At 38.5% G+C, this 243,396-nt stretch overlaps 7 protein-coding genes across 16 annotated transcripts; 3 read left to right on the forward strand and 4 right to left on the reverse strand.

The window, feature by feature from the left end:
- The first annotated feature begins 36,399 nt into the window (after nucleotides 1-36,399).
- ric3a (RIC3 acetylcholine receptor chaperone a) lies at nucleotides 36,400-40,407 on the forward strand. Of its 2 annotated transcripts, XM_056753739.1 has the most exons (7): nucleotides 36,400-36,690; nucleotides 37,312-37,520; nucleotides 38,117-38,195; nucleotides 38,910-38,988; nucleotides 39,203-39,348; nucleotides 39,443-39,808; nucleotides 39,887-40,407. In XM_056753739.1, the coding sequence occupies exons 1-7, from the start codon at nucleotides 36,573-36,575 to the stop codon at nucleotides 40,246-40,248; spliced, it is 1,359 nt and encodes a 452-aa protein (XP_056609717.1). In that variant the 5' UTR covers nucleotides 36,400-36,572; the 3' UTR covers nucleotides 40,249-40,407. The 2 variants fall into 2 exon arrangements, with proteins under 2 accessions (XP_056609717.1, XP_056609710.1); XM_056753732.1 differs by having other exon boundaries at nucleotides 39,443-40,407.
- Nucleotides 40,408-40,773: 366 nt separating this feature from the next.
- tub (TUB bipartite transcription factor) lies at nucleotides 40,774-116,355 on the reverse strand. Of its 5 annotated transcripts, none has more exons than XM_056752049.1 (12): nucleotides 116,200-116,355; nucleotides 64,070-64,121; nucleotides 57,283-57,445; nucleotides 53,661-53,795; nucleotides 50,468-50,644; nucleotides 49,855-49,976; nucleotides 46,687-46,878; nucleotides 45,328-45,440; nucleotides 44,238-44,352; nucleotides 43,862-43,960; nucleotides 43,433-43,604; nucleotides 40,774-43,295 (listed from the first exon to the last, which is right to left on the reverse strand). In XM_056752049.1, exons 1-12 carry the CDS (start codon nucleotides 116,253-116,255, stop codon nucleotides 43,162-43,164), a joined length of 1,530 nt encoding a protein of 509 aa, XP_056608027.1. In that variant the 5' UTR covers nucleotides 116,256-116,355; the 3' UTR covers nucleotides 40,774-43,161. The 5 variants fall into 5 exon arrangements, with proteins under 5 accessions (XP_056608027.1, XP_056608037.1, XP_056608062.1 ...); XM_056752059.1 differs by lacking the exon at nucleotides 116,200-116,355 and adding an exon at nucleotides 78,094-78,495; XM_056752084.1 differs by lacking the exon at nucleotides 50,468-50,644.
- A 2,935-nt stretch (nucleotides 116,356-119,290) lies between these two features.
- On the reverse strand, nucleotides 119,291-156,993 carry rras2 (RAS related 2). The gene is made up of 6 exons (XM_056754481.1): nucleotides 156,640-156,993; nucleotides 126,259-126,346; nucleotides 124,052-124,154; nucleotides 122,242-122,350; nucleotides 121,602-121,720; nucleotides 119,291-120,893 (listed from the first exon to the last, which is right to left on the reverse strand). The coding sequence occupies exons 1-6, from the start codon at nucleotides 156,739-156,741 to the stop codon at nucleotides 120,806-120,808; spliced, it is 609 nt and encodes a 202-aa protein (XP_056610459.1). The 5' UTR covers nucleotides 156,742-156,993; the 3' UTR covers nucleotides 119,291-120,805.
- Nucleotides 156,994-161,175: 4,182 nt separating this feature from the next.
- On the reverse strand, nucleotides 161,176-172,734 carry copb1 (COPI coat complex subunit beta 1). The gene is made up of 22 exons (XM_056756342.1): nucleotides 172,615-172,734; nucleotides 172,098-172,246; nucleotides 171,770-171,999; nucleotides 171,511-171,680; nucleotides 171,310-171,424; nucleotides 171,136-171,228; nucleotides 170,890-171,027; nucleotides 170,688-170,807; nucleotides 170,490-170,597; nucleotides 170,226-170,372; nucleotides 168,221-168,366; nucleotides 167,948-168,044; nucleotides 164,540-164,700; nucleotides 164,338-164,458; nucleotides 164,007-164,234; nucleotides 163,688-163,867; nucleotides 162,842-162,986; nucleotides 162,649-162,768; nucleotides 162,418-162,563; nucleotides 162,225-162,314; nucleotides 161,999-162,154; nucleotides 161,176-161,508 (listed from the first exon to the last, which is right to left on the reverse strand). The coding sequence occupies exons 2-22, from the start codon at nucleotides 172,186-172,188 to the stop codon at nucleotides 161,449-161,451; spliced, it is 2,862 nt and encodes a 953-aa protein (XP_056612320.1). The 5' UTR covers nucleotides 172,189-172,246; nucleotides 172,615-172,734; the 3' UTR covers nucleotides 161,176-161,448.
- A 1,396-nt stretch (nucleotides 172,735-174,130) lies between these two features.
- Nucleotides 174,131-226,192, forward strand: pde3b (phosphodiesterase 3B). The gene is made up of 16 exons (XM_056756330.1): nucleotides 174,131-175,210; nucleotides 208,928-208,978; nucleotides 210,740-210,988; nucleotides 211,421-211,557; nucleotides 212,078-212,184; nucleotides 212,341-212,560; nucleotides 212,635-212,726; nucleotides 212,847-213,007; nucleotides 213,662-213,796; nucleotides 214,335-214,446; nucleotides 214,547-214,660; nucleotides 215,838-216,037; nucleotides 222,141-222,344; nucleotides 222,553-222,714; nucleotides 222,808-223,045; nucleotides 223,263-226,192. The coding sequence occupies exons 1-16, from the start codon at nucleotides 174,308-174,310 to the stop codon at nucleotides 223,445-223,447; spliced, it is 3,270 nt and encodes a 1,089-aa protein (XP_056612308.1). The 5' UTR covers nucleotides 174,131-174,307; the 3' UTR covers nucleotides 223,448-226,192.
- An 827-nt stretch (nucleotides 226,193-227,019) lies between these two features.
- LOC130421272 (vitamin D 25-hydroxylase) lies at nucleotides 227,020-232,042 on the reverse strand. The gene is made up of 5 exons (XM_056749075.1): nucleotides 230,592-232,042; nucleotides 229,981-230,122; nucleotides 228,361-228,990; nucleotides 227,947-228,273; nucleotides 227,020-227,861 (listed from the first exon to the last, which is right to left on the reverse strand). Exons 1-5 carry the CDS (start codon nucleotides 230,829-230,831, stop codon nucleotides 227,680-227,682), a joined length of 1,521 nt encoding a protein of 506 aa, XP_056605053.1. The 5' UTR covers nucleotides 230,832-232,042; the 3' UTR covers nucleotides 227,020-227,679.
- A 205-nt stretch (nucleotides 232,043-232,247) lies between these two features.
- On the forward strand, nucleotides 232,248-237,559 carry calca (calcitonin/calcitonin-related polypeptide, alpha). 5 transcript variants are annotated; one of them, XM_056749611.1, is made up of 6 exons: nucleotides 232,248-232,710; nucleotides 234,024-234,125; nucleotides 234,775-234,866; nucleotides 235,305-235,439; nucleotides 236,721-236,907; nucleotides 237,106-237,559. In XM_056749611.1, exons 2-5 carry the CDS (start codon nucleotides 234,123-234,125, stop codon nucleotides 236,878-236,880), a joined length of 390 nt encoding a protein of 129 aa, XP_056605589.1. In that variant the 5' UTR covers nucleotides 232,248-232,710; nucleotides 234,024-234,122; the 3' UTR covers nucleotides 236,881-236,907; nucleotides 237,106-237,559. The 5 variants fall into 5 exon arrangements, with proteins under 5 accessions (XP_056605589.1, XP_056605588.1, XP_056605585.1 ...); XM_056749610.1 differs by lacking the exons at nucleotides 236,721-236,907; nucleotides 237,106-237,559 and adding an exon at nucleotides 236,006-236,479 and having other exon boundaries at nucleotides 234,024-234,252; XM_056749607.1 differs by lacking the exons at nucleotides 236,721-236,907; nucleotides 237,106-237,559 and adding an exon at nucleotides 236,006-236,479.
- The last annotated feature ends 5,837 nt before the right edge of the window (nucleotides 237,560-243,396 follow it).

Raw genomic sequence — 243,396 nt, forward strand, 5'->3', positions numbered from 1 at the left:
AACTCCTCCCCTTCAACTGTCAGTCTGCTGCCAGCTTCATTTCAAAATCAATGCAACAACTGTTTTTACACATCCAATCAATTCACAGTGAAAATCGCAAGCCACGGCCGCAAATTTTCGCCTTTGAAATTACTTTTCAGTCAGAAATGTGTCAGAATAGAGAAGTAAAAACGATCGCAACTTCCGGTTCACAGGGACTTTAAGTTAAGAAAAGTTTTTTAAGATTTTCACCATACTGATAGGTATAAGTATGTTTGTGAAGCATAGTTTTCCAAAGTCAGGTAAGTGAATTGTCATCCATAACGGTCCATAACGTTTCATATTCCTCATAAATGGGCACATGAAAATTTAAATAAGAATCTTTATTTTATGTTTTATAAAAACCCATCACTTCTCCATTTATTATTGCTTCTGGTTTGTACATTTTAATTCACAGAAATTTCTCAAAATGTGCATTTATTTTTGTCAAATATATAATGCATTCATTTTTTTATATTGTAAATTAGAAGATAAGTATACAGACTGATATTTTATGATGTTTGGACTGTATCATCAGGGGTTAAGTAAAATATGAAAAGAAGATTTAATATATTGGTGATAAATACATTCTCTGACGATTTTGATTTCAAGTTTTGACTGATATTGTCTGTCCATCATCACCATCATCATAAAAATATATATAAATAAAGATCCCCCTAAAGTATACATGCATTGGTTCCTGATATGCGCTGTTAAGTCTAGTTATGGAAATAAGCAAGGAATCAAACATCAAAGACACAAGATATTAAAAGTCAGCGGGACTGAGACTTATGTACATAATTGTACAATGCGCATGTAAGTTTGATAAAACGCGCTGTATAGCAAGCTGACCTGCTTGTGCACCCTTGGGTGATATTATTCCTCTTACACACTTCCAAATGGACAGACTACAAGAAAGCCTAAATAAATGCAGAATGCATAAACTTGCCCTCACAGCATTTTGCTTATTCTATGATCTCATTCTTAAATTAAACCAATTTGCCTAGAAATTGGTTTTGGGGGCTACACAGAGTGTTTTGTACTCCAGCCACTGCGCAAGCACACACGCACGAGAAATTTCAGTCACATTCCTTCCTCCCCCTTCCTGCTCTCCCGGGCTGCAAATCATGTTTGACTTTGAACTGCTAATTTTGGAAGTTTAGCCAATTTTTTTGCTTCTTTGAAATATATCCTCTAAGCTCCTGCTGCTGCAGCAATGAAACATACAGCCCCTCTACAATGAGGGATAAGTGACCAAAAATGAGAAGCGCCTGTATCTCCCAACGCATTATATAACTGTGAATAATCTGCATGGTGCACTTGCCCCACGCTGTATTCCGGCTCAATATACTTCTTCCAACATTAGCCAGCCTCTACCGTTTTTAGTTGGTCTTCCTTTCAAGCACTATTTTGAATGCTGATGCGCACAGAATTGTTTCTTTCAAGGAATAATGTCTCCCAAAAACCCAACACGTATCTAAAGTCAAAGCAAATAGACTGTGCGAAGTCGGTCCGATGAGGCTATACAGAGACAATACATTTCCAATCCTGTAGGACAAAGATCTGCTCGAGCAGACGTCTCGAATCCAAATCCAATAATGAAAAGCTCATGAATAGCAGGGCCGTATCAGTGGACCCACTACACAAACAATACAATGAAATTATCATTTTTCTATTCCAGTAAATGAGCTCAACAGAATAATATGATACAGCTGTAACTGGGAGACAATTTGTCTCGAAGCACAGGGTAGGAACCTTTGTTTGGAGGGGGCAAGGGACAGGTGAGGCCTATTTATTTGAGGACACTGGCTATGTTTCCCAATCAGGGAAACATCGTGACTATTGTGGTTTGGAAAATGCCATTAGTGCAATCAGCATTGAGTTAGAGAGGGATTGTGCATGGAAAGCAGTTCTTAACAATGAGAGAAGGGTAATGGGGGAGCCTTGAATTCCACTTCATTTACTGCTTTAATGGATGCAGGACTGACCTCAATCAGAAACCTGATTTTTGCGCTCTTTAATTTTTCATTAGAAGATGATGGGATCGTGTACACATAAAGTCATGGCGATCGCCCCTCCCGCGCGGGTGTACAAATATACTCGTGCACGTAGGCCTGCGCATACACACACACACCTGGTCATCCCCCCTACCTCCACCAATAATAACACAGCAGGCGAAAGAGAGAAAAAAGCTTCCCCTCATTCTCCCCCAACACATCATTGCTCTGCTATGGTTTTGGACTTGGCAATAAATTGCTTCGGTAATCAGCTTTTTGAAAAGCTTATTTACTGCTTGTTCTCGGTTTATTGTGCTCCTCAGAATGAAATATAAAATTGGATTTCATTAGATGTGCAATTTTCTCTTTCTAGTAAAGAAAGGAAGAGAGAGAGAAAATCACCTTGTTGGATATAGAGAATGGATTCGGGGCGCAGTGTATATTACTGTTGATTAAGTTTCTCTCTGGGCTGACGTGGACCTCTATTGCTCTAAGTACTGATACAAGCCCGAGTGCAATGTGAGCTCAGCCTCGGAAAGGAGTATGCAGTTAGATATTCCTTTCGCTCGTCCAGTTAAAGACTAACCGTGGCCACGACATGGCACAAACGTCATACAACTCTAGAGTCAAGAGTTTATCAATAAACCGTCATTCCGGACAGTTGAACTTAGGTGTGCCAAGGTTTTCTACTGTAAATTGTTTCTAGGGTCACGGCTTATGCTCTAGAAGTGTTGCTGCTGATTGACTGAGCTTCGATGCAACATTCATTTAAACCGCGGCTGCACTTTGCTAATGCACAAACAGTGTACTCATTCACCGCCAGCCAACGGCTCCTTAATAACGCAAGCACTCCTGCTCACCTGCCCTGGTCTTTAGTTTGTTGATGTTTTCGTCAATATCTGTTCCTATGAAAAAGAATAACCGTGACCGCTTCTAAAAAAAGCTCCCTTTGATGTTGAGGGTTCACAAACGCACACTACAGCAGTGCCTTTAAAGGGAGACATTAAAGATATAAAGTAGGAAACGAACGCAAAGTTGTAAACCTTCACTGTTGGTGCCTGCCCAAATTAAATGCAGAGTCGTTTGACTAGCCATAATGGCCGTAGAGCTTATTAGGAAGCATTAAGAGTGGAGCAGAGCGAGGAATTGAGCGAGGGAACAGCGTTTCATTCACCCATCCTTTTTAAAACAGCACCATCTGGAGGGTGCACGCTGCCTCCGGGCTCTATCTGCAGTCTGGAGGGGAGACAGGAAGCGCAGAGCTGAAGCGCTCTATAGATCACAGAAGATATCCATGAGGGATTGGTGACCTTGAGGTTGTATTTGTGTCATTTCCGTAGCTTAGTTCAGACACCCCGTAAACAAATCTGGTTTATTGAGCATTCCTGGAATTGCATATGTGTGGCATAAAAAAGTCTGAATAAAGAGAAGGGTGGGTTATACTACACTTGTTACACTGAAAGGGAGAGAAAAGTCTGCATGAACTATCAATAAAAATTGTGTGTATGAGCCAAGTCCCAGCTCAGGATGACAAGGCCACCCTGACAGCTTCAGAACTTTTTGCACATGGGGCAAAAGGTCCAGATTAGACAGCCTTTCGGCCCACACAGCTACTGTTTTATAACATATCCATCTCTTTCTTCCTGCTTTAGGCCCCAAGTCCACATCATTACCCTCTCTTTTATCATCTTTTAAACATGCTTCATGGAGCTTTCGTGGACATTTAATTACTTTTACAAGGTGACAAGACTTTCCAAAATAGCTCCATTATCTGAATGGCAATATACTGGAGATCCAAGAAGGCGAAGACCTAAGCAGGAAACTAAAGAAATTATAGAAATGTGTTGTCATATGATGGCCGGAAGCAATACATCCACATAATCCAGACTAGTAAACTGGACTGTTTACTAAAAAAAGATTCAGGGTAGGGTTCGTAAATCCATTCTTAAATGTGAACGTAACATTCACACTAGAGGCTTAGAAACTACTAGCTAGTTTGTAACTAAATCTGTATGCTATTGGGTTGCTTGGTCTTAAGGCAGAACGTAGCTTGTAAACAATTTTTTTATTAAATATACTGCCTATCATATATAACATATTTCAAACTAGATTAATAAACAAATGCTGGTTACAATAATACAGTCTAATTAACGCAGTAATAAATGACTTGTAATGGGTGTGATTTCATTTTACTGCCAACCACCAATGAAATAAAAAGAAGATGACTTTATCTTGACGTGCACAACACAAGCAGATACACGCATGGAGGCAGGCTCGGATGGATTACAAAAATTAAATGTCATCACATAATGTTCTCTATTTTAAAAGTAAGTGACTGTAAATGTCAGCATTATCATGTGTGTAAATCGTTGAAGAATGTTGAGTGAAACAAGAGCTTATTCAGTCAGTTCTGCGAGTCAGTTACTCCTGACCGCTTCCGTAAATGTTTAATTTATACATAACGTTACGCTTCAACTAAGTTGAATGGTGCAACTCAGAAATATTTAGTAGAGTGTAAGTTGCAACTTAGTGCCCGTTTAAGTCAAAACTAGGCTAAGTTGTAACTTACACACAGCTGGTGCAACCGGCCCCAGGTGCTTGTTAAAGGAATAGTTCCGTCAAATTAAAAAAAAAATACTGTCATCAACAATTCACCATCATGTCATTCAAAACCCATATATGACACTTTCCTCTGTGGGACACAAAATAAGATATTTTGAGAAATTGTTTTGTGTCCATACAATGGGGGTCAATGTTGTTTGGTTACCAACATTTTTCAAAATATCTTCTTTAGTGTTCTGCAGAAGTAAGAAAGTCACACAGGTTCGGAATGACAAAAGGGTGAATAAATCATGAAAGAATTGTCATATTTGGGTGATCTATCCCTTTAATGTGGGAGGCATTTTCTGAGTAAAACTGCTTCACTTCTCTATCTGCAGAGATGTCTCATTAGCAAGAACTCTACAGATATAAAATGGTTAATGTGGTGGGTTTGTGAGATCTTTAAAAAGAGTTGACATTTTCCTATTTTCTCTCAAAAATATGGTTCATCAAAAAGCTTGACAAACTGGAAACGAAAAGTCTGTTGACAGGCGCCTTTGCATTGATATTCTCGCCGTCAGTGAATTTTACAGGCTAATTATAAAATAATTTTTGCTTTGAAGCAGATATGCCTTTCATTTTCTACAGAGAGACGCACGCGTAATATGCATATCTTCTGTTTTTATATCCCTCAGGTACAACTAACAGGCCTAAAAACGAAATTCAAGCCATACATCTAGCGTAAGCATCAGCAATGTTATTCAATGAGAGCCAAGTCAAATGAGAAGCTGTCAGTCAGAGGGGAAATAAGGAGGTTCAAAGGCTGCGCAGTGCCGTAACTTTTACAATACAGTTTACGAGGCACAAACTAAACGCTTTTCTCAAAATGAAAGAAAGTTTTTAACTGCAGGTCTTTTTTCTGAGGAATACCCGGGTACACAGAGATCCAAATTAGATCTCGGTAGCATTGACATACTTTTCCGCTCACAGGTACAGGATGCTTCATATATGATTAATTAATTGAGGCAGGCTGCCATCTGTGTTTTAACTGATTAAATACCGCACAAAGTGGGATGCACCTTTTGATGTGATCCTTTGGGGGACCAGCGCCGGCTTTGTATTTCTACCTTGATTAAGCACAATGCTCCTGCATCTTCCTCAGCCTCGCCAGTTCAAAGTCTCTTTAATTTGTGAAGAAAGGACACAGAAGCGCTTTTAAATCCTGCCCATCTCCAGCGGCTCTGCTGGCTTCCTTTTACGAGAGCATCTTTCACAAAGGAACGGCCTATTCTTTCACTCATTCACTTGCTCGCTCACGCGTTCATTCATTTCCATTTTGGAGAGGGCCGCCATCTGTCTAAACATAAAAAATTGATTCCAGTAAATTCTCACCTGAGATCTGTAATGGGGAAAGGCTTTTAAAGGTCACATGTGTAATAAGTTCCGATGGTCTCACTCGCTCAGATAATGGCTCTTTAGTCCATCTTGCATTGCTGTTGTAGTGAAATAATGGAGCAATCTGTGGACCATTCGGTACAGTAGTGCCGAGAAGTTGTATGGCAGCCAAGCATATCCACCTTATTTTTGGCGTAAAACTGGGCGCCGCAATCTTTGAGCTGTTTGTGTATAGACTTCTGGTGAGCCAATATAGTTTATGGCAGTCGTATTGAGAGTAAGACGAGAGTGCTGTTTTAACTGGCTAGTTATTATTTATTATGGATCGCAAAGGTACAAGCTTAATGTATGCAGTTAGAGGTTGCCATAATATCTGGTACAAACTCAAAAAATGTCTACAAAACATTTGATTTGACCGTAATCCACGTACCAGAGTTTAATCTGGATGTCGCTCACCTTATGATCTGCATTCATTATTTTAGCCTACTGGATGCCCTTCCTCCTGGACAGTTTACCTACTTGACAACAATAACTAATAGATATTGTGCAAAGGCACTTAATGTATAAAACTATAATTGTTATATTTCATAGATTACATTTAAACAAAACCTATTTAGTACAACTAAATAAACTGTATGCAAATAGTTGTAGAATAATGCTAGCAGCAGGTAAAATTTAGTCATCAGCTTTTTTATAACTTAGCAGTTTAAAATTTAACAGGCTAAAGAAAACCTACCTGCCAGAGGATCGCAGCTGAATGACTAACAGTTACATGACTTGTCCTGTCATTACATTAGATTTTCATTCATTTGGCAGTCACTTAATCCAAAGCACATTTAACTTGTGTCAACATGCTAAACAGAACTGATAGCCTAGATTTCCAGGCCATATTACTTGGAGGATTAAATCAGAAGCAAGGGAGAATAAACAACATGAAATAATGTCTTTATTTAATGGATTTATAAACAGACTGTTATTGGTTAGTTTGTTTTGAGTTGTTTTTAAGAGTTGTGATGGATTCTGCAGCTCGGTGGAGACCTGCGATACAAGAGCAACCTGCCGTCTCGATTCTTCTGTTATTAGTTGTAAGCAGTGTTGGGGAAGTAACATTGAAAAAGTAATGAGTAACTAGTTACTTATTACATATTCAATAGTGTATTTAGATTACTGTACAAATTACTCTCTCCGAAAAGTATGTAATTACTTATTACTCATTACTTTCTATATCCTATATCAACCTTGATTAGTTAAGAAGTGACTCCAGGATAGACAGTACAAGGCTCTTTTAATTCATTCAAGTAAATGATATAAAATTACATAAAGCAGTGCAAGTATTACAAATGTGAGAATTATACATTAAGGCACAGATTTTAAAGATTGACTTTGAATTTTGATATCAATTTCACTATTACACAAACATATATTTCACAAAGTATTTAGTTTAATTACATCAGAAGCAACTGTTATTTCATTACAGAAAGAAATTGAGTAATCCCTTACTTTTAATTTTTCAAGGGAAATCTGAAGTAACTAAATACTTAGTAACTAGTTACACCCAACACTGGTAATAAGGATCTAGAAATGTTTGCTCCACTTTGACTGGGATTCACACCTGCTTTTAAAAACACAAATTTGTGGACTATCATGTACAAATTTTGACCGACTTTCCCACTGTGCATGTACTGGTAACTTACGTCTCTGTGCTTCGGAGACCCGTCAACTCCGAGAGAAAAAACGAAATAATTGAACATATATTCATATGATATATCACGCAACTTCATCCTGCCACTCTGTAATACATCACGTGTGGAAAAAAATATTAGCCAGAATTGTTTTAATAGTGTTTTGAGCATGCTCCCGCGACACCACTTTCATTGTTTTGCACAGACTGGCTAATAAAATGGAAGTCTCAACACAAAAAGGAAGTAGATCACATCGTTTACTTCCGACATCAAAGATAAGCTGTATAAGAAGGCCAGTCGGCTGACTTGTGCTTGGGAAATATAGTATCCACAGGACAAAGTGGAACTCTCGTGCAACAACTCTATTCCCCCTGCATTGCTAAGGTTCAGAGAGGTTTAGTGGCTGCACATGAGCCTAATTGAGCTCCAGTACTCCAGTTTAGTGAACAAAATTTGAATAAAGGGAAAAACAAATTCAGTACTGCTCTAAATGATGAGTTCCCTGATAATTGTCTAATTAACTTTCAATTGGTGCCCAGTATAGTCATAAACGACGTTCATAATCAAATGGAAATTGCACCCTGATTGCTTTAAAATAGAATCGCTGTGTGATGATATATTCAATTTTATGTTAATTATGAGGGATAAGCTACCACTCTCCATGAAGTCTGTAATTGAAATGTCAGAGCTAAATCCAAGTGTACTCCTTTTTTCTTCCTGACACAGCCCTCTCTAGGAAATGACTGAGCGACGAGCGTTTCGCAATTCCCAATAACATTTGGATTGAATATTCCTACTTCATTTACAAAACAAGCCCTTAGAACTGAATCTCTGCATCGAAGTCCACAAATCCCATTTAACAGAGACCAGCTGGTGGAGCGCAAAAGAAAGTCGCTCAGATTTAATTCAATTGAATGTGGGTTCATAATTCAGACTTGGTGCATCCTAGAGGTTCTAATATTAACTTATAGGCTGTGCCAGGACTCTGTGGCATGTCGAAGTCAAGAATTAACTGGTCACAGCAATATGTTTGGCAAGATAGCAAATTAGTGGTGGAAAGTTCCAATGTCAACCGACCAGCAAAGAGGATGCATTAACCTGCCTTATATAGCTCTATTTTCCCTGAAGTCAGTTTATGGACTTAACCCTAAGAAAGCAACAGAACTTTAGCTACAGATCTCTATAAAAAGTAAAAATAAAACATAGCCATTAATTTTACATAATGGGTAGAGGTGGACAGTGGTGAAGTTTTTTTACTTTGCTTTCTTTAAGTATCTAAAGTTTATCAGCAGGTTTTTAATTATTTTTCTTTTACTTTGCTACATTTTAAAGCAATGTTTTGCCTTAAAGGCTCAGTGTATGGAAATTAGTGGCATCTAGTGGTGAGGTTGCGAATTGCAACCAACGGCTCACTCCACCTCTCCCTTTTGAAGACCTACAGCGGCTGACACAAGTCTAAGATGTAACCCCGTTTTCCCTTCTGTTCCAAAGAAGGTGGTTTATTTACGAAAGTACAAGGGGACCCGCGGTGTATGTAGATAGAAATAGCTAATTCCATGGTAATAAAACATACAGTTCATTATGTAAGGTCTTTATACACCTCTGAACACATAGTTATGTCTGTCATATTGCATTTCTGTTAATAGATCCTCCTAAAAATTACACACAGCACCTTTAAGAATTAGACCTACGTACACTTTAACGTACCTTCTCTGGATGACGGCATTATCATTTCCGTGTAATATCTGAAGGAGGCATTATCCAAAAACCGTGATGTCATACGCATGCCTATTAAGCGTTCAGTCAGTAGGTATACACGAGTATTACCCAAACAATAATCCAAGCTGCATGTTTGTGCCGGGTGACATACTTATTATCATTTCTCCAGCAAAAAGGAGATTTATTGCACCACTACAACCAGCTGAGACATAGTATTTATATGCACACTACTATAATCACAAATACATGCCGACAAATTGTTTTAAAAGTACTTTCAGATTAAAACAGTGTATAATGTGCGAAAGCGCGTAGGATTTCTTTATAGCTCAACAGCGCCATCCACTGGCCTGGCATGTATAAAACATCGTTTTTATTCGTTTTCCCGGATCCATGTAAATGCGAATCGTTTTTGATAACGCTGTCGTGTGTATGTGAAACTTTTAAAAAACGCAAAGGCAAAACTTTTTTTTTTATCGCATAAACGTACTCTGAAAAGGTATAGTTTATTGAAAATATACTTTGAGGTAAAAAACGTCACTAGTGTCCCATATGCTACTACAGAAATATAATTAAACATGACTTTCTGAAAGACAGCAAAAGCTGCTTTAACATCTCAAATTCCTGCTGGCACACAGCACCGAAAATGATTCCACTTTGTTGTTTAGTCTCCAACCCTATACAAGATAACGTATGGTTTTGGTTCCTCTAGTTTGTAAACATATAGACTTAATTCTCTCCTTGCTCTGATAATTATACAGCCAAATCTTTCGACACTCTATTCAAGTAATTCAGCGTCAACAGCATATGCATGTCACCAATCTCACCATCCACTCTTTACCGCTCAAAACAAAAGAACTATGACAAACTGTCAAGATCTAAGCAGCTTGCTACATGGAAATGAAGCAATTAAAATAATGCCACATTATGGTTTCCACTGAGGGCAGCATCTGTTTTTTAGCTCCAATTCAGCACATAGAGCCATTTCATGTAAGATTAGCTTACATGAGCCAAGCTAATTGGTTTTTTGTTTTCATACAAGTTTAAGTAGGTCAGAAACATGAAAAAAAATCTTCATCATTTATTATTATATGTGATAAAGGTCAATGAGCAAGTCATATTTGCCGAATCTGGAACAATATTTTACAGTATTACAGTTTTGTTTAGATACGTCGCGAGAAAAAGTGTCCATATTACATTCACAAGGTTTGTTAATTAAGTCTCAATTTAATACAAGGAAATTAGAAGAAAACAGAAGAGTGAGTTTCACAGCCGAAGCAAGGCAGGGATATCCATGCAATACATGCTAAATGTTAAAAACCCTAATGTCAGTGGAAATCTGTAATTATCAAGAAATATTTTTTTATTATCCTCTATTAGAATCTCCATTTCTGGAAGAGATAAGTTAACCTGTAAGGCCAGCTGCTGAAACTTCCCAACCTTTTTGGTGACAGGTTTTATGAGCCTAATGCAGTTTGTGATGTATAGCATAATAACCTCTCTGACTGTAGGGCCTAGCTCCTAATATCAGCTGCCTTGTGCATCAGGCAAAATTATTGTAATGAGACCCTATTTCCATATAACAGCGAAATGAGTTCATTATTCTAAGTTATATTGGTGGAGTAGCTGAAAGAAATTGATGCTTTTATTTGGACGGAATTGGATTCTGGGCATAAATAAAATTAAGCAAAGTTGCAGATGGCAAAAATGCAATAATAATTATATTGTAGTTATCAAAAGGTCATCATCAGCCCCCCGTGCCACAATTTAAACATTTGTTGGCACTACTTGTTACGCCAGTACCATTATTGAAATTTTGTTCCATGTCAATATCCCAAAAAGCAATTGTTCAGAGTGTGTCCTTGCATCTAACAGCATTTCAAACATTTCTTTAGCAATGCGAAATAATCGCACAAGTATGTTGTTCATCACGCAAATGCTAACACGAGGGCGATTTGGTGGATTCCACAGAAGGCTCACAGTTTCCCCTTTATCACGCACGTTGATCATTCACATCATTCACATTCCTAATTGCATTTATTTCTTTCAAGGTAACCTTTACAGCAACCTGGTGTGTGGCTGCATCGGCACTATTCAAAAAGCCCATTGAGAGCAGCGCTGCAGTGTATCCTCTTCATCAGCTGATTATGCTATCTATCAGCCACAGCTGTCAATGCTCATTTAAGAGCGCTGCCAGACCCTCCGAGTGATGCACTGGAGTGTAACCCCACTGATTGCTGTTTTGTAATCCAACACCTCACCCGGTTCCTTCCTGGAACAAACATTGTAGCCCCTTTAAATGTAAAATTTGTAGAACTAAGCTCTGCTGTACAAGATGGGTGAGGAGGGCGGAGGAGGGGGGTGAAGCCTAATTACAAACACATTTCCATCGAAGAAAACATATTGTTTTTGTTGTTGTTGTTAGGATAGAAACGAAAGGAGTGAAGGAGAAAAAGGGAAGAAACACGGGCCCAAATTCTTTTCTGCACTGCCAAGGCACGCTTGGGATGCTGGCAGCTACAAAGATTCAATTATACAAAGTGCAAAAAATAATTAGAAAAAAATAATAGCACTTAAAAAACAGGCCCCTCCAGAAATTGCGTAGAACAATAAATCTGTTAATTAGCTCATTAATATTCAATTGGGGTCAGTGGACTTAATGGAACCTTTTTCATGGGCCAAGGAAATGTTTAACACTCGCTTCTTCCTCTGCTGGCTTCTATTATCAACTATGCACAGGCGAGTCTTATCAGCGCTCCAGATGGTGGAGAACAATGCCGACCCATTATCATCGCGCCGCAGCGTGTGTGCCTTGTAACCGGTGTGTGGTTGAGACAGTGAAGTATAGATACAGGGCCATTTAGTGTAATTGATATGTGGTATATTTCGTATTGTTTAAGCCCTGTTTGTTTGCTCCGCCGATATTCAAGGCGAAAAGGGAAGGCGAAGATAGATTTCCGGCAATGCGGTTTCGGGCCCCTCTCTACAGGTCACAGATAACTTGTCAACACTGAGGCGGGTGTAAAATGCATCAAAGCTAAAACTCGTGGGCACAGAGAAAAAGAAACGCGGGGAGAGAGAGAGATTTTGTTTGTGCAAAGAAAAGACGCCACTGTCAACCATTAGCAAGTGCTAGGGCTGATGTTTTATTCAACAAGTGCGATGAGGAAAGTTGTCTAGGCACAGATTGTGTTCCTCAGCTTTGTTGAACTATTTTAAAGGCTATTATGAGCTTATTGTCTCCGTTCCTCCTAGTCAATTAAATTGCATGCGAACACCAAAAGGTCAAAGGAAACGTAATAATAGTGCCGAAGTGACTTGAAGCATTAGAACATATTCCTAAAAGTGATATTTTTCATCCTCTCCACTTATGAAAGCTTTCCCGCTGTCTGCAGGATGGAGACAAACCTTTGAGAAAATTCAAGTTAAATGAATCAATAAGGGCCGAGAGCACATCCAGCTTAGCTGACACGTATTAATAGCAACTGGTTACGTGGTGTAGGAAATAAGTCAGACTTTCACACAGCTCGATAAACAGCCATAACCTGTTGTATTGTTGATTATTTTTGATGTGAGAATAGGAGGAGATTATTTTCCCATAAACAGTGCAGGTCTGATTGTGAGATTTTCAATTGGCTCCATCTTCAGTCAAGAGCCATTTCTATAACAAGTTCTTCAATCTGTCACTTAAGACAGAAGACTCAATCGTGAAATCTTTTATCCTGCCAGCAGATAATAGAAGCACATAACTAGTCTTTGATGAGGTCACTTTCTGTGTCAGGTGTTCTGAACTTATGAAGACCTTCACTTCACTTTCACTTATTAAGAGTGAGAAACTCGTAATGCTAGAGGTTTGTTTGCAGACATACAGGAGCCATTTTTATTCTATTTTGTGCATATAACTAAATAATTTTAATGTGTGACATGACCAGACACTTACTATGTTGTCTTTAAAATCATTATAAAAAAAATATTTTACGTAATGAAAGAGTACTGATACAAAAGCAAAGATGATAAAAACAATACACAAACCAGTTTCTGTCATGCGATTAGAGTCGCCCTGCCGAGTGAATAAACATTTCACTCTGTAAGATTAGCATGACACTCATTCTGTTTCCCTTTCCTCAATCCCTCACACGTGCAAGATAAATGTCAGCCATAAGAAGGCATGCCTCCCAAATCCCGAATGGGGTCTCACTTTTAGCAAGAACAAGGTGGAACATAAAAGCAACAACAATTTGACCTCTGTCACAGCTTGAAGTAAAGACTTTATGGATTTTTCTCAGAGATAAAAGCAGAAGCATTTTGTTCTAACCATGCTTGTTTATTAAAACCATTCAGCATGCACAGTAAGATTATTTCAAACTGCTTTATCTTTTTAGTCACTTGTAAAGTTTCAATTTGACTTTGCTTTATCTCTGTGGAGAATATCTATGAGGGCTATGCAGAGGGTGAAGGGGATATTTTCGCTCAACCTTCGGCCCAGGCAGCTTAGTGAAATGAAATACAAAAACAACAACAGGGAGTCAGTGGGCATGCCAGTGACCAGCAATGCTGAGGAAAATTGAAGTGGCCTGCAGTTGCTTTATAACTGAGATATGAGGGGGAGATATCGCTCCTCACACAATGTGTTCAATCTAGTGTAATATTTAAAAAAAACATGTATTTACTCAGTCTGGTGGATTTCAAATAGGAAAAGACTTTCACTCAGACAATGTCAATGTAATATTCTGGTAAAAAGTATCTGCAAGTATGTACATGGAATATTAAATTAATTTAGGTTTAAATGTATTTAGGTAGAATACCTGCAAGTATATCCACTGGGATCCAAAATCTTTCATCTTTAAATCTAAATCTTTATTTAATCTAAAAAGATAATTAAAGGGATAGTTCACCCAAAAATGTAAATTCTGTCATCATTGACTTACCCTCTTGTTATTTCGAACCTGTTTGACTTTCTTTCTTCTGCACAACACAAAAGATGATATTTTAAAGAATGTAGCCAGACAATTGTGGTATTGACTTCTATTGTATGAACACAATGGATACAGCAGTTGTCATTCTTTAAAATACCTTCTTTTGTGTTTTGCAGAAGAAAGTAATTCATACAGGTTGGAATGACGAGAGAGTGAGTAAATTATGACAGAATTTTTTATTTTTGGTTGAACTATAACTTTAATAATGAAAAAAAATCAAATATTTTTGAAATGTGGTTAACATTTAAAATTACAGAAACGGCAGGTGTACAAGTTGAATACAATGAATAGGGAGGAATGCATCGCTCTATATGGCGCTCTACCAAAGGAAGTCCCGCCTTCCAGTGAAATGCCTGATTTTTGTGCGCAATTTTGAGTAAATTAAGCTAAGCACAATAAAGTTATGGTACAGTTCATGTCATGCTTAGTTATTGATAGGAAATGTGCTGTTTAATTTAGCACTTGTACTGAAATGTCTTCTGTGTAAATGTGTACAAGAAATGTCTTTGTATAGTATTGTAATTATTTGTTAATTGTAATCTGCATATCTGTTATACTGCCGTGTTGGTCGAAACTGGAAGTTTTTCACCAACTGTTGCACTTGTATACACTCACCTAAAGGATTATTAGGAACACCATACTAATAGTTTGCTAAGGGCTATCCGGTCCCTGTACAACCAGAGCAGGAGCCTGGTTGCATTGCTGGCAGTAAGTCAGACTTGTTCCCTGTGCATGTTGGACTCTGGCAGGGCTGCCCTTTGTCGCCAGTTCTGTTCATAATTTTTATGGACAGAATTTCTAGGCGCAGCCAGGGGCCTGAGGGTGTCGGGTTTGGGGACCACACAATTTCATCTCTGCTCTTTGCGGATGATGTTGTCGTGCTGGCCCCATCAGACCAGGACCTTCAGCATGCACTGGGGCGGTTTGCAGCCGAGTGTGAAGCGGCTGGGATGAGAATCAGCATCTCCAAATCCGAGGCCATGGTTCTCAGTCGGAAAAGGGTGGCTGGGCAATCCCTTAGAGATAGGGTGAGAAGCTTGGTCACTCGGGAGGAGCTCAGAGTAGAGCCGCTGCTCCTCCACATCGAGAGGGGACAGCTGAGGTGGCTCGGGCATCTTTTCCGGATGCCCCCTGGACGCCTTCCCAGGAAGGCGTTCTGGGCATGTCCCACCGAAAGGAGACCCCGGGGAAGACCTTGGACACGCTGGGACTATGTCTCCCAGCTGGCCTGGGAACACCTCGGTGTCCCCCCAGTAGAACTGGAGGAAGTGTCTAGGGAGAGGGAAGTCTGGGCATCCCTGCTTAGACTGCTGCCCCCGCGACTCGGCCCAGGATGAAGCGGAAGAAGATGGATGGATGGATGGACCATAGTAATACTGTGTTTGACCCCCTTTCGCCTTCAACACTGCCTTAATTCTGAGGGGCATTGATTCAACAAGGTGCTGAAAGCATTCTTTAGAAATGTTGGCCCATATTGATAGGATAGCATCTTGCAGTTGATGGAGATTTGTGGGATGCACGAAGCTCCCGTTCCACCACATCCCAAAGATGTTCTATTGGGTTGAGATCTGGTGACTGTGGGGGCCATTTTAGTACAGTGAACTCATTGTCATGTCCAAGAAACCAATTTGAAATCAAGCTTTGTGACATGGTGCATTATCCTGCTGAAAGTAGCCATCATAGGATGGGTACATGGTGGTCATAAAAGGATGGAGATGGTCAGAAACAATGCTCAGGTAGGCTGTGGCATTTAAACGATGCCTAATTGGCACTAAGGGACCTAAAGTGTGCCAAGAAAATATCCCCCACACCATTACATCACCACCATAATTGCATGAATGAGAAATTGAACAGGTGTTCCTAATAATCCTTTAGGTGAGTGTATATGGTTGAGTGACGATAAAGGGATTTTTATTAGATTTTTGCCAGCGATTTTAGAAAGATCTGCCTTCCCCCATTCAAGTAGATAAGACTGTTGACTTGCTATGACAACATTCAAACATGCAGCCGAGTTGCACGACTTCCGTAAATTGACTTTGGTGTAAAATAACATGAAAAAATGCATGTAAGCAGGAGAGAGAGAGAACATACGTTCACGAAGTTCAGGTGTTTGTTTGTTCACTGCATTTGGGTAATGAATGTTATTTAAATGTGGATATAACAATGGATTTGGAGACAGTTTGAAACTGATATATGAGGCTGTCCCAGCGCTAGAAAATGCTGGACATTCTTACTTCTTTACAATGTTAAACATGCAAGCTTCTCATGCTAAACATGGTCAACTTGTGTCACGCCCTGTTGCTGGCGCCTCAGTTCGCCGTCTGAGGGCATCATCCTACTCTGTGTTCTGCCTATGTTTTATATAAGGACTCCAGTTCCCATCATGCTTTATGTCTCATTATTTGACCAGTGTCTCATTACCTGTTTGTCCTTTTGTATTTGTGCATATATAGCCTTGTGGTCAGTTGTCTGGTGTGAATGGTTGTTGTATGTTCTCCCTTGTGTTTCCCTATAACCTGGATTTACCCTTATGTGTTTTTTTGGAATTAAAGACCTCTTACTGCACGTGGATCCTCTCTTTGTTTTCTGGCTGTTGAATGTGACAACTTGTCAAAAAACGAGCTGGACGTTTTTCGCAGTATTTCTGTGAGGGGAATCATACAGGAACGAGAAATCATGTTAGTGGATGAGGTAAAGATTGATAAATGTTGCAAATAATTGTGGTCCATAAATAAGTGACAGCATGAAAAAAGCTAGTGGCTTGTTAGATGCTAAACACTTCTTCAGCATTTGTCCGCTACACTGTTGTCATGGTTTCTACGTCATGAAATGCGGTAACAAAGGGTAATGAGTATATGACACCATTGACCCCCGTGTCACAGCGTAAAATGGTGATTTTCTCACGATTTACAAGTAGCTGGAAACATTTGAGGTATTGTAAGGACTCAGGTAAACAAATTATATAACCCCGGCCTAGTGGTTTATGGATATTTTACAGCTAAATTGTTACTGCACCTTTAAAACCATTCTGCCCTACAGAGAACTTACAAGAAGGTTTCATTTTAGCAGTGCTGAATTTTTTTAATCAATCAACTCTAGAATAAATCAATTATCATTATCCTTTTTAACATTTTTCCTCATTGGAGGCAGTATGAATGTCACTCTCAATTCAGTAGAATGTGCCAGTGGAGACGCACATCTAAGCTGAGCCTAGATTTTCCTGGTCATAGTTTTAGATTGTGCAAAAGGTGTAAATATTTATCACAAGTCTGGACGTAGTTAAGTCCTACGTTGGGCTTACACCCAACTTTTTTACATCCAGCTGGTGCAACCGGCCCGAGAGCTGTAGGCAAAAAACGAGGACCCCTCCTACTGAGTGTAATTGGGATTTGAGAAAGTTACACTTTCCAAGCACAAATTCCAGCCTGGGCAGCAATGTGGAGGTTCTATTCTCCTCACAGCACACTGTGGCCCAAAAGAGGTCATCTCTATCACCAACGCCACTCTCAAGCACACACACACATACACACTCACAAACACTGTCTCTAACACATAAAGACTCCTCCTTGGCTCCCTGCTGGTGTGGTGGTCTTGAGCCCTCAAACTCTGCTGTCAACACTTTTATGGCTGCCCTTGGCTTTCACATGTTTCTCAGATGCTGAAGGATTTGAAGGACATAGAAGTAAAAATGGAAGGTGATACCAGAGAGAACACAGGAATGAATTGGCAGAAAAGGGATACCTCGAGGTACCTGGTTGTCATTTATTTTAGAAGAACTATAATCAGAAGGTCTGAGCTATTCTCACATGCATAAAGCATTAACAGAAAGGTTAAACGCTATGTTACCTTTGCATGTCACAGTCACCTCTTCATTTTGAACACGAGTTGATCGTGAATGAGCTAGAAATGGAGCTAGAAATGGAGAGCATGAACCAGAGAATAGCATTTTGAAAAATATAGTGAATACGCTACAAAGGTAAAAAAAATAGGATTCAAATCTCTGTAGCTAAAGGTCAGGCACATGCAGTAGAAGATGCAGAAAAAGCTCAGCTTTGATCAAAAAAAGTTATCGTCACAAGAAAAGAAAGTTCAATTTATTCACCCTCCATTATTCAACTCAATGGGATATTTATTTCAATTTCTTTCTTATACAGACGCTAGAAATACAAACAGTTCATGAAATATAAAAAGTATCATATTTTTTTCATATTTTTACTTTTGATAGAACTATCCAGGTATGATAATGTGAAATACTTCATGTTGTCACCGAGGTACAATGGATAGCTGACTGGTCCATTGTAGCGAGGAAGGCGGGACGAGAGCCGTGGGGCGGGGCCGGTGGCGTGAGTGATTCAGCCGGCCCCGCCCCTCCCACGGAGGAGTTCGGGAGCATAAAAGGACGAATCGACAGGCCTGCCGGCGAGAGAGGACCGGGCACGGACATGTTTCAGTTTGTATTTATGTTCTTGTGGCACGGTCGACTGCCGGCATTTTACTTCCGTGTTTTTGTTTGTTTATCTTATTAAAACTTTATTTGAATGTTCGCAGGTTCCCGCCTCCTTCCTTCCTTTTATTGAACTTTATTACATCCATATACTGTTTTTTCGCTGGCACAATCAATCTCTTCACTTACTCTTTTTTTCCTTAACAGCAACATTACATGTTGTTCTAATTTCACTTCTATATAATTTATGACCACACAGGTCATTTTCAATTTATAAATTAAAAAAAAGGGAGGGGCACTGCTGAATCTTTCTTACTTAAAATGAAAATTCTGTCATGAATTACTCACTCTCTAGTTGTTACAAACCTGTATACATTACTTTGTTTGGTTGAACACAGATAAAGATATTTGGACGAATGCTTGAAACCAAACAGCTCTTGGACCCCATTGACTTCCATAGTGGGAAAAATTACAATGATAGTCTAAAGTTCCCCAGAACTGTTTGCTTTCCTACGTTCTTTTAAACATCTCATTTTGTGTTCAACAAAGCAAACAAATTAAGCAATTTTTCCTACAATGGTAACCAATGGGGTCCAAGAAGTATACGGTTATAAGCATTCGTCCAAATAACTTTCTCTGTTATCAACCAAGAAATACATTTATATAGATTCAAAACAACTCGAAGTTGAGTAAATGATGATAGAAATTGTTTTTGGGGGGTGAACTATCCCTTTAAGCATTCCCCTCAGGAAATTTGATCAAGTCGTTCTAACATATCACTGTTAGCCCAACAAGCCTCCATGTGCACAAACCTGTGCTGCTCCAGCAGAAAAATCTACACAGGAAGGGGTTGGCATTACTAAAACAAAGAGAAGCATGTTTACAAGTGCAAAAACAAGGACATTACAATCAAACAATGCCACACCGGCCCGATCCCCCGTCAGCCTCACTCTCCCCAGCAAACGCCCAGGGGGATTCTAGACCTTCCTTCATGTTCAAAGATTATCAGTTAATCCGAATGCCTTAAACACAGCAGAAAAAAAACAGGCATGAGCCAGGAATGCTGGGGGAGTCGTGTGGAGACAGGGTGTTTGGACTTTTATTTATTTGTTGGCTTTCATATTAATCCATTGGAACACCACACTGTTTTTCCTTTTTGGGGGGAGGGGAGGGGGGTTGGATGTGTAAATGTTTCAGAACCATTAAATGGGAGATGAAAGTTTCAATGTATGACATGCGAGAGTATTAATTGTAAAGGCCATTATTTGGTGTCCATGAGGCTGAATCAGCTTACCCACTCCATTCCCCCATTTGCATACAAAATGCTTTATTTTGGCAATCAATGAAAGTGCTCCACTGTATGTGTGGCTTATCACATGCTTGCAGGGAACGGATTCCTTCGCCATCTCGTTAAATTCTGTTGATGCAGAACAATTTGAAACATGGCACAGGCTGAAATGACATTTAAAGATGCCTAGGCTTAATTATATTTTGCAAACATTTGGGTTGTTTGTCCTCGGGGATAGAGTGTCTCCACTACAAAGTTAACTTGTTAATAATTCGGTAAAGAAGCACCCTCTCTCTCTCTTTTATTCCTTTTTTCATTTTCGCTTTTCATTATCATTAACACCTATTAGAACTAGTTAAGGGCATTCAAGGTGCTTGCCTTACAAGAGGGACACTAATATTAGTTTTCTTGTGTATCTTTAACCCTAGACTCCAAAAAAGAACTCAAGATTAACAGTACAACTAAAATGAACAAGCCAGACCATACGCTCCAGGTGGAGTGAAAATCTAAACAACATTTCAGAACGTCACCAAAATTCCTTCCCTAAAACTTAAACCTTCTATCAATGCCTAAACAATAATTATATGTAGCATTAATGAAGAGCAAATATTTCTCCATACAGTAAATATTACATATTACACTTTTAATGCCAATGTAAAACATTTTTACTCGTTAATTTAACATCAAATATCATCCATGATTATGAATAGATTAGATTTAGAAGATAAAAAAGAGCATTAAAGGACATGCGCCTAGGGCAAGAGTGGTCTAGGAAGTCCATGATCAAAACTGACAGCAGCAAATGCAGTGAATGTGGACTCCAGTTTCGTGCTTAAACATTCAGAAAATATTATGTGTCCCAAAGTAGCTTAATCATATTTGGAATGACTTCAGATGTTCCATTATTAGGGGCCAAGCCCCCTTACTGTTAGTTTTATTATTATGATTATTCAATGGGTGTAAGCCCTATGAAACATGCGTAGGAAAATGGTGAAAATGGGGCCTCTAGCCCTCACTCTATAGCAACACCAGCAGTTCAAAAATATGCGCTAAAACAAAAAACTAGAAATTCAATGACCACACGCTACACTTCAGCCTCTCATCAAAGTTCTCGTCCAATCAAATCCGCTTTAGAATCCGATGAGTCCCACCCCCTTCACTATCAGAGATTTTACATTTGAAAGTGTTATTGATGTCTAAAAAAAATATCCTTTTTTCTATTTATGAGCTTAATTCTTCCAGATACAGTCAAACACACCCACAAATAGCGAGAGACCAGGGTATACAAATCTGGAGAGCCCTTCAGCTTTGATTAATAAAACTCTTCCGAAAACACTAAGATCTCTTTGTATCCAAATATTCAAAATATTTTTAGTTTTCTTCATTTCAGAGATAAAATTCAACTGATCAAATGACTGTGTATTTTTAGATATATGAATACCAAGATATTTCACAGATTCCTTTCCATTATATATTCCACTGATAAACACCACAATGAAATCAAAGTCTTTTAGAGGTTCCAAAGCCGAGAATAATAGAGCTGTTGATTTTTTTGTAAAACATTTCTATCACATTAATGAAATTATTACAAGAGCCAAAGACCTTTATTGAGTGGAGTAGAAAGCCATGTTCAATGTTGTTGATGGCTTTACAAAAATACAAAAAACAAATTTATAAGTAAATGTTATTCCTTAAATTTCTATCTTTCATAAACCCTGTTTGAGTTTAATGAATGATTTGATCTAGTCCTGATTTTAATCTTTTAGCATAAACTAGAGCAAGTAAATTGTAATCCATATTTAGTAGAATGATGGGTCTCCAATTATCTATGATAAATAGGGTATTCATATGTGCTATGGGAATCAAAGAGATTAAGCCTTGTTGCATAGTTGTATATAACTGCTTTCTGCATTCATTAAACATTAAATACAGTGGATCTTTAAGTATCTCCCAGAAATGTTTGTCAAATTCAGCTGACAATCCATCATGACCTGGACTTTTATTTTTTTCACACATTGAATAGCCAACTTTAATTCTTCTTTCTTAAGTACAGACACACACAAGCTCTTGAAGTTATTATTAATTGAAGGATTTTAATAATTTTATAATTTTTTATCTCATCAGTAAATTCTCATAGACCTCTGATTTATGGGTCGGGCATGCTGTGAAAATCTATCCAATAAACCATCAAGAACTTCATTAAAATCTCCAGCTATTATTTACTTGGCATTTGGGATTTTTTCATCAACTCAGATAATGTAAAAGAATAGTGAGTGATGTCCCCTGCTGCAGAACGTAGATGGAGGCACGGGTCTCTGTGGCGGTGGTCGTTCCTGCGACACTGGCATCTAGATGAGTGGTCTAGAATGAAGGTATTCGGCCAGAGTTTACGGGATGAGGGTAGGTTGTTGCTATATGATCTGGGAGATTAGGGTCTGATGGGCTTCTTTGATGAGGGACCGGTCTTACCGGATGTAGCTTTTGAAGCCCTATGATGTCCAGCGGCCAAGTACTTGCATCTGAGGCTGGGAGAGACCTTTTTGGGCGGCTGTGGTAGCTGCGCAGATGCAAAAGGAATAGCTAGAGAAATGTTCTGTGGTAATGCCAGATTGGAGCAAGACTGTTTTGGAACCAAAAACGTGAAGCTGGATGACTCCAGACAGTGGAATGACTTAACTTTTCCACAAGGTTAGGAAAGACTGAAGGGTCCTAGGGGAGACGGCTTGGATAATGGAATTGAGCAAAGAGTAGGAGAGTTGGTTGGTTAATGGGTGATTTACGGGAATATTAGTTCAGAATAAGGAGGTACTGGTGTTGGTAGGGGCGCCAGCAGCTCGAACTTCCGCCAGGATCTGATGGTTCCTGAGACGGGAGGCGGTTCCATAGCCGGTGCGTTGGCATTGCTGATGGAAGAGAGAAAAGGGAGGGAATGGCAGCCGCTTGAGCAGCTAGCGGAGGCATGCTCGCGCTAGCAGCTGGTTCTTAAGTGGCTGTGTAAGGTCTCGGGACCAGCGCCTGAGGGGAGGCAGCTTCACGCTAGTGGGCAATGGAGGCACCGCTGGCCGAGAGCCTGTGGCAGGGAAGGGGTATGAATGAGCCCGGGCTCCAGGTGGTTGCAAACTAGCATAACTTGGGTGGCTAGAAGTATCCCCTGCTGGCAGAGCATTGGCGGGAGCCGTGCTCTGAAATGCGACTTGAGGGATGATCTGCGGGAATTTCTCGACTGGGTGGTCCATGGCATCCTGGGAATCAGTGGCGCTACCCATAGTTGAGACGTATACCTGATACTGAAAAGGCTGGGGACTTGTTTGCTTCTGCCCGAGGACTGCCTGAGAGCCCATATGACTGGCAGGTTTGCGATGATGTTTAGTTTCGCATGGCGAGTTTGTGAGCGTATAAATGTTACTGACACCTGAGTGAACGTACAAGGTCTGAAAACGATAGTTGCAAGTTTACATCGATAGTGATAAAGTCTTGAGTAGGTGATACCTGTGCTTGAAGACGGAGTTATTCCGGTGTGTGCATGATGCTTAGCTCTATGTGCGAGCAGGGAAATGCGGAGAGTGAGCATGAACTGTTAAATACACAACAGCGGCACGCATAGGTATAACTTAAAGGTAAAGGGGGCATGCATGATTTTGGCAAGATGTAAATGAGAACGGCACGCTGTGTAAAAAACATGTGCGTTTGACTGACATTTGCTGAACATCAAGGGGCACCGAGGAAGTGCACCTGTGCTGGCCAGCGATATGCCATTCTTGAGTGCAGCAGTGGCGACAGCATGACAGTGGATAAAGCTAAATATATTTTCTTGTAAAAAGATTTTACTTACCCAGCTTCTTGCGTAACAGTGAGTTTGGCGGTTCAAACACTAGTTTTTACATGGTAGATTGTGAGGTATCGGAAAATTGGTCATGGAATTTGAGGTTGATTAGAGTGAATGCATGGAATGACGGGATGAATTATTTCACCCAAGATGATTGTTCCTCTTTGTAGAAGATGGGCATAAGCGTATCGTTATTGGTTTGGGTCAAAATACGGCGATTTTGCGAGCCTGACTAGCATATGTTTACTGGTCCCGGCGTCTGAACACTCGTGTCCCATTTGCAGTGAGTTAGCGCATGCAGCGATCCATCTTTAGGAGCGAGCTAGCGTTTGCAATGAGCCGGCCTTTAGCAGCGAGCTAGCGTACCGGCAGCAAGTGCATCTGGGAACGAACGAGGTGACGGGCTTGACGTAAACCAGCTGGGATCACTTCCCAAAACTGCGGGGAAACTCTAAGTGGAAGTGTTACTTTACAGATCGGGCCTGCTGCTTGGCTGCAGCGCTTTTAAGATCAGTAGGATCCCTTGACTATCTTACGTCCTTCCTGAGTTGATAAAATCCTTTTTGAGTTTGGTTTTTATGCAAACAAGCTGCTGTTTTGCGTGTGCGTCTATGAGCAACGTTGTTGTGAAATGTCCGAGACGTGATTATTACTTGTAAAGATCTATGGACAAAGCATCGAACGAAACTTATCGATGCTTGAGACTGAAGAGAGAGTGAAGGTAAGATGTCTTGACTATTTATAGAGACTCTCTCTCTATTGAACCGATAGGTCGGTTGCAGTGATACTGGAATGGTTTTCGGACCACCCAAACATAGTAAAACTGCTCATTCTTGTGTGGCCTTTTATTGTGGCCAACCTAACGAAGACCTGTGCAATAATCTTGCTGTTTTATCTTGATATGCCAAACCTGTGAGGTGAATGGATTATCTGGGCAAAGGAGAAGTGCTCACTAACATAGATTTAGATAGATCTGTGAACAATATTTGGGAGAAAGAGGCCTTTTGTGTACATAGAAAGAATCTTAAATCTGTGAGTTCAGGGCTGTATTCCAGAAAGCTGGTTGTGTGACATACCCAGTTAAATTTAAGGTTTAGTTAGCGGATAACCCCAACATTCGGTTCCAAATTCGGAAATAACTTTAAGGGTATGTTAGTGTAACAATTCTCCATAAAAGGAAGGAAGGAGGCGGGAACCGGCAAACATTTAAACATTTAATAAAGTAATATAACAGCCGGCGGCCCCTCACGGACGACCTCCGGCGAACAAAACATAATATAAATACAAACATAACACAAGTTCGGGCCCGGTCCTCTCTCTTCGACAGTCCGGTCGCTCGTTCCTTTTATATGCTCCCATCCCCTACGTGATTCGAGGCCGGTGTGCGCACAGCTGGCACTAATTCACAATTACTCACCGGACTCGAACCACGGTCTCGCCCCGCCTACTCTACTACAGTTAGTAACCATGGCAACTTACTCTATAAAGATGACCTGCTCCGGAGTATGTTCCAAGGTTAATTCATTTTAAGGAAATGCTACTAAGCTTTAGGGGTAGTCTGCGCATGTGTACGCTTTTGATGAGCGTCAAGTAGACGGGGAAGCACAGATTGCGTATAATATATTACAATTTTACAGGAATATTACAATTTCATTTCCAATCTCACCCTCAACAATTAACTTTATTATTTAACCTTTTAAAATTAAATAATCTTTAAATAAAATAATGTAAGTTGTTATTGTTAAACTTTATGTATTTATATAAGTGTAATAAGGTTCAATAAAAGGAAGGAAGGAGACGGGAACCAGAAGACATTTAAACATTTAATAAAGTAATAACAGCTGGCGGCCCCTCACATATATATATTGTATATGGTTTGAATTAGGTTTATTAAAACATCTCCAAATATCACTGGATAAATATACACATCTTACAATTTCCAACAGTTAAAGGATGTTAATAGTGAAGTATTTGAACTCCCGAGGAATGCATATCATAACTCCTGTCCACTAATAATTTTGGTAAAAAAAAACATGGTAAACACGAGTTACAAAAATCTCAACAAATCTACAGTTTATGTAACAAAGATAGCCATGATGAGTATATATTTTAAATGTTATAGTATAAAAATAAGCATTAACTCTGTGTATCTTTCGGGAGGTAGATTAAACTTACTCCTCTCATGTGTTTTGGATCCGAAATTTTGGACAATTCCTCTTTACAAAAGTGTTTCAGTTCAGCAATATTCTTGGGATGTCTGGTGTGAATCGCTCTCTTGAGGTCATGCCACAGCATCTCAATCGGGTTGAGGTCAGGACTCTGACTGGGCCACTCCAGAAGGCGTATTTTCTTCTGTTGAAGCCATTCTGTTGTTGATTTACTTCTATGCTTTGGGTCGTTGTCCTGTTGCATCGTCCATCCTCTGTTAAGCTTCAGTTGGCGGACAGATGGTCTTAAGTCTTCCTGCAAAATGTCTTGATAAACTTTGGAATTCATTTTTCCATCGATGACAGTAATCCGTCCAGGGCCTGAGGCAGCAAAGCAGCCCCAAACCATGATGCCCCCTCCACTATACTTCACAGTTGGGATGAGGTTTTGATGTTGGTGTGCTGTGCCTTTTGTTCTCCACACATAGCGTTGTGTGTTCTTTCCAAACAACTAAATTTTGGTTTCATCTGTCCACAGAATGTTTTGCCAGTAGTGCTGTGGAACATCCAGGTGCTCTTTTGCAAACTTCAAACGTGCTGAACTTTCTCCATTTGTAGACAATCTGTCTTACCGTGGACACATGGACATCAAGGCTTTTAGATATACTTTTGTAGCCTTTTCCAGCTTTATGTAAGTCAACAATTCTTGATCGTAGGTCTTCTGAGAGCTCTTTTGTGCGAGGCATGGTTCACATCAGACAACGCTTCTTCAGAACAGCAAACTCAAAACTGGTGTGTGTTTTTTATTGGACAGGCCAGCTTTAATCAACACATCCAATCTCATCACATTGATTGGAACCCAGGTTGGCGGACTCCTTGCCATTAGTCATTAGCCTAGGGTTTCACATACTTTTTCCACCCTGCACTATGAATGTTTACATGTTGTGTTCAATAAAAACATGAAAACGTATAATGTTTGTGCGGTATTAGTTTAAGCAGACTGTGTTTCTCTATTGTTGTGACTTAGATGAAGATCAGAACACATTTTATGACCAATTTATGAAGAAATCCAAGTAAGCCCAAAGGGTTCACATACTTTTTCTTTCAACTGTATATATATGAATAAATATCATGTTACTAGAAAAAAAACTGACTTCTATCTTTTTTGGCCATTTGGTGTCGTTGGTAATGTTGTATAGTATAGTACACTACAACACTGGTGGATCATACCGCACACATAAATCGCTGCCCAAACGACATTTACAGACATGTTTGTATTTTTATAGATTGATTTACAATGTTGGTTTTTATTTCATATATATAAAACATACAGTATGCTTCAAATGGTTATTCATATATGTAAATCTGTAATTATTTTACAAAAAGACAAGGCAGTGAAGCTGTTGCGGAAAAACTAAAAAAGTATATGTCACAGCTGAAATCCGGTTGTGGCTAGAAGGGATACAGCTACGGCCGGAAGTGCTGCAAATTCTCGCAATAAAACTGCAATAAATTACATTACCTAACGCCTATACCTACCGCAACCCTGACCATACAATAATAAAAAAACGTAATTAAATGATGTCAGTGTGGCAAAAAATATGCGGTATTGAAGAATGCATACTCAGTAAGGTAGCTGTACCCTTCTAGCCATATCAATGCTATTGTTGTGCAAAGCATGTCGGCAAAAATTATAGCGTCATAATAGTGCCTTCCCTTGCTCTCGGAAATTTGATAATTGCGAATGGAGGACGCCAGATTCATGCTTGCGTGTGTTTTAAGGAAATGTGCCTAATTTATACATTGTATGTTCGTGAACAATAATATGTTATGTCGTAATAATAATAATAAAAAGATAATATACTGTCTTGTGGTTTTTATTCCTTAATGTTTTTTTTCCTGTAAATCATTTCTAAGAAAAAACTTTCTTCAAATTAGCTGTTTAAAGTGACCATAAAGAATCTTGCCATGTCTATTAAAAACTCAATTTTAGCTCAAAATGCCATGGACACCCTGATGTTCCAGGGTAGACTGGGCAGTCTACCCAAGAGAATTTTGGAAAGATCCTGTCCTGAAAGTCATTTTCCTGCGGTTTGACTGTTTTCTCATACAAGATGAATTGTGGGTTGACGTCTCATGTACAAGTATGCAATATCTTTTCATCAAGGTGGTTCTTGGCAATAATGGATCCAGAGGTTATGGATTCGTCCCATTCGCCACCTTTGAAGCAGAAGGGAAGGCCATCGAAGCCCTTGATGGCATGATGTTGGATGACCATCTAGTGTAAGTGAACCTTAGGTTAGACTACATCTCACTTAGCATGTGGCACAACTCCTTGTCTAGGCCCTTGTAATGTCAAGGTTTGCCTACTGCAATGCTCTTCTTGCTGGTCTTCCTGCAAAGGCTATCAAACAACTCCAGCTGGTTCAGAATGCAGCAGCACGTCTCGTCTTCCAAGAGCCCAAAATGGCACATGTGACAACCCTTTTTATCTCTCTCCACTGGCTACCGGTATCATTTTCATGTTACTAATGCTTGCCTACAGGAGTACCTGTACGGGGATACTTTCACACCCTCCTACACCCCATCAAGAACCCTGCGTTCAGCAAACGATTGCCATCTTGAAAATCGCTTTACCGCTCATTCTACTTCGCAACTCCTTCCTTGTGGAACATTTTTCCTAATTCAGTCCGGTCAACCACATCTCTCACAACTTTCAAAAAATGACTTTTAACCTAAATTACTTGGCAGGCAAAAACACTAACCCTCTCATTTTCTCTCAACAAGAATTGTTCTGGCTTTTGTGAAAACTAGTAACTTGGTATTAGCACTTTTTTTATATTATTGCCCCTATATGACATATCGCTTTATTGCTCCCTGAACTCTCCATAAGTTGGTTTGGATAATAGCATCTGCTTAATGACTAAATGTAAATGTTACCTCTGTTGTGACTCGTGTTCATGGTTTCATTTGATTATATTTAATGTAGTTGTCGACTCCTCAAATGTCTGTTGCGTCAGCTGTCTCACAGGGTTGAGCCTATTTGATTTGTGTTTAAAGGTCCATTTGCCACTTCAAAACTTATTAAGAGCGGCAAGTTGAGCGGAAGGCCTTGGAGCAGGACAATAAGAGGCACTATCCCGTAGACATCACAAACCTCTTTATTACTTAACATCTCTTACGTGGATGTAGAAATGCCCTTGTGTAGACTATGTTTCTTATCTGCCCTAAAACATCAGAGAGCAAAAGCTGTACGAAGCGTTCTCACTCTTTGGAAGCATCATCAATGCAAAGACATGATAATTATTTATTAAAGGTACTAATACATTACAATTAAAGTGAAATAAGTTGTTTGAACAAACAGACTTGTCAACTTCTCTCTGTTCAGTTGATAATGGAGACTGGCCGCAGCAAAGGGTTTGGATTTGTCAGCTTCTCCCCCCTTGAAGACGCGAGTACTGCTGTGTCGGTCATGAATGGGCATATGGTTTCTGGCAAGGTATTGCAGATCACTCTGTCTCACCATAAGGAGCAGTGTATTTATTCCTGCTGGAGAGTTTACATATGTTTAGGTGAGATGAGCCACCATAACAGATGATTTCGTGTTAAATGTTTAATAGAGAAAGAATGCAATTATATGTATATCTATGTGTTTATACGTATGTACTATGTAGGTTTCGAAACCTCTTCACCCTGCAAACCAACTGGTGCTTCAGCATCTCTCGACACGCTGCAGTGGGCATCCTTGCTCAGAGTCAGTAGCCTCCTTATTTCTTTCTGTAGCACCCACCTTTAAATGATGTTTCATTAGTTCTTCACATACATCACATTTTTTAATTCAGTGGTCACTAAAGTATTTTGGGAAGAAGTATATACCTGTCTGCTGCCACAGGTAAGAGTCTCCGCCTGTCATCTTATGCCTGTCATCTTATTGGATGCTGTGTCTACTCAGCCTCCGCACCTGCTGGTTTCTCAGGTGCTTCTGGACTACTGGGTCAGTGCTCATGCATGTCATCTGATTACCTCGTTTTAGCTGACAAGGTTACACAATTCAAGAGAGTAAAAGCAGTACTAGAGTGCAACAGTGATGTTTGTTTGTGCAGGGAAATCAAAACGTGTTTGGGTTTGAGCTTCGTCAAACCATCCAAACTCAAAACTGTGATGTGTGGCACACCAGACAACTGCTTGCCCTGCCTGAACCCAGTGAGGACGAAAATTATATCTCTCACTGTGAGTAGTTTAATTCTTTTTAGATTTTTTTTTTCCATTCCATTTTCTACCGCTTATCCAAACTACCTCGGGTCACGGGGAGCCTGTGCCTATCTCAGGAGTCATCGGGCATCAAGGCAGGATACACCCTGGATGGAGTGCCAACCCATCGCAGGGCACACACACACACTCACTCATTCATTCACTCACGCACTACGGACAATTTTTCCAGAGATGCCAATCAACCTACCATGCATGTCTTTGGACCAGGGGAGGAAACCGGAGTACCCGGAGGAAACCCCCGAGGCACGGGGAGAACATGCAAACTCCACACACACAAGTCGGAAGCGGGAATCGAACCCCCAACCCTGGAGGTGTGAGGCGAACGTGCTAACCACTAAGCCACCGTGCCCCCCATTCATCAGATTGATTCCTTGAATTATCACTTCAAAGTTGTCATAGGCCCTCTGTTTTAGGTAATGTTTTTGTTATGTAGAGCAAGATCTAAACAAAAAAGGCCAAACCATTTTGACCTCTTTTAGAGTTTGAGCAGTGCAATTTATATAAAGGTCCCATTCCCTGTGATCCCATTTTTCCACCTTTACCTAGTGTGTAATGTTACTGTCAGAGCATAAACAATACCTGCAGAAAGATAAATGTCAAAGTTCATTGCCAAGCAAGATATTGTCTTTAACTTAATTTGCGTTTCAAGGACTACAAAGAACGGCTGGAATCGGACTACAGCCCTCTACTTCCCGGTTAGACAATGTCACTATTCCGAGTGCTTTTAATAACCTCCGCCCAAAGGAAAAACGCCAAAAAAGGTGTGAGGCATTCCTTAAAGAAGAGGAAGTAGTAGTGTTTGGTTAACAGAGATTTTAAACATTTGACTTAAACATTAAACTACTTTCACTTTCATCACAGTCCTACAGCTGGTAATAAGAATTCATCTCTACACACATTCTAAGATAACCAACGGTCAAATGACAGCTTCCATGACTTTAACATCGGCTGTGAAAGCTGTTCTGTGTAATACACTGATATTGTGTGTGTGTGTGTGTGTGTGTGTGTGTGCATACCTCTAAAACACTTCTATGAAACGTTCTTTGAACTCGTGCTTGCAAATGTCTCCTGGTCCATCTGCTGGTTTATTATCCAACTCGGTTCCAATATAAAAAGGCTTTTGCGATCTCTAACAAAGATTGATGTTTACACATGCACTAGCAGACCTCCGTTACACTGCGATTGATCCCTTTTTTTTTATAACTGATAAAGTGAAGTTGATGCCATTGTTACTGTTTATTGCCAAAAAGCCAAAGTTAATGAAAGCACATGCTCTGAGAGGGGCACCGACCAATCACAACAGCCTGAGAAGCGGAAGTTCGCTGATATGGTATGGGGGGGACATCTTCACCCACACTCTCTAAGCGGGGAACCAATCACAACAGACCTGTTCAGCTTTACCAATCAGAGCGTTTCTGAAGGAGGGACTTTATATAGACCGGAAGAAATCCAGTCGTTTTGTTAAAAGCGTGACAGCGGTTAGCAATAGACTTGACATATGTATAATATAAAGCGTTTTTTGAAAATAGTAACACGAACATCCGTTGTTAAACACCCAAAAAACATAATCAAAGCCTTAAAAACAGCAAAAGACTGGCTCCTTTAAGACAAATACTCTTACTTTTTTATTCTTACTCTCTTTGCTCTTGTTTCCCCAGCATCTTCAGAAATTCTACCTGATGGTGCAACAGCTCTTGTGAAAACTGAGGGTCAGCAGGTAGAAATCGCTTTATGAAACTTTACATTGTTCATAGAGAGAATTTAGACAGTGACATTACACATGTCTTTCTACTGCCAATTTGTTTTAATTTTTGTGCTGAATTTAACAGACATTGGTGCTCTAAGCTGGTTTTTTGAGTACATAAGTATTTAAAATCAAACAATACACTTTAATGTTAAGGCACTTATTTACTATAATACCATTGCTCATAAAATACATTCCTACTGTGGGATATTGTGTTAAAAGTTACTAACATGACTTATCTAATCGTTAATTAGAGTTAAATTATTCTTTGTTAATTTGAAAATTTGTGTAAAGACATGATTGGGGATATATAATGTTCTGCATAGTGGGAATGTTCCAGGCATGACTGTCAATGACCTTCATTATTACACATTATTACATGATCAGACTACCCAATATATAATAATAATAAAGATATGCAATGTTTTCTTCATTTGTATTTTCTCAAAACTCTGATTTTGTTGCCGACATCCACTCCCACATAGAAACCCACGTAAAAACAAACTCTTGAAGAGTCCACATTGGAAGCCTTTAGATTTCCTCCCGTAAGGCATGTGTGCACTTGTTATGCTGGTTTGCCAGTGGATGGGTTTTTGCTAATATGCTTGTCTGTGTATTTATGCACAAGTGAGTGTGTGTCCGGCATTTCTAGTATGTGCCACTGAACCTGCAATTTCACAGTGCATCTCTCGCTGTGTCACAGTGTCGTGCTGCTGAGGCACCTTAAATAATGTCATTTCCCCCCTGCTGTTTGAGATCAAAGCTTCTATCAGCTGAACCTCTGCACCTTCTCCACCCTCACAGTGGCCCTCAGCCTGCCCACACTCTCTCCACCACATACAGCGTCCCCCACAAAGATGCAGTTTATTGCCAAACAACTCCAGATGTCAAACAAAGCCAATCAATTGCTTGTTTCCTGGGTGGAAACACAATCTGTTATGGTTTACCTTTGAAACGATAGGTTGGACAATTACTTTGCAGAAAAAGAATTTGCACCACTCTTTTAATACGCTGAAATTTCTACCATGTATGACATTTATCACCAAGCAATTCAATGAAGTGTATATGTGGTATGTATGAAAACTGTGACATGCTCTGGTTTCATGAACAGTGTGAATGCAAATGTGCTGATTAAAGGGATAGTTCACCCAAAAATAAACATTCTGTCATAAATTACTCAATCACTACTTATTCAAAATCTGTATAAATGTCTTTGTTTGGCTGAACACAGAGAAATATATTTGGACGAATGCTTGTAACCAAACAGTTTGGGGAAACCACTGACTACCATAGTAGGAAGAATTACAGTGGTAGTCAGAAGTGCCGCAGAACTGTTTGCTGTCCTACATTCTTCAAAATTATTTATTTTGTGTTCAACAGAACAAAAAGATATATATAAAGTAATTTTTCCTACTATGGTAGTCAAGGGGGTCAAAGACCAGGGGTCTCAATTATAAAACAGTGCGTAGGATCCTTAAAGCCAAAAATAGCGTAGGCCTAAAACATTCAGACTTATAGAACCGTGCGTACCCACACCTGTAAGCAATGTTCGCTTTATAAATCATAGATCACCTGCAAGTGTGCGTACGTGAATCAGCCTCATATCCCGCCCTGTACACACCCATTTTTACCCATAAATAGTCAATGCAAAGCACCTCATGAATTCCGATTTGTGTATTAATAACCCTGGCATCCAATCCACTTGTTAAGCCTGACGTCACGCACCATAATGGTCACATATCGTTTCCGAGTCCAACCGCTATCAGATGCCACAGAAAAATAACAAAAAAGGATCCCATCCTTTATCTCTGTAATGAAATCACAAATGGCCACCGAGATTCACTGAGATTTCCAAATTAATAATTGTTGTAATTGTTACTAATTATTATTAGTACATTTATATTCAAGCCAAAAAGATCTCAAAAAGAATGTTTACAGCATTTTGAATGATCATTAACGCCTCATTACAATCACATAAATTAGCGGTGTCCTTTACCTGAAATAAAATTTGAAGACGAATGTTTCTTCATTTCGGTTTTGTTTTGAACATAGTAAGGACTAAAAACGAGGACATAAAGAGAAACGATTGTGTGAGAGTATTTCCAGACCACAGACATATTTTTTGTAGGCCAACCTGCACTGGTTCCCTCGCCCGAAGGTTTATTGATTTGTCCCATAGACTTTTAGAAGATCGCAAAAAATAAGCTCTGTGATAAACAAAGGTTTATGATGTTTGCACGTATTGTCTATTAAGATAATATTTACAAATGTACACAATTTGTGATGTTTTTGGAGCCTAAACACAATCGGCAGAAGTAAAAGGATAACATAATACTATAAGCAGATTTGCCTGAGTCAGAGGAGTAGCATGTGATGTCTTGAGTTTAGTGCTCTCTGGCTATGACCCGAGCTGCCCTCCCACCTGCATAACACAGATCAGATAACTATTTTCACAGCTTTTCACCCTTAATCAGGATCCACATCTGCTGCTCTTCTTCATTGTATTATACATTATCAACACATTCCCAACACTGTCCAGTTATGTTTCATTGTCTTGTCACACATCTGACATCCCTTCCTCTTCCTGCAGTCCAAGGGCAGGTTGAAGTTCTTGCAAGCATTTGAACCGGTATTATTTATCTACCTTTGAGCTTCTTTCCGACAACATCCAGAGATGCTTAAGATTATTCAGTCTCATACGTGCTGTCCTGCTCCGCTCATAGTAATAAATGGAGGATGACAATTGGGCAGTGTCTCAAGGCCTGGCCCGCACAGACAAGTTTCCTCAGGTCCCCATTAATCCAGCACATTCACTCAGCATCACTGTCTCTCCTCCATGAATATAAAGGCTGCTGGATTTGAAAACAGTATGTCCTTCACCACACTCAAAGCCAGCTTCTTTCCCATCAATATTAAATAAAAATTAAAGCCCACTCGATATATGGGAGAGCGCATTGATTCAATATTTCACCCCACCAGCGAAAGAAGCCTTTGCTCCTGCACTCAACTTGCAATTTGGAAATAAATTGACTGATTTAGACAGATCCAGAGAGAGAGAGAGAGAGAGAGAGGGGGGGGAGGGGTTCAGTGCAAACCTGGTACCTGCCACCACTAAGTAAGGTAACATTGCAAAACAAATCACTTGCATGAATATAGAGAAAGAAAACGATTGCTATTTCTAAAAAGCAATTTTGTTTTGCCAAGGTGTGTTGATTGCCATGTATGTGAATCTATCATTCATAACACAGAAAGCGGCACAAGTATTTCACAAGACTCAATAGCATATTTTCCTGTTAGCATAAACAATATAAGGTCTCAGACGTTAATAAAAAATGTTTTTTTTTCTTTTGAAATCATAAAAGGCAGCATTGTGCATAGGCCCTGTGGTTCTCTGAGCTGGGAGACATGGTGTGATTTTTGCAGCAATGCACCAGTTGTGCTCAAATTGAGCCTAATGAAGAATAATTAGGTAGTTAAAACATTGATAACAAAGCAGCTCGGTAAACAGATGAAAGACGAGCTGGCCTGCCGGTAGAGTTTGGGCACTACAGGCACACATACACATTCTCAAAAACCTTTGCAATACTGAAGTTAAGGCCAATTCAATATCCCAAATTCCCCACTTAGCTAGGATTTGTTTCTTGTGCTTATTAAAAATGCATGTGTTGAAACTCAAGATTTATTATGTTACTTATTATCAATGAGCAATAGACCATTTTAACAAATTAACAGTAACAAGGTAGCCTACTTTAAAGGACTCTAAGGTCTTAAAGGTTATTGTAACAATACAACAATTACTTTAAACATAATGAAATTACTGTTTAGCCAATTCCCAATTTACTGGTTTGGTAAAAATTGTAACAAAAAACTGCAATATAACATTTATTTAATGACAGTTCTATTGCTTTTAAAAACCGCTCCAGACTTTGTTTTCCAATAATACGGGAAATATGTTGGCTGAAGCTCTGTCTCAGCTTTTCAAAGAAAATTATGAAAGTGTTTTTAAAAGAATTTATGACAGAGAGTCGAGCAGGTAATGGAGTAGATAGGCTGCACATTCACACACACAGAAAACAATTGTACATTTGCCTATGCAAATAGAATTAGAAACTACAATTTATTTAGACCGAGAGACCGGTTATTGACGAAAAATAAAAACTTGCATTCAATGAATATCAATCCGTTCGGGTCTAGGATAGTTGAGCTCTGACCACAATTCGCACGAACCCTATGAACAAGAACGCACTGCCATCTAGTGGACAGATAAGCAAATTATAACAATAATACCAACAGCACAATCATATAATAAAAGAATAGTAATAATCTGTAACAAAACATGTTGAAAGAGCTGATTCCTGACAAAATGGCTGAATGTGTCATCATTCTAATCTCACCCGGATGAAGGATTAATGTTTTCAGTCATTTCCGCTTCATGTTTTAAATCAACGGGATATTTCGTACGGATTATGTGTTGTTGATGCTTTTAACCGTTTGTTCTACGTCAACTACATTTTTCACGTGTCGATATGGCTGTTTCAACATGTCAGAAGATCACCTTCGCCTCGTGCATCGTCGTCTGTATGTCTTTGTTTCTACCCAAAATGTTTTTACCCAGAGAGAAGAAAGACAAAGTCCACACGAAGGGTAAGATCATCAGAGAAATCCCGCATACCAGATTTATTATCACATTATATTTAAAAACGCTGATTTTGACCTTCCCTGTGATCTCTGTGGTCCCTGTTACCGTTTTCTCCCTTACTGCCCTACTGTTCCTACATTTCTAAAATAAATCATAGCCTTTAAATAAAAACCCTATTTATTTATGTTTCCTATTGACAATGGCAGTGTTCTGATAAATACCGTATCCGTTTTATTTCTATTGTTAATTATTATTTATTTTACAATAGTCAATTCCAAATGATCACCTTCTGTATAACTTCATATCATTCAATTTCATTTTATTGCTCTTTTACAGTTTGAATTATTGATAAGCAGGTTTACATTAAATGTATATTAAGACGGATAGAAGTGACAGGAATTATTTAATAAATTGAATAAATAATACATTGAATTATAGATTTTTTTATTGTCTTTAGGTTTTTAATCAGGCCTTTATATTCTGAAGGATTTCAACCAAGTAATATATATAAATATAAACTTTATATATTGAATATAGGTTGAATCATTTATTTTATATGAGGTTACCATGGATTAGATTAACCTGGAATAATACATTGTATTATTATTTATTGTTTTCTTTTGAAGTTGGGCCAGGGCATTTTCCTCCTATAGGACATGGCTATTCTTTCTCTGAAGATTATGTTGACTGGAACACAGAGTCTCATTACAACAAACACTACATCCCAGAGGTCATTGCCAGAACCAAGAGTGTTGGCAAGCCAAATCTTCTGGTTCAAGTCATTCCTGTGTATGGCTTTGGGATCTTCCTTTACATAATCTACCTGTTCTTTAAGGTGAGCCAAATCAAAAATTACTCCGACGTATTACGTACCGACAGAAATATTTTTTCTATTGTTATTGTTTCCTGGTATGTTTTTTTTCATTAGTAATTTGTGAATATTTTTCCACATTTTAGAATAATAAACTCAGCACAACTCAACTAATATTGTAGGCCTACAATAATATACAGTATATAAACATTTTTATTTATTATGAAAATTATGTTGTGACGAAGGAAAATTCTATATTAATTAAACTATGCTATAGCATTTGGAAACCTTAGAATTTTTCTTTAAGAACTTCTAGGCTTTTCATCATTCAGTTTACAGTCTCATCCAGGGATGCTTTTTCCACAGTATCGAAGGACTTTGAGTCTTTTCTAGGCTTCTATTGAATTTTAATGTTATTTTTTTACTTATTTAGCTCAAATCATGCTTTAAAAAGAAATTAAATATATATTTTTTTGACTTCTAATGAAAGAAACTATGCTGCCATAATTAAACTTTTGTATGCATAAATGAATTAAAACATTTAAATCTACACATTCAGATAAAACGTTTTTTAAGTTTTTTTTTATGCTGATCCAAGTTTATCTTAAATCTTTTCACAGCTGACTTCCAAGGACAAACCCCACAGACAAAGGTGCAAATTTCCCATACTGCCACCAGAACACATATTTGAAGAGATGCGTGAGTTTCATATTTATATTTACCCCCAACCCTACTCTATAATGTAAAGATGCTATATAATGTTTATAGCACCCCAGTGTACTGTAAACTGGACACTTTCGTTTTATTTTTATGTTGTGCACTCTTAGCATATCAGTAGCTTAAACCCCAGATACGGTTGATCAAGATTCTGTCCAAGCCTGCTAGGCTTTGTTCTCTTCTTTTGTTAGATCATGATCAGCAATCAGAAGTAATGTTGTGTAAGCCTAACAGCATCCAATACCAATTATCTGCATGTCTTTTGGATCAGTGCTAAGAGGTTTAGCTCCATTTATCGAATGAATGTCAAAGGGTGGAGGGAGCAAATTTGACAGCGCAATCAGCATTGCATTCACTCTCTCTATGTCGTTTTTGTTAGCAGATTATTCAGACAAAAATCATTATTGTTTTCCAAAACATGGTAGGTATTGCCAAGTATACTGTAGTATTGTATAACCCAAGATCATAAAAAACGAAGCATTTGTATTGTTTCAAATGGTACGCATAGAAAGAAGGTAGGATCTTTATCTGGCGATTCATCTGGTGAAGTACAACGTAATGAAAGCTTCTGTAAAATGTAATTTCTTATTTTTATGCAAACAATGTTTTGGACACTTGAAAGGAATGGTCACATGTTTGCTTGAATCATTGTATCTAAAGTTTTTTTTAAATAAATTTCCATTCTCTCCCCATTAGCGACTTGTCCATTGCCGACCAGAACGTGTGAAAAAATGAGAGAAAAAAGAATATCCAAATTTGCTCACCCAGCTGTCAGGTAAACGTTTCATATCCCTCAAAGAGTGCTGATCTTTTGCAGAGTCCTTTTTTAAACATATCTTTTAAATAAATAATTTGTGCTTTTATTTTCTACAAATATTTTGTGAACTCTACATCTCTTTAGTGTCCACACAAAATAAAAGATTGTGGACTATTCAAACCCTTATAGTCTAAATGAGTTGTTAGAAGTACTAAATTGTTCTTTTTTTCAGGTCACGCAGGGGGACACGGAGACGGGAGGAGAAGAAGCTGAAACAGTTGAGGGAGATTACCCAAATGATGCAAGAGAGACAGCTACGAGAGGGAGTCACACCAGAAGAGGAGGCCGAGGAAACCCCCTATACTGCTGACTGGGAAGGTATACCTCATGCTTATGTATTAGGTCCGCTAATTAGACAATGTTTCAGTTGCATCTGTTTTTATATGCCTAATTTTATTTATTGCATCCAAAGGCTATTCAGAAGAAACCTACCCAGAGTATGATATTCCCTGCCGCAGACGCAGATATCCAAGCGTTATACTGGAAGAACCAGACCAAGTTATACTCACAGCGGAGGAGCTTGCTGAGAGAATGGAGAAAGAGGAGGAAGAAGAAGAGCCTGCTAAAAACGACAACAAGATAAAAGAGGAAGTTCACAGAGAAAATTATGAGGACAAACAAGAGAATGACAAAAAGGAAGATGAAGAGGAGGAAGATGATGAGGAAGAAGACAGTGAAGAGGACAATGATGAGGATGATGAGGAGGATGACATTGGAGAGGACCAGCCCTGTCTTCCTAAAAATTTTGATGAGGATGATGAAAAATTGAAGTATCCAGGTGAAAGAAAACAAAAACCAAGCACAAGACGACAAATCACCTTCAGCGATCACAGACATGTCTTCCATTATCCAATAGGTGGAGCTGTAGGCTGCAAGTATGAGGAGGAAGAGGAGGAGGACCATGAAGAAGAAGAAGAAGAAGAGGAGGATGAGGATGAAGAGGAAGAAAATGGGGATGAAGACTATGAAGATCCGCAGAATGAAGAGGAACAGAGTGAAACAGAGGAGAAGGAAGAGGACCCGCTGATGGAGGCTGAGAGTCTAGGTTTTAATGATGATGTCGAATGTGATCCTGAGGAACAGGAAGTAGATCTCATTGACTTCCTCCAAACATACCAACCAGAGGTAACCCTCATGTCCAGTCAGTCACTGTCTCCCAAAACTCAAGGACGTGGAACACTTAGGATGCGAAACAAGAAACAAAAGATAAAAAAGTAGCCCCATTATTTTTTTAAAATAAATTAATCTTCAGTTCTGCCCTGTGGTACCTTAATGTGAATATTTATTTTCAGGACTCAGTTTTTGTAACCATTGTGATTTACTGATCAAAATATGTTAAGGGATTTGTTTTTAATAGCACTAGCACTAATAGGTTTGATAAAAAACGCACTTGATGGTTTATACAGTAGAACCCTCTTCCCCAAAGATAATCTTTGCCATTAAACTTTTATAAATTTCCTTTTGATCTTATTCTTTTTATATATACACTCACATTTATAATCAATTGTATTGCAGTTTTATTGTTTCTAAAATCCAAAGTATTTGTGATCTTAAATCATTTACATTTAAAGATACGTCTTATTTCTCTCTGTCAATCATTTTATGTAAAGCACTTTGAATTGCCCTTCTGTATGAAGTGTGCTATATAAATACACTTTTCTTGCCTTGCCTAAAAACTAATTAATTTTTAACCCCATCTGTACTTGAAGTACAATTCTAAATATCGGAGATGTAAAAAGTCACTGGAGTTCAGATTTATTTTTTCATATCTTAGTTACTGTATACAAACACTGTATATAGACGAATGTACATGTTTATAAAACAGCGTGACATTATACATCAGTTTAATACACCAGTGGTGAGTTTTCAAACAGAAGCAGAAAAACACATATGTCGTCATTGTTTTATCCATTGAAAGCAAACTTAAAATGTTAGAATGTTACATTGACAGAGAATAGAAACTGCTGGAATGGTTCACAAGGCAGTTAAAAATGGCAAACTTTACTTAAAGTAAACATCACAGATTTCTTTGCAAATTGAAAACAATTATATATATATTTATATTTCTTTTCCTAAAAAAGTAATATTAAAAATACTTTTCTGGGGGAAAGATGTATTTTAAAATGTGATGTCTAAATCAGCACATTATGATCAAAGGTAAAAAACAAACATACAAAACAGTAAATGCTATATTTGCAGCATATTAATTCACCGGATTAAATAATTGAATTGATTTCTGTTATGAAATATTATTTGATGTTTTTAGTGTAATTTACGGTTTTCTTTTGTGTTCAGAACAAAAATCTACTTTATTCCTCATTAAATCAAAATACCACAAAAAACTTTGCAGTAAATTTTTTAAAACGCATTCATTCAAATCTAATGTTGTTAGTTTTAAGACAATAATAAAAGATTTTTGCAGAAGACTTGGCCGTGAAATCGACCTTAAACTGGAATGATAAATAAAATAAAAATCATCCGCATTATAATGCTTATGTGTGGCCACTTAAATCAAGACTTCTTTACGGCTTGAAAGAATATACTTTGACCAGCTTTAAGACCAAATATGAATGTAATGTCAGTATTATTCTGCAGGATTTGTCAATTAAATTGTTTCATTGCTGATACAACATCACCATTATTCCCTTGACATCATCATCACCCTTGATTCATTAATCATGTTTAGCAAAGAAACATCGGTTTACAAAACATAATAAAAACAAGGGTGTTTTTTTTTCAAACTTTGTTCCTTTAACATTTTGCACACCTTTTCATTTTGTAATGTAACAGAAAAAAAATACACATGCAGCAGGAAACGTCATAGATGGCTTGTGAACAAACTGTCTTAATGTGTCAATCAATGACTTTCTGTGTTCAGAACCTGATCATTCTGTACAGCTACAGCCCAGTACACTGTAAAGCTACCAGTTGTTCTCAAGAGAAAAGACAAAAGCTTGGATATCTGCATGATAAATAAACACTGGCTGAAGAAAACAATTTAGCATCTCACCAAGCATCAAAAGTGACTTGTCCAAAGGCACAATATTTACAGCTCTCCACCAATAAACACTCTGTATAAAGTGCGCCGTTCAGTACATCCCCCCACAAAGCAGTGGGTCCGAACAATTGAGATGATAATGTACTTACCCTGATATTGACCCTCACATTAAAAGACATACCACACACTTTTGTCACCATTCCTCCGGAGCATTCACACTGGAGTTATTAGTGTAGATCTGGTGAGCTATTCGTTTTAGGTCATTCTGATGGTGTACAAGCAGGTGAACACCAATACATGTCACTCAGGTCCGAAGTAATGCAGTTTGGACATGATCTAATGATGTACTCCATGAATCTACACCAAATGTTCGAATGCAAATGCTCCGAGTCTGTGTATGAAGCACAAGGAATTATGGGCATCGGGTAAAAGAAAATCAGCAGACTGAAAGGAAATCTATAAATATGTATGAAAATACATAAATAATGTGTAAATATGTCAGACAGAAATACTTCGTACACTGGCTAACAATTCTGAAGCCCTCATAAAGCATGTGCACTGTATATTTTTAAGCCAGGTGACATGTGTAACCAATGCCATGTCCAAAACTCTGTTCATTAAGTAAACAAAATACTCAACCTGTTATAAATGACAGCTACATGTTACATTTAATCTGAAAGTTAAAATTAAATTGTTAGTGAATACGTATTATCCTTGTAGAATTATGACTATGGAAAAATAAAGTTCATTTTTTCATCATAGGGTCACAACATACCACTGTAAAAGATTCTTAATTTAACATTACCAAAATGTTAGTGTCACCTTGAAAAACACAATATCTGTTAAATAACGGCAGCACACGGATCAATAGGAAAAAAGTGGTCCTTGTGCTTTCCCCCCAATATGATGCCCTTTTCTAAAACATATAGCCACCTTTCTCTCACAAACATTAACACAAAAAGACAACACACACAATCTGTGGCCATACTTGCTCATGCCTCCAAATGGGGGGAAGGGGGTCTTGAGAGAGGGGCCTTGCAGTCTTGGAGCTCACCACAGCCCTTTACTCTGTGATTCTGATTGTATATCAGTCTGGCTGGGTCCTTTTTTAGTTGTGGCTGGTGGAGAGACAGTTACTCGCAGGCTAGCTTGCTGTCGAAGCTGGACAGGGCAATAGCAAATGCCTGCAGGGAGCACATGGGGTAGTTGTAGTCCATAGTGAAGATGTCTTCTGCTACACGACCGAACTGCATCACAATGTAATCCGCTGATTGAAAGAGAAAACACATCAATATATATTATATATTCTGTGTTATAATAAAACTAATATGCTCTGTAGGTTTGTAGAACAGAGCTTTGTCATGTACATTGTTAAAAACTATAAAATGCTTTTTTTTAACTCACGGTCATTGTCATGAATTATCTGAAAGTTTTTGACAGACGCTTGGGTGACCCTGCCATGAAAATTGAGCACATAAGATTGCGTGTCATCGTTCCACACAGGCGTCTTGTTGTGGAGCTCTATCGCACTCTCTGTGCTTTTGTTTTGCCATCGGGCCAGCAGAGTCTCATGGTCCTGCAAAGCAACGAACAGATGTGGAAGGATTAGCTTTCCATTAAACTGCCTAGCCCTGCTGCTAAAGTTGACATCCATATATTAGGTCCAAATAAAAATGGCAAGGCTTTTGGTTTACTCTGACTAATCCTTTATATTATGACTTACTGCACAGCAAGCATATTGCTTTATTGAGACTTCAGCTTCTTACACAAACAAAGTTCTCTCACACAGATCTTTTTGCTAACAGCTCCCTTGTAGTCGATTAATGCACTTACATTTCGAGGCCGGATGGAGACTCTTTCATGGTCCATGCTCATTCCAGGAATAATGACACTCATCTTTCGTGGTCCCTTGAACCCTAATACATTAGTTTCCTAGAATAAATAAACAGCATCATTCACATGTGAAGTGACCCTTTGAGGCTATGTTTGATTAGACACACATTTACGAATCTACAAAAAATAAAGAAATTCTTAGAAAAGTGTTTCTTGCTCTACATCTATAAAAAGTGATGCCATGTAAGAATCCACCACCAGGGGTCAGGCTTGGTTTACTTCCCTCTTTCACTGTCATGCTGATAGATCTAGTGCCCTCAGGGCTGGGTGCTGGCTCTCTGCTGGTCACGAATCAAGATAATGCTCATAAACTCACATAACAGATAGCTGCAAGCTCCTGCCGTAGATTTCCAGCATCCAGGCTAGATGTGGTCTTGACTGGGTTCATACCGCTGTCATATACCGTAAACTTGGTACCCATAAGATTTGATCTGTGGAGATTAAACAGTAAGTGTAGATACTCTGAATTCTAGTCACACTGCAGTAAAGACTTCCAATTACATGTATTGGTCATATTTTATCTGGGAATGAAAAGGATAACATCGTTTTTGTATTGTGACATGACTAAAATAATATAATAATATTTCTCTCCTTGTTTTTTTCTATTTTATTCTCATGCGAATTCTTATTATCATAATGTTAAAAAAATAATAACGTAATGAGACTTAGAATTGAAATGCATTCATAGATCATGTTACTGTATGTATGATATTTGTTATATAGCTGCGATGTGAAAAATGGCAATTTTTCTCTGGGGTGCCAGGAAAATACCGTAAAATAACAGCGTTGTCATGTAAAATGACACCTTTTCCATGTATTGTTGTGTGAATTATCTAGCTTTTTACCGTATTTTGAAAATAGATTGTAAAAAAGGTAATTTCCCAGCAGCTGGGGTGCCAGAAATATAATATACAATAACAGTTTAATTTTTTTTTAATCAGTTTTTATATAACACTGCAAAAGGAGTTTTCTTCATTTCTTTAGATAAAATAAATTACCTCTGATAAATTAGGCCAATATATTTATTAATCTTAAAATCACTCCTATGTGATTCATTCTTATTGATCCAGATTGAAATGGTAAATCTTTCCTCTCCCTCATTCCTTATCTAAAGAATCTTTAAATTCCCCATACTATAATTAGAAAGGAATAAGTGCACGCTCCTGATATGAAAGAGGGCACTCTGGTGCGCACCAGTAATGAACCCAATTACAGTTTTAAATAGACTCATCCAGTTCTGTGAGCAACGCACACATGCATACATAAACTCATTAAATGTCTCTTAAACATTTTGAGAGACTCACACGTCTCTTGCAGAGACATGTCTCAACAGAGCAGTATAGATTAAGGTAACACAACAACGTTATGAATCACAAAGTACAATGAGTCATCATGAATCAATATACCTCAGTTTGCCGATGAAGCTCTCGCCACCTCGAGATAGGTCAGTAGGGTCGATGGAGATGAGGTAATTAGATGTTTTGCTCTTCTTTCTCTTCCTCCCAGCTAAAAGGAAAACCTGTAAAATAGCTAAATTTATTACATCAAGCTTAGAGGCATAAACATTCAAACACAGGGAGCAATTTCTACGACAGCTCTGTAATGACAACTCTCTGAGTTTTTAGCATGTTAGTGTACATTACATATTAATGTATTTGGTCTTGGCGGAATATATCTACAACCCTGCTGCAGTGGATCCAGTACAGAGACTTGGTACTGCCAATACATCCACAACATGCTGCTGTGTGCATATAAGGAATACTGCTGCACATATGACATATATGAATAAACCCCATATCTTACATGATCACCTTGTAGCAGATCTATACATGTGGAGCTGGGGAAGGAGGAGGGTATCTGAAACGTGCTGCACTGCTACAACAATCACTAGCCGAGATTTAAAGACAGAGCAGCAAGCTTATCGACTTCACTGTGTAGAAGTTATTATGTCAGATTGGTTTAGACTTTAGGACTACCCCATCTAGAGTTTCATGCCAGAACTACCGTTTAATTTACAGAAGAAATATTTTCATATTTTCTGTTATTTAGACCTGTTTCTCAAGTTATAATTTTCTCCAAATAAATGCAAATAGAAAAAACATTTTTAATTGAAATTTGGGAGAAATGTTGTAAAAAATACATGGCAGAATTAAACACAAATGATCATTTTACCTGAACACATACCTAGAAATAGTAAATACAGAAAATAATTTTGGTCTTTTTTTCAATTTATTTTTCTGCAGCTGTATTTATACAAAGTATATAAAGAGCGAGAGAGAGATGTTCAATAACAGCAGTGGTTGGTATGCTGGTTTTAAACACCTTGTTCAAAGATCAATATAATAATGTTTTACTCAAACTGTTGACACAAATGATATGAAATGTATGTGTATGTAAAATGTTATCATTGCCAGTGGCTATTATCTGTGCCACCTGAGGATGTGCTAGGAATGAGAAATTGTCATCTGGTAGATAAGACATTTGGTAAACACCGTTTTCATATAAACATTTTTGGTAAACATTTTTCATATAATATTTCATTTATTCAGATAAACCTCATGCCCTGTTCAACAATATTATGGCTTAATTACATTTGGTTAAATGTTTCTGTTGGTTAAATTTGTTCCCTTTCATTAAATCAATCATTAGAAGCTCAGATAAAAAAAATGTCACTGATTGAGCTTGTTTGCTAGAGCACAACAATAATGAAATCTAAATAAACCATGATTCCCTTAGACAAACAGAGACAAATGGGTCTGTCTGACCTTCTTTCCATCCTCTCTCTCAAGATGGAGGTAGTAGGTGGGGTACATGCCCCTGTCCATGCCCTTCTTATCCCGCGTGATCCTGCACTTTACAGTCACTCCTTGGGGGGCGGGTCTGAGAATAAACTCCTCCAGGTCATCCACATCGATGGATGGCTCGTTGGCCAATGGGGTGGAAGCCGAAGTCGCCTCCTGTTTGAGTGATTAGGCATACAGAGCACCAGACAATTTTAAATGTACATATTGAATAATCGGTGTTCATTACTAAAAAATAGTTGGCCGCGCTCCATTCTTAACTATGCAGCTGGGTCCAGTTCAAATGAGCTTCATAGCAAAAATAAATAAATAAATAAATGAGTAATGCATCCCTGCTCTCTGAAATGTAAGCAGCTAGGATTAAACACGAAATGTTTAATAGCAGAAAAAGCAGCCCAATGACGTTAACCGGGTCAGACCCAGGAGACACAGATGAGCCACACGACCAAATAAATAAGAACAAAGTTCAGATAATGCAATATTAAAGCTCCTTGCAAACAACACAGACGTAAAGATTTCAAATGAACATTTTTATTGATAATAAAGGGATTTATAAGATTTCTATGTCTGCAGTATGAAAAACACATTGCTTGAAATTTGATATCGGCTTCCAAATTCCTCATTTATCTGCTCAGGGTGTATGTATACATGACTCGCCATGAAAAAGAAAGATCTTGAAATATTACGTTGAACTATAATAAATAAAAAGATTTTTCAGCTTTACAGAGCGTTGTGCAATCTCCAGTGAGACAATGGCTGGGGCAGGGCTTTCATAAAGGCACGGTTTCCATCACCAAGTTATATTAAGAAAGCAATCATTTCACTGTTGCCATAGGAAACAACAGGACTTGAACCCTCCATTTCCAGCGTTGCGGGCTTCGTGCCCAAGCAGACACAAGAAAATATATCCTAGCATGACAAGAGACCGTCTGCTTGTGTCAGCACTGGATGTATAACACTGCTGAAGACTGAGGAAATCCCATTTTGAGCTAACAGTCATAGACGCAGTGGACTGTCAATTGGTAAGAGGCTTAGAATAGTCGGGAATGGACAGAAGTGACCTTTAGATATGCGAATTGCTAGTTAGGAAAGCAACCGTAGAGTACCCCACCAGATAGTCGACAACATGTCACATACGGGGAGTGATTTTAGCGTAGGCGACCAGCAAAAAAGTGAAAATTCTCTTGTCACTGAATTGCTTGTATTTACCTCTTCCTGGTATTTTAAATTTCCTTTTCTTTTAAGATTTTGTTAATTTTAGTAAAAGTTTTAGCAATGTATTTCATTATTTTTTATGATGCTTTATAAAATTCATTAATTCAATTTGAGTTTTTGTTTATCATTATAGAGATATTTTGAAGAATGTTGCAAACAACATTGGCCACCATGGACTTCAACTGTATGGACATAGTCGAAATATGTTATTATCACAGCCCTATTAACACAGGATACTGTAGGCTTGTTTTTGGATATAGCCTAATTATAAACTTGTTATGAAATGGTGGCACAACAAAATAATATATAATTGAAAAGTGCCCTCCCATAATATACAGTGTCTTTTGTATTGTATTCATTTTGCATTGTGTACACCAAAGGTGACGCGCAACATAAAAAACATTCTAATATTAATTGGCCACTGTGTGGACCAAATCTCTTAATAACATGGGATTTCTGGTGTGCACAGTGTTAAACAGTTGCACAAATACTGGCTAATTTGCTTCATTACTTCTGCTGTTCGATTGTCAATGCTCTGTAAATTTCCTCTTATCAAGCCTACCCAATTTGCTTTTATATATTTTAATTAGTTTGATAATTATTACTTATATTATATGTAACAAAATCTGGTTGGCCTTAAGTCTCGTCATTGCTCTTCGTTGTACTGCATTCACCAATAAATATAAAGAAGTATTTAATTGGTTTAAAAATATATATATTTGTAAGCCACATGATGATAATAATAGCCCAACAACATACTTTATGAATATTTGCAACCAAAAAAGAATGAAGGCGGTGATATCGCATAGTCACGCAAAATCAACACACAGGAAATTCCATCAACGCCAAAGCACTATGTAGACACAAAACCAATGAGACATCTCAAAATATCTTCTTTTGGCTTCCACAGAAACCACATTTCATGATTTCAGGTTTTTATTATTATTATTATTAGACACCCTTCATGTTTCGTCACTGGGTTTTGCAAATATCTTACCAATAAAAAGTCTCTAAAAGTGCTTGACAACTTTGACAGCACAGTAATTCATCATTTAAAAAGTACATAGTTTTTTTGTCCTTTTCCTCCCTTTTACAGAAATTCACATATAAGGTTTCAGAAGGACAGTGACGATATACCGTCTTTAAATGATATGAGAGTGAATAAATGATGACCGAATTTCAATTTTGGGGTGACCTAAAGGGATAATTCACCCAAAAATGTAAATTCTTTCATGAATAACTCACTCTCAAGTTGTCTGTATAAATGTCTTTGTTTGGTTGAACCTAGAGAAATATATGTAAAAGAATGCTTGCAACCAAACAGTGTGACTACCATAGTCAAAAGTGTCTAATAATATAATTTTATATAATGTTATTTCATTAACGTTAATATTAATTTGTATTATTATTTTACTGTATAATAATCGCATAAAATAAACAATTTGTTGAATTGTGTTGTGTTCATATTTTTTTTAATAAACAATTTGTTGAATGGGTGCTGTAGTTCGGTCACTTTAAACGAACTGCATTGTACTTTGAAATCTAGCGGTTGAGCTTGGTTATCGCTGTCTAAATTTTAGAGAATAACTGTTTTCTCGGTTTCTTTTGATTGTTATCGGAATAATCTATAGGCACTCCACAGACTCTCTGAATGTGTTCCGGAAGTTCAGTTGGGGGTCACAAAAGTGCGCATGCATGCGCAGTTATGTTTGTTTATGTTGTTAAGATAAAACCGTCTATAAGCATTCTTGCAAATATCTTTCTCTGTGTTCATCAGAACAAATAAATTACAGATTCGGAACAACTCAAGGTAAGAAAATTATGACAGATTTGTTATTTTTGGGTGAACTAGACCTTTAAATAATTTGAGGTGACAAAGTGTAGAGAAACTTAACACAGAAGATTGCTGCCATCTACCTTGCTGGACTTTTTGCTGGTGGCGGATCCAGGTCTCGTGTTGCTGTTAAGCTGAGATGAGCTTGAGCTGACCAAATCATCTTCATCCTCCTCCTCATCAAAGTTCATGCTACTGGAGATCCCTTTGAACGAGAGAGGACATGGTGCTGATCATGCAGCGTGCTGACGGCTGAACATGAGGACAGAGCATAAACAGGCACGAAGCAAACATAAGGCATTAACACTGCGAATAACTGCACTCTGATGCCAAAAGAGCATATGGCATAAATTCAGCAGAATCAACAAACTGAATTCATTCGGTTCAGAGAAAACTCTTTTCACTAAGCCTGTTTAACAAACGAACAGAATTGAAAAGGATAAAATGATTGTCTGCAGTCTGGTTTGGCACATATGTGAGTAATATAGTATGGCACAGAAGGAAGAGAGAGAGACAACAAATGCCAGTCAGTAGATCTCATAATGGTTAGTTGCCAGATGATATTACAGGATCATTATGTTATTTCTTGTTAGCTGGTATCTAGAGACGCAATCTGCATGGCTCAATCATATTGGTCATAGGATCTCTGTCTCTCTCTCCACTCTCGTTTCAATCTGAGGACTATCGCTGTGGTACCTTTCTTCAGCATGGTGACCCGTAGGTCCTGTTTGCCCTGTGACTGAGTGCTGCCCACTGCCTCCCCATGGCCCTCTGCCTCGCTCTCCTGGGCAGGTGAGTGGCCCTCGGTCAGGATCTGAATCTGGTTGCCCAGCTCCTGACCCTCATCCTGGAAGGCAGCGGGCCCATCAATTCCTGTGGTACCACCACAACACAGTAACACCATTAACTCCACCTATATTAGCAACCATCTATATTCATGGTGTTCTGAGAAAACATTAGGAAATGAAGACAGACATTTAAATCTGAGTGCATGAGGAATGGATTCTATAGATGTACTGTGATTTGAACACGTAATGTTGCTTTGACGCAGCCTTCTTGGTGAAATATTTATGTGCTGATGCTTTTAAGTACCCTTGGGTTTTCAAGAATTTGCTAATCATCTATTTATAGATGCTCTTATGTCAGCCGGGTTTTGTGTTTCATCCAATTAATCACCTTCACTAGGAGAGAACATACTGTCCTTTGAGCCTCAGCCATGCAGTGCAACATACTGGACAACCAGACTACATCCATCTGTCCGTCCGTCCATCCATCCATCAATCCATCACAATCAGGTCATTATAGATTATAGACCTCGCCTCCTCTGCTGAACATTTTCTGACAATTAGCTCTGACTAGAATAGTGCTTTTGATTGCACCATGATTGTCAATGTGCGATCGTTGACACATTTCCTAGTAAAGTCGAATTTCAAATGAGAAAATTAGTGGGCTTGTATTTTCGCTGCGATTTGATTGGATGTTTAAAAACATCCGTTGAATTGCAAAATGGCTGACAGTTAAAGGAGAGGAGTTAACGGATGCTTCACTCAAGCGTTCTAACTTACGTCATTAAAAGGGATAGTTCATCCAAAAATGAAAAATCTGTCTTCATTTACTCACCCTCAGGTTGTTTCAAACCTGTATAAATTTCTGTGTCCAATGGAAAGAGAAAAATATTTGGAAGAACCTTAGCAATTTTCAGTTCTGGGACATCATCCAATACAGTAAGAAAAGTAAAAAAATATTGTATTTTTTTCTTCTGTTGAACACAAAATTAAATGTTTTTAAGAATTTAGGAAAACAAACAGTTCTGGGACACCTTTGACTACCATTTCATTTTCCCACTATTGTAGTCAATGATGTCCCGGAACTGCAATTTACTTAGAGTTTTCCAAATATCTTTCTTTGTGTTCATTGGAACAAAGTCATTTATACAGGTATGAAATGACATGAGCATGAGTAAATGATGACAGAATTTTCATTATTGGATGAACTATCCCTTTAAGATGGATAGTCATTATAGGAAGGAAGTGCATTTTCTGATTTTAACTAAAGATTATGAGGGCACTCGAATTTAAAAAAGAAAATGACCAACATTGATAAACTATTTACAATAAACGCTGCAATATTTCATAAAAAAATATAGGTGTTGTTATTTTTTATTTCACGGGAACTTTAAATTTACATTTTAAGGTGGCTGCTGCGGACTGTGTCGTAAGAAGGTGAATAATCAGAGAAGTGCAAAAGAACATGAGGATGAAAGCACAAGAGAGAGAATACTCGTGAACAAACCGGTTTTATTTCCGTTATTCTTCGAAGCTTCAACTCTAAGAATAGCACACATTATCCGATTTAGTACAATCATCTGTGAGTCACAAATCTGTGTTGGATGTAACATCATGTCGTGTAAATCTGCAGTGACCTGTGTCGAAGTCTGCTGCACAGATGAGTTCGAGATAATGATAGTTTAGCAGTCTCGGCAGCACCATAATTTAAAATCAATGGAAGTATTGAAAAGCTTTTTTAGACAAGCAAATCTAATTCACTCTTTTGCTCAGTTAATTTTAGAAAACAAAGAGAATGTGTTCTTTGAGAATAGATTGGCAGCGGTCCATCGTTTCGGTGTCTCTCCAGGGGCGTGTTCATTAACGCTGTGCACCATGCTGTCAGTGGTGGAGAAAGTCTCGAAAATCCTCGACACGTTCACAGATCAGAGGGAGAAGAGTTGAAAGGAGGAAGAGTGAAATACAAAATCACAGTATGGAAAACATGACGTCACAGTGAAAAGATTTGTATAGCTGTGGTATCTTAAACAAACACACCACATGAGAGATGGCAAATTGCAGCGTGTGCTATTTGACTCTAATGATGAGGTTTTATTTCATTATGTTTATTAAATATTCATTTTTTTGATTAGAAAGTAACTTCGTTCTTGCTGATAATGTCTGACATAAAAGAAAAATTACGCATGCCTAAACGATTTATTGGAGTCCTTACAATAAAAAGCAATTCAGCAGAACTCTCAAAATAAATACTGATGGCATTGTGCCCTTGTATATGTTTACTGACATAAGCCATAATACAAAACCTAGATGTGCATGTCCATATAACCGTTTCGACAGCAACAGAAATGGACAAAAGTGAATGTCCATGTGAAAAACATAAAAAAAGACAAATAAATACAAGAACAAAAGAATCTAAGCTGAGGACACAGATGCCTGTGTGGACTGCCTCAGAACATTTCCAGTCGGTCATGGCTGTGACACATGTCAATATCAAGTGAATATTTCCTTCTATAAAGACCAATTACACTCTTAAAAAAAAAGGGTTCTTTAGATTATGAAAAGGTAAGAAAGAGATGAGCCTTTGACTGAATTGTTCTTTGTGGAACCATAAAGGGTTATTCTATGGCATCACCTTTTGTAGCACATTTATTTTTTGAGAGTATATGTGAATAAGCAAGTTAAAGGAAGCAAAATCCTAGAAGAAGTAGTATGAGAAACAACTTAAGCAACAGATGCAAGTTTTACAAGTTTTTGAAACATCAAACAAACTAGCAACGACCAGGATTTCTCTCGTCTTGTTCCATACAGAACCTTTAACAGCTGAAGAACCTTTCTGTTTCACAAAAGGTTCTTTGTGGTGAAAAAGGGTCCTTCAGATAAAAAAAAGGATAAAAGAGAGGTTTACAGAACCTTTGAGTGAATGGTTATTTGTGGAAACAAAAATGGCTTTTCTATGGCATTACCTTGAGGACCCATTTAAGCACCTTTATCATGCTGACCATTACACAAAGAGAATACACAGATGTCTCTCACACAGACATACACAAAGACACACATTTTCGTGCACATGCTGGGCCTGACTGTAAACAGGCTGCTCAGCTGACCTTTCTGCTTGCCCTTTTTCTCCTTCTTGGCGCTGCCAGTCTGAGGAGTGGAGGTAGGCGCCTTGGTTTTTTTAGCCGAGCGAGGAGCCTGAACCTCCGCTACAGGTTTAACTTCTTCCTGCTCCGCTTCTTGCACTACATGAGGGTTTGCAGGAGCCAACGAAGAACAGGAGGGCAGAAGGTACACATAACAAAAGGATAAGGAAAAGGGTTCAAATGAATGAGAGGAAAGAAAGTTAGCAAAGACATGGCCCTCACAAAGCAGATTTACAGCTTTAGCTTTATATGAGAAAATTCAGTGTTCACATGTGAAACAGGTGCGAACGCAAAACTAAACCTCCCGCTGCCTCCATCCACTTCTGGATGCAATATTAATTGAAGGGGATAGAGCAGCTGTCAGAGCGACTGTGAAATCAAAGCTTTCAGGCCCAATTCATTTCTTCTTACAGTTTGCTTCTTTGAAAGCAATAGTTTGCCCCAGAATTTGAAATTCTGTCTTCTTGAACTCATTTCAAACACATATGCTGTTATATCTTCCGTGGCTCACAAAAAGAGAATTTTGGAGAATCTTCACAAACGCCTTTAATAGACAGTATAATGACAGTTAAAAGTAGTTCATCGACTCAAGTGCTGAAGTCTAAGCTTTAAAAGCCATACAATAGCTTTGTGTAAGATAAATGCGAAAATATTCACCAGTCAGACAGATCAAAATAATACAATTATTCAAAAATAAAAGTGATCTTATTTGAAGGAATAGTTTACAAAAAAAAGAAAATAATTTACTCATCCTCATGTCATTTCAAACCTTTATGACTTTTCTCTGCTGAACACGTAACAAGATATTATTGACTTGCATTGGTTTCGTGTCCATACAATAGAAGTAAATGGGTGATTGGTTATTAAGATTTTTCTAAATATCTTATTTTGTGTTCTGTGGAAGAAAAAGTTAAACGGGTTTGAAATGACAAGAGGATGGGTCAAAGAAGACAGAATTAGCATTTTTGGGTGAACTATCCCTTAGCCTAACTATTTGATTATGATGCTTTTTGGACTTCGTAAATAATGTGGGTAAAATATGTTGTTAACTGTGTATATTTTGTGAACTGCAGTGCTTTACGAAACAGATCAGCTTAAGTGTATTAGCAAGATTCAATAAAGTGTAACTGCACTCAGGTGTATTACAGTCAGTTTCAACCCTACTGCAGCTACTGTACACTATTGACACTAAAGGATGTGAAAAGAAAAGCCTGTCAAATGGTATAGGGCAGAAGTAATCAATGGTTTTGTTATGGAATAATTAATTTATTAAAAAAAATGTAAATGATGAAGCCTTGAGAGTGATGAAATAAAATGCACAAAGTAGTGGTCAGTTACTAAAGCTTTATATCCCATTGAGTTAAGATCAGGTTGGATTAGAAACCAGGGTTCTCACTCTTTCCTAAGATGCCGAGGATAACACTGCAAATTATTCATAACCGTTCGCTGTTCGTATCAACAGACATTCCTCCTTTCATCAAAATTGTTTAAGCTTGTGGAGTGTTTTATACTTATGCTGAAAATGTCACATGATCAGCATCAACTGAATGAAGATTCATCGTATTCATTTAATAAAAAATATTTTACAGACTTTTACAGTTTTCTTTTACATCATTTTTTCTTTCATTTTATAAATGTGCTTAGAAAATGTACTTCAAAAAAAAAACAACAAATTTACAAGTTGGGTGTAAAATAACATGGGAAACATGTAACAGAATATTACTGTTTTTTACAGATACCTCAACCTGATCTCACATAATTTCATAGTTATTTTACGAACTGACTAATTTGTATGAACGGTGTGAATTTGACAAAAACGTACGATTACTAGAAAAAAGCAATACTGAAGCCACACCCATGACCCCGCCCCTAAACCTAAAGTCACAGAAACAAGATGTTTTACTTAAAAGTACGAATTCATACGAATTAGCCAAAATTATCCAGCTTGTAAAATAGTTATGTTATTGCCGTGATATAGTGTTGGATATCTTTTGTTACAGTGCTGTAGGTGGGGGCTGAGTGATATTCTTATTTAAGGCTCACGAAGAGGAATTTGTTTTTGGGAATTAATAAACAAACGCAGTTCACTATGCATGCAAGCAGATGAGCACCAAAGCAAATATCCATGTCAAGAATGAAGCCAGAGAAGAAAATAAACTAGGATAAACTAACATAAAAGGTTTTCTTTTGAGCTCATGGTACGTGGAGCTTAAGATCAAGCTGTTGTTAAACATTTTAATGTGGATCAACAACACAAACAATAGTTCTTTATTGCCTGTGCCGTTAGACAGTTTTATTATGTAGAGCAGGAGTCTTCAACTAAAATTTCTTGAGGTCCAGTAAACAAACCTTCCTTACCAGCTGAGGTCCGGACAATTAAATACCTAAAAACATGGCTTGATTGTTTTTTGGCAGACCAAATAAATAAACATGTCTTTTCATAACAATGTCTGACAACAATATAATGAAGGAAAATGTCTTTATTTTCCTTCTAAAAGTGTTTCATGCACTCTTTTACTATTTCCCCATCAGTAAAGGGCTTGTTATGTTTTCCTAAGATCCACTGTATTCTTAGTGAAAATTCATATGCTTGTTGTTGGGCAGGCTTTGAGATCATATATTTCCGTGTTCTTACCTCAGACTGCTGCTGGTTATTTTCTTCATAGTGTCTATGTCTAATTTCGTAATGCCGTTTAACGTTTCCACTTTTAACAACCGCAACAGACTTCAAGCAAATGAGAAAACCGGCCTTGTGCATGTCGATGCAGGAAGAATATATGTAAATCTCTAGACCCATTCATTACGGAAAACATGCTTTTCAGTGTCAACTTTTCTTACTTTTAAAAAGGACATTGTTTTTCAGTCACTGACAGTTACAGGGAGTATGTCTTGGCTATTTTCACTCCATGAGGTTGACGTCTGAATGTAGCAACAGTGCGCATATGTTAACTGTCCGTGACACCGTAGGACCCAAACTGCTACTGAGCGGACCTTGATGTCCATGGTATACAGTTGATTGCATTAGAAAATAATGTTAGGTGTTCATTTATTTATTACGTCAAAAAGCATCGAGATCTGTATCGACATGAATAACTCGGAACTATGTTTGCACACAGGTCATCAAAAATGAAGCGGGGGCCCTGACACCGACAATTGTCTATATACAGATGAGTGAGGCTGGCAGTGACACTGTAGGGTTTATTTAACATTGAGCAGTCTGGGAAGGAGATCACTTGAGTAACTCAAGCCAGTACCGCTGACATTGTGAAGAATGGCAGTATTGTTTGCTCAACAATCAGCAAACAAGCATTTCCATTTTCAACCACAAGCCATTGTGAACCACTCTGTTTGAGCAGCTTGAGTCGATATTCACATGTCAGCAAAATGACAGCTTGATATAACGCCAGATCCCCTTGAGAGTGAATGTTGTGAAACTCAATTTCTAAAGTTTTTTTTATTTTAGAGGTCGAATACAGAATTTTAAAGCCTGTACAACCAGTTATGCCTAATTCACTCATTTGATTGGCATTCCAGTCACATTTCTGAAGGGACAACATGCTATGAGACATTAAACTGTATTTTTTACCGTGGTAAATGGTGCTGCTGTTGCCGCTGAGGTAACTCTCCACAAGTGGCGCCTGTTCCTCTGACTGTCGGGTCCTACGCACTCGAGATCGCCCGTCTAGATTAGATTGTACCATCAGTGGCTCCTGACGTTTCTTCTTCTGTTTCTGTTCCAGTAGCGCTCGCTGCAAACACAAAGACACATTTACAGATACACACATTTATCTTAAGCGCACAACATATAACTTATTTCTAGACACTTAAATATGTCAAAAATAAACTGCAGGGAATTACTGGTGCTCCTGGTTACACGATACATGCAATATATGATCATAATCATGTGAATGTTGAATCACGATAGTGGAATAACAAATGTAACATTTACTGGTATAGAAAAAAAACGTCTCGGGTTACTTGGCTGTAACCCTGTTCCCTGAAAAATACCAGAATAGCAACACCGCCGCACTGGAAGTGTCTGGACCCCCCAAGGTTGTGTGACGTGTGTGAACAATCCGAGAGGAGGCCTCAGATATGACTCTGGGATGTAGACTCCAGGACACGTGAGCCTGGAGTGGCATGGACATCCAGACTATATAATCTAACAAATGTGTGCGGAGAGGTCCAGCCCGCCGCATCACACACTTGCTGCAAGGGGATACCTCTTGCTAAGGCCATACAACATGAAACCCCCCTTGCGGAATGAGCCCAAGGAGAGTCATCTAGGAGGGATACTAGGTCCGAGAACCAGATTCTGGTTGGCCAACGGGGAGCTATCAATAAGAGGCGAGACCCCTGTAGACGGACCTCAACCAGGACTCCCGGGAGCAGGGCTATCGGAGGAAATGGGTAAAGATGCAGTCTGGGCCACGTATGGGCAATCGTGTCTGCACCCAGGGGAGCTGGATGTGTCAGAGAGAAGTAGAGGGGACATTGTGCTGTTTTCTGCGTAGCAAAGAGGTCCACCTCTGTTTCGTAAAATCTTTCCCAGATTTGTTCGACTACTTCGGGGTGGAGTTTCCATTCCCTGTTTGCTCTCACATTCATATGCCCCAGGATTTAAATTGCTCTGAGGGACCGAAATTTGCCCTCTGCCCAGGGCAGAATCTGCTTGGCCAATTTCTCCAGGTGACGCGACCACAGTCCGCCCTGGTGATTTATGTACGAGATTACTGAAGTGTTGTGCACCTTCACTAGGACATGGTAGCCTCGTAACTGCCGGAGGAAGTATTTCAGGGCCCGAAATACAGCCATCATTTAGAGGCAATTGATGTGCCATTTGAGAATATGACCTCTCCAGATCCCTTGGGCTGGATGGCCATTTAAGACCACACCCCAACCTGTGAGGGATGTGTATGTCGTTAGCATCTTGCATCGACAACACGGACCGAGAGTGGGACCTAAAGTCAGAAACTGAGGTCTGAACCACATATAAAAGGGTGCAAAGCCCGTGGCGCGTCACCCTTATATGCGTCTTGTGGTTGGCCCTTGGATACAACCCCCTGGCTCTGAACCACAACTGAAACAGTCTCATATGAAGGAGGTCCAGAGGTATCACCGTGGAAGCCGCCGCCATGAGACCTAGAACTCTCTGAAAGTAATGATTTGTCACTTTCTGTCCTAACCTGATGCTCCTCAGGGTGTTTTGGATGGACTTGACACATGGAGGAGACAGTTGTGCCTGCATTTTGATCGAGTCCCATATGACCCCGAGATACGTTGTATTTTGCTTAGGGGAAAGAACGCTTTTTTTGACATCGAGTCTCAGCCCTAGAGCTTAGAGCTAGGACGACATCCCGATGTCGAAGCGCTAGCTCTCGAGACTGGGGTAAAATCAGACAGTCGTCTATGTAATTCAAAATGCGGATGCCCCGGAGTCCATGCATTTTGTGTACGTGCGGGGTGACAAGGCTAGGGCGAATGGAAGAAACCGATACTGGCAAGCTTCGCCCCCGAAAGCGAACCTCAGGAATCTTCTGTGTTGTGACAAGATCTCTATGTGAAAGTATACTTCTTTGAGATCGATCGTCACGAACCAGTCGTGACATTGAATTTGAGACACAATCATCTCGATTGTCGACATTTTTCACTTGAGTGTCTTCAAGTAGCGGTTCAATCCACGAAGATCTAGATCTGGACGTAACCCCCCATCCTTCTCGGGGACTAGAAAATACCGGCTGTAATAGCCTGACTCTCTGTCTGATAGGGGAACATGTTCTATGGCCCCTTTGTCCAGCAGAGCTTGTAATTCTTGTGTCAACAGATGCACTCGCTCCGGTTGCACCGAAGTAGAGACCACTCCGTTGAAACGCGGAGGGCGATATGCAAATTGAATTCTGTATTCTTTGGTTACAGTCCTTTCTACCCATCGAGAGATACCTGGCAGTAGTTTCCACGCTGTCAGCTTCTCTGACTTGAGGGATGCCAGACATTCGGTGCCCTGCAGTGTGGCAGGAGTCCGCTTTTTGAGGCCGCTAATGAGGGTACCAAAGAGGATCCTCTAGTTTCTCTTGGAATTCTGGGCGCCCCTCTCCGGGGGGGCACACCCCCAAAGTCCCGGGCACACATGTCTCAGCATTTCTGCTTCTTAGAAGAGATAAAGCGCCTCATGTTCGGCCCTCCTGCCTCTGCGAGGGGGGGGCGCAACTCGAGACACTCTCCCTGAAGGCCTCAGGTAGAAGGGACCCACCCGAGACTGTGTGCCTGGCCGGGACTGGGGAATTGATCTGGAGAGGGTGGCCGACACTCCAAACGCTTGGGTACGGCAGGGGTAGATATTTTATGAATGCCTCCTTGTGTCGTCTCGCCTCCCGGAACCTGGTGACAACAGTATTAACCGCATCTCCAAACAGTCTAGAAGGTGAGATCGGGGCTTGGTTGCACGGAGAGACAAATCTGTGGCGCAGTGTAGGTCTGAAAACGCTGCTTCGTCAATAACCCCGCCAGTGCTGACATCATCCAGTAGGTCAGCTTGGTACGCCTGCAGAACAGCTATGGTGTGCAGGGCAGTACCAGCCTGACCCGCTGCCTGAAAAGCCTTTCACACCAGTGCAAATGTGACTCTGTAAGGCTTGGTGGGAAGAGAAAGCTTTTTCAGGGATGACGACGTCCCAGGGGAGGAGTGAGGTTTCTTCCATGAGCGAGTTAGCTCGCAGTGGAGATCCTCGAAGAAAAGGAGAGGGCTCCTCCCTCTGGCCAACCGACAGATATCTGTCGTCAACCTTTGAACCCTTGGGGGCCTCTTGTTCCTGCGGCCAGTCGAGTTTGAGCCTGTCGACTGCCTTAGTTACCGCCCCGATTAGATTGTAAATCGTCATAATATCGGGAGAGGAACGCTCCGAGGCGGTGTCTAACCCCGCAGAAACAAGGGAAGCCTCATCCTCCGCCGGCTCAGAAGAAGTGAGGTGGCACGCTCATGGTTCGGCGAATGCACGGGAGAAACGGACGGATCCGTCTCCCGTGCCTCAGCAAGCTCAAACCGCGAGCCCCAGAATGAGGAAGAGGTGGCTCGGTCTCATTTAAAAAAGGCGAGCCGAGCACGTTGAACTCCGAATTAATAAACATCACAGAGTTCACAGTCTCGCTCAAGTCCCTGGGCAGCATGGTCAGCCCCCAAGCATTCAAAGCAAAACTCATGCTTATCGAAATCATAGAAGATCCTCTCACAGGGAGGAACACATCCCCGATCAGAGTCAGTCATGGTTTTATTTATTTTAACTCAGAGAGTGCTTGGTAGAATCTTGGTAATATCTTTTTTTTATAGTAAAGACTTTTGAAAACAACAAAAAGGGAGACTTCTCCCTCACAACACATGCACACACAAAGCGGTCCTTGATAACAAAAGAACCTGATGACGTGTACGCATTCACGCGTATTTATAACCAGCAGGTGCGGGTGTAATTAGCCACATCACCTGCCAAGGTTATTTAAAGCCAAAATCATTTTTGCCATGTTTGACACACGAGCTTCACAACCAGTCGAATAAAGACTGTTCTCCCATAGCATTTGAAACGCAGTATCGAGAGTAGCTTTTGATAGGGAACTGTGGTTCTGAAGAAAGACAATTAATCCCTAAATGTTATGTAACTGTTCTTGTTACTTAATTTTTTCTGTAAAATAAACCGAAGCCAATGTGACATTAAACATATCTTTAAAAAAAAACGTGAGAACAAATAATTGGCACTAAATGTATTTCTGAGAGAACTGCTATTAGTAGTTACAGTCTAGAACAAAGTCAGTGACAGAATTGCCGGAAATGTTGCCCAGCAAAAGCTCCCAAAGCCAGACATGAGTAAAACGAAAAGTTGCCCAAAATACAGCAGGATTATTATTATAAAAAGGGCTTTTGCACACAGCCACAATATAATTCAACAAAATGAGACATGATACACTGACAATTTTTAACCTCTGGGATGATGGCTTCTCTTGTAAGCTCGACCATTTTGAACTATTTACAGGTTGATACTGTAATGTACACAGATGGTGGTATCATAAATGTTTTTGTTATTATAAAAACAGATGGTATTGAAAGTCTTCCAAGTCTTTATAAGTACACATCCTGTTTACCTTACAAAATTATTGAAGTTAAATTCAGACAAGTTGAAAAAATTACACACCATAAATATGTATTATGCTGTTTTGTAATTAACAGTATGATACAAAATTAGATGCAATTGTATAATTGTATATTACAATATATTTAAATATAAACAAATATGTGAAGCTACATTATAATTCATAATACATCACCTATGAAAGGAGCTATGGCAATTAAATAGAGAACTTGGCTCAATGTTGTTTGCCGTCAGAAAAACTGCAGCTCCATGACTCATACCTCATAGGACATTTTACTTCCATGATATTCACTTGAGAATTTATGATGAAGTCTAAACAACCTCAAGTCGTCTAAAAATCATATGCATATGTTTAAGTAATATATCAAAATACAAAATAATTATGAGCAATGCCTTTTAAACGCACAACTTAAATATTTTGCGCAATTTGTTTCATTATGAATACATTTTAAATATATTTCTGTTCTATATATTTGACGTCTGAAGCGTAACACATCTTTAACCTTTGAGCTTAATCATCCCAGGTGGCAACAAAAGAAAGTACTCAATCCCTTATAAAACGTTTAGTATTCCCTAGCTAAAGCCACACAAGTGCATGTTAAACCCAGCACAGGTTTCCCCACTCAATCTGCTTGGGCAGCAACCTGACATTACATAAAGCTAAAGTTAGGTCTTGGGGATCCCAGCACTGAAGTCCATTAAACATTTAAAGATGCAGCATTGTATTGCATTGCATTGTAGCCTAAGCCTGCATGATATTACCTCGGATTATATAAGCGAAAAACACTCAGCATTAGTTTCTATAAAATATTTCATGGAACTGAATAAAGAAAACATAAAATTGTTAATGGGGTAAAATCCATTCTCTTGACAACAACAATGTGTGGATGTTATCATTCTATCGTTTGAAATCTTCATAGAAACGACAATGAATAATAATGTGATTTTAATAATGCTTTATATGCCTATGATTGCATCTCATAGGGGTTTCTATTTAAAGTTTGTACTGTGTTGTTTGGGGAAACATGCTTTTGTGCAGTCCATCTCCATGCTGATGCCTTTGTAAAACAAGTTTTTATCTGTGAATACAATGCCTAAACACGTTCACAATCTGTGGTCGCATTCCTGTGTTCTCAGATCCGATGCGAAAAAACATTTTCATTATCATTGCGACAGCTCTGAATCGTATAACATGAAATACATTGAAACACAGTGGTCATAAAGAGGTTGGCTAAGGTGATGCTCTGCAATTTTAGGCTCAACTCCTTAAAGGTTATTATGCAAAGCAGATGGGCAATAAACATGGTAATTTGGTCTGAGGTCTTTCAAAGAGAGTGGGAGGTTCATTAAAGAGCGCACGAGGGCTGTTGGCTAAGACTCGAGTCGAAATATGGAGCAAATGAAGCTTGTCTTTCTTTTCAGTTGCAAGAATCACTGGTGTTTACAGCACAGCAGCAGACAAACAGATGCAAAGCACCCTCAGGCAGATCTCCTAAAAACTACAGATGCCGAACAACACCGAGGATTGTGAGCCTGATGTTAAGAGCACGTTCATAGCATCTTTATTTGCTTCAGACAACTGAGGAGAGAAAGGATTTTTGACTCTTCGAACATTACCCCAAATATTATCTCAATTCTTGCTACACCTATTTAGTTTAGCTGAATCCTACTGTGTGTTTGAAAATTGGCCTTTGCTGGTTTCAAGTATTTCAGTGAAGTTATATTCCCAATGATGTACAAATTTTAACAAAATCTCAAAATAAGGGTTTGAGCTTTAAGGCATGTGTTTAAACATAAATGCTCCTCGGAATTAGGACTTTGGGAGATTTATCCTTTATATAGCTGTCTTAGGAGAACTTTCCAAAAAAAAGTGCAAAATGTATTATTTAACTAACATGTTTTTTCCAAAAACTTTGTAAACGCTTCCAAGGAACCCATCTGTGGCTTATTACAGTCTCCTGCGTTTAATAACGAAGGATTATTGGCAAGACCAATGCAAACCACAAGAATAATGAAGACTACGGAGAGGCAAATCTTGAGATCTGGAAGAATCCTGGCTTAACCTTTCAAGGCTATTTGCATGAATTCCATCAAAATAACACCGGGGAAGGGAATGATGTAAGCTCGTTGTGTTAGCGATGCACGGACTCATAACAACCGGTTCCATTCTCAAATTCGTATTTCTTCTCAGTCAATCATCTTTATCTTATTTCCTCTGGTTTCCATTCAGCGACTCACCTGTCTGTCCAGCTTCTGTTGTCGCAGGTTAGTGCCCTCATCATCCAAGGTGCTAAGGAAGGACAAAAACGAGATTAATGCAGAATCCTCACCAAAAGAAAGAGAGAGAGAGAAGCACCACAGAGATAAAATTCAAGCAAACTGTGCTTGTCGTACTAGAGGTCATATGAAGATAGCTCTGTGTAGAGAGAACACAACACAATGCATCACTGAGATTCAGCAGTAGTTTACAGAAAGGCAGTCTTCACAAAACAACTCTTGCACACAAATAGAACATGAATATCAACTGATTTTCATACAAAAGATTTTATGGAAAGAGCTAAAAACCTAATACACATAAATATCTCTACGCAGAATAACAAACCCATATATCCAACTATTAATACTTCCTGATGTCTGCTGAGACCCTGAACACAAATAGATCTTCCATTCAACAGCCCTAAAGCCCAGCCTATGTGCTAGCCTGATCTCATTGTTAATACATAGGAATTTGTACGTAAAGTTTACAAGCACTAAACATACATTTTTGTACGTTTTTATTGATGCTGAAACATTGAATTTGGACGTTTTACAAAATTGTAAAACTGATACAATGCTACAGTGCTGCTATCTGTGACGAAGCAGGCGAGAGTCAATAAGCGTTCGTAAAGCTATGACACCGGCGGCAACTTAATTAGTATTTGTAATGAGCGCTTCAGCGCTGGTTTTGCTACTAATGGTTAGTGATGGTGAAATGAAGCTTTTCGAAGCATAGAGGATTTCCCCTCAAGTGTATCATAAAATGGTTCGTTACTCAAAGCTTTTCAAAATGGTGCACACTAGCGCCTTCTTGTGGTAAAATTGTGGAAAAGCTGTCTGTGTATGTTTATATTTTTTATGTTTCATGTAATACGTCACTTCATATCAATATAATAAAAAAAGGATGAGTCAGTGTTAATGTAGCACTTAGGCCTAGGCTTTACAGTCCTGCTCACCATTATTGGCACCCTTGGTAAATATGAGCAAAGAAGGCTGTAAATTAAATCTGCATTGTTTCTCCTTTTGATCATTTATTAAAAAAAAATACAATATTCAAACATTTCATTAAAGTAAAACAATTTGAAGTAGGGGGAAATATCACATTGAGATTTATTTTTCTATAATCACCCTGGACACAATTATTGCTAACCCTAGAAATTCTTATGACTAAGATACCTCCCAAGTATATTCCCATTTGATATTTACATTTTACATATTTACATACAGCACACCAAGGTGACTAGAAACATGACGTTGTCCAGTCATGACTTCTTGTTGCACAGGAGAATAAATATTAGTAACACAAAGCCCAACCCCCCTTAATCATTTATCACAATGAATAAAACCAAAGAATATAGTTCTGATGTGCAGTACAGTTCTGTTGAGCTACACAAAATGGCTTTAAGGAAATAGTTAAAACAATAAACAATGTCATTTCCTACATCAGGGCAATGATCAAGAAGTTTTAATGGATTGAAAATGTTGAAAATTAACGTAAAACAGGATGTGTGTCTATATTGTCTCAATGCACAACTAGGAGAAGAATTTGAGTGGTCAAAGAATCTTCAAAGGGCACAGATGGAAAATTGCAGTAATCAGTTGAATTTGGGGGTCAGAAAGCATTTAATAAAAACAAAGGAAAACTTCACCTCCATCACCACAAGTTGTTTGGGACCAGGGGCGGAGCCAGCCGATTTTGCCGGGGCTTCAGCCCCGGATGTTTTGAGTGTAGCCCCGATTCCCGAACGAGAAAAAAAAAAATCCCTTTTTTTTTTTTTTTTTTGAGCCTATGTAAACCCGCGAAATCATAAGTTGTCCTATTTGCGCTTTGGCTTTGCACGTACTGCATAGTGCATACAGCCTGTAAAAATAGACCTTAAAAATAATCTAGCCTAGAGTATAGGCTACATTTCTTTGCTGTCGTTTCTTCCTGTTGAATATGCAGCAGGTAGGGGAGGAGCTAGCAGCAAAGTCAAGTGTCTGAGAGAGTGTTGTTAATAACGACAGACAGCGGGCAGGAAAAATGAAGCAAACGAGACTTTGGGGATTTTTTGGAAAGAAGTCAGCGGGTAAGAATTCATTTTTTTTTATCCTTTAAATCTAAAGATCATCATCTGGATGTCTTCTTTCACTGTATGTCTATTTGTTTAACTAGCTAATAGGGTACTAGCATCACTTGTATGTTACTAGCATCTGATAGAAGTTAGTAGGGGTGTGTGCCAAAAAATCGATTCACAGAAGAATCTAGATTCTCATTTGCAACGATTCAGAATCGATCTGAAATGTCCAATAATCGATTTAATAAATTAATTAGGGCTGGGCAAATTAACGCGTTAACGCGGGCGATTCATTTTTTCAGCTTAACGCATTAAAAATATTTAACGCAAATAACGCAGCGTCCGTTTTTATATCCATTTTGCTTAGCGTTACATGATCATCACGCTTATTCATGTAAATACTTCCAAGCGTGACAAGACACAAGAGAACGCGCTGTATGCCAATGTCCTGTGTGTGTGTGTGTGCGTCTTATGTCAGCTAATCAAGGGACACACACACACACACACACACAGACTACAGCAGGTGATAAGAAAGACTACAGCAGGTGATGAGAGAGAAATATAACTAATATAGAAGGACATACCAGATAGACAGCAAGAGGTGAATAGTGTATGTTGTATGTTGACTCTGTGTATATGTATTGAGCATAATGTTAAAGATGTATAATGTTATCATGCTCAGTTGAGCAATGGTTATGCTCTTCATATCCAAAAAAAGGTTGTGCTCAGTTGAGCACTGAGAGGATGTTAGCCTGCCTTGAAGATAATGTTAAAGATGTATTTTGACTGAAAGTAAAGTGTTACTGACTGTAATAAAAAAAAAAAAACTCTTCGAGTGATCCCTGTATTTGCATTAAATGTTCTGGGCTAAGCCCCGGATGTCCTTCAATGCTGGAAACGCCCCTGTTTGGGACACTGTTCAAGAAACAAATCTCCTGCTCTTATGCAAAAATAAACTCCACCATATTAATCTTCCATACTGGAACTTCAACCAGGACTGAGCAGTATGGCCATATGGAATGAAAAACAGTTTTTTTAGGCAGCAATAACACAAGATAGGTTTGGTGCACACAGGGATAGAAGAATGCCCCATATCCACAGTTAAATATGTCACCAGATCTTCATTGTTGTGAATCTATTTTTATACCAGATATTCTGTACATGTCATCATGTTTTATATCAAATATCGACAAGTAAAACAATCTAAACCTGGCTTGCTCTGCTAGAAACATTCTAATAGGTCCTGGTTAGATCGCCCATCAGCACATTGGTTCAAATAACATCAACATCAATAAAAAAATGGGTCACTGAACACAAAATCAAGATCCTACCATAGGCATCCCTGTTCCCTGACCCGAACCCTATAGAAAATGAGGGATATGAACTGAAGAAGGACCAACATTTGAAGGATCTGGAGAAATTCTTTATGGAGGAATGGACTCAGATGACTCTCAATGTAATCTCAAACCTACTCAGACTGAAAAGAAAAAACTCTGATTTTCTTGTATTTAATTCACCCCGCAACCTTAATTTATATGGGTGCCAATAATAGTGGCCAACATATATGGAAAATTTTGTTTTTTCCTCAATGTGATATTCCCCCCACTTCAAATTGTTTTCCTTTAATGAAATGTTGGAATTTTGTAGATTTTTTTAATAATTACCAAAAGGAGAAACAATGCATATTTATTTTTACAGCCTTCTTTGCCCATATTTACCAAGGGTGCCAATAATGATGAGCAGGACTGTACATACTGTTTGAATAACTGATAGGACTAAATTTTAAAATATTAATAAATGCATTTGTCTTAATCCTGTTAGTTCATAATCGAGGCTCATGTAAACATAAATGACAAAATTAAATTAAATTGTTGTATAACTGTGACGCTTTTGTGAACTGGGGACTTTTTAATTTTGTGGGTAATAGAAAATCTAAAGATTTATATTAAGATTTACAACCCTGATAGCACACACCATCTGGCGTCTGTCTGACATCTGCATTTGCATCTGCAAGGCATCTGCAAAACATAGTTTGCTCCTCAGCAATGCGTCTCGGACACTGCTGTCAGACGTCATATAGACATCTATAAGATGTCTGTAAGATGTTTATGATTTAGAATGAATGTAAAACGACTCTTTTGAAGATGTTTTGCAGATGTAAATGCAGACGTTGAATAGACGTGAGACAGATGGAGTGTGCTATCTGGGAAGTCTTGTTTATTGTAAACGAGTTGGCAGCAGATATCACACAGAACCGAAATTATGTCATAACAAGTAAATGAGTAAACTTTAATAAAATGCATTTCAAAACACAATTGAAGTGTATAATAAAGAAATATAAAGAAATATAATAAAATAAATGTTAATGCTGCGATAACGATATTCATAAGGATTCATTTGTAAGTCTGTAAGGTTGTTCATTATAAATAATTAACGTTCTACGTGTCGTCAATACGTCAGTATTGTACATTTAGATGCTGTAAATACGTCACTATTTTGCGTTTTAGTTTTGGTGCACACTTAAGTAAATATATGTTTTAAAGAATTCCCATGAGATTACGTTTTATGGGCAAAACCGTATATATATAGTCAGTGTAAATACCATATTATTTTCATAAGAGAGAGATGCTGTTGCTGCGTTAATCATGCATCTGACTCACTGTTGTCTCTTAGGTCCTGTGGGGGGGGCTGTGTCCTCTCATTGCCTTCAATCAGCTATGACACATTCACTCCAGACCCCCTTTGCAGTTGTGCTGCCTGTTATTGGCGAGCCAAAGCTTTGGTAATTAAATGCCAATGAAGGCCTTCCTCTGTAGATGTGACCGGTCGTGTGAGAGGGCAGAAGTGTGAGAGATCCAGGGTGCTGGGGAAAAGGGGTTTGCACTCTGGGGGTTTCTATAACCCGTAAAGCATAATATCGTATTAGTATACTGCAGAAAAGTGCAGTCAGGTCCATCAAGCCTGTCGGAGGAGGAGTGATAAAAGTAGTGAAGCTGTATCAAAGTTTAATGTTAAAATGAAATGCTATTTTCCATTTTAAATGTTCTGAAATGTTTCAGTTAAGCAGGCCTAGTGTTTTAAGGTCATCAACCGTACTATAAAATTTTTTTCCTAAGTTAAAAGTGCATTACAAATTCTTTTTTCGAGGGTGCTCTGTGTGGAGCCCCACCCCAGAGAATCAGAGAATCATCAGTCTTTGTAGAATGAAGATTGGCTTTTTTCACTGGAAGGCGTAACTGCCTTCGCTTTAGCGGCCATATAAGCATTGCATTGCCTCCCTATTCAGTGTCCTTTGTAACACATGGCTCAGCCATACGCACAGAGCGCAGACAGAACTCACACAATAAATTGTACAGGTAGTGACTAAAATGACTATGACTAGCTAACACCTTTCAGGGCTCTCTAGGATAATTCTAGCACCAAAATGGCTAGAAGACGCATCTCCATATTAACAGTCACCACATGTCATCACTGACTGCTGCATCTTTTGGCTCTGAATCAAAAGCTACACCAGAAACACAACATGTGTGTTGGGTAGTGGATCTGGAATATGAATTACCTTTTTACCATGTGATTTTACATAGAAGGTGCAGATCACAAATGTTCAAAATGACAGCCTCTGATTGGCTAAAAACAGCATCACTTAGTCATGTTTGGGCAGTTTTACAGAGCGACAGGCGTGTCATTTTTGCATGCAAATAGAAACATTACAAAATAGCTTACAACACCAGCAGAAAACCTGCTGGATTTACTAGCATGATTGACTTGCTAATGTGACCCATTTGCTAGACCAGGACCAAACCAGTACTAACCAGTCTTGATCTCTCTCACCAATACAGACTGCACACAACTGTCTCCTTTTCTATTCAAACGATATCACACTGTCTAGAAAGACAGCCAACATTAACACCCATTTCGATCACATGTACACTTGCATGAAAACACATGCGGCCACGATTGAGATGATGAAGAACCCAAGTGCATGGCAGTCGAAGGGTTAACAAAAGATTCAATAATTTCAACAAAAATCCCACAATGGGGAAAACATGATAACTGAAAAAAGAATACAAACCAAAAACTTCCCACAAGGGGGACAAAACAAAGAAAGTACGAGAATTAAATGGTGAATTCAAAATACAACTGGGAACAAGAAACAAACTGGTAAACAGGCAAAGGGGTAATCCACAAGATTACAGGTTACAATCCACCGACACGGAACAAAGGGCACTAAGCGGAGATATAGGGAAACGCTAACCAGGGAAGGTTGGACATGGACGGTGAATAGGATTAAACAATAAAGGAAACTAGTGGGAAGATGACACAGGAAAGTGAGAGGGATGAACACTAATGGGGCGGTAACCAAGAACAAGCGGGCAGGGCTTAAAGACGCGACGCCGGCGAGAGAGCATGGCATTACAAAACCAAAACCCTGCCCTACTTCCACATAAAACACATGGGGATGTCATGATCCTGCTACAAGACCTTAAAATCATGATAAGAAGAGGCAGGATCATGACACATGCCCACTCATACACACTCACTCATAAATGCAGACACCCAATTCAGTGCTCTACACTAACTCAAAGCTGATTGTGAAGAAATAGTCAAACTCATTTGCACAGCTAAAAACAGAAATGTTTGCACGCACACGGTGTAGTGTTAGTAGTCAAGGGTGTCGGTTCCCATCAGACAGGCAAATAATGACATAAACAGAGCTATTTAAACGTGGGTCAACAATCTCATTAAATTAGGGATGAGAGATGAATTGATATGTTCTGACAACTGCCTGAAATGTGTGTTGGAAACTCTCTACCTCATCAGGAGAGCTTCACTGATGACAGTGACAATTCACTTTGTGCATGCGTGTGTGTTTTGGTAAACAAATATACCAATAAAGTTTAACCTCATAGGTTATTTTTTTAGAAGCTTATTAAATGGAACTAAATTATGTTTAAAAAAGTAAAAATGTGGGATAGGTTTTGGGTTAGAATGGTGGTTAGGAATGTCAATGGAAAGTCTGCATAAAACGTGTAAACCCAACATTATAATGTTATAGTCTGTTCCTCATACAAAGCTGTCATATGGTATGAAAGACTTACAGTGGAATTTTATGGGGATTTATTTTGTATGGAAACAATAATAATAGCTTCAACGTCAAGTATATTTCAATTTGATGAAGTAAGCCATCTTTTCACAGCACTTTAACATTTTCTTTTTCTTGCAGTGAAATATTATTTGGAACCAGTGGCGGGGCTAGAATTGGGGTCCAATGTGGCACTGAACACCCCTGACATCCAATTGGCCACCCTGGGTACCACGCCATCCCAAAATTTGATTCGCTACTTATGTTGATTGACATCTGATTTCACTTCTCGTTGAACAAAGCTTTTATTTTGACGTTTTGCGGCAGTGCATGTGACGTCAGCGCAGACGAAATCAAGCAAGCAGTTTAGTACTTTCTTTACTCTGTTTAGAAGAGAAAAAAGTTTTTGTGGGATGGACTGTACATTTCAAAATCTGAGATTTCTTTTTAAAGACGACGAAAGAGAGAAAAGAAGCAAATGGATCGGTGCAATTTGCTAAACAAGTGGAATATTAAAACGTACACGCTTCCAAGCCATTTCAAGTCTGAATAAGCCAAGTCATTTTGTTTAGTTGAACCATTTCTATCTAATATCTATCTACTTTCTAACGTTACACCTTTATGTTGCGTAAATGTAAAGTTTCCCAGCGTTTTCTAACTTTAGATAAATATAGTCTTGGGAGAGATTCCCTATTTCTTTTATTTTTCTTAGCAGGTGTACTTCATATAAACTTTAGAAATACACATGAAGGAAGCATAGTATTTTAAACAAGTTTCATTCTAGCCTTGAGAATAGAATTTCTAAACATTTTCTTGTGTAAGTTAATGTTAGGCTCTATTAATGGATAGTATCGGTTCCCAACGTAAACGAATTACATCAGGGTCGGAAATTAACAGAGGCTTTGGAAGAAGATGACAACAAAGTAAACAAAAATGCCCTTCAAATTTAAGTTAAAAGGGGACAAACATTGCCTGGATAATAAACTAACTACGACAGTAAATAAATAAAATAAAAAAATAAAATTTGGTGAAAATGAATGATGAATTTCATTGACAGCATTTTTTCTCTGCTTCATCTTTGAGCATTACAGCCAATCAATTTCATCGTATGAATATACTGGAAATCAGAGGCATTTAAATGAAGAGTGCTGAAGTGCGCCTCGCTCACAAAGTTTATCATTAACAAAAGAATACTGATACCATGTAAGAAATTGATTCATTATATAGAGGAGACAGCTTTCTCAGCTTGTTTTGTAAGGTGTAAAACGTTTTCATGTATTCTTATATCTAAAAGTAATAATCAAGATGACAACATCAACGGGAATAATCAGCATCAATGATTTAGTGTGAATCTTGCAGTCCTATGGAATTAGTATACGTTTTATATTTATAACATCTGATATATAATGCTCTATCCACATCAGTTAAAAACACCTCTGGTGCTGCTTTGTTTCTGTGTAAATTAAACGAGTGATCAGGATGAAACTGTTTTTAAAATTTCCAACATTTATATTTTATGATTTATTTAATCTACATACATTTTGAATTACATTAATCTCATTACGTTGTGCAGTTGTTTTGTATACATTTGTCACATTTGTGACAAACTCTGGGATGTAAATGATCACTTGTAACTCTAATCTGCTATGCTATTATTTATTATTCCATGCCAGGTCAGGTTTACACACAAATGTTCTGTTGAGGTCTGTGAACCACCCCATATATAAAACTCTAGCTCCGCCACTGTTTGGCAAAGTATTTTTATTTTGATTCTCTCTTTTTAAGAAAACTCAGAAATATTTGCTACAATTAACAGACTGGTAAGATGTGATATACAAGAACATTTGAAAGAAGAAACTCTGTAATGAAAGAGGAGACCTGAACTGTTACATTTTCTGGTTATCCAAGGATGCTTCTGATGGCAGGATAAATTTAATAATAAATCTTTTTGCAATTATTTTTTCATATTTAACTACTTCAGGGGATTGCAACTGGAATTCTTTTGGGTTGGTTAACATTTTATTGTAAAATACATTTAAAAAAATGCTGTTGTGTACTAAGAGCACATATTGTGCAAGACACAATGTACAGTATGTTTGTTATGTACTTTGGAAGCTTGCATAAAAGTGTGAAATACAAAGACAGTTTTCTTGTCTATGTTTGAAAACAACAAGGTCCTTAACCTCATTTGAGTTGTGTGTGATTGTGTTTGTACTGCTTGTGGTCTACCAGAGCAGATCCGCTCTTTAATAAACTGGCTAAGGCTCTGAGAATTATTGTTTGAGATGCAGAAGGTCCAGCTGAGGCAACCTCTGCCCTGCCAGCATGATCTCTAAGCTCCATTCATTTTTCATATTAGGCCCCATCTGCTGGGGAGATATTCATCACACCGCAAAGCCAGACATGAAAGGCCATATGAAAACGTACATTTGCTGATCGAGAAGGGCTAACTGCAGCCCGTAACATGTCTAACACAAGAATCTGGGCAGGTACCAAAACTACTGAGATCAATTAAGATCTTGATGTATTATCATTCTGCTTGTAAGCCAAATAAATTGTTAATCTACTTTTATATTTGGACCGTTCACATTGTTTAAAGGCAGCGGCTAGTTTAAATAGCAGTATGTTCTTGATTTGCTTTCTACTGTATACTAAACGAAACAGCTGTATATTATTTGGATTAAGTAGCTAGATGCTATTGGTATTTTTAAATAGTGGCAAATAACATTACTATTTGCGCCTCACAGGGCTAAACCGATAAATAAATAAATAAATAAATAAATGCGTGCAATACAGTTTGGCAGGTGCATTAGACAGAGCCGCCCGCTTGTTTATGTGAAGTGCGTTTGTCATTGTGCTTGTTCGTGTGTGAGGTTAACTGATGCCACACCACTAGCCTATTTATTTTTGTTTTATTTCGTTTTCACAATAAAGACTTGTTTTCCGGCTGCATCGAGTCCATTGATATAACGTTATTATTTAAATATGTCCTTTGCTTGTTCTGCATGTCTATGAGCAGGGATGCACATAAGAGGTGCGCATGCGCTAACAAAAAAAATGTGCTCTGTAATTAAGTGTAGACCGCTCATTTGCGTACGGACATTGTTGAAACCTTTTGATGTACAATCACTGTTTAAGACCGACTAAATGTAATACTGGATAAGATTTCCGTTTGAACTGAATGCTGCTAAAACTACTTATATCTCATTTGTTCCAAGTGTTAAACGGGACCTGGGTTTTAATTATGAAAAACTGAGTTTTGGTAGCTCCGACCTTGTTGGTTCTGCTTTCGTTACTAGAGGAGCAAGCGCCACACGCAGCCTCTGTAAATGTCTGGATCTGCACTGCGCTGCGCTGCACACCTACCAAAAAATTACTTCTCATAAACTTTCTAAAAGGACAAGCTGTTAAAACTTGACACTTGCACGCAGCTTGCACCGCAAGTCTCCATGTGCGCTCGCAAGTGCACTTCCCAGCAACCTGCCAAAAACCAAAAAGGTTGTCATTTTAGGTTTCAAAATTGGTGTTTAAAATGTATATTTACTAATGTAAAAAGAAAAATAGGAAATAAATTGTCATTGTACTTTAAACTAATATATATAGTATTTTCCCACTTATTTTGTTTTTTGTTCATTAAAAAGTAAGTACATTTTTACTTTTATTTTTATATTTTGTCACAGTATGTGCAATGTCAGCACCAAACCGAATTTCCAGGTGCTCTCTTGAGAACCAGATAGAAAACTTATATGCACCCCTGTCTATGAGTGAAAGAGTTGCACACTTTAACATGTTACAAGCGTGACACACGTGGATTTGCCTTTCTCTTACTATACCAGGACATGAACACATGAACTTCATCCACAGAGTTGCTGTAAGTTAATTTTTAGAGCATTTCACTGTTTGAGTGAACCAAACACACTGAAGCTCAAGTGTCTTCGCAACCACCCGTCAAAATAAAATCTGCTTAATTTAAAACGGATGATAAAATAATTAGCTAATATTAACTTTTTAAGCTGTAGTAAACATTATAGTATACTTTTGTATATTTGAACCTTTCAACAGTAAATATTATAGTACACAAAATGTTTACTGCAGTTTATTGTATACTACAGTATTTTTATGGACAAATGCATTTACTGTATAGTAAAGCATTGAAAATGCAGAACTCCGATAAATTTTACAGGAAGAAACCTGATTTATCCATTTGAATAACGTTAATGTCCATTTTCAGTTACCTGTGTTTATTTATGAGATGACCTGCACTTGTTAAAGATGATAAAAGACGTATACTTGTGCTACAAAATTTTGGCCTGTGCTACAAAACTTAAACCTCTGTAGCATCAGTGCTTGTGCAAAAAAAAGTTAGCGTTCAGCCCTGCATCAGTATTGTAGTGCATTAATCATTATGCAATAATAACAGAGTGTTGATCTTTATATTTATAAAAATGATTGCAACATATTGAGATATTAAAGCCCAAAATGTACCCCTTACCCTAAACCTAAACTTTATGAATAAAAATGAATTTTACGTCTTAAATCCACTTTATTAATTAGTTACGGGGCAGTGTTTGCTTGCTCACCGGGAGACTGCATTTATTTATTAATTAGATATTTATTAGAATGATCTTGATTGTTCTTTAAACACTGTGCACTGTGCTGTGTTTTACCTTTGTGTTTTTCTGTTTTTCCTGTTTGCTCCTGTAAAGCTGCTTTGGAACAATGCACATTGTGAAAAGCACTATATAAATAAACTTGAATTTAATTTAATTGAATTAATAAAAACAAATGCCTTTGTGACCTAAAATGTGACTGAAAAGAGTGTTTTCAGCGAGGGGAACTCCAGTCTCCAGAGCCAAAGCAATACAGAGTTTACACCTTACGCCACTGGAGTCGCTGTTCGAAATGGTGTCGTTCTTGCACTTTCTCTATTCCTATCACATATTTGTGGGTGGAGCTAGTGCACATAGTCTCTGCCAAAAGGCGGGCTATTTGTACTCTGTGCATTTTAAATAACGTAGTATCTATTTACACGATGTTAATAATAAAATTAATTCAACACTCACCTTAAACAATATAGAAGATATAAATGGATAATGAATGGCATATATCAGATAACTGGTATTGGAAAAAATTATCAGAAAAAGTTCAAAGTTTGTATTAAAAAGTTTGTGAGAATGCTTTACTCGAGACACATTAGAACATTAGAGAATATTTCCTCAAAAGACTTCAGCAGATGTCTTAAAGCTCATTGGTGTTAATGAGTAAATATTAGAATAAATGATTACTTTTACATGATTTCATGTCTTTCAATTTGGTTTCCTTTAGATATTCCAGCCGCTACAAAGCACGTAAGATTTCTAAAAGCCATTCACAGTCACAACCGCATACCTCTCATACAGGAAACTGTGATGTGGGAGAGGGCACACACTCACAACGTCCAGCATTACCTTCAGTGCTCTGTAACAGGAGGAAAGTGGTCTCTATTGTAGTCTTTCAATAAGTGGAGGCAAGTGGGCTTGTACCTTATAACAAATTGTGCGCAGATTTTCCGGTCATGAATGTACATATGAACACATTTTTTTTAAGATCCAGTTATACTGTATGGTCAATGTTATTCACAGATCTTTTGAAGTTTCAGCAGCTTTTCTTCGTAAAAGAATTTTTTGGGACAACATCATTGTTGACCCGGGACAACTTTTTAATCAACCAATCAGAATTAAAGGATAGGTTCACAGCTCCTGTGAAGTTTAAGCTTACAACCAGGGTTAGTTACTCGTGAACCATTGCTGTTCCTATTATTTCTATCATCTTTCATGGTTTAAGGGATAGGTTACGGTTAAGGTTTGGGATGGGTATAAGCTTTTTACAAAAATAAACCGTATTCTACTCCATGAACATTTCTCAATTGGCTAAATCTTTTTGCAGCCTCATTTGTGTTTTTCCTTTCATTTCTTCATAGGGAAGTTAATAAAATGTCAGTTGTTTATTTACACGTCTAGAAGCTTATCATAACAAGTCATATACAATAACAAAAATTAATCATAACATTACAAGTCACCAGCTAATGAATGGTTTATTAGCAAAAACAGATTTCAACAAACTTGATTTTTTATATGATTGAATATATGACTGTGTATTTTGGGTGATTTTGTATTACTTATCCAAAAAACATGACTGCAGTTTGATTGATATTAATTGAAATGCACAATAAATACTTGATTTAAAAAAAAAAACGAAAGTTAACTGTTATGGCAAATGAGCTCTTCGTATCCATTTTATATGATGGAAACAAGCATAGGATGCTCAACCAGGTTCATCAGAAAGACTAGGCTGGTTGACCATCTACAGAATAGTAAAAGTTGCTAGTAAACATCATGTCTACACCAGTCCACAATCTATTGTATACTGGCACCAAACCACCAACCTACATAATACAGCATGGTAGTGCTAGTCTGAACTTGTCATTTCAGGTGGGACCTCATGGAACATCTAAGGACATGTCAGGAATAGCTCTATTATTTATTACATTTCAGGATTTTTAGAAAGTCAACTAGATGACATTTAAACATCATAATACATAACACTGAAAAGCACAGATTTGACTATCAGACTGCAGTTGTACCAGCAAATATCAGAAACTCTAATACATTCAATAACACACATTTTTTCAAGACCAACAATCTAATTTACTTACTAGAACCAACATCACATGCAACACGAGAAAGCCAAGAGTCAGATACAGTAAATGACAAGGGTGAGAGGTTCACCTCTGTCACCTTTACAACCCTACCAGCACCCTTCATTATCCTCTGTGCATCCAAGCACACGCACTCAATCTAATTCACATGAGGAACGGAGGGATGTACCTGTAGGGGATCCAGTCAGACAAGTGTTTGGAGCTCATGTCTGTGTGGGTCGATGGGCTTCAGAGCACAGGGGGAGGGTCACGCAGTAGGACAGAAGATACGATGCCAGTGAGTCCATGAAGCCAAACCGTCCCCTGCACATATACACACCTCTCCCTCCGCTGTCTAGAAACCCTCCGTCACTTCCATCCACACAACCTCCTGCATGCAGTCCACAATGGATCTTCTTCACTCAGGCATCGCGAGCTCGGATTGGCAGCGGTTCTCTCACATGAGCGGTTTCAGTCACGGACTATCTGATTCTCAGTTATTCTTTTGTTTGCTGTCACTATCCGTTTCTCTTCATTGTCTGTGCTTTGCTCATCCTCACACATTGCTCTGTGTACTGTGGGTCTCACTGTCTCTCAGCTGTACCTCGTACAGACTGCCTGCCTCCCTGCCTCCCTCCCTCTCTCTCTCTCTCTCTCTCTCGCTCTCATTCTCACTCTTGCTCACCCTCTCTCTCTTTCTCTCTCAGACCGCTGTCATTATAACCTTACAGCCCCAAGAAGACAACACCATATAAGAGTGAATCCCTTTTGTCTAGCTGCTTTGATGTTCGTTGCAACACTCCGCCGTGCACAGGCACACACATACTCCGAATGCTCTGAATAGCAGGAGGTTAAAATGTGTTTTCTGAGCCATGATTTATTCATCCCTTCATTGAGCTCCGGCCTCATTAACATGGGACAGAGCAGCTCAGTTGTAATTGTCTTTGATTTAACATGCTGAATCCAAACTCACCGCACCATTTTGTTTTCGCTGATTGGCTTCCCTTGATTTTGTTTGCTACTCTTGATACTTCATCAGTTAAATGAGGAAATTACTTCATGTACATATTTAAAATGAGAGTTATCTTGCACCTTTATTGTTTGGCACCTAGCTCAAAGGCGAATGAAATAATGGGTATTGTATTTTTAAGATGAAACTTCATCATCAACAAGATGATATTCATACTTCAATAGGGGTGCTGCAAAGGCAAACAATGAGCATTTTCAAAATGGCATTTATGCGCCCTTGAAGGGCCCTTTGAGAAGGGGATGTCGTTTTTAGGGGCGTTCCAAACTGAAGTGTACACCTGAATGCCTTCACAAAGGGCCCTTTCAAAAGTCCGTTAACGAAGGGTACATGTCACGGTCACTTCAAGGAAGCAAATACGGAGTGGGATTTTGATGTTACCTACAAATGTAAGCACAATGAGTTTTTGTCAGATGATTTAAGATGGTTAAAATGTAGTATAAGATTATTTAGTAAATAGGAAATGTTTAATATGTTCAATAGCTACTTGTTCCTTTATAATATATTTCCTTTTTAAATACCGGGGGAGTGAAAAAACAAGGTGAAATAAGACATAATTAGACAAAATTCAACAATAAATATTACATATATTGTTTATTTTCAACATCTGAGTGCTGATTTAGAGTGCACGTGCGGTATTGTCAAAGTAACATTTGGCGAGTCGTTCCCTTAGTGAAGGGAGTTCCAAACACATGCATGAGAGACAGTTATGCCCTATACCCTTCAAAAAGTTCACTTCAAGGGCTCAGCCCTTCGTAGGGAGTAGGACATAGGGATGCTCACTTCCGTTTGGAAAATGCCCAATATGTAATTTTAAGCAAACATAATGCAGACCAGGGCTCCTTAAAACGAACTGGAACTAACGTTTCCAGGTTTTGAATGATTTGTCCTTTCGTTTTTGCGTTAAGTGCACTCCCGTGAGCAGTCGTGTTACTTTCTAATATCCTCAGTAGCCTGAAGCACATTCTGTTTAACAGTATATCAGCTTCCTTATCTCTCCTCTGAACCGTCTCATCTTTCTTAGTGACATACTTAGTCATGTTGATTTAGTGCATGGTTCATGCACACACTCTTCTGTGATCATAAAATGCTGTCAGTGTTTTATCCTCCGTGTATCTATGCATGTGGGTGTGCTGTTTGTTGTTATCAATACTATAATATTTACCAAGGAGGTTGTTTAGAAATTAACCTCAGATTGGAGAAACAATGCTTGAATTTCCAACAAACATTGAGCAACTGAACAAGAAATATCCAAAATTCTGCAATTTAAAAATATCCAAAGACGGAGACACTTGGAGAACGATGCAATCAGAGACACAGCAGCAAACCAGCAGTGCATTAGTGTCCCATGTAGGAAAAATAAAATGAACAGCAAACCCCAACAGTGAACGTACCTTAACACTGACAGTGTATCGAAACTTAGATGATAACAGTGCCACACAGAAAACTAAAAAGAAGATATTTTGCAGGATGCTGGTAACTAAACAACATTGGCCCCCATTTACTTCAATTGTATTTCTCGAAATATCTTCTCGTGTTTCACAGACAAAAGTCATATACAAGATTTAAATGACATGAGGATAAATATATACTAAATTTTTTTTTGCCGAACTATTCTTTAATATGCTTAAAATGATTGACAACGTTCTTTTGATTGTCAAAACAAAGAATCTTAACATCGCCTGCAGCCACCATTAAGATAAAAGTACACTTAAATAAATCTTAGAACTGCTTAATACACAGAGGTTGACATATATTCATCCTCATTTTAAGCTCCCCTTGCTAAACGATACATTCAAGGAAAAAAATCTTTAAAGGGACATCTCACCCAAAATTGTCAATTTGGTCTCTCTAGTTGTTCCACACCTGTTTAAATTTCTTTGTTTGATTGAACACAGAAAGATATGTGGAAGAGTGCTTGTCAACAGACAGTTCTTGGACCCCATTGACTACCATAGTAGGAAAAATGACAATGTTAGTCATACAACCACTTGCTTGTGCGGTACCACAGGGTTCAATTCTCTCTCCAGTTTAATTCTCTCTGTTTTTGTTACGAATTGGAGCTATATTTGAGAAACATGGAGTGTATTTCCACTTATATGCAGATGATACTTTGCATTTTCCCTTGCAGCATAGAATGAATTCTTAGGACCATTGTTGGATTGTCTAAATGAATTCCAAGCATGGTTAAAGCAGAAGCTTTTGTTGTTAAACTAGAACAAAACTGAACTTATTCTATTTGGTTTCAAATCAAATGAAGACTATCCCCCTCACTTTGGTTATCTCTCTTCCTATTTTGCAAACTGTGCCAAAAATCTTGGTGTTCTTATTGATTGCAACTTTGGTTTTGAGAAACAAATAAGGGCAAAGGTCAAATCAAGTTTCTTCCATTTTCAGCATTTATCTAAAATCAAACCTCTACTCTCTGTTAAACAGTTTGAACAGATCATTCACTTGTTTGTTCCAAGTCGTTTAGACGATTGTAATTCACTTTATTATGGTATAAATCAGTCCTCTATAATGCGTTTACAGATGGTCCAAATGCTACTGCAAGGATGCTGTCAGGCAGACGGAGGTTCGATCATATCTCGCACATTCTTATTTCATTAAATTGGCTACCAGTCAAATATAGAATTACATTTCAAATTCTAAGTTTTGTTTATAAATCTTTGCATTATAAAGCCCCATCATATCTCTCCGAGGCAATCTCTAATTATAAACCAAATAGGTCGCTAAGATCCAGGAATCTTGGTCTCCTCACTGTTCCCAGTATGTGTTTCCACTGCAGAGGTGATCTTGCCTTCGCTACTGCTGGTCCTAGTCTATGGAATAAACTATCAGTTTACATTAGAGCTGTACCTTCTTTGCCTGTATTTAAATATCTGCTTAAAAGACATATTTTGTCAATAGCTTTTAACTTGTCTTGTCAATTGTTTTGTCTATTGTGCTTCGTTTTGTGTTTTTCTTTTTTCTTAATGTTTTTGTTTTGAGGTGTATTGTACAACACAGAAAGAAAGAAGTGAAAGTGTAAGGCAGCTGGAAAAGTGCTAAGAACTGAGTTTGCTTGTGATGCTGGGACACATAACAATAAAACCAGAACTTGTTGCTAGATCCTGATATCCTGCCCTCTCCTCCAGGGTTGTTGATGCCCAGGAACTGAACCCCCTCTTCTTACCACACCTCTCCCTTCCCCTTCATCTCTTCAGGCCCTGATCACTATGAAACTTACAAAACTGTGTTTATAATGTATTTTAAGTTTGGTCATCGTGTTTGGTATTGTTTTAAAGGTCATGGTGCGATGGGTAAAAGGGTTTATTTCCTTCAAACTTAACAAGAAGAGAGCATCAAATGGGATCTCAATCTCAAATTTACCAGGTCACGGCCCAGGCGATAAGCAGATCCATGGGCAGTGTCATGGTGCTCGAGCGCCACTTATGGCTGACGCTCATGGAGATGGAGGCTCACAAGGTTCCCTTCCTCGACACTCCAATTGCTCCCATGGGCCTCTTCGGACCGGCGGTGGAATTTTTCACGGAAGGGGTTCTCGACTCTAGGTTCTCGCCTACCCAGCCGAAGCCAGCGCTTGCACAGCAGCCGGTGAGAGTATCTCCCTCTGCTAGACAGACGGCACCAAAAGGGGAGACCCGACAGCGATCCTGCTCGGGAAAGCGCTTCCCTCAGCGTTAGGGACCCCGGCCAAAGATCACGCCGGACCCTGCACCTCAGGCACCGCCCTGAGAGTCAGGTGAGGAAGGTCCCAGGTCTCACCGTGGCTGGATCTCTCTCCAAGCGAGCTCTTTTCAGCGCTTTCTGGGTGGCGGCAAAACGATGTGTTCACGCCATGTTGTTAATGTTGGGCCCGTTCTAGCGCCCGCTCTGCAATGCGCTGTTTTAGCAGAAAAAATTATAAAACAAAAAAAGAGCCAGAAAAGAGTACGAAAAACAGCAATCGTCCTCTTTCTCGTACCACGGGAATCAAACCCTCAACTAGACCTGCCTGAAACGCCTTGTGTAACCACACCCTGGCAAATCTACTTCAGTTCGTAACATGATTTGACTAAGACCGCGCAAACTGATACACAAGGTGGGCGTACCTGTCAGTCCAATTGCTTTGGAACCTGATGTTATGATATGGCAATTACGGTAACAATTTTTACATTTCCGTGCAGTATTCGACCAACCGTGCACTAGTGAACTGGCCAATCATAGCACATCTCGCTTTTTAGAGCCATGAGCTTTGTAAAATATCAGCGCGTTTCAGAGAGGTGGAGCAAAGAGGTGATACAAACATGCACGGTATGTGGAAAATACAGCGTTTTTTAACCAACAATAATATTTGTTTTAGCCGCGTCAAATGACCCCTTTAAACTAGTGGACAAAAAGATAAAATCATGTTCTGTTTGACCAGAGCTGTTGGCAAGGACCAGTTCACCTTCCCCGCAGGGGGACCGAGGTCAACAATCGTCCTAGCAGCAATCAAAAACAGCTAACGTGGCAGGATATTGCTAGATCATACGCTCTCCGCTACGCTCCAGCAGAGGAAGAGCAGGTGGAAAACAGCATGGCTGGTAAATATTTGATGGTGTAGTTCTTTGAGGTCACACTATACTAAGTTCAGTGCCTGGGCAGTTCTTAGTGAAAGCAACGTCCACTGCGCTCAAAAATTATGTATCAAGCTGTGTCGGAGGGTTCACGCCACTAACCCGACTGGCTGATTTCCAAAATGAGTCTGTGACCACTGACAGAAATGCTAATTAGATATTGGCTGTTTTTCTGATGTTATGCACTGTGGGGCTTCAGAGCTCTGACTGGGGGTCTCTGTGTAGCATGGCGCAGGCAAGCATTGCCAAGGGTAGCGTGCGGGCAGCTGCAGAACCGGAGTATGAAGAGCTCTGTTAATAATGCAAAGAGTCCATCAGCCATGCAGGACACGAGGTGCCAACGGTTTCTGATGAATGAACATAAATCTACACCGCTTTCTGTGTGACCGAGGATGTGTGTTTGAGCTTTTCTATTAATCTGATCAAATGACACTGTCATTACAAGACAAGTGAGTACGTGTGTATCAGTTTGTGTTGTGTAAGCATTTAGGGATTATTTTAAAACAAGATAAGGCCGTAGTAAAATTATGAAAATGAAGTGATTTTACCAAACATCCCTTACTAAAAACATTACTTGTGTGGATTATGAGACAACACAAAGGCAATGATGTATTTTAAGATATGTCCGTGAAAATTGTGGACATATCATACATTTATTTTAGTCTAGGACTAGTCTAATCCCTGTCTGGGAAACTGCCCCTTAGTGTTCCGATCAAATAGTCCTGCTATTATAAGAATGAGTGAGTGTGTATGAGTGTCCGTACTTATTGTTCTGATGTGTTATTGTGAGAAGTGTGTATCCGAGTATGAGCATGACAAGCTACTATTATAAATTAAAACAAAATATAAAATGATGATTATAACATGGGTCTTATTCCAGATAATATAATCACTGGGGAGAGAAAAAACATGGCAAGGTGAAGAGTCTCTTCGTCTTTTTCTTGCTCTTCATCATCTTGCGTGCTTGGTGAAGTGACTTCACACCAAGCTGCTGATGGTACAACCTTCTTGCTGGCTTTGATTACATTATATATTCCTGCCTCATCTATAACCAATCCTAGGATTTTCCACTTTAATTGGCGATTCATTGATGTTCCAGTTCCTCTAAGGCTGAGTTTTTGTAATGAGCTCGGGGACAAAGGGTCCCAAAATCACATACAATTGGATGAAACCAATAGAAGGAGAAAAAAATCTTATGCACTTCAAAGCTTTTTGTCTCCTATTTATGTCAATAAACAAAACTGGATCACAGATGGACACAAAAATCATTCAAAACTATCAGCTGCAATCCAAAGCAATCTGAAAACCCCTATATTTTACATTTGTTGCGTTTATGAGGATAAATATTAACTGACACCTAATTGAGAATGCATTAGCACTGGCTGGAAATCCCAGACGGGCAGCTGGGCAGTTCGTAAAGGAGGGTCCATGCAAACAGAGGACCCTTTATTTCAAACGAAGGAGTAAATCTTTATGTGGCGAGGAAGGGAGAGAAGAGAGTGAAGGCAAGAAAGAGGAAGTACAAGCATGTGGATAAAAATGGCGTATTGATTCCCTGTGATGAAAATAACTCATGCCTGCACAGGCGTGAATCTTGAGTGACATTTAGACCTTATTCATAGATTACTTATGAAAAAGAGATTGTGAAGTCAAAGGGATGAGTTCTTTGGACTGGAGACCGGACATGTCTCACTGTACTGAACTTGCTATTATCTCCCTTTACAATTTCTTAATATTTTGTCATCCGCTGAATTTTAACATTTTCCATTACTAACATCATTACTTCATAGTATTGACAATAATACTGTTAATATCTATTATACATTTTATTACTTCATACACACATTGTTGTGTATCTGGCTCTGTTAAAACATAATCTAAAGCGAACACCTCTTAAAAGTTCAAAGTAAAGCATTGTTTTTCTCCAGTTCTGTAGCTTGCTCTTTTGCAGTACCCAAGAATCAGTGGGTTGTTAGATTGAATATTCACACAGTAGTCAGAGCACCTTCAGGCGGCTGAGCTTTGATCTGTATAAGATGCAGATCAATGCACCAGCAACATAAGCCACCAGTGTCTACATTAGCTCTCTTAACCAGGGCAAGGCTTTATCCCAAATCACCTGCTCCCTCTTACAATTAATTTAGTGGAACAGAGCTTCAGGTTAAAATACTCAGATTAGAAATGTGTTTCAGCTCTGTAGAGAGCGGTTACATGACTATTATACAAGAGATGATCCTAAGGGAACTGAATACGAACAATGACAATTGCGCTACTACATTTAAAGGATAAGCTTTTAAAATAACCATTTAAAAAATAGTTTAGTTAAAAAATAAATTCTGTGATAATGCCCATGTCATTCCATGTTAACATTATCATATCTCATGTACAAGCGCAGACATTATCTGACAACATTTCTATAAAAGCCAATACATTGTGTCCTAATGGGATATTTTGAATATGAATGAGATTTATGAGCTGTTGTAGAAGGGTTGGTTTAGTAAGTAATTAATAAATTATGATTCAAAGAAGTGCTATATCCTTAAGAAATAAAACTTATTAATTTATTGATCTTCAACCTATTTTAGTTTTTAGCTTGGCAATTTTTAAGTCTTCATAGTCTATAGTAACTAAAGCTCTCAAGCTTCAAAAAGCACTGCAGAAAGACAAAGAAGTTCACATGATGTGTGTCCTATATTGTAAGTCTTCGGAGGCGTTACAGTTTGATTGATGTGTGTGAAAAATAGGGCTGTGGAAATATTCAATCTTCACTATGCAATCTCACTGCTACAATATTGTTGCGATATATGTTTAAATTATTTAGAAAAATACCTAAATATCAGTCAAATTCATCTTACATTTTTTTTCAATTCTCTTTTTTGGTCAATCAATCACATTTACTTAAAACACAGTGTGAGAGTATAGGGAGGCGAAGAGCAATAGCTTGTATCCAATGTTAAGGCAAAATAAAAAAATGGTTAAGAAGTATTTATGAAATAATCATTTGAATTCACATTGCGTTATTGTCAATACCGGTGTATTACGATAATCTAATAAAAATACAGATTTTACTTTAAAAGTTCAAAGTGGATATTTTAGTGGCATCTAGTGGTGAGGTTGCGAGTTGCAGCCAACCCCTCCTTTCCGAACCACTACGGCGGCTTTCACAGGACAAAGATGTTGTCATGTTTTCCCTTCTTTGCTGAAGGAGATAACGTATTTACGAAACGCGCACTATAGACCAGTTTGTCCGTATAGTGCTACTGTAGAAACAACACAGCGAATTCCATGCAAGTCACCATTTTTCTCAGTAAATATATTTCTCAAGGTACTGTTGACATGAAATTTTCACTAGATGTCATTAACATCCCAAATAATCCATACATACCAAGAAAATAAAACCAATGGTTACAAAATGCTAAAAACTTCGATTTGAAAAGACAATATTTTTTTTTAATAACTCAAGTTTATTGATGTGTGTATTTCTGTGTTAAAGGTGTCATGAACTGGCATTTTTTATGGTTTTATACGGTTTCATGAGGTCTACTTGAGACGTCTGTGTGGTTTTTTTTTTTTCATTCAAAAACATCAAAATTAATAAGTAATAGGATATTTTCTACCCGGGTTTTGAGGCTGGTTCGACAAATGCTCGGTTTTAATAGGCGTGCTGCATTGAAGACTTGAAAGTAAACGCCCACTGCTATGATTGGATAGCAGTTTGCATAGTTAACTTAGTTGGAGCCTTGTAATCTCAGTAACAAGGGCGTTTTCAGTTCTGACACTTACAGGATGTTTGCTTGAATTCAATTACCTATTACATAGCAAAAGCTCAGGTTAAAATTAATTTCTTAATTCATGATACCTTTAATAGTTTTGATAAGAGTAATTTCCAGTTTAAACTGAGTTTATTAGCAGACAACACTATTCTCGGATCTGACCTTAAGTTTGGTGAATAGGACTCTTGCATTCATCCATGATTTAGCAAAAGACAAATAGAAGCCTACTATTTAGTTTCTGATTTACTAACGAACAAAAAAAATTCGCTTAACTATATTTGTTTTCATACATTTACATTCATGCATTAGGCAGACGCTATAATTTAAAGCGATTTACATTGCATTGTCCTATACATTTGTTTCTAAGTTGTTAACGCCATGCTCTTACCACTAAACTACAGCAAAGAGCCAAATTATACCCGATTTAGCCAATTATAGATGTGTGTCATCTCTGCACGGCTTTTACGGCATTGTTTCTGGCTTTTGTTCACACAGGGTGCTTTCAGGGACTGATCCCGTTAATGTTACTAGGCCCATTTCTGGAATCACTTTTCGGATCAATCCGGGATCAATCCGTTTGAGTTCATACAGAAGGCACTCTGGCAATTTTATGGCAATTTTTGGGGATCAGAGGTCTGTGTGAATGGGGTTTAAGAGAGCTCTAACATCTATTACCACATCCTCGCTCTTCCTCTCTGATCCCTCTATATTGCACAGTTCCCTATGGGCACAATGCTTTGAATGTTGGTTCATTGGTACCATTAGTTTCGAGGCAACTGAACCTTTGTGAAGGAGATTTAAGGTTATGTGCAGCATGCAGTCGTGGCCAAAAGTATTGGCATAAATTTGTGTTTTGCATAATTTGCTGCTTCGGTTTTTGTAGATTATTTTACCGCATGTTTCTAAGGTATACTGCAGTTGTCTCCAACGTTGTGGCCGCGGGCACATGGTAGCCCTCATTAACTTTTTGAGGTGCCGGTCATGCACAGGTCTCAACAATAAGAGCTGCACATGAATGACGCTCTGGACTATGCCGATCCGGCGAGTGCTGCATCATCATGAAAGTTTAGCATTTGCAGGTGTTTTTAAGCTTTGCCGATGAAAATATATTAAAGTGCAAAAATACGTAAAAGAGAATTAAATTTGATCCCTGTGAGCTTAAGAAGATGTGTGTGCTGTGGGCAAGGATATCAAATGCAAAGATAAATTCTAAAAAAGCTCATAAAAAAGTATGCACTGAATTTAGTTTTTTTTACTGTTTTTGTGTTTTATAAAGTAATTCTGTATGCGTAATTTGATCCTATGAAAAATAAACAACAACACATGTTAAAAGTGACCAATCAAAGGCTCGCAGAAGTCTGCTATTGTCCCGCCTCCAATGTCTCAGAAGTCAGTGTTGAGCAGTTGCGAGAGCATTGAGAGAATTGCAAAGACGAGGATTTTGCAAGGTTTCTTTTCGTGCAGAGATACTGAGAGATTTTTAATGACTTTTGTACAATTTCACTTTGAAGATAAGTTGCACTTTGTTATTTTCGACCACATCAGTAGGGACGAAAGTAACACACAGGTGGGTCAGAAGTAACAATAATATAAGCTAAAAAAAATTGTGATACTCTGGTTTTTATTCATTTAACTGACTATGACCTTGTTAATATGAAACTTCAAACATTGTATGTCTTTTATCCTTGCAAAAAAATATTAAGTGACAAAATCACATGATATTAGGCAGCAAGTTCAAAGGTTGCGTGCTGAACGTGCATCAAAGCTTGGAATGCAAATGTAGTCAGGGCTCTGAGTAAATCGCTATGTTACTTTCGTCCCCGCTCTAACTAAGGAATCACAGCACGTTTAAAAAAAATTATATTAATATTTTTATTATAAAATGATTACAGCTGAAGTAAAGAAGCATAAATAAGATGTGACAATTCTGGGGTCTTCTGTAGAGGTAACTTGAACCCTGTGGTGACTTGAATATTTGAAAGGCAATTTTAACTTTCTTATAATTATTGCGGATCCAATATTTGAACATTCGTGTACATCCCTAGTTAAGAGCCTCACTGAAACCAGACAAAGTGAACATGTTAATTTTCCTCGCACAAAACATGAAGATTATTCTCTTAACCGGCCCAGTAGTTGTACAACAGCCGAACACTTGTACTATAGGCTAGCCCTATATTCCTTTTTTATGTTGCACTTTGAAAAAAAATTTTTTTTTAAGTTAGCCTCATTAATAGTTAAATAATAGCATATAATGAAAAAAATATTACAAATAGTGGATTTGTGGAGCTGTGTGGTTGGGTGCGATTAACCACCAAACTGATTATTTGTTCAGTATTCAGCGCAGAAAGAAACAAAAAGTAGAAATTGATCGTAACAAAAAATAGAAACCTTAAAAGTTAAGTGTAACAAAATATAATGCATCACACAGTTTAAAGTTTCTCATTATATCCAACAAGTAGCCCTCTAGAAGATTTTATTTCTTCAGATAGCCCACGCTTACAAAACCCCTGGTATACTGGGTATCTTAATTTTGCACATCTTTAGTTTTAAAAAGCGTTTATTGGCAAAAACATAACATATGCAAAGAGTCAATATTCACAGCGTTGGGCCTGGTTTCTCACAACCTTTGTAATTCGCTCTGGCATGCTTTATATTAGCTTCTGGGCCAAATCCTGACTGATGGCGAATGTTTCTTGCCTGATTAATGCTTCTTGTTGATTACAATTTGTGGGTTTCTGACTATCCACTCACTTCTTGAGGATACGTAACATGTTCTCTGTATGGGATTGACATCTGGGGAGTTGCTTCTAGTCTATAATAATAATAATCTATAAACTATGTGAATGAAAACCACAACAGCTGAAGCAGAAATGTTGTAAAAACACAGCATTTACATCACTGCCAATACTTTTGGCCACAACTGTACACTCCTACTGAAATGGACTTATGCCAAGCTTGAACTAGCAACGTGAACAAATTCACAAATGCACACACTTCGGTGCAGTGCAGGCGAGTGCAGGCGAGTGGAACAGACACACATGGATGGTTGTAACCTCAGGCTTAGTGACGGTGCACTACCACTTGCCCTAGATCTGCAACAGAACTTACATAACATATGAAGGCAGAGTTTATGCTTTAAATCACACAGTACATTCATCTTTGTTTTTCATTCACTTTCCTTGCCTTTAATAGTCTACAGAACCTTAAGTAGCTTTAAGTGAAAGTTAATTTCCATTTCATCAAAGCAGCAGCACAGCATACCGGCAACTGCAGCACAGGTGAGTGAACCAGAGGGCACAAGGTGATTATTGTCTCCCCTGCAACACCTCTCTCTACACTTTTAAACATTACACTCTAACTGGCAGTCCACAAACCCCCAGCTTCTCTCTGCCTTCACTCTGAAATATGTGCATGCATTAACAATGATGCAAGGTCAAAAATGTCACTGGTGCAGTAGACCTAAATAGGTCCCATCTGTCAGTCTGACAACTACAGCTACAACTGAATAAACGGAGTGGATCTAACCCATGCAGATATGTAATGACATGTAAAAACACAAGTTTTACATTCAGCAAGGTAAATTCACGTTGATTGGGATACTCTTATTTTAAACCTGAATTCCCAGAATTTAACATACTAATCGAACAACTTAAAGGAACAATACAGGGTTTTTAGGAGGATCGATTGATAGAAATTCAATAGAATATACATAACTATTTCTTCAGGGGTATATAAAGACCTTACATAATAAACTGTTATGTTTCTAATAACTTAGAATAAGCTGTTTATATCTACCTACAGAGCAGCCCTACATACATTGAATTCGCCGCCATGTTTTGTTCAGCAGCCCTAAACGATCCGTTTCACCACTATACTGCAGGGGAGAGGAAACGTGCATTGTAGAGTTTGTCTATAGTGGTGAAACGGATCGTGGATTCCTTGATCCGTACGGATCGTACTCCACGGTTCTGAACGCAAGTGACCCGCGGATTAATTGTACGTTTATTCATCATTGAGTAAGAGAGTAAAACGCGCTCTCTCTACAGTTTTAGCGCCAACGTGCTCTCGCTCTCCAGTATCTGGAAGAATAGCCTACAATATTAAAGCAGTTCCAGATAAACAATGACGCTCAAAACTGCTCCGTCACACAGCTTATCAAAAACAACAACAAAACCTTGGTTCTTACAAACAGAAAAACCAACGTTACTCCTATTTATACAAATCAAAGCAACCTCCTCAGGTGTGATTTTAAGACAATCTTTCACTCCAACGACTCTCTGCTGCAAAGTGTCTCTATTGATATATATGAGTGTATCTGCTAAAAGCCGTAGTACCGCTGGTCCTAACGCATCTCTGCTGGAAAGTATCTCTATTGATATATATATATGAGTATCTCTGCTAAAGGCCTTAGTACCGCGGGTCTGCTTGAAAGACTCCTGCTGGAAAGGTCCAAGCTTCCACAGACCTTTTATTTTATGTAATAAATAAGACATCTCTCCTTCTACAGTCTTTCTAATGCCCGCATTATCTCTTCCCTGCATCAACGTGAGAACAACATCTTTTTATACTATGGTGGCCACCGTCGTGTTTGGACGGAGCGATTCGTTGCAAATCTATAATACAACGCTAGTGGCCGTTGCTCAAAAACTGCACTTTTAAAGGCAAATGCCACATAAAAATGAAAATTCTGTCATCATTTACTCACCCTTGTGTTGTTCAAAATCATTATAAATTTCTTTATTCCAAATAACACCGTGAAAGTTATTTGGAAGAATGCTTCCAACCAAACAGGTCTTGGACACATTGACTACCATATTAGTAAAATGATTGCTTCATTTTTGCGTCATTTTTATTTATTATTCTGTCGAACAGAAAATTAGATATTTTGAAGAATTTAGGAAAGCAAATATTTATGGAGCACATTTGACTACGACTGAAGTTTTTCCTACTATGGTTTTTCCTTCGTCCCAGAAATGTCCGTTTCTGGAACATCCAAATTTGTCTTCACCAGAACAAAGAGATTTATACAGGTTGAACTAGAGGGAGGTAATTCATTTTTGGGTAAACTATCCCTTCAAACTTCACATATATACATATGTCTCTAACAAATGCCAAATCATTTACACTACATATTTCAAGTGACCCAATTCTGATTATTTCCTTCTAAGATAGGACATGACCCATGAACATGTAATCGGGATAAATACACTTGGATTACAATATTGTCAGATTGCTCAAAGCTTTTCCAAATCTTTTCTTTGAACTGTTTTGCAAAGTATTTTTAGAACAAGTTGTGTTTAGCAGTGGTTCTAATACAAGAAATTGGCTAAATGGGTGACTTGGGAGCCCATTGAACAATAACATCTGCAACCTGTTTGGTGATTCAAAACCAACAGTCATGAGAAGAGTAAGAACCAGCCTTCCTGCTTCAATCTCACTGAAGAAACAAGAAGACCTAGTTGTTTTATTAGTTCTGAATATTGTGAGAAGGTTTGAAGCTTCTCTAAAGGCAAATTGTCCAATACCTCATTCATAATAATTAAAAATAAATATTCCCTGAGTTTATATTTTGTCCATCTCCTGTAAATAAATATTATTGTATATAAATATTCATATATGGCCATACAGTATATCAGATTTCTGTATGGGAAGTATGCCATATTGTATATACAAGGCTTTTGCTAAAATACTTTTTTCCCAGAACTGAGAAAAGATTTTAGGAATTCAAATGTTGACTATCAGCCTTTAAGATGCACATGGTTGGGTGAAAACTTCCACAAAAAAAAAACTTTCAACTTGAATCTACCTTAGGGATATCATCTACGACACAGCTGCAAAAATGCAGAGTTTTCAGAAATGGCACTGAAAAAACTCAGCCTCATTTTTCATATCCAGTCTAACGCACGAAGATTATGAACTGCTGTAAGCAGACAAGTTTTTTAACACAAACCTAATATAGACTCCCTTTAAAGTGATATATGTTGAGGTAACAACTATAGACTTAAATAACTCCTGTGATTGTTACAGTGATTGTAGAACTCTGATTAAGACAATCCAATATAAAAACACATCTTTACATTTACATTACATTCATATATCTGACAGATGCTTTTATCCAAAACAACCTACAGTGTATTGTACTATACATTTGTTTCGGAGTATGTGCAATCCCTGGGATCTAACCCATGTCCTTGGCGTTGCTAGTGCCATACTGTAACCACTGAGCTACAGGAAAGCTGTAACATCACGTAATGAAAAGTGTTATTTCTAATCAATAATCCATTAAGATAGCTATTGACATACTTTTAAGTTCACTGTAAACCTATATGATTTTGCACTTTCCATTACCTCGCTGAACCAAGTACAAAGAAGACCCACTCCTAGGTGCAGCTAATTTGAGTTACCATGGTAACTTCTATGGGGCACGGTTGTCAAGGAAATGTAGGAAATGAAGAACAAAAAAAACAGATATACAGTTATCCAAGACACAAACAATGTAATATAATGAAATTTACATTGTCAATATGGACTCTTTTAATGTAACGTCAAGTGTAATGGTCATGTTTTAGGTAGCTTTTACATTCATTTCCATTGTCATCACAGTAGGAAATAGATTAGTGTAGCTAGCCATTAAATATCCACAATAGAGGCTGTTTTTCTTCCTGAACACCAACTCATTTCACCTTTAATTTAGTCCGTGCCATCGCCACATTATTTATTCATTATCACACACTCATTTTTAATAAATGTCCAGTGTATCTCCTTCCAGTGGCTATTGTGACTGTTACAGATGGCTACTGTTACAGCCTCACTCCAGAACAGCCAGGGTAAACATATAAACATAAAAATACCAGCAACTACCAGACCCAGCAAATATTCCAGCTGGTACGTCACCTGACATTTACAGCTTTCTGTCAGTTCTACTTACTCTTCAGGAGATTTGCGAGAACATTAGGTTTAAGAGGAGAGTTAGAAGAAAAATAGATTAGCCTGGTATGAAAACAATGAAAGTGTAGAAATATCCTCATTAATATATGTGTGTTATACAGTATTGTCAACTGGTACTAATGAGATGACATCTTTATTACGTCTAGCTGCCTCATCTGACACTTGCACGGCCACACCGTAGCTCACAGCCATGGCAACAAGCCACTAATTACTGCAAGAGAAAAAGACACACAGTGTCACCCTTAATGGAGCACATCATGTGCACCCATTGGCCCCTTTGCTTTTGTAGCTGTATTCACATGTTGAGATCAGCTATGAAAGGACATGCCTTATCACATCACTGCAGGGACGCAACACATCACGTAGAAATGTAGAGCAAGAGTCTGCTAATAATGCAAAATAATGAATGCATCTCCATGGCATGTGTTGAATTTTAAAATGTAAATAGTGATAAATAAATGCATATGTTTATTATTTTAAAGCATGTATAAGGTATTCTTTATCAACCCACAGTATATAGTTGGCTCTTTAATGACATCTAGTGGCAGGATATAAAAATACGCACACAATACCATATTTATACTAAAGGCTTTTATTGAGATATCAGCAGATCACAGGTGAACACATTGACATTTCTGAAAATAAGCATACAGTAATTGATATGAGGAATTGAAATTTCAAGTATCTGATTCGTATTTTTTGATTCCTATTCTGAATTGGAATTTCTTTCCGATTCCCAACCCTATTTAGGTCTGGCCTTTATGCAGAAGTGTAAAGATCTTCCACATTAGACTAAATCTGTCATTTCTTTTAAAATTTGCTTTGTGCACAGGGGCATTGTCATGTTGGAAAAGTTAAGTGCCCTAACTACCAAACAATTGCTATTCAATCAGAAGCACACAATTCTCTTAATGATGTTTAATTAACAAAGTTCGGGAGGAGCAGGAGCAGATGGCTGGTTCGCTATCAGCAATCACAGCTTCTACCCTATCAGCTCAAGAGAGAACAACTATAAATAGAAAAAGCTGTCTTGCCTGCATTCGCTCTACAGTCTTCAAGCATCCCTTCACTACCCCGGCTCCTCACCACGAGCCCGTTTCCTCCTGCAGGTAAACGAGGGGAGGACTCTGGGTTTGGGCTCAGACTCAGAGCCAACTCCTCGAACAGCACGCCACATATGCATACCCTTCAACCTGCATTATTATTAATACCTGCACAGGCGAACTCATGAAATGTAAGTATATGCTGAGGCCTTAAGATTGGTGCTCACAGAAATGACTAAAGTAGTCAAACCTATTTATTAGAACCCAACTCTTTTGTCCATGCAGTGCACATCTGACATGAGCGCGAGTAAATTTTCATATTTGGGTAAACTATTCCTTAACAGTTCATCACTTAATCATGTCCATGTGTTTATATCATGTTTCCACAAGATGGAGCACTAGACTTATAAGGTAAAAAGCTTTGCAATTTTTCTCGATCTCCACTGTGTGGCAAACTTATTTTATCTGACACCTGTTCTTCCATCACATTCTGAGATACAGATGTACATAACTACAACACCATAAATACAAAATTAACTACCTTGTTAAAAATGCAGAAGAGGAATGACAAATAAAAGAAATCCTTCCACAATGCCATAACTGTACACCATTATGTCCGCCTAATCTAAATAAGAGAGAGATGATGATGGTTTAAAGATCATATTTTTTCATCAGCAGGCCTACTGACTAACTTGCATACAACCAACAACTTAACTCAATCAGCATGCAGTCATCACTCCTCCATGCCTTGGCACGTAAGCAGAAAGGAAGCCTTCTTTCACCATACAGCACCTGTGTATCTCCTTCATTTATATTCACGGGGATGTGTGTCCGTCTTTAAGCTGCTCTCTCTGCACCAAATACAGAATGTACAAATAGGCAGCATAAAACATTGTCATGGATGCTTTCAATTTCCTGTGGACATGCACAAGATCTTTTTTTGTTACAATTTTCTGAATCGTAAATATAATCTCTGTATCTATAAACAATAAGGCCCAGCAGTTCAAATAGATGTGAACAATGTCTGTGATAAGGTAGCCGAGGCTGTGGCAGTAAATAAAAAAGGTAGGCAAGGACTCTAGCATTCTTCAAAGAGAAATGTCTTTACTTAGAGTTTCAATTTCAAGAAGTTAGTACAAGGATCATGTTCCAACAAACAGAAGTACACAAGAAACAAACCAAAAAAAAAACAATAACAAAACTCTCAAAAAGTTGGCTGCTAGTCCAACATACACCAACGCTCCTGTTCAGCCCAACTCTTTGTTCTTTTATAGCTTTTAACTCCTCCTTCCATTTTCAAATTAGCCAATGGTAACTCCTCATTAGTTACTTAACTAACATTCATAACGCTAGAGAGGGTCCATAAGCTTTCAAACAACATCTTGTATAACCTTTAGTGTTAACAATGCATTATACAACCTTAAATTCATCAAAGATATATTCATCCATGAAGTTTAGTCCTAATATTCTTAACGACCAACTCCACCCCTCCAGGATGACATAAAGTCGGCTTCCTGACCTTCTACTAGTCAACACCCAGTACCGGTAAGACAAAGAAACACAAAACATTAATACACACACATTATTTATCAAATCTATAAACGGCCAACATGGAATGTGCACCTTTCATGTGCCTGTTTCTCAGATAGAATTACCCAAAATAAAGATCTTTCAAAACAGTTTGATTTGTTTACATTTACCTCTTGCTTGCTAAGGCTCTACATCACAATGTCTTTTGCAAACTGCATTATAAAATGCATGTCTACGTATATTATAATAAATGGTTTATTAAATCAAATGGAAAGTTAGTATACAGTACACGTTATTGCACCGAATAATCTTACCAAGGGATATTAAAGGAAAGGTTCACCAAAATAGATTTTATATAACAAGTACTTATATCAAATACTGTATAATGCATCACATATAATTTACTCATCTTCATGCCATCATAGGTGTAGTGTGTATATGACTTATTTTCTTTGGCCAAACGCAATCACGGTACTAATAAATACAATCCTGCCTCTGCAATGTGAATGAATAGTGCTCCATTTTTTGAAGCTCCAAAAAGCATATACCCATCATAAAGTAATCCACAACCCACTTTGGTTTAACTCAAATTGACTGAGTTATTTCCCAGATGTGATGACAAGGCTTTGCGTTTAATTTGCCTATAGTTGTATGGTGTTTAATTATATCCATACCATAGCATTTGAGACCAGTGATCACGAACCGGACAGAAGATCACCACAATCATGGGTCTCAAATGTTACAAGAGCTTCAATGATAAACAAACAAATGGTAATTTATGGATATGACCCAGCACCCGAAATAATACAAAAACACTTCAAACAGCCTCCATTATTAACTGTGGATAAAACCTTGAAAAATTATATATAATAGCCCACCAAATCACAAAGATGCCGAATCGCACAGGACTAATATTATCACAGGACCTCTGCGTTCGTCCAAATATGGTAAGTAATTTGTGGGGGAAATTTTACTTACTGATTCTCATGGGATTAAGAGCACTGACAACATCTATAATTATCACAAATGACTAGAAGTCCCCAGGTAATACTAATTCCTTGCAAATAGGCCTGTCATGGCATATCAAGCAATCTCTAACAAAGAAATAGTGACACATAGTACAAAAATGTTGTACTCCCATAAGATTATCGGTTCCAATATTGACGGCATAGCAATGCTTTTTAATTATGGTCCATCCGCAAATCCAGCGTCAACCTGTGCCTTGTTCACAAACGTGAGCAGGTTTGTCTTTAAAAATAAACTTCAACCACGCATTACTAATGTTGGAATCCGAAAGAAGGTTATACAGTGACTGTGTTCATCCACAACTAGGCACTGACTGTACAATTTTTACGATCTTTAACAGCATTTTTATTGTTTGCTCACTCTATCTGGTTCTGCGCAACATGTCTTATTTCAGTACTTTCATTCACGAACTGGTGGGCAGGGCTAGAGAAGTAGTTGTTGATATTCTTCTGTAGAGGAGGTGTTCAACCTATGACGTCATTGATAGGTGCATTCCAGGACCTGCCGTTAGCTGGGCCTGGTGTCAATGACAGTAACAATTAATTTCAGTTTATTTCAGTAACAAGGGTGTTTTCAGTTCTGAAACTTAAAAGATGTTTGCTTGAATATGATTCAATCTTATATATCATAAGCACTGGTTAAAATTGATTTCTTCGTTTTGTAACAGGGATTCCTTCCTTTTATTGGGCAATTCTCCAAGAAAAGCACGGCAAGGCGAAAGAAATAGCCCGCCCACTCGCCAACCAATGAGTGAGACCTGCTTAACAGAACACTGTGGATTATTAATCTAAAACTCAATTGTCAGTAAATGAGGTCATAAACACCTGGGATGACATGAGGATAAATAGATTATATGAGAATTTTCATCTTCATCTGAAGTATTTTATATGAATTCATTTGTTGTGTTTTTATACAATATGAAAAAAAGTGAGCTCCTATTAGTAAATAATGTTCTAGATTTAATAAAGATCATTTACGACAATGGTCCAAAGTCACTGCTGAATAAGTGGATTCTAGTAATACTGAAGCAGTCTTATTTGCCACAGTAATCAACTTTCCCACTGTCAACTTTTATCTTCACTATGATTGTTCACCATAGCAACCGCCTTATGGGTTCCTCACGTGGGCCGGTGCTGGTGAGACCTCTCTTATTACTCATTACAACAGGCAACTGCTTGAGACCTTTCTGATTCATAATCAGAGAATACTGAAGTAATGGCATTACCACCTACACCTCTCATTTCACGGTGACTGTCAAGAAGTTGAGAGCACAGACACTGTCCGCTAAAGTGGGTGCTACTGCGGAGGACTCACAAACAAACGACATTTAATCAGCACATCGGCCAGGAAAATTGACCTTTGAAACAAGAGCTTTAGTGTTTAATTAGACTGACCCTTCATGTACTGTCAAGCCACATGCTAGTGCTACGTGCTTACCACTGTCTCAAATGTCATAGACGTTTTGTGCTTTGCCAAACTAACAGAGCAGATACATTACTTTGTGCCGAACCCCATAGAAATTAATATTCCTTGTGTGATCTGTGTCATTGTTTTCTTGCGTATGCGTCTGTTATTATGTTTTTTTAAGGGGGAAATTGGAGGAGGTAGGAGATGAGGAAGAAAGACGAGCGCATGAGAAGGACAGAGGATAACCTTTACTCCAAAGAAAGATCTACACACAGACGTGTTGTCATAATTACAGCTGCGTCGAAGGTTCCGAGATGTCACTTCCCACTTATCGGAAATCCTCCAATATTAGCGCACATGAGGGGGTGGCGAATCACAGGCGCTGATTGTCCTACAGTCATCAATTGCTTATGCCGCTTTGTTTACTGAAGTGCAGTTCAGCCTATGTTGATGAGTGGCATATGACGCAAAACATGAATGGCTCAACTGGAGATTATTGGTGACTGAGCGCACTTTAAGCAATGCCTTGCTTCAAAGAGCTCGTCACAGCATATTCAATTAAATGATGTTGCCCGTGGAGTCGATAAACAAGTTTTGTTTTTCCAAATGCTGAGCTGTAATTGGACAAATATGAATTTGGTATTTGGGGTTAGTTAAAAACAGAAGTAAACTCACATGCTGCCCAGCCAGTACGTTGTTTAGCAGAAAGTGGTTAACGTCCTTAAAAAAAACCAAGACACATCTCATCCTTTAGAAGAAATTCAAGCTTTAGAAATGGCAAAAAAAAGCTTGTACATTTTCTACAATGTATAAAAAATATATAAATAAAAATTAAATGTTTACCAGATGAACCTGCCAACACAAACCTTGAGGTTTTTCTACCTTTGAAAACCATCTCACAAGTCAGCATCTTAAAGGTCCTAAAGACCTTACATCACATATTTCTATCTACATACACTGTAGGGCCCCCTTTCATGGAATTCACCATGTTTCATTTACAGTAGCCCCAAACAGACAAACTTCTCTTTAGAGTATATTTCGTAAATACATTATACCCTGTGGAAAAGTAGCAAATATGTGAGGACATCTCAGTGCTGTGTCAGCCTCCGTAGTGTTCAGAAAGGGAGGGGTCGGGGTGGAGTGGAGTGAGAGAGAGATCCAGCATCTAGTTAAAAAACACAATCGTTGGGCTGTTAAAGTGTTCAGTCGTCCACACTGCGTGAGACTTGTGGCAGTCGATTTCTTTTGAATACCAGTTGGAACCGGACAGAGCTGAAATCAACCATTTCAAATTGGAGTAGAAGCAATTGATTTATTAACAAATAAGTTATTTCAGAACACATGAACAAAAAGGGGACCATGCCTGGACTCTTGTGCCATAATGAGATTATAATGTAAGCCGTTTCCAAAGCTGGACTTCTGGCATTTTGTATCCTTTTTTGCTGCTTCGATTTCATAGACATGGTTTCTCTAGAGTTTCTCTTGAACAAGTAGATTTTTTCTCAGAGATGTACTAGAAAAATGTCGCTTTTAACTGCTTAAGGTGAATCACGAAATAATCATCATGACTGGCAAAAAGTTGGCCCTTTGTAAGTGATTTCTAAATGTCATGAATTTTAATGAAACACAGAGCGAGACATAAGCTTATCTTAAAATGTCCGAATAATATCGCACCACATCATTATTAAATATTAATATTTCAAATAACAGTAAGAATCTTCTAAAAAGAATCACATTACATAAAATTCAAACCACATTAAAACCACACAAGATGAAATTCATTACCACATTATCACTCATAAAGATAAGAGAGAAATGTAATCAAAGCAAACTCTGACATCGCAGAAGCAATTCAGGGCTCAACCTTACCGCTTGTCCAGGACAAGCAAATGTTTTGTATGGGCAAGTGATAGAGAAATTTACTTGCCTGACAGGACAATTTTACTTGTAAAAAAAGTTATAAATAATTATGTCTGTGCTAAGAATAGGTGCATTAGACAGAGCTGCGTGTTTCTATGAATTGCGTTTGTGTGTGACAATAATCAATGGTGCACCACATGGAGTCCATATAACTCCATACGGACGCAGAATCCTGTTATTTACGTTGAAAATGTCGTCGGAGTAAATTAGTTGTACAGTTTAACAAACAACACGAGAGACGGTCAAGGACTACTCTGCATCTGCACTACAAGGATATAAAACAAATGAACATCATCTACAGAGTTGCACTGAAAGTTTACTTGACAAGCTTTTTACGGTTTATGTACAGCTATAGTCAAAAACTACAACTCAAGCGTATTCCAAAAATTAAAGTCCCGTTATCTTTAGCAAATACTGTAGTGTACTACACAATTTTTTGTGTTAAAGGAAATTGTAGTTCCCTTGTGGTTAATTGATAAACACTATGGAATGGTTAAAAATAACATGTATATAGAGAATCTAGGAATTTTACTTAAGTAAATAACAGAATAGTATAGTAGAGTAATTTGGACAAATGAACCACTACTGTAGTCCAAATATGAAAAACACAGAATTTAGAAAAACAAACAAATTTAGGTAAACTAAAAATTTGATGGCCCTCATTTATCCATATGTACTGTTTGTAACATTAATGTCATTTGTAAGTTACCATTGTCGTGATGAGGCATGGGCAGAGAACCCAAGTGCATACGAGGTTGACACAAAACAATTGTTTATTTAAATAAAACAAATCAAAGACCCACGAGGGGGTAAAACAACAATGACAAAGGGACTACACAGGAACAAAAAAACTAACTAAACTGGACTAAGACAATACTTAACAAAAACTCACTGACTAGACTTTGACTTACAACGAGCAGGAACAAGACGCACTGTCACAAGGACATGAAATGCAACGAACTAGCTCAGGACATAAGACACAAGGGCATAATAAAAGTGACCCGAATCAAGAGGGGAACAGGTGCAGGGCATGAAATAATTAATCAATGAGAAAACAAGGGGGCGAGGACAAAGATGAGACAGAGAGCGCATGGCATGTCAATCCCAACAATGCATGTCTCTCTTAAACAAAACACATGGGTCTTTCATGATTCTGCCACAAGACTAAAAAAACATGATCCAAAGAGGCAGAATCATGACAAAAAGCAAAGCAAACTTGACAAATAACGATCCAAAACAATTGAAACATGTTTTATCTTCGGACAAGTAGAATTCTACTACGACAAGTAATTGACAATACTTAGGGTCAAGCCCTGCGATGGATACTGTGATATAAAATTATAGTTCCTAGGATCCCAATTAAGAACATTATACATCTACCGGTAGGAGTAGATCTATGGCACAACAACAACACGTCACATTGACTGTAATAGGCACCAATGGGTACAGTATTTGCAGTCCTAAGGTCAACACAAACATACGATAATACTGCATTCTACAGTGACATGTCATTCTGATTTACAGCCCCTAAAACCAATAACTGTAGCATAATGCTGCATTGATTAGCCTACTCACTATATGATTTAATGTCTTAAGGAAATGTGTAAAATGACATTGTAACAAATTCCTCTCATAAATCATCCTTTTCTATGATTAAATGGAGTATAAATCAATGCCAGGGTCATGGGTTTGATCCCGGGGGATTGCATATAGTCCAAAACAATTGTATAATACAATGCAAGTTGCTTTGGACTAAATGTCAGTAACCAAAAGCCGTGCAAATGATAACTGAATTTTCGTTTTGAGCTGGACTATCCCTTCAAGGGTTGATAAAGGCATTTTTACAACATTTTCTAACCGGTCTCGTAGCCTAAAAATACAGTTAGCCATTGTTTTGTTGCTTTGTCTTTCATTCTCACTAACAAAAATCGAGCAGAAACTAAACACATACCTGTAGTGTTATAGCTATCAATTAGAGGAAGAACGATGCCACAGGGGAACTGAAGTATACTGTGGGTTTATTTACAGGGGTCGAAGGAAGGGCTGACAGGTGAGTAAATCCAAGACACAACAGGTAACATCAACAGGTTAATAATCCAAAAGATAACAGGTAACAGCCAGAGGTAAAGAATCCAAAAGACAACCAGTGACAACCGGTAACATCCACGTACATAGTCAATCATGAGTTTCAGGTGTGAGTGTAATCAAAGATGGTGCAAAGGATTATGGGGAGTGTAGTCCCTGGCTGTGAAAGGTCTGATGAATGATATGTTTATATGTAAATGCTTTGGCCTGGAACCTGTCACACAAAGCCGGGCAACCTCGACCTGTGACCAGTGTGCGTCTTCCACCACATCCAACATAGCAGATCGCACAAATAAAAAACCATCAAAGCATACGTGTTTTCTGTTTTCATTAAAATGCATATTTGTCAAACAAAGAGCTATCATCTTGCAATTAGGTAAACTTACCCATTGTAATTGATTATTATAGGTTTTTTAAATGTTTTAATTGTGCATATTAATTGGGGTAAATTATCTTTAAGGCTTATGAACGTTTTTTTAAAACACCGGTTAACCTTGTAATTTCAAACAATTAAATGAGCATATTATAAGGCTAGAAAGATAAATTCTTTATTAATGTAATAGTAATTCAGTTATCAAAAGGGTAAAGCATACACAGATCTTCATCCTATCCGAACTGAGACCTGTCGTGAGATTTGATTGTAGCAACTGCTCACGTCCATATTGATAATGGCAAGTTTTGCGTGGAAACGATCGTACGCCCAGTTTTCGGTCGAATGCTCGTTTCATAAATGTGGTCCAATGTGTTTGATAAATTCCAATCTGGTTTTCGTTGCATGCACTCAACTGAAACTGCTCTTCTTAAAGTCATAAACTATTTGTTATTGCAAGGTGATGCAGGAGAATTGTCTGTTCTGGTTTTATTGGATCTTACGGCTGCTTTTGAAACAGTTGATAATTGTACAGTACATAAGTTGAGAGACTTAGACAGCAGGATGGAATCTCTGGAACAGCTCTAGGTTGGTTTTCTTCATACCTACAGTCATTGGCGTAAATCTAATTTATCAGTAGGGGGGGACGATACATATAAAATTTCTCAAGAGCAATTTTTGAAGGGGACACAAATATTACAGTTAAAATTGTACATGCTACGACACTAAGCGACAACAAGCATTGTGTTTATAGGTTTATCATGCAGACTTGCAGTCATATTATTACTGAACTGAAAACAATAAAGCTTTTTTCCATTTATATATATGTTTTGTCTTTGTTGTGAAGACAGGAACTACCCATGATACTACATGTTGACATTGAGTCACTTTTTAAACACTTCTTAAATGTTATCCTGATTTATACTGCAACATTGTTTGACAAAGTCACCGTACATCGACATTATTGAGTGGTTGTTATTTTCCCCTGTAGTGCCCAATCTCCGCCAACAAACTTTCTTCATGTTCGTGTACCCAAACAAACTTACATTCTGTGTTTTACTCGTTGATGAATCGCCCGAGATTCAGTAAACTGAATGTTTAGTTTATCCGCCGCGTACATTCTGCACACATTAGATGCTGAGAAAACGATCCTCTCCAACTGAATGAAAGCTGTGCACCTTTTGTGGACGCTAGATATAGTGCCAACATCACAAAACTGTAACCGGTATGTTTGCGGCTGTGTGTGACACGGGACCTGAATGGCGGGATCGGTGGCTAATTGTGGCGGTGAATGTTCACATCATGTCAGGTCGCTTAAAATATAACAATGAATGCGAAACGGCTTCGGCGTGTCAGTTGCAGTGTGTGACGTCCTATGTAACAAGTTAACATTTGCTAGCTAAGTAACGTTTTAATCGCTAACATAGCAGATTCATGAAAAAGTACATCGGTAATCAGCATTTTATTTAAACAACTAATTTATTAATGAATCAGCATCAACTACATTATAGAGAATCATTTCATTTAAAGTGAATAAAATATCCTTCTTACTGGAGTTCAACAACCACTGATGAACTGAGCCGCATACCTGACTGAATGTGTTGCGCGCAATGCGCAGGTGAGATGAACGTGGAGAGCAGGCGTTGGGCCAAACCATTTTGAGAGGCAGGGGAGGGGGAACTCTACAGTTTCTAAATTTAAAACGCATTTTTGCTTTTGTATTTTCTACTAATTACATAATTAGATTAGATTAAAATAAATATATTTATGACAATAGCGAATTTAATTGATCGAGGGGGCGACAACCCTCGGATAGAGGGGGACATGTCCCCTCCGTCCCCCCCGGGATTTACGCCCATGCCTACAGTTGAAAGAAAAAGTATGTGAACCCTTTGGGCTTACTTGGATTTCTTCATAAATTGGTCATAAAATGTGTTCTGATCTTCATCTAAGTCACAACAATAGAGAAACACAGTCTGCTTAAACTAATACTGCACAAACATTATACGTTTTCATGTTTTTATTGAACACAACATGTAAACATTCATAGTGCAGGGTGGAAACCTTTGGGTTTAATAACTGGTTGACCCTCCTATGGCAGCAATAACCTCAACCAAACGTTTCCTATAGTTGCAGATCAGACTTGCACAACGGTCAGGAGAAATTTTGGACCATTCCTCTTTACAAAAGTGTTTCAGTTCAGCAATATTCTGGGGATGTCTGGTGTGAATCGCTCTCTTGAGGTCATGCCACAGCATCTAAATCGGGTTGAGGTCAGGACTCTGACTGGGCCACTCCAGAAGGCGTATTTTCTTCTGTTGAAGCCATTCTGTTGTTGATTTACTTCTATGCTTTGGGTCGTTGTCCTGTTGCATCGTCCATCCTCTGTTAAGCTTCAGTTGGCGGACAGATGGTCTTAAGTCTTCCTGCAAAATGTCTTGATAAACTTTGGAATTTAGTTTTCCATCGATGACAGTAATCCGTCAAGGGCCTGAGGCAGCAAAGCAGCCCCAAACCATGATGCCCCTCCACCATATTTCACAGTTGGGATGAGGTTTTGATGTTGGTGTGCTGTGCCTTTTGTTCTCCACACATAGCGTTGTGTGTTCTTTCCAAACAACTCAATTTTGGTTTCATCTGTCCACAGAATGTTTTGCCAGTAGTGCTGTGGAACATCCAGGTGCTCTTTTGCAAACTTCAAACATGCTGCAATGTTTTTTTTGGACAGCAGTGGCTTCCACCGTGGTGTCCTCCCATGAAGTCCATTCTTGTTTAATGTTTTCCTTATTGTAGATTTGTCAACAAAAATGTTAGCATGTGCCAGAGATTTCTGTAAGTGTTTAGCTGACACTCTAGGATTCTTCTTCACCTCATTGAGCATTCTGCGCTGTGCTCTTGCAGTCATCTTTACAGGACGACCACGCCTAGGGAGTGTAGCTACAGTGCTGAACTTTCTCCATTTGTAGACAATCTGTCTTACCGTGGACACATGGACATCAAGGCTTTTAGATATACTTTTGTAGCCCTTTCCAGCTTTATGTAAGTCAACAATTCTTGATCGTAGGTCTTCTGAGAGCTCTTTTGTGCGAGGCATGGTTCACATCAGACAACGCTTCTTCAGAACAGCAAACTCAAAACTGGTGTGTGTTTTTTATTGGACAGGCCAGCTTTAATCAACACATCCAATCTCATCACATTGATTGGAACCCAGGTCGGCGGACTCCTGGCTCCAATTAGCTCTTGGAGAAGTCATTAGCCTAGGGTTTTTACATACTTTTTCCACCCTGCACTATGAATGTTTACATGTTGTGTTCAATAAAAACATGAAAACGTATAATGTTTGTGCAGTATTAGTTTAAGCAGACTGTGTTTCTCTATTGTTGTGACTTAGATGAAGATCAGAGCACATTTTATGACCAATTTATGAAGAAATCCAAGTAAGCCCAAAGGGTTCACATACTTTTTCTTTCAACTGTATCTTTTTCAGTAAGAGTTCAAAAGTATGCCTCATCAGTAGCGCCTCTGTCCTGTGGTGTTCCTCAGGGCTCTGTTTTGGCTCCATTGCTCTTTGCCCTATATGCTCCCTCTGGGGCACCTGATAAGTAATTACGAAGGTATTCGTTACGACTGCTATGCAGACGATATACAATTAAATATTTATTTTAAGCCCAATGAAATTACAACTTACTCTTTTAAACTGTAGTAATTTTATTAAAGTCTGGATGGTAAACAATTACCTGCAGATAAATTCTGAAAATAAAACAGAAGTACTTATCTCAGCCCCTACTGGTGTTTTCCCTAAAGTGATGGAATGTTTTGTGCCTTAACTACCCTCTAGAATTAGGTGTTCAAATGGGACAAGCTTTCAGCCTTGATCAACATGTGAATTATTTGGTTTGAATTAGTTTTTAACAATTAAGGTTTTATCGCAAAATTGAGGCCAGTTGTGACCATTGTGGAGATAGAAATGAGTATCCATGCCTTTATTTTCTCCCACTTTGATTATTGCAACTCTCTTTTTACTTATTTTAATTATCTCTATTTTATTTAGATCTCATTGTAGGGGATTCAATGAGGAACAGTATTATTTAAACACTATTCTTCACTAATTTTTTTAGCATTATCATGAGATTTGATCACTATAATAAGTCATATATTCTCCACCACCCCTTGTAAGGGAATCAAATAACACCCCCAATCGGGATGAATTTCAGGATGATTATGATCAATTATACTTATCTGGATCAAATTTATGATTTGGGGAAATCACAGCATTACGAGAAGATAGCAAGAATCTACATGATCATGGATTCCGGATTACGAGCATGAACTTCAAACAACGTCACCTGTGAAATAAAACAGGACTTTTTACCTAGACTAGACACATACTAATCTAACATACATAAATACAGTTAAACATTGGAAGATGGTTGAAGTTGAAGATAGAAATAAAAGAGCATGGATTTATGGCAGTATTTGATATTCAGAAGATCAAAAGCCTGAACCAAACATTAGTTTCTTACTTTTAAAGCACCTTTGTTAAAAGGATTTATGCATCCATTAATAAGACTAAGTATGATACCCATCAAAATTAAGAAAGTCCACTGATGCAGTTTGTTAAGGTTCCAGTTGATCTTGGCTGGAAGTGATCAGAGAGTATTAGTTTTACGCAGAGGATCTGTATCTGGAAAGACTAGGCCGCAGCCTGGCACAAACTGATGGGTCAAAGGTGAAGTCTTCTTCTACTCCATCCTTTAGAGATAGTTCTACCCTTTGTAAGGTGGCGTGGACAGTACCAAAACACAAAGAAAAGCAAAAACACATGAAGAGAGAAAGAACACATCCCCGCGAACCGAAAAGACTCTTCTCATGGTCTCTTTTAAACTGTTAGGATGTCACAACCTACAGACGTGACCGACAATCAGTAGCTAGCAACTTTGGAGGTAAAGTTAATCGTCTTTGTCTTTCATATGGTGTTTTGCATGTGGAAGCTTCTTGGACGTTCACCAAGAAAACTTCAAAGAGTTAGATAAAACTAATATGAAAAGAGTTACCAAAACACAACAAACATTAACATTAAGGACATCACAGATGTGGCTCATAGACACCAAACATGTCATCTTGGTTAAGTGAGCTACTACAAATCTAATAATTCTAGTTGTTATACACAAATTCATTCAAAATACTTTGGATTAATGTTTAAGACAGACATAACAACAAGAACATCACTACATGGAGAGGTTAGAAATGAATACAGGTGCTGGTCATATAATTAGAAATATCATCAAAAAGTTGATTTATTTCACTAATTCCATTCAAAAAGTGAAACTTGTACACTATGTACTATGTACATTTATATATAGATGTATTTAGGATTCTATGTCTGTCCCCAAAGTGAGTGAAGAGAGTTCATCTCCCTATATTCCATTTGGTCGTAAAATACTCTTATCTTGATGGTTTTGTGTGGGTTGCTATGGTCACCAGAGATCTGGTCCTGCCTAGCAGTTAGTTGCAGGTTGCTGGTTGGGTACTAGCTTGCTGGTTGGGTGAGGGGTGTTGTTATATTTAAGAAATATAATTAATTATTGCGTGTCTGATTGGTCTCAGGCACTACATCAAGTTAGACCAATTTTAATTTACGTACATTATTCTGGTGATGGTGTTCAGAGCACTGCATGGTCAAGCCCCCGTATACATAAAAGAGATGTTGCAACCCTATAATCCAGCAGGAATCTGAGATCTTCAAATCAGACCCTGCTAGTTGTTCCACGATCTAGATTGAAGTCAAGAGGTAATTGTGCATTTGAAGTAGTTGAATTTTAGATCTGTGGACTCTTTGGACATTTTTAAAAGCCAGCTGAAAACTTACTTGTTTAAACTTGCTTTTGTCTAAACTGTTTTTAACTTTGTTCATTTTTTTTTACATTTTTATAGTTTTGATGTAAAGCACTTTGTGACACTGCTTTTGAAAGGTGCTATAGAAATAAATATTACTTACTTACAGTGGCCATGCTCATAGTTGAAGTAGTAAGGTGCATCAGACAGAGTTATGAGCATTAATGTACAGACATGAAAACAACAATGTGGGGTTTTTGTTAACACTTTATAATGTAAATGTGGGCACAGTCCTGGTAGAATGCTTTGCATGAGACTGTTATTTTATAGTTTTTTTTTCTGTAAAGATATAGAGACTTGTTAATGTTTAATGTTCATTTATTTTTGAACAAACTGTTGCCAGTAAATTAGATAAATATAAATATGCAGTAAGTTACTGACAACTAGCTGCATAACCACAGCAATTTGTTTACAGTATGACACATTCACTCTGATCTTAAAAGGGCGAGAAAAACATTAGAAAAATGTCAAGGGTAAAACTATTAACAAAGAAATAAATCGGTTACAGATGAGTCAGATGAGACTAATTCTAATATTTTATAGATATTTTCTGTAAAGATAAAGACTTTTGAATGTTTAATGTTAATGTTAACTTGCTAAAAAGGCAACCATTCATCCGGAAGGGGCAGAAACTGCCGGCCAATCAAATCCCTTTATTGTCATTCAATCAAATACACAAGTGCAACAGTGTTTGAAAAACTTGGGTGTAATTCTTACCAACATGGCAGTATGACAGATATGAGACACAATTGTAGATTACAAGTTACAAAGAATTACAATACTTTACAATAGACATTTTCTTGTACACATTCACACAGTAAAGTTTAACATAGTATAACAAATGACACATAATATCTATATCTTCTCTACAGTAAGTTATGGCGAACTGCTGCCAGATATACTGTAATTTCTACAGAATTTGTTTATGACTACAGACGCTAAATCAATACTGAATAAAGAATGACTTTCTACCTGTTGCATGAAGAACAATGACTTCTGTTTACTAATATGTATGACGTTGCTGACCATGCAGCATCTTCCCCATAGAATGATATCTGGTGATTGATGTCAATTGTGTTACTCTACCAGTAAAAAGAAGAAACTGAGTGAATGACGTCAAGGCACAGGCTGAAGAACAACATGTAGTGAACAAAGGTGTATTTTTTATAAATGAAAGGCTTGGCATGGATTAAACATCCACCATTGATGAACCTTCAGTTTCTAAGAATAACACTGACCTTTCAGTTATTAAGAGTGACACATTATCAAGAGAAAACAGAATGTACCAATAAACTAACAACACCAAAAAAATGGCGTGCAGCTTTGAGGTAATGAAGAACAAGACAACTAATTAGAAAAATGCAGAGTTTAACAAAGCTTGGTCTGAAATTAAATCTGGACAAAATCCTAATCATCATAATTTCTTCTGTAAAACAAGGAAACATAATCCCTTACATGACAACGATGTGTTAGCATTTCTGTGAAAATCTAATTAGATTAAATACATTTGGTAAAGGTCTTTGTATTCCATTTGCTGAAGTGTGTTCAAATCTATAGTAGTGCTATATCTGATACAAAAGACTCTAAACTAACTTGATATCTTATCTATGTAAATGCTACATCTTGAATAAAATGTCCCTCTCACAAATTCTATCTTTAACTAAGCAAGATTTGCTAGTTGCAGTGTTGTATAGGAAACAAAGGCTACTGGCTACTGTTTATGACTCTTATTAGCAATATTTGGCATCTAAATCAACAGGCAGTTTCAATAGGATACACATCAGCATAAGAAAATAGCACTTCTTATTGGCATCACTGGGTCTTTTCATTACATTTTGGATCAGTGACCTTCAGTGGTGTGACTCGGTAAGAATTAGCTGTGACTTTATTGAAGTACCAGTTCAGAGAAACCAAAGCAATCCAAGCTTGTTCGAGTTGACCCATGCTAGACTGCCATCGGCTGGCGAAATATGACGGTTGCAGGCGACGGTTTAATGCTTCCCGAACAATGCTGAATCTACAGCAGACTCCAGGATTTTGTTGTATTCATCACTGATGAAGCGAATATGATAGAAAATGCCTGTTTTGAATTAAGAGCAGAGATATAAAATAGTAATAGACCAATATATTGCCGTAGCCAATATATATGGACCTTTTTAATTATCTGCCAAGCGTCGTGGCCGCATTTCTACCTCTGTGTGTGCATTTACTTTCAAAAAATTGAACGGCCCGTCATCAATTATTCCTGATTTATCAGCCAATTGGCCACAGTGCTTTCCTAATATTGGCATCGGATATTAATAATTATATCTAATCCATAATATCTCATTTTCAGTATATCGGCCAGCCTTTAATGTCTTTATAATTCCCTAAAGACATTAAAAAAACATCTTTAACATGTTTGCTACATCCCTCTATCCCTCTGATGGCTTATAATTTGCAAAACTGACATTGGCATGTTGACTTTCATATTTCAACACAATCTTTTGTGAGTCCATTGCATTCAAAATAATCAAGGCCAAAAATGAAACAAAAAGCCACAAGCCATGAGTAACAGTGACTTGCACAGATAAGAGATGGTACAATGTAACGCGTTCCCCACCATTTTTAAACATTATAATAAATGGAACCATCGATACAGTATGTAGGCAGAATTCTCAGACAGTTTGAGTCCTAGCCTGTTGCCATTTAGTTCCTGTCACTCAATAGGTGCTAACAATTACTCTATTAAAAAAAATTATAATATAGTAAAGAAGCTGTAAGCTGTTTACAATAACCAAGCAACCACTGCTCTTGATGGAAGCCCCCTGCACCTCAGTGTCCCAAATGACAGTTTCAAGTCTACTCTGCTTTAACAAACCTCACAATTTATTACAATGTGTTGCTAATATGCAATACGCTAATAAGAATAAAAATACATAGCACATACAAATGCTGGGTCCAATTCTATCTATTATTGTAACACTTTTGGGACTAAAAGAATTGAGCATTTATGTATAAATGCAAAAAATGATAAACAGATCAGTTTTACATAAAAAATGATCATAACCTCATTAAACAATAGCTGGCACAACAATGTTATAATGGAAAATGTCACACTACTTGTCCTTGGTCTGTTTGACCATTATCATCTATTTTACCCTGCCTTGAAGTGAACATGTGGATGAGCCACTATAGGCATAATTAAATCACGACCATTCAGACTATTTAAACTGATTTCAAAGAGAAATAAAAAAGGAAAAACATGCCTTATAATTCATGTGTCAGGGACACAGAGTTTCTCACAGTATCGTATACAGTATCTCTCGCTGTAGCTATAACACATTCTGTTTTAACATCTTCCAGCCAGCGATTGCATTTTCCAGGGTAAACTCTCTGCATCTCTGATAGAGTAATTAGAGCAGTGCAGCAGTAAATCCTGTGCCTGTGAGCTTCCTTTAGGGACAGACGGCTTACATCATACTCTCACCCTACAGTGAGGAAGTGAGATGGTGATAGAAGACAGCATTAATAAAAGTTTCACAATTTCCATGATGTGTGTTGTGTTCCTTTAGCAACGTTGAGTAGTGGTTCAATGCAGCTTGAAATTAAAACTGACGATGGGAAATAATTAGGCTTGATATGAGATCCTATATATCCAAACATACAAAAAATACATATTATATAGAGATTACTATTGGCCACGATAACTGTGTAGTGAAAATCTGATATTAAGATACCCCTATCATCAAGTTTGGTTACTCACTACTGTAAACCATGAGATGTTAGGATCATCATGAAAAAAATGGGTATTGAACAAGTCAATCGACATATTTCCCCTAATATTCTTCCAGGAAATGGGAGGATTACCTAGATTCTGCCACTGGTGACTGGTTACCACGGAAACGGGTGCCAAATCATTCAAATGGGTCTATAGTGTGTCAGGGGTCACAGCTCAAGGGACCAAACCTGAAGACCCGAAAACGAGACAACAGATCAGCAAGCGTGCATGCAGCCGTGTGCTGTTCTTGCAGTAAATCAGTGGTGCATTGTGAGCAGAACCAACAAAAGCCTTATAAATCTGCTCCCTTGTGACAAGCCAAGGTCTCTAAGCTCAAAGAGGTCGATAGCAGTTGGATACTCTTATTTACTTGATCTTAAATAAATTGCTCTACTGAGAAGTTACAGTCTGCAGAGGTTAACCGCTGACTGACACGGACACCTAATAATTCATTTTTGATTAATTAAAATCTTGAACAAGAGACAGGTCATGTATTATCATCTGCCAATACAAAATCAGTGTCATTAGTAGAGACGATTTGATGATTAAGCGCCCGGCTAAATCACAACATCCATTGTAACTGGAAACATCTTCACAACCCCAAGTGTTCATTTGAGACCTCTTTTTCCCCAAGCAACCTCAAAGATCACTCTGGCCTGCACCACTGTGAACAGATATACAGAATTAATCCCATAAATCAAACCTGCCTTGGTGAGCGCACGGCTTTGTATTAAAAGTTGCACAATGGTTCCACTTAGCCATAACATAGCAGATGTTCGGTGAAATTGACTGAGCTATCCAACATATTGGAATTCAGTCCATGAGCGCATTAAATAATGTACAATGTGCATCTTCTACTGATTTTAAAGTAGCACACCACCTGATGGTATGTGCATGCTTTCTATTATAAGTGACCGATTTACACAGCTTTTGTGGATGGAATGCTTGATATTGCACATGTGGGAAAGAAGAAACAGGCATGATTTACTGCTGTTCAATGGCCACTGTGAGGTACATTGAGGTCTCTTCTAATGGTTTTACTCGACAATTATTCGGATAATTGAAACACCCTACCTTCCTCTCGCTGACAAAAATAGAAATGTAGCTCAACTGGTAAAGCGTTGATTTGGGTTGAATCCCAGAGAACACACATACTGAATAAATATATATCTTGAATGCATTTTAAGTCGGAAAATGGGTAAATTTGGATATTAAAATAAGTGGCTGCGCTTTTTTCTTGTTGATAAGACCTTCTGAGAACAGCTCTGAACCTGATGAGCACAGCCATCAATTGTAATGCATCTATGTGCATGTACTGAATGAATGTGGAACCAGTGCCAGTTCTAGGGCTGCACGATTATGGGTTAAATGATCATTACGATTGCTTTGCTCAAAATTGTAATCAAGATTACTTTGCCAGTTTAAACTTTTGTTTTTAATATCACCACAGCATGTTTAATCTGCTGCCATCACTCTTCTTTAACACTGTTTTTCAAAGCACGCAATCATCTAATAACTCTGATCCAAAAATGTACATCTTGCCACCTTCGGAATGAAACCTTGCTACCACTTTTTTTTATATAAATGTTTATATATATGATGTTTCAAATAAAATAAAGCCAGTGTAAAAAACAAATCCAGTGTAAAAATGTGGTGTTTTTTTATATTTCTTGTAAAGTGGTAGTTTAAGAGATGCAAGCTTTCAGTCCGACGGTGATGATTTTTTGACATCAACGGGAGTTTTGATCTTGCTTTTAAAACATTAATATCACAACGATTATGTTCACTTTTGGGATGCATACATCGTTATCACGATTAAAATACGATTAATCGTGCGGCCCTAGCCTGTTCAATTAAATCCAAAACCAGCTGAGGGCATTATCCTGGCACTGATCTGAACCGAAAATGCTGTTACTTGAAATCAATTAAATTTTTACTACAGTGTAGAACTACAGGATCTAGAATCAGATGAATGACACATTCTGCAGATGATCTCTCTCACCTCAGCCTGTACTGATAGATCCACAGTATGATCTGATGTACGCCAGGCTGATGTCCACTGTCAGAGCTTGTGGTATTGCCTCTTTCATCCATTCATCATAGCCGGAGCTCAGTGATGGATATTATTCCCTTTGTTTGGAAACACCAGCTGTTATCTGAACCGTTGCTTTAACAATATGAACACTTTCTCCATTTCCCTTCATGCCCTATCACCCGCATACATCCACCAACACTGAGGCAGCCTAAGGGTCTCTAAGGAGATAGGCAGAGCGGAATAAGGGGGGGTTATGAGATGTTATCCCAGCTTCTCTGTAGCACGTGGCTTTGAAGAAATAACGTGCTAGAGGATCCGTAGTCTCTTTGGGGAGCGGTGAGGGCGCAAGCTCAGAATATCAATCGCATAAATGGTTTGCCTGAATCCTTGAATATGGTTCGGACACAATGAACTCCAGCATCATCTGCTGGTTTATAAGGAAAGGCACTGAGGCAGATATGATGATGCCTGGAGGGAACAGGGATGCTGACGTTGGAGATGAGAGGATGCTGAAGGCAGCTTGATAAACACACCAAAGACGCACGTGCTTTAGTACACGTTAATTGACAGAAACGACAGAGAAAATGCGTTTCGTGTTTAACCTGTTTTCACCTCTTCATTCGTCTGTCAAATAAAAAATAGGTGTACTGTATTTGTGCTGTGAAGCGCAAATGTCATTCATTCGAAACACATGTAAATACGGCGTTTATTCTTGCTCCTCAAACTCAACTTTAAAAACGACTTCGTGCGCAACTTCTGTGGTTAAAATCATTCGGCTTGACTGAGCCTTGTGCGTTATGACGTCTATTGTCGCGGTTTTTATTTATCATCAGGATACGTTACTACAATGTGTTTACAAAATAACGGCGTACTCACCTGTCATAACTCCACCGACTATATGACATGTTCTTATTGTTGCTCAATCCATCCATGCTTAAATGCGCGGTTATACAGCGACCGCCAACCGTAATATATCGTCAGTTTCTTTTGTTAAATCCTCACCCTTCGTTGACAGTAAGCGTTTTCAGACGCTTCTACAGCAGAAACGCGAAGTCTTTGTAAATGGTTTGGTTGGGGGTTTTAAAATAGGTGGACTGAACCACTAGCTGCGTAAGAGGGGAAATCCCTTTCTGAGATGATCAATTCGCTGTGAGCGCGCACGTTTAATTGGATTGGTGAGGGAATTGGTGTTTCATTTTTTGTTATTGATATTAAATATAATAGATTGTAAGAAATAGGAGAAACCCCAAAACATTGTGACCCAGTCTGTGAAAACCCAGCCAAGGTATTTTTTTGCTAATTATTTTCTATATAAAAGCTTTCTACATAATGTTAAGAAATATAACTTTAATAGGCTACCTTTAAAATTGACTGAAGGCAACGACTGAAATTAATGGTTAAAAATCAAAGTCATTATCTCAGAATTAGATTATGAGATTTGAGCCTGGTTTTCAAAGCCTGGGTCATAATTTTCTCTTGTTGTAGATGAATTATTACAATGTAAATATAAGTAAGCATAACAATGTGCTGAAATTTGACTGATACGCACAGCAGGCTACTGAATTTTTGCTCTGTAAAGGTATTTTAGATGGAGGGAATTTCTAAAATAAAAACTCTTGGTATTTCTGGCATGAAAAGTGTTTTATCCTCTTTTTGTTGTTAAATGGTCAAGCAATAGATTTGACAGTCTAAAGTTTAGTATGTGCCTCATAGCAAAAGAAAATCTATAGGGAAAGAGTGATTTTACTGCAGGGTTTGTTTGAGCATTAAACTCATTGACCAGACCAAGCACGAATGGAGTCAGAAAAACAATTCTGGGGAAAAGAGGCAGGAGGTCTGGAGAGTCCAACTGTCACTCAGTAAACAAAGGATCGGATTTTGAGGCCAAATTCACTAACCCCAAATGTTCTTGAGAGAACACAAGTTGCTGAGGATGTCTCCAACTCACACTGCGATGGCAGTTGGATAAAATGTAATAAATGGGAGGTAATAAAACACCTAGAATGTGTTAAAGTAATGATTCTTCTCAAAGAATTAAATCATTTGAAAAGTGATTACTAGTGATTAGTGACTACTAGCCTTTTAATGATTTAATATGGGCTACTAGATGTATTTTTCAGTACATCACAGCTTCAAAGAGCAATTAATATCTATTATCAGCCTGAATTGTCAGCAGATGTTGGTGATTATTTCGTTCCACTTGTAGGCTTATTTTTTATGGGTGAAGCTCTGAGGTACAGAGAGTGCTCCTCCCCATGAAGGAAACCACTGTTAGAGAAAATTAAAAAGACTTTGACACATTGTATTATAAGTACAGAGTTCTTAGACCAACACCTGAATATGAGGTTTAACCAGTGATCCTTCATGCATTATTCATTTCTTGGCTTTATGAATTTTATGACGAATTGTATTGTGCTTGTTTTCCAACGTAGTTTGTTTTACAAATCGGCTTGAAAAGTTTTCAACTTATCCCCTGAAAATTCCTGAATGTGATGGATCGGTATTGCTCAACATTTATTATTCAGTACACGAATGTAATACTGTTCACTTGTAAATGGCCTTGCACTATAAAAGTCAAAAGTATGTGCGAACACATGAACACTACTGAGCATCTTTTTTTAAAACTACTCGAATGAAAAGAAAATTAGTCCTTCCATACAGCTTTGGTGATTTCGGAGTCAATCTTCCAGAATAGTCAGTTTCAGGTCTTAGATTTATGCAAGCCAGCCAATGTGGTTCCACACCTGATATCAGTAAATATAATTTGTAAAGACATTCCTTTGTGCCTGTTGGCATTGTCCTATTGAAGCCCTCTCCAAACTGTAGCTGCCTTTTGAAAGTACAGAAATCTACAGAACAGTTTTCACTGAAGTTGAGGTTTAAAGCCAAATTGATTAACAGGAGAGAGAGATTTTCAAAGCTTGATAAAGAATAAAATCATAAGAAATTTAAGGCATGACTAAGAAATAAGCTTTAATGCTGACAGTACATTTTTAAAACTGCTAGATAAAACTGACGCATAAAAAAATAACTTTATAAAAATAAAAGATATAGCTGTCCTTACAAACATTGACTAAATTGCTTTGATGACTATCACTTTTATGATAAATGACAACTCCTCTGTGCAGCTTTATATAACCTGCTGTAACACATTCACAATGTGAGTGAAAATAAACAGAAAAAGTGATAACAATCAAAACAATGTTGTGCCATTTTCAAGTTTATGATTTATAATTTTGACCCATTTTTAAATCACTGGGAATAAACTTCAAGTTAAAAAAACTACTTCTCACTTAGTGACACTGGTATGTCCATTAAAAAAACTTAAACATACACTGGGATGTTCCATCATGTTTCCTAAGTAAGGAAAAGCAGAATATTGTTTCACAGATTAATCCGTTTTTATTATAGCACCAGAGGCTATACAGCGGAGGGAAATGTTTGACAAAAAAAACCACAGTATAGATCAAATGTACACAGACTTAACTATGAAGAGTCATTCACTTGTTTCTTTCTCTGCTGTTCTTCTATTTTCACTAGCTAAACCTGGATTCATACTGAACAGCACAAGACCACATAGTGTTAGAAAAGCTTTCTCTTTCACGTTGATCAGTTTTACTGTTGACAGATATTCAAGGTTTAGTTAGGACATATTTGCACCTTGAACTGTGTTTTCACAAAATCTGTTTGAAATATTGGATAAGCTTTTACCGATGCACTGAATTATGGGTAATGTGGTGAACGATTATTTGAGTGGTAGGGTGGCTGCCAGCTTCGCATCACCAAAAGCATGAAAGGTCCACAGTTCAACATACATTGGCCTTTTGTCAGTTAAAAATAAACCAAGATAATTAAATACTCCTCTTTACATATACACATAGTTGTGCCGCGAGAGCATTTTTTTCCACTTACAAACATATAAAAATACTCATTAACTAGTCCGTTAAGAAAATAATGTATAAAAGTATAGAGTAAAAACATTTAATCATGTCCATTCAAAAGATCACTTCCATCGTTTTTCTTATATAACATGATGATGAAACACAAAACTAAAATAGTTTATTTGTATCCCTCACACAGAAATGCACTTTGAAAAAGGAAGATGAAACATTGAAGTTGTGACATAACTCAATAGTGATATGAACCCTTGAAGTATAGAGTCACATGATTCATGACGCAATATCGGATTTAAGTGTGAATGTCACAGATGCATCAACTTCTCATTTGTAGTCAAATCATATTAAAACATATCACTGTCGAGGGAATGTGGATGTCAGTCTTGCGTAATTCTGTTGAATGAAATTAATTCACTGCATGAGAACCAAAAGACACATTTTCATACATAAGATAAAATACTTAAAAGATGTCTGTATGTCAACTGTTATTCAGTGTCCTCATGCTGTTACAGTCATTTAAATACATTTTAAAACCGATACAAAACAAAATCAGTGTGCAAGTGAATTGAAATATAAGGCCAGGAAAAAGAAAAATCATTTCAGAGTCTACTTTTCCGTATCATCTGTTTTTGTGGGGCACTTAGCACAGAACAGACAGCCTACAGTGCACTATAACTGCGAGAGCAACCGTTGTAAGAATGACGTAAAAACAGCGTAAATGCAGCAACCTGAGTCTGAAGTTAGTTTGTAGAAATCTGAGCTGGGAGTCAAGAAAGCTTGAACAATCTGGCTAAATGTATGATACAAATCACAATCAGAGATCACAGAATGAATGTTGCCAAGAAGCCTTACAAGAACATTGAAAAGATCATGAGATCAAAACGGCATCATGGCAAAACTCATGAAAAATTATGAAAGTGATTTCACTGCTGACAAAGGGTAACATTGGCATTATGTTAAAGGCTATCTATGTACATATATGCGAGTACATTATTGTTTTAATACATGTCCAAAAAACTCATCAATCTTTATCATGGCAGTCTCAACTGACACAGATCTTCATTTATGTACAACTGCTGTTTAGTTTGTGGAAGTAAAAACAAATATGGCACACACACACAAAGCTTCTTCTTACTCATAAGATCTGTGACTTTACTCATCAACGATCCCATCGAGGTTGTTTTTCCTTTTGAGCTCGGCAAAAGTACAAATGTCACAAAGTAAGAGAAAAAAATCCTTCATAATACAAAAAAAGAATTGTTTCGTGTTTATATAGCAAATTTGTAAGAAGCGATGTTTAGTGTTGGGGCACGATTACCATATTCTATAAGTCACACTGATGTCGGTACTCTAGTTGAAGGTAGAATGGTGAGTTTGATCAAGATTTTGTCAGTTTGGTTCTTCTAGTAGTGAAGTCCTAGGGTCTAAAATGCCCCTGATAAGGCTATGAAAGAGACTGCTGATTTGAAGACATGCACATGTAGAAAGGCAGCGAGTTCATCCACACAGGATGTGATGTCAGAAGGCAGGGTGGGGGGCGGGGACTGGTGACAGCAGCTGGGTGAGTGGCGGCAGTGAGAGGCCAATTAGACAATCACACAATGGCAGCCGCTCTTATCCTTCTCTTTGCGCGTGGGCTCCGGCGAGGGTGGGCACTCTTGTTCTTGGAACTTCCTGAGAGAGGAATCAGGACGTGATGTGACAGCCATACAAAATATGCGCCATTAAAGCTACAAATTATATGTGCCAGTACACGCTTACAACCTATATGGCTTCCAACTACATTTATTTAACCAGTATTTGGGTCCTGACTGAAAAAATAAAAGGGACAACTGCAGTGTTTATTTGTTACTGATGCTTTGATCCGAATAAAATATTTTATACAGCCCGTATGCTCATCTTATTTTGCCAAAATGTGCAAGAGAAAACAAAATAGAGCACAACAGACAAGTAGTTAAACCAGAAATGTAGATACTACCTAAATATAAATACTTCCATATTTAAAATAGTATTTATATTGTTACTTACATAATAATTTAAGATACTTATATATTATTTTAAGTAAATATTTTATAAACAGTAAACTATTAAATGTTAATATTTACTATTTCTATAATCTAAATAAATATTTCACAATATTAGTCGTTTTAAACTCACTAAAATATTGATCTGATTTTAATCACGCATTGAAAGGATGCCATATAACAACTTCAAAAAAAAAAACTGAAATATTTATCGTGGCATAATACAATGTTTTACACACTATTAACAGCACAGTATGCCATACAGTACGCCATCATCTATTCTGAACATAATCTCAAATGTTGTAGGTCTGCTATGTTTGTGTTGCCACCATCTGGTAAAACCCCAATGCAAACCCACCTTATGACTCTGACCAGCTCATGGAAAGCCTGGTCTACATTCATACGTATCTTTGCAGAGGCCTCCATGTATGTAACTTTGAGTTGTCGGGCTAGCTGCTGACCTTCCTCTTGGGTGACCTAAAAAATAAATTCCATTCATTTAAATTTCGTTGTGCTAGCACAGTGACAATAAAGTTCTTCTATTTTATTCCAGCTATTTACTAATCTCAACCTTGCAAATTGATATAAATTAAAACGATATTAATGACAGTAAAAAAAATACACCCATTATAAACCACATTTCAAATGAAAACGTCCAAAAAAAAATCCAGTTTATGCAATTCATCAGTTCAACAGATTGATGCCCCGTTTCTGGCAATCAGTCCACTGGGTGGCAGTGTAACACAAGTTTGCAACTACAGCAGAAACACTAAGTCCCCTAGCAACAATTTTCTTTATTGATTTTCATGACTGAATTTAAGAAATATACTATTATGTTCTGTGTATTGAGCATATATGTAATTGTGTCACTATGCAATGATAATTATAAAGTGATACTATGCACTACAAACAATACTCTTCAGTCATTCAATGAGTTCATTCCAGTACTGATTCAGCTGTCTCTAGCTAAAGCACTTGATGTGATTTACGCCACTCACTTGTCTCTGTTGCTCAAGATCAGCTTTGTTGCCCACTAGGATCATGGGAAACTCGTCCCGGTCCTTGACTCTCAAGATCTGTCTTTGGAACTTGTAGATTTCTTCAAAGCTGAGGAAACAAAACCCATTAACAAGACATTTATACAGCAGTGCAGCTTACAATAAACTGTGCCGTACATACTCAGAAAAACATGCAAAGATAGCTTTTCCTGAAGTACTGTAACAGTTTCCCCAAAAAAACATGATGTCATCATTTACTCATTCTCATGTTATTTCAAACTTACCTTTCGAATTTCAGATTTGCTACCAGAAAACTGTTGTTTTCAAAAAGTATTTGAATATGGCTATGAATATGTGAAAGTACCAAATGTTTGTTGTCAATGGCATTAAACATGCACCAGGTCTAAAGATTTGCATATGTAATTTACATTTGAGAGGGGAAAGCTTTCAGTAAAAAGACAACTTTGTTTCCTGTACCTCAGAAAAAGGTATCATATGTAAAAAACAAAGGGACAAATTCTATAAATGTTTTGTAATGTTTTTTTTTTTGGCCACTGCAGGCTTTCCGTATAGCAAAAAGATCTGCATCATCAGAGTTTTGCGATCATGACAGAAAGGCATTCAGGTTTGGAAGTCATCATAAATGATGACAGAATGTTCACATTTTATCGTTCAACCTTTAAATCCCCTCTTGTCATTATAATACTCTATGACTTTGTCAAAATGATATTTTGAAGAATGTTGTTTACCAGCAGCCATTCACTTGCATTGGTTTCGTGTCCATACAACAGAGGTGAATAGGAGCCGGCACTGTTTGGTTACCAACATTCTTCAAAATATCTTCTTTTGTGTTCTGAGGAAGGAAGTCATACAGGCTTGAAATGACAACAGACAACCCAATTTTCAATTTTTGGATGAACTAGCCCTTTAATATTCTCTAAGAGGTTAAGAGATTTTACTATATTTGCACTATATTGCTCTCCGTCTACTCAATTGTTCCCCAGAACCAATGATTAGGCTACAGATCACAAATAAACGAGGAACCTTCCCCTTTTCACAGTTCCCGGCTGACGGCTCTGCTCGCAAATATAATAAAACAAGTAAACACATTCACCTCCCCCCCAAATAAGGTTCCTCCTCTCCATAAACCCACAAGCCCACCATCCCAGCTGATGAGCAGTTATCTCTCTGTCTCAGGCCACAGGACTGCCCTACAGCACAGGATGACAGGAGGTCACTCTGTTCTCATGCCGTTGCTATAAACTTTTCCAATAACAATGGACTTCTAGAAGCTATCATATGGGGAGCAGTGTGTGTTTGAGCTGGGGAAAGGGACATTATTATGGGGTCTCTAATACTATAACAGTCACAGGGAAGCAGAGCAGTTTAAATGTCACGCTGGAGGAGGAAATACTTGTCACAGACTCCAGAGACGTTGTTACAGAGTCAGTTCAGCCATCAGCTCTGAGCAGGGTAATGTAAACGAAGGAAGGAAAGACTGTTTACACCATAAACACAAAGTGGGAAGAACCTTAACTGACAAACACACACTGAAGGGCTGAGCATACTACACACCCCACTTCTCAACCGTACACTCTTGTTTATTCGCATGAGGCTACATGTTTCACAGACACAAAACTAAACATGCCTCTAAATTTGCACACAAGAAAAAAATGAATGAAGGCAGGGGCGATATAAAAATAGAGAAGAAGACCCAAACAAGATGAAAGCGAAACTGAGAGATGTAATGTAGGGGAAAGAGGAAGGCATGGTGAAAGTTAAGAGAAAACGCGAGTGAAACATTGCTCACCTTCCCCGATCTGTGACAGAGAAGACGAGAAGGAAGCCCTCCCCTGTCCTCATGTATTGTTCTCTCATGGCTCCAAACTCTTCCTGTCCTGCTGTATCCAGGACTAACAAACACAGGACAGCAATGTTAGTAACCTGTAGACTGCACACACAGCTACTGTACTCTAATAATTGACTGATAAGAAATGTGGGGAAATAATCTCATTACTATAGTATGCAAAAGTCAGAGGCACATTATGTGCCTCACTAAAAACTGTTAAAAATAGGTTACACTTTATTTTACAGTACCCGTGTTACAGTGTAATTATACATTTAAGTATTGAGTAATAATAATTAACTATACGTACTTATTATAGGGTTAGGATTAGGGTGTGTTTTAGGGGTAGATACATGTAATTATGCATACTGTAGTAAAAACATGTGACATGTGTAAGGGCACCGTAAAAGAAAGTGTTACCAAAAAATATTTTGCTTTAATGTGTCTAATGGATTTGTCCAATGTGGGAAATCTATTGACAGAATGCAAAATAAAATGCATAACTTTGTGTTCAGAGGTGTATAAGGAACTTACATAATGAAGCGTTAGCTTTTACCTTAGAATGAGCTATTTCTATCTGCATTCTCGTGGGTCCCATTGCATGGAATTCACCATGATGCTTTACAGTAAAACCCAAACGGACAAACTACTCTACAGAGCATGTTTCGTAAATATGTTATCTCCTTCGGCAGAGAATTGAATATGTAATGTAATTTGCTTCGAAAGGAAGGGGTAGGAGTGGAGTGAGCCATTGGTTGCAATTCGCAGCCTCAGCGCAAAATGCTGCTACATTTCACACACTGGACCTTTAATAAGAACTAAGTGTTTATTATATTTATTACAATAATAGAATAGATAAATAACCATTTTAGCAATAAGTCTCAATTGTTTACTGATGTTGATGGAAAAGAATGTCTGTATATTTGTAGTGACATTTCTTATTAACATATTCATTATAGGTAATAGTAAAAAACATTTTATGGTAAAGGATGAAATGCACCTGAGATATTTGCTGCTGTATAGACGGACAGTTGTGGCCAAATAGTTAGAGACTCTGACTTTTAATCCAAACGTTGCCGGTGGGAGCCTCGGTACCAGCAGGGATTGTAAGTGGGGGGGGGAATGATCAGCGCTCCCCTCAACCTTCTACTGGTCTGAGGTGAGACCCTTCAGCAAGGCACCGATCCCACAACTGCTCCCTGGGCGCCGCAGCAATGGCTGCTCACTGCTCTTGGTGTGTGTGTGTGCTGCTCATTGCTGTGTGTGTGTGCATATGGATGGGTTAAATGCAGAGCACAAATTCCAAGTATGGAACACCATGCTTGGCCTCACATCACATCACTTCACTTAATTAATATTTTATTGTATATTATTGTATTAAATTAATTAACAAATACTCAATTAATAAAAAAATACTCAACAGTTACTGATTCTTTGCGGAGGTCTGCCAGAAGTTAAATTCAAGCCACTTAACGTTTGTTTATGTTGTTGCCGCTGAAACTGTCAAAATGTGGACAAAGTACAATTATAACATCAACTTAAGAACAACTTTAGCTAATGTGTCTTCCTCAAGCATAAAGCAGTGAGTTATGGATGTGGCCTCGCATGAGTTGAACCTTCAACCTATAGGTTACGAGCCCATGAAGTGAAAGTGACCTATTTGTCAGATATGGTGACCCATAACCGAAATGTGACCTCTGTATTTAACCCATCCAGTGAGTACTGAACAAAGCACAGCAATTTGTGAACACACGTACACCCGGAGCAGTGGGCAGCTATCATTGCAGCTCCCGGGTAGCAAGTAAGGGTAAGGTGCCTTGCTCAAGGGCACCTCAGTCGTTACCCGCCGGCCCGGAGAATCAAACCGCAATCTACTGGTCACGAGTCCGACTCTCTAACCATTAGTCCACGACTTAACTGCTATGCTATACCACTTCTACTGTAGCCCAAGAACACATTTATTTTTTGGACTGTATTCAAACCTGAGCTGACACTGATTTGTACAAGTATGCATAAAGCATAGAATAACAAATTGCATCAGTTCTGCAAATTCATCGGTTGAACTCTTTAATACATTATCAAACAATATGTGCTTCTTAACTGAGCAGTTTGCAGTTCCCCTTAATGTAAATAGGTTGACAGTCAGTTTCCTATATCCATCAGTCACTTACTGTCCAGCCGCGCAGGCCTCTCGTCGATCACACACTGCTTTGTGTACGAGTCTTCAATCGTGGGGTCATAGTCAGTGACAAAGTATGACTAAAACAAAAAGAGAGACAAAAACACAAGGTCATTACATTGAATTAGAGGACAGTGTGGAGTTTGTCTGTTGGCTATATTTGAAAGCTGGTAAATTCTTCCTTTACAGGCAGCATATAGAGAAGGGCAAAAAGACAGGTGTGAAGACAAATGCATAAAGTTCCTCCAACTTTAATGCCTTCATTTGATCAAATTTTGAAATTACCTGACGTGATTATGTACTTTTTCAAAGTACAAAACTTCATTCTTTTTAGTCACTGACTAAGAATAAGACACAAATTTCATTGACCTCAGATGTGACTGAGGGAACTACACACCTAAAACGTAGCATTTGTTTTGAAAGCTGCACTAAATAAGGGCCCAACAAAAATAAATAAGAGGTCAGCCCTTGTGTGTACAGTGCAAAGACTGAGTGCATATCAACACTATCCAAGGGTTTGTGGTTGGAAATTACGATAATTAACCGCAAACGATAATAATGTTTTGAACTTTTTTCGTCTTCACCTGCAATAAGTTTCCATGCTAATCTAAACACAGTATCAGTTTGTGGGGGAAGGTGGAGCATGGAAACATATTTTACATTTTTCCCATGTTTTGTATGCCTGTCTTCCCAAGTGGCTGTTTAAGTGATGACAGCTGAATGTTATGTTCGGGCTTGTATCTGTGTCAACTGAACACATGATCACAAACACACAACAATGCCAAAGTGGTGGCTTTCTATTATAACTTTGACTATTAATGTTGCTGCAACCATCTGTTTTTAGCATCGAAACAAGAACCTCTCTGAAATGAGAGTAAGCTTTGGCTTTGTTCTGCTTTTTGCATCAACCATTCACTTCACAGAATTATGTGAATATGGTTTTAACTTTTGAGAGTGAACGCATGCCAAACTGCATAACATAAAAGGCTTACTTAGTGTACGTATTTGTACTGTTTGTCAAGTTAAAAATGATAAATAAATTTGAAAAGCAAAATCTTGTTTTTACCAAGTCAAACTCTATTATGTTGTTTATGGCTAAACAATAGGGCTATGTGGTATGACCAAACATTTATATTACAGTGTTTTCCAGATTTATACCGGTTCCCAGTACATGGTGGTATTTTTTTACCACATTTTCTACTGATTGAGAGAGGAAATGGTGCTGTTGATTGACATAAAAAATGCCCTTTTATACTGTCATGGTGACAGTGACAGTATCCCCTACAACAGTGGTTCCCAACCTGGGTTTAAAAATATTTTGTATGTTTAAAAAAAATGATGTGCTTACAGTGCCAAGACTTTGCAGTCAAAATTAGTTATATCTTATATACAATAATTATTACAATGTCCGGCTCCATCGGCAGACATTCGCACAAGGCTTTGCGGTAGCTGACCTTGGCTGTTCTCGCTGTGAGACTCTGTCCTCTGTCAGCTTTCAACGTTCGTGTCAACATAATAATCAAAATGGTAGAATAGCAGAGAAACGTTATAACACGGTTCCAAGTAAGAAAGGAAGGAGGCGGGAACAGGCGAACAGTTAACAACTTCTAATAAGATAAACAAATCACAGAACAAACCACATTATCACTCGCGTCACCGGCCTCGCGTCATTCCCACAGCTCTCATCCTGCCCTGCTCGTTACAAACGTAAATGCGGTGATTCTTAGTCACAAATTATGAAAAAGTTTAGATGCTCTGACAAAACTTCAATTTAGGTTGTATTGAAGGACAAGACAAGTCTCGGCCAGAATGTGTGTTCTGTGGTGAAAAATTAGTAAACGAAAGCATGAAACGAAGCAAAATAAAATGACACCTTGTAAAAATAAGCAGTAAATTTATATTTACTATCTCTATATGTGTGTGTGAGTAGCTATTATACACACACACACACGAGGGTTGGGGGGGGCTCCGATTGTCGTATATGTACATGGGGGGCCCAAGGAAAAAAGGTTGGGAACCACTGACCTACAATAACTGCAAAGATTAGACTTCTTTAAAAACTGAATAGCATGCGAAGGTAACTTGCATACATAATATTTAAGCAAATAAATAGAGAACAGTGCTTGAAATGAACTTTTTTCCTTGGAAGCACTGGTGCTCCTTACTTCTAGAGTTAGGAGCATCCATTCAGAAATTAATAGTTGAATAGTTGAAAATCAGAAGAGCAGAATAGTAATAATTGTATCATTAAATGGACAATAACATTGTATTAAATCTGAGCTTGCGCATAGTGTTACACCGTGTCCACACCGGACACGACAGGTGCGCCAAGACATGACAACCTGCTTGTTCTTAATGGGTTTGTCGCGTCTCGCCGCGGTGCATCCAGTGTGGACAATATTTGAAATTATAATGGGTTTTCTCTGTGTTCATCAAAACAAAGAAATTTATACAGGTAGAGGGTGAGTTGAAAATGATGACATAATTTATATTTTTTGGTGAACTGTCCCTTTAACAATTATGTAATCATACATCATTTAGAAAGATTTTAAACTTTTGAAGTTCTCATTATTGTAAATAGTCTGTTTGGACCTTTAATCCAAATCTTCTAAGTTGAATGTTTCATGATTTAAAGGGATTTCTTTGTCAACAGTGGCATCAACTAGAAAAAATTACCCAAATAATGATTCCAAATAAGTTTAGACATAGAAGTAAAGAACTTCTTGCTGCATTTGAAGTACAAACAAAGTAGATTATTTGCATTAGATGGAAAACTTTGTTGAAAATGAATGAATGTGTTATTTTTGTTGGCCTTTGTTCATTGACAAAGAAGCCCCTAACTCCTCTGTTTTCTCAGCAATTCTTTCACACAGTGGTTCCTCTGTATGCGGCATGCGCAAGACTCCATCACGTCCACTTTTCCACTGTTCCATAATTCATCAGCAGTGCTGCATAGGCAGTCGACTTCATCACTCACATGTTGCAGAGGGGATACTGGGTGAAGTGAGACAGACAGCTAATTCACAAACTCAAAACCATCCTAGCGTGTCAGTTACAAACATGAAAGTGTGTTTACGTCTAGAGCACACAAACAAGGCCTCAGAATGAGTGTGCATCAGAGTGCTTGTGCTCCACCTGAGTGAGAGTGAAAGTGACACTTTAGATTTCAGTGAGTAAGTGAGAACAGAAGTTCAGAGCAATGAAAACATCAATCACAGTGATCGTAGCAAACATTTAGTCACAATGCATTGTGGGTGTTGATATGTACTGTTCCTTCAGAGCAAAACCTCAGAAAGCGCCAATGTCACTGACCTCACCGTGAACACACACGTTGCCGCTGTTTGGTGGAAATCTTTTATCGCCATTTTTATGCTTTTTACTTTCTTCATTAATCATAACTATTAGTCACTTGTCATGCTTGTCGGGTTTTGTATATATTTAACCAATTAAAAAGTAGTGATCAACGGATATATCACAAGAGCCGCTATTTAGAGCCACTTTATAGCCGACTAGCATTTTGATCTTAAAAAAGCATTTTTTTAATTGCTATTTTCTGCAATATCGGTATCGGCTATAAAAACTCATATTGGTCAACCAATAATTTAAGCGACTAAAAGAGCTTGTTAACTCATTCCCAGCCAGCCTTTTTTTTTAAAAGTTGCCAGCCAACGCCAGCGTTTTTTTTTTAATGGCTCACAGGAAACGTTCTGTAAAGAATATATAGACAAACAATATGTCAAATGAAAGAACAGAGTCTCAGCTTTTAAACCAAAGAAACCATATTCTTCTATCTTTAATTGTTCGTTTTTTATCACTCCGTAGATGTGGGCAGGTTTCTTCAAAAATGCATCACTTTGATTAAACAGCGGAGATAATTAATGTATTTTGTCAAAGATTCCGCCCAGATTACACTCAGAACAATCATTAAAAACCGTTAAAACATCTACATTCTAGGTTCTGGGATTCTGTACTTTTTTCCAAAGGTGTGTAATAGCGTAACCTGCTGTACAACAGTCCAAACACTGATTAACATAATAACTCGTCTTTGGCGGGGAACCGTTTTTTTTTAAATGACGAGATAAATCATCAATGGTGGTGAAAGAGTTAAGTGAGGGACAATGTACAGGCAGCCAGTTGTTAATGCTTGTACATTATCCCCCTTATTACACAGCTACTTGCCACATGAGAAAAAAACTTTTTTGCCGAATGCAGATCTTCCGCGAGGAAAAGCTGTTTACTTTCGGTTTTTAAAGTATGAAACGACGTCCAAACTTCACGAACAGGCAACTTGGTTTAACCATTTGTAAATATAATGTCATATATGTTATTGAGACATATTTAGAATACATTTTTGTGTAATATTAAACTGCCTCTCTCAAAATGATTTGCAGCATCCGGGTTACAGGGTGTTATTAGTTAGCGAGATGGTGGTCTAGTGGGTTAAACCACTGAACTGGTAAATCAAAGGTTGCTGGTTCGATCCCAGCAGCCCCCTCCAGTGTGTCCTTGAGCAAGACACTTTACTCCATGTTGCTCCAGGGGGATTCTCCCTGTAATGAGTGTGCTGTAAATCGCTTTGGATAAAAGCGTCTGCCAAATGACTAAATTATAAATTATATAAATTATAGTTTTGAGGGGTTGTTATTTGAAAAGAACCCTTGGAATCTTGCGATTGGCCAATCAGAATCAAGCATTCAAATGAGCCGTGAAATAACTGAAAATAACAGTTCTGAAAATGCAAAGCTTCGGCTTGACAAGAGACGACATACATTTTTTCTTTGTGAGGTATCATACTAAGAAAATGGTAAGATAATTTACTCAACCTTACCCCAAAAATCTCACACAAACCTGTTGATTATTTGATTTAAAGAAAAACTTTGAAGTCACATTTCACTATACTTCTGAGAACAGCAGAAACTTTAAATCTCCTGACAGCTGTACATTATTAATCATGTTTCTTTTGAATGTACTCCAAAGACAAGATTTTGGTAATTTCAGGGGACAATTTTGACACCAAAGTATAGCTAAATAAACCAGCATAAACACAGTGACTGTCTGCATTGGTTGAGAGGCAAGCAGAGACATATTGTGGTTGAACACTGCCTGCATTTCAAAGTAATACAGTAGCTGCTGGTTAGCTGCTGAGTTGTGCCCACCTGTACACATTTCCGACCAGATGCCCACCTGTGCTACCTCTGCTCTGCATGACAGCAGGTCTTAGTTGACCTTCATTAGACATGTGGGATGCCCAGTAATGGCTAACTCAAACTGCGGGGGGTTCCATCTGCTTTGGCCCCCTTTACCCTCACACAAACATGCTTGCAATAAAATTGCTCCATATAGACCACGGCTTTCAGTCTTGCACAGTATGCTCTCAGAAACAACCACAGTGGACTAAAATCCAAAATCAAAGCTTTTCAAAACAAATCTCCTATATAAACCACTCAATTCAGCTGAGCTGTTGTTGTCATGTGTGCAAAGAACTGCTCTGCAATTGTACATATATTATATCCTTGACATAAACACTTCAGTCATCGGTCAAGTCCTTCAGCATTTTTAGTGGTTACTAACTGCTTAAATGCTCTATAAATGTTCTGTGCCAAGGTATACAAATTAAAAGTGCTGTCCAGTGTTTCCAGCTGTGTCACCACTCTCGGCAGCCATAAAGGGTGATTTGAGCCTAGCCATCAGACGCAAAGCATTCTGGTAGAGGAAAAGCCCCCCCCCCCAGTGAGTCGAAACCAACAGGGCACCTCCAATATTACATTCCACGTTGGTCTTAAGGAAGGAAACTCCACCTACGGGGCCGGCAAAGTACAGTCCTCTGGGTGATGGTGAAGTCACAAAGTAGATATTCCCATTCCGCCCACCACACACAAGGACACTCCTTTCCACAGTCACTTCTCTTTCTTTCTACTTTTCAGCACCAACCTATCCCTCCATCCGTTCATGCATCCTCTGCCCACCCAGTGTATTCATACCTTTAAACAGTAAGCGTTTGTTTGAAACGGAACAAAATAGGTCACAGCGTTGCGGTTTGAAAAGTCATCTATGTTATGAACAGCAGTCTATGAGTAGAACAGACAAGGGTATTTGTATTCTTACATTAAAAAGGAAATATGTATCAGAGTCTTTGACAATACCGTATAAATGCTAACTTGAAAAAAAGACGATTTTTGTGGGTGTGCACCAAATTTGTAGCCACATCCTAACCAAACACGGCAGGGATCCATTTCTACCATATACAGTCAGTCAAAGATTTCTTTTAAAAACCACTCCAAAAAAAAAACATTATTTCTGAATGTGCTATTTTTATTATTATGTAAAATCTGTTTCATTTGGTGAACTATTTACAACATTTCTCCCAAATTCTAAATAAAGTATTTCTATTTATTTTAAATCTATCTGTAAAAACAGAAATGAGACAAACTTATTAAAAAAAGAGGCAATGTTTTCAGATCTTGAATACTGCAAAGAAAACATGTACATACTGTATGCACGTTTAAACAACATAATACTAATGTTTATACATGCATTTTAGGATCAGTTCAAAAATGAATATATGACTTAATAATATAGCATATTTCATAAGTCTTTGCATTCTCTTTGTCTTTCAAATTGCTGTTGGGGGACTATGTCATTCCTAAGGTTTAATTGTGTTGAAATTCAACAGACACTGGACTGAAATTGCCACAACACATGCAGAAATGTTGATTTAAGGCAAAACTAAAATGGACTTTCCGCAATTATGTAGAAACCGAATTACCCCACAACGAAAAGGAGCAAAAAAAAGCAAAGAACATGTGAACACAACACTCATTATTAGGCATGTAACAATACTATCAAATTCATGGTAATGCAATAGATAAATTGTGGTCACATGACTATATGAAATGATGGGTCTTCCCGACATTTAACAAATAGAATCTTAAACAACATAATAGATATTACCTCTGTCAAGGTCCAGCTGGTGCAGTTTTTTATTTGATAATGTGGAGCTTTAAGTCATTTTTAAGTCATCTCATGCTATGCCTCATACCTCAAAGTAAATGTTTTTTTAAACAAAATGATTAGAGGATAAAAAAAAGAGGACTGGATGACATGGTTAATCTGTATGTCATTGCAATGTTTAATAATTGTTCATTAAAACTGTATTGGCACTTTTTTCCCCAAGTCTTCATTCGTCTTTTCAAACATCCCAATGAACATTGCACCACAGGCATAACACCAAGGTATTGTCGTACTGTGAGATTTTTATATTGTTACATCCCTTTTCATTACTATATTACTGTTATTCAAAAAAGGTAAGTTGTCAATATGAAAAATGATTTACCCTTATGCAATTTCAAACCATCTGGATTTCCTCTTTAACAACTACCTCAGGTGGGGAATCATACTGGCAAACTTTTATTGTATTCTACAGAATTACAATAATTCCAACTCCACTTGAACGCAGAAAAAAAGTTGATTTATCAGACTTTTACTTCTGTATATGCGTGTCTAAATACATAAGTTGTATAAAGTAAGAAATATTAATGTGTCACGTTCAGGCAGAGTGTTGTGCTTTAATTAAAGCCAGCCGTTAGTTACACAGCCACATATCATCCACACCTGGGGCATGATGCCAGGCTTTAAATGGAAGCACCCACTTTGCTTTCCTACATTCATCCATCCAAAGAGTCCACATACAGTATACAGCTTCGTGACCCTATAATATGTTGGTAGTTTAGATGTAGAGAGGTATGTGGGCAAAAGATAAAGTCACGCAAACCAGCGTAGCTTGCAAAATCGCATCTATTTGTTTAGCAGCGACCTTTCAGTCAAACCATTATGATACATACCATCTTCATGCCTAAAGTAGGTTGGTTGACTGTAATGTAGTTATTTTATAAATAGACTACATTGTTGCAAGCTATGCAGGTGTGCAGAACTTGTTTGTTTGCGTTTTGCAAGTCGGTCTGTAACTATTCAGTGGTGTGAGCCCATAGAACACGGTCAGGTTTTTTCAATGTCAGAATAACACATCCATGCAGAATTTCCATCCAGTTTACCATTGTACCACTGTAGCTCATTTCCCATCTAGGAAACACACTCCCATGAGGGAGGAGCTACTTCTGGGAAGGATAAAATTAAATAAAAATGCCAATGCCAATCGGTTTTCATTTTCATATGCTCCAGAACACAGTGCTGAAAGAGGGACGTATTCATCTTGGAATGAATTCATCACTGTGTGGCTGTAGACCAGTTCCAGCGTACAGACTGAAACCATTTTCTATCCGGAAGATTCCTTGTCTTGAAGACAATAATGATGAAAAATAGGATGGCAAAGACAGGAAGGTCAGGGACACATGACAAACTGCGGCTTCTAGTTTCTGAACGATTCCCTGAAGCAACTGATGCTCATCATGTTTGTTGCATTCTTTTGGACACTTGCCAAGCATATCAGTCATTCTGGGCAACCCGTATCCAACAATCTTCTTCTTCAACTTTAACCACTGTGACCTTTCGTCATTTAGAGGTCTTCACACAACGCTGACCTCCACATGGTAGGGCTGAAGAGGCTGTCCTTCCGCAGCTGTCAGTAATCACCCAAAAATGGTCGTGATCGGAGGTTAACGTGAAGCAGATGGCCTGCACGACTCTGGTCTCCAAAGCCATTGACTCCACATGGGCCTCTAATTCCCTCTTGTTGAGCTCAGACTGACCGGTCCAACCTCAGCTCACAAAAGAGACTCCATTTCCTAGGGAAACGCCTACCTTTCCCCTGAGCTCATACTATTGCCAAAAAGGTCATACAATATGAACTGCATGTAGAGAATGTAGAGAGCATGTAGTGAGTAATTCCTTAAAGATTGTGAGGGATCGCAATGTTTTTAACTATTGTTTTGAATAATGGTGTAGTGTATCATAGGGTATTGGTTAAGCACTTATAAAGATGTCAGATGCCGATGAAACGAAACACGAATCTTCAACATATAAAATATCTTACTGTATATGTCACGGGTTACGTGGAGGAAGAACCCAAACGCAGGCAGAAAGAAGAAGTGACAAAAAGACTTTTAATGATAAAAAAAGACCCACGAGGGGGCAAAAACAAAGGAAACAAGATAACTCGACTTACAAATAACACGACTTTGTAAACGAGAAACATCATTACACGGGGTAAGGTAATCCAAGGGTAGCAATAAGTAGACAAGGCAAGGCGAACACTCAGACAAGCAATGAGGTCAACAAGCACAAGTAGGCACAGAAGTACATTCATATACATACAACGAACGAGCACAGGACAATAGACACAAGAATGGTTTATGCGGGAGACAGACAAAGAATATATAATTGAGAGCAGGTGTGGGTAATGAAACACTCAGGGAAAGTTAACATGGAACGAGATGGCGGGAACAAAGACGCAGACCGGAGAGAGAGTATAGCAAGCCGGTAGGATCACTATCTCTCCCTCCACACACAACCTTGGGCCAATGACTATGCAATGACTCTTCCCCAAGACCAAGAATTAGACATGACATGATGGCGGAATCATGACAGTATATCACTGTCCTCTGCAACGAATCAATTAGGTTGCCCCCATCATAAACTTCCTTTTGACATCATGTGCTTCATACAACCACATCACATGAACGGCAGCTGAAGGCATAATTCTGCAACATCAATAGGAAGACACGACTCTCTTTATTGCACATTTAACATTCCCAGCAGTTCAAGAATCTAAGCAGATAACCTGAAAACACCATAGTTTGTTGGCGAAAAGTATATACAGTTGTTATGTATAAAATATGAACTATTAATATATCTAGACAGAGTTGTTTTTTGGTTAATGTGAAACTAGTTGTAAACCATTAACCAATTTGTTCTGGGCGAATAGCCGAACCATCATGACCCATCCCTTAAACTCACATTTGGTCTGCACGATAATGATAATCATGATTTTTTAAATTACATTTTTAATCAAGATTATTCTATTACTTTAGCACTGTTTTATTATAACACTTTATAGCCTATTAATTCATGTTATATTCTGCTGCTGTTGAACATCATGATGTTTTGTGCTTGCTTTTAAAGGTGCTGTGTGTAATATTTAGGAGGATCTATTGACAGAAATGCAATATAATATACATGACTATGTGTGCCATTATATAATGAAACGATATGTTTTATAACCTTAAAATAAGATATTCATATCAACATACACCGCGGGTCCCCTTGCATTGAAATTTGCCATGTTGTTTCTATAGTAGCCCTAAATTGACAAACTGCTCTACAGTGCGTGTTTTTTTATATCTATCGGCATAGGAGCGAAAACGCAACAACATCTTTGTCCAGTGAGCAGAGATCCAAACTCAACAGGGTGAAAAAAGGTGATTATGATTCAAGACCCCCATCAACGCTACATATTATATATATTCATAGTTTATATATAGCTATATAAATATTGCAATTTGTATTTCATATTATTCACTGCACATAATCAGAACAGTCCATGGTCTGCTTAAAGTGTCTAGAATAGACAACCACATGAAGAGATTATTTTCACTGATTTTCAAATTAAATCATTTTTATTGTGTTTTTACTGTGTTACTTGTCTGTTTTGTTTTGTTATTATTACTTAATCAAAACTATCCAACTGTTTAAATGATCTTACTTGGAATGCACAATAAAAAACATGAAAATAACAAATGTAAATGAAAATGAACAAAAACAGAGTTCTGATTTTGCAAATTAACTCTTCACATTTACTTCAAGGTGCTCTCTTCACACAACAGTTTACAGTCACAGGTCTAGTCTAAACTAGAACTGTCAAACTCATAACGTAACACTATTTGCACAACATGCCTGTAACCATAGTGCGATAACATCAGCAATGTTGTACTAAAAACCAGAGATGGGGGACTTGAGTCACATTACTTGTCTCGGGGTCTGACTCAAGTCACAATTTTCAGGACTTGCGACTTGCTTGATTAATGTAAGAAAACGACTTGACTTTGACTTGAGAGCGAGTGACTTGAGACTTGACCTAAAGTGGAAGACTCGACAATGACTTGAACTTTTAATATAGTAAAACAAAGTAATACAATTCGTTTTAAAAATAATTATTGTGACTCAGAAGCACTATAATCAGCTCCTGTGCCTTTAACGCTGCACAACTCAAACCGCAGGATGCCAAGACTTCCCTCTCCCTAGACACTTCCTCCAGCTCTCCCGGGGGGACACCGAGGCGTTCCAAGGCCAGCCGGGAGAAATAGTCCCTCCAGCGTGTCCTAGGTCTTCCCCGGGGTCTCCTCCCGGTGGGACATGCCCGGAACACCTTCCCGGGAAGACGTCCAGGGGGCTTCCGAAAAAGATTTCCGAGCCACCTCAACTGACCCCTCTCGATGTGGGGGAGCAGCGACTCTACTCTGAGCTCCTCCCGAGTGACCGAGCTTCTCACCCTATCTCTAAGGGATCGCCCAGCCACCCAGTGGAGAAAGCTCAGTTCGGCCGCCTCTATCCGGGATCTTGTCCTTTCGGTCATGACCCACAGCTCATGACCATAGGTGAGAATTGTTTCCATAAAACCATAACAAAATAATTTATGTAGTATGTTTTGGGCATAATTCAAATAGGACTTACTGTTTCTAGATTACTTCACACCAATGAAATCTAAAAACCAGTGTACACTATTATAGTTTCCATGAAAACAAATACAACTACCATTATAACCCTTAAATCCATAAAAAAAATATTTTGTTAGAATTATTATAATAGTACTTAGGTTACATTAGATTTAATCATTTTTAAGTATTTGGAATTTTAAAAACAAGTTGAAAATGTTCTGAATGTTTGATTTCATCCAATAACAGTTAAATAGAATTTACATTTGTTTGAAACACGGAGCTGGGCGTGAGTTGATACAGGGTGGTGCGCATTTGCATCAAGCCTCGTCCATATTGCCGGATCTGGTTGTGGATACTTGCGGTGTGGAGCCGGACTCAAGTACTATGAACGAGCATTACAAACAGGATGTGTGTGCGCGTCAAGTTTAAATGGCTTGTCCGGGTGACGTGTTGCACGGGCAGAGACTTGCGTGTATGACACAGGCTGTGTCTGCGGTCTTCTGAACTGGAATTTTCTTTAGTATTTATTTGCCTAATATAATCAATTTGACACTGCAGACGCCATAATCACACTCTCATTATCTTTCTCTCCGCCCTAATGACTTCCATAGTATGTACACAGAACCAAAGTTCTCAAAATACATGATTTTTTCTAAATGGAATGAAAATGTTGTATGACTTGCTAAATGATGATGTATGCTTTTGTTGCATTTTGTTTGTCTGTGAATTAGAGCAAAACCAGCTGTGTAGGTGACAAGGAAGTATGTTTTATAATTTAGTTCCACAAATTACAGTAAAATACAGGGCTCTACATCAAGCGGGTGAGCTGTCGATTAAGGCTGCTTGCGTGAAATGGGCTCTTTGAGCTTGTTTGGTGGGGAGTTTGCTGGTCAAGTGTTTTAATAGGGCCACCCGGTGAGTTCAAACAGAGCGTACAGACAACGCTGATCTTTCGCAGGCCGATTGAAGACTTAATGCCACTAAAACTGTTGGGTGGGATTGGTCAGCTCTCGTATTCTCTCTTTCTTTTCTTTTCAACTCTGCGGGGTTCTTCCCTTGTTGTGGAAGCACATCAACACGCTCTTTGGAGCAACCAGTGAAGCATTTCAGTTGAATGAGGCTTCATGCCTCTTGTGTTTGAAATTCTTCACAGGTATTCCCACTGTTAATACACAATAGGGACCAATATAGTTTGGTTACCAACATTACTTTAAAATATCTTCTTTTGTATTCTGCAGAAGAAACAAAGTCATTCAGGTTTGGAATGACAAGAGGGTCAGTAAACTATACTCTCATTTCCACATGCTTTTGATAACACTGCACCTGCTTTGGCCATGTTACGGCAGCAAACTTCCTTTATTATGTCGGAATGAGAGTAAAGTCCCCAATCATATCGGCCTTGAAAATCGCATCTTTTCATTTTCCGCTGGTCTTAGCACACAAAATAACTACAGAAGAGTCCAGTTTTAAATAGGAAAAATGTCGAAACTCTTTGGTTATTTTTGAACACCATGCTACTGGTCTAATTGGATTCAATGTTCTATGCTAAGCTATGCTAAAAGTGCTATTTCCAGACCCGGAGATCGGTTGAATAGATTCCAAAACAGTAAAACTTAACTTATCAACTCTAGGGGAGTTAGAGAATGAGCCTATTTAAAAAAAGTGGAGTGTTCCTTTAACTAATGTAGTAAGCCTTTTCTATCTATGAGCTCATATACCTAATAATTCCCAGGCGATATCTTGTCTTGTGAAATATGTGTGATAGTTTTAATTGAGATGATGCTGTGGTGGTTAAAGCTCAGTCTGATAGTGAACAGTGAACAGTTCTAATACTGCTTTACAGTGCAGGACATTGCTCTGTTGTTGCTATAGTGTTCTAAATGGTTTGTAGAATTTCTATGTAGTTGCATACTGGCCTGCTCCCAAATCACTGTGATATTAGGGACACTCCTTAAATACAAGTCAGGGAAATCATTCAAATCCACCTGCTTAGAAAGGAGATAGCATACCTCTCCTCAACAATTTGAAGTATAATTAAAGTTTGCAGAATAATTAACTGAAAGTTACAGTGATGCTAATAGCAAGAACCAGTAATTGCAGAACAACTTCAAATTCAAGGAAGTACATGACACACATTTGGATGAGGTCATATGTTAGCATACTGCACTCATTCAATGCCTGGAATGTGGAACGACTCGGCCGTATCACTACAGCAAGTGAACCACCCCCTTGACCCCATCTGATCAAACAGCTTCTTTTACGCTCGCTGATCCTCCGCTTGACGTTTACCAACCAAATGGTCAGAATTCCACTGGCACAGCTATGTTCCAGAGAAAAGGGAGGAATGTTCAGAAAAATCCTCCCAAGGCTTTCTGTCTACGTAATATTACAATACTTTAGAAGTTTAAGAGAGGCTTGTGCGTCGTTCCGGATAGACTAACAGAGTGAGATCTTTGCTTGGCAGTCTGACAGAAACACAGCACTATTACCGTTTTAGGCCAGCAGTCTCCCAATGCACAGAGAACAGAAATGCTATTAAAGCAGCAGACTGGTTCTAATAAATAAGAGCCAATGGCACGACGCACCGTCTGTCCTCACGAGCCCTCCTATTTGAAAAAGTGAGGGGAGCAGTACAATTCGCATCCAGACACCATTTTACACCGAGAGAGGCCAATGTGCATTAGGCTTAAAGGGTTAGTTCAATCAAAAATGAAAATTCTGTTAGGTTGTTTCAAAACTATATAAATATTTTATTCCATTAAACAAAAAGAATGATATTTGTAAAAATGTTAGCAATTGTCAGTTAAGTGACGTCATCCACTATCATAGTAGTAAAAAATATTGTACCTTTTTTTGTTCTGTTCAACACAAAGTGAGATATTTTGAAGACTTTAGGGAAACAAACAGTTCTGGGTGGCACATTTGACTACCATTTAATTTGACCTTCATTTTTTTCACAGAGTACAGCTTGTATAACAGTGTAAATTTGCTGTCCCCTCAAAATAACTCAACACAGAGCCATTAATGTCTAAATCCCTGGCAACAAAAGTGAGTACACCCCTAAGTGAAAATGTCTAAATTGGGCACAAAGTGTCAATATTTTGTGTGGCCACTATTATTTTCCAGTACTCCCTGAACCCTCTTGGGCATTGAGTTCACTAGAGCTTCACATGTTGCCACTGGAGTCCTCTTCTACTCCTCCATGACGACATCACGGAGCTGGTGGATGTTAGAGACCTTGCGCTCCTCCACCTTCCATTTAAGGATGCCAATGATGCTCAATAGGGTTTAGGTCTGGAGACATGCTTGGCCAGTCCATCACCTTTACCCTCAGCTTCTTTTGGGGTCATTTTCATGTTGGTATACTGCCCTGCGGCCTAGTCTCCAAAGGGAGGGGATCATGCTCTGCTTCAGTATGTCACAGCACATGTTGGCATTCATGGTTCCCTCAATGAACTGTAGCTCCCCAGTGCCGGCAGCACTCATGCAGCCCCAGACCATGACACTCCCACCACCATGCTTGACTGTAGGTAAAACACACTTTTCTTTGTACTCCTCACCTGGTTGCTGCCACACATGCTTGGCACCATCTGAACCAAATAAGTTGCATATAGCAATGATGGCAGCACTCATACGTCTATTATCCAAAGACAACCTCTGAATTTGACGCTGAGCATGTGCACTCAACTTCTTTGGTTGATCATGGCGAGGCCTGTTCTGAGTGGAATCTGTTCTGTTAAGCCGATATATGGTCTTTGCCACCATGCTGCAGCTCAGTTTCAGGGTCTTGGCAATATAATAGCCTAGACCATCTTTATGTAGAGAAAATTCTTTTTTAGGAATGTCAGAGAGTTCTTTGCCATGAGGTGCCATTTTGAACTTCCAGTGACCAGTATGAGAGAGTGATAACACCAAATTTAACACACCTGCTCCCCATTCACAACTGAGACCTTGTAACACCAAAGAATCACATGACACCGGGAAGGGGAAATTGCTAATCAGGCCCCATTTGGACATTTTCACTTAGGGGTGTACTCAAATTTGTTGTCAGCGGTTTTGCCATTAACGGCTTGTGTGTTGAGTTATTTTGAGGGGACAGCAAATTTAAACTGTTATGCAAGCTTTACAATCACTACTTAACATTTAAGCAAAGTTTAATTTCTTCAGTGTTGTCACCAGGGCTGAAACGATTAGTCGACTGTAACACATCTCAATAAAATGGAAGGAAGGAGGCGGGAACCGGAAAACATTAAACAAGTTTTAATATAAATAATAACAACCGCCGGCGAACAAAACATAAACACAAATATAAATACCAATATAAATACAAACGTAAAACAAGTTCGGGCCCGGTCCTCTCTCTTCGACGGTCCGGTCGCTCGTTCCTTATATATGCTCTCATCTCATACGTGATTCGAGGCCGGTGTGCGCACAGCTGGCGCTAATTCACAATTACTCACCGGACTCGAACCACGGTCTCGCCCTGCCTACTCTACTACATCGACATTGTCAACAACGTTGACAATAAAAATTTTACAAATATTCATGTTGTCGAGTAGTCGTGAATCGGTCTAAATCATCGCTAGATTAATCGACTATCAAAATAATCTTTGTTGCAGCCCTAGTTGTCACATGTAAAGATATAATAAAATATTTACAAAAACATTTAGTTACTAGATCGTCCATTAGCTAAACCATTATTTCTTTATTTCTGAAAGTGATTGAATTAATATTTCAAATGAATATATTTAAAAATAAACTAGAACATGTTGTCCTGTAGCATCCCGGATTAATTTAATTGTGATCAGAACTTTTAAGTAATTTAAACGAAACTGATTGTCTTTTCATCTCTATCTGTATTTTGTAACCGTGTGTGAGACGCTGCTAATAGCTGTAAGTTATCTGGTGCGTTAGTCCAGGAGGACTCAAGGCTGAGAGACTTGAATACGGTGCATTTTTTCAGATTAATGACGTGTTTCATCATATAAGAGGAAACTTCCTCCCTTTCACGAAATATCTTTAAATATCTCTCTTTTCCTCTATGTTTTATTTCCTGGCGTTGCCATTACATTTACATTTAGTCATTTGGCAGACGCTTTTATGCAAAGCGACTTACAGTGCACTTATTACAGGGACAATCCCCCTGGAGCAACGTGGAGTAAAGTGTCTTGCTCAAGGACACACTGGAGGGGGCTGCTGGGATCGAACCAGCAACCTTTGATTTACCAGTTCAGTGGTTTAACCCACTAGACCACCCTCTCCACCATGATGGTTTGGAGACTTGCGTTGAACTAGATAGTTTCGTCTTATTGTTAGCTGTTGGCTAACTTCTCCCAGGTTACGAGTAACTACTAATTCAAAGTAGCTTCCTCAACACCGCTGAAATTCTTCCAAATATCTTTCTCTGTGTTCAATGGAACAAAATAATTTATACAGGTATGAAATGACATGAGGCTGTGTAAATGATAACAGAATTTTAATTTTTGGGTTAACTATCACTTTAGTGAAAGCGCTCCTCCTCTATTAAAAAACATTACATTGTTTTGATTGTTGCTATAGAGGCAGTTTAGAATCCGATTTGACAAATCAAAAATCAAATGTTTTGAAAAGGTCAAACATTTGATCAATGCTAAAGGTTTATCAAACCCATTTAACACTTGTGCTCTGAGGCCAAGTGGTGCTAGTGGAGCACATGCTCTCCTTTCTTTGGGGTCGTGAAGCAGGCTCTGAGAGACAATGCATCACCTGTTGAGGAGCTCTCGGACCCCTGCTTACTGTCTCAACAGCCCTGCAACAGCTGCAACGCTAATGAACTCAACTCAGCCTGTACAGCTCTCTGACAACTGTCCACCCCAAGCTCATTGCGAACTGGACCATCAGTTTCAGTAGTGGTCACAACTGAGGTTTACTAAATCCCCGAAAATGCACTTTTAAATGTTTATCTACACGAAATTGGGTCGCCAGCATGTGTGCAGAAACACCCTGTAATTATACAAATCCATCTATTCTTCTTTTTGTAATCTCCTTTAAACCACAACAGTGACACAAAACAGGCTGTTTGCGATCCCCTAACAATCTGATGTCATATTGTTTATTCCTGCACATGACCGCTCACAGACTCTGCCTTATGAGCGTGTAGTTCCACCTTCAGCCAGAGACACGCTGTCAGCCATTTTCAGGCAAGAGCAGATGTTGTCACTAGCCAGCAATAAAAATGTCTAAGAAACTACAAATGTGTGATGTTGTTGGATGTAAAATGAAAGTAGGCTGGGAGGAGACCGGGTTCGTTATAACCGGAATTATAACGATCGAAAGTCCCGAAGACGATGATGACTTAGCATTTCCGGTCGGTGGAAAGGTTGAAAAATCTAAGCTCCGGGACCCGGTGGTCTGTCAGTATAGCATGGGTTTCAGCAGAATTTTTTTTTTTCTCAACAGCGGATCAGTATCAGCTGTTCACGATCAAGCTTAATCTCCGGAAGAAGTAAGTATTACACATTATTTTTCAAATCGCCTTTCTTAAATAATGTATTTAGAACGTTAGTGGCTGTTGTTGACATGTTCGCGGCTAAACCTGAGACTTTAGATTGGTCCAAAGACATTTGTTATGTCGTAATTTTAGTGGTATTACGCATCGCACCCATTGATTCAGAAGACTTGTGACCGACATCATTTCTGTAAAGCTTTTTCATTACACAAAAAAAAGTTATATCCGTGTCTATCTTGGTGAGTTCAGTGTTTTCTCGTATGTCCTTAGTGGGACAATACTTAGAGTAGATAGAAACAGAGTGTGCATTTGTAAGACAACCTGGTTTCCAATCTTTACATACCTGTCTGACATATACAAGAACTCTGAACGTGTTTATGGCTGTTAGTAGTATGCATGCACATGATTAATCATTAATGGCCAACATTTCGTACAGCATATGTTGTTCTATCTATGTTTTTGTCTTCTCCATGTAATTCATATTTATTAACAAGCCATTAAGGTGATTTTTATTGCAGTTAGTGTATGGTTTTAGCTGGATAGGGCATTAAAGACATAATTGTGCTTTCCGCCATATTGCTTGTCTTGATGTCATCCAAAACACAAGTGTAAGCGGTCAACGTCATATTTTGCATACGGGGAGGGGAGCAGAAGCTAATTTGCATTTAAAGAGACACTCACAAAATGCAACAAATGGCCATGTTCAACATATTGGAATAAAAGATATGTGGTGTAGTGTGAGCTAAAACTTTACAGAGACATTCTGGGGATACCACTGACTATTTCTACATTGCAGAAAACACCTGGATTTATGTCCCTTTAAATAAACAAGGAAAAAAATATTTTAGAGGTTCTATGACTAAAACACAGGAAAAATAGTAAACATGTACTAACGTAAAAGCCAAACTGCTTATATTCTAAGAAAATAACCTTATGCATAAGACAATCATGAAATAATCAATTAATATTGGATAGTGGTTGGTGCTGGGCTGCAGCTGGAGTAAAGGGAGGATGATGCCTGGCTATTGCTGCAGGAGAAGGTGGATGGTGTTGGACTACAGCTGGAGAAGAGTGTGGATGACACTAGAGGAGATGTATGGTGCTTGTCTACTGCTGGAAAAGATTGTGGATGGTGTTGGATTACAGCTGGAGACAAGGGTGGGTGACAATGGAGTAGAAGGTGGATGATCCTGGGCTACAACTGGGAGAGAGTTTGGATGGTGCTGGGCTATGGGTGCGGAAGAAGGTAATTGGTGCTGGACTACAGCTGTGAGAGAAGGTATACGATCATGAGTTAAAAATGGGAGAGAGGGTGGATGGTGCTGTGCTTTAGCTGCGAGAGAAGGTCAATGATCATGGGCTACAGCTGGTGGAGGGGATGGATGATGCTGGGCTACAACTGGGAGAGAGTGTGGAAGATGCTGGGCTATAGCTGCAGGAGAAGGTGGATGTTGTTGAGCTATAGCTGGGGGATGACACTGGGCTACAGCAGGAGAAAAGGGTGGATGATCATGGGCTACAGCTAGAGGAGAGGGTGGAGGATCATAGGCTACAGCTGCAGAAGATAGTGGATGATGTTGGGCTACAGCTGGAGGATGGCGTGTATGATGATGGGCTACAGCTGGTGGAGGGGATGGATTATGCTGGGCTACAACTGCGAGAGAGCGTGGATGTTGTTGGGCTATAGCTGCAGGAGAAGGTGGATGTTGTTGAGCTATAGCTGGGGGATGACACTGGGCTACAGCAGGAGAAAAGGGAGGATGATCATGGGCTACAGCTAGAGGAGAGGGTGGAGGATCATAGGCTACAGCTGCAGAAGAGAGTGGATGATGTTGGGCTACAGCTGGAGGATGGCGTGTATGATGATGGGCTACAGCTGGAGGAAAGGTTGGATGATGTTCAGCTCGGGGAAAGCTGCATACTTGGGGGACATAAGGAATGTGAGATGGGGTGGGGGGGTGTGGGGCTGACTGACCGGCCGGGCTTCCGGGGAAAGGCGCCATGAGATCATTGACTCAAAGAGAGCAGCTGAACAGTAACTTCATCAAATGCTACTATGATGCCACTGACCCCGTGGCACATGCCTGTGTGGAAAATCATCACGGGAGGCAAGGTCAAAAGGTTAAAACATTGCTACACAGCACAGAAAAGAAGGAAAGAGAGAGTTGAGCAATTGTGTGCAGGGCTCCTGACTAGAGCTGCATGATTAATCGTTAAAAGATCCCGATCTCGATTCGAACACCAGACGATCTCATTAATGAAAACCGAGTGATCGCTTATATCTGTCATTATGGTAAAACACGTCATCAGAGCGCCTATTACTCTATTAAAGCTAATAGAGAGAAGCTGCGCTATTAGAGCTTTTCATCAAGTTGCCCATCATTTCATGTTATCAGGTTATTTTAAACTATTTACAGGTGAGAATTCTGCGTTGTTATGTTTATCAGTAGTGTCTTTCTGTAAAGACCCCTTCAAGGGGTCTGTAGATATCAGGCAAATGTAAAAAAGAAATAAGTGTCACCTTATGAATTTGTTTTACTGAGAAATATTTCATATACAAGTTACTTCAATGCATTTATACTTTTTAGTAGGGCTGTGCAATATGGACGAAATAATCACATTGCGATTTTTATAAGGAATATTGCAATTGCGATTTTATTTGCGATTTTGGTAATTGTTTTACTTTTTTAAGCATGTAACATTCTAAATGTACTCAGTGCACCAGAAGTGCATAACAAAACATTCCAAAATGGAATAACATAGTATTAACAGTAATACAACTTTAAATAAATGTCTTTAAAACAGACAACATAAAATAAATTCTGGTTAACTTACCTAAATTCCAAAAATAAACTTTAAAATTATATTTCACTGCACACATTTCGCTGCTCATATACGGCTCCATTGTTCTGCTGGACCACAAAGCTGTGGTCGTGGCGTAGTATTTTACTTACTTAAGTTCGCATTCAACGCCTGCCTTAGATTTCTCATACATTTCATTGTATTAATCTTCGGAAACCGTCTTTACTGACGATGTACGCAGGCATCATGTCTTTGCAAATGTGATAGGTGATCGCTTCGGTAATTTCTTTGTGGCGTTTTGATCCTTTCTCGTAAGACGTTACGCCTGCAAATGCTTCAACGATGGATACTTCTTCAGCCTGGCTTTGATGTGTGCTTTTGTTAGGTTTGACGGACTTTGTTGACATGCATTGATCATATAGTTTTTTATGCCGCTGTTTTAAGTGTTGGAACAGGTTTGTTGTATTGCACCGTTTTGTTGCAATAATCATTTCACAGATCTTGCAGATTACCTTGCTCTCTGACACATCTTCTCTCCTAAATCCAAAATACTCCCATACGACTGATGTTGAATTTCTTTTTGGCAGCAAATCATTTTTACATTTCATATTTTATATCGATTCCTCCCGTTCGCCTATTCTGTTCTTGTCCCTCTCAGCTTTTTTCGTATTTTGCGCAGTTCGCAGAGTGAGCTCGGATTGGTTAACATCTTAAACATGCGCACAACACCGTTTTAGTATTCTGAGTTATAAATTAATTAATAAAATCGCAGCTTTGTGCGATTTAGAAATCGCATGTGCTCAAATCGCATTTTTTTTGCGATTGCGATTAATTGCACAGCCCTACTTTTTAGAAAGTTAAACTTTTGCATTTAAAGTAAAAAAATGAATAAACACTTTAGTTTACTTATGGAATTTGTGGTTAAACATTTCTCACCATAGTTATTGTAGGTTAACCATGAAATATGTAATAATTTTGAAGCAAAGTCCTACATATTACATACCTAAATAAACTATTTTTTTGTCAGAACCGCTATTAAATTATCTATTACTTTTAGTCATCATTCAGAATCGTAAAATAATCGCAATCTCTATTTGAAACAAAAGAATCAGGATCCTCAATTTATCCAGAATCGTGCAGCTCTACTCCAGACTAACATTTTTACTAGGAGCACTGTTGCCCCTGACTGAAATTTTTTGGAGCGCAAACAAAAAATATAGTTGCACACCTTGAATCAGCCTGCCTGCAATGCGATCATTCAATATCTTTCCCAAAATAACTGTATTACTGATACTGACAAATAAGTTACTTGATGAAAGCAAATTTGTTTCTGCTTATTTAAAAAGAGGCAGAGTCTACTTTGTTTTTGATTGGTGCTAAATTTGAACCAACAGACATTATGCTTGACAAAAAAGTAATATTTAATTAATAACAGTGTCACACATTAAAGCAAAGATAAAGATACCCGTCTTGTATTATTACGTTCTTACGATGATTTTATTGTGTATTAGGGACACCTTCCCTCATGTTTACACAACACATGTAAATATAACGTGAAATTAAACAGAAAAATAACGTTTCCTGCGCGGTTCACTTTGTTTAATTTATCAAACTATTCGTCCTCAGGCTCAAGAAATCTGTCCCAGCAAACAGCGACTCACGTGTGTCATAAGCGAAGGCTCCGAAGAACAAAAGGTAAATGAATGTAGCGAACGCCATCTCCCTTTTATACCTGCATATCCGGGGGCGGAGTACGGCATGCAAATTTCATTCGGCAATTACATTGGCCTGTTTCAAAACCAGTCGAAGTGATAGGTTCTCAAGGGCGAACCCCCTCTGTCGGTTCGACACAACGTCGAGACCGACAAAGGGGGAAGAATGGTTTCCATTAAAATACCATTGTGAACCGTTAGCTTTTTGCATTAATACCATTATAAAATTGCAGTGTTTTTAATTATTATAATTTTTGGGCCATTTTATGCCTTTATTAGTACAGTGATTTTTAGAGTAGACAGGAAGCGAAGTGGATGAGAGAGAGGGGGTGGGGTCAGGAAAGGACCACGAGCCGGGATTCGAACTCGGGACGCACCAGCACCGTATGTCGGTCTTTAAACATTATTTGAAAAGTATTAATCTGCCAGATCATCAGATCTGTCAGATTCTAACACGAATGAGAGTTTATTCGCAGTTAACAATACAGACGCAGTGTTGTGTAAAGTTGAGAATAGACTTGCATTGTTACCCGCCCAGCTTTACAAACCAGATAACTTTTATCCAGTTTGCAAGAGGACAGGTCAGTTACTACAGCAGATGTATAAATCTTGAGCCATAGAGGTAAACACGTTGAACTGACAGTGACAAACATTTTCTTTCAACACTATTGATTGTAACTAGATGTCGGAAACATCAATAAGCGGATCCCAAAGCAGATGTCATATCTGTATAATGATTTAATGAAGATGCTCAGCAGATATATTTCTTCTGTGCAGACTGTCTGACATGACAAATCTCTGACAGACTGTTGTACATCAAGCGTATACATTTACATATAACAGAATTATAGTTTTAACAGAAATTAAGTTTTAAGGAGAAAACAAATATATCCAAAAAATAAATAACACCGCAATAAGAATTATTTTGTATCATCATATATGTTTGTTACGCAATGGAATCGTTGTCCTTCTTTGTACACAAATGCAAAAGCTGTGGTGTAACTTTCTTAGCGTAGTTTAAAGCAGAAAAGGTGCAAGCTAAGATTCGTTGATAGACTCTCATCCAGCAGTTAGCGCAAGTAAACAGGATACCTCAGAAGTAAGCGAGCTACATAAAAGCCACAGAAGTTAACGAAAGAGGCAGTACGAGAGCAAAAGACGTGTGTGGGCGCAACACAACAAACATCAGTCAGACACACAGCCTACGTACCCTCCCCCTCACCCTCGACAAACTCTTCCCCTCTCCTTTAAACACACACATGCATGCATACTGGAAACACAAAACTTACCACTTCTCCAAACTGCTACTCAAACCAGTGCAAAGCTGTGTTTTTAATACCAGAGCACACAAAAAAAAGAGCGATTTCTTTTAAACAAGGGCTGAAAACACTGGCGAGAGTGTTATTAGATGAGTTGGGAGTGCGTGTAACCTACAACAGACAGTTAAGTAAATGAGGTACACTGTGTGCTCCATTTCTGATGATGAGGCGTAACCTCCGGAGACACCAAGATGAATTGGCCTGTCAGTGTCTTTTATTAAAGCACTGGATAAGGCAGCACAGCAGTGGATAAGGTAAAGCTGGGACGGAGCATAAGATGTTTACGCTCACAGCATCTGCCTAATGCACTTGGTTCACATCAATGTATTACTTTACGAAACTAGTAGGAAGATCGCAGGCTTATGTGCGGGCCGAGATTCTCATTCTCAACTCAAATTAAGCACAGTCCCAATGTATCAGTTCCTGGCTCTGGTCTTATCTAGGTACTGTCACTTAGAGCATAAAAGGAGTGTGTTACCAGCCCCTCTGGAATGCATGCACTCTTCTTTCGCCCCTGACTCTTCAACCTCCAGTCTGCTCATTTTGACATGGAGCCATTTGTTTCTCCTGGTTCCAAAACTTTGGAAAAAAGAGCCTTACACAGAATGTCAACATGTTGATACATTGATGTGATATTGCATTACATGAGATCATTGTCTTTTACTTGCAAACCATAATTTCCTGTTTTTAATCACACATCGTAGACCAATAGCACGTGATATCATCAACGTTTGTGCAACATTACAGCCTTAGATATAATCTAAATATGAGCATATTTGAGACTTATCACAATTATACTTGTTTTTTCTTAAAATAGGTAGGTGTCCAAGAACAAAAGATTAAAGTAAAGTTTATTTCCAAAACGATATAACGTTAAAAAAAATGCATTTTATTATGTTATCATGTTTTATTGTGTTTTTTATTGTGTTGGTTAACAGTTTTTGTTTGTTATAATGGCTAAATCAAAACAAATCAACTGCAGTATGATTGTTATTAATAGGAATGCACAGTAAAAAAAAAAAAACATGAGTTAACTCATTTTGGAACCAAACTCTTCAAATGTATTGTTACAGAATATTTACATGTATGCTTTGGGCAGATGCTTTTTTGAAAGTTACTTGCAGTGCATTCATGCTATACTTTTTATATCAGTCGGTGTGTTTCCTGGATATCAAACCCATGACCATTTCGCTGCTCTACCAACTGATCTACAACAGCACCTATTTTCAATAAACACTTGCATTAAAAAATAATAAACAATTTGCAGGAATCCTTGTGTGCATAATCAAACCACTCCTTTGACCCAAAAATGAAAATTCTGTCCTCAATTACTTACCCTCAAGTTGATCCAAACCTATATAAATTTCTTTGTTCTGTTGAACACAAAAACATAATTGGAAGAATGTTAATAACCAAACAGTTCTGGGCCACTATTGACTACCGTACTTGTAGTATGAAAACGTCAATGGTGCCCCAGAACTCTTTGGCTTACACATTCTATAAAATATCTTCTTTAGAACTAAGACATTTATATAGGTTTGGAACAACTTGAGGGTGAATAAATCATTCCAAAAATAATTATTTCTGGGGTAAACTATTCCTTTAATTGAGTGAATTAAATGAATAAAATGCTTAATTAACATTCTGTAATATTATTATTGCGAGCAAAATGGCGTCCCTGTGTTAACTAACATATCACTTATTGAAACACTACATGCTTGCATTATGTTTTTGACTTCCCTTTAGTGTCACACTGCTCGAGTCGAAGCTTACACACGTGTCTTTACCTGCCACGTCATAGCAATCTTAATCTTCACAGTTATCATGGCAATGGGCTCATATCATGTTTTCTGTTGCCTGTGCACTAGAACTTGGCTATTTTCCGGCTGCTAATGCCAACTTTCCAGACCCCGACAGACGCAAAAGTAAAAACTATGCCTATATTACAGCTATGCATTGGATGCATCACTCAGCACTGAAATAATTTTACTAAACTACGTCTCTTTTTCGAAAGTGACACACCTATCACATGTGGTCTTATGATGTGGTGATTTTGCGGAAAATGTTTCTCTCTTTGCCCATAAATACACATCCCTCCATACTTCATTTTCTAATAAAAGAAGCCAACACAAAAAAGCTAGGACTTAAATGGTCAAGCACTTAGAAAACATGTACCAAGCGGAATGTGATTGTAATGTGAAATTGGCGGACCTCCCAATTCAGAACAGAGACGCTTCTAAGTCGCACAAGGTTTGGAAAATAGTACCATGTTTATCTGTACACTATGAAATCAAGGCAGCAGTGTGAGAAACCAACAGGTGAGCTCACAGGAGGAAAAAACTACTCTTTTACTTTAACCACTTCAGTACATTTCAACATAAAGGCTCTAATAAACTGTGACTTTGTGATTTGTTGAAAACCCTAGTAAATCGAAAAATATGAAACAAAAGCTGTTTTCACCAGCACGTATAGACACACAAAGTCCACCATCATAACACCATATGGCTTTATTCACAAAGTAATTTATACAGGTTTGGAACAACTTGAAGGTGAGTAAAGGATGACAGAATGTATTATCCTTTAATAATCGAAACATCTATTATAAGCTCTCGAGTTGAAGATATAAGTTATTCGTATTTCTTATTGTCCTAGAGAAAGCCAAATCCTTCTCTTAGGGAACCACTGTGAGCTGGCCATGGTGCAGGCGCAAAGAAACTGTGCTGCAGGGAGTCTGTTCTCCCAGAAATGAGAGAGCTAGTGATAAGAGCTAATATTAGCGAACATGTGATCATGCCTTCAACCATGCCATGCTACGCTTAGTGTACTCTCATAGACCGTCTGAGGAGATAAAAATGTCAGCGAGGCCTGCAACGATTACACTTTTACACTTTGAGCTAATAAGGAAGAGCTGTTATTCACAAAAAGTACATGAGAATGGAACCTTACATATTTTCTGCAAACTGTTGATTAAAACCAACTATAGCACAAGGAAATCACGATTCACGAATCAAGTAGAGTTTAAACAAATCACTCATTTGCAATTATAATGAAAAAATCATCTTAAATTAGTTCTTGACCATTAGGCTTAAATATATTAATAAGGAGAGAGGTTTAAATATATATGTTACCCAATACAAGTAATATGCTAATAAAACTCAGTCCTTCGGATTGAATTGCATCACAATGATGTAAACATAATCCATTATGGTCTGAGTCACATGCCTGGCTGGTGCTGCTTACGACCCATGCCATGACTCTAGTTTGACGCCAACCAGTCTGTTTTTGTAGTAAAGTCATTATGGCACTGTGCAGCCCGCATGCGTTACGAATGCGCAGCAGGCCACCAAAGTAACATAAACAGTGCCTCCATCTGATTATGTTCTTGACAGCATAACTAATGAAGCCTGTCAAGCATGTATCTAACGTACTGACGCAAAGCAGTGTGAGTCGAGTCATCACATAGTTTCCCACAAACATCCAGGAGGTCCTTGGAGACTAAGAAGGAGTGTAGGGACTTCCTCTTTCAGACCCTGAATTCCGGATCCTATGGTCATTAAAACCAACATGACTCAGATGAAACCTTCCTTAGTAACACACATCTGAATGGGAAAGCCTAGAGACTGAAAACAGCTGGGCTGCTTTCTCGCCGGCGAAGATTGCTAGATACACTCAAACAGGAAGGGTCTTTCTATGGACTCCACGAGAGGTTCTCTGGACTACATTTTACCCCATTTCATTTAATAAAAAAACATCTGATAACTTTTCCCTGCATGTCAGAGCGTGCTTGGTAAATGAATAATTTTGGTAGTCTACTTTCTTTTCTATTTAAAGGGATTTTGATCAGCTGATTTGCTGATTTGCTTCATGATTTCAGATCATGAAGTCAACACGTGTAGATTATTAAGCTCAGTGGTGTTATTGCTAGCACCAGTTAAGCATTAATAAAAACCACAAGGATACAGGGTGCTCAGGCATATAACTATTGATTGCATGAGTGCAAAGATACAGACAAAAACTGTCTTTGATACAGGAGGAGGAAATTAAAAAGGAAAACACTTGTTGTCATGAATAAAGGTAGTACAGTAGTACTATAAATATATATAAATATATACAAAAAGAATGTATAAAGAAATTAAAAAGGCTTTTCTTCCCTGAGGTCTAGTCCACACGCTCAGGAGTATTTCTATTAACAGAGTTTTTCCTTCTTCGTTTAAAAAAATACGTATCCAGTCAACAAGAAATCTCAAAAACACGATTTAAAGAGCTGTCAAAACCATGCCAAATCAACAGGTGGTGATATAACCCAAACCATAAAGACGTGTTGGCCAATCAGAAGCGTGGAATCTGACGTCAAACAAAAGAGATAGCGGCACGCATTCCTACCTCATATGCCAAATCTCTAGTTTCACCGTCTAACACTGAAACCAGAGTTTCTAAAATTCCTCACCCTGGCAGGAGTTTTCAAAAAAGTTCGGTTTCAGTGACCAGGTACTCTGTTTGCGTGTGGACGAACGGTCAAACCACATAGAAAAAGCTACAGTTTTGAAAATACCTGTGTGGACAGGGCCGAAGTCTGTTAATCAGACTTTCAGATCAAGCACTTCGCTAAGTCTGCCAAACAGCTATGATGGCAAATATAAAAAAAGTGAGTTGTAAATGTTGTGCAAATCCCATGTCCTATGAAGTAACTAAATCATACCATAAACAAATGAACCCCTTCATTCAAAATATTTCCTCGAATTAAGTCGAAAATAGCCCCGGCCAAGTTATTATTATGACACTGGGTTTCACTTTAATTTGCTGTAATGTGGTTATAATCGCCTTGCTGTCCAGAAGTTCAATAATATTGGACAGATTTTGGCATGAGGTGCCTAGCTGGGAATCCCTGGGTGGAGTGACGTTGGAGGAAACTTGAATGAATGAAATAGCTTGAAATAAAACAACAGATAACAAAAATAGGATAACAAGAGTCGCTTTTAAATGCAATGCATGTTATTTCATTTGGCACTAATCGATCTGAATGTCTTTATTAGTAGACGACATTACTCCACCACCTGTATGACGTCATCAACTAGATAGCTGAACTAACTTGGTTCTCCAATCTTCTAAATGATTGATCTCCGACAGTCGCTACAGTTTCTGAAAACAGTCGTAACTACATTGTTAATTTCCCCAATGATGCATCGTACTATGGTGGTTAACCAACGAGTTATGTCGTTGTTCGGGAAACGCACACCTGGACAGTATTTTTGGGCACTGAACGAGGAACAAATGAAGATCTACTTAAAGAGATAGTTCTACAAATGCAATAGGCTACATCTCATGTCATTCAAAACTTTTATATAAAAACTTAAAACCCATTTCTTCGGCGAATACTTGACAAATAAAAATACTAACCCTTTCTCTCAACAGGTAGTGGTCTGGCTTTTGTTGAAAACAGTAACTTTGTATCGGCACCTATTGTGTTATTGCTCCTGAATGATATATCGCTTAGTGCTCCCTAAACTCTTGGTAAGTCGCTTTGGATAAAAGCGTCAGCTAAATGACTAAATTTAAATATGACTCTTTTGAGGAACAACAAAAGACGATCTTTTAAGAAATGTCTGGTGGCTTTGTGCCTGTACTGGAAGTCAATGGGGGCCGATGTTGTTTGATTAAAAGCTTTCTTCAAAATATCTTATTTTGTGTTCTGCAGAGGAAAGAAAGTCATTCAAATTTGGAATGAAATGAAGATGAATAAGTGATGACAGCATTTTTATTTTTGGATGAACTGTTGCTTTTAGTAAATCTTTTTCAAAGAGACAAAGGTGAAACTATTAATCATTCAATAAAAGAGTCAAACTAACCCTAACCTTACGGAATCTATGTTGATCATGTCTATAAGGAAAAGAAAGCCTGTTCTTGTTGTATTGCACAATAACTGCAATAACAAAATAACTGTTAAAGTTGAAACTTTGGGGACGGCATTCAGAAAATGAAAGAAAGAATCACTGTTTAAAGAAGACCCCTAGGACTTTGTATGGCTTCACAGGGCTAACAAGTACTGTTGTATCAACTAAAGTAACAATGGTGTTTTTATAAGTACCATCCAAAAGAAAAGTATTTCTCGTGTGTGTGATTTGTTTTGTATGATTTTCTCAGTCTAATATGCAACAGTTTCCTAAAGAGATTCTGTCTATAAACTAACGTTACATTTAGTTTCCACTCAAATGTTTTCCTCTTAATAAATGAACTCTCCTTCAGATGTGTGTTAATGTTTCGTTAAAGGCTTTTTATTTCATTATTAACGGAGAGTTAAAGTGTCGCAGGCCTCACTCGGATTCATGAACCCCCTTTTCCGTTCATGGGGTCCCCATTTCTGTGAGCAAGATCCACCCATATCTCTAAACACCCCTACGTCTCTTTTAAAGGCCGAAAACAACATTTCACCATCTACACGCTTACCTGGATAAACTGGATGGTTAATGCTGATTTCCCGACACCACCACCTCCGACGACCACCAGGCGATATTTCTCCTGCACTGAGCCGTCCTTCCAGCCAGCCATCGGGGACACGCTGCTGCTCACTCGCCGCTGTCTAAACACACGCTCGCCGAGCCACTTTACTCCGTGACAGGCCTTCAGAAGGAGAAACGCAGCGAGAAAAAGCGAGATGGCGTTTGGTCGAGCTACGAACTCAACGATAGCCCCTGCGAGATGAGAAAAGTGCGATCAGGGTCTGTTGGAAATGCATTCAGAGTCCATACGCCCTCGTCTGAATCGCTACCAGGCACTAACTGCGATGCGAGATGAGTGGAGGCAGGGCTGATCATCAGTGCAGTGAGTCTGCCGCTAGGGGGAGCTGCTACTGAAGCCGAAGTCTGCTGGTAAAATGTGTGAATACATAATTGATCTTCCTCAAGGGGGTAACCAAATATCCAAATGGGCTGCGTTAAAGTTTATAAATCTGTCATTAAGTATCCGATTTATCGACCGCGATTGTAAATAGTCGGAAAGATGTCACCTGATATATATTTTTAAAGAACTATAACAAAATAAACCCCAGTACCATTAGATTGATCACATCTGATGTGCTATTCTTATTTGTAAATTGCTTTGGGAATAAGTGTCTTTTAAATTAATATACATAAATCCTTACACAAAAAGTGTCATCACATACTGATAAAATATATACTGTATCGCACATCAGAAAAAGTCACTTTGGATAAAAGCATCTGCCAAATGCATATATGCAAATATAGTTAAAGTAAATATAGTACAGTGGTATTATCCATTGTATTGTTTAAACTAAATATGTTATGCCTACTTTTCATCTTTTACTGTGTAATATGTCTTCTGATCGTATTCTTTAGTGATCTGTCAAGCACAAACTTACAATAGAAACTTGTGGAAGAACATAATTTCACTGCATGTGGAAATCTAGTAAATGGGGATTGCATCCCACAACATATGATTTGCATGTGTGGTATATAATATAATGTATAAGGCCCTTTTCACATATTTGCTTGTAAGTGCAAGGTTAACGGAGCTGTTCAATAATCCTGTAAATGCTTTCACATTTAATGTTTTGCGCTGTCTTTTAGCAGTAACCTTAAAGCTGTTGGAGACGTTTTTATTTTGAAGAATCAATTCATTCACTTTGACTTATCTTGCCCTAGAGGAATTCCAGGAATTTCAATTAACTTGTATTCCAGAACTCCACTGCTTTTACTGTAGCCACTGGGAGGAAAGTAACAACACCTCCCACCGTTCTGGAGAAAAAAGATAACAGATTACAAGCCATGACTGTACATGTTACATAAACATCTGAAATTGATAAATTTATGAACTGTTTGAAACCCCCTATTCAGTGAAACACAAACGCACCAGTTTTACTGCCAGTAAAATTGGTGCATTTATACAGTATAATCCCATAATGATATCTGTTATGTTCAGTTTATATCTTTTCTTAAATTGCATGAATGTAGGTTTTAAAGCATTTAAGCCCATCATAGAATTCTTCTACACAATTCAACAGCAAGATACAATAATATTTCCCATAGATTCTCTAGTAGTAGAATCTTTAGTTATATTTTGTATATAATGACTTACTATAGGCCAATGGGTGATGAACAGAGTAATTGCTGGAATGCATTACAAGACTTCTGAACAGATTTTTTTAGACATACTAGACATCATACAATTGCAGACTTTTAGAAAGTTTTAGATATATTTAGATATAGTTTTAGATAAGTTAGCAATATCTGAGCAAAGTCTTGTTGTGTATCTTAGCCTAAAGAGAGCTGTAGAGCAGCTATAATAATCTGCTGTGTCTGCTTTTGCACTAAATTGCTCTTGTGGTTATTACAGAAACGTCTTTGTTTATTCTAAACAACAGACTGCCGCTTCCTAAAGACAGGTGGGTCACCAGTTATCTCATTTACGGACGTAAGGGTTTTTAACATTCATTTAATGTTCTCACTAGGATATGGAAAATGATAGGCAAGTAACATGTAAGAGGAAATTTATACAAAATAATTATAAATCAATGGAACAAAACAACTGCTGTGATGACTCATTTAAAGAAATGCGGTCATTATCATTTCATACATGATTATTTGTTTCTGTAATATCACAACAGAAACCATAACCTAAAGCTTTGCTTTGTCATGTTGGGATTCACCACTTAGTCAATAATTCCTATGAGTCTGACCGATAATAGCAGCATTAGTTTAAAATCAGCTAAAGCAAACTAGGTACATTAAAACTGAGGTAACTTAAGTTAAGGATTTTCTCAGTATTCACCAGAATTTACATTTTCAACCAAATGTTCATTGTGGGACAGTTCACCTATAAATTCTTTATCTCTATTCTACGTAACTGTCTAAAAACTTTTTTAGACATCTAAAGCACTACTGCAGGATATAAGCGTTACGACATGTGCCTCTGAAAAAATATTGTCTTGTTAGGCAACTGTTCAACAGGTCAACACAATATTTTGATTTATCAACCTGTGTAGACTAATATATAAAAATAAATCACAAATTGACTCCTACCAAAATATTATTTGATGAATGTACCTGTTCTTAAAGGTATGCTTCACGCAAAAATTAAAATGTGTCATAATTTACTCACCTTTGAGTTGCTCCAAAGATGTATACATTTATTTTTTTCTGATGAACAAAGAGAAAGATATTTGGAAGAATGCTTATAACCAGACAGATTCTTCCCCCTATTGACTCCTATAGTACAAAAATTGCTTTATACATTTTTTTTGTTCTATTGACATTTTTGGGTGAACTTTCCTCTTAATGGGTTAGGTTCAGGTTTGGTAATTACAATGTACTTTATACACTCTCAAAAATCTACATTTGTGGCAATAATGTTTTGTAAATTGGATTGTATTAAGTCAGATATGAACCTATCCTGAAGAGCCTAACAAAAATGATCACTCAGTTAATTACACTTGGATTAGATGTTGATGTGGTGTTCCAAAGAGGTCAGTAATGTGTTCTTTATAATGTGTGAGGATTTGAAGATGAATAAATCAGTGTGTAAATATCCTGTCAAATATGCTATGAGTGCTTTAATGTTCTACAAAGTGGCCTTCTCTCTCCCTGATGCTTCAAAACAAATAAGCAAATGTGGCTTATCATTCTACAACAAAATTTCCCAGATTCCATTAACCCAGGGTTAAAAATGACCCTGTCCAAAGAATTTCAAGTGTTCTATAAACGCTATCAACACAGTTGCATAATCAAATGGTTAGTCAATTCTTCAGTACAAGTGTTCAGCTTATTCTCATTATGAGAAGAAAAGGACCTGACAAGGCACTGTTTAGACCCATCAGGCACCAGCTTTGTTTGTGTTTCAAATATATAGATCATCATCATTTTAAAGATCTTGAGCACTTTGGCTCGAATGATGGGCTGTGTTTACAAGGCAATAACACCAATTCATTTAAATGAACAGCATGAGAGTGAAGCAGAGACAGTTTTTTGTTCATATTTGACTATGAAAATCTGGAAAAATCCCTAAATGTGTTTACTTGGTATGATATACCTATATACGCATTAACTATTATCTTAGCATGTTTTTATTTAGTTCATGCATATAAAAAGAAAGAAAAAATGAAAACAGCAACTTGTTTGTTGAACGTATAAAACGGCATTACTGTAAATTTTATGTTATAAAAACCCTAATGGTATTAAATACAGGAATAAAGTACATTCTCACATCAGCTCTTTTTGCACCCATCTCATCCACTCTAGATTAAACTAGTGTAAATCTAATATTTACACTAAGAATATATTCAGCAGCCCTTTGACAATAACTGGGGTCCAGGTACAAGCCATTATTACATACTATTACATACAGTATACTGTATGTACTTGAGAAATGATGCACTTACTATTCAGATATATTATCTATCATTATTAAATAATGTTGTATTTGTCAACATTAGTAAATGCATTAACACGAACTAACAAGCAATGTCGTTTTTCAGCATTTACTCATTTGCTAATGTCAGTTCAACTGTTCATGTTTGTTCATGGTGCATTGACTAATGTTATCAGTTATGTCTGATTTAAAAAATGTATTTGTCAAATGCTTATTTTGACATAAACTAAGATTAAAAAATGCTGTTGAAGTAATGTTCATTGTTAATGTCAGCTAATGCACCAGTCAAACCCGATTGTGAAGTATTTACAAAAATGTGAATATCTAGTTTTGGCACTTTTTGAACCATACAAAAATCAGTAAAGATTTCTGCAGGGCTGGTTATAATGACCACACATCTTATGAGTCTTAAGTCATCTGAGAGGCAGGAGACCGTAACAAAATTCTCAAGATTCCAAAAGATTTTCTACAAGAGAACACATCCTTTGTTGTATCAACTGTGGTTTGAGGGCAGTGCTTGTTCCAACTTTTACAAATGACCCTGATTATAAAAATGCTACGGTGGAACTATTCATGAAATAAGACAGTAACAATACAAAGTTGTCAGTATATGGTGTGCAGTGTTTATTGAAACAAATTATAGATGAACAAGGCCAATCCCTTTTAGACCAGTTAAAAAGAATCTTGTTGGTAGAAAATGTCAAATAATCCCCTTCGGACATATTTTGCGGGATTGAAGATCTTAGATCTTTGCGTCAGAGCGCAGGAGTCTGGAGAGACAGAAACAAGCAATAAAGACGACGAGACAGGAGCAACCATAGAGCTTTTTAGTTGAATCTTCTCCTTTTCCACAATAGCCTCAGTCTTTGGGCTTTAAGATGCTGTCCTCTTCTGGGAGAGGTTGATCTTGTCACCCAGACTCAAAGCCATTCCCTATTGACAGAAAATGAATGTATACATTATTCAGTAATCGGATACTTTCATTAAGAGGAAACTCTTGCACTGACATTTGTAAAAATAAATGTATTCTTGACTCGTCACAGAGCATTCAAAAGCAAGAACATCACTTAATTAAATCATAGGGGAGGCTCAGTAAATCCACTGAAAATGAAGTTTGATTTTCTGTCACTCACAAAACAGATAATATAATTATTATATATATAATATAGCAATTAATATAATATAATATCACTGTTATCTAGAAAAAAGTTACTTTACAAATTCAGTATTGTGTTTCACCAGTCATTCAACACCCTCATTAAAACATATGACTAAAACAAATTATCTGTTGAAGTCAGTTGATCCTGCATTGTCTGTTGATCCTACATTCAATGTTTACTGTAAACATCCTAAAGCTTTATTATTATAATACAAGTGACAAAAATCCAGTGTTTTTGATTGGATGGGTCATCAGAGGCGTTACCTGGCTCTTGGCACGGATGCGAATGTGACCGTTGACTGGGGCATCGGGACCCATGTGGATGGGCTTCTCAATGCTGACATTTGCAAGGGCATCTTCCCCAAATATAGAGCGGGCGTACAGGTTTGCCGCCATAAAGCCACAGATGCCAGAAAGAGCCTAATGCAGAAAAAAAAGTCATGATAGCTGCTCTATGGATAAACATACTGATTGCCTTCGAGTAATGTACCTTCTCTGGGGTCAAGCACTTCATATTGGTGGACCTAAGGATGTGTTTGAGATACTCATTCAGTTCTGTGATGTTGGTGTTGACGGTAACCTGTGTTGACACAAAACACACACATTCCAGAGATTCCGAATGACAGAGCACCAATTAATGTAACTGTTATTTCCAAAGAATTTCCCAGTCCCTAGAGACTTGCCTTGTTCTCCCACTCGAACTCAGCCCACATCTGTCGGAACTCCGTGTCTGTGCAGGAGGCAGGCTGGATATAGTCCATGATATCTATGTGAATGTCGCTCAGCACAACACAGTTTCTGTCACTGGCTGCTCCAGACACATCATACACTGCAAAAATAATTATAAGATTTAAAAATAAAATCACTGTTCTGTATTTGTGCAAACAAATATGCAGGTTTAAATCATTTCAAACCTATGTTTCCAAATATGATCCCGTTCTCTGTGGAGGCCACCTTTACATTGGCTTTGATGTTGGCAAAGTCATGAGGAGCCAATGTAAGAGGAGATGGTTTCTCAACCAGTTTAAGATCACCTGGGGTTAAAAGACTGTGTTCAGTATAACAAGAACCGGAAACAGACAAAAACCGATGAAAGAAAATTTGTACCAAGTGTTGCCAGCTCCAATGTGCAGTTCTGTAGAGTGTCGCTAGTCTGATTAACAACCAGGACATCTAGGACGATGTCGTATTGATTGACATGGACGTATGCTTCTGCATAGACTGGATCCGAGAAACCAGTCAACTGCGTCACCTGGAAGAAAACAGCAAATCTGAGTCTATAAGCTCAAATGGTGCAGCAAGACCCATGTATCTCAATGATAAAATATATCATTACAAAAGACTTTGAAATGCTCTGATTGGACAATTGTGCCATTTTTTTTCTGCTGTTACTTAAATGTTTCACCTAATGAAATAAGAGCTAATACAATAGTCCAGTTCCGTCGACTTCCCCATTTCCAGTGTTGAGCAAGCAAGCTACTTGGAAAATGTTACATTAAATTAAGCTTCACTACACTAAAGCTACCACCCTAGGAAATGAAGCTAAGCTTTTGTTGACCCAACTGCACTACTTGATCAAAAAAAAAGAGCTTCGCTAATGAAAAGCTATTTGATTCATAAAACAGCGACGCTACTACCACGCTACAAATGTAGTTTAACTAGCTACTGCCCAACATTGTCTATTTCCTCGGTGATACTGAGTCCTGATGTATTTTGTGTCATTTTTGTCATAGAAATAATCACCTTTAAATCAAATTCACCATTAAAAACACAATTAGAAGGCTGTAAATATTAAACTGTGAAAGGCTGGGAATGGGCAGAAATTATTTTATTCAGTGAACCACAGCGCCATCTGTTGGTGAAAAATTACACACTAGAAATAACCTTATAGATTATGTTAGCCTTGAGCAATATAATCATAAAAATATGGCAGATTAAAACAATTCTATAGACCTTGTTAAGTTTGGAGGCCAGTGGGTCAGCGGCCTCTTTTCTCTGAGTGTTGCCCATAGCGGCCAATAGACTTAGTTGGAACTGGTCCTCTTTGGATGTCATCTCATTCTTAGCCGTGAGCTGCATGAAGGAAATGGGGTCATCTGCCTGAACTGTCACATTACGCTTCTCAGACTCTTTCTGTGAAAAACAAGAAATAAAAAGTTGATAAGTTGAGGAAGTATTCCACAATTCAACAATATAGTAATTGAGACATGCATCTCTTGAGTCCTTCACTACCTGCAATAAACAAGGGGAAAATAGAAAAAGAGTTGTTCACCTTCTGAGAGAGTTTCTCTTCCTCCAGCCTGACAGCAAGCATGTGGGAAAGAGATTTCCGGCACTCCTTGTTGAATATATCATTCATGAGGGGTGAGCATTCGGACAGGACTTTGAGGCACAGAGAGAGGCGGTCCACATCATCATCGGTGATGGGTTTCTTGGGTAGAGAGGACTTGCCCAGATGAAGGATGGTGGCCATGATCAACATGGCTTCTGCAACAAAAGCCTAAAAGAAACAAAAGAACATTCATTGTACCTTATTTGGATGTTTAATCAGATAAACATTTCAGTCATTGCTCACAGAATAATCCTTTTTAAAAACAACATACATTTTGTCTTTTCTTGTCTTCGACAAGTGCGACATAGCGTAGGGCCACTTTGGTGAGGGTGGTGGCCAATGAGGCAGCAACATAGAAGTCACCATCCATCAGAAAACCCCTTAGTGGAGGCCTAAAAGAGCACACAAATTATATTTAGAGATGTAATATAAAGGACACGTTCTGGAATGTGTCAGTAAAGGGGGATAATCACCTGTCCTCTTCTTTCTTTGATGGTCTGGAGGTGCTGAGAGCACTTTGAGTGACGTAAGTGCCCATCTCTGTCACCAGTTTAGGAGCTGGAGCGGCAGTTACCTCCTCCTCTGGTTTCCCCTCCCCAGCCTCCTTCTTCAGCTCGTTCTCCACAATAGGGATCTGAATAAGAAACAAAACACAATTTAGATCCATCTGAAGTTAAAGAGGACCTAAACATTTAGTAGTCTCGTCAAGACCTTTCATAATACAGGTCTGGTTACTTTGGCACCTTTCATTGGCCAAGGCCCACCCAAGAGGCCATATGATTGACATATGAGGAAGCCAATACCGTTTTTCTTTGTGCCAAGTCATGTTTAGAGGCGTGAAAATTTCCCCACAGTAACAGACCGGTGTACATTCAAGAACGTGTCAAAAGTTAACAGCAGCAACATTGTTTATGAGTTTATGCCATGACCCATGACCCTCAAATACTTTTTGGAATTTCGCATTTAGTTGATAGTAATGAATTCTAATTGCGACCGATGTACACACGACAGCTTACTTCTCCAATTAGTTAGCTTCGTGTTATTTCGAGGCGGACCGTTAAAGAACGTGACATGCACGTCTCCAAGAAATCCTAGAGAATTTAACCAATCGGCTGACGACTTTGAACAAGCTGAGGTGTTTCCAAGAAAGTGTGCATTGTGCATCAGACGTTCAGCCAGTGGTCTGTCGGTCACGTCTCAGGCTGAGACTAAACATTTAGTGACATCAGCAGTAGATGCTTCTAAGAATCAGTAATGAATTTAAAAGCACTTGACTGCACTCTGGTTACATTTTTTTTAGTCTAGTACAAACCAGTGTTCTCTAGCATTATTCAATAATTAATTTTAGTATTCAATAAATATAATAATCAAAGAATTCATATTAAGATAATAATGAAATAACTTTAATATATTTAACAACAAAGTTTCTTCCCATGGATCTCCTGCACACTTCACGAGTTTGACTTAAAATAATTAAATAGGCGGTAATTAAGCAGAGAAATATACAGTAGAATGCTTATTTGGCGTGCTGTCCGGGGACAGGGCTCCGGGGTCAGCATACTCTCCTGACCCTGGAGCACACCCCGTTGTCGGGGCGAGGGCTCCGATCTCTGTGTTTGCCCGAGCCCTACTCTTTCGAGTAGAAAAGAGGGTTGATGGTGAGGAGTCAGGGTGAAGGCGGGATACTGCGAAAATGTAGATTGGAGGAGCAGTGTTTCCCATTCATTGATGAGACCATGGCGAGCCGCCCTATTCTATTTAGCTCCACCACAGTCTTGAAACGAGTTTACTTTTTGTATAATGATAAGTTCTGCACCGTAAATTCGCAACGTTGACCTCTATGTTGCCTCAGCGCACAAACCCGTACTAGAACGTATGCTCGCTTGAAACACAGACCCACAAACTGTCCAGGATTTGAGAGACATCGCAAATCCACAGAATACAGCATAGCTTGAGGTAAGTTAAATCTAAATGATGTATTAGTATGCACTGCAGTTATTCACGAGTACAAACATGATTTTACCAGAGTATGACAGAGCAAACTGATAGCACCTATCTATATTATATCCAGCTAAAATAGCAGTTGGCATTGGGAAAATTTGACAAACACAACTTCTGTCATTTAAAATCATGCCCACCCATGACATTTATAAAGATTATCTTTCTGCACTATATCCTCTAATATCCTTATTTAGCGCCAAAAGGACTTTGTTTAACCCTTTCCACGTCTATCTTGTTTCAAGCATGAAAAATCTTGTTGTCATGACATAAAATAACTTGTATCAGATACATTTCGGTAATATATATTTTGGATTTCTAGCAATAGTAATAATTCATTTATTGTTTTATCTAACAAACTTTAGAAAATGATTTTACATGTTGTTACCACTGGTTCTAACTTAACTATTTTCAAAATCTAAATGGCATATTATTAGTAATTTGTATGTAATGCTATTGGATAAAACTTAATTTTAGTCCTCTTATTTTTTCTGAACATGAGCATTTGTAAATATTTCAGGAAGAAGGTGCCAATTTGTTATTAAAAATATAATGTCTAATAATTTATTCTAATATTAGTTTATAACACATGTGTAATATATGCAATTAATATATGGTAATAGATTAACTAGTTCATCGTTTAAAGACATTTTGCTTCATTTTTGATTGCTCTATTTGTGAATTCCCATTTCACCGTTTGTTTTACAAAGCTTTTTACAAAGTGCATATTGCAAGTTGGAGACCCCAGAGAGTAAATGGATAGAAAAATTGCATAGGAATTATATTTTCTTTAAAATATACTCATAAATACGCTATATAGGCTTCTGTGGGCGTTTTTTGAGAGAATTTTATTTTCCGTATCTGAAAACCGCCAAAACCGGAAGTGACGTGACGAGAAAGAGTGCGGTCGATGTAGACCAGTGGTGTCAAACTCAATTCCTGGAGGGCCGCAGCTCTGCGCAGTTTAGCCACAACCAGCTCTAAACTGCACCTGCTTGTAAATTTCTAGTAATCCTGAAGATGTTGATTAGCTGAATCAGGTGTGTTTGATTAGGGTTGGAGCTAAACTGTGCAGAGCTGCGGCCCTCCAGGAACTGAGTTTGACACCTGTGATGTAGACAATAGGAAAACAATGGATTGCGATGACAATGAGAGTTCGGAGAATATTATAAATGTTTATCCACATTCGTAAGACGGACCAGTGCCATACAATTATGAGCCTGCTATGCGGAGAGAAGGGACAAAACGGGTAAAACGTGTGGACACGATTTCCTGACAGGAAGGAGTTTGTACAACCTCTACAAACAATAATTTACCATGACGATGAAAAATCAAAAATAAATAACTAGTTAAAGCAGACTCACTCACGACTGCTCCTACTGAATACAAAGATACTCTGCAGTGATATTAATTGATGCGATGTTGAAAACAAGACTGTCTTCTTCTCCGGCATTAACTTTTCATTTGGTATTTTTTAAACAAGGTTATATATTCCATTAAATCTACTTGCAATATGCCCTTTAAAGTCATGGAAGCTGTTATTTGACTGTTGGTTATCTTAAAATGTGTGTAGTTGAATTCTTATTACCAGATGAAGCACTGTGGTGAAAGTAGGTTAGCGCATAGCTCAGTCAAATGTTTACAATCTCTGATAACCAAACACTACTCCAGCCGCTCTTCCACTTCTCTGAGGAAGACCTCGCCCCTTTTTTGGCGTATTCCTTTAGGCGAAGGTTATTAAAAGCACTCAGAATAGTGACAACATTACACACTAACTAAAGGTTGAAAAATGGGACTGCGGGTAATGTGCTCTTTAATATCTGTCTGCACCCAAAAGATTTACCCTCTTTTACTCTAATGTATTTGTTGTTGTGACTACACACCTCTCCCAAGGATCTGCGCACTTCTGTCATCACACTCTGGATGTCTTCTTTAGTGCTGCAGTATTCACCCAAAATCCACAAAGCTCCTCTATAAATCCTGCAACCCAAAAACCTTGTTAAAATCACCCCAAATATTAACATAACTCATAACTCTGAACAAGACATATTGTACCAGATAGAAGTACTTTAAAGAGCTCAAGCATAAAACACCAATTTATTTTAATACAACACAAAAATTTGTAATTGGATTTATTGAACTGCTACATCTCTTACTTGACCGTCTTTATAGTGTGGAAGACCTCCAGCATCTTCTCAATGATGAGAGGTCTAAGGCTGTCGAACCTTTGAATAGCCTCCCGTACAAACTCCAGCACATCAGCTGCGGCCGCCTCATTTGTGTCACTCAGGAACTCCATCAGCTTTGGTCACATACAAACCAAAAATATGTCCATTTAAGTTAATTTTATGTCCATTTTAATAAAGATGACAAATTACAAGATATCTTTGTAATTTGATGATACAATATAACCCTGAATGCAATTTAAGTCACATTGAATAAAATCTCATGATACCAAATTGATAAATATGAAATCTAGGAGAGCTGGATGCATTAATGGATATTTATCTGTATAAATGTCTTTGTTCTTATCAACAATGAGCACGATATTTGGAAGAATGCTTATAACCAAACAGATCTTGCCCCCCCCATTGACTCCCATAGTAGGAAAATTTACTTAATCATCTTTTTTTGTTCTGTTGGAACACATAAGTGTTGTGGGTTCGGCTCTGAGCACATGCTTGTTTTGTTTTTTGTCAAACACATGATGCCGTTTGACAGCTCACCATGTGCTCAGTGTCTCCGTGACCGCCCCGCCCTAGCTTGTCTACTTTAACAACCTCATTATTGTTTCACCCCATTCACCTGGGTTGGCTCCGTTTTTTCTCTCTCCCCTCCTGGTTTCTCATTTCGTCCCTTGATTCATTTTCCTTCTTAATTCCGCTTGTGCCTCCATCCTGTATCAGAACGTCAGTGTTCTTTATCAACGACTTACCGGTTGTTTAGTCTTGTCTTGGGGATCGTACTTATCCCCCTTTTGCATCGAGGCTCCTGAGCTGTGTTTCCCACGTGGTGTCTTCTTGTCTGCCTGCAGTGTTGGACTCGCTGCTCGGGTTCTTTTCCTGTGGCTGGTCATCTGCCGGTCAAAGTGGATTCTCTCCTAGTACCTCTGTCCTGTCTGTCTAGTGGATTGTCATGAGTTTCCAATTCTTCTTCCGGTCAAAGTGGATTCTGTCCTAGTACATCTGCCCTGTCGGTCTAAGGGGATTATTACCAGAATACAGTTGACTGGTCAGTCTTGTGGATTCTCCAATTACCTGTTTCAGTTTGAGCAACTGGAAGCTCTTCCTGTGAATTGCCGTGCGGGCATGCCTGCTCCCACAGTGGATTTTTGGACTTTCCTTAGATTATCATATTTCGTTTCTCTGGATATCTCTGCCGAGACAGTTTGATGGTATTGCCTCGGATCTCCCTTTTGGGTGGATTACACCTTCTGAGCCTCTCGCTCGGATTACAGATTTTGTCCACTGGATTTTGCCATTTCTTCTTCCCCTTATTTTTTGTGGGCCGAGCGCTCGATCCTCTCCTGCCCAGCAGGCTTCAGTGACATTTGAGTTGCCGGTAGACGGCTCGATATTGTAATTTTCCTTCTCTGATATTTGCTGAGTGAAGTATTTATTAAAGTTTCTCATTATCCTGCTTGTGGCTCCCGAGTTTTCGGTAACACAAAAGAGGACATTTTGAAGAATGTAGGACGGCAAACAGTTCTAGGGCACTTTTGACTACCATTGTATTTTTTTTTCTGCTACGGGGGACAAAATCTCACTGGTTATAAGCATTCTTCCAAATAGTTTTTTCTGTTTTATCAGAACAAAGAAATTAATACAGATTTTTGATCTGCGAGTAAAACAGAATTTTCATTTTTTTTGGGTGAAGTATCCCTTTTACATAATTGGTTATTACAAGTTACAATATGGCTCCAAAATAAAGTTGTCCCTGCTCAAAACAGCATCGATGAACATAAAAATGTTAACTTTATATATTTTACTGGCAATCAACTCTGTATGACTGAGGTTTTCCTATGCTATACATCAAATTGTCTTGTACTGTATGGACTTTTAATCCAAACACTTATAATTCTAAATGCATGTTTTTAAAATATCAAATTTAAAAGCTAAAAATAAAGTAATAGGGTGTTTAAATGCTAGTGTGTAAACGTACCACAGGGATGACGCTGGCCGCCATGTCAGGGAAGCGCACGCTACACGAGTGCAGAGTACGAACTAGCAGCTGCCTGTACTTGTCTGTGTCCTCATGCTCGCTTGCATTGTTGGTTTTGATGACTTCTTTCTTAAGCACTATAACCAGCTGGAAAAACAATCCAAAAGTAAAATCAGGTGGACTTCAATAATCATCGCTCAGTGCATAAATGTGTGTACATGTTATAAAAACATCAGCGGTTCAAAGGCTAATTGTGGCACACACCTCCTCTACATTGCGGGATGACACCAAATCCAGGGCCAACTGTAGGGTCTTCTTGCGGACCTCAAGATCAGGGGTGGTCAAAACCCTCAGAATATCCATCACCAGGTCCTAGGAGCAGACAACGGAAACATGAGATTCACTGAGGAGGTTTGTTTTTTATGAAGTTAATAGTTTGCAATGAAGCGAAGAACTGCGTACCTGCAGCACTCGTTCATGTGTTGGGTGTTCCTTCAGCTCGATGAGGCGGTCGAGAACGATGAGCTTGACGTTGTTATCACTCTCTTTAATGATCAGATCAATGTAGCACTGAGCAGCAGCCTGACAGGCAGATAAAACGTTATAAGATATAGCCCCAAGTAGTAATAGTTAATGGAAAAAAGCCTGTTGTCAGATGCTCTACCTTTATGGCAGTGGGAGCGCTGGATAGAGTGACTAGTGTGCCAGCTGCTTCATATTTAACTGCAGGACTGGAGGACTGCAGCAGATTATAGATGCAACGGATGAAGCGAGCTCTCTCTGAGGGGTTGGCATGGCAGACCTGAGCAAAGCATGGATATAAATATAACACAATTATGATTGCTGTGTTAAATACCACTAGATAAAAGGCTAACCTTAAATATATAATTGTAAGGTACAGATGTGTCACCTTATAAATCAGTTCCACAATGACAAGCTGTAGAATATCTCCAAAAGTATGCACTTGATCAATACAAGTGCTAAGGTAGTCCAGAGCTCTATCCTGCAAAATGTATTGAATATACAGTTTAGAGATTCATCCTTACTCTTCCATGAGTTTTGAATCTATAGTCTGACTGCATACTTGATCTGCATGAATCAGCATCATAAAAGCGTTTCTCTTGCAACTGGCATCTTTCTCATTCACAAGAAAATCATGGATCAGCTCTGGGGCATCTGGGATCAAATGCTCAAAGTTTCTAAAGAATGAAAAAACATATTTCTTGTTAGATGTTCTCACTTGTAGCATAGGCTTGTACAAACAAAAAACAAAACACCAACAAACCTGTAGATTGTGTAGATGGCCAGAACTGCATTGCGACGCACGTAGCTGTGACGATGCTCCAGGCAGGCACGGATAGCGGGCATGAGGGGCTCCAGTAGCTCAGACTCCTTCAGCTTGCACAGAAAGCGCAGAGTGGAGCCACGGATGAACTCGTTGGGATGTTGGAGATCCTAAAGATGAATCGTACAGATGCCATTTTTAGGCTTCCTAATAATAATAATAATATATAGAACAGACTCACAAAGAGTTTCATGCCTACCTTTCTGTAGGCATCACAGACCAAGATCATCTCCTGAAGAAGTTTGCCATCAGGAGTAGTTTTGGGAACAATCTCCCAAAAAACTAGTAGCAGTTTTTTAATTGTGTGATCCTGAAGAGGCAGGACAAACCGGATGATGGTCATTAACAGCCCTGGAAGTTTCTCACCATTCAGGATCATGATGATAACTTTCTTCAAAGCCTCGGTCTTGGCTTTGATCTCCCCTTTTTCTGTTTACAAGAGAAGCAGAGGTGCATTTTACAGTTAACTGCATGCCTTCAATTTTGAATAGTCTATTCACTAACACATTTCCACACTGTAGCATTACCTAAATCAGCTTTCAAGCTGACTTCTGATGGTGGTTCAGAGTCATTGGTGACATTGATGAGGGTGTAACACACATTCTCTGCGGCTGTCATGATGTCAGCTCTTCTTCCTTCACGAGACTTTACTCCGAGAGAATGTCTATGAGGTTTGCTGAAACAGATGTACACCAGACTTTGGCTATTAATATAACGTTACCTAAGGACAGTGGCAATATAATGATGCCAACAAAAAAAAGTACAGTGGCAGTAATATTGCACGATTGTTTGCTATATTGTTCCCACGAATCGTGCCATATTATAAGATATGCAGAATTAACCAACAACACAGTTTATGTTTGTTTCTGCTTGCGTGGAAAGTAGTTATCACTGCTGCTAACGTTACAGTATTAGCTAGCAGGCTCATCGTCTGCGATGAAAACTAACACAGACGATCCGCGATTTAGTGTTCGAGGCGGCTCAAATTAGCAACACAAAGTATTAGTATTTTTGTACTTTACTGTTAATGTGGTGCTGTGTTACCTTTATAACACGTCTCAGATCTTTCTCTTCTTCTGTATGCGCATCCGTGTCTGGTGAAATCCTGATCCTTCCGAGTGACGTGGAACCCAGACCGACTTGGCCACATCAATACTACAGCGCGCTTGAAGGGACAAAATACACGACGCGTTTAGCGCACTTGAAAATATATAATATAAATAAACTCTACAATTAAACCTTTTCCTTATAAGGTTATCAATTGTCATAGCATTACATATTACTTTATTATGAATTATATGCGATGATTTAATAATAAAAAAAAATACATTTTAAACGCAAAAAACATCAAAGTGATTAAAAAAAGGTTTAGAATAGATAGTCACTCAGTTTCCCCCTAATGGTGTTATGTTGTTAGACTTGTAAAGTTAGTTTCAATACATTTAATATCCATGGTGCTAAGTGCATTATAGTTCCCCTTTTAAAAATACATTAACTATAATAGTACTTTTTAAAATTATAAATCTGTTTAAAAGAATAACTTCAGTCACATTAGTAGCTGACTGTAAATTCAACAAACGTTCATGGTTTTTGATTCGAAGAAAATACACAAAATAAAAAATGTATAAAAGCATTTACAAAATGCATAAATGTAACTGTAAATAACATATACACCTCTGTATCTTTTAGAGGTACAACATGAGTGCCATATTCATGTAAAACAAACATTTACTAAATGTACTAATAGGATGTCCCATGGCAAAAGTCTTGGAAAGTGCTTGAAAATACTAGTGTGAACACAATCATTATTGTCTACACTTGGGCATGGAACCATGAAAAAGCAGTTTTTTGGGTTTGCAATACAGGTCTAATTCAATGAATCAAATATAATAATTATACGTCTACATATACATAATTTCTGTTTTTGCTCATTAAAATGCATCAAATATGTCCTATTTTAACACGTTCATATATGGCCCTTTAATTTATTATGGGCCCAAGCCAATTTCCCCATCATATCAATTATTAATCAGATCTCCGTTAAAACTCCAGCATACCAACAAAGGTTTTTGCTTTTTTGTATCTTTGTCTTAAAATGCCCTAAAAGTCTATGGTACATCAGGATGAGCTCTCATATGTATTTGTCTAGTGACCTCTTGTGGTGCTTGAGAATTTGAAACCAAAGGGGCCTCAGAGCTTCATGAAAGCCAGACTTAATGCTTAAATAATCGATACTATTTACGTTACGGCCTAGTGACCTACCAGTACAATGCTGTGTTAGAATGTCCTGTATAATCATACACCCAAAACAATAAATGTGACATAATGTTTAAACGAGATACCACATTCAATTTCTACATATGTCAATGTTTCTAATACAATTTCTTATTAAGATGTCATTTTACCATATTCCTACATTTTCTAGCATTGTTTTAAATGTCTATAAATAAGTTTGTTAAGGAAGAACGTGTTCAACGTGTACAATCAGGAGGCGAAGCGCGCGTGCGTGCCTGTCTCGCGCACGAGTCATTGTTACAAACTGTCGCACCTAGACGGCGACATAGAGCTCGAGCCTGCTAAAAAACAACAACATTTCACCCTCTTTTCCTCCTGGCCAAAATGCCTGAGCACGTTTGAGTGACCATGGAGCGCGTTCGCCGACATGTAGTGAAACGTTGACCCGCCGAGGATTTATTTCGGAGGAATGAAAGTTTAAAAAGCGCGAAAGGAGGACAACATGGCTGTGCGGGAGGAAGGAGAGGTTTTGCATAGTAAAATCAGACAGCACGATGGTGTTGTCGGCAATGCAAACAGCGCGGAGGGCTTCAGGAACGGCTATGTGAAGAGCTGCGTCACTCCGTTAAAACAAGACCCTCCGATGAGCTTTTTATTTAACGTCTGTAGGTTTTGCGACGGGGAAATCCTCAACTCCAAACTGTTCCGCGGCTCGGCTCCGTATGTGGGAGCGCTGGCGGTTTTGGCGCTCTCCTTTTTAATTTCCAAGAGCTTTCAAAGTGAACGCGGCTTTTCGGAGCTAACGTTACGGACTTTTCTGTGCGATTTATCCCAGTCCATCAGCCCTTTATTTAGCATAGGCTGCGCTTATTTCTTCCTGACCCTTTATCTGAGAAGGAAAAAGAGGGAAAGCAGTAGCTGTTGGCTTTTGTCCTTACCAGCATCATGCTATTTGGGGGATTGGATGGTTTTGCGCTTTTTGCAGTGGGGAGAAGAGCACCATCAGATGCAGATGATGGGCAGGTTGCTGTTCGTGTTGGGCTGCGTGGGTCTGCTCACTCTTATCCCCACTCTCAAACTCAAACACAGCGTCCTGATTCTGGTGTTCGCCAGCCTGGTGTGGCTGCTGTCCTTCACCAGCCTCGGCTGCCTGTCTCCGTCTCTCAGGCCGGTGCTGGCGTGTATGGCGGGGGTCTCCGGGTCTTTCCTGGCGATCTGTTTTGACCGCCATTACCCGCCGAGGGAGACGGCCAACAGGATTCCCAACCCGGAGGAGAAAGTTCCCGTGATCAGACCGAGGAGAAGGTCCAGCTGCGTTTCTTTAGGGGAAACGCCAAGCAGCTATTATGGCAGTTGTAATAAGATGCCCCGCAGACCTTCACTGCCGTGTATATCCAGAGAACAGGTAGGGACTGTTGATACATTGATTCTCATTCATCATTACACGCATCGCATTCTGAGGTCGAATCCTTATACTGATACTCCGTCACAATTGTGATGAAACTCGCGATACGCGCCACCGCACAACTGCAATTCTAATATAATAATATTACACTCCTATATTAATATGACAGTCCTGAAATGAAACATAGAGTTTGAGTCACCTCAGCAAAAGCATAAATTCCTGCAGTTTTTTTCATGATGTGGCAATGCATGCGTATTGTATGTAACTTACTGTAATGTATATAGTTTATTGTTTGGCCAGGTCTCAATGCAGGCCAGTCACCTGTCGCATCCAATACGTATTTATATGATATAAAACAATTTTAGGGATGTGTTATTATCTTTTTTATTTTTTAACATTTCATTTTGATCTTTCAGATCGACTCCACCGTGTTCCGTCGAACAAGAAGCATTTAGGCCTAGTGGTGTAAAGTTTATATTGTCTTCGTGTTGACGTTTTAAAGTTACACAGATATTTAATTGAAATTTCTTTTTACACAAGCATACGGGCTCTCATTATCGTATGAAACAAGTTTCCATTATAATGATTTTGAGCACAAAAGGGAAGGAAAACATTAGACGCTATTGGTGTTTTTTTACTGTGAAAACACTTCTAAAGTGGGCCAATAGTTGTCCCAGTGTATTCGCCCTACACAGAGTATAAAGATTTTAAAAGTTTGCCATTGTTTGACTTGTTATGCAAAGTGAAACTTTGTCACATTTTTTTTTTTTAAACATTTAGCCATATGCAATTATGATTTGCAAACACTTTACCCATGATGAAAAGCAGAGACATTTAATACCTAAACAAATAGAATATGGTGCTTGCGGCTGTTAGTCATTTTTAAAAGACAGGCCTTTATTGCTCTAAAAAGTCTGTATTGCTGTGTAAACAGGCTGACACTTTTTCTGGGAGTTTATATAGCAACCACTCTGTCTTAGTTCTACTTAAGGCAATATTCAAGTGAATTAAAAAAAGATCGAGTTAATTCAAAATACACTACTAAAGATAAGTTGAATTCCTCTCTGGTTGCTTGCACATGAGTCCGTTCACTTTGTGCTTCAAGTGGGTTTTAGACTGAATGAGTGCATTGTTCCAGTCATGCTCATGAATTGAGGTTTTAATGTGACCAGTTTCAGACTTTTAAGTTAAGCACCTGTTCCCAATGAGCAGCAGTATTAGTACTTCAATTCAGATATTGTGTGATGTCTGTTTTCAGTATTCCATCATTACTATAAAAAATATCATTGATTTTTAAAGATTGATGATGATGAATATTTCTTTAGTCTTTATGATGCTATAATGGAGTGCTAGAGTTGTTAGAATATAATTTTTATGTTTAGATAATTTTTTTTTTTGTAGAAATGTAGTAAATTAATTCTGCTCAGAGAAATTATGCCGTCATCTGCTGGAATTATGATTTTTGTTTATCATGTATCCAACCAAATAAGGTTGTGCCATTGCTTTTCACCCAAGTTCTACGTTTTGTTTATACTTATTGTTTATTTTCTTTTATTTGACTACCTCCTTGTACACACCTTGAAAGTGTGAGAGATTATCATCAGTATCATATCTATTCTGGAACAACGTCACGGGCAGTGTGAAGTAAGCCGAGGTCACTTAATGAAAGCGCAGCAATTCAGTGCTGTGCAAAAAGACTGACTTTTCAATTGTAAACAATCTCTTTGTGATTTTATTTTTTAGAGTAAGGTAGTGAAGTGTGTTTTTTATTTTGTCATGTTCCGGTCAATGCTTTGTGTCTCACGTGTGGCCTCGTGACTTTTCTACTTGCACAGAGTGAGAAACGGCTACAGTCCTCTCTTCAAGCCACCTGTGACTCATTGCATTTTCAGCCCAATGTTCGTCACAGCCTGAGCTGTGTTTAGAACCCGTGGCAGGATTATGGCGCTTTTAAGATGGAACGCTCTATGCGGTAGCCAGACTGTTAGAAATGTTTATGTGACTTGGATCTTTAAATCAGTTGATAATCAAAACAAAGCCCATTCACTTTTTACATGGTGCATGGAGTGGTGATAATATTCTGGAAGACGCTGGTGGTCTTGCTAAGCAGCAAAAAAATAAATTTAAAGGAGCATGGCAATGGCATTAATATCACAGACTTCCACAAAGTTTATTTAAAATACATGTTTGGCCCATTATATGTGATAAGACACAAGAGTTTAACAACACATTTACATACATCTTTAAATAAAGACTATGCTTCCTAACACTACGCCTTTTTAGACAAATATATCAAGTCAGGTGGTGGCTGTCTTTTGTAGGAGTCACTGGTTAGTAAAATCGGTTTTGTCAGTGTAGTTATGCTCGGAAAACTCTTGCAAAGGAGTAATTTAAAGGATGATTTTCCATTCAGTAAGTACTGGTTTATCTGGATGTACTAAACCTTTAAGAAGGCTCCGCTGAATTGTGAAATATGTATATGCCAACCATACAAACAAATACAACCAGCATTTGCAGACGAGCTAAGAATGATAAAGGGCATTGTAATTAGTTGTCAAAGGATTGTTTTGCTAAGGCGGTGATGATGACTGGAGTCTTGTTTTATTTATCATATAAGTGTATGTAGATTTTTAAATGCACTGTTACTCATGATGCATGTCCTTGTTTTTTCTTCTTCCTATGTTTTAGTAGTTGTCAAAAACAAGGTACAAAGTAAATCCTAGACATCAAGCACCAGTACGAAGAACACCGCATGTGTTATATAACAGTGAGCTTGCTGTTGTATATATTGTTTAAGGTCTTTGATCTTTCTCATCTGTCATTGTTGAGTTGAAACAGTGGATACACTGCGAGAGATTTTTTTTAGGTTGTGACCTTTTGTTTTGAGTCCATTGTCTAACATCTTTACCTACGCTAAAAAGGGCAAACGGACACTGATATCAGTGTGTGTGACTGTAGATATAATGTTAATGAAGTTGAGGGAGTTTTGAAAGTAGACAGATGAACATGATTAAATGCTGTGTTCTTCTGGTTCGTCATATGTGTATTATGTGGTTGTTGTCTCTTACGTCAAACAGAAAACTACTCTTGTGAAAAAGGGCTGTGTAAAGGTATGGAACAGTGATGGTATCTCATAGCATGTAGCCTTCTATGATTTATGTTGTATACTTAAAACATATATATTCTGTTCTCTTTTGTAAGCTATCTTTAACAAACCTAACCTAATAAATTGGTATTGTACTATGTTGTTTACCAGATTAATGGTCACTCCGCAAGCTAACCTTCAACACCTTTGACTGTTCATCACATTGACTTTGACTCTGTCATTCATAAAAGGTCCAAACCAAGATTCTATGATCAAACAAATGGTCAACAGCATAAGATAAACTCAATTTCGTTGACTTGGGAAATGAACCACTTGATTTCACAGCATATATCTTTAGATGTTCCCTCTATTTCCCTGCCGGAATATAGCCGGATATCATTCTTATCTAGCTGATGAAGGCAGCATTATTTATAACTAGTTTAATTTTTGGCATTTTGAGATGTTGTGTATATATACAGTAGAATAGGCAAGGGGAAAAAATAGGAGCAGATGAAAAATTCGCCTGTTGAGAGGATTCTGTGGAGACTTGCTAGGCCAGGCTCTAACTTCTTTATTTAAAAATTATTTACTTATTTAGAGTAGGGATGGGCATTTAAAGCAGAAATAATATTCGAAGATCGATGAGAACTATTCGAAAATTATTAGAAATTCGCACCCCTCCCCCACATGGACGCATGACGGCACACTGCTTTATGAATTATGGAATAGGTAATCTTACATCAAGCAACACATTAAAATAACGTACTGAAACATTAATATATTAACAACCGAATGATGGCACTTATTAACAGGACATCGATCAGAATCAAACGCTCATAATACTAGAACATTTCCTTGTAAAATATGAGCATGCACATTTATACCAACTAAAAAACAGTGTGATTGATCAGAAATATATATTAAAGCCATAAAGATTTTAGACCAGACTTAACACGCGTTAAAAGATGTTAACCGAATGACGGCATTTATTAACAGTTCGGAGCGATTTCATGAATTAATAGCTCAAAAGGCTTCAGTTTCTATTGTCATGAAAAAGTTTCTCCAGTCTGGCAGTGATGGTTTTTCTAGACGAACAGTAAACTCGGGCTGAGAAAACTCCATAAGATTTTTAAAACCCAAAACCCTCTCCTTCGACAAAGCCAATCGGAAGCATATCCTTAGCGATCATCTTAGTAAGTAAAGCCGTTATTTGCTCCGCCCGTCTGGCATCCAAATTGGTTGGTCTGACCATAAACTAGCAACTGATTGCTGACCTGTGGATGTACCTGCTGGGTGCTTCGCCCTCAAATGATTGTGCATCGTAGTAGCTGATCCACGATAAGCCAGCTTTGCATTGCAGAGTTTGCACTGCACTTTATTCTCATTAATTTTATTAAAGGACCCCAACACAGAACACATTTTTGACATAGTCTCAATTTACCATTTCCGTTATGCCACGCGGGTCAACAGTGTGCGTTACCAATTCTTGTGGGAAAATGTTTTCCTCTACTGTCTCTTGATTGACAGCCTTTAGGTTTTAGGTGCGTCGTGTTACACGTGAAAACACGGCGAGTTTTTTTAAGATGGCACACACTATTAGAAATTCTATAATTAAATAAACTATTTGAATATTCGAATTCGTGACTCATCCCTAATTTAGAGTGGTTTAATAGTTATAGTTATCCACTTATGTTCCCTCTCATTTTTGATTATGCTGAGCAAAATCTAATTCTACAGGACATACCCTTCAGTCTCGTGAGCGAATATACACAATAATTATTTGAATATGTAGTGTACAAAACATCTTTAAATTGGTCACTTGCACACAAAACAAAGGAATCATCAGTAATATTTTGTGCGTAAATGTGTAAACAGCATTTCCCTTTGAAAGTAGTTGAGAAAGGCTACACCAGAAAGAATTCACTCGAACAGACAGAATAAACAAAGTGTTGCAAGATTCAACTTGTTCAAATTTTCAGTGTCATTATTTTTGACACATTTTGATGTTTTCTGTAGCATTATAACATTTCATTAATATGAAAAAATCCGTTTATTTCTTATAATACAGTAACAAATGACGATGTTTAAGGAACTATTTTGAAGCCATTTTGAGGAAATCCAGTCTTCCCCTTTAGAACAGTGAGACTGAATGCTGTTTTTTTTGCTTGCTGTTAGTGCTTAAAGAGTTTCTCATAATGATTTGAAAGCTATGAGGCTGTCATGATGTCCTGTCTGTGGGTTATTTTGCCATATGGACTTGGTGAGATTGTTTTAATGGCTTTCGAATGAATTTGGATCCTTTGTGATGTGTTTGTTTGTGACCTCACAACACTTAAACGAGTCAGAACAATCAATATCAGTTGCTTCGTAGGCCATTTCCAGTTTTACCATCTGCTAGAGCACCTTAATATAGTTTGTTTATGTAAGAATTGTCTTTTTCTGTTTACAGTGTAAACGTTTTTCAAACTAGTATTTTATTCAAGCAGTAGTATGTGACAGTGAAATATTATAAAACATTTTTGTAATTTATTATTTCCATCACCCTGCATTCGTATCATGATTCAATTGAGGTATCACATTTTGAAAAGTAAAAAAAATGTTTCTTTAGATTGTGAATGTACAGAGCCTCACTGAGAGGTTTACTTTATGAACAGCTAACATGTGAATGTGTGTGTGTGAGAAAGTAAATGACAGTGAGAGACCATGTGGGCTCATAATAATTTCCCTCATAGGCAAAATGAATAGATCAATTCTGTGGATGAGATGCCAGAATGTGGGAGATGTGTTGGGGGGGAATACCCTGCAGTGGATGTGGCAGATTTGGAAAGTGCACTTTATTATGTATTTATGAAAGAACAACGCGACTGACGATTTATAATTCAATGGACTTGATGAGAAGGTTTTAGCTTCTGTCAGTGTGTTATAGTGAGTTGCAAGTGCGTGTGGAGATTCACAGTAAAACATCATAATCACCGCCCAAAAATAATTTTAGGTAAGCTGTTGAGAAATGGTGAGCAATCTCATAAATGCACATTTTCATTAGGTATAAAGGTATTGTGCACATTTCTGGTTTAAATATTGATTTACCTTTCCCAGGCACAGTTGGTGTTTCACTGTTTTAGTTGTTACGTTTAATTGTTTATGCTGAATGTAGTCCATGTATGTTTATCTGTGAAATCTAGCCTAAGTATGCAGGACTTTCAAAATATGATTGAGATTGTTTTATTATTTGCAGTCATTCTTAAGTATGTGTGTGTTTTTAAAGATTGACCTCTGTGTGGTATAACACAACACAATGACATTCATGATGTTTGTTTGCAACAATATGATGTGCCTCAGTTGTTGGCTTTACGGCTCTTTTAAAACATCAACTGTTTGGAATTAGATTATCCATCCCTGAGCTCTTCTTTTTATAGCCTTTAAGATTTTAGGTTAAAATTGTAAAACTGTGTAAGAGAACATTTATAACTCTGGTTACCATTATTGATTACCATTGTTTATACAATTAGTTAATTACCATTAATTAGATAACCTTTATCAGGTTGTTTTAGCCACTATTATTGCAATTGTTGTGGCAAATACATTTATCAAAAATAGTCCATATTATCTCCTTTTATTTGCGACCATAACAATATTTCTAAATGAACTTGAGAAATGCTGTGTAAAATAAATGGAGTATAGCATTTTACACCAAAGTCCATGGCAAGTGTAATACAAGAATTGTTGTTTTCATTTATACTTTTAGTGGATATCCCCATCAATATAAACTTCTCACAGTTACTTTGTTTCTGTGAACTATGATTATTGCTGTGTGATTTATTTTTATAATGTTTTAATTTTTTTACAGTCACACTCAAACATACAATTATAGTAGATAAACAAGTTAACTTTATAATTGAAATATAATAAAATCAAACCTTTTTCTACTTAACATGCTTTTCATTCACAACATAGTTGTATTTGTAGTCATACAGTGGCAAGTAATGTCTCGAAGCAACCTTTACACATAAGGCAAAGAGAGTGAGAGCGGGAGAGAAAAGGCGTGTGTGTGAGATGGTGAAAGAGTAGAGCAGAACTCCTCTCAGCTGTCACGTTCTCTTGCACTAATGCCATGTGGAATGATATAACATTGACGTCACTAAGTGGTGACGTATAAGAGTATGTCTACAGGGGAAAAACGACTAGTTTTACTTATTGCCATGTACAATGTACTGGCTGCCCTTAACGGCGTGAGCTCGGTAGAGAACACTGTGTCCATATCATATGCTTATAAATCACTGACAGGAATATACCCTTTTTGTCTGTGAAAAAGATGAAGGTGTGTGAAACTGCTATGAGCATAGGGTGTGAATCTCCGAGAATGGCTTTAAAAACGAGTAAAATAAAAAATGAATAGGTTTGGTCCTATTGTGTATGATAATAAATGCTGTGATCGGTTTTCGATCTGTTTTAATATTTCTATTTGCAGGTATAGGAATTATGTTAGGTCAACTATGTATACATTTATGTTGTGCGTTGACTGTATGTTCTGTAACTACATTTTTTGATGGCCCAAGTTAAATGGTTTTAATGTAAAAAAAATATGTTGTTTATTGCGGGGGAGCAGTAATTTTTTTTTAGATTTTTTTTACAGGAGCAGTATTTAGCTACTGCACACATAGTACAATACACTAATATTGGCACCCTTGGTAAATATGAGCAAAGAAGTCTTTAAAAATAAATCTATATGGCTTTTGATCTTTCACTTTCATACAAACAAATCTACAAAATTCCAACATTTTACTAAAGTGAAACAATTTGAAGTGGGGGGAATATCACATTAATCTCTAAAACACCCTGGTAACAATTATTGGTACCCTTGTATTCAAAACTTTCTGCAACCTCAATTTGCATGAAAAACAGCTCTGACAAGGTTTGAGAATCTATGGCAAATCATCCGAGTCTATTCCTCCATGCATAATCTCTTAAAATCCTTCAAATGTTGGTGCTCTCTTATCTTCAGTTCATCCCACTCATTGTCAATAGTGTTCAGATCAGGGAACAGGGATGCCTATGGCAGGATCTTGATTTTGCAATCAGTGACACATTTTTTTGTTGATTTTGATGTTTATTTTGAACCAGTGTGCTGATGGAAGATCTAACCACGACCCATTATAACATTTCTAGCAGAGCATGTCAGGTTTTCATTTTTTATTTGTTGTTATTTGAAATAATCATGATGCCATGTATCTGAACAAGATGTCCAGGACCTCCGGTATAACAACAATAAAGATCTGGCGACATATTTAACTTTGGATGTGGGGCATTTTTTTTTTATCACTGTGTGCACCAAACCTATCTTGTGTTATTGCTTCCAAAAAAAAACAATTTTTCCTTTCATATGTCGATAGTACTCTGTCCTGGTTGAAGCTCCAGCATGGAAGATTGATATGGTGGAGTTTGTTTTTGGATGAGAGCAGGAGATTTGTTTCTTGAACAGTGTCCCAAACAACTTATGGTGATGGAGGTGCAGTTTTTTTATTTGTTAGAATTAAATGCTTTCTGACCCCAAAATTCAACTGATTACTGCAACTTTCCATCTGTGCTCTTTGAAGATTCTTTGGCCACTTCATTTCTTCTCCTCGCTGTGCATTAAGACAATATAGACACAAATCCTATTTCAAGCAAATTTTCAACAATTCCAGTCCATTACAACTGGTTGATCATTGCAATGATGTAGTTTTTTTTTATTAGTTTTAATGATTTCCTTAAAGCCATTTTGTGTAGATCAACAGACCTATATTGCACATAATCATTTATCACAATGGATAAAAGCATTAAGGGGTTTTGGGCTTTGTGTAACTATTATTTATTTTCCTGTGCAAAAAGAAGACAACATCATGACAACATCATGTTTCTAGTCAAATATCAATGGAAATATACTTGGGAGATATTTTATTCATAAGAATTTCTAAGGGTGCCAGTTATTGTGACCAGGGTGTATTAGAGGATTTTTGTTGTTCGTAATGTTATATTCCCCCCACTTTAAATTGTTTCGCTTAAATAAAATGTTGGAATATTGTAGATTTTTTTGAATAAAGGATCAAAAGGAGAAACAATGCAGATTTATTTTTCAGTCTTTGCTCATATTTACCACGTGTGCCAATATTAATGGAGGGCACTGTATTTTAAGTCCACACTTGTACTTGCATTGTTTTATGTTGCAAAGTGTGTGTTGCATGTTCAGGTAGACTTACACAGGCCTTGCGACTGCTTGAAAAACTACTGTTTTGCATCCTTAAATCCCCATTAAAATGAGGGGGCTATGAGCACCTGTAGCATGAGTAATTAGTTTGTAGTACTGTAGCCTCCAGAGTTGTCCAGGTTAAGGAGGAAGGGGTTAACATAAGAGATTATTGCCATCTCTTTCTGCAGACTGAAACAGGATGCAGCGAGTGCATTGTCAGCCTGCTGGTGTGAGTGCAAACAGATGAGGAAATGCTGGAGCGGCTACTCCAAAACTCGGTTACCGCGGAAACCATTTGCGTCATGATCATCAGCAATTAGCTTGCAGCTCTTTAGTTTTTCATGATGGCTGATGCGAGCAGAGCAGCGGTTGCTTAAAGCACCAAATAACCGCTGTTGGATAAGTTACGAACACATTGTGCAGTTTTGCTAATACAGTTGTTTTTTTGTAATATAAAAAAAATGTTTGGCTGTAAGGACTTTTTTCTTTTATAACCAGTGTTCTGATCTGTAGTAAAATCACAAAAATATATATTTAAATAAAGTTCCATCTCAATATTCCCCCCCCCCCGCAAGTATACACGTCATTTCCGAAATTAGTTACATGTTTTTGACGTGTTTAATTCGCTGAAATGTTATAGAACAAGCCAATCGAGCCAAACTCCTTTCACTTTGGCTGTTCCTCTTTTTTTCCAGCGTCTTATCTGGCCTTTCTCTCAGCTCGTGTGTGAGCTCTCACTCTCCGTTTTCAAACAGCACTTCTGCCCACATGTTTTTGGGGACATTAATGGAAACGGTCAAGAGATAAGTGGCTTTTGCTGGATGTGTTGAAGTGACGGGTTCACACCTTCTCAGGGTCGAAAGTGGACCATGAGATCGAAGGGTCGGAACATGGGACGTCTGCCACACCTTCCCTTTTTACATTAGCCACTCAATCAGCACATGTCATTGGTTTCAAGTACGGTCGTGGATTTTCTGCATGGCTTATCGTGAAAGGTTTATTGCGCCATAAGGTTCCCAGACGCTCCAGTGTTTAAGGTAGAATAGTAGCTCGACAAGGAGGTTGTTGATGCTTGAATCTGTCCAGCGTTTGAAAAAGCTGTTTGTTCACTTGGATGGGGGGAATGAACACATGGTCAGGTTGGAAGGGGAGGAGGGAATTGTGGGTCAAAGATCACGACTGTTACGTGCTTGAGCTTTTTTGTTTTCAGTGAGGAAAAAATTAACGGCACAGCATTTTCATACAATTTACAATTATAGTGTCGATTTAAAGTCATTCTTATTTTTTTTTATAAAAGCTTTATTTAATACAAATGATATAAAATAAACCATGTAGGGGAAATTATTTTGCTTTGATGTCTACAGAATGCTTTTATAAATTAAATTGACCTTGTTTGAAAAGGAAAAGGAAAAAAAAATGATAAAGAAAAATCTATATATATATATATATTTATATCTAGCATATTTTGCTGTGACTACTTTGAGATTGTAAATTATAGCATTTAAACAAAAGTATCTTTAAAAGTGCTCCTCTTTTTGCCTTTTACTTTGACCGTCTGTCTTTCTCTCTTGCTCACTCGCTCTGTTTCTGTCTTATTTGAAAACACTGTCAGCACTGCCACTTTTACACCAAAAGACTGTTGCTAGGTGACTGCTGACGTCATTGGTGGCTACAGAGGAAGGTCTGTGTGTTTAGCTGCTGAGAACGAACCCCACTGAAAGAGGGCAAAAGTACGAAACACTATTACTCACTACAGCGCTAAAGCTAAACTCCTGAAAGAATTGACCTAATTATTCAAAATGCTTGCCTTCTGTTCAAAGTTTTCAATATGAAAATGTTCTACCAGCAAATTGAAGCCTTTCCACAGACCCCCTCCCCCACCCCTTTTTTAAGCTCTAGCTATGATGACGCAAGTTGCATTTCGCAGGATGGTAAAAGTCAATCATTAGTGTCAAAAGAACTGCAGCCACGGGGTCTCGCCTCCTCTCGCATGAGATCTTCGTGAATTCTCGTGACTTTTGTTTATGCGCTCAGGAACTCATTTTAAACAGATGAAACGGTTAAAGGCAGATGTTAAAAAAAGTTTTAACTAGCATTTCGAATGGAGTGTTTTTTATTTGACAAATACATCTGTGTTTTTTCCCTCTTATTTTCTGACAATTGACATTTTTGTTCTAAACTATTCAAAGATTATTCAAAGAATATTTAAGTGCAATTTATTGCTTTTTGTCTGTTTTACATCTTTTGTTTTTAGTTGATTTTTTTGTATAGTGAGGTTTTGTTTAGTTTTTTTGTGTGGTGGGCTGTTTAACTATTAATCATGATTAATAGAATCCAGAATAAAAGTGTGTGTTAACGTAATATATATCTGTGCACTGTGCTAATTACTTTTGTACTTTTGCTAATTACTTTTGCTAATTACTCATGCACATATATACGTAAGAAAAATATAAAAATGAATAATTGTCTGTTTTTTAATTATATATAAAATATATACATGTATGTGTCTGTAAATGTAAAATAAATATTCACTGTGCACAGACAAATATTATGTAAACAAACTTTTATTCTGGATTTGATTATTCGTTGAACAGCCCTAGTTATTTTATATGGACGTATAAAATAGGTATCTTTGCTTTGCTTACGAATTACCATTGTGAAATGTTTTGCCATTTTCCCTCGTAATAAGACGTTATTAGAGGTCTGTCTGCTCAAATATGCAAATCTCATTGTGACATGGTAAAAAAGGTCCTTCACACAGAATCGACAACTATTTAAGAAAAGCGTTGTAAATGTAGGTTATTAGGAGCAAAAGTACTGTCTGTTAAATCCTGAGAGTTATGCGAATGCCTTTTTTGGGCTTCGTGCACTTGTTTGTGTGTATGTGTTATGAATGACATGAGGTGTCATTAGAGATAAGAAGGCCACTCAAGCATGTGGCTTAATGAAGTGTGTGATAGGCGTCTGTGGGAATCACGTGGCCATTAGCACAGAGGACCTGTTACTTTACTGAGCACTTATACACATTCGCACACTCAAGCGGTGGTGCGCTATATTAAATCAGAATTGTGGCACAACTGAACTGCCACGTATTACAATGCACACACGCACATATAGTTCCCCATCAGGTAAATGAGAGAAACTCTTAGAAACGCACAGAAGTGGGCTTTGATTCTGACATTTACTTTATAATTGATTGTTTTTAGTTTTTAGTTTAATGTTTTCTTTTCTAGAAGATGGAGAAATATAACTAATTTATACGCAATCTTCTTACCAGTATATCCAATCTGCATACCACACATTTAAATAAAAAAGATTCAAGAACAAGAACTGCAAAAAGTGCAGTTACTAGTATGTTATTGAATAGACACAAAAATGTACATTGCGGCATTTTGCGGAGTTGTGTCTCTTAAACTTAACTGTTTTCTTTAAAGTGCTTTTAAGAGGGAACTGCACCTTGGGGAATGCTCTTTTCGCTCGCGCTCGGAGAACGACTGTAACAGCTGCAGGACTCCCAACAGTCATGCAGGACAGGGATGACGCTGGCCGTAAAGATACAGTAGCACGGCTGAACCTTTCTCAGCACTTTAAGGCTCCTTTCAGCAGAGCTAAAGTTCTCTAGCACGGCCCACTGCCTGCCTGACTGAGTGATCTGATCACCCGACACCCGATGACAACAATCATAGCCCAGCGTACGCACAGGAAGGGATGTATGACCGAAAGCCCTATCAGAATCCCTGTTGCGCCCGTATCATGTTCGCTGTCGGCATCGTGGCACACGATGGACAAAAGGCTCTAGCTGCTCTGATGAGTGCCTGTATCCTTGATGATGGGCTGATGAGGTAAAACTTGCTTAGGGGTGCCACAGACGCAAGTTTGATGTTATCGTGTTGCGTACTTGCTGCACGTAGGCACGAGGAACCTTTGAATCATTTAGACAGTGTGATTAGGATTCATTTATGTGATCGTGCAGGCGTCCTGCGTAATGTTTGGATTTCTGGGCATTTCAACCAATGGAAACAAGCAGAAAATAGGAAAGATAGGATTTAAGGGCAATGAGGCAGATCTTCAATGCTCAGTCAGACCTTCGTACATGATCACATTTCTTTTATGGTTTGGTCACCGTTTCAGCAGAAGCCATTCCAGTCCTGTTTATTCATCTTCGGGATATGTTTTTGCTGACTATAAGTCATTAGTCAATCGTGCACTGTGTTCACACTGTTTTTATTTTTCTAAAAGCAATCTGAAAGTATACAGTGATAAGTTTTAAAGCCCCTTGGGGATCTGGTGGAAAGTATTCTTTTCGCATTCTTCACATGCTTTGCTCTTTTCAAGATGCTCCTTGGTTAGGGCAAATTGACAACACATGTAGAAGGTAGCTGCAGAGTAAAGATAATGGGTTTTGTCTGATTTTAATGGGCAGATAAGAGAGAATATTTACAGTCAGTTGCCTTTTTTTAATTCATAAAAAATCACAAAACTTTATTCCACAGGGTTGTGGTGAAAAAACAAATGTTTTACTTAAGCAAAAACACACCCCTTGTTATCTTTCTACAGAAGTTACTGTTTAATTGTCTTTGGTTGGAAATGGTTTTAAGTATTTCAGGCACATATTTCATATGCTGTTTTTTTCTTTGGGGAATCATCACTTTGACGGAGCCAACGGATCTGAATTACTTTTAATCAGGATCATGTTTTGCTCTCGGTCTACTGAAGTTATTTGTTTTGTTTACTATCTAGAAACACATTTAGAAAACTGGAACACTGGTACATTTGCGAGTCGACCTTGTCAAATAATAACCCTAAGGAGATATTGCTTTATTAGTCTCCACATTCTATATATGTGGCCATACAAAATACTTCCTTTTACAAAATATTACCTTTCACTTTAACCACCTCGTGTTTGTAAGTGTTTGTCTGAAGGCTACAGTACAACAGCATTGGGAAACCAGTTTACAATCAAATGTGTACATTTCCCCCCTTACATATAGTTTTGATTGTTTAGTAATTTGGTATTAATGGGTCTATTTATTTTTTTGTTTCTTATCTTTGTTTTTCTCCTGCGTTTATAAAATTGTATAGAAGCCAGTTTCAGTCCTGTGGGCATTGTGCTGTCTGAATGAGACTCTGTGTTCTGTCGAGTTTTGATGAAGTTGCTTGTGGCGAGAGATATTTCTCTTCGGGTTCATTCAGGGTTTATGGCTGATATTTGAAAATGTACTTTGGTGAAGTGCCTTTGCTAAATGACAGGACACATGGCTCTCAAGTCTTTTGACTGTTTGGGATATAGTCTGCTCCTTTTTTTTTCTTCAAGAATGTTGAACTTTTGAGTTGCGATTTATTTGTTAGACTGAAACTGTGCAATGAAACCTCATTGTAATGAGCAATGCTGTACATCAGGGCTAGTGAAATGCAGCCTGTCAATCATTTTTACCTGGCCCGCCCTTAATAATTCAAATAAGTGGAGAGACTGAGATGCCACATCTTTAAAGGAGGCATGAATAAAATCACAATTTTAACAAAGCTTTTTTTATATAACAGGATATCGTATTCACGTGAACATCATACAAGTGTCAGAACTGAAAACACTCTTGTTACTGAGATAACATTTGTTATTGACACCAGGCTAAGCGAACGCTAGGTTCTGGAATGCACCTATCAATGACATTGATAGGTTGAACACCACCTCCACAGAAAAATCATCGACTACTTCTCTAGCCCCGCCCACTGGTTCACGCATGACAGAACCAATGGCGCGAAACCAGATAGAGCGAGCAAGCAATAAACAAACATGCCGTTAATGATAGAGTTGTCTCAGATAAGATGAAAACTGTGTTTTTTTTTACTGAATGGTGTTGTTTTTATTTATGTGATATTAGTGTTCAGCTTCTTGCACAGATCAATTGACTCGCTTTATAAGACACTAATTTAACGTCACAAGGGGCAGAGATTACTTTTGTGTTGAATGTATCTGCGTTTTTTACTTTTGTTGATTTAATTTAATTAATTCAACCAAATGTCTTCATAAATATCTTCTGACAAAACAATGCCACCCACATCTTGGATGTACCGGAGTCCATCCACTGAGTAAGTCTTTGGGTAAAGTAACGCATTAAGGAATATAAAATACAATTAAAAAGACCATATCCCTATAAAGGGGGGGCACGGTGGCTTAGTGGTTAGCACGTTCGCCTCACACCTCCAGGGTTGGGGGTTCGATTCCCACTTCCGACTTGTGTGTGTGGAGTTTGCATGTTCTCCCCGTGCCTCGGGGGTTTCCTCCGGGTACTCCTCCGGGTACTCCGGTTTCCTCCCCTGGTCCAAAGACATGCATGGTAGGTTGATTGGCATCTCTGGAAAAATTGTCCGTAGTGTGAGTGCGTGAGTGAATGAGTGAGTGTGTGTGCCCTGCGATGGGTTGGCACTCCATCCAGGGTGTATCCTGCCTTGATGCCCGATGACTCCTGAGATAGGCACAGGCTCCCCGTGACCCGAGGTAGTTCGGATAAGCGGTAGAAAATGGATGGATGGATGGATATCCCTATAAATTTAATCATGAAAAGGCACAACTACTGGATGCAATATTTGTCTGCATGTTTTAATATATGGCCTATAAGTAACTGCAACAAAAACAGTATAAACAGAACAAAACGCAATAATTAACAGAAATACAAAATAACAGAACAAATGAGGATATGGCAAAAACTGGCCAGCATCCTATTCATACTTTTGGAATCTGGCCCTCAAAGCAAAGAAGTGGAAGACCCCTGCTGTAGATTAAGCTTAAAGTTCTTAAATATTTAGCCTAAATATTTGTGTTACTTGCAGGGTAGTTTTTGGAAGCCTCTTTGAAAAACGCCACCATGACAAAACTTTGTTTTGAGGGCTTACAAATTTAAGTCCCCGTGAACCGGCGTATTTTGATGGATTTCCAAGTGAAATTGAGTTTCTAATGAGAAAAATAGGGGGCGTGGATTACGTCTTTCTCTGCAATTTGATGGCAGCAGACTGACCGTTGAAGGGGAGGAGTTAACGGATGCTCCGCCCAAGCCATCTAACATACGTCATTTAAGATGGATAGTCATTACAGGAAGAAAGTGCGTTGAAGAAAGATTAAAAGGGCACACAATTTTTAAAAAGAGAATGACCCACATTGATACACTATTTACAATAAACTATAGTTGTCCTACATTGAAAACAAACGTACGAAAGATATAGTTGACCAATCTGTTAGATATGTTTCACTTCTTACATAACTTAGTGGCCTTTGATCATTGGGTAAGGCTGAATCACAGATGGGATGGCCTCACGAAAGCAGACAGTGTCTTCTTCAGGATAATGACTGGATTTCTGATGTCTTCAGGGTTCAAACATTCACACACTCTCTCTCTTCTTCACATTGATGATTTGGATAAAACTCTTGGCTGAGAACAACACTCCTATCACAACCCGCCTGGCCAACAGAGGACCATTTTATGATTTTCATTAAACAAATCATTACACTCACACTTGGCGACAAGTGGACATTTTTAAGGATTTTTTCCAATCATGCCCTCGAATTGTTTGGTGTCTGTTAAATTTATGACATTTTAAAATGTTTTGGCCAGAACCCTCCTCGTTTGGTTTATCGACAGTAGACAGCTTGTCAGGTGTGAGATTATGCGCTGATTATGAGCTGTTCCGGGGGTGCTTTGTAATACAGAACACGTAAGCATGAAGTCCTGTTTGCGTATACGATATCCCTTAGTGAAACAAAAGTGGATATTAAACACTATGACCACACACAAAAAACCTGACAGTAACACCTTGATTCCCTCTCAATGCACTTTTCTAACTAGACCCCCGTGTGTCTCAGCACGAGTGTTAGAGTCGTTATCAAGCCTTTCATCCAATAATACAATATAAAAAAACTCTAGTATTAGTGTAGGTTTTCAGTTTTGTATCTCTGGTGTGATGTTTGGTGCAGTGTTTCATGTGTTAACATGCAGTAACTGTTTATTAGGGGTAGGATTTTTTTTAATTTTGGCTGCTCAAGTACTTGACCGATAAACCAGGTAGTACCCTGTTGTTTAAATGGAACAACTCATCCTGTGTGTGTGTACGTGACCCTTTTAGAGTCATAACACTTTTGCTTAACTCTTATTGACTTACATAGTAGAGAAATGACAAATGTATCCCAAAAAAAGTAAGTGTTTTTTCCTACATTCTTCGAAATATCTTTATTTGTGTTCAACATAACACAAATGTATAAAGCAATTTTCCTACCATCTCTATCTGTTCATCAGAACAAAGACATGTATTTGGAACAACTTGAGGGTGACAATTTTTTTATCTTTTTGGGTGAACTGTCCCTTTAAAGAGCATGTTCCTAGCTTTCCCATTTTTCAACCTTTAGATAGTGTGTAATGTTGCTGTTATATAACTAAATGATAAAGCTCAAAGTTTATTGCCAAGCGAGATATTGTCTTTACGATAAATTGCTTTTCAAGGACTACATAGAACGGCTGGATCGGACTACAGCCCCGTACTTCCCGGGCACATGATGTCACCATTCCGAGTGCTTATAATAACCTCCGCCAAACAGAATACACCAAAAAGGCCTTAAAGAAGAGGAAGAGCCGCTGGAGTAATGTTCTGTTATCAGAGTTTGTAAACATTTTTCACAAACTCTCTCGTGCTCTGAAAACTCGCACAGTATAAACTCTCTCTGATAAAGTTTATAATGTACGTTGTTTGAGTTTTCAGCGCACGAGAGAGCTTGTGATGGGTGCGGCTCGGGCGTTTCCTCGCGCCAGAAAAGTTTATAATGTGCGGGATTTGAGTTTCAGCGTACTAGAGGGCTTGTGATGGGCACGGATCGGGCTTTTCCTCGCACCAGAGAGAGTTTATAATGTGCAAGGTTTGAGTTTTCAGCGTACGAGAGAGCTTGTGATGGGCGAGGATCAGTCTTTTCCTTGTGCCAGAGAAAGTTTATAATGTGCAGGATTTGAGTTTCAGCACGAGAGAGCTTGTGATGGGCAAGGATCAGTCTTTTCCTTGTGCCAGAGAAAGTTTAAAATTTGGGGGATTTGAGTTTGTGTACAAGAGAGCTTGTGATGGGCACGGATCGGGCTTTTCCTCGCACAAGAGAGAATTTATAATGTGCAAGGTTTGCGTTTTCAGCGCACGAGAGAGCTTGTGATGCGCACGGCTCAGGGTTTTCCTCACAGGAATTGCTATATGCGCATGATTTTTTTAAAACCCGCACAAGTTGGTCCAGTTTGGTAATCAAGTAATAATAGCGCACGTGGGTATCAATGACGCATTTGGATGAGTGATATTGATATCCAGCTTGTCATAAATAAATGTGTATGTAACACGTTCAAGGAATAGGAAGAAATAGGAGGGAACCGGCAAACATTTAACAACTTTTAATAAAATAAACAAACCACAAAACGAAAGTAAAGGGCCGACAGCTCCCTCACAGTCGACTGCCGGCAACATAAACATAATAGAACATATTTCATACTTCATTTTCATTTCACATAAAATCCAGGCACGGTCCCCCCTCGTCGTACACTCCTGTCGCTCGTCCTTTTCTGCTTCTGATCTCCTCCATGAGAGATGCAAGACCGGTGCAATCTGCAGCTGACACTCATTGTCACTCGCGTCACCGGCCAAAGGCTGGTGATAGAACAATCTTACTATAGTGAATATCTCCCAAAACTATCACAGAAGCTTTCAATAGAACTTAACTCTTATTGAACCTAGACGATTGCGAATAGCCATTTGACAAAGAGCGCCTGCTGCCCCGAGCCATCTACTTGTTTGTAAATGATGCATTTGTCAACAGGTGTTTTTTCTGGATTCTCTAATAGATGGCAGCTCGGTGCTGTTCACTGGCTTGTTAGTGACTAGAGGTCTGGGGCGCTCCTGCGCTGCTGTGTTTACACGAACGGTCTGTCTGCTCCGATTCCACGATAAAGCCAGATGTTCCCTTACAAGGCCTCCAGCCTGGGCCTATCTGGCAGCCATTGCCATATCAGGTAGAGTCTTCTTGTTGTGCGGAGAGTCTCTCTACCCTCCACACGAGAGGACGATTCTCTGCCAGCATTGTTTGTGTGTTTGGCCCTACTTGACACAAATCAGTCTGGCATGTGTCATGCTCCACGAAGTGAAAAATTCCAGGGCCTCATGTGTTGTATCCAGCATGTTGACGTTTTCGAGAGGTTATGGGGTGTAATGTTAACACTGGAGGTCTGGAGAAACTCTTAGGGATCAATTATGTACTGGGCTGCGGTAGATGTTCTGTTGTGTATATTGTGTGTCCTCTGTGAGGAACAGCGGTCTGTGTTCGTTCAGCCTTCATTTAGAAGGCAATTACTACATAAACGTCTGTCTGTCGCCAAAGACTATTTATTGCCTTCATTCATAGTCACTTACACAAAATTTATGTATAGTTCTTTACTGTGACAGGTAAGTCAGAGGCTGATTTTCGAGTTGATCTTAAAACACTGTACGTAACTTTTATTGTTTTTAGTCTTGCACGCAATGATTTTAGTTTTAAAGAAAACAGGATGATCAGGTCTGTATGGTTGTTTTTCTGAAGCATGAAGTTTTCTTTGTGCTATCCTAGCTTGATATGCATTTTTACTTCCTGTGATTCCATCTTAATTTGCAAAGTTTATAGACTGTTTCACTGGCGACATCACAGCTAAGGGTCAGTGAAGTGACTCTAATTTTTTTGTGTCCCTGTGGTTTAATTACATTGAAAAGGATTACAATTTAAAAAATAATTTGCTTATTACTTGCATACATTCTCTTCTCTGAGGACCAAGACTGAAATTATGGTTTTAATTCATTTTGAGAGAAAATTTGGGGAAAGATTCAGAATGTGGTGTTACCGTGAAAACTATATTGTTTAAAAAAGGGTAATCATGCGAGTCAAGTCACAATCATGAAATGTCACTGACCTTTAAATGTAACTGTCCATACATGCTGTTGTGGCCCAAACTCAACGTCTGTGTACATCTGCAAATAATAGAGTCCCTTTAGACTATTTCCGAAAACAAGGAAAATGAATAATAAGTAAATTACTCTGGCTAGCAAGTTAAAAGTATGTTTAGTAGCCAGTTTTATTTTGGGTAACTGTAGAAGAACCGTTATTTGGCTAAATTTAAATGCAACAAAGTTTAACAACCAATTTAACAAATTGTTTATTTAAATACAATTATTAAAGGGGTCATTTGACTCAGCTAAAACGAATATTATTGTGTGCTTAAGATGCAATACACGATTTAAGGTTAAAAACGCTGTATTTTCCACATACCGTGCATGTTTGTATCTCCTCTTTGCTCCGCCTCTCTGAAACGCGCTGATATTTAACAAAGCTCATTGCTCTGAAAAGCGAGGCGTGCTATGATTGGCTAGGTCCCTAGTACGTGTGATTGGTCGAATACTGCACGGAAAGGTAACGCCTCTTACCATCTTCGGAACATCAGGCTGCGCCAGCGGCAGTACAATGACATTAACAAGACCGCCCACCTTACTTGCATATACATTTAGGTGGTCTTAGTCAAATCATACCACAAAGTGAAGTACATGAGTGGGGGTGTGGTTACACGAGGCGCTTCAGGCAGGTCTGGGTTCGGATTCGCTTTTAGATTGAATGCATCTTTTGTTCCGACACTTAAATTTTTGCTATTTTTTGTGTTTTATACATGCATGGGCAACTTATAACACGCCAAAGACACAGAAAAACACGTATTTCCGCCATACGACCCCTTAAAACAATAAAATATTAATATAAATTAATTAAATATAAATGGTTATTATGAGCCACTAACAAAGAACGGAGGTTATCTTTGAGCTAGGCGCATGCGTCGGATTAAACCGTTTACACAAAATAAGCCAATTCTAGGCATACTTTCTTAGTAAAATTGCTCTGTTTGCTTAAAGGTCTGATGAACTGGACTTGTTTATGGTTTTTGACTGTTATATGAGGTCTACTTATGACGTTCGTGTGGTTTTTACACCCAATCACATGATGATTGAACATTTACATTTACGGCATTTGGCAGACGCTTTTATCCAAAGTGACTTACATTGCTTTATCCTATACATTTTACATAGATATTTGCAATCCCCTGGGATCGAACCCACAACCTTGCGTTGTTAACGCAATGCTCTTACCACTGAGCTACAGGAAAGCTTATTGAACAAAATCTTATTGAACAAAATCAATAAGTAATAGGCTATTGTCTGCCCAGGTTTTGTGGCCAAATAATCGGTTGTAATGGGCATTATAGACACTTGGAAGTAAACGGCACCGCTTTCATTGGATAGCAGTTTGCATTGTTGGAGCCTTCTGTGAATTTGGTTCGAGACGTAACGTTAGGTTACACATTAGCACCATTCACAGTTTTCGCAGGGCATTAGTATTATCTGGAGATCTCCTGTGATTTATAAATGACCTCCCCTCATCAGTATTTCATGCGACGCATTCACACGGGCAGTGTTGGGTGTAACTAGTTACTAAGTAATTAGTTACTGTAATTTAATTACTTTTCCCTTGAAAAAGTAAAGTAAGGGACTACTCATGTTTTCTGTAATTTAATTACAGTTACTTTTGATGTAATTAAACTAAATACTTTGTTAAATATATGCGTGTGCAATAGTGTAATTGACATCAAAATTCAAAGTCTTATTTTAAAATCTGTGTTTTAATTTATATTTCTCACATTTGTAATACTTTGGTTAATAATATTATTTATTTGAATGAATTAAATAAGCTTTTTCATGTCTATCCTTGAATCACTTAACTAATAAAAGTAGATGTAGGATATAGAAAGTAATAAGTAATGAGTAACTAAATACTTTTTGGACAGAGTAATTTGGACACTAATCTAATTACACTATTGAATATTTAATGAGTAACTAGTAATTAATTACTTTTTCAGAGTAACTTACCCAACACTGCACACGGGATGATTTTACTCAAATTTACTGACTTATTTCCCGGATGTGATGGCAAGGCTTTGCGTATAGTTTGTATAGCCTTATTTGTATTGCGTTTAATGATATATGACCGTACCTGTCAGTATTTGAGACCAGTGATCCCGAACCAGACAAAAGATCACCACGTTCGCAGGTCTCAAATGTTAAGAGAGTTTCCATGATAAATAAACAAACTGGAGACTCACGGTAGTTTATGGATATCACCCAGCACCCTAAATAATACTACCAAAACACTTCAAAACAGCCTCCATTATTCGCAACCAGTGGATAAAATCTTGAAAAATGATATATGAGCCCACCAAATCACAGAGGTCCCGATTCACACGTGCTTAAGATCACAGACAACCTCTGCAATTAATACAAATGATTAGAGGTCCCCAGGTAATACTAATCTCGTGCGAATAGTGCTCAGGGAACATCAAGCAATCTCTAACAAACAATAGTGACGCGTTGTACAAAAATGTTTTATTCGCATAAGATTGCTATCGGTTCCAATATTGAACCCGAAGAACCCTCGGAGAAATGAAAAGAGAAAACACTCCATGTTTTTCCCACATGAGCTGGAACGTCTTTAAAAATAAACTTTTACCCTGCATTCCTAAAATCAGAATCCCAATATCAGAATGCAGTGACTGTATTCTTCCACAACCAGGGCTGGCACAATATTTTTGATATCTTTTACGGTATCTTTGTTTATTGCTTGCTCAGTGGGCGGGGCTAGAGAAGTGGTCGTTGATATTTTTCTGTGGAGGTGGAGTTCAACCTATCAATGTCGTCATAGATAGGTGCATTCCAGAACCTGATGTTCGCTTGGCCTGGTGTCAATGACCGATGTAATCTCAGTAACTCAGAAGGGCATTTTCATTTCTGACACTTACTTGATGTTCACATGGATTCGATTACCTCTTATATAGCAAAAGCTCGGGTTAAAATTGTGATTTTAATTCATGCCTCCTTTAAAGTCACCATGAAATCAAACAGTGATTATTATAAATGATTTATATCCGTGCACACTATTTTCTTTTTTATTAATTTGCACTTGTAATCTCTAATAAAAAACATTAAGCTCCTCAGTCACGGATCTAGGATTTTTAAAGCAGGGGCAACATTGGTGACACAATTTTCAGATGGGGGGCAAGTATAGTGCGCAATTCTTCTTCATTTTCAATTGCTGCTGGCACTACCAGATTTCTGAACAAAACACTGGAGATGAGTTAGAGAATGATGCAGTTTTATTAATGATAAACAGAGATGAGTATAGGTCAGTAAGGATGCCAACACAGCACAACACAAAAGATTTATATACTTTTAAACACACTTTTGGTATGACCAAATACTAAAGGGTTTTAAGTGTCAGACACTATTATCCGTCCCTGAACTATTTAACTTCCCTTAAATATTCAACTGTTAACTAATATGTGAATCCTACATTTAATCTAGCTGCTAAACAAATAAGGTAAACAAGCTAATAAAGTAGTGGATTGTTGTAGCTAAAGGGCTCAACACTAAGGATTTTTTGACTGGCCCAGACTTGCTCTGCCAACATTTTCACTGGCCCTGCCACAAAAAAAAATGTTTTTATCGTAGTTTTTGATCCATCATGAAATCTAGTTATCTGATTACCAAATTTATATGACACCAAAATTCAGTGGAGTAACTTTGTTTTGAAAAGTGGTTGGGACGGAGATGACAAACACAACACTTAAATAAATTGTTTCTGTAATAACTCGTTCGGAATATTTATCATGTCTAGTGAGCAGTCCATCCATTGGCTATACTCTGCTTTTTTGCACTACACTTAAAAACTGTTTATTTCTTTGACAAAAAATGTCACTTGTTCATTGGTTTATCCGTTTTTGTGCTTGGATACTGGATGCATATGCAAGCTCCACGAGCGCGGATGATGCACACATTTTAATCCTGGCGCATTCCTGAAGTTGTGGCTCTGTCTTCCTCAAATATAACATTCGATTGTGAGCAATGGGAGATGGTGAGAAAGAGGCGCATCGTTTTTATTTCTGCTTTGACAGCCGCAAGGCCACGGCGAACAGTGTAAGTGTGTGTTAGAAGTCTGGAATGGTGAGAAAACATTGTGCTTTGTACGTCTTACACCAATATTTAAGGTCTTAAGCCATTGAAGTTGAAATCCTGTCTGGCTAGCGGGTGGAGAGTAGGCGATCTTTTGTGGCTGCTCGAACACCTTCAACCACATAAACGTCTAACATGACATCACAAACCGGTCGAATGTGTTTTCGACTTCTTCTGGAAGTGGTAGAAAGTCGATAAGCTCGAAACGTTTCACACCCCGTTTACATCTGTGTTAACATCGTCCAACTGGTGATTCGATAGACCAAAATGCCCCCACCCAACATTATTTTCTAAATTGAGAAACGATGCGTAAAAAGAAGTCAATTGCAACTTCCGTTTCATCGGCACCTGATGAAGCACCGTTCACCAAACCAATTTTTGTGTTTTCACAAAACCTTTTTCAAACAAACATTTTTGCTGTTATGCTTCACTCTGACTGTTACTGGAAGTATTTGACTAACAAAATGTTTTGTCAAGTAAATGAACACTTCAGCTATTTGCACATCATCGTGTAACCATTTGTTTTATGGTTCTGCATGCTAAACGTAGATAAACTGGCGCACAGGCAAACGAAGGCTTGGCTCAAGAAGCTTATAATTGAGAGGGACTATTCAGTGTATTCATGACTGGATAGGGCACATAGCCAGTGTATTCCACAGTTCGTTTAGACCTATTTGTGCTGGGTTGAACAGCTGAGGTCTAGGTCAATAGAGGATACTGGGAGCAGATAAAGCTAAACCCACATGAAATGCCACCTGCCTGAAACTATTAATGGGCGTGTGATTTATTGAGGACTGCGCTTTAACTTTGGATGAAACTGCCTGTCAGAATCTAATCTCTGCTAAAGTAGAAGTACGCTGAGAGTTTACATTGTCACCATCAGGACACAATATGCTAGCCGCGGTTACGTACGTCGCTAAGCTGTTAAATATATTGAGTGCAGTAAGCTGAAAACAAGAGATTTGTGTAAAATAGTAATAGAATGCTTTTTAATGTGCCAGTAAAGCTTGGAAAAATGTTGTTCTTTTTAATGTTGGGCCGATAATATTAAAGTAATAGAAAAGCAGAGGAGGAGTTTTCACACTTCCGTATCAGCTGAAGTTTGAGAGAGTCAGTCAGTATGTAACACTCTTCTGTTAGAACTCCATGTGCTGTCTCTAAAGCTAAACTTTAACAAGTGACTTTAAAGAGTGCCTCAAAGCAACAACTATTGTATATTTATTATATCGTTGCAGGTTATCTTTATTAACTGATAATAGTTTTTATAGATAAACTATCTATGTAGTATTTCCCTTTGAAGGTTCTGGCATTTTATAAACACGTTTTGTGGTGCTTTCTTTTCGACTTGAAAAATGTTGCCGTTTGTCTTGTTTTAGACGAGTGTGAAGTTGAAGAAAGCCAAACTGTGACGGGCCATTTAGCCCCGAGACATACCATTGTGGGAAAAGGTTCATCATTGACGTAGTATTGTTGACCTTGCTTGGCTTGTGGCATTTTTGTTGTTCCTTTAAAAACCTGTTTGTTATTATGCAAGCTCCTCTCGGTCTGGCATGCAGCCAGAGACAAAACCTGAAGAATGAGTGAAGAGCGATTAGACTCACATGTTCGGAGAGGTGCCATTTTCCCTGCTGTGATTCTGCCCTAGATGTAATTTGTAATGTAAAATGTAATTTTCTTATCACATCATAGATTATATTTATTGAAATTTAAGTTTAATATTAATTAAATGTATTACATTTAAGCGAGTCATAATTTGTGGTGTTGTGACAACATGTGTGTGGGTGTGTTATCAAATTAGTGTGCCCCTACATCAAGTGTAAAAGATTTCTAGGAATGTTCCCCCAATTTTTTTTTAAAGATTTTGTTGTTGTGTTTTTTGCCTTTGTCATATAATATTAGTGAGATGATTAGAAGCAAAGTGGGAGAGAGAAGGGGGAACTGGAAAAGTTCAGGGGTGCTTTTAGAGTTGAGTAGGAGGGAAGGCTCGAGGAGACACAGTGGATTGGCTGGGGCTCTGCAAACCTGTGTCAGCAGCGTTTGTTTGGGTTAGAGGCAGGTGACCCGGAGTGAGCTGTAAATCAGTTAACCACAGTGGCACGATTGCTTACATCCCATCACAGGCCCTCTTCACGGCACTGTGCGCTTAGGGAATACCCACATTAGATCGTATTGTCACACAAATACACACTAGAAGCCATGAACTATATTTCTTTCCTTCTGGCGTCGAGATGTTTGTTTTAACTATGTCACAGATCCGTTTTTGCACACGGAGACCTTTTTCCCTGCTCGTCTAGTCACGCTGCATACAGCAGGAGTTTTATTTCACCTCTCAAAAACAGAGCAGTCACTCTGGAGCTCTTTGTTCTTAGCTGTGCCAAGACAGCAGAGGTGTAACGTGGTACGGCTCAGAGGCAGGGCGAAAGAGTGGGCAGCCAAGCTTTAGAGCTGCCCCGATGACCTCACAATGCCTCCCCACCTGTTTACAGCACCCAGTATGGTGTCCAAGAGATGATCAATGGGCGGTGTGACAGCGACTTATGCAGCGACCGGCCTTTGTTTTTACAGCATTTTGCCGGCACACAATTTTTCCATTTCAGGAGTCCCGCTCGCTTGACCTCCACCCAAAGTTCGCAGTCGGCGAGAAAGTCTGATGGATCAAGTGCAGTGATGCTTGTCGAGGAGTGTCAGTCATATCAAAACACTCAATGGATAGATGAGGTACTACCCCTCATGACACTTCCAAACAGATGCAGACGGCTAAAGCGTAGGCAAGCATGATGCAATAAATTGAGCTTGTTGGAAATTTAGTTAAAGTGATGTTTCCATTACATTTAATAAAGTACAGCGAGCCATTTTAAAGGTGTGATTAACAGGGCTTGTTTATTGTTTTAAACTATTGTATGAGGTCTACTTATTGATTTTAATGTTTTTAAATGTAAAAATCATAAGTAAAAGGTTATTTTCTACTATTCTACTATTTTCTTTCGAGAGTTTCCATGATAAATAAACAAACAGGAGACTCCCGGTAACTTATGGATTTCTCCCAGCACCCGAAATAATGACAAAACACTTTAAAACAGCCTATATAATTCGCAAAAGGTGGATAAAACCTTGAAAGATGATATATTAGCCTGCTAAATCACAGATATCCCGATTCGCACGGGCTTATGATCACAGAAAACCTCTGCAATTAATACAAATGATTAGAGGTCCCCAGGTAATACTAATCTTGTGCGAATAGTGTTCAGGGCACATCAAGTGATCTCTAACAAAGCAAAAGATTGGCATCGTACAAAAATGTCTTATTCACATAATATTGCTGCGCCATGCCTATCGAATCAAATATTGGCAGCACAGCACTGCTTTTTAACTTTTTGCCTTGTTCACAAAGGAATCCTCTGAGAAATGAAAAGAACAAATGCTCCATGTTTCACACATGAGCTGGAACGTCTTAATAAAGTTAATATACTTTAACCCTGCATTCCTTATTCGGAATCCTAAGGAAGGTTATGCAGCGACTGTGGATGGCGCAATATTTAGATATTTTTGACAGCATGTTTGTTTATTGCTTGCTCGCTCTATCTGGTTCTGTGCCACTCTTGGTACTTCAGTTCTGTCATGTGCGAAGCAGTGGGCGGGACTAGAGAAGTAGTCGTTGATATTTTTCTGTGGAGGGGGTGTTAATCCTATCAATGTCGTCATAGATAGGTGCATTCCAGAACCTTTTGTTGGCTGGTGTCAATAACAGATGTAATCTCGGTAACAAGGTTTTTTTTTTGTTCTGACCCTTACATGATATGATGTTCACGTGAATATGATTCCCTCTTATATAACAAAAGCTCGGGTTAAAATTTTTATTTTAATTCATGCCTCCTTTAAAGACCATATTTACTGCTGCAAGAAAAACGATCATTGGTATCATCTCATGACGACATTGTGGGGAAATGCTTTCAGACCCTCCCTTTAGAACGCCACTCCATTACCACCCCATAACCAGTTTAAATAATTTATTAAAGTGCAACAGATGCAGCAATCCATTTGCAGGATCTTTGTTTTAGAGGGCCTCATAATGACTTGCATCATTTCCTGGAATGCGGTAATCACACAGTCGCTATCATATCTGTTCCACCGCTTTGGTCTGTAACTACCTTCAGTTCAGTGAGATATGATGCTTCTATGTGAAAAACACAGAAGGGCGAAGCATCTCTTCATTCCACTCCACTAAGGGAATGATCCGTAGTCCTGCCAGCTCCTGACAATACAACTCTCTTCTCTAGTTTCTCTCCTGTCTGTCAGAGGCCTGAGTGACTGAGACCCAGACATAATCACTGGTCAGCATGAAGTAATTGACTGCTTTCCACAACACAGCGTTTTGGTGTCGTACTCATGTTCGCGGAAAAATGCCAGATTTGGAGATATCGGAGTTAAATGCCATTCAGATGATTAATTGGGGATTTTAATAATGTGACTCCTAATGTATGTTTTGTGTTATCTGCACTGTTTGATTCAGTGCAGAAACATGTCCGGAGAACATGAAATGTGCAGTCCGGATCGATGTGGCTGAAAAATGCTAATGTTCATTGTGAAACGTGATCGTCTCTTGGGGGCAGCTGAGAAGCGAGGAAGGGCCGTCGACCTTGCCTTTGCAAGACTGTCTGGATTGGACTGCAGAGCAGCCAGGACTTTCCCACACGTACATGTGCTGCAGACGAGCTCAGCCGTTAGGGGCGTTAGCCTGCACTTGACGTCAGCTCCCTGACAGCCACAGGAACACATTACACACACGCACACACTTGTGCTGCCATCCATGACGGGGCTATCCAAGGTCCACACGTTTTGTACAAACGCTTCTCTTTCTGTTCCTTGCTATTATTTCTGCATTTTAGTTCTTTTATATTGTTGCTAGTTTTTGAAGCTTTAATTGACAATTTAACCCAGGGATTCTCAACCTTTTTTGACATCTTTACCTGTTTATTTGAAGTACACCCGTGTGCTTTGAACTTCAGGTTTAATCCACAGCGATTTAATATATTCTATGAATAATACGAACAGAAGCGATCAATAACAGGATTTATTTGCAATGCAAGTAATATCATCATATTAAACTTCAAGTAGCAGAATATCACAACACCAGAAATAAAATTGTGTAGATGATAAATTAATGTTGTGCTAAATTTCATTAAATTAATTTAATCTGAATATGTTCATATCACAAATCATTAAAACTACATTTAGTCATTTTTATTGCATAAATTCTATTATTGCGATTTTAATTTCATACACCTTTTATGGATATTTTTGCATTTTAATATCACAAATAATTAAAACTACACTTTTAAAACGCTCAATGTTTTTGTTGCAGTTCCTTTTTTATGATTTTCATTTCATAACAATTTAAAATTAGCATTGCTATTTCTATCAAAATCAATCACTGACAACAATCCCCACATATTTTATATACATTTCTGAAAGTTGTCATAAACAAACAAAGAAATCACAAACCAGTGTTGAACATAAGGAACTGAACGAAGCTTAAAAAAACAACTGAAACAGGTAACAATAATTTTTCAGTGTGGAGGATATATGTCATTTTCATATCAGGGCATAGTTTCATTTCCTTATTTTCAGATCACATATATGATCATTATTAATTACATAACTGAAATTGAATATGCTTGTGGTCTACATTTCAAATTCTATGTGTGTATTTGAGAAATACATAATTGTGTGACATAGCAAAAATGTAGAAACAATCAGTCAATATATGATTTAATTTTATTAAAATGTGTATTTCATTTATTATATAAAGTAACATAAGAGAGATTTATCTACATCGTTTGTTTTTTACAGTATATTTATCAAATATCCAAATATAATTCAATTGTTTTGATGTAAAATAAAAACAAAAAAAGTCATATACTGGTGTTTTCTCTATTTTTTCTCTCTCCTTAGAGTGTGTTTGGTTTGTGGATACTATGTAAGGCGAAATGGTTCTGCTTTCATCAGTGGTTGGTTTCTTGTTCTGGTTCACTGGCAGGGCTGTTGTGTTGTTGAAGCCTTTGACAGTCTCTGTGTACAGCTGTTGGTTTTATGGTGCTGTTATTGTTTGGCCAGCTCTGCTTTTTCTCGTGGTTGTGGAAGGTGTGAAGTTATTTAGCCACTCGGCTGAGACTCTCACTGTCGCACAAAAACGCTTCTGCACACTACACTGGCCCTCTCATAACACTAGAAATGGTTTTTTATAGGAACCTCAAATTGTGCTATTTTTTTTAATCTTTGCTTGGCTTCAGCAAAGACATTATATTATCAGTGTTATTGACAGCCCAGAAACTAAATGTGATGTACAGTACATAAACATAAATCTACTAATTTATGTGTATAATTATTAATGAGGACACATTTGGGAAAAACATATGGTTTAATTTCTGAAATCTAGCATTCGTTACATTGTAACTATTGCACCTCAGGATACTCTGCACTGGCATTGCAGTTAACAAATACACCTTGTCTGTGATGAGCTTGTTTTTGTTTTGTGAATTCAAATTGAGTTTGATGTTTTTTTGTGCCGCTTAAGTTACTTTCATATAATTAGGAACACAATTGTCACGCAAATGAATTCTTGAGGTTTTTTTAACAAATCGAGTTGATTTTTTGTTAAATAATTAAGAGGGACAACACAAGGTTTGATTAATGATGTTTTAGTGTTTGTAAATCGTGATATTTTAACAGTAAAGCTTTTGAACATAAGAAACATTTATGTATCGATTATGTATCCTCGCATATTCAAGGTTAAGGAAAATATTTTACCACTTGATACATACCCCAAACCTAAAAAAAACAAAATGAATGCAAAGATCTTTCATCACCTTCTTTAGTCATTGACCCATATGTACTTGAAATGCAGCTCAATTTATGCCTTAAGAAGTCTGCCGCGCATTTATTTTCTTTTAATCTCTGTTCATTCTGTGTATAGTTTACTAGTTTAATAGACCGTAAAGAACAAAAGTGGCGAACGATGTACTGTAAGATTCGTGTGACCTTGTTTGGCATTCAGGGGGGTGGAGTCAGCCTCTAGCTATAACTAGTTGTATGCCATACCGTTGATAAGGGGAACTTATCTTGTCAATGACCGTCACAAATCCAATGTTGTGAAGTTTGCATTTTTGATCCTCAAAGGGTTCTGTGCTTGTTTGAGAGAGAAAATTTACACAGTCAGGTGCTTTTTTCCGACACATCTCTTTTCCATCTATCTCCAGCCATCCTGGTTGCCATGACGTTTTTACCATTGTTTGCTGGCCTCTGTCAGGTTGCCATGGCATTGCTTATTTGCCGTACTAAATGTCTGGTGGCGTTGAACAGATGCTGACGACTAACAGAGATCATCTCTGTCTGATCTTAAGCATCTGATCAGAGGAGATAAATCACTCGCTCTGCGTCCTCTGTACATCACAAGGAAACCCCAAACCAAATGTGAACTGGGGAAAACTAAACAAGTATCTCTTGATGATGCTCATTTGTTGTCCTTTTTTTGACTGATCGCTGAAGCAAGTGAGATGCTAAAGTGTCACACAGGTGAATGGGTTTCGATCAGATCCATCTGTTGCCCTGTGAGCATATGTCTGGTGTGTTAGGGTCAGTGGTCATACCGTCTGGACAGCTCTGAGCACCTGAGAGTGCTGCTGGTTATTACTGCTGCTGGAAATGACACATGATGGCACAAGCAGCACAGGTGCAGGGGACTCCTGCTTTGTCTGTTGTGCCATGCTGAGCCGTGGACAGAGGCCGGGATCTTCTCTCAGATATCACCAGTACTCCCTCATGTGGTCTGACTGTGTGCTGCCGATCTGATCCAGAGGACTTTCTAGGATTAACATGGCGAATGCTCACACGGTTACTGTTGTGGGCAGAGAACCGTATCTAATTATTAACACGGTGTCATAGCACCGTTTTACTAATAACACCCCTTTTGTATTGTCGATGTGCTCTTGTCATGTTTATAATATCATTTGAACAGTTTCCAAGTTGATTTTGGAAAGAAATGATTGGACATATGTAATGGGATTTTTGTAAACAAGAGTAAATCTGAATCGTTTGCTCAAAGGTGCAAAAATAAACGGGTACTTGTGACTTTTGTGAGTTTTTATATATACTTTACATATTCTTGGACAGAAGTGATGTCCAGCAGTGGAAAATTGAAATATTTGCTTTTTATAAGAATGTATTTTTAAAGATTTACATCTGAGAAAAGCTCAAGGCCCAGGAGAATAACTACAAAATATTAATGAGATGAGATGATCAATAAATATTAATAAAATGTTTTACTGTAGTCAGTGTAAGCTTTTTTTCCTGCAGACTTTTTTTCAATGCATTTTTGTGTATTTCCAATAATAGTCATATTCTCTGCTCTGCCGTGGTTTGCCAAATAATTTTGTCTATTTAGTACCTTAAATTTAGTGCGTTGTCCATTTTGTAACATAAAGGCCCACCTTATATTTTTATAGTATAATATAATTTCAGAAAGCATTAAAAGTATTGTAAAAATATGTCCTATCACTTTTGGCCCTACTATAAATTGTCTAATATAATTTTAAGTTTAATTTTGCGAACATCCCAAATATGATTAATTTCATTATATATTTTTATTGTACATAATTTAGCTGGGCATTTTACAAACACCTAGAGAGTGCAAAATGAACTTGTTGAAGTTGCCTTGGTGTCCAGGAAGTGTGCTTTGAGTTTGCCTTTCTAATTTAGTGTTTAAAATGAATTTAGTCTCACGGCATTTCAGTTATCCGCCTACAGGTGTCTGTGTTTTCAATTCAATTGTAAAAAACATTTTTCTACTCCACGATACAAGAAAACAGACACAGGCGCTTAATCTGTGACCTATCTACAGTGATAGTGTTGTGGGACTTGGCTTCTATTGGGTGACTTTCCTCTGAGCCTCAGAGACAGATAACCTGGAAGTGCAGTCAAATGACGTAGTTTGGCTAGATAAGATCGGTGAGCGCAATTGTTGACGTCTCATTGTGGTTAGAAAGCGGTTTTGTTTTTTTTCTTTCTGCAACACACAGAAATGTTTTCATTTAGCAACTCGCAGTGCACAAAAGCGTCGTTCACGTGTTGACAAAGTATTCAGTCCCACATGAAACCGACTGCTATTACATAGCAATACCCAGAAAAGTTTTATTTTAAACATGCTTGCATGCACTTCAGCAGAATGAAAATAACTCCTTTAGGTGTTGCTTTGTCTTAACTTTCCATAGGGTTTGTGTACAGTGACAGTTGTGAATGACGTGTGCTTTGTATTGTGTACTTTCAGATGATCCTGTGGGACTGGGATCTAAAACAATGGTACAAGCCCCAATATCAGGTCAGTGCTAAATGTATTGTGTAGATTTCATATGGTTATTTGTGCAATTCTTAAGCACAAATTTCATAATTTATTTTTTGATCATGTAGTGTATTCTACTTTGATTGATATTGTCAATTATGAATTGTAACAGTAATACCATTGTTTATGAATATAAATAAATAGATCTCTTCTGCCATTTAACATTATAAATAGAAATATTATTAATATAAAATAATATATAATTAACAGTTTGTTTCTAAAGTTTTGCTGTCACACCATAGGACACATGTACAGTTTATTTGTCAACTACCCAAATATTATAATATAGAATATATTATTTAGTTTTATATAGTATTGATATTAATAATGAGTGTATTAAACTAATATGTATTTTATTTTTATTTTGTTGATGTATTTACACTCACCTAAAGGATTATTAGGAACACCATACTAATACTGTGTTTGACGCCCTATCGCCTTTAGAACTGCCTTAATTCTACGTGGCATTGATTCAACAAGGTGCTAAAAGCATTCTTTAGAAATGTTGGCCCATATTGATAGGATAGCATCTTGCAGTTGATGGAGATTTGTGGGATGCACGAAGCTCCCGTTCCACCACATCCTAAAGATCTATTGGGTTGAGATCTGGTGACTGTGGGGGCCATTTTAGTACAGTGAACTCATTGTCATGTTCAAGAAACCAATTTGAAATGATTCGAGCTTTGTGACATGGTGCATTATCCTGCTGGAAGTAGCCATCAGATGATGGGTACATGGTGGTCATAAAGGGATGGACATGGTCAGAAACAATGCTCAGGTAGGCCGTGGCATTTAAACGATGCCCAATTGGCACTAAGGGGCCTAAAGTGTGCCAAGAAAACATCCCCCACACCATTACACCACCACCATAATTGCATTAATGAGAAATTTAACAGGTGTTCCTAATAATCCTTTAGGTTAGTGTATATCATTTGTGCACTACAAATATTTTTTTCATAGGCTAAAATATATTGAATTTTTTAAGTCTAAGAAAGTACACGGGAATAATACCATGGTATATTCAGGTTTTTCTTCTACATGCACATGCAAACCAGCATCTTCTCTTTGCATCTGTACGAGACTCACATTGTCCTTCTTGAGACGGTCTGTAGCACGTTACCTTACTGTGGCCTGTAGCCCCTCCATCTGCCTGCCATTCATTTCTGCTGCAGGCCTGCGAGTGGATAACACTCATCCTGGCTCTCATAAAGCTTGCCAAATGACGTCAAAGCCTGGAGGAAGTGCTCACTGTGCATTTTTATCACACACACGCACATGTGAGCGTACACACATACGCAGGTCGAAGCAGTGCTGCCACTCTACTTTATTACTTTCATCGCCCCCCGAATCCCCCCTTAAAAAAAGAAATGATGTAGTTCTGAATTAAATACAATCAATAAATGAGTTCAGCATGTACGCACAAGACCGAAGATGGATTAAAACTAGCTGAGTTTATAGATACCCAGAGTTCTTCCAGTAATATCATTATGAATGCTCACTTTTTTTTCCGCTGAGTGGATATCATCAAAAGCTGTCTCTGGCGCTTGGCTTGATGTATCAAGTTGATGGCTATGAGAATGAGTCATTCTTTGCTACAGTTTGCCCAGGAGCAGTAAAATCGTGTCCTTATGTACTTCTGAATGACCACAAGGAGGCAGTATAAGTCCCATGAATGAGGGAGCAATATGAAATCAACCATTGTCTTTGCATATATTTGATAACTTGTGTATGTGTATGCAGGGTGCAGTGAGTGGAAACGGTGTGGATCTGTCTGTGATAAACGAAGCCAGGAATCTGGTCTCAGATCTGGCGATGGACCCCTCTCTCTCGCCACAGGTCCTTTCCTCGCTGCGCAGTGTCAGCAGTCTCATGGGAGCTTTCTCTGGGTCCTGCCGGCCACGGGTCAACCCCTTCACCCCATTCCCTGGTTTCTACCCCTGTCCTGAAATAGATGATACCTCAGAGAGAGGAGAGAGAAAGCCACTGAAGGTAGGTGAGCAGATTAAGAAGAGAAAGTCTGGAGAGATGTTTGCCTTAATTAACTATACTGGATTTTTAAAGAAAAAATATAAAGGAAATATAGTCAAAATTTACTCACCCCCGAGTCGTTTCAAACCTGCTTAAATTAATGAACATTTCTTGTCCACCATTGACTTGCTTAGCAGGAAAAGTGACACTGGTAGTCAACAGTGCCCTAGAACTGTTTGCTTTCCTATAGTCTTCAAAATAAAAAAATAAAAAAAACTTCCTTCCATGGTAGTCCATGGTGGCCAAGAACTTTTTAGTTACAAGCATTGTTCATTTTTGGGTGAACTGTCACTTTAACCTCATGTTGCTCCACCGGGATTGTCTCTCTTTATCAAGTTTTACTTACTACAATCACGGCTGCAATTCACTACTTAAATGATTATGTGCTTTTAGGGCATGAGTAGCCGGAACAGCCTTCCCACCCCTCAGCCGAGGCGCAGTTCAACCTCTTCTTCTCTGCCCCAACTGGAGACTTCCTCATTACGCTGGGAACGCACCAATGGGAAGAGATCTCACTCTGAGCTCAGCAGGTCAGATCATCTCACTCATGTGCTTTGTGCTTTTCTGGGGCCATCTACATTTGATGTGAAGCAGGAACACATGTGTGCTTCTTTCTGTGGATTGCTATGAATTGATGGAAACTGTCAAAGGTGTCATTGAACCTATGAGTAATATCCACTTAATAATCTTATTAAAAAAAATGGTCAGTTTAAATAGGATCTTATTCTTACTGTAATTGTGCTGTTTGTCCTCAAGGTGGCAGTGTTAAAAAGAAATCAGTTACCAACTATTTTGTTGATACAAATACCTCTATGCAACAGATCAAATCTAGTCAAAACTTGATTTTTAAACAGGCCCACACTAAATCCGCAGATCATATTTCTCCTTATTTGCTTAATGTTTAATTATTATGACTCATTCATTGGATTATGCTTTCAGGACAGTGTGACACATTTTATCACATGCTTTTCTCCAGAATCAGCACAAAAAATAAGAAACGACTCAACAGGTTCCATTGGGTCTTATTAAATATGCATTTTCACTATACAGCCCGAGTTGTGTCTCTAATGGGCCGAATAGCAACCTGCTGACTATACCTAAACAAAGATCCTCCTCTGTCACCCTCTCCTACGGCCACACTATCCCCAGAAGACCAGGTCAGCAGCATCAAGAACTAAATCATCTCTTCTTTCATGTATTGTGTAGTCAAGCTCGCACATTAATGTCAGATTCATTTACATATTATAAAATATGTGGGTGACATTGTGACATTGGTCTCCCTGCATGCGAACGTTTCTATTGTGTGTCTTAAGGTGCCTCTCCAAGCCTGAGTCCAGCCAGTTCGCCGTCTCACTGTCCCCCTGCTGTTCCCGGCTCATCTCTGGTCACACGCTCTCCGGTGGAGTTCCCCGACACAGCTGATTTCCTCACCAAGCCCAGCGTCAGCCTGCACAAACCGCTGGGCTTTACTCTGAGCTCACCTGATTTTCAGCAGCAGTATCGCAGCCCAGTCTCAACCCCCACGTGCAACAGGTACCCACCTTCTTTTTGGAGATTATTCAGAGACTGCACCAAGAGATAAATAGCCAATTGTGTTTTTATAATAGTTGCGGCCGACAGATGCTAAAGGGTGTGGCCAGTGTGGAGGTGGGCGATGGCCATCACCCAGCAGCCAATGAGATGCAAAGAACACGCTCAGGTGGGTTTTTAAGCATAACATCCTGCCAGCTCATTCTTTAATATTTCGTTTTAAACACCTTGTGTCAAAAGTTTAAGCAGTTTTTTGTCAAAATTATGCTTCTGCTCGCTTTCTTGAAAGCTGAAGGCTCCGAGTACGGAGCGGAAAACCTGATTCGAGAGGAGAGCTTGGAGGCAGAGTCCCAGGAGGAGAGATCCTCAGACACAGCAGTAGAGAAATGGAGCCAGCCCGAGGACGAAGAACAGACCTCCAGTCCAGAGCAGTCCTCACCGGATCGTGAGGTAGAGCGCACATAGACGCACACTCGATCAGGCACAACTTTAATTTATCCCCACTTGGTTTCATTATATTAATGTGTAATACATTGCCAAGAGAAGTGAAATCAAGATCCATTGTTGCTTGCGGAACGAGTAATTTTAATTTATGAAGTGCCGTAATAACATTTGCCTTAGAAACCCGCATAAAAGACGAGCCTTTTTTCTTAGCGTAACCTGAAATGCCCTCGTCTCGATTCTCGCTCGCTCGTTTTTTACTAGCCAATCTGGCAGTTGTTAAAGTGGCCAGCTGTTGAATGAGCAGAGCAGAGCAGAGTTGAGATGTGGTAACAGAGCAGTTTATAGTCCGGGCAGAAATCTCCCTGCAGATGTATTGTGATTATTTGCATTCCCTTATTATGTGGTTGCTGGATTTATAACTCTGGATTTTCAATGGGTCTCTCTGCAAACCCATGGTTTAGTGTTCTGCCCAAAGGGGTTTACAAAAAGAGCATATGTGAGAATAACGTAAATTAGCTGACCTAGTGAAATGTTTTTGTTATTACAGCATCTCTTAAAAATCTGTCCTACATCAGGTTGGACTTATTGTGGTTGAGCTCAGTTTTTGTTGTAATGATCACACCATGTCCTTGTGCCTTTTGCTGACTGGGATCCTGGAAGGGAGGAGAGGAGTTCAAGCTGGACCCCATGCTGTCGGAGCATGAAGCTGTCATGGAGAAGATGAACACCTGGAACTTCCAGATCTTTGAGTTGATGGACATGACAGGAGGGAAAACTGGCAGGATTCTCAGCTATGTTAGTGCTACGCATCATTCACCAGTGTCAATAGATCTCGAAGTGAAAGTTCACCAAAAATGAAAATTCTGTCATCATTTCTCACCCTCTTGTCATTTCAAACCTGTATGACTGACTGACTGACTTGCAGAACAGAAAAGAAGATATTTTGAAGAATGTTGGTTACCGAACAACGACGGTACCCATTCACTTTCATAAATGGACACAAAACTAATGCAAGTCAATTGGATACCACTGTTGTATGGTGACCAACATTCTTCAGAATATTTTCTTTTGTGTTCTGCAGAAGAAAGAAAGTCTTGATTGAAATTACAAGAGGCTGAGTAACCGATGACAGAATTTTAAAATGTTCCCTTTAATTATCCAAATAATGAATTGTTCTTGAACGTATTAAGTTTAACATGAGAATGTAAAATGTAATGCTAACGTCCCCTCTCACTGCTTTGTCTTCAGTTTGTAACAAACATGAATCTGGGGGGACTTGATGGCTCACTGGTCGTCTTTTCTTAATGAAGTTCTGTCTATTACATTCTCTCAGGTGGCGTACACTTTGTTCCAGGACACGGGTCTGTTTGAGATCTTCAAAATCCCCATCCGGGAGTTCATGACGTACTTTTGCGCTCTGGAGAACGGCTATCGTGATATCCCCTGTGAGAATAAAATCTTGAAATTGTTCAAGTGTTTCTCAGATTGGACTTTTGTCTGAAACTGAAAACTGTTTAACATGTTTCCTGACCATTCTCGCCACAGATCACAACCGCGTCCATGCCACTGACGTCCTTCATGCAGTGTGGTATCTTACCAGCCGACCAATCCCAGGCTTTCAGCAGATCCTTAATGAACATGTCACAGGAAGTGATACAGGTATATTTGTGCTCTTTTGGGGGTGTAGTGGTTAAAGATTTAGATTCCTGTCATCTCCAGGGTCATGGTTTAACGAAATAAGTTATAGGTTTTTTAACCCCAAGTGGGATATTTATGGTCCATCGCGATTAGGACCTCTTCAGGGTAATTGGCAAAGTGACAGGCTGCTTCATATAAAAGTGTAAGGATATGTACAATAGTAGAGAAAAACATTTGAAGATTGAGACAATGATAGATGGATTCGGGTGATAGCATCTCTATATCTAGTCATGTCTAATTATATCTCCATACATCAGATTAATCAAGAATAAATAGAAGCCCACCAACGCCGAGCGGTTTTGCAATTCCGGCCAGAGGTGCAAACTCTATCCGATAAGAGAAGCTGTATTGCGATTGAGATCTGATGGAGGCTGCTGGCTCAGCAGGTTCAGGGCTTATTTTAAGTCTGCTGATGGCCCTTGTAATTTCTCAAATGGAGTTCACTCTGAGTCACTCTGCTGCTGTTTCACGCAGCTGCCAGCTCTGGCAAGCAGAGGTGTTGAATCACACCGGGGCCAGTGACTTCACTAGCTGGCTCAAGTACAGATAACAGAAAAATATAAAAAAATCTTCAGAATGAGATGGAAGAGGATCGTTTCTGTATATGAAACAGTCATCTTAACTGTGTAGCCACCTGGTAATGTTTAGTAAGTCTCTTTGAAATTAAAATAGATATATATATATATAGATATTTCTAACATATCTTTTAATCTGTGTTTACTCCTACATTCATTTTAAGCACATCTATACAGTACATATTTCCAATATATAGTCTTAATAAACAGACAAAAAAAATCGTTTGAACCTGAAATACACAGCTTAGTTATGTGCATCCACTTAAAAAACAGCAAATTGGGTTTAAAAGTATGTCAAGACAAAACATGAAAAGCAATTTCGTTGGGTCTTAATATAACCAAGCCTAGATTTTCATTGGAAATTTTCTTTTTAAATAATTTAGAGTTTAATCATGTCAGGCTTCATGTGAAAAGGCCTTCAGTCAATTCGTGGTACATGCCACCTAGTAATGTAGTGGTTGTGCAAGCCAGCACTGTATTGATTTGTGGAATGGATTGTTACCTGGAATGGACATGGAATGATGTTGCATTACTGTTGTAACATAGAAGTCTGTTTTTATCAGATTCAGACAGTGGAATCTCTCCAGGCAGGGTGGCATATGCCACGTCCAAAAGTTCCTCTTTCTCGGATGACAGTTATGGCTGCCTGGCCTGGAATGTCCCTGCGCTGGAGCTTATGGCACTATATGTAGCAGCTGCTATGCATGACTATGATCACCCTGGTCGCACAAATGCCTTTCTTGTAGCCACTAATGCTCCTCAGGTAAGTGATGGACCAAATTTGCATCTTTGCAGTTAATGCAACTTTTTTATGTATTAATAAGATGTATTTATTTGTACGTCTATGTTGTCTGAGCACTTACACTGAAATGACTGATTTGTAAACACATTACTCCTTATTCAAGGATGCTTTGCATTGATGTCAGGGTAATAATTGATCATTTAAAAAATTTGTAATTTGATTTTTTTTTGATGATCTTTTGACAGAAATGCAATATGATATACATGGTAACAATGTCTTCAGAGGTGTATTAAGACCTTACATAATGCAGCGTTATAATTGTATTACCTTAGAATTAGCTATTTCTATCTACAGTATCTCACAGAAGTGAGATACTGTATCATGGCCTGCGGTCGTTATCATGCTCTGCTTCAGTATGTCACAGTACATGTTGGGATTCATGGTTCCCTATCTGAACAGTAGCTCCCCAGTGCTCATGCAGCCCCAGACCATGACACTCCCACCACCATGTTTGACTGTAGGCAGGAGACACTTTTCTTTGAACTCCTCACCTGGTTGCTGCCACACACACTTGACACTATCTGAACCATTAAGTTTACCTTGGCCTCATCTAGGGCTGCCCCCTGTCAGTCGACTATTCATTATTTGACTAAAAGACACTTATTCTAGCAAAATTTTATTAGTCGATTGTCTACATATCATTTAGAAAGTGTATAGGCACCACGTTTGTCGCTTTACATTACACCCTTCGCTCTAACACTACCGTTAACTTAACTTAAAGTATTGTATGCTAAGTTAACAAGTCAAGTTTTCTTCGAAGGCCTACTATCAGAAGCATTTGAAATCACGACTGGAGTTCTTCAAGATGATGGACTAGCACCATTCTTAGTTACAATCATGATTGATTATATTTCTAGATTATCCGAAACAACTTAGAATATCTTACGCACAAGGCCTAAAAAGTGCAGGGCAAAAGCTCATGTGTCACAAGAAATCAAACTAAGACGAAAGAACCCGAACAAGAAAGAAAAGTAAATGATTTAGCCTTTGTGGATGACATAGCTCTTCTAGAGAGCGACGCGAACAGAGCGCAAGAACAACTAGAGACTCTCAAACGAAACGCTGCAAAAGTTGGGTTAGAAATAAATATAAAAAAAGATTGTACAAATGTGTCTCAACCAACCAAGCGCACCAAACCTGACTATAAACGGCCAAAACATTGCTGTGCTTTCGGAATTCAAATATCCAGGCTCCAACATGGGATTCACTAAAAAGACATCAAAGAAGAATTGGGCTGGCATGGCCAGCCTTCGACTTGCTTAGACCCATACTTGGATCACCAAAAATAAAAATAGACTTGTTTAGAAAAGCGTGTATCACAATCCTGCTGTACGGATGTGAGACATATATACTCACAAAAGCTCTCTACGAAGACCTGGAAATCTTTGAAAGAAAATGTTATCGGATCATGCTAGGTATAAACCAATCTAAAGAGTCAAATGACAAATGAGGATCTATACAGGAGAACAGGGCAAAAGAAAATTAGAAGGGAGCGGCAACTCTGATTCACTGGACAATGTCTTCGCATGGACGTCAATGAGCTAGCAAGGATTTACGTTCTCTACAAATCGAGCGTAAGGGACAAAAATCTGAAATATGAGGACGACAAGGAGACTGATCTTTCTATCGATGGATTAACCGATGTTTAAAGCTTCGAAACACAAGTTGGAATTTCGAGTTGATCCGACCAAAGTTGCCGTGCCCAAAAAGCGCGCCCAATGATGATGAACTTCAATAAAGAAAATGATGATGAACTTCAATAAAGAAATGATATTATGTTTATTTGTCCAAGGGTTTAGACTGAGGAAAATGGTGGCTAAAAAGAGGATGATGCAATTCTACTTTTGCTAGATCTGTTGAGCACATGCGCTGCATCCCTCCATTCTATTCGTTTCTAACAGCACCCGCATCGTCTTCATTGTGTGCGGGACACAGAGCTCAGTTTTCCGGATGTGCGGGCAAATTTGGGTTCCTGCGACATTCCAAAAAGCCTAATGTTAATTTGTTCATTATGATTCAGTATACACCTTAATAAAGGTATTACGTAAAGAAATGCTGAAGAGCCTGAACGTGAACAGAAACCGCATCAATAAAGGATCACAGGACAGAGTGTGAGCTCTTTGCATTCATGTTCAAGTGTTAACGTGTTTTTTTTCATTTAGTGTTTTGAAATGTCGCAGTAACATAAGTTTGGCCTTACTGTTGGTAAAACTGATCTCCGTGTTCTTTCCGTGAAACCGGTGCGCCTGTCTTTATGAAAAAGAGCATTACGGCAGAGATGCCGAAAACGAAGGACTGAGCAGAGTTAAGTTAATGGTCTATATGGTTGTAGTGCTTAGTAACTGCTTTATATTTTATTAATTTGTTAATACAATGTATTGAAGATATTTATTTATTCCTATTTTTGCGATCTGACCTCAGAGTTTTCTTTCAGGTCTAAAGCCGTCTGCTTGATTTTTCCACTGATATGTTTTTCGCTTCAAATTGCTGTATTTTTATTTATTTGTTTTTTAACAATTTATTTTATATTCTACGTTTAAAATATTGCTGGCATTGAATTTTATTTCTGTATGAAATACTCACATTATAGGCTATATTTCACATTAAAAGCTATTTTTGCAGTCTGATCCAGAAAAAAAGATTTTGTTAGGCCTTTTTATTTTTTGGAACGAATATTATAGTTTGTTTATATGTAAATTTTGGTTCGTTTAGTTAAAATTTATATTTACTCACTAGTTCATCATAACTTGTGGCGGTGTCAAAGCGGATTGCAAAATATATTTTTCAATATGTCCCCATTCCCCATGTATATTGAAATATTTAAATGAACAAATACTAGTCGACTACAGGAATCTCTAGTCAAAGGCAGCTCTAGTCTCATCAGACCGCAGGACATGGTTCCAGTAATCCATGTCCTTAGTCTGCATTTCATTAGCAAACTGTTTGCGGGCTTTCTTGTGCATCATCTTTAGAAGAGGCTTCCTTCAGGGACGACAGCCATGCGGCGTATGGTCTGAGCACTGACAGGCTGACCCCCCACCCCTTCCATCTCTGCAACAATGCTGGCCGCACTCATGCGTCTATTTCCCAAAGACAACCTCTGGATGTGACGCTGAGCACGTGCACTCAACTTCTTTGGTCGACCATGGCGAGGCCTGTTAAACCGCTGTATGGTCTTGGTGATGCAGCTCAGTTTCAGGGTCTTGGCAATCTTCTTATAGCCTAGGCCATCTTTAAGTACATTTTACATTAACATTTTAGGCATCTGGCAGCGCTTTTATCCAAAGAGACTTACATTGCTTTATCCTATACATTTTACATAGGTATTTGCAATCCCCTGGGATCGAACCCACAACCTTGCGTTGTTAACGCAATGCTCTTACCACTGAGCTACAGGGAAGCTAGAGCAACTGTTCTTTTTTTCAGAACAGTTCAAAAATGGTCGGTGTTCAGGTTCCCTTACTCAGATTGAATTCTTATTTACATTTTTACGTATTTTTGCTTTCTCTTTTTACAAACATAACTTCTGCACTGATCAGTTATGACAAAAGAACACTTCCGGACACTGCTGTAATGCCGTCTGATAACTTTTCTGTTCTACGGATGGACCGAACAGCTGTGGCTGGTAAAACCAAAGGTGGAGGACTGCGTTTTATGAACAACAAGAAATGGTGTGACCCCAGGAATATCTCTGTTCTGTCGCGCTCCTGCTCGCCTCATCTGGAACATTTCTCCATTATCTGCCGCCCATTCTATCTGCCCCGTGAGTTTTCATCGATCATTATTACGGCTGCTTACATTCCACCACAGGCAGACACTGGTTTGGCTTTGTCTAAGCTCCACAATGTGCTCAGCAGCTACATTAACAAACATCCTGACGCTGCCTTTATCATCGCGGGAGATTTTATCAAAGCCAACCTCAGGCAGGTCATGCCAAACTTCTATCAAGATGTATCCTGTCCAACTGGAGGAACGAATACACTGGATCATTTAACTCCGTTTAGGAATGCCTACAATGCCCGCTCACTAGCAGCTTTTGGCAAATTGGACCATGCAGCCATTTTCCTCACACCAGGATATAGACAAAGGGTCCTGGATTCCCCAGTGCAGAGATTAGTGACGCGCTGGTCCTCCCACTCAGAATCTATGCTACAGGCGGCTCTTGATGACGTCGACTGGGACATGTTCCGGGCAAGTACTTCTGACGTCAGCGAGTTCACGAATGTAGCATTGAGCTATGTCAACATGCTAACTGAGCAAGCCACTGAAACGGTAACCATAAAGACATTCTCAAATCAGAAACCGTGGGTGGATAAAAGAATCTGTAATGCGGTTAACCAATGCACTGCCACATACAACGCTGGTCTTTTGTCGGGAAACATGAGTGAGTACAAAGCATTGTGCTATAGTCTCCGACGTGCAGTAAGAGCCGCTAAATTCCGATACAGGGAGAGAATTGAGTCTCACTTTCAGCTCAGTGACTCTCGACGCATGTGGCAGGGACTGTTCCTTTGGAAATAAATCTTCCGCAGAGGTAAGAGTTGATCCGTTGCTGGCCGAAGAGCTAGACACCTTCTACAGCCGCTTTGAAAGCAATGGCGGCATCGCGACTCCGCCGATCAGCACATCAGGAAGCAATAGACAGACCAGCGATGATCATGATATCATAGCCTCAGACGACGAGGTTCGGAGGGAACTAAAAAGAGTGAACGTTAGGAAAGCAGTCGGACCTGATGGGATTACTGGCCGTGTTCTGAGGTCCTGCACTGATCAGCTTGCTGTTTTGTTCAAATCAATATTTTAATGAGTCTCTTGCTACCTCTGTGATTCCCACTTCTTTTAAAAAATGTATCATCATCCCTGTGCCTAAGAACAATAAACCCTCTTGACTGAATGACTATCGTCCAGTTGCCCTAACATCAATAGTCATGAAGGTTTTTGAGAGACTTGTAAAGAACCACATTTGCTCCTCCATCCCTGTTACTCTGGACCCTCTTAAGTTTGCCAATCGCCCAAATAGCTCTACTGACGATGCCATCTCTCAAGTCCTGCACTCTTCCCTCACACACATTAACAGCAAAAAGTGGAACTATGCAAGACTGCTATTCATTGACTATAGTTCAGTTTTCAATAATGTAGTCCCCATCAAGCTAGCTTCTAAACTCGCAGACCTCGGCCTTAACTCTTCACTCTGTGACTGGATTCAAGATTTCCTCACCGGAAGACCTCAAGTGGTGAAAATGGGCCAGTTCACCTCAAACTCCTTCACCCTGAATGTTGGAGCCCCTCAGGGTTGTGTCCTGAGTCCCAAGCTCTGCTCTCTCTACACACACGTGTCCTCTCACAGCTCCACTCCTATTGTCAAATTTGCTGATGATACTGTGGATCTCCAAATCCAGCGTTATATCCACCGTTTATATTAAATTGATCACCCAAATGCAGTGAACAAACAAACACCTGAACTTCGTGAACATATACTCTCTCTCTCTCCTGCACACAAGTGAAAGTGACGTCTGCGCATGCTCCTTCTCCTGCTCTCCATGCTGCCGCGTGCTTTTCTGGGAGAATTGTCCAATAAGGGATTAAGAAAAATTTATTCAAAACAGTTTTATATGTTCGAAAAAAAACATTCAGAAATCTGTACGATCGCTGGGGGAGTGTATTGAGCACAGAAATACTACGTAATACACCCAACTCGTTTTTTGACAAGTCGACCATGTTAAGCATGAGAACACCGCACATTTAACATTGTAAAGAAGTCAGAATACATGACACATCGTTGCAGCACCCCTTTAAAGGGATGGTTGAGTGATGGAGTGGGCCTTTGGTTGTAATTAACAACCTCACTGATAGATGCCGCTAAATTTAATTCACTGGACCTTTAAGCGCCTGCTGCCAGGACAACTTGTGGATTGAATTGGACCTATGAAATACATAGTAGACTTTTTGTTTAGTTTATGGTGCTATTGCCTCCTTTCGGCCATTTTTCTTTTTTTCGTCATGTTGTTTTGTACCATATAAGGGACTAGTTAGTGATGGTCTCCATTTCTCCACATACATACAGGCGGTGTTGTATAATGACCGTTCAGTTCTGGAGAACCACCACGCAGCCTCTGCATGGAGCCTTTTTCTTTCCCAGCCTGAATTCAACTTCCTTGGCAACTTGGACCACGTTGAGTTTAAACGCTTTCGATTCCTAGTGATCGAGGCCATCCTCGCCACTGACCTGAAGAAGCACTTTGACTTCCTAGCTGAGTTTAATTCCAAGGTCAGTACTGTAGTTTGGGTTTATGACAGCTTTCAGTAGCTGAAATATAAACATTATTTCTGTGTGAGTGATTTATAGAAATGGGTCAAAAAAACAGCACACGGCCAAATGAGCTGCACTGTTCCTGCATGTCCCTACAGAACACATGTATCAGTGCTTTTTTGTTGCCGCCATGAATATGTGTGATTGATCTTTACCTTTCTCCCAGGTTAATGATGTGAATAGTCCAGGCATCGACTGGACTAATGAAAATGACAGGTTGTTAGTGTGCCAAGTGTGCATTAAGCTGGCAGATATCAACGGGCCAGCCAAAGACCGCAGCCTTCACCTTAAATGGACAGAGGGTATCGTCAATGAGTTTTATGAGCAGGTAACTTTTATTGACTTTATATAAAGTAGGCAAGCACACCGTTTTGTGGCGTCATAAGAACCTTAATGTATATTTGCGTTTCTGTCTGTATAGGGTGATGAGGAGTCCACTCTAGGATTACCCATCAGCCCCTTCATGGATCGTTCTTCGCCACAGCTGGCAAAGCTGCAGGAGTCTTTTATAACGCACATCGTTGGGCCTCTCTGCAACTCCTATGATGCTGCCGGTCTACTGCCAGGCCAATGGATTGACGAGGAAGACTCAGACGATGAAGAGGAAACGGAAGACATTGAATCCGAAGATGAAGAGCTTGAGGACGATCTTGAACCAAGTAATGAGAAATACATTTGGCAGTCTTTAACATGACTTAATATCAGAATGTCACAATAATTTTATTAGGTTAAGGATGCATTGCGTTATTGCATTATAAAGCAGCATTTATGAATATCAAGCCAAAATATTGCATTTACAAAACTTGCATATTGAAGATCCCTCGCTTCTTATGCTAACCGATGCTTCACATGCTAACTTAGCGCTGTCTCTTCCAGAGAGAAGAAAAGGGCGACGTCGGTTGTTCTGCAACATCATGCAGCACTTAACAGAGAACCACAAGGTGTGGAAGAAAACTATTGAGGAAGAAGAGAAGGCCAAAGAGCTGGATGGGCCCAGCCTTCCTCCAACCACCTCCTCTGACGTCATCCAAGAGGAAGCCGAAGAGGAGGAGCGACAGTAGCAGGAGCAAGGTCAAGAAATGAAGCTCGGTGAAGGGCTTAAAAAATTGAATGACCCCTCCCTCTTTTTTACCTAAACACACACGTATATTGACACCCAGAGGAAGACCCCGTTGGCTCTTCTGCGCTGAAATTAGTCACTGTGCTGACACTCTGAAACTAATGCAGTTCACATTGTGTTGAAAAAAAGGCCTTACTACTGTGAGAGGACCCTCGATGGGAACCCCACTCCTATGCACTTTCACCCCATGGAGAAGCAGCAGAGAATAAACACAGCTTTGAAGACTCCGAATTGTGTCATGAGATTCAAAGGAGGGAAGAAAGCAGGCACGGTGTTGGAGTTGTCCGACTGTGATGAACTCTTAACTCTCCCGTAGGTACTTATAAAGTCAAAATAAATTGCAGAAGTGACTAGATAATAGAGACTATGATGTAGTTGACACCTGTTACCAAAGCGAACAGTTCAATAATATGGAAAGACCGAGATTGATGCCGTCTGAGGCTCAGTGTCAGGAAGCATAACTTAAAATGTGCCTGTCTGAACTTTTAGTATATACATAATATACATTTATTTTTATTGTGATCCAGATAATGGACTGTATACGCTGCACTGTACGTGCAGTCCCCAATTCATGCTGGCGACATAAAACACTGTATTACAGAGTCACCAAGTGGAAATGCTGACATTTTGACCGGAAAAATGACCTGACTTATGCATCGTTTTGGATGCTTTTTGTTCATGTACATCACCTTTCTGCAGTTTGTTTATGTTGATTTTTATTTGCGTGTTTGTTTTTCATTGTGGTGTTTCTTTGGTTTCGTTTTTTGTTCAAAGGAATGCCGAGTTGCCAACTGAGTTTTCCCTAAAGTCCATCTGTGGACAAGGCATAGCAAATGGGACAGGAAAGCCGTTCAGATGAAGGGACGTTTTTCCTTTTTTACGTTGAAATAGATATATTTTTTCACGGTTACTCAGGATTCATGTGAAGGATCAATCCTCTTTTTGCGAAAATTTAAGTCTGCGATTTCACAATGACTTGCACGTTCTTTTCAGAGGTGAAACGTTTCTATTTTTTGTATGAAGAACTTTAAAATCATTAACAAACTTAGATGCTCCCTTAAAAGTGCAGAGTTCTGGAAATTAACCCATGTCCTTATCTGCTGCTCCAGACCAGTATAGCCATGTTTATTTTCTTCCAAAGACCCCCTGATAAGAATTGGGATCCATCTGTGAAAATGAACTGTTTGTTCCAGTTATCACGCATGTCATAGACTGAACATTGATTTGGGGTTACTATATGTTTGGCATTATTTAACCACACAGTCACATGCTTCAGATGCATTATTGCCAAACGGGAAATCTGGCCAGTGCATAGAGAAGGTTTCACACTTTTTTTTTAAAATATATTTTCTTATTCTTCACAATAAGGCAGGTTTAATACGAAAAGTTCTATATATTTTTGGTCTGAAGCAAGAACTCTAGGCATTCCACTAGAATAACGGTGGGACTTTGGAGAGGGGAGAGAGACTCGCTTTCGGCCTATTCCTCTCTTCCTCACCTCACCAAAACTCATTAGGTCTCTGTAGAAGTTCTCAAGTAGGCAGTGTAAATCAAGCTAGTATATTTAAGAGAATATGATATAAATGTGCACATTTTACTACCAAACAAGTGTTTAACCTCTGCACAGAAAGAATACTTGCATATATAAATATATATATAATATATATTTTTTAATTAATCAGCAATGCGTCTGTTTTCTACATACAGCTGACATATATTGTACATTGAGAACATGTAATGATCATCTTGTTTCAGGAGTTTTAAAAATCTGATGCTATTTACAGATGTGGATGTGTTTGGGTATTGTGTTTTTCAGTTTTTGGTTGAGATTTGTTTTTTCTTTTCGGGTGCATTGTCTTTGTGTTCCTGCTCATAACCACTCTTCGTCGCAAGCCCCTTCTAAAGATTGCCGTTGCGAACCACGAGATCCTAACGGCGACGTCAGATGCACCTCGATCCCCCGTGTGGGTTTATTCATCAGTCACATTTGGCCTGTGCTCAGGGTGTGTTCTGTGTTGGGCGCTTGTTTGCACCCAAAGCAGCTTGAGGTGCTCTTTCGCTCTCTCCCTCTGTCCAGACTGTGTTCATCATTTCTTGAATCCAGGATTTCAGCATCATCATCATCCCTAACATCACTGAGCTCACCCCAGCTGTGCTCAAACGCACACTCTGAACGTCATTCAGGTTGTGAGGTAGGGTAACGGCGGATCAGAACATCATCCACTCGATCGACTATGGACTGGGGTACCTAGCTTTGGGGGTTCATTGGATCACAGTGACCTCTTATGTTCTTGTCATCAGTACCTGTACGATGGCATTCAACTTTTTTATGTAGCATTTAGATAGCAATGTCTGATGTAACCATTCAGCCTCTTCAGGGTTTTGGGGGAAATTGACTTTTTTTGTTATTATTTATAGCTGTCATAAAGCACCACCCTGAATAATATTTCCTCTCTCTTTCTCGATTTGTTTATCTCATGTTATTGTCTGCTTTGTGATATTCATTCTAGCACATGCGTACATGTTATTGGAACCAGTGAAAATTTTGTACAGTTTAGCATTTTATTTACGTCTAGTCATAGTCAAAACTGTGAAATAAGGGGATCAGGAAGCAAATGTTAATTATAATATTTTAGGATCTCCAAAGTAACCACCATTTGCTCTAAATAAACACCATCAGACATCACCTGGATTTTTTTGAATGCATTAGTGTTCCTGTAGCTCAGTTTGTAAATGCGTACATGTAATACTATTTTAGCCCACTTGCTTCCGCCAACAAACAGTCAAACTTGTGTCTGGTAGTATCTTTCCCCAGAGGAAGGCCGCGCATTAAACATTACCTATTGCCTATTTAGAAAAGTCCTAACACGTGTATGTCTCTCGGGTTTTGCCGTTATCAGGCTGGGCTACCAAGCATTGTCTTGCTGCTTGTTATTTAGCCATTCACAGATGAAAGCCCAAGCCTTCTCTTGGGAGGACATGCCTGTAAGATGACAGTCAGAAAATGATGAGTCCCCAAGTGTAGGGCATATGAAAGGCCAGCTTTATCTCTGCAGATGACAGCATTGCTGTGACAAGCTACCCAAAGCAACAGTGCGTTTACTCGTCATTCTCAGTTTTGAGTTTTCTATTATTTGGTGTGTAATTGGTATCTATAGCATAGATTTGGGAAAAAATGTAATGTTTTCTTGTGATGACAGAAGTGTTTTAAAGGCACTGCAGTGCAAGTGAGAAATGTTTTTGTGGCACAGACCCAAAGTAAATAATTGCAAACCATTCAAACACGAATTGAAAGCTTTACAAAATAATGTTTGTTGTACACTGACTGACTCGTGCTTTTGCAGTCTCGGTTAATCTCTATGTACCAATTTCATTTTAGTTTCTATGGCATATACATTTCCAACAAAATATTTTCAGCACTATTGAATGAGAGGTTGAGGCAGGTAGACCAACATAAACTTCCAAAGGAGCAGTATAAAAATATACACATCAGAAAGCTTTATGTTGTAAAATTGGTAGGTTTTTAACTTTTTTATAACAAGCGTTTACACAGATATAGTTAAAAGCAAAAAATACATTGTACTTGTTTAAGTATATTGGAGTTCAGCTCTTGAGAATAGCACCATTATCTTCCACAGAAGTTTCATGATAAATGTTCCACTGAGATTAACTAAAGACAGGGCCATTGTTAGTTCAGTACTGAAATATGGCTTTTAGCCAATGGGAGTCATAAATGTTTCTGAAAGGTTCTTGGAAAGGCAACTTTGGTCCTCTCATTTAACTCCAGAAATAGAGGAATTCAAGGAATGTTAAAAATGACAGCGCTCCAAACTGTAACAGAGTTGAATCTTATCAATTATTAACATAATATTCATCTCATATTGACTAGCACAACGTTCGGCTCGCCACGCATTACACATCTTTCACATCAATTTATGAAAGATACGTGCCCTGTACTTTCTCGTTCGCCACACACGTGTTCTCCATACCGTGTATTCTTTAACAGTACCCTTATCACACCCAAGCTGCGTTCTATGAAACTATGGAGGACACATTCTGAGAATTTAAGGAGTCAATATCAGAGGTCAGTATTGCCCGCTGAAAACCTGATGGATTTTAAGACAGGGAATTTGCGCTTCTAAGTAGGCTCCCCGAGGGCTCATGTGGGAAGGTTTACTGCTGTCTCCTCATGGCACATATGGAGTAGGGCCGAGGTTGCAGAGTCATGCCTAGTTTTGGGGAAAGACTTGGAATAAAGCCCTCAGTGAACTGGAGGTGGAACCTCTGAAGCAACGTGGTGAAGAATAAGAACATCTCCAATCTGGCCAACTGCTCCCCGAGACAGTGACGTTTGCCTAGAGATCATTAAAAATGACATAAATCATGAAAATGAACATATCTGGTTGTGTTGCCTTTCCAAAATATTTGACAATGACCTACCTATTGAGAACGGTAGAAATGCCTCATGCCTAACAAATCTGCCGTTATTGTCAAGGAACCTCTCTGGGCAGAAGATGGATGGGTCACTCCAGTACTTCTCATCGAAATGCACAGAGTACAGGTTAGTGATGACCATGGTGCCTTTGGGAATAGTATAGTCACGCACCACTGCATCTTGAGAGGTAGCGCGAAAGATACCCAGTGGGACAATATTGCAAAGGCGTAGGATTTCATGCAGCACTGCTTCCACGTAGGGCATCCTCTGCCGGTCTTCAAATGCAGGTGGCCTGCCATTCAGGACACAATCGATCTCCCTTTGGACCTTTTCTGAACAGAAAACACACATGACATGATTAGTAACATTTTAAGGAACAAGACAAGAAATAACCAGAGTGCAGTTTACCAGAAGCCAACCTTGTATCCTGGGATACAGAGCCATGTAGAGCATCGCCCAGCGTAGACAATTTGTAGTGGTCTCTGTGCCTGCAATGATGAGTTCTCCAACCGAGAAAATGAGATTATCTTGAGAAAAAGATGTTGCCGTATCAGTGGCACTCTGCTCCACCTCATCCAAGTAGGCATCGATGTAATGTCGTGGCGACTGGGTGACCCTCTCCTGTGAGAAGCGCTTGACGATTTGCAGAAGGAAGTCGTACACCTTGTTGGCATTGCGAAAGAGCTTTTGATGCTTCCCAAAGGGCAGGTACTCCATCCATGGGAAGGCGTTGTACATGAAGGCCCAGCCGCTGGCGGCCAGCTCAACGTTCTCGCTGAAGATCTCAATCATGTGCTGAAAATCGCTGTCGTCATAAGAGAAACGCTGCCCAAAGATAATGTGGTTGGTGATGTTGGATACAGCATTCGTAACAAGATGTTTAGGGTTAAACGGTTTTCCCCTGTGCTTTTCAATGGCGTCTAAAAAGAACAGGCTCTCCTCAGAAATCCGCTCGAACATCCGCTGACCACTGCCAAAGTAACGAAAGCAGTTCACGGCTAGCTTGTGGTGTTCGATCCAACCGCGACCGTATTTGCAGTTCAGAAGTCCTAGATGGTGAATCAACAATGCAGAAAGAGTTTAAATATAGAAACAAAGAAGCACTGTATATATATTGATAAGTGTTCTGTGTGCTTACTCATTGATAGTTGAATGGCTTTAACCCAAAATTACAAGAATTGCAATACTCATAATCGGGTAACCTCATGAGCAACTGTTCTGTGTTCTCTAGTTCCCACAACTCTGACATATAAATTATGTGCCAAACATTCTCTGAATCAAGCAGCTGCAGACGACTGTGTTTAAAGGGATAGTTCACATAATAATAAAACTATTGTTTCCTAACCCCCTTTTCTATGAAAACAGAAAGAAAAAATATCGGCAACAGGATTGGTGTGCTTTATTTAAAATGCAACACTCTATACATTAGTTCTCTGTCTAAAAAAGACTTTTTTTTCATGGAACAATTTCCTCTAATTTAGGATCTTATTTCTTCCAATTGGCACATCTTTTTAGTTGAGAACCAATGGCGTTTACCATCAGTTATGTCAACCCTGGCACCGCATGTTATGTAAATTAAATTTCAGATTATCATTAAAAGACGTTATGATGAGTCACTCACACAAAACTTGCATTGCTTTCTAAGATATTAATTAAAGACTAATAGTCCAAGTGACTATTATGGTGCTTTCATGGTGTTTTGGAATTTGACAGACATGGACATTATAAACTGTTATGTTTTGTATTATGAATTGTATAGGAAAGAGTTTCGTGAGGATTCTTCAAAAATCACAGAAAGAGGATGAGTTACCCTGCTGAAAAAAAACAATAGAACTCTGCCAAACACATAATAGAAAATGTAATGGTGTAAGGGAACGGTATTGCTTTTATGGTGTCTACAGGTATGTGATGGATTCTATTGGTGGAAAAGGAACTGTAATGGTTTTAATGGAAAAAACGTATGGTTCATAATGTTATTTTAACAGAATTTTTTTTCAGTCAGCTACATTTGGAAAATCGATCTAAAAGGAACAACTTACCTCCCATTTTTGTCATCTTCTGAAATAAAGGGAGGGATGGCCGGTCTGCAAAAACCTCACTCTGGTAATACAGGCACTCTTTAATAGCATCATAACCATTTAGGATAACAGTTGAGATCCCTCCCAAATCGAGACTAAAAATCTGGAAGGAAATGGTAACATTAATTTATCTAGCCTCTGCCAAGCATATTTCTACTAATGAACAGAGTATAATTACAGGGCTACAGTCCCACTCATGGATACAGTGAGGAAGGGAATGAATCGCGCTGACTCAGCATGAAAACTGAGTGCAGCAGAAGCGTTGCCAAAAGGCGATTCTAAACGCAGCGCTCTTTTGTTCTTAACTTCCCCACCAACACTGCTAGCGACGCGACCGGAGAGAAACGACTCGATTATAATCAGTCAACTGAACTGATTCTCGCTTTGGTGCGTCGCGTCGACTAAATGATTAAAATAATCTTAATACATGCAAAAATAATATTATTAATAATTAATGCAATAGGGTTAAACAATAAAAGCACAGAAACACTGCATTATAAAGTGATTCAAAACTTTTGACATCTGTTGAGGATTACAGAGAGAGAGGACTGTGCGTGAAGTGTCACCCGTACCTGTCCGTGGATTTCACTCTGCCTCTTCATGTAGACGTGAGGCTCTGTGGCTATGGACAGTATATTCCCTATAATGGGTAAAGGTGTCGGTCCGGGGGGAAACCCTCGGGGTCTCCGCTGCTTTAAGAGCTGGCGAATCACCATAAAAGCGAAGAGTGTCGTGAACAAACTACACAAACAAAAGAGATTTTGCTCCCGGGACAAAGACAACAGTGATGTGACCCGATTAATAGATACCATTTTAAAGTTTGACACTCTGGGATGATCTGCAAAATATGCTACTTTGTGAGAAGTCTCCACATCTCCGTTTTGTCCGTCAGAGAGAGAGCGAGCGCTAGGGGATCATCTTGCACATGTTGCTCTTTATCCCCCGCCTCTCAATGGCTAAGATTGGCTAGACTGGGGGGGGGTGTCGGTTTGGATGAACTCGCATTGTGCTTGATTATTAGCGATTATTCGCGAGAATCACGCAGTTTTTTTTTCTCGGAGATGCGGTGACAGTTGCGTTTCGTAAAAGCCCGTCTTGACAGGGCGTATGCGATTTTGGACGCAAGTACAAACAATAAAAGGACTATAAAATAGGAGACATTTAGATGCTTAAGTTGTGATGTATTAAATGTTTTAAACAGGATTACAATATTGAGAGAAATGGTATGTTGCAAAAGAATCGTCTGCCTGGGCCATACATTTTTCTTGTTTTTTGGTCAAACCTTTGTGTTGCTCTGCAAAATCTGCTGTGCAACAAACTTTGACCTTATGATTTGAAACCCCTCCACCCCTGCTGAAAGAAAAGAAGCAGCATTCCGTCCGTCCTGCTATTTTAACCAAGCAGTGACACCTCGAACTCGCAGAATTTATTACGTTACGGTTCACTTTGTATTCATATAGTTTTAATTAGTCAATGTAAATTATTGTATTATCTTTAATGGCGAGCATTTTTAAATGAAATCAGTGTTTTCTGCGTGAATAAATAAAGCATATATCTATAAAATGACATCATCAAGGGAATATTAAAATAGATTATTCGTAAAAAAAGATTTACTTTATATGTAATGTGAACAGGAATTTTTATCATTGAACAGCAGCTCACAGTAGGCCGGCAAAGCGACCCTTATATCTGTTCGGCTACCTTTAATAATTGCATGAGCATGTTTTTATGCATTGTGGGAAATGGTGAAGAGCATATTAGGTAGGAAAACAAAATGAATGTCTTTGCACAATGTGAGAAACAAACCAACTCCGTCTTCAGGTGGGTTTTTCTTCACTCTTATCAGATGTGTCCAGGTTGTAACTAATCTCACATTAATCTTTCATAAATCAAAGAGTTTAAATACCCCACTACAATGATGCTTCATTACACACCACAGTGTCTCGGGATTTATTATCTACTGTGCCTTCTACTTGTATAAATAGATAAAGCCAACAGTTCTCAGAGGATCTGTTTAAAGATTTCACTGTTTGTGGTACATAATGAGGACATCTACAACACTGGATATGAGAAACACATTCTATTATGGATTTTGCAGAAGAGGAAAAATCAGTCACAGTCATAGATTAATCAATAAAAGTCTGTGAGATGTCACAGACGCAACAGCACGGTATTACTTTACTGCCATCGCGTCGAGAGATGAGGTCATGGGGCCTTCTTGTTTCAGAAATAGCTTTTTAGTGCACCTTGCATTTCGTCTTAATGTTGCACATAAGCCATTTTGAATGCATCCAGCTCGCAACCATCAATGGTATCACAGTCAGTTTTTTGTTAGTTCTTGGTGACTCAGATGATGGCACCGGTTTTTAATGTTGTCTAAATCCAAGCATGGCGTGTGATCAGTAAAGCACACGGACAAGATTACAATGAACTCGAAGTTGCAACAGAGGCTTGATTGATGAGCAACACTCAGTGATTAAATCTCATTTCCTTAATGTCTAAGGATGAACTGCGCTGGCTCCTCGCTGACCATTTAGAGCTACTTTGTGTCTCAGAGAGGGTTATGAATTGTGTTTAGTTTTCCTCTCAGAGCCATTACAAATCTCACTTAATCCCTGCTCTCTTCCATCTGCAGGTGTTCAAACAGCCATGCCATCTTGGAGAGCAGCTGCAGCCGTCGTTGCCCACTTGGTGAATTTCCATCTTGAAGCTTTGAAGCACGTGTTTAGCCAGATGAACATACGTACTGTAATAATTGAAAAGGGCATCGTCCTCCGCTTCGAAGCAAAATGATTATCTGTCTTTCGGATTAACTTACACAAGGCCGGGTGGAGCTGGTGATGTTAAAGCATGACCAAATTTGAAAGGTTACAGTATTGACTCGAAAGTTTACTGCGGGGAAAACTTGCCGGCCTACTTTGTTTACTTACTCACTGATCTATGGACACAGTAAGTCTCAGCAAAGCATCCCTATAACGGAAATGACCCTTCATTAGACTCGAGAGGTCCATCACGCACGCTAGTTTGCGTCCGTGGTGGAGCTGAGCGTTGGTCTCTGGTCTTGTCACTTCACCCAGATTTACTGATTTTGTCATTGGCACGGCTTCGGGTTCGATAGCACTAAAAGGCTCATCCAGACTAATGGGGTTCCTATGTGACGCAAACACAGTCTCTCGTTGGAGATGGTTTATTAGGCCATAGCCAATAAAGAAGAGGAGTCAGATGATGCCTCAAGACAAAGGGTTTAGTAATTGGGACCGAGATAGAAGGCTTGTTATGGTCACAACCTCTTTGATTAGGACCACGGGTCACGTCATCACAGGAAACCCAAATAAGGAATAGAGCAACGTTGCGATTGATCACGCACGTTATTGCAGAACACACAGTGAAAATGGCATTTGAGCGTGTTCCCTGCTTCTAAGATCGCCCATCAGCATTTGTCTTGCACATTATTTTAAATCGATTCATGAGAATGTCACACAAGCAACATCCAGACTGGCTTTTTTCTGCTTGTTCTTTAAGGGGGGTTTATTAATTTCATTGTACATTTATGCTAGCACTTTATGTGTGTGCTCAAATCCCGCAATTTTCTGGATATTTAGATCTAGCATAATTTGAAAATATTTTTATATTAAGCAGGAACTGTGGTTATCTTGCAAATTTGAACTGTATCACATTTGCAAAAACAACAGGCTTATGTGAGTATCAATCATACTCAAAGTTTGATAGACATACGATATAGCCTAGATCTACCCGTTGATCGTAACAGAACATCAGCTATTTTATTATAAGGTTAATTATTCTATATGAAGAATTGTTAAGACGTTGAAAAAGAACCTTGACTTTCTTTTAACACATTCCCCTGACAAATAAATTGCATGCTATTTAAAAACTTGTTCCGAACGATATTGAATTTTGCTGATCACTGGTGAATTTTTGTGAATGGAGCAGTTTGTGATGAGGAATGACGTCATTGGTGTGACACACTCTTTATCATTTTCCAGAAGCCGAGAACGATCGGATTGGTTGGATGAGGAAGCAGAGCGCTCTGGTTGGCTGTCCGAGAATCATTAAACACCCACACTGTCAATAGTGAGACTCACATGGTGGGTATATAGGCAGGTGTGTTTTAGCTTGATGCAACAGACTAAAAATTTCATCAAGTTGATATATCCCATCTATTTTGGAACGACTCTTTTCTACTCTCTGTTGCACGAAGCCTAACATCTTAAGGTAAGTAAAAGTATTTATGATCACACATGGATGTCTTTTACAAATGTCCATGTATGGGTAATGTTAAATGTGACTCCAGGAAGCACTTTATGGTATATACTTGACTCTTTAGCTGTGTAGAAAGGCATGCTCTGTGGATTTTCAAGGAGAATTGGACAGCTCCTGAGCGCTGGCTGTGGGTGCGGAGAGAGAAGCTCATTATACTAATGCACAGGATCCCTCTGGAAGGGAAATCAGGAGACTAATATCTTTAATGCTGCAGTTAGAGCATGACAGTGGAAGATGCCGGCATCAGGCACACAGACTCTCATTCTCCTGCCGAGAATAAGAGAACATGCGCAAAATCCTAACTTCAGATCTGTTGTGTGAAGGTTTTCTTTGCATGTTTGAACAGTCAACTGGTGTGCCTGTGACATTGAGGGAAATTCTTGGTTCGACTGTGGAAACTTAATTTCCCGGGTTAACGCTGAAAATAAAATACACTTTCAGAATGTAATCTAATGGCAGAATGTCTCGCTACAGGGGACCATGGTCATGTTGAAGATCTCCGCTTTCCTTGTTGCCTACGCACTGCTTATTTGCCAGACGTACAGCTCTAATGCATCGCCTGCCAGGTGAGGTTTTAAAAAGAAATGTGATTTCCGCCTGATAAATAGGATGATGACAAAGGATTATGTTTTATTACCACAATTCCATAAATCAGCTAAACATACAAGTAAGTGAAATGGGTGCTTTGTTCAAGTCATTTGGACAGAGGCTATAGAGCATATGTTTTCATTAGAGGTTGCGGCATCATGGACTATCAGTCTTTTGATTACATCAGATGAATCCCGGCCAAACCCACTCTGCTTACAACAGTATTGATCGGTGATAAATCTTAACTTGGCAACGGGACAGCTTTTAAGTGCCATACTCTTAGCAGATTGTTTTGATTATGTTTAGGATTTGTCGGAGCGAGCAAAAAGTGCTTTTACCATCGGAAAAATACGAAGCATTTGTTTAGTTATCCACACGGCGGGAGCGAATAATAACCTGAAGATGTTGGGTTGCAGGCCTGCACTGGAATCCACACAAGATCGAGCGACACTCACCGACTACGAAGCGAGGCGGTTGCTTAATGCCATTGTCAAAGAATTTGTGCAAATGACTGCAGAGGACATGGAGCAACAAGCTTCTGAAGAAAACAGGTAAAAACACGCTCTTTTCTTGCAAAGATCTTTCAAAAGGCAAATCTATTGGAAGTGATTTGCACTGATTTGTTTCTCTCACGTTTAAGAAATTAAGCCCGAATTACCTGCGACATCATCGCACTACCTCGTTTATGTCAACAGTATTTAGACTTGTTTTATGCGACAGGTATGTGATGAATTTCATCAAACAGGGATTCATCTGGGGAGTTCTCTGCCAAGCTTACTCTCTGCATGAAACGTATTAAGTCCTTCTAGTTTATGATACCATTTGTAATGTCTGTTAATGCATGAGTATATCAAACGGCATGAACAAAAGCATGATCTACAAACATGTGAAAGGAAATGCCTGCATGATATGCTCAGCGAGCATCATGAAAGTGAAGATGTGAAACGCAAATCCAAAGCTGAATTATAGAAGCATGGTGGGGCGTATTAACATAACGGCAAAATGCGAGGAAGCATGTGAACATGCATCCCATCATCTTTATTCTGTATGTGAATGTAATGAATGCTCCTGCATGCCTGTCTATGAGTTTTTCTGCATGTGGTCTCTCTCCTCACAGCCTGGGTAGACCCGTGTCCAAGCGCTGCTCCAGTCTCAGCACCTGTGTGCTGGGGAAACTGTCCCAGGAGCTGCACAAGCTGCAGACGTATCCACGCACCAATGTAGGAGCGGGTACACCGGGCAAGAAGCGCAGCCTGGAAGACAATGATGCGTTTGCTGGATACGGAGAGGCAATCAATCGTATCTAATCGGCAGCGGTTATTTCCCCATGCATGGCCCCGATATGCGAGCGCATGCTGAAGTTTGCCTGCCTGATTGACTTGAAAGAACATTTTTTTCTACTTTCTTTGGCAGAGTAACACATCTCAGACAGACTCTGTTGCACTAATTTCGTATAGTCACTGGATCTATTTAGGGTATATAAGTGAGCCATGATACCGGAGAGCTCTCATTGGTAGCTTTTTCAAACTCAAAGAGAAATTTCTGTCTTGTTTGATTTGATTTTGCTCCTGGTCTAATAAAGATATTTTTAGAATGACATTTTTTTGCCTATTGTTTGTTTGAAATTTAAAACTTTACGATTATATATATGGGATAAGGTAAAGATTTATGAAATGTTATCAGGCTCTACTTCCCATTTAGGTAAGAAATGTTACTGCAGACATTTTGCTAAGTGCACCTACATAAATATATTCAATAATAATTAAAGCAAAACATTTTTTATATAGCTATGCTTTATTACATAATAATTTGATTTTTTTTACATTTTTCAGTGTTACGACTCAGAAGCGAGCTTGTAACACAGCCACGTGTGTTACACATCGCCTGGCAGATTTTCTGAGCCGCTCTGGGGGTATCGGAAGCAGCAAATTTGTTCCCACTAATGTGGGCTCGCAGGCATTCGGCAGACGGAGGAGGCTCAGTCAGGAGTAGACCACTGAGAACGGACCCTTGGTTACGGTGTGTGGACAGTATTCTTAAAACCTTTTCAGGTGTCAGACTGACCTCATTATTTTTTTCTGAACCTCGGTCAAGATAACAAATTGCACGACTTTAATAATTACATGACAGAATGACGTAGATGTTACATGTCAAATTATAGGATTGCTGAGAGATAGATGTTGATGTAAAAATTCATAAAAACATTTCTTTCGACAGGTCTCTCTCCAAAATTCTTCTTTGATCACAGTCAACGAAAGAGAAAACCATCATGTTCACCTCAAGAACCCTGGGAATGGAAACGCCTCACTTTCATCCGAATGGACTCCGAATGATAGCACTGTTTGTTTCCATCCTGCCAGACATTTAAACTCCTTATTTATTTGCTCTTCCACAAAGCAATGAAAATGTAAAAAAAAAAGAGAGAAAATAGAGGTGACCGGTAGTCACACTCATTTTTCTACTCATCCTGCTCTGAGGAAGAGCATTGCTTCATTATTTCCTCTCTGCAGAGAGCATATTCAGTTAGTATGTAAAGTATGATTTGGCCCATATTCCTCTAATGTGACTCAGCACATTACAGTATTTTGGGGATCACATTAAAGCAGTGCCTCATAAAAAGGCTTCCCTGAATATGGACGTGTCTTGTGCCTTGATGTAACACACTTTACATGCCGCTGTTGTACAGTATGTTTGAGGAGGGAGAGGTACTACCAATGAATTACAAATTGTAACAATTGTGAATTTGAGCAAGATTAAAATGTATTTTAGATACATAAGGTTTGGGGTACTTGATTTATTGAATGATTGGTTGTTTTAGTAATTGGTCTGCATAGTCTTATACACATGCCCCCATCACACCACTTTTTGAACTTTGCATTTTTAATACAATCATAATAAAAACGAACAGAAAAAGACAAAATTACTCTACAGTCGTGATTCTCCAGTTGTTTAAAATGATTGTCAGCAATTTTTTGCTTCTTTATCAGAAGAAATAAATAATGCCTCCTGCACAGCACATACAGGATAAGGAGCCTAGAAGTCCATTAAAAATAAACATAAACCAAACAGCTTAAACCTTATCAAAATGGACATCGTTTCATCAAGTACAACTTAATGGCTAGTTTTTAGATGACAGGTTTTCATGGTTGCATATATGTTCTGCTCAACATACAGTACTCTATACTTGATTTGTTCTTATTGGCTCCTCTGAGCATACTCAACTGACAGCAGTCATTCCACAGAAGCCCTTCAGGGAGCTGTTTGTCATGATAGTGCTCTTCAGTGGCTAATTGTCAAGCTGGTCTGTAACTCCCAACAGTTACAGCCCATGGGAACTTGTTTACTGTCAAATCAATTTCCTTAAGACCAACTAAAGCAGTCTTTTTGCTATAATGTAGACGCAGCGCAGAGACCCGCTGTGCCTTATTAGGGAGAATTGATTCTTATTTTCACCGACACCATGATCTTATGAAATTCCACAGCCTGATCTGATCTCGCAAGTGGGAAGATGTTTTAAATAATGCACCTTTTGTCTTTTCCTGCAATTCAATAAAGAACAACTTAAAACCTTTCATGTATTTAATAAAGCGCTACGATTTTATGGGCTTCCAAATGAGAATAAATGCAAAAACTGAATGATTAATTTTCATTCATATAATCTCGTAAATGATGCTGATTCTAATCACTAAAACCACTCATCCAAGTTTCCCATCACAACCTTCACGACAATCATGATGGCATTTTATCAAGTGCTTTTTTGTGTCCTCACACAGTTCAAATGGATCCCATCCAGTTAGATGCTTTGTTAATTAACCTCTATGCCCTCATAGTAGGAGCCATTTCACATCGCAGTGCCCCCCTTCCTTCCTCTTGGCTAATGAGGAGATGTTGTAAGTTCTTGTGTCACTGAGAGGAAGGGTCTATAGGAACCAGCCAGTCAATTAATCTTTATCAGCAAACTTTAACAATACATTACAAATTCCATAATAATATTTTACATTATTTGACTTGTGTTCTTGCAGTTAAAAAAGCATATCAGTTGCTGTGGTGTTAAAAGATCTGTCAATTTAAAGCCCCTGTCACTATGTAAGCATGGTATTCATTTTTCTCATTGTTTCAATTATTAATGTCTGTTTTTGGTGCATTTAAAAACACAATGAAACAAAACTCTGCACGTATCTGCTAATTGAGCCACATAATTAAGTCGACGGATGCGTGATGATTTTGCCATAGTAAGATGTCATTAACTAAATTGATTACAAGCCTCCGGCGCTGTACATCCAATTTAAAAGGAATGGTCTGATCTAAATGAAATACATAAACACATGGAGCTAAATAAAGCAGCCGGTGCTGTACAGCCCAGATTAGTAACTGTATGGCAGGCAGCCAATGAATTCACCTATGACAAATTCTATTTAAACATGCCGGCTAAAATGCTAAGCAATCTAAAATTGAAAGGGTGCATTTCTGAAATGAAGTATAAGAATGCCACACCAGCAGCCAGTCAGATTATAATCTGTTTAAAATTATCTGTCAAAACAATTCAACATGCATTACGTGACCTCCTCAATAACTGGATTAACATTAATTTAGTACTACAATTTTTTTTATTATTTAATTAATGTTGATGATTTTAAGAATCTATTTTTTTTGTTGGTTTACCACATATTCCACAATAACTAGTTCTAATTTCAAAAGAATGCTTTTCATTACAGAAGGGGCGTAGGGGCTGGCTCCGTGCGTTGCCACCACTGGAAGTGCTTTACTGTAAAAAGCAATTGCTTTGATTGAAGGCAAAGTGACGCACATCCACTAATGAGATCAATGGCAGAATATAAAAACATGATATTTAGCAAAGCCTCTCACTCTGAGTGGACCAAGAAAAAGCAAAAGAAAAAACAATCAATTCTTTCCACATCACTCTCTCCTGGAGCCTGTTTATGGAAGATGAAATGGCCATTTTGGCCCCAAACCAGTTAAAGGATTTGTCTGTATTCTCAATTGAGATCTTATTCGACTCTGGTCGAGCAATCTGAATTAATAGCTTGGATTTAATTAATAATCTCTGCAACTAATGCTTAAGAACACAAACTGACAACATTTTGAAAAACATCATTTTCACATTCATGTTTTGATGATAAATAACTGTTGCATGCTGGGGTTGCTTGTGTGTTGAAAAGAAACAAAAATTAGAGTTGCATTGGATAGTTAAGGAAAGACGCTGAGAGAATGAGTGTGCAGACTGTTATTTAAAAGTTCCAGTGTATGAAATTTAGCGGCATCTAGTGTTGAGGATACAAATTGCAACTTAAAGCTCACTCCACCCCTCCCTTTCAAAGTACTAAGGGGTCTGACAAAGAACTTAGATGTAGTCATGTTTTTGCTTCAGGGCTGAAGGATATGCTCAGAGCAATGTGTCCGTTTAGGGCTACTGTAGAAACAACATATTGAATTCCATGCAAGGGAATGTAGATAGAAATAGCTCCTTCTAATATAATTAAAACATAAGCTTTATTATGTAAGGCTTTTATACACCTCTGAAGACATAGTTATGTGTATTATATTTCATTTCTGCCAATATATCCTGCAAAAAATTACACACTTTTTAAATAAATAGCAGCCATGGTTGCTGGACAAAGATCATCACCAGCTACATATAGCACCTAGTTATCAGTACTTTGATAAGCAGGGTGGTTAACTGCTGCATCAAGTCCCACAATCCCGAGGCATCTAAATATAATAGCGAGACATAAAAATTCCCCATGACATAAGCCAGTCTGCACATTGTCTTCTTGTTTCATTGCTTTCCATCCGGTGTGGTGACGTAAAGCAGCGTGGATAAAACTGTGAACCTTAAAATCAGTGAATTGTCTCCTACTTTGTTTCTCATCCTTCAACAGTTTGCATTCGATTATCAACAAGCCGTGAAATTGAGGCTATATAAAGATGAACGAGCAAAACGGAAGCGGCTATCATAATTTGTTTGAGGTCGGAGAGCAAAGCCAATCAAAATCTAAAGCTCTTATCAAAATTCCAATGTTAATGATCCATTCTTGCTGTAAAACTACTCAGGCTGGTGAAATCAATCCTTACTTAGAAACCGAGCAAACTGTGATAATTTTCAGAGACATCAGCTGGAATTGAGAAAATAATTAATTGCGTAGCCGTGTGTTTTAGGCCGTGTCTAAATCTTCAGTTGACATGATGTTAGGGATGTTGAAGCTAAGAGGAGTCTGTGTTTGAACAGTCCCTTTGGGCTTTATTACTAAATACTTACATACACAAATCTGGTAAATATGCAGAAACTTTGCAGAACTCTGTGGAGTTCACTGCATCTCATGTGAGCTAGAAGACCCATAAGCTATTAGCTTGCTATAATTTCCATACTGGTTAAGAGTCTTCCAGGGTCGTCATTTAAACCATACATTTCGGGATCAATAAGTGTGCACTTGCATTAGAGACACATGTACCACACAAGTGGACTGACCAGAAGGAGGCCCCCATAGGGAGCAGCCAGCACTGTCCGATCAATAATGGATATCTTTTAATACTTTATGCTTCTGTGAGCATGATTCACACTACATCTAAGAGAAGAGCAGATGCCATTGACATTCAATGGTTTCATGGACAACACTTTGAACCATAAAGTGACAGAACGTTTAGTACTGATTTAGATTTGGACAGTGACTGGCATGCTACCATAAAGGCTTTAACAGCTGACAGTAGGTCTGTAATGCTTTATTAAATATACAGACATACAATATAGCTGTTGTACGATCCGTTCTGCGCATAGGTGTAATTACGTAGTACAAAACGTCATGGTTTCCCTACACTATGTGTATCACGCATGCGATGAAACTCTTGACGGCCAGGCGGCACAACTGGCCGCATATTTTTGTAGCTTACATTGTGTTTTTCATTTAACAGTTCACGGCGGGTCAATTTTCAAGCTTTTAAATGTAGCTTACGCTATGCATTACGAGGTGTTTACATGGTTGCCTATCCAAAATAATAAAGGAGTTGTTACATGAACATACACAATTTGGTTACATGTGGAATGAAGTCTGAGTCTTTCTGTCACTGCAAACCTTCAGTTTCCTCCATCTCCCCCTTGCGATTCATTGCTGTATGGTATTAGGCCTACTTAATTTGCCGTGTCTCGATCTGAGGTCAGTTTTTTTATTAAAAGCTGCTAATATTAGTTAACTTTAAATTGAGTAATTTTGTATTAGTATGGGTCTTTATAGGCTAATATATCTATCTATATAATCTAAATGAGGAAAAAAATCCCTTCAATGGTGTTTACAGAAGATATATATGCATTTCTGCCTAGACTATCTGCACTTACATGAAGAAAGAACTACAAACAAGTCTGGGGAAACGTATTTCAAACTAACAATGGAAATGACTTGAAAGAACCCATAGTGTGCATAAAGAAGTGACATGAGACCGGAGGTGGACAGTAGTGAAGTACATTTACTTGAGTATTGTACATAAGTACACTTTTTGAGTATCTTTACTTTATATAAGAGAAAAAAAATTAAAAACGCGTCACTTCGATGTTCCACACTTCATATTTTAGGTCGAAAAAGTGCATCATCCAGGTACTTGCCGTGCACTACTTTTTTGAGGATATTCAGTGTTAACGCGCTACTCTATTTATACTACAAACATGGTTGAGAATAGTGCGGGATTTGGGATGCACCTTATATGCTGGAGAGTAGTATAGAAACAAATATCTTTGCTTTTTAAGACCGTAAACTACTCACTGAACAAAACAACTCCCACTTTGGAGACACATTTGTCTATTACTTGATGTATTTGTAGATGTGTCTCCAAAGTTGATTTTCTATTGTGAGCCATTCTTTCAACTGGCATTTACCTCACTCACTTCTATTGGACTAACTCTGTTATCCCCATATACTAACTTCTTTTATAAACAAAATGATTTCTGTCTGAAAACAAATCATTATCAGCAAGTAATTCTGCAAATATTTTTACATAACTACAGCTTGTCCTAGGCCTGCATTTTTTCTCCAGAATACAATCATAAGTGCAAGTTCTGTAAAACACTGCCACCATGTGGCCAAACGGTAATCTACCATTAACTGTGCAAAAATATACAACGTACAAGTACTACGTACTTTAAACGGCAGCAGACATACTTGACAAATGTAAAAGTACATTCAGTCACTAGTAGTCTTATATTATATGTATGCAATTTTCTAAGGTGTCAGGTTAACAATTGAACATAATTCAAGTACAAATGTTGATATAAAAGTAAATTTGCACATAGCTTATTCTCAAATGAATTGATAATTAAAAAAGTTTTTATCAAATCAACGTATCAACTTATTTCAAATCAAAGATTTTTCCCAGAGATGGTCACAAAGTCATATGTACGTTTGTGACTGATGTAAAGATGTGAAACAAGCTCTGGTTTCTCAAAAATAATTAAAAACTTCACGGGTTCTTAAAAATGTACAACGAGACATTATTAAAGAAATC

Source organism: Triplophysa dalaica, chromosome 1, assembly GCF_015846415.1.
Source record: "Triplophysa dalaica isolate WHDGS20190420 chromosome 1, ASM1584641v1, whole genome shotgun sequence".
Lineage (NCBI taxonomy): Eukaryota > Metazoa > Chordata > Actinopteri > Cypriniformes > Nemacheilidae > Triplophysa > Triplophysa dalaica.

Bases quoted from the DNA above. Each gene is read 5' to 3' on its own strand.
- ric3a (XM_056753732.1), top strand. From the start codon at position 36,573: ATGGCTGTTTCAACATGTCAGAAGATCACCTTCGCCTCGTGCATCGTC. The intron at 37,521-38,116 runs GTGAGCCAAATC...ATCTTTTCACAG, and splicing joins TAATCTACCTGTTCTTTAAG to CTGACTTCCAAGGACAAACC. The intron at 38,196-38,909 runs GTGAGTTTCATA...TCTCCCCATTAG, and splicing joins ACACATATTTGAAGAGATGC to CGACTTGTCCATTGCCGACC.
- tub (XM_056752049.1), bottom strand. From the start codon at position 116,255: ATGGATGGATTGAGCAACAATAAGAACATGTCATATAGTCGGTGGAGT. The intron at 49,977-50,467 runs GTACCACAGCGA...TCTCGTTCAAAG, and splicing joins GGTCACCATGCTGAAGAAAG to GGATCTCCAGTAGCATGAAC. The intron at 43,605-43,861 runs GTAAGTGCATTA...GTTGCTTTGCAG, and splicing joins TCTCCATCCGGCCTCGAAAT to GACCATGAGACTCTGCTGGC.
- rras2 (XM_056754481.1), bottom strand. From the start codon at position 156,741: ATGGCTGGCTGGAAGGACGGCTCAGTGCAGGAGAAATATCGCCTGGTG. The intron at 126,347-156,639 runs GTAAGCGTGTAG...TTTTTGTTTTAG, and splicing joins TAACCATCCAGTTTATCCAG to TCATACTTTGTCACTGACTA. The intron at 124,155-126,258 runs GTAAGTGACTGA...TGTGTTTGTTAG, and splicing joins GAGGCCTGCGCGGCTGGACA to TCCTGGATACAGCAGGACAG.
- copb1 (XM_056756342.1), bottom strand. From the start codon at position 172,188: ATGACAGCCGCAGAGAATGTGTGTTACACCCTCATCAATGTCACCAAT. The intron at 171,425-171,510 runs GTTTGTTGGTGT...TTCATTCTTTAG, and splicing joins GCCATCTACACAATCTACAG to AAACTTTGAGCATTTGATCC. The intron at 171,229-171,309 runs GTATGCAGTCAG...TACATTTTGCAG, and splicing joins TGCTGATTCATGCAGATCAA to GATAGAGCTCTGGACTACCT.
- pde3b (XM_056756330.1), top strand. From the start codon at position 174,308: ATGGCTGTGCGGGAGGAAGGAGAGGTTTTGCATAGTAAAATCAGACAG. The intron at 212,185-212,340 runs GTCAGCAGCATC...GTGTGTCTTAAG, and splicing joins CACTATCCCCAGAAGACCAG to GTGCCTCTCCAAGCCTGAGT. The intron at 223,046-223,262 runs GTAATGAGAAAT...TGTCTCTTCCAG, and splicing joins TGAGGACGATCTTGAACCAA to AGAGAAGAAAAGGGCGACGT.
- LOC130421272 (XM_056749075.1), bottom strand. From the start codon at position 230,831: ATGGTATCTATTAATCGGGTCACATCACTGTTGTCTTTGTCCCGGGAG. The intron at 230,123-230,591 runs GTACGGGTGACA...ATTTCCTTCCAG, and splicing joins AGAGTGAAATCCACGGACAG to ATTTTTAGTCTCGATTTGGG. The intron at 227,862-227,946 runs GTAGGTCATTGT...AATGATCTCTAG, and splicing joins ATTTCTACCGTTCTCAATAG to GCAAACGTCACTGTCTCGGG.
- calca (XM_056749607.1), top strand. The intron at 234,867-235,304 runs GTGAGGTTTTAA...GTTGGGTTGCAG, and splicing joins TCTAATGCATCGCCTGCCAG to GCCTGCACTGGAATCCACAC. The intron at 235,440-236,005 runs GTAAAAACACGC...CTCTCCTCACAG, and splicing joins CAAGCTTCTGAAGAAAACAG to CCTGGGTAGACCCGTGTCCA.